This window comes from Carcharodon carcharias, chromosome 1 (genome assembly GCF_017639515.1).
Source record: "Carcharodon carcharias isolate sCarCar2 chromosome 1, sCarCar2.pri, whole genome shotgun sequence".
Lineage (NCBI taxonomy): Eukaryota > Metazoa > Chordata > Chondrichthyes > Lamniformes > Lamnidae > Carcharodon > Carcharodon carcharias.
In genome coordinates this window covers 165,636,431-165,924,788 of record NC_054467.1, presented here as the reverse complement: position 1 = coordinate 165,924,788, position 288,358 = coordinate 165,636,431, and the positions used below count along the sequence as shown (strand labels likewise).

The window sequence follows — 288,358 nt, the reverse complement described above, 5'->3', positions numbered from 1 at the left end:
CGAAAAGGCACAGGGAACGACTCAGGGAATACTCCCCGCCCGCACAGGGAGCGCTCAGCGCTTCTGGGCGAGCATCATGCTTGGCGGGCCTTAATTGGCCCACCCATATAAAATGGCGGCACATCCCTGATCAGGGGCACTGATTCGTATTTTGCATCTGTTTGCACCCGCCCCCCCCACACAACCCGCCTGAGGGGGAGAAACTTCTGGCCATAAGATTCTTAGGGGGCTTGACAGGGTAGATGCTGAGAGGTTGTTCCCCCTTGTGGAAGAGTCTAGGACCAGAGGGCATAACCTCAGAGTAAGGGGGCACCAATTTAAGACAGAGATGAGGAGGAATTTCTTCTCTCAAAGGGTAGTTAATCTGTGAAATTCTTTACCTCACAGGGCTGTAGGAGTTGAGTTGTTGAGTATATGCATGGCGGAGGTAGACATTTTTAATCAGTAAGGGAATCAATGGTTATGAGGAGAAGGCATGAAAGTGGAGTTGAGTGTTATCAGATCAGCTGTGATCTCATTGAATGGTGGCGCAGACTCGATGGGCTGCATGACCTACTTCTGCTCCTACCTTTTATTGTCTTATGGAGTGCAGCTAACCAGGTGCACGTCACTTATGTACAGTTGAGAAACATGTTAGTATGCAACCATGCCAACGTGTTCAGATGATCCAGCAAGGGGTGGGGGGTGGGGGGGTGATTCCAGTGAGCAAGGCTTATAATGTTATAATGAGATGCTAAAGGAGCAAAATTGGATTCCTGACATGCAACAGGAAATTCGGGCCACTATTGATGGGTGGAGCGGACAGTTGCAAACTGGTTTCATGACGGTGTGAAATGATTTTTGGCCTTCTCGCCATACTGTCTGCTCATGGCTGCTACCACCAATGGGACCAGCCAATTCCAATAACAATTACTGATAATGAAGTGATGAATATTGAAGGCATTAGAAGAGGATAAGGTCCCAGTGCCAAATAACAAGGGTATTTAAAGGAAATGGTCAAAAAATTCGCTAAGTCCTAAAGTTGTGACCTCAAGCATTTCTGTGTAAAACTAAAGGAGAACACTAGATTTAAGGCCATGAAAATTATATAATGTCCTGATGAACCTGTAGTGTATTTACAACATCTGAACATCCACCTAGGGCTGGAATTTCTGTTGCATTTTCTCAATCTCCCATTGCAACTTTGATCAATGAAACCCAAGCTCTCACACTATCTCTCCTGGACTTTTGTCAAAGTTACAGATGGTCAGGAGGACGCCCTGGAAATTAATGATGCTAGTTCCCAAATAAGACTAAGTATGGTGGACCTCTTCAGCAATATTGACCCCTCTTTCTTTATGGCAAGTGTACTTCATAGCATCATGGCAACTAACTGTCTAATGATCTGACTCTTTGGCCCAGACCTTCCTTATCTCTGGATTTTCAGAGACCAGTCATACCCAGCAAAATGTGCTATGGGACTGCTCAGAAATCCCAGCGCACTGACTCTGTGAGAATGCCCGGGAAGCTTGAACTTCCGATGGGTAACTCCCCTATTCCCCAGGACTCTCTGCAAAAGTCTCCAGCTCTGGGTTAGAGTTGGAGACTTCAGTTGGTTCCAATTTACTTACCTGAATAATTACCCAGGAAATGTAAGACAGAAACATTCTAGTCCAACTCCTGAGTAACCATACAACAGACCCCCCAAATCACTCACATTGACCCACCCAACTCTCCCCTCAACACCCTGATCCCCGACTCCCCTGACCCAACCCCCCACTACCCAACTCCTGCCCCGATCCCTGACTACCCCAACCCAATTTGACTTGCCCCCATAACCTGACTCACCCCCCAATACCACCTCCCCTGTCTCCCCCTAAACTCAGCCTCTCCACCCTATCCATCTGCCAACCTACCCCCTTACCCACTCACCTCACCCAACTGACCCCCTTACCTCACTCACCTTGAGCATGTTACGACCAGTGCCCGGGTGAGGTCCCCTAATTTGTTATGATCCTGGGCGAGATACCCCAAATTGTTAACTTACCCAGTTTTGTTATGCTACCGAGTGAGGAGGAATGAGCTGGCTTCCCTTCTTTATTCAACCCCCCTGGGTTGGTCGCAAGAAGGGTAATTTAAAAAGAATCCCTTCCCTTGTGGATACCTTTTCCCTAAAATGTATTTACATTCTAGAAGGAGCTAATTTAACCAGGCTTCCTTGAGTCAAAAAAAGAGTAAATTTATTAGTTACTTAAAAACCTGAGAAAAAGTAATAAAATGCATCACACATGCACACAAATTAGAAATGAGAAGTTGAGTCCAAAAGCAAGTTAGAAAAGATATATGAATCAGTCTTTGGCTTGTCCATGAGGAGTAGATGGCAAAATGTTGCAGCTATTAAATTGGGTGATTCCGGTTGAGCTGACTTTGGCAGTTGAGCGGTTGGTTTAGAGGCACTTAGTTCTGCAGGTTAGCTGAAGCAGTTGTCTTGTTTCCCTTTTGATTGTGGCTTTGCTGATTTGCCAGAGCTGCAGGGATGCCTAGTTGATGTTCTGATGTGACCTTCATAGCACAAACTAGCACACCAGAACTCGAAAACACAGATCAGGTTTGCAGCTGGCTTTTTAACCCATTTCCTTGTGCATTCTTGGAAGGGAAAAAAACAAACATGTCTTTTGCCCAGAATCTGCTTTCTTTCAAGACAGACCATTTCGACATTCTGAGATATAACTCAACAGGAGATGGTTTCTGCTGAGATGGTAAATGCGTGTTGCTCATAAAGTTCAACATGCCCGTAAGTAATTCAGGGCTATGATCTGCTGTCATGGCACTTCTCCCACAGAGAAAGGGTGAAAGAAATATTATAAAACAATAAGCACACCCACGCACACATTCATTCTCCTAGCCTCTTCAGTTCAAACCAGGTCTCAAAGCTCCAGACAGGGCATCTGCAATCACATTTGTTTTCCTGGCAATGTGGGTGATTTTTAGGTGGTACAGTGGGAGAAACAAACTCCAACGGAATAACCTGGCATTCTGTGTCTTAAACTTTTTCACAAAGGTTAACGGGTTGTGGTCAGTATAGACTGTGGTCTCCATTTCATACATATATCAAAAGTGTTTGAGAGCCAGTAATAAACCAAAGGTTTCCTTCTCCTCTGTGGAATATCGTTTCTGATGCTTGTTTAGTTTTTTGGAGAAGTGCCCGATTGGTCTCTCTATCCCTGATTCGTCTTCCTGCAGGCGAACAGCCCTACCCCGAGATCACTCGCATCGATGGCTACTTTAAATGCTTGGTTAATGTCCAGAGCTGCAAGCCCAGGCTCGTCTATTAAAATGGCTTTCAGATTTTCGTAAGCTGTCTAGCATTTTTCAGTCCATACTACCTTTGCTTTTTTCTGTAGTAGGTCCATCAGTGGGGCAGCTACTATGCTGAAGTTTGGGACGAACGTGTGGTAGAACCCACAGATCCCCAAGAACCTCATGATTTCCTGTTTCATTGTGGGAATGGGGAACTGTGCTCCTGCTTGTTCCTTTGCAGCTCTGGGCTCGACTCATCCTTGATCCATGATGTGCTCTGTGCCTTAGCGAACTCACTCTCTGTGAGATTGACCACTCGGTCAGCTGGCTGTACTTCCTGGAAGACGGCTTCCAGTTGCACTAAGTGAGTTTCCCAGGTGTTGCTATACACTAGGACGTCATCTAGGTACACTATGCAATTGGATAAGCCTGTCACTACCTGGTTCATCAGCCTTTGAAAGATGCCTGAAGCATTTTGGAGTTCAAATGGCATGACTCAACATGGTATAACCCATCCGAAGTTACAAAAGTGGAGATTTCCTTTGTGTGGGCAGTCAAGTGAATCTGCCAGTATCCCTTGAGTAAACCTATCTTTGTCAGTAGGCTGCTTTACCTACCCTGTCATTGCAGTCTTCCAGCTGGAGTATCAGGTAGGAGTTGGCTCTGGTCACTGCATTAACTTTTTATTAGTCAATGCAGAGCCTTGTGGAGCCACCCGGCTTGGGCAAGTGAACAACTGGCGAGCTCCAGCTGCTGTTGCTAGGCTCTATTAGTTGGTGCTGAGGCATGTAGTTAATCTTCTCTTGACCTGGGCCAGCTTTTCTGGGCCTAGACGAGAGGGATTTTGCCATAGGGAAGGGGTGTCGCCTACATCCACATCATGCAGAGCTAGTGTGGTGCACCCTGGTTTGTCTTTGCACAAGCTTTTAAATGCAGTGCACAGCCTCGTCAAGTCTGCTCGCCATTCGGCACTTAGGTGGGTGAACATGCAGTCTAAGTTGGTTAGTATTTCAGTGTTGATTAGCCAGGTAGTAGGGAGTTCAATGTGGCCTCACCCACATCTCCCTCCAATTCATTCCCACTGCTACCCTCACCCTCTAGCCAGTGGTAATGCGACAGTCCATTACCCGCTTGTCCCCTTCTTAGTGTGATATTGCTTTATCACATTGACTTGACACAACTTTTCCCTTGATCTGAGGTCTCAGTTAGGTAGTTTTCTTGCCCAAGCTTCTTTGCTTCTCTGGACAGGCAACTGAACCGGGCTTTTATGGGTATACCAATATACCAATATGGTATTTGTAGGAGTGCTGACACATTGTCTCCTGGCTGAAAAGTTCAGGCCCTGGCTTGTTTGTCTGCCTGTTTTTCCACAGCTGTCTGAGAGGTTTCTAACTGTTCCCAGGCCACATCACAGGTTCTCATGAGTCAGTCCCAGAACACTGATATAGGGCAGAACTTTGCCCTTGTCGGGCGGGCTCGGTGAGAGCGGGCGGGGGTGGTTAACAAGCTGACCGGTGTCCGCGATCATGGCCGGTCCGCGATTTCATGCTGTTTTGACAATTAAGGCCTGCCCAGCGTGAAACGTGAGCAGCAGTGCTCAGCGCTGCCTGTGCGGGCGGGGGAGGAAGGCAAGAGAAAACTTCGCGCATGAGCACAGAGTTGCCTCAGGGAGTTGAACAGTTATATAAAAAAACAAAGATTTTAAAAATGTTATAAAATATGTCCCCTCATGTGACATGACCGGGGACATGTTATTAATGAAATGTAAAATGTTTTATTTTATTTTTATTTGCTGTTGGAAGCCTTACCCCACCAGAAGATGAGGTCTCCTAAAAAGCACAAAGGCCGCTTGACCTTTTCACCTGCCCGCCAACCGTAATGTTGGGTGGGCAACGAAAAATGTAAGTTAATTATCTTTTTAAAGGCCTTAATGGGCCTTTTAATTGTTGGCGGGCGTGCTGCCGATTCCCACGCGCGCCCACCAACCCAAATATCGCACGACTGCACGTTGACATCAGGACACTTGCCCGACATCAACACGCATCATTTTACACTCAAGCGGGTCGGGCGCACACCCGCCCACTGAAGTAAAAATTCTGCCAATAGTCTAACATGGAGACTTCCTCCTTCTGTTCTAAAAACTTCTCCTTATCTAGTTTCAGAGACCCTCGCACTTGGCGCCTGTAAACTAATTCAAACAGTGTAAACCTAGTGGACTCATTGGGTGAGCCCCTGGTAGAAAACAGAAGAAAATCTAGTCCTTTATCCCAGTCATGAGAGTACATGTGGCTGTATGCCCTGATCATTGTTCTTAGGGTCTAGTGGTGCTGTTCTCGAGCGCCCAGCAACTATGGGTGATACAATAAAGATTTCAGTTGGGTCACGCCCAGGTTACCCATGACTTCCTGGAATATTTTGCACATGAATTTTGAGCCCTGATCTGACTGGATTTCAGTGGGTAGACCATATGTGGTATCGAACTGGGTCAATTCCCTCACCACTGTTTAGACAAATATGGTTCTCTAAGGAACAGGCTCCAGGAAGCGGGTAGCCACGTCCATGATGGTGAGGAAGTATGGGTAACCCCCTTTTGTTTTGGGCAGTAGCCCCATACAACCACTAACACCATGCTGAATGGTTCCCCAGAAGCTGGCACGGAAATCATAGGTGCAGGTCTTATTGCAGGTTGGAGTTTTCTCACAACCTGGCAGGTGTGGCAGGTTCTGCAAAATCTTATCACATCCCCGTGGAGGTGTGGCTAGTAAAAACGTTGGCTGATGTGGGCATTGGTTTTGTATATACCAACATGCCCAGCCATCGGAATTTCATGAGCTGTTCATAATATTTCCCTACGGTGCCTCAGCGACACCCCTACCTGGTGGATCACTGTCCACTCCTTGTTTGCAGGTCTGTGAAGGGGTCTTCATTTCCTCATCAGCACCTTATTTTTAACGCAGTAGCACTCAGGGACTGCTTCTGCCTCAGCTTCAGTGTGAGCAGTCAGAGCTAATGTTTTTAACAGTGGGTCAGCTTGCTAGGCTGCTACCAAGGAAGATCTATTTATTACCTCCTTAGGGTCTTCTATCTGCAGTGCCACTTCAGCCTCCACTGACGGAGCTTGTCTGGCCATAGGCTGTGTTACCACACAGTCAGAGAAAATGTCAGGTACTTTGTTCTGCAGCTATTCTGTCTGTCTGACCACAGTGGGCTTCTCTGAGACCACTGGGGATGCTTTAACCTTGATCCCGCCAAGTCATTACCGAGCAGCAGGTCAACCCCGTCCACAGGAAAACTGGGGATGATTCCCATGGTCACTGGTACGAACACAAGATCGCACTCCACATGCACCCGGTACAAGGAGATGGTTATGTACTCTCCTTCAAACACCTTTACCAATACCTTGGCATTTACTGCACTCTGTGATGGAAAGGTCATGCCTTTTCCCAGCAGTACAGTTTGGCTGGTCCCTATATCCCTCAGTATCATTACAGGCTTATTCACCTCATCCTGGGGAAATGTGGCCAACTTTCCTTCAGATACAAAATCCTTGTAACTTTCAGGGATTTGTTTAATCTCATCTGCACTCTCAAGAGTTCCTCTACAGGGATTCGGAGCCGCAGTCAGAGCCATATCTTGGTCTGCTACGCCCTCTAATTGACTCCCATTCTCTACATGTGCCCTGATAAATCCCACTGGTTTTTCCTGTAACCTCCAACAGTTGGCCCGGAGATGTCCTACCTTTCAGCAGTTAGAACACACAGGCTTCTTCGCTTCACTTTTCTTCTCAGCACCACCCTTTCTGTCCTGAGGAGAGCCCCAGCATTTCCCTCTCCCCCCAGGTGCTCAGTTTTCTATCACTCTCTCTACCTCTATCCTTTCCAGTTACCTGGGGGTGACTAGTCGGGGCGTCTTCTGGGACAAGGTTTTGTGAATCGGCTCATAATCATCAGCCAGTGTGGCTGCCTGCCTGGCCCCTTTTATCCTCTGTTTCTCTGGTGTGTTCTTATTGGGAAGGGTAGAGACTTTTTAAACTCCTCAAGGAGAATTATTTCATGGGGATTTTTGTGAGTGGTTTCTGTTTTAAGTACCTGCACCCACTGGTCAAAAGCAAGTTGCTTTGCCTTTCAAATTCCAGGTATGCCTGGTCAGGCCGTTTCCTGGGGGTACAGAATTACTGATAGGACGCCTCCAGCACTAACTGGTACACACTTAAAAAGCCCTTTTTACTGTCTCATAGTCAGTTGCACTTTCTTCAGGCAAGAGGGAGTAAACCTCATGAGCTTTCCCTGCAAGTTTACTCTGTAATAATAGGGACCAATTTTGGACTGGCGTCTTTAACTGCTGTGCTAATGCTCAAAAGAGATAAAGAAGGTTTCCCCACCTCTGCTTCATCAAACTTAGGGATTAAATCAGCAAACCGGATTGCCTCAGCCCTTACGTCTGAGCTAGTGGTGCCTTCAAGGGACACAGTAGGATTCCTGCTCCTCAGCTGAAGCTGTTTTAATTTAAATTCCCTTCCTCTCTCTCTGTCCTGAAATTCTCTCTTCTCTTTCCCTCTTTCTCTTTCCTTTTCTCTTTCCTGAAATTCTAATTTACGCTGCTTGAATTTTAAGCTCTCTACTGCCAATCTATCAGTTTTAACATCCTCAATTTCCACCTATGAACCATTGTCGCCCCTTTTAAAATTTTGGGTTTCCTGGCCTTTGAGTGAAATCTGTTCCTCAGTGCCTCGCCAGCCCTTTTAACTGTTTGAGGGCCAGAACCTTTAAATCCTCAAAAGTAACATCCCTTTCTCCTAGGAAAGCATTGGCATCAAATGTGAACATTTCTAAACTATAGTAGTACAGAATCAAGGAAACCTTTTTGCAGTTTGTAAAATTGATTTCAAAGGTACAATTTACTTTCGCCACTCCAATTCTTTACTTTCGTCTGTGGGAACTATTCCAGCACCGAGCCCCAAATTTGTTATGACCGGTCCCTGGGTGAGGTCATTCAATTCATTATGATCCTGGATGAGATACTCCAAATTGCCAACTTCTCAAATGGGACCCTAGTTTTGTTATGGTCCCGGGTAAGGAGAAATTAGCTGGCTCCCCTTCTTTATTTAACCCCTTGGGTTGGTCACAACAAGGTTAATTTAAAAGGGATCCCTTCCCTCGTAGATACCTTTTCCCAGTCTAAATATATTTGTTTTAGAAGGAGCCAATTTAACCAGGCTTCCTTGAGTCAAAGAAAGAGTAAGTTTATTAATTACTAAAAAACTGAGAAAAAGTAATAAAAACGCAACACACACACACACACACACACAAACACACAGAGATCAGGAGTGAGAAGATGAGTTCAAAAATAAAAGTTAAAAAAGATATACGAATCAGGCTTTGGCTTGTTCATGAGGAGTAAATGGTGAAACATTGCAGCCATTAAGTTGGGTGATTCTGGTTGAGCTGATTTTGGCAGTTGAGCAGTTGATTTAGAGACACTTAGTTCTGCAGGTTAGCTGAAGGAGTTGTCCTGTTTCCTTTTTGACTGTGGCTTTGCTTACTCACCTCCAGCCAGAGAGAGAGAGAGAAAAAGAGATTGACTTTTACTTTCAAGCTACAGGGATGCCTAGTTGATGATTTTCTGCTCTGACTTTCATAGCACACATGAGCACACCAGAACTAGAACACACAGATCAGGTTTGTAGTTTGCTTTTTAACCCATTTCCTTGTATATTACTGGAAGGGAAAAACAAACATGTCTTTTGCCCAGAATCTGCTTTCTTTCAACTCAGACTATTTCAACATTCTGAGATATAACTCAACAGGAGATCGTTTCTGCTGAGATGGTAATCAGTCTCCATTGTCTCCACAACCGCAGGAGACTAAAGTTCGCTCTTTTTCAGTGCATCCCTCCCTTTCATATGCCTTTATCTGAAGTAGCCTTGACACCTTTTTAAGTGTGACATTCCATTCTCTCTGGACTAGTTGGTCAAGTGTAATCCACATAGGAATTTCCCAAAAAGTAGCTATTTTACATACTAGCTTTTGCTAGTATGTTCTTTTAAAAAAAAACAAGTCTCCTTCAAAAAGTTCAATATGCCCGTATGTAATGCAGGCTGTGATCCACTGTCATGACAAGCACGTAATCTAGGCTGACACTCTCAGAGATTCTGTTTTTCAGATGAGATGGTAATCCAAAGCACCATCTGCCCCCTGTAAATATCCCCTGGTACTATTTGAAGAAGGATATGGGAGTTGCCCCCACCCCATGTCCTGGCAGATATTTATCCCTCAACCAACATCATTAAAAAAACAAAAATTATCATATTATTGTTTGTGTGACCTTGTTGTGCACAAATTGGCTGTGACACTTCCTAGCTTACAACAGTGATGACAATTCAAACAGTATTTCATTTGGTTATAAAGTGCTTTCAGACATCCTGAGATTGTGAAAGATGTTATATAAATGCAAACTCTTTATTTCTTTGCTACATCAGTGGCTGCCAAGGTGATTGGACTTCCAAGTAAGAGCAAGAGATATTTATCAAATCTCATAAACTGCAAGGCACAGTTGCATTGCTCATATGCCTAGTTTGCCCCACACCATCAAATTCATATATTTTTGCTTGAAAAAAAGCAACCACATGAAAGAATCTTGCAGTTTTGTCTGAATTACACAAAGTGCAGAGTGTTAATGTTTTTCTTTCATTCATTCACAGGATATGGGCATCACTGGTTAGGCCAACATTTATTGCCCATCCCTAATTGCCCTTGTGAACTTTGTAGTGAGGCACCTTCTTGAACCGTTGCATTCCATGTAGTGTATGTACACCCACAGTGCTGTTAGGAAGGAAGTTCCAGGATGTTGACTCAGTGATAGTGAAGGAATGGCAACATAGTTTCAAGTCAGGATGGTGAGTGGCTTGGAGGGGAACTTCCAGGTGGTGGTGTTCCCATCTATCTGCTGCTCTTGACCTTCTAGATGGTAGAAGCCTTAGTGAGTTGTTGCAGCGCATCTTGTAGATGGTACACACTGCTGCCACTGTGCGTTGATAGTAGAGGGTCTGAATGTTTAAGGTGCTCAATGGGGTATTGATCAAGTGGACTGCTTTGGCCTGGATGGTGTCAAGCTTCCTGAGTGTTGTTGGAGCTGCAATCATCCAGGCAAGCGGAGAGTATTCCATCACCATCTTGACTTGTGCCTTGTAGATGGTGGACAGGCTTTGGGGAGTCAGAAGGTGAATTATATTCTGCAGAATTCCCATCCTCTGCCCTGCTCCTGTAACCACAGCATTTATATGGCTGGTCCAGTTCAGTTTCTGGTCAATGGTAACCCCCAGGATGTTGATGGTGGGGGATTGAGGGGTGATAATGCCATTGGATGTAAAAGGACATGGTTAATTCTCTCTTATTGGAGATGGACATTGCCTGGCACTTGTGTGGCATGAATGTTACTTACCACTTATCAGCCCAAGCCCGAATATTGTCCAATTTTTGCTGCATATGGACACGGACTGTTTCAGTATCTGAGGAGTCGCAAATGGTGCTGAACATTGTGCAATCACCAGCGAAAATCCCCACTTCTGACCTTATGAGGAAGGCTGGTCATTGATGAAGCAGCTGAAGATGGTTGGACATAGGACACCATCCTGAGGATCTCCTGTAGTGATGTCCTGGGATTGCAATGATTGACCACTAACAACCACAATCATTTTCCTTTGTGTTAGATATGACTCCAACCAGTGGAGAGTTTTCCCCCTGATTCCCATTGACTCCAGTTTTGCTAGGGCTTCTTGATGACACACTTGGTCAAATGCGGCCTTGATGTCCAGGGCAATCACCCTCATCTCACTTATTGAGTTCAGCACTTTTGTCCATGCTTAGACCTAGGCTATAATTAGGTCAAGAGCTGAATGGTCTTCATAGAACCCAAATTCAGTGTCAGTGAGCAGGTTATTGCTGAATTAGTTCGGCTTGATAGCACATCTTCCATCACTTTGCTGATGATCGGGAGTAGACTGATGGGTGGTAATTGCCGATTTGGATTTGTCCTGCTTTTTGGGAAAGGGACAATCCTGGGCACTTTTCCACATAGCTGGGTAGATGCCATGTTGTACTGTACTGGAACAGCTTGTCTAGGGGCGTGGCTAATTATGGAGCACACGTCTTAAGTACTATTATCAGAATATTATCAGGGTCCAGTGCCTTCAGCCATTTCTTTATATCATATGGAGTGAATCAAATTGGCTGAAGACTAGCATCTGTGATGCTGGGTGTTGTAAAACACCTTTTAGGGGTGGCGGGTACGTTTTGTGATTTTTCAAATGCAGAGCTAACAGAATTGGTGAGTTGGTGATCATATCCAATCTCTTGAAGGAATTCCAGAAAGATTTGCTAGACATAATGCATTGAAGAGTTACTCAAGGATGGTTGTATGTATGAAGCGGTCGTCACAGATTGACAAAGTCTACAGGTCCTAAGTACAACTCTAATTATTGACGCACTCACTAGAACAAATCTAGCAAGCCATGTGGGAGGTGTGGCCTTCTGCATACACCAAGGAACTGCCCAGCTTTCCAGCAATTCTGCAAAGCATGTGGCAGAAAGGGCCATTGACAGAAACAGTGCACCAAGGCAAAGGCTGATACAGCTACAAAGGGCCATTCACTGATCTAAACAGACCATACACAATGTATACCTTCAAGCAAAAAGAATGATCATCTGGTATCACATCAGAAACATATACATGGGGTGATTGACAAACCAGAAAATGATGATGATGTGCATGATGAGACGAAGAGCAGTGAATCAATCTCATGGAAAACATACCATCACACCACCTTATGTGTTTGTGCCAAGATTCAAATTATCTGCCTTAAGAAAGTTGGTAACTACTCATTATTGGCCAAGATGAACACTGGGGCATGTGTCAACATATTACCCCTGTAAATTCTACAAGGCATGTATCCACAGACATGGAAGGCCATGGTGAAACTTACTACTGTGAAATTTTCAGCGTACAATGCTCCACATTCAGGGTTCATAGTCCTGGGTGTCACAGATATTTTACATTGTGGAGACTAAAGCCCCAGCAATTGCAGGTCTACTGGCATGCCTTGATCTCAGACTATTGATAATTCACAGAATTAGTCAGACCTCATGCAGCAGATCAACCTCAGAAACTACTCCTATCACCTCAGTTCATGACCTAACATTGAAATATCTAGTAGTAATTTTCAGCAAAATTGGCAGTTTTAAGGAGCTGCAATGCTATGCTTGTATGAGAATGTAATTTCATCAACTGATCTGGTACATTTTGCACAACTAAAGCCAGCACTACAAGAAGAAATGGTGAAAGATTCCACACTACAGAAATTTGGAAAACCAAATTTAAGGATGTTCTGATTCGATTCTGCATGTCCACAAACACGTAAGACCATTTCGGCCTTATTGGGATGAGCTAGACATCTCCTGTGGAGTCATTTTTAAAGGCAGGCTGGTCATCATATTGGAATCCTTGTGACTTGATATTCTGCAAAAACCTCATCACTCACACATGGGCATAGATCAGACGAGAAGACTCGCAAGAGAGACAGTCTATTGGCTAAGTGTGAAACAAGTCAAGAGCATATGCCAAATCAGCACAAAGAACCATTGATTCCACATGAAGTTCCAGCCCATCCTTGGTCCAAAATTGCATCCGACCTCTTTCATGTCCATGGCACTGGTTTCATTGTCATCATCGACTACGTTGCCAAGCACCCCATTATTTGATAATTGCATAATACATCAAGCACAACTGTCACACACACTCGGTGCTATTTTCAGTTAACTTGGTGTGCCTAGAGGTCATTACAGATAATGGTCTGCAATTTATTTGTCAGCTATTTCAGGATATGTGCGAGGCGTGGAATGTCGATCACACTACTTCTTTTCCTCATTAACCCTAGATCTAACAGCCAAGCTTAATGAATGTTTCTCAAATGTAGACAGATCAAGCAAGATCTACCCATTGCAATGTTACATCTGAGAGTGACACCTTTTAAGTGTAACTATTCCATCACTGGCAGAGCTCATGTTTAGCAGATCAGTGCATGCCAATCTAACTACTCTTACCCATTCTACTCTCTCCGAAACTAGAAAGCAACTTTTAAAATTGCAAGAGAAGATGATCAACATGCACAATAAAAATGTAGGTGCTGAATTGCCATGTTTACAGTTGGAACAACAAATTTGCAGCCAGGATCCACAGAAGATATGTGGCATCCAGCCAAAATGACAAGAATTTGTTCAGAAGCGGGTCCTATGAAGTCATTACACAAAAAAGGCACAATGATGAGGTGTCCAAGAATCCAAGAATGACAATCCCACAGATCACTGTGAGCAATTAAAGACAGCTCCAGACAAGCCTATAATTACAAGATGTGGGCATGTCAGCAGATTATCTCTATGCTTTAGAAACTCATGCATTCACCAGTCCTATACTCTTAAGTAATGGTAACTAAAAATAAACATAGCCACAGTTATACTTCATTGGGAGAGGGGAAATTATCTTTCAAAAGAAAGGGAGATGTTGTAATATGCCTTTAAGGGATGGTGGCATGCTGCATGAGTGAGCAAGAGTCTGTTTAGAAAGAAAGCACGAAGATGTCCTTGCGATGAAAGTCACTGAAAGCCAACGGCTTCATTAGCACTGTTAAAGGGCTACTCAGAACTAAGTGGCTTCACATCACAGTCGCTGCATCTCAAGAGTAACACAAAGGAATGTAGAATTTGGAAATGCGCCAATAGTGAAGGAGGCACAGCTGTATCATATGTGGCATTCCATCAATGAAGGCCTGTCACCAAATGTGACACTCCTAACAGGCAAAAGGGCATCTACTCATTGACCAATAGCAACTGATTGGTCATTAATATGCCACATCAGAGATTGGAGCACAGTGCTAGGTTGGGTCACTCATCTCAATTAAACTTTAGCATCCCACACAGGGCTCAAAATGTTACATATCTGTAATACCATCTTAGTCACCTCGATGTGAACAAGACTGCCTCAGCCACCATGCAAGTTGTTTAGGAAAAATTATGGACCCTTACGGTTTCCAAATGTGTCATCTTCTGAGCTTCACGTCCCTGCCCCTTGAATCATTAATATCTTCAATGTTTCCTTTCAGAGAGAAGGCACAAGCACATATGGATCCAGGGTTCAATGCTGGTCTTTGTCAGGGTCCAAATGCAATGGAGGATGTGAAGGAGGGAGAGGTGACTCCACACACAGCTCCAGCTGGAGGGACATGGTCAAGTAGAGGTAGAGCATGAACAGGAGGGTCAGGAGGAGAGACCCAGACAACTGGGGTGACTTGCCAGACTTAGAGTTTATCATAGAAGAGTCTCCTATTTACAAATAAGTGACAGGCAATGCCATGCACATCTGCGCTTGTCCCGAGCTCTGGTACATCACATATACCACATTCTTCATGAAGACCTGATGTTACGTGAAATTGGAGGGTATCCCCTGCTAATGGCTTTGAAGGTAAAGCAACACTCAATATCTTGGCCTCTGGTCCTTTCCAAGTATCAACAAGGGACCTGCACAGCATCTCTCAGTTCGCAACACAGCAATGCATAAAAGAGGTCACAGATGCCCTTTACAGGAAGGCCCATCATTATGTCAGGTTTGTTCTAGATGAAAGTAGCCAGGCTGTGAGATTCACTGGCTTCGCCCCCATCCAATGATGCAAACACTGCTGCAACTGAGATGTGGACATGCCTAGAGATCTCCTCCTCCCATGCATGAGTTTTCTTCTGCCACTACCACTGAGGTGACACAAATGCTGCTAGGATATTAATGCTGATGAGCTGCCCTCACTCAATGGTGTTCCTTGAGGAAGAAGGGTTAGAAACGCTTACATCACATAGTTCAAATAAAGATTTAAATGCATCTTCCTGACATCACACAAGGGTGTGGAGACTTGTTCAACTGAGGCTGACATCACAGGAATGTGAACCTCACAGTGGAACACAATCACAGCACGGGAGGAAGGCTAAATCTTGAAACAAGAGGATTCCAAAGTACAAAATCACAACACCTTCAGTTGCCAAGAATATTCACATAACCATCAAATGTATTAACAAAAGTGCAACTTCTTTACATTTATAGCACGTACATTACCCAAAAGTGACATCAATTTTCCTTAACTTTCTGAACTCTACCACTACACCTGGGTGCAGCCCCAACATCCACAGCAGAGTTATTGGCAGCCTGCTGACGGCTACATCCTGATGTCTGCGATGACCTTGGCAGGCGTCCTCTGGTGGCCCAAGGCCTGGAGGTCCCCGGCCTGATAAGGGTCACCTGCTCAGCCTGAGCCTGGGTGGGGTCACAGGCAGAGGAGGCTGTGAGCAGCTGCAAACCCTTGGAGTGTCCTGAGAGGAGGATCCAGGGGCATCTGGCTGATGCTCATCCTCCCTGTGGGTGCCCAAGGGCCCTGCCCTGACTCCTGCAGGAAATGATGCACCTGGAGGGAGGTCAAGGTGCCTTGTCAACCTGTCACCTGCATCTGATGGTGCCCACCAGGGTGGGTGGCCATGGAGTGCAGGGCTGAGCACAAATCCAGCATGACCTGGTGGTCGCCAGCCTTCCCATGGTGACCTCAAGGTGCTCACATGTTGGAGCCACGACATCAGACAGAACACGGACTGACTCCTCCATCATTCACTCTAGTCTGCTAAGTGACAGTCAAATCTCTGCCTGATGTTCCCGCCTGTTGTTTCATCTCTAGCATTGAATTGGTGGCCGCTTCCAGAGGCTCATCATCTGATTCAGACTGAATGGGTTGTTGGTCTGCAGCAACCCTCCAAGTGCCAGAGACATGGGCTGTCCCTGCCTCTGACTGCTGCGGGGATGTGTCAGTGAGGTGTTCCCCAGAAAGTGAGCCTGAACCTAATCTACAGCTGTGCCCCAACAACATGTGTGTCTATGAGCTGGTGGAGGGTGCATGTGAACAACATGATGGTTCTTCCAGAGCTTCCCTCTAGGATGTAGGCTGGGGGCTCAGGCTGGTGCTGGACTGGCTTGGGGTCCTCAATCCGCTGGTGTCTAGAAAATAGAAAACAGAGTTTCAGTTAATAAGCATGAGCTAGATAAGACTGCATGTGACTCACTCTGATTGTCAGGATTTGATGAAGTGATGGAGCTGGGATCTGTACTGAGTTGATGGGAGAGGCCGATCTCCCCTTCCCCACAGGATCGATTCCTGTCCTCCCCAACCAGCTCGGCTGTAGCTTCCTCAAACTCAGTGAGGGCAAGGATGTTGGATGTCCTGCCCCTGTCTGCACTCTCTTGTGCCTGTTGTGTGCCAGCTTGGACTGTATGAAGGAGAAAGAAAGGCATGTGATGCGAAGGGATGGAGCAGAGGTTGGGGGAGATGCATGTTCCCTGTGTGTGGTGAACCCTCCCCAGAAAGGCCAGAGGATGGAGTGTGAGCAACATGATAGATGGGATGTTGGTGAAGTGAAAGTCTCAGTGAGAGAATGAGTGTTGATATGTGTCACCTGATAAAGGTTGTGTGAGATCCGTGAAGAGAGTAGCTGTTTGAATGCATGATGCCATGATGAGAGTTTGATATTGGAGGGATTTGAAGGATGACTTACCCTGGTGGAGGTGATGAGATCATTCATCCTCTTCCTGCACTGGATCGCATTTCAGGCACAGTTGCCAGCCCCACTGACCTGCTCCGCGATGGCCTCCCAGGCCAGAGAGGTGAGGCTGCTGTACTTCCTGCAGCCATCCCTGGGATAGAGCACTTGCCTGTGCGCCTGCACTCCTCTGACCAAGGCCTGGGGGCCTGGTGGGTGAAGCATGGTGCTGCCTTCTTCCTGAGGGTTTGAGCCTTCTTCCTCTGGCTGCAAGACATCCCTGGTGGGCTGGAGAGAATGATATTGTGTGTTGGACTGGCCTTTAAATATGGTGCTCCGACCTTCATTCCCACCTGCTGATGGCAAGCAAACGCATCAACTCCTGATCCGCCAGGTGATTCTGACCGATACGTGCCTTTGCATAATTAATGACCCTCCAAGCACTGAATTGGACGCCAGTTCCTGCCATTCCAGCCAGCAGGGTGGGCGCTGCCAAAACTACCCACCCACTGCCCTTTGCCTCATTAATAGAAAATTCTGCCTGCTGAGATTTTCCAGAATTTTCTGTTTTTATATTATATTCCGTCAAATATATTATATTACATGTTATAATTGAATTAATCAATTTCATTTTGCAACTTTTATCCCAGTTTTGTTTCTTTTTGCTTTGCAGGTTTTTGTTCTACTCTCGTTTTTCCCATGTTTTTGATTTTGGATGGCAGCTGTTCTTCATCCTGCCACATCTTTTATTTCTTTATTTATCCCAATCCTACACCCTTTGGCCCTGCGGTATTAACTCCTTTGTCATTTAATGTCTCCCATCTTTGACTTACCACAGAACTTCCATTTTGTCCTTTCCTATCCTCCGCCATTTCACTTGCTTAAAACCTATTACATTTCCAACTTTTCCCAATTCCGATGAAAGGTCATCAACCTGAAACGTTAACTCTGTTTCTCTCTCCACAGATGCTGCTTGACCTGCTGAGTATTTCCAACATTTTCTCTTTTTATTTCAGACTTCCAGCATCAGCTCAATTTTACTTTTGTATTAGAGTAGGGCAAAAGTTTCAATACACTGACCAATCAGGAGTCTTACATTACAAAATTATCCAAGATAATTGTAGGCTGCTGTACCTTTTGCTCTGCAAAAGGGAATTGATGGGGTAGAAACCAGCCATAATATAGCAGAGCACATATTTAAGCTGCAATTTACAATCACATCCCTTGTAAAAGTGATATCATACACAACTCTTGTGAGGTTGTGCTTTTCAAAGGTGTAATATCACATTTTTTCTTTTTCTGGCTGGATTTTAAAAACCTGGGGCCCTCTAGAGGCAATGACAAAACTGCCCAGGCTGCTACAATACACACAATTTCGGATTCCACTAAGTGGGATGAAAACAGGCACTCAACGCCCTGGGTAGGGTGAAAGACCCCATCCCCTGTCAATTCACACTATCCTGAGATTTTTCAAATGTTTCTGAGATGAGACATTAAAATGCAATTACCTATTTGGAAATAATAAATGCAGCATATATGGAAATAGAAACTGGAATTTTCTGGTCTTGCTGCAGCATGGCGAGCCAACCAAAAGTCTATTGATCTCGGTGGCATTAGTAAATCCTGCCAGCAAGTGGCAACAGAAGATCCCGCTGAGAATTTCTGTGCAATATACACCCAGCAAAGTACTTCAAGGACCCCTTACCAAGCAGGAGAGGGAAGAGCAAATGCTTTACTGAACTCAGGCGGATTGAAGCTGTGTGCCTCTTTCTCTCTTGGAAATGCTATGCCCAGTTTGTAATGTGACCACCCTGAGAAGAAAAATCGACTGCGAACCAAAATCTTTTCAAAAGAAACATCTAAATCTGCTCCATACAACTGGACCCAAGAAGACAACTGAACAAAATGGCCATAATATGGAATCACCGCATTGAGACCAGACAAGGAACAAAGGAACCCTATACTCCTTTGTTTTATCTTCCATGAGCTTTAAAAAAATCATATAAGCCTATCCTCTTACTCTGCCATCTGTACTGATGTGTGACCATAAGAATGACGGTTGCGTTTTACCTAGATTTTTTTTTAGCTTGGGAAATAGTTTCAATAAACTTATCTTGTTCTTTGTTTAACCTAAGAAAACCTGTCTGAATAATTCTTTACAACCTCAAAGTGTAAATAGTGAGACTCTTACAGAATTGGAAAAGCACACCCTTTCTAAATTCTCTAAAAGACCTTGGCACATAACTTCCATTCCCTGGGGCGTCATACCTGGGGGGCTACCCCAAAGATGCACTGGGAAACTTTCTCCCCCACCTCCCCAGAAGTTACCAGGTAAGGATTACATGGCAATTGCCCGGGAAGTTCAAACTTCCACTGGGCAATTGCCCTCCACTGGGGACCATCCGATAATGTGATTTAAATCGCAAACTTCAGATGGTTCCGACTGTCTTACATTAATTAGTATCCAGAAAAAGTTGGAAGAGTTAAAACCATTTCTGAATTCTGGCTAACTATAGTACTGACCACCCCCTGACCCACCCCCCAACTGCACCCCCCCACCACCACCACCACAGCCCCATGGGCCCCCCAACCCCCCGACCCTACACCGGACCCCACAACCCCCTGACTACACCCCACACCAAGAACCCCATGGATCTCCCCAACTACCCTCTCCACCCCACTGACCCCCACAGAACCCCAACTGCATTCCCTACCCCCTGACAACACCCCACCCCCTCTGACTGCCCTCCCCATCCCCCAGCTTACTCCTGACCCCCCCACTGACCACCTGAACCCCCCCATTGACCACCTCCCCAATAACCACCCACCCCACCCCTCCACTGGACACGACCCCACTGACCAACCCCCACTGACCACCACTCCCACTGACCACCCCCCCCACTGACCACCCTCCATCCAACCCACCCCAACTGATCACCTCCCCCTCCACCCTCCAATCCTACTCACTTACCTTACAAACTTACCTTCTCCCTGACTTCGCAAAATAACTGGGTGTTTAAATGTACCTCCTTTACGGCAGCCATTGCTGTAAAAAAGGGAGCGCGTCTTCCTTACGTCCAACTCAGCTGACCTCAACACAAGGCCTTGGGAACCCGCTGCACTGCGCAGTTCTTGCCAAGCCTGAGTTGGAAAGTCGAGTGCGAAAGGAACAGCTTAACTTCACAGTAAGTAACTAGGAGTGGAGTGGCAGTCTGACTATGATTGACACTCTGCGGAGGTTACGGCCTCTTGTTACAGTCAAACATGGAGTGGGTGAATAGGAAAGTCATTTCACCCCACCTCACAAGGTCATAACACAACAATATTCCCCAGGCCTCCCTACTACAAATCCATCACCTTACACATGCAAAGATAGGCATTCATTATTCATGTGCTGAAAATCTAGCCCTTTCGTGTTCTTGATAGCCCCAACATCCCCTCCACCTCTTATAGTGGCATCTTGATGTCAAAAATTTGCCCACCATTAGCAGTATACAGTAAAACTGCAGAGTGTCAAATAAAAATAGTAACAGGGAGCCCCAGTGTGGCTTTCCTACTTTATTCATGCAGTAGGAGTAGGTAACAGTGCTTTGAAAGACAATGAAAACTTGCAGCCTGAGCAATCATCAATGTAATACATGTAATTCCTTCACACAGTCGCTATTCGACCAAGCTCCAGATACAAGCACTGAGGCACTCTGCTTTTCAGTCAGAGAGTTAATAGTGCAAACTGAAAGACATTTAATAAAAACTTCAATTTCTCTGCAATCAGCAGAGCTTTTAAAATGGCAAATATTGAAGTTTAAGTAATTAAAACAATGGCACTTAAATGAGTCACAAAAAGTTTATTGAATTGCCCAAAATAACCATAGTGGTTAATTCATTTTAAGTGACCTTTGTCATTCATTCCTATGATGATAGAAACAGTCATTATTAAAGACTTTAGCATGAATGGTACAATTGAAGGAGACTGTATGTCCACATTATTCCTCTGCTTTCAGGCCAAGAAGGCTCATAGCAGAAGCTAGAAGTCCCATACAGGAGAAAGACCACCAAATTTAAGACCACTGACAGCCTTTGTAGAGATCATGGTCAAAATAATTGGTAGCAAAAACATAGAGGTAGCTTTAATGAGTGAAGCCAGGGGTGTCCCCCAAGTTGAGGACTTCTAATATTAATTTCTTGTTATCACTTTGCCCTCTACTTGCTGTCACACAGTCGGGCACTCAAGCACAATGTGGCCTGTAACATCCAAGTTCTGGGGCGTCATCCCAAAGATGTGCTGGGGAAACCCAAACCCACTCCCCTCCATCCAGGTGCGGAGGTCCCCAGGTAAGTATTGCACAGCAATTGCATGGGAAGTTCAAACTTCCGTTAGGCAATTGCCCTTGACTCCGAAAATATGATTTAAATCACAAATTTTGGATGGTTCCAACTGTCTGATAGTAATAGTTATCCAGGAAATGTTAGAAGAATTAAAACCACTCCAGAAGTTAGAAGTGGTTTTAATTCTTCTAAGATTTCCTGGGTAACTTTACTAATGACCCACTCTGACACCCATGGGACTAGACCCCCCACCCCCCCCACCTACCACCCTGACTTCCCCACCACCCCCTTGCCAGCCCCTTGCTAAACCCCCAGCTTACCCCGACTACACCCCAAACCCCTTACAGGAACATTGAAATGCCCTTCCCACCCCCTGACAGCCCTCCACAGGACCCCCCCAAAGTACCCCACCTCTGACTAACCCTCCTTCCCCTTAGCCACCCTCCCCAACTCCCATGCTGATCACACCCCACTGATAACTCCTGACTGACCAACCCCCACCACCCCCAATGACCACCCAACACCACCCACTGAGCACCCTTCCCACAGACCACCTGAGCCCTCACACTGATCACCTGGCCTCCCCACCACTGACTACCCACTGCCCTACCCCCTACCCTGTCAATACTGCTGTCAACATTGTAACTTTTCTTTTTTTGTAGTTTTGTCCCAGGTGCTAATCGGCAGTCCCAGTGTTGCCAAATGAAGGAGTATCTCAAAGCACTCTGTGTCACTTCCACCACTACATGCCAGCAACTGCAACATCCAACTGATGGAATTAGGTAGCATGCTTATGGAGGTAGTATGGGGTGAATTGCGATGCATGTATGAGCAAGGTGGTAGTGAAAGAGCAGAAGTTTGCTGCTCAAGAGAGTAGGGCTTTGCCCCTCTCAAGATCTGCTGCTAAAAGAAAATCGCTTTTTGAACACCACCATTAACTGGAGGCTGCAAGCTTTCTACAACTGTATCATCAGAAGTCAATTGTTGAAGGTTTGAAATAATCCCTAATTTTGGTAATTAATTGAGGTTGTTGATACAATTCAAGCTTTTGTAAACTGAAGGGATGCAGACTTGTTCCCCTGACTGACACTGAGAACCAATCCCAGAAACAGCACAGCACCATTTGTCCTCTAGAAGCCACCATTGCCCTTTCAGAGTTAGAGCAGCATAAAACGCAATTTCAGAAAAATCTGATTACATAAATGTCAGTTAAATGAATCTTGCATGTCAAGGCAAACAATGTCATGTACTAGCCTGGTTGACAGCTAGTCACACATACTCACTCATCAAAACACTCATGAACTTGTATGGTACAATTGCAACTTACAATAAATATTCAGTCACTGCTAGCCCTGTCTGACCTTTACATAAGCTTATTGTTTGTTTCCCTGTGTAATGAGGAATACATGTAATGAAGTGTACAAACAAATTTGTCAGGAATTTTTCATGAGTGGAATTTGTGTTTTCTATGACCCTCAACCAGGCACACTACATTTCTCACCTTGTGAATCTGTGCTTATGGTAGTTGACTAAATATTCTCCGTCCTGTAGCAGTCCTACTTGTACAAAGTGGCTCAGCTAGCTAGTTGGGTTCCTTTATCAGAAAAGATCAGGAACACTACCTGTTGATGGAATATCAGAGCAAGTAATGGCATTGATAGCTATTGAATAGGGATCCTTTCTTTCTGATGGAGCAACAGAAAAATGTAGCCAGGAGTACAAAAGTAGGGGACAGAGGGCGGTAGTGAGAAGTGACTGAGAAGCAATCTGGGAGAAGTCAGCGTAGTCACTGCAACTCAGAAAGGGATCGAGGAGAAGGACGCCTGCCCTCAACAGGGGGAAGAGCATCCAACAGAGGGTGGTAGTGAGAAGTGACTGAGAAGCATTATGGGAGAAGTCAGCGCAGTCACCGCAACTCAGAAGGGGATTGAAGAGGACCCACTGTCAAAGAATGGAATAGCCCCAAACATTACATTACTGTAGTGTTTCCATCCCTCACTCCTCCTCAAACAAAAAAAAAGAAAGGGAGGGAGAGGCAGTACCTTCAGGAGTGCACCAGAACTGAAGGGACACGCTTCGAAAAGTAGATTTTAAAAAAAGCAGCTGATTGGTGAGTAAATCCAGGTGAATTTTTTTTCAATCTATTATAGTAATTCATTGCTTAATACTGAGGTAGGAGCTAAAAAAAGGTTAAAAAAAAAGTATAGAGTAGTACTGTACAAGTATAATTAGTCAAGAAACAAGGTTCCTAGCTAACATAAGGCCCCGAGCTAGCATATTTTTTTAAGGGAGTGACTCGCTTAATCGAGAGGGCGTCATGGCAGGAGAACTCAGACCCATGATATGCTCCTCCTGCAGGATGTGGGAAATGAGGGACGCTTCCAGTGTCCCTGGTTCCATTGTTAGGAAGGTGTGCCAAATGCAGCTTCTAGCTAACTGGATTTTGGAGCTGCGGGTGGACTCATTGTGGAACATCCGCGATGCTGAGCAAGTCGTGGATAGCATGTTTAGTGAGGTAGTCACACCGCAGGTGAAGATTAAACAGGCAGAAAGGGAATGGGTGACCATCAAGAACAGTAAAAGATTCAGGAAGGTAGGCAGGTCATCCCCCTCTCTAACAGATATACTGCTTTGGATACTGTTGGGGGCGCTGGCCTCTCAGGGGAAAGCAGCAATAGTCAAGTTCTCGGTGCAATGGGTGGCTCTGCTGCTCAGAGGGGTGGAAGGAAAACAATTGGCAGGGCTATAGTGATAGAAGATTCAATATTTAGGGACACAAACAGACGCTTCTGTGGCTGCAAACGTGAATCAAGGATGGTATGTTGCTTCCCTAGTGCCAGGGTCCATGATGTCACAGAGTGGCTGCAGGACATTCTGGGGAGGGAAGGTAAACAGCCAGTGGTCGTGGTACACATTGGTACAAATGACATAGGTAAACTAAGGGATGAGGATCGGCAAGCTCAATACAGGAAGTTAGGAGATAAATTAAAATGCAGGACCTCAAATGTAATAATCTCAGGATTACTCCCAGTTCCATGTGCTAATGAGAGCAGGAATAAGAGGATAGACACATGGCTGGAGAGATGGTGTAGCCTGGAGGGATTCAGATTCTTGAAGCACTGGGACCAGTTCTGGGGAAGGTGGGACCTGTACAAACCGGACGGGCTGCACCCAGGCAGAGCTGGGATCAGTGTCCTTGCGGGGGCTTTTGCTAGTTCTGTTGGGAAGTATTTAAACTAGTGTGGCAGGGGGAAGGGATCCCAGGTCCTCAGATAGGTCAGATTCAGATCAGAAAAATGGAGGTAGAACATTAGCTAGGCACATTGTGATAGACATGGAGTTACAAGAGAAGAAAGTTTACAAAGTGTCCAGCAAGGGAAATTGATGGGGTTAGATGAGTAAGGTAGATGAGTTAGGGGCACAGGCATGGCAGCAGGGTGTCATTGCTATAATGGAGACTGGCTAAAGAAGGGACAAAACTGGCAGCTTAATATCCCTGGTTATAGACTTTTCAGACACGATAGAGTAGGAGTAAAAAAAGGAGAGGGGTAGCACTAATGGTTAAAGAATCAATTCCATTTGTGAGAAGGGATGATATACTAAATGGGCCAACAAACGAGGCTTTATGGATTGAGCTTCGAAATAAAAAAAGGGCAGTCACATGACTGGGAGTATACTACAGACCCCCAAACAGTGAAAGGGAGGTAGAAGAACAAATATGTAGGCAAATTTCTGCTTGTAAGAACAAGAGGGCAATAATAGTAAGTGACTTCAACGATCCTAATATCAACTGGGATTCAAACAATATAAGGGGCACTGAGGGAGAAAAATTCATACAGTGCGTCCAGGAAAATATTTTCAACCAATTAGTGACAAACCCAACGAGAGGAGATGCAATTCTAGATCTAGTCTTGGGGAACGAAGAAGGGCAAGTGGGTGAAATGACAGTTGGCAACCATATCGGGGATAGTGATCACATTTCAGTTAGATTTAGCATTACCATGGAAAAGGACAGAGATAAGGCAGGAGTAAAAGTCCTGAACTGGGGGAAGGCAAATTTTGCAGAAATGAGACTTGGCCGAGGTGGACTGGACAGCACTGCTGGAGGATAAAACAGTGGAAAACCAGTGGGGAGTGCTAAAAAGCGAGATCCTAATTGTACAAAGTAGACATGTCCTCTGCAAAAATAAGAATGGTACTGCAAAATTTAGACCCCTGGTTGTCTAGAGGAATACAGGGGAAGATAAAACAGAAAAAGAAAGCGTATGATAGGCACAAAGAACTAAGCACTGCAGATAGCCTAGTTGAATATAGGAAGTGCGGGGACAAAATAAAAAGGAAATAAGGAAATCAAAGAGACTGCATGAAAAAAGATTAGTAAGTAAAGTTAAGGATAATTCAAAGATGGTTTACCAATACATGAATGCTAAAAGGTTAGTTAAGGAAAAAGTGGGACCTATCAGAGATGAAGATCTACTTGTGTTTAGATGCAGAGGCTGTGGGAAGGGTTTTGAATGAATATTTTGTCTCCATGTTTATAAAGGAAAGGGAGGATGTATATATAATAGTCCAGGAGGAACACTGTGAGATATTGGACGGGAAAGACCTAAAGAGAGAGGAAGTACTGGAAGGGTTGAAATCCTTGAAAGTTGATAAGTCACCAGGGCCAGATGAATTGTTTCCGAGGCTGCTGAAGGAAGTCAGGGAGGAGATAGCAGATGCTCTGAGGATGATTTTCCAATCTTCACTAGATACTGGCTAAGTACCAGAGGACTGGAGAAATGCAAACATAGTTCCATTGTTTAAAAAGGGATCAAAGGAAATGCCAAACAATTATAGGCCAGTTAGTCTTACATCGGTGGTGAGCAAATTAGTAGAATCAATCCTGAGAGATAGGATTAACTGTCATGTGGAAAGGCATGGACTAGTCAGGGATGGTCAGCGTGGATTTGTTAAAGGAAGGTGTTGCCTCACAAATTTGATTGAATTCTTTGAGGAAGTGACAAGAAGGGTTGATGACGGTAGTGCAGCGGATGTTGTGTACATGGATTTTAGCAAGGCATTTGATAAGGTCCCACATGGCAGATTGGTCAGGAAAGTAAAAGCCCATGGGATTCAGGGTCATGTGGCAAACTGGATAAAAGGTTGGATTTGTAACAAGAAACAAAGGGTAATGGTCGATGGATGCCCTTGCGAATGGAAAATTGTCTCAAGTGGTGTTCCACAGAGCTCGGTGTTAGGACCCTTGCTGTTTGTGCTATATATTAATGATTTGGACATGAGCGTGGGGGGCATGATTGAGAAATTTGCAGGTGACACAAAAATTGGCCGAGTATTGGATAGTATAGAGGATAGCCATAATCTCAAAAACGATATAGATGGGTTGCTGGAGTGGGCGGTAAAGTGGCAGATGGATTTTAACAGAGAGAAGTATGAGGTCATAAATTTAGGGACGTCAAACAGTTACAGGGATTACACAATAAATGGGAATATACTAAGAGGGGTAGATGAAATGAGAGATCTTGGCGTACAAGTACACAGGTCCCTGAAGGCAGCAATACAAGTAGACAAGGTTGTAAAGAAGGCATATGGAATGCTCTCCTTCATTGGCAGTAGTGTAGAATATAAAAGTAAGGATATAATGTTGGAATTGTATAAAACACTGGTGAGGCCACAACTGGAGTATTGTGTGCAGTTCTGGTCACCACATTACAGGAAGGATGTAATAGCTCTGGAGAGAGTGCAGAGGCGGTTTACAAGAATGTTGCCAGGGTTAGAGAATTGTAGCTACAAGGAGAGATTGGATAGGTTGGGGTTATTTTCCTTAGAACAAAAAAGGCTGTGAGGTGACTTGATTGAGGTATACAAAATTATGAGGGGAATAGATAGAATGGACAGGATAAAATTGTTTCCCTTGGTGGAGAATTTCAGAACCAGGGGACATAGATTCAAGATAAGTGGCAGAAGGTGAAGGGGGGACATGAGGAAGAACTTTTTTATGCAGAGGGTAGTGAGTGTCTGGAATTCGCTGCCCAAGTTGGTGGTAGAGGCAGAAACTCTAAACTCTTTTAAAAAGTACCTGGCTACCTGGATCTGCACCTAAAGTGCTCTAAGCTGCAGGGCTACGGGCCGGGTGCAGGAAGGTGGGATTAGAAAGGGTACCTGGGTGTCCTCGGGGTGGCATGGACAAGATGGGCTGAATGACCTCCTTCTGTGCTGTAACTTTTCTATGGTTCTACGGTTATGCTGAACCTTTATAAAGCTCTGAATAACTAGAGTATTGGATCCATTCTGGTCACCACACTTTAGGAAGGATATGAGGGTCCTTGAGAGGGTGCAGAGATTTGTCAGAATGGGGATGAGGGATTTTGGCTACAAGGTGCAGTTGGAGAAGATGGTGTTCTCCTGGGAGCAAAGGAGATTGAGGGGAGATTTGATAGAGGTGTACAAAATTATGCTAGGTTTAGATAAGATAGACCAAGAAAAGCTGTTCCCATTAGCTGATGGGACAAGGATTAGAGGAAACAGATTTAAGGTTTTGAGTAAGAAATATAGGGAGGATATGAGAAAGCAATTTTTTTTTACGAAGCAAGTAGCAATGACCTGGAATTGGTTAACCATGAGGGCTGCAGAAGCGGAGACGATGTATGGTTTCAAAAGGAAATTGGAAATGTGCTTGAAGGAAAAACAGGGCTGTGGAGATAGAGAAGGGGGGAATGGGACTGATTGGATTGTCTTACAGAAATTGGGCATGGACTTAATGGGCCAAATAGCCTCCTTCTGTGTCGTAATGACTCTATTACTGTGACAACAGAGACAGGCTTTTGGCATGTATTCCACAGTTACTTTATTGATGAGAAAATGGAAACCAGTACATACTTGTGTATCAAGATTTTGAAGATCCTTGCATTTATAATGCTGGTGACAGTATTCCCTTTTGCTGAACATGATCTGTAAAAATACCTGCCTTCAGGATTTTATTCATTGGATGTGGTGGCCAGTGTTTATTTTTTTTTAAAGAGTCAACCATATTGCTGTGGATCTGGAATCACATATAAGCCAGGCCAGATTTTCTTCCCTAAAGGACATTAATGAACCAAACAGATTTTTATGACAATCAGCAATGGTTTCATGGTCATCAGCAGACTTTTAATTCCAGATTTTTATTGTTCAAATTTCACCATCTGCCATAGCAGGATTTGAACCCAAGTCCCCTGAGACCTGTATCTCTAAAGTACTAATCCAGTGACAATACCACTATGCCACCACCCTCACCTATAGATGAACTTTGATTCAGCTTTGAGGCTTACTTTTATTAGTACTGGGATGCAAGGAAGGATACAGGTCAATCAACAAAATGTCAGGTCAACTGTACTACCAAGCTTGATATTCCCTTATCCTTTGCCGGAGGACATTAATAGTATGCATTATCAGAAAGAGCAGTATTTACTCTGAAGACCCAGCAGTAAATCCCTTACTAACTGCTGCATGGGAAATCAAGTGTGATTCTTTAGAGATTTCTGATGATCTATAATACATTTTAGCCAAATTTACACTGATTCTACAATTAATCCTGTTGTTCATAACAAGGCTATTTCTTCAAGGCATTAAATAATTACAATGGAGTTGAAGTAGAATCTCATGCAAGGAAATGTCAGCTTGCATGGTTCCTGCAGGAATTTATACTTATATGTGAAATGATTTTTTTTATTCATTCATGGGATGTGGGTGTTGCTGGCTAGGGCAGCATTTATTGCCCATCTCTAATTGCCCTTGAGAAGGTGGTGGTGAGTTGCCTTCTTGAACTACTGCAGTCTATGTGGTGTAGGTACACCCACAGTGCTGTTAGAAAGGGAGTTCCAGGATTTATTATGTTCTTTTTGAACTGTCTGCAGCCTTTGACATGGTTGACTGTCTCCACCACCTCTCCACTGTGGCCAGCTGGGTGGGTGGGACTGCTCCCACATGGTCCCATTCTTATCTATCAAATAGCAGCCAGAGAATCACTTGCAATGGCTTCTCTTCCTGCCCCCACAACATTACCTTTTGTGTTCCCATGGATCTATCCTTGACAACCTCCTGCTTCTCATCTACATGCTACCCCTCAGTGATACCAACCAAAAGCATTGCATTAGCTTTCACACATACATTGATGGCACACAGCTCTACCTCACCATCATCTCTTGCAATACCTCCACTGTTAGTCCATATCACTCTCCCTGACAGCAGCCAGGGATTAAGTCATTTCCCCTCATCTCTCTTAAATGGGCAACCCCTTATTTTTAAACAGTGACCCCTAGTCCTAGATTCTCCCACAAGAGGAAACATCCTTTCCACATCCACCCTGTCAAGACCCCTCAGGATCTTACATATTTCAATCAAGTCACCTCTTACTCTTCTAAACTCCAGCAGATAAAAGCCTAGCCTGCTCAATCTTTCCTCATAAGACAAGCCACCCATTTCAGGTATTAGTTTAGTAAACCTTCTCTGAACTGCTTCCAATGCACTTACATCCTGCCTTAAATAAGGAGACCAATACTCTACACAGTACTCCGGATAAGACCGCCTATTTTCACCACCATAACACCACTCAACTTCGCCACTGTCTCAGTTCATCTGCTGTTGAAATCTCATTTATGCCTTTGTCACCTGTAGACTTGACAATTCCAATGCACTACTGCTGGCTGCTCTTCTACATTCTACCCTCTGGAGACTTGAGGTCATCCAAAACTTTACTGCCCATGTCTAAATGCACAGCAAGTCCCATTCCCCTATCACCTCTGTGCTCGCTGACCCACATTGCCTCCAGGTCAAGCAAAGTCTTGATTTTAAAATTTTCTCTCATTTTCAAATCCCTCCATGGCCTCACCCCTACTTGTAATATCTCATCCAATCCCACAATCCTCTAGCATATCTGCGCTCCTCCAAATCTGAACATCCTCGATTTTAGTCCCTCCGCCATTGGTGGTTGCACCTTCAGTTGCCTAAGCCCAAGCTCTGGAATCCCCAACCTACTTATCTCCATCTCTCTACCTTACTTTCCTCCTTTAAGACACTCCATAAAACCAACCTGACCTGACTTTAAATCACCTTAAGTAGCTCAGTATCATATTTTCTTTTACAAATCTCCTGGGAAGTGCCTTGAGGTATTTTATTAGCTTAAAGGTGCTATATAAGTCGTTGCTGTTGTTGAAGAGAATATCGATGCACTCTCCAAAGAGACAAGGAAGGTATAGACTTGCTTAAATGATCAGAAAATTCTATTGGTATTCTCTTGTTTTAAACCCCATCTCCCCCAGGCAGGTAAGAGCTAATCAGGAGACAAAAATGGGGCAAGTGTATTCACATACGAACATGCAAATTAGGAGCAGGAGAAGGTCACTCGGCCTCTCAAGCTTGCTCCACCATTTAATAAGATCATGGCTAATATGATTTTAACATCACCTCCACATTCCTGCCTACCCCTGTTTTATGTTTTAGGTTATCAGGTTCACTTTGTCGGGCAAATGCTAGCTACGCCCTTGATATTAACACATTAGTTGGTGCTTAAAACAATACAGGCAGAGAGACCAATTAACTGAACAAACACTGGTAGTTTATTGGAACTAAGGGTAGAGCACTAATGCCATATGTGCTTCTTCAATCACCTCCAGCTCTAGACTTCCAGTTACCAAAGTAACCCGCGCTTTATAGCGATTGGTTAATACAGTCACATGGTCAGTCAATTACATTCTCTTAAAAGGTACATAGTACTCCACTTTATCACAACTTGATAATCTTTCACCCCTTGCTTATCAAGAATCTATCTACCTCTGCCTTAAAAATATTCAAAGACTCTGCTTCCACTGTCTTTTGAGGAAGAGAGTTCCAAAGACACATAACCCTCAGAGGAAAAAAATACTCCTCATTTCTCTTAAATGGGCAATCCCTTATTTTTAAACAGTTCTAGATTCTCCCACAAGAGGAAACATCCTCTCCACATCCACCCTGTCAAGACCCCTCAGGATCTTACATGTTTCAATCAAGTCTAAATTGGAGCAGATACAAGCCTAGCCTGCCCAATCTTTCCTCCTAAGACAAGTCACCCATTCCAGGTATTAGTTTAGTAAACCTTCTCTGAATTGCTTCCAACGCATTTACATCCTGCCTTAAATAAGGAGACCAATACACTGTACTCCAGATGTGGTCTCACCAATGCCCGGTATAACTAAGACAAAACCTCCCAACTTTTGTATTCAATTCCCCTCGCGATAAACAATGACTTCTATACAAAAGCAAATTATACTGCAGATGCTGGAAATCTGAAATAAGAACAGGAGATGCTGGAAAAACTTAGCAGGTCTGGCAGCATCTGTGGAGAGCAGAACAGAGTTAATGTTTCGAGTCTGTATGACTCTTCTTCAGAGTTCTGAAGAAGGGTCAGATGGACTTGAAAAGATAACTCCATTTCTCTCTCCAAAGATGCTGCCAGGCCTTCCTACTTGTATATTCAATTCCCCCCGCATTAAACAGTAACATTCTATTAGCTTTCCTAATTACTTGCTGTACCTGAATACCAACCTTTTGCGATTCATGCACTAAGACACTTGAGATCCCTCTGCATATTAGGCACCGGAAATGACAGCAGCAAACTCAGCCCTGTCGACCCTGCAAAGTCCTCATTAGGGCTAGTGCCAAAAATTGGGAGAACTGCCCCACAGACTAATCAAGCAACAGCCTGACATAGTCATATTCACGGAATCGTACCTTACAGATAATGTCCCAGACACCACCATCACCATCCCTGGGTATGTCCTGTCCCACCGACAGGACAGGCCCAGCAGAGGCAGTGGCACAGTGGTATACAGTCAGGAGAGAGCTGCCCTGGGAGTCCTCAACATTGCCTCTGGATCCCATGAAGTCTCATGACATTAGATCAAACATGGGCAAGGAAACCTCCTGCTGAATACCATATACTGTCCTCCCTCAGCTGATGAATCAGTGCTCCTTCATGTTGAACACCCTTGAGGAAGCACTGAGGGTGGCAAGGTTGCAGAATGTATGCTGGGTGGGGGACTTCAATGTCCACCAAAGAGTGTCTGTGTAGCACCACCACTAGTCGAGTTGGCGAGTCCTAACTGACATAGCTGCTAGACTGGGTCTGCAGTAGATGGTGAGGGCACCAACAAGAGGGAAAAACACACTTGACCTCATCCTCACCAATCTGTCTGCTGCAGATGCATCTGTCCATGACAGAATTGGTAGGAGTGACCACACACAGTCATTGTGGAGATGAAGTCCCACATTCACATTGAGAATACCCTTCATTTTGATGTGTGGCACTATCACCATGCTAAATGGTATAGATTTCGAACAGATCTAGCAACTCAAGATGGGCATCTATGAGGTGCTGTGGGCCATCAGCAGCAGCAAAATTGTACTCAAACACAATCTGTAACCCCATGACCTGGCATATCCCCCACTCTACTAGTGCTATCAGGCCAGGGGATCAACTCTGGTTCAATAAGAGCAAAGGAAGGCATGCCAGGAGCAGCACCAGGCATGCCTAGAGATGAGGTGTCAACCTGGTGAAGCTATAACACAGGACTACTTCTCTGCCAAACAGCATAAGCAGCAAGTGATAGACTGAGCTAAGCAATTCCACAACCAACAGATGAGATCTAAGCTCTGGAGTCCTGTCTCATCCAGTTGTGAATGGTGGTGGACAATTATGGCTCCACCAACATCTCCATCCTCAATGACGGGGGAGCCCAGCACATCAGCGCAAAAGAGAAGGCTGAAGTATTTGCAACAATCTTCAGCCAGAAGTACCAAGTGGATGATCCACCTCGGTCTCCTCTGGAGTGCCCAGCATTACGGGCACCAGATATCAGCCATTTTGATTCACTCCACGCGATATCAAGAAACGGCTGAAGGCACTGGATAGTGCAAAGGCTATAGGCCCTGACAACATTCCGGGAATAGTACTGAAGGCTTGAGCTTCAGAAATTGCCGCGCCCCTAGCCAAGCTGTTCCAGTACAACCACAACACTGGCATCTACCCAGCTATGTGGAAAATTGCCCGGGTATGTCCTGTACACAAAAAGCAGGACAAATCCAACCCATCTACTTTTGATCATTAGTAAAGTGATAGAAGTGGTCATCAACAGTGCTAATCAAGCAGCACTTGCTTAGAAATAACCTGCTCACTAATGCCCTGTTTGGGTTCTACCAGGATCACTCAGTTCCTGACCTCATTACAGCCTTGGTTCAAACATGAACAAAAGAGCTTAACACCTGAGGTGAGGTGAACAGGTATTCCAGCAGTAGCTGTAAATCAGGAAATGGAAGGGAGGGAGGAACTCATGAAAATTTCAAACACCAGGGAAGTGGCATTGAGCAATTTGTTGGAGTTGCAGGCTGACAAGTCCCTGGGTCTTGATAGACTTCATCCTAGGGTCTTAAAAGAAGTGGCTAGTGAGATAGTTGATGCAGTGCTTTTAATTTTCCCTGGTGTTTATAATTTTCCTGAGTTCCTCCCTCCCTTCCATTTCCTGATTTACAGCTACTTCTGGAACGTTGCTTGCACCCTCTATAGGAAAGGTCAATGCAAAATACCTGTTCAATTCTGCTATCTCCTTATTTCTCATTATTAATTACCCAGACTCACTCTCCATAGGACCAACACTCACTGTTAACTCTTTTCTTTTTTAAATATCTATAGAAACTCTTACTACCTGTCTTTATATTTCTAGCTAGCTTTCTCTTGCACTGTAATTTTTCCCTCCTTGTCAATCTTATAGTCATTCTTTGCTGTGTTTGTATTCTGTCCAGTTTTATGACCTGCCACCAATCTTTGCATAATTATATGCTTTTTCTTAAAGTTTGATACTATCTTTAACTTTTTTAATTAACCACAGAAGGTGGGTCCTCCCCTTGGAATTTTTCTTTCTCATTGGAACATTTCTATTCTGTGTATTCTGAAATATCCCCTTAAATGTCTGCCACTGCATCTCTATTGACCTATTCCTTAACCTAATTTGCTAGTTCACTTTAGGTAGTTCTGCTTTCATGCCCTCATTTAAGTCTAAAATATTAGTCTTAGACTGACTTTTCTCTCCCTCAAACTGAATTTAAAACTCAATCATATTACGATCGCTGCTACTTAGGGGCATCTTCACCATGAGGGCATTAATTAACCCAACGGGTTACACAATACCAGGTCTAGTATAGCCTGCTCTCTGGTTGGCTCCAGAACTTGCTATTCTAAGAAACTACCCTGAAAAGATTCCAGGAACTCATCTAGGCTACCTTTGCCCATCTGGTTTTCCAGTCTAAATGTAGATCAGCATCCCCCATAATTATCATCATACCTTTCTGACAAGCTCCAATTATCTCTTCCTTTATACTCTGTCCCACCATTTGGTTACTGTTCAGGGGCCTATACACCATTCCCATAAGTGACTTTTTGCCTTATCATTTCTCATCTCTACCCAAGCTGCTTCTATATCCTCATTTCCTGAACTTAGGTCATCTCTCTCTAATGTGCTAATACCATCATTAATTAACAGAGCCACCCCTCCACCTTTTTCTAGTTTCCTGTCCTTCCTAAATGTCATGCACCACTCAATATTCAGGCCCCAATCTATACCTGTAGCCATGTCTCTGTAATGGCTATCAGATCGTACTTAATTATTTCTATTTGCACTATCAGTTCATCTGTTTTGTCTTCAGTGCTACATGCATTCAGATACAGAGTCTATAGTTTTGTCCTTTTATTATTTTTGTAACATCTAGCCTTGACTGCTGATTTACTCTTAGGTTTGTATTCTCTATTCCTTACTGTCATGCTGTGTTTATCATTTCCCATATTAACCCCTTTCTCTCTTGCCTTGTTTCTGCTCTTTGATCTACCACATCTTCACAAATTTGATCCCTTGCCCCCACTATTTAGTTTAAAACCCTCTCTACTTCCCTAGTTATGTGGCTCACTAGAACACCATACCTAGCATGGTTCAGATGAAGACCTTCCCAATGGTACAGCCCTCGCTTTCCCCAGTACTGTTGCCAATGCCCCATGAACTAGAATCCACTTCTCCCACCCCAGTCTTTGAGCCACGCATTCGTCTCTCTAATCTTATTTGTCCTATGCCAATTTGCACGTGGCTCGGGTAATAATCCAGAGATTGTTACTTTTGAGGTTCTGCTTCTGAATTTGGTGCCTAGCTCCTCATACCCCCTACGCAGAGCCTCCTTCCTTGTCCCATCTATGTTGTTGATACCTACATGGAACACAACAACTGGATCCTCTCCCCTTCCACTGCAAGTTCCTCTCCAGCCCTGAGCAGATGTCCTGAACCTGGGCATCAGGCAGGCAACACAGCCATTTGGACTCTTGCTCTTGACTGTGAAAAATGTGTCAATCCCCCTCATTATAATTATGATACTTAGCGGCCCCAAGTCACTCTGTTTCCATCCGGTGATATTTTAGTGGCAGTGAGCTTCTTTAGGAATGAAACTTTCACTGCAGGCTCATCGCTGTGGGCTCTGTTATCACCAGCTGAAGTTATGATGAGAGAACAGGACAGCTGCTGTGGAAAACTTGGTCTAAGGAGGTTTATCAAACCAAACAAAAAGTTTAGAGCATAACCACTTATTTAGAGATTGTGTAAATAAGTTAAATAGCCAATGAAATTAAGCTGCATGATATTAGTAACCTGTTAACATTTTTGTTTAAAATTTCCCTGCCCAGTGAAGTCTTCAAGTTAGCATCTTCATTAAAATAGTAAAGAAGTTTGCTACGAAAGAGCTACCAAGGTTAATTTTCACTTTTACCTGGCTGCACAGATTATCAAATTGTTATTGAGCCCATGATAATTTTTGATTCTTAATGGAAATGAACATCTGTTTTATCTGCTTCAGCAGTTTACCACACGGTAAAGGTGAAAGTGATCCACAATGTTTATGCTCCTTACCAACTGGGGTTGAGGGGCTGGAGTGGAGGAGGGATTTTAACTGCCTTTGGGATCAAGCGGGAGCGGTTTGCTTTTAGTTAGCTTCCTGTCTGTCTACAGCAATATGAGGCCATAACGATCTTAATCGCTGCACCTCACAGCATACGGCAGGAAATAGCTGCTGTCTCTGGAAAATTGGACGGCCACCCACCAACTTACTGTTCTACAAATGAAATAGGAAGCTTCATTTTGAGCTACAGGCAGCTTGCAGTGTTGGTTACTTCTTATCTGTACAGAGGATTACTGTGGAATGCACTATAGATAGAAGACCACACACACAGGGAAGCTGGGTCTTGATTATTGTTTTAACCTTCTTAAGTATTCTTTGCAGCATATCCAAAAATAATAGCATATTTGAATGTTCAATTTTTGAGAAGGTCCATGCAGAGACAAATCTGTTCCATGGGACAGTCCTATACTACACTCTGTGATGACCAATGTCACTTCAAACCAATGTCATTTCAAAAATCAAATAGTGGACAAAAGTGTTCCTCTGAAACTAAAACGAAAAGTGGCTGAACTGAGGAATGAATTAATGCAGGAATGCTGCTTATGGAAAATGCAGAATTTGAACAAAACATAGGATGAATCTAATTTCCACTATATGAAGGTGGCTGGGTCGCTGACTGGGACAGACACAACAAATAATTTCCTAACAGCCTTTCAGCAAGCCCAATCTTAAAACACAATCCCAGAGTTTGAATTACTCAGAAGGAATTTTTCTCAAACCCATATAAACTTGGGGGAGGGGAATGAGTCATCCCCATTTAGTACAGGAAATGTTCATGATTTGCAATACTTTTTGCCTAAACATCTTGCATTGATACATAGGGCGGAAGCGTCCCAGATTTGCACTAAGTACGGTCACGGCCAGGTAAAATGATGCTTTACCTGCCGGCCGCAATGGCGGCTTTTCACGCTGCATCATCCCAAACCCGTCGCATTAATTATGCATTTCTGGGAAACACTGTATTTCAATGGCAAGTAGGCTCTCATTCGTCTGCCACGCCATCACCCCACCGCTTCATCAAGCTGGGCGCCATATTCATCAAGCCGCATGTATATACCTCAGCACTCCCAGCCCACGACTGCTGCAGGGAAGATGTCCACAAAACGCAAAAAGACTGCAGCCCCCAGATTTAGTGACACATCACTGGACAGCCTTTTGGATGCCATGGAGGCCCGCCGTGATGTCCTCTACCCCCACACTGGCCAAAGGGTGGGCAGCAGCATGACCAACCTGACTTGGTAGGCGATGGCAGTGATGATCAGTGCCAGTGCTACACAGAAGAGGTTGGCCATCCAATGCAGATAGAGGATGAATGATCTCATCTGTGCAGCCAGGGTCTGCCAACCATCTCATCACTCTAAACTCACACACACAAGCCCACCACACATTCACTGGCATTTCACGCTCTACCAGCTCAAGGGACGTCACCACCCATTCTCACACACACACCCTCACATGTCCATCTGGCCTCATTGCCTCTGGAAACTGCCTCCTTAGCTCTCACCATCTTGAGGCCACTTGCACAAATCAACTTGTGCCCTCACACACACCCTGGTATACCCCCTTCCCCAGTACAGCCCTCGCCCTGCAGCCTCTTCCCTTGCCTGAGGCCACTTCTCCCCCTTCCCCAAGCAAGCCCTAGCCCTGCAGCCATTGAAAAGCCATCCACACATGGCTGATCTGGTAGGTAGAGACCTACCCGTGAGTCCCCCTAAAAGTGATGTGGTGCTGTGTGTGAAGCCTGGCGCTGATGACTGTGAGCACTGACTGAAGCAAGGTAGGCAAACAAACCTTGAAATCCTAAACGAAGTGAAGCCCACCAGGTGCAAGTCCTTTATGTGCTGTTGTGAAATGCTTTGGGGGAACGATTCTGCTGGGCAGGCCTAATAATCATATGCAGATGTATTACAAGGAGATTCTGACATCCAATGGCAGAGAACACGTCCCGCCATTGGCAAGCTGAGCGGACAATCGCAAACTATTTTCAAGCTGCTGTGAACATTACATCCAGTACAATACATTGGATGAGTTTCCATTAGCTACATCAGCACAATCCGGGGATTATCAGCTGAACCTGAGCAAAAGATCAAAGAATCTTAAACTTAATTGGCCATGCCCAAACAGGGTGACCAACTTTTATGAAAATAAGTAAGGGACACTTTAACCCTGAGATCAGGAGAGCGTGGGTGATAGTTACTCTAAGAGCAGGAGGGAGGAGTGGTTTAAAGTGACCAAAATTAACAATTTATCTTGTGGAGTCTCTGCTGGCAGACTCAGGTTTGTAATCTTGCTCAAATCACACAACTGAGACTTCCAGGCTCAGTCTCCCACAGGCTTTCCTAGCAATATGGGACAAAAGGAATCCCTTAAGGGACAGGGGACAAAGAGTCAAAATAAAGGACAATCCCTTAAAATACAGGACAGCTGGTCAGCCTGCATCCAAACCACTTATGTGCATCTTTTCTATTAACTGCTTTGCTAGTTTGAGATTTAACTCAAATGAATCAGGTCCCACACACAACCTAACCACTCCCTCAGTTCAAAATAACACGATTCTGCTAATTCCACTGGTTCGAGAAGGCTCTTCAAATTGCACTTTTAATTTTAAGGTATGCAGGCACTAGCAAGAATGCTTGAGGTGTTGTTTCTTATCAGAAGTATTTAACTACTAAGAAATTACTACACCAATTAAACTTCTAAATAATGTAGTATAGCTTTTGTTAAAAATCATTTTCAGTGATTTTAAATCAGGTTACTTACAGGCAGAGAACTGGAGACCCTTAATATGAATATTTATTTTTGATGATAAATCCATCTTCAGTCGTATTAATAACACTGCACTGGGTTACACACATAAATACATCACGGAATGCTTTTCAGTGAAAGGATAGGAAAAGCAATTATGTTCAATTACACTGTCTGATTGCACTGGCTCATGCAAGATTTTATGTTTGTGATTATGAAGTGTAACACAACCAGTGCAATTTGGGTGTATTTCCTGATTGCAGCCAAACCAGAAACTCCACCTCATTATTTTGTAATTTTGAGGTGATCCAGTTGGAGCATTCTTTCATATTATACTCTATTGCATATCTGACAAAGTGTGGATTAAATATCATTGCGGGGTGAAAGGGGGAGGAGAGTGAGGGAGAGAAAGCTGGAGGCTAAGTCAGCTTGTAACTCTGCCATAACACCCAGCTCAAGTGTAATATTGGCAGCAGGATAGGAATAAATGTCCTTCACTGTCTTTGGGCTCAGAACAATAAATAATGTGAGTAAGATTTTTATAAAAGAGTACAGAAACAGCCCTCACAAAAAAGTATCAGCGAAGGAGTCAAATTTTACTCAAGGATGTTTATTTTATTGGTAAAGCAACGGTGACATCTTGTGGTACATAGTTAGCTGTCGGTCTCACTCAGCAATGCAACACTTATTAACTTGACACATTAAACCTATATACTTAAAAGCAGACTGCTTAGTTGATAATCAACTTTCAACAAGATAAATTATAATCCACAATGTATTTCAGAGCATAAATATTTCAGAATTATAATCAATTGGACTGAAACCCAAGTGGTTTCTTAATGGCTTTCAAACTTTGGTCCTGCTTTGGAAATCACTAAAAGGGCGCATTGTTCTTTTTAATTATGAAGAAACAGTGATATTTTACCATATAAGAAGCTACAAAACAAAGCCACTGAGGGGTGTTCAAGAAGCTATTAGTATGAGGCACATTGTTAAAAATGTGTTCTTTCACAGGATGTGGGTGTCGCTGGCTAGACCAGCATTTCTTGCCCATCCTTAGTTGTCCTTGAGAAGGTGGTGGTGGTGACCTGCCTTCTTGAACTGCTGCAGTCCATGTGGTGTTGGTACGGTGCTGTTAGGAAGTGAGTTCCAGGGTTTAGATCCAATGACAGTGAAGGAATGGTAATATAGCTTCAAGTCAGAATGGTGTGTGGCTTGGAGAGGAGCTTGCAGGTAGTGGGGTTCCTATGCATCTGCTGCCCTTGTTCTTCTAGATGATAGAGGTCATGGGTTTGGGAAGTGCTGTTGAAGGAGCCTTGTTGAGTTGCTGCAGTGCATCTTGACGGTACACGCTGCTGCCACTGTACATTGGTGGTGGAAAGAGTAAACATTTAAAGTGGTTGATGGGGTGCCAATCAAAGGGGCTGCTTTGCCCCGGATGACATCGAGCTTCTCGGAAGTTGTTGGAGCTGCATTCATCTGGTAAATGGAGAGCATTCCATCACACTTCTGACTTATGCCTTGTAGGTGGTGGACAGACTTTGGGGAGTCAGGAGATGAGTTACTCGCCACAGAATTCCCAGACTCTGACTTGCTCTTGTAGCCACAGTATTTATGTGGAATTGTGCCCTGCACACCGAGGTTCACACGCATCAAGAAAAGTGGAGTCCTAATCCCAACCCCTGGGGAAACCCACAGTCCAAACCAACCATTTACCTCTACTCTGTCTCTAAGCCCACAGTCAACTTCATACCCACATTGCCACTGTTCTTCTTTAATCCGCTGGCAAGCCTGTTATATTGCACTTTGTCAATTGCCCTTTGGAAGTCCACGTTTACCACATCTACATTATCCTTATCCACCCTCTCTGTTACCTCAACAGAAAACTTAATCAAGTTAGTTGAATATGATTTGCCTTTGACAAATCCGTATTGGCTTTCCTTAATACATCCATACTTGTCCAAGTGACTGTTAACTTAGTCCCAGATTATCATTTCTAAAAGCTTCCCCACCACTGAGCTTGAACTGACTGGCCTGTACTTGTATCCTACCACCCTTTTTTGAACAAGGGTATAACATTTGTAATTCTCCAGTCCTCTGGCACCACAACTTATTTAAGGAGGATTGGAAGATTATGACCAGAGCCTCAAAAATTTGCCCCCTGACTCCCCTAAGTAACCTCAAACATATGCCATCTGCTCTTGATAACTCATCAACTTTAAGTACAGCTAATGCCTGCTTTACAAATTTTTAGCCTAGCCATAATGAAAGAGAAAGTAGTGAGACTATGTCTAAAGAAATATTACTACATAAAGAATATTATCCATTTAACAAGACAACATTAATTACTGCATCATGGTGAATATAAGAATTTATAGCCGCATGTTAAAATAGTCATTTGGAATGACAGAGACCTGAAAAAAAAATGGTGACTCATTGTAGCTAAGCATGAAGGTAAGAAATTCTTACAGTACTACAACATCAAGGAGGCAGAGTAGACGGTTAACCATAGAAGGCACAGCAAGCTTGAAACTGATAATTATTATAAAATAGCACATGGTCTAAATGAATACCTCAAGTATTCAAAAGAAAGATGAGAGTAACATGCAACAATATCTCAATAAAATTAATGAGATAAAAATTAATCCTAGTTGCAACCATTTTATGGGCTAAAACTAATGCAATGTGGTCCAATTTTGGAGACTAACTCCATGTCCCAAGAACACCTGAAAAACATCCAACCCAAACTTGGTTGGGCCATTCTTCAGGCATTCCCAATGGCTGTATAAAACAGGAATTAAGTCCTTTGCAAATGTAAATACAGTTCATTTCAGACCCACACCCCAGACCGACTAAATTGGTGGGGCATCTCTTGAGCCTGCCCCTCTCAAGGTACTTCTATTGCCACTGCTGGAATTTCTCAAATTCTATCACATTGCAATAATTAGTGTCTTCTTGTTAAATAGATAATATTCTTTATTTAGTAATAATTCTTTAGTCATAGTCTCACTACTTTCTCTTTCACTGTGGATAGGCTAAAAATTAATAACTGCAGCTTAGGTAGAGCAACAAATAAAAGGCACATTTCAACAACGTGATTTCAGAAAATGATGCTACTAGCCCATAATCTCCCCCCCACCCCCCCCCCCCCCCCCCCCCCCCCCCCCCGCCCCTCCCAGTCCATTCATCTCCTCCCTGGGCAATGCCAACAATGCAGGTAGCACAAATTTGTTTTGTCATTTAGGCAAACTACCTGTTGCTGCAACTAATTAGATACATTTCTTTGGATCCTCAGGCCTTACCCTTCAGGGACAGGGGTCATTCCCTGTGCCTATTTAAGCCCTAAAAATTGCTGCAAATGAATTCCTAGGCCAATGATTTCATTATAAATGAGATAGAGTGTTGTGGTACGTTAAATTAGCTCAAAAGAAATAAATCCTTCGGTGATAGATACCCCAAAGTACAGGAGGAGGGAGATGACCTGTGAGGCATTGGCAATCCTTATGAGACAGTCAATGGGCTTGGAAGGCCCCAGAATTGCCTGGAAAAACTCAGCAGGTCTGGCAGCATCGGCGGAGAAGAAAAGAGTTGATGTTTCAAGTCCTCATGACCCTTCAACAGAACAGAGTAATATTGGGAGAGGGGTGAAATATAAGCTGGTTTAAGGTGGCAGGGGTGGGTGGGGGGAGAGAAGTGGGGGGCGTGTGGTTGTAGGGACAAGCAAGCAGTGATAGCAGATAATCAAAAGATGTCACAGACAAAAGAACAAAGAGGTGTTAAAGGTAGTGATATTATCTAAACGAATGTGCCAATTAAGAATGGATGGCAGGGCACTCAAGGTACAGCTCTAGTGGGGGTGGGGTGGAAATACTATCAGGGCAAAAAAGGAATAGATTTAAAAATAATGGAAATAGGTGGGAAGAGAAAAAATTATATAAATTATTGGAAAAAACAAAAGGAAAGGGGAACAAACGGAAAGGGGGTGGGGATGGAGGAGGGAGGTCAAGATCTAAAGTTGTTAAATTCAATATTCAGTCCAGAAGGCTGTAAAGTGCCTAGTCAGAAGATGAGGTGTTGTTCCTCCAGTTTGTGTTGAGCTTCACTGGAACAATGCAGCAAGCCAAGGACAGACATGTGGGCAAGAGAGCAGGGTGGAGTGTTAAAATGGCAAGCAACAGGGTGGTTTCGGTCTTTCTTGCGGACAGACCACTGGTGTTCTGCAAAGCGGTCGCCCAGTTTACGTTTGGTCTCTCCAATGTAGAGGAGACCACATTGGGAGCAACAAATGTAGTAGACTAAGTTAGAGGAAATGCAAGTGAAATGCTGCTTCACTTGAAAGGAGTGTTTGGGCCCTTGGACGGTGAGGAGAGAGGAAGTGAAGGGGCAGGTGTTGTATCTTTTGCGAGGGCATGGGGAGGTGCCATAGGTGGGGGTTGAGGAGTAGGGGGTGATGGAGGAGTGGACCAGGGTGTCCCAGAGGGAACGATCCCTATGGAATGCCGACACGGGGGGTGAAGGGAAGATGAGTTTGGTGGTGGCATCATGCTGGAGTTGGTGGAAATGGCGGAGGATGATCCTTTGAATGCAGAGGCTGGTGGGGTGATAAGTGAGGACAAGGGGGACCCTATCATGTGTCTGGGAGGGAGGAGAAGGCGTGAGGGCGGATGCACGGGAGATGGGCCGGACACGGTTGAGGGCCCTGTCAACGACCGTGAGTGGAAAACCTCGGTTAAGGAAGGAGGAGGACATGTCAGAGGAACTGTTTTTGAAGGTAGCATCATCAGAACAGATGCGACGGAGGCAAAGGAACTGTGAGAATGGGATGGAGTCCTTACAGGAAGCGGGGTGTGAGGAGCTGTAGTCGAGGTAGCTGTGGGAGTCGGTAGACTTGTAATGGATATTGGTGGACAGTCTATCACCAGAGATTGAGACAGAGAGGTCAAGGAAGGGAAGGGAAGTGTCAGAGATGGACCACGTGAAAATGATGGAGGGGTGGAGATTGGAAGCAAAATTAATAAATTTTTCCAGGTCCCAACGAGAGCATGAAGCAGCACCAAGGTAATCATCGATGTACCGGGAAAGAGTTGTGGGAGGGGGCCAGAGTAGGACTGGAACAAGGAATGTTCCACATACCCCATAAAAAGACAGGCATAGCTGGGGCCCATGCGGGTACCCATAGCCACACCTTTTATGTTGAAGGGTCATGAGGACTCGAAACATCAACTCTTTTCTTCTCCACCGATGCTGCCAAACCTGCTGCATTTTTCCAGGTAATTCTGTTTTTGTTTTGGATTTCCAGCATCCGCAGTTTTTTGTTTTTATCTCTGTGTTTAATTGACTGCCACTCCTCTTCAAGAAATGCCTACCTTGAAGAAGTACTGCTCCTCTCTCCAATAGGATTTCCATATTTCTCTTTTGCCTTGTTCACTTTCATTTCTCTCCTGGTGTTTGACAAAACCCACTTTCACAGCCATATCTCCTTTCTCAGTGACTGTTTTCATCTCTGACTTACCCCACGTGGATTTCAACTGAACTTCCATCCCTCTTGTTTCGAACCCACTGAGGATTACAGGTATCTCTGGGACATAAAACCTTTCTCGGACTGCTGTTTCCGTCGCATTCTGAGATCCACACTTAGTGCCATGCGCTGCCATATGAACACACTCGACCTCTCCCTCCAAAAGCACCGCCGTACCCTTTTTCAAAGCTGTGCATGCCCCAGTTTCATTTTATTCTTTGTCTCATCCGATGCCTCAAGAAACTTTTTCTCTTTCTCTCAAGTGCTAAGGAACGCAAGCTCCAACAACTCATTGACACCAACACCCATCTAGGACCCTCCACCCCTGCCTGTCCCTCTGTCCCCACCCCATCTTCCAATCCCAGCCCCGGCCGTGTATTCATTATACCCCCTGACCTTCCCCTCTCCGACGCTGAATGTTCAGTGCTCAGCAAAGGACTTAGTTTCATACCCTTACACCCTCATCTCAATACCGGGCTCGGCACGATGCTGAACTCTGCTTCCGCCGTCTTCGTCTCCGTGCTCACTTCTTTGGGCAGGAGTCCTCTCCCCGTTCAATGGATCCTTTTACCCACCTCCAATATTCTCCCTTCACCTGGACCCCTCCCTCTGGATTCTTACCTTCTCTTGATCTTTTCATTGAGAACTGTCAGCGTAACATTAGTAGTCTCAATTTCTCTGCTCCTCTCACCCATTCTAACCTGTCTCTCTCTGAACTTACTGCACTCCGTTCTCTCAAGTCCAACTCCAACATTGTCATCAAACCCGCTGACAAGAGTGGTGCTGTTGTTTGGTGCACTGACCTCTACCTCGCGGAGGCTGAGCGTCAACTCGCAGACACTTCCTCTTACCTCTCCCTGGACCATGACCCCACCAGTAAACATCAAGCCATTGTTTCCAGGACTGTCACTGACCTCATCTCCTCTGGAGATCTTCCTCCCACAGTTTCCAACCTGATAGTCGCCCAACCTCGGACAGCCCGCTTCTACCTCCTACCCAAAATCCACAAACAGAACTGTCCCGGCCGACTGATCGTGTCAGCCTGTTCCTGCCCCACGGAACTCATTTCTCATTATCTTGACTCCCTTCTCTCTCCCCTTGTCCAGTCCCTTCCCATCTAAATCCATGATTCCTCTGACACCTTACGTCACATCAACAATTTCCAGTTCCCTGGCCCCAACTCTTCACCATGGACGTCCAATCCCTCTACACCTCCATCCCCCACCAGGATAGTCTGAGGGCCCTTAGTTTCATCCTCGAACAGAGGCCCAAACAATCCCCATCCACCACTACTCTTCTCCGTCTGGCTGAACTTGTTCTCACACTGAACAATTTCTCCTTTAACTCCTCGCACTTCCTCCAAATAAAAGGTGAGGCTATGGGTACCTGCATGGGCCCCAGCTTTGCCTGTCTCTTTATATGGTATGTGGAACATTCCTTGTTCCAGTCCTACTCTGGCCTCCTCCCACAACTCTTTCTCCGGTACATCGATGATTACTTCGGTGCTGCTTCATGCTCTCGTCGGGACCTGGAAAAATTTATTAATTTTGCTTCCAATCTCCACCCCTCCATCATTTTCACATGGTCCAAATCTGACAGTTCCCTACCCTTCCTTGACCTCTCTGTCTCAATTTCTGGTGATAGACTGCCCACCAATATCCATTACAAGCCTACTGCCTCCCACAGATACCTCGACTACAGCTCCTCACACCCCGCTTCCTGTAAGGACTCCATCCCATTCTTGCAGTTCCTTTGCCTCCGTTGCATCTGATCTGATGATGCTACCTTCAAAAACAGTTCCTCTGACATGTCCTCCATCTTCCTTAACCGAGATTTTCCACCCACGGTCGTTGACAGGGCCCTCAACCATGTCCGGCCCATCTCCCGCGCATCCGCCCTCATGCTTTCTCCTCCCTCCCAGAAACATGATAGGGTCCCCCTTGTCCTCACTTATCACCCCACCAGCCTCCGTATTCAAAGGATCATCCTCCGCCATTTCCACCAACACCAGCATGATGCCACCACCAAATACATCTTCCCTTCACCCCCCGTGTCAGCATTCCATAGGGATTGTTCCCTCTGGGATACCCTGGTCCACTCCTCCATCACCCCCTACTCCTCAACCCCCACCTATTGCATAGGCATAGGGAGGTGCCAAAGATACAACACCTGCCACTTCACTTCCTCTCTCCTCACCGTCCAAGGGCCCAAACACTCCTTTTAAGTGAAGCAGCATTCACTTGCATTTCCCCTAACTTAGTCTATTGCATTCGTTGCTCCCAATGTGGTCTCCTCTACATTGGAGAGTTCAAATGTAAACTGGGCGACTGCTTTGCAGAACACCTGTGGTCTGTCCGCAAGAAAGACCTAAACCTCCCTGTCGCTTGCCATTTTAACACTCCACCCTGCTCTCTTGCCCACATGTCTGTCCTTGGCTTGCTGCATTGTTCCAGTGAAGCCCAACGCAAACTGGAGGAACAGCAACTCATCTTCCCACTAAGCACTTTACAGCCTTCTGGACTGAATATTGAATTCAACAACTTTAGATCTTGAACTCCCTCCTCCATCCCCACCCTCTGTCCATTTCTTCCCCCTTCCTTTTGTTTTTTCCAATAATTTATATAGATTTTTCTTTTCCCACCTATTTCCATTATTTTTTAAATCTATACCTTTTTTGCCCTGTTAGTCTTTCCACCCCACCCCCACTAGAGCTGTACCTTGTGTGTCCTGCTATCCATTCTTAATTAGCACATTCATTTAGATATCACCAGCTTCAACACCTCTTTGTTCTTTTGTCTGTGACATCTTTTGATTATCTGCTATCACTGCTTGCTTGTCCCTACAACCACACACCACCCCCCTTTCTCTCCCCCCACTCCCCCCCTTAAATCAGTTTATATTTCACCCCTTTCCTAATATTACTCAGTTCTGTTGAAGGGTCATGAGGACTCAAAACGTCAACTCATTTCTTCTCCGCCCATGCTGCCAGACCTGCTGAGTTTTTCCAGGTAATTCTGTTTTTGTTTTGGATTTCCAGCATCTGCAGTTTTTTGTTTTTATATATGAAAGGCACCAGTATGTTGGAAATAGAATAATGCGGTACTCATATTTAGAAAGGGTAATGAAACAGACACAGATAACTGCAGACCCAATAGATTTAAGTAGATTCCATGTTAGATAATAGAATCTATTATCAGGAATAAATAAATGTGAGGATCATCTGCGCATTCACCTAGTGAACAGCAGCCAGTATACATTCTAGGAAAACAGTTTCAAACTATTAAGTTAATTTCAGGAAATTCAACTTCACATAAAAAGACCACCGTGCAGCATAGACGGTGTACAAGGGGCAAACTCGCAAAATCGTCTAAGAAAAAATTGGATGCTACAATGGGACGGGAGAAGTTTTAGTTCATCCATCTAGAGGGATCCTGAGTTGAACGTCCACATCCATAATAATTTTACAGATTCCAATTCTGTTGTCAAACGTTGCCCTTTAAAAACAGCAACATCATAACTATCACTGTAAACACTAGATGGAGCCCAAGCACAGAGGACTCACTCTTGTAAAGAAATTCAAATATTTCTCTCCCTCATTTCCTTGTTCCATAAGTCTGTCTGTTATTCCTTCCAGCTCTGTATTTTACAAAACTATGCTTATTTTCTCCTGTTGATCCTACTTATAGTGATAAATTAAATTGCAAAAACTTCAAGAGCTAAACAAAGTAAATTTCCACAATGCATGGCTTTAAATATATAAGAAATAGTTTTAATTATTGTAAGAGATTAAGAGATTGCTGATAGGAAACTTTTCATAATTTAGTACAGGCTATTTGGAGACAAGGCTGATATAGTTATACCATTCAATCAATGGCTAAAAGACATTAGATAGATGCTTATCTGTTGGAAAATGCGAAAAAGTGCTGAATAGGAGTACCAGTACCTTTAGAACGGATGCACTGAAGATTGGGGAACGACATAGGTCAAGAAGAAAAGAAAAAGGGTTCAAATTTCTCAAACTGTAGAGCAAAATGGGTAATGATAAATCAGCAACCTGTTGTATACTTGCCCTGATTCACTTTAGTGTTGATTTTAATTGGAAAGAGAATTGGACCAAATGTAAAGTGAGGGTGATTCTATCACCTGCTCTGCACTGCCACCCATGATGAATTTCACCCTCATAGATTCCCGAGAGAGATGGAGGAGACTCATTGTTTCTCATTTCCAATCTTCTCCACGCTGATCCGAAGATGCCGCTTCATACTGTCACATGTGACCCGGTAACTCTCCAGTATTTCATCTTAGGACCCATTCTTTATTTGAGGTTATCACAGTCCCTGCTGTCCACATCCATGCTGTCCAACAGGCTCACATTATTACAAAAAAGGTGCAGGAATCTGCATTACTTTTCCTTTTGGCAGCTTAGGGCAGCTTAGGACAGTTACTGTAGCAGCTATATTACTTTCCCAGATCAGCTTGCTCAGTACAGATTGAAATCAATCTGGGATACAGCCATGCGAACAATTATAATCAATAGGTTAGAAAATATCTTTGCAAGTAATCTTGCATCGATAGTGACTGTAAATGCGGTGGGAAGTAGGTTCAATGTAAAGGATCCCTCACCCCCCACACACACACAATTTCTAGTTATATTCTCCTTCTTGTTGGGAAAATTTTCGTTATCATTCTCCACCAGGTTCAACATCTTGCATTGGATCTGAAAGCCAGAAAAATTGCGACTCCCCAGGTGCCTGCAATTTAGAAGTTCAATACTGCTGAGTATTCTCCACTTCTCAACCAGCATTGAATTTGTAAATTGCTGATGCCTTTGGATCAAAATCATGGGCTGAAGAGGACACTAAATCCATGCACGTACTATGGTGCTACTTGCTGAGAAGCCCAGATTAAAATCAGTTGATCATCTCTTTTCAGAAGTTCAGAGCCAATATAGCAGTCCTCGAGGAAAGTTTGGATACAGGCTGGAAAAATTGTTCCTTCATAGCAGGCACGGGGAATGTTTACCATCGTTTTAATACTTGATAATGGGAGGTGCCTGAAACAGGAAAGCAGTGTGATCCTAGCGCCAAATGAAAAAAACAAAGGAAATATCATTGGACTAGTTTGTTCACTTGACAATAGTAATCAATTCCTTTGGGATGAATCATGATTGAACAGCAAATTATTGTCCTCACTCCACCCAGATTAAGTCCTGTGTCTGTCCTCAGTACATATAGGTCTCATTTATCCCATCAGGCAAAACCCTAAAATACTCCCACAGTTTAAGTGGGGAAGACAGAAATTGCTGCACTACCAGAGCATAAAATGTGCTGGGCAGAAGCCCATAAAATTGAGGCTTTACTCTATTTCTGGAACATACCCCCCATAGTGTATTGTTCAATTGAGGCCACCATATTGTCTGAAGGACCATGTGCCAAGTCAGAAAATAAAACAACGATGTTCTAACAGCTCATGTAGCTCTGAATTCTGAGTGTTTCTAATTGAGAACTTAATGATGGCAATGAGGATGTGGCTAGGCAGTTTTGCGGCAAACCTTCAGCCATCAGCACTTTTCTGTAAGTTAAATACTTGAGTAATCTGGACAAATCTTGGGGCAATTTTCATGCGGAACACATCGCATAAGTGATGCTCAGGTTCTGAAAAAATTATTTCCATGATCGGCTCTAATTGATATTAACTTGGTGGGCTGCCAGTGTGAAGCGCATTTCCTACTTTGCCTCTTAGGAAAGCGACAAATCAGCTGGGATTTACAGGCATGCAAAGGCACCTTGCAGGAGAATTGTTCTTTTCATTGTGGAGTCCGCACCAACCAGTTCGATTTTGCAAATATGGAGATATGGATTAAACAGGGAATTTGATAATCAGTTCTTCAAAAGAAAACATCTACGAACACAGAATCTGTAATATGTGCCTGGCGTAGAGACACAATCATGGATCTGCGATCAAACACTTTTGCTGGACTGCTGATCAAGATGATGTTGTCTATGCCCAATCTATCATACTTTGGCGTGCTCTTTGAGCCATCATCTGTATTCCTATATTGGCAGAAGTGGCTGTGATATTTCGAAGGTGCAATGGCACACTTTACAATTACAGGTGAAGAGAGAAAAAAAGGTTTTACTTCTCCACTATGGAGTTGAAGAATTGGAAGACAATTTTGAGACACTTATGCCTATGCAAGACAACCAAGACTCAGTAAAATGATTCACGAACAACCTATTTCACATTCCAGAAGAATACAATAAACTAAACTCTCTTCTGACACACTAAGGAGAAAGCAGTTGGGACAATTGGCCAATATTGCACATGACTGAGGCAACCAGCAACCAAATGTAATTTAGGTAATGTTGATCATGTCAAATGGGAAATCAAAAAAACAATTAATCGAAGGTTGTCTGTCTAATCAACGATTTAGAAAAGCACTTGAAAAGGATAAAAAGTTGTCAGAGCTGTTGGAGCTAGCAAGGTCACTATCCCTTTCAAAGTCGAGTTACTGAAGTTGAGGCTGCCAACATTAGCTACCACACACCAAGTTAAACTCCTGGGAACAGTGTTCATCACTCATGTGCCAGGAAACAACCCGCAAAGCAACAATATCAGTCTCATAAACAGAGTTAAAAGTTGTCCAAGCAATGTTTCCACCATGGCGCTGCTTACCTATACTGGACAGAGTGTCCTGCTACTGGCAAACAGTGTAAAGCCTGTGGAAAATCCAACCACTTTGCTCATGTTTGTCACTCATCACCAAAATCAATGGCTAAGACCAAGACCAATGCCACCAGAAGGAAGCCATGTACATGTACCACAACAAGAGGACAAGAGAATGTAGCAAATGTAGAGGCAGATGACCCTGAATACACTTCTGCGCTCTCTTTTGGACACAGCCACCAGCCACATGTGACAGTGACCATCGGCTGCTCAGAATTGATACAGCAACATCTGTCAACATCATGGGAGATAAAAAGTTCAACAAACTTCAGGGCTACGCCATTCTCTGCAATCTAGAGAATACAAACATTTTCTTTTACAACTGTGATAAACCATTGAATGTTCTTGGGATATTTGAAACATCAGTCTCATTCAGAGATGCCAGAACAATTGCTGTATCTTGTCATATCAGGGGAATGTGACACACTTATGTTTCCACACAGCCACAGATCTACACATGCTTGCAGTCACATACACAGTTCCTACATGTACCAACAATGTTCCTGAACTGCTTGGTGACCACTTCCTTGGTATCGACAAACTGAAAGGTGGTACTTGCAAGCTGCATGTAGACGCTAATGTGCCTTCAGTCGCACATTAATGTAGACAAATAACGCTTCATATGAGAAAGCAAAGAAAGAGCTTCAGTGTTTACTTGACATCACTGAAAGGGTTGGGGAAGAACCAACCCTTGGGTTTTACCCATACAAGTCGTCAAGAAACCCAAGAGTGAGATCAAGATTAAAATCTGCGCTATTATGTGGCTACCAAATCAAACAAACAACATAATAGGAAAGGCACTTGAACTGACAATTGTCAACACCGTGGAGAAAGTTAATGGTGCTAAAGGCTTTGCTAAACTTGACTTCAATACAGGCTACCACCAAATCAAGCTTGCAGAAAAATCAAGGTATCTTACAGTATTCTCCACTCATATCAAACTTTTTAGATACAAGAGACTCAGCTTTGGAGTCACCTCAGCAACTAAGGTATTTCAGCACATGATCAAGTTTGCATTTCAAGGACTTCAAGGCAGGATGAACATTAACGATGACATTCTCATTTATGGTTGCACTGAAAGTGAACTTGAGGCAGGTCTATATGCATGACTACAATATCTTAGAGAATATAACCTCACTTTGAGCAAAGACGAGTGCTTGTTCAATTAAAGCAGATTGAATTCTTCCATCATGTGTTCAGCAGTGAAGGACATCACCTGATCCACAGAAAGTTGAAGCCATTTTAAATGTTGCAGGTCTTACAAATATGCAAGAAATCCAGAAGCTGCTACAGTGATGTCATTCCTGACCTCGCTACATTATCTTGCCCCTCCCCAACGTGATGAAAGAGACCAAGTGGGAATGGACTTATTTGCACAAACAGGCTGTATACCAGATTAAACAATGATTGTCAGCAAGTTACACAAATGCCTATTTCGACACTGAAAAAACCATCCATCTGGTGATGGATGCAAGCCAGTTAAATTAGGTACAGTTCTTGTGCAGAAAGACAAAGTAACTTGTCAGTTGTTTCGATGGCAAGAAGATCACTAATGCCTGTGGAGCAGCCGTATTCGCAAAGAGAGAACGAACACTCTCAATCGCATGGGATTATTGAATTATTGAATTGGATATGGCATTTCTTTACCGATAGAAGGCAAAGGGTGGTGTGTGATGGGGTATCATCCACATCTACAGATGTCCTCTCTGGTGTGCCCCAGGGATGTGTGTTGGGACCTTTGCTCTTCTTGATGTATGTAAATAACCTTCTCAACAAGTTTAAAAAAAAGTGTTCAACTATTTGCAGATGACTGTGTGGGTTACGCATCAGGGAAATTCAAGATTATATCAATTCACTGCAAGGTGATCTTCTAGAATTGCAAAAATGACAGGATCAATAGGGGGATGACATTCGATGCCAAAAAATGCTATATCATGTTTCTTACCAAAAAAAAGGGTCCACCACCAAGACAGCTTTAAGTTCTGTAATCAAATTCGCCAACACAACATACTTCGAGGGTCAAAAACCTTCAATGGGGATTCCACATTCAGCAGATAACTTCCAAAGAAAACAGAGTTCTTGGATTTTTGAGGAGGTATCTTTGATATTGCAACAAAAGTATCGGAGTTATAGCTGACCAAACATTTGTTCGCCCAATCCTGGAATATGCAAGTCGTATGTGAGATCCTTATATGGCAAGGGATATAAATAAGGTCACCAGGGAATTGTCAAAACAAATCCTTTCAGGAAAAGGTACGGTGCCCAGGAATTGACTGCATGGTGGAGCACAAAATCAGTCAGTGATTACCATGCCAAATGGCCACATTGTCAACTCTTCATGACCTTCTCATGATGTCTGAGCTACCTGAGGGCCCATGGATTAAAGTTAACATTGGTTTTGCAGACTTGTACAATGGCAAACACCTGCATGCTGTCACAGCAGATTCCCAAAATAGGAATAGTTATATCGACCTCAAAGCAGTTATCCCAAATCTTGACCAGTATTTTGCCTTGTTTGGAGTCCCTGAAACAGTGAACAGTCACAATGGACCCCTATTCAATAGTGAGGAGTTCAGTAAAGTTGCAAACTACCTGGGCTTCACTCACCAAGAAAAAAGATCACACCCCATTGGCTAAGAGCTCATGGAGAAGCTGAAAGATTTATGCATTCCTTGAAAAAACTGATCCATACAGCCACAGCTGAAAGTGAGTCATGGAAGGAGTTGTATTGCTTTCTTTGCAATTAGAGTGACTTCTCACTCGATAACTGGAAAGCCTCCAATTACATTCATCACAGGTCTTTCTAAGCTACTATGCAAAGCTAATGATCAACACTTACATGAAAATGATCAAGAGCCAAAGAACCAAATTAAAATCAAATCAGAGAAAAACATGAAACTTAGAGCTACAATACTAATGCCAGAAGGTAAGAGTGCTTGTGAAATGTGAAGACCATGTTGGAAAACAACCTATGACATACAGCCATTTGTTGCGTCCAATACAAAAGGATCAATGTTCACTTCTAAGCATGGTTTGCAAATCATCACAGGAAATAATACTATCAATATCCTGGGGGGTTACCATTGACCAGAAACTGAACCAGACCAGCCATATAAATACTGTGACTCCAAGAGCCGGTCAGAGGCTGGGAATCCTGCAGCAAGTAACTCACCTCCTGACTCCCAAAAGTCTGTCCACCATCTACAAGGCACAAGTCAGGAGTGTGATGGAATCCTCTCCATTTTCTTGGATGAGTGCAGCTCCAACAACACTCAAGAAACTCCACACCATCCAGGACAAAAGCAGTCTGCTAGATTGGCATGCCATCCATATTCATTCCCTCCACCACGGACGCAGTGGCAGCAGTGTGTACCATCTACAAGATGTACTGCAGAAGTTCACCAAGGATCCTTAGGCTTCCAAACCCATGACCACTACCAAGTAGGTCAATAGCAGCTGATACTTGGTGACACCGCAACCTGTAAGTTCCCCTCCAAGTCACTCACCATCCTAACTTGGAAATATATCTCCGTTCCTTCACTGTCATTGGGTCAAAGTCCTGGAACTTGCTTCCGAACAGCACTGTGGGTGTACCTACACCACACGGACTGCAGCAATTCAAGAAGGCAGCTCACCACCACCTACTCAAGGACAATTAGGGACGGGCAATAAATGGTGACTTAGTCAGCGACACCCAAATCTCATGAATGAATAAAAAAAGGTGATTCACAAGCACTGAATCAGTTTCAACTGTGAACATCTCTGATGAAGAATGTGTTAAATGACACAATACTCTTGATATCAAACATCAATATCCAATGAGAGAAAATGTCCACTATACTTAAGCAGTTATGTTATAAAGTGATCTATTTTCAATTGTTGAACAAATCTTTCATCTCATTGTACATGCCTGATTGCATTGTTAAATAAATGCAAAAGTTTGCATATATAATAGTAAACATTTGACATAAGTCTGCCTTTAAAAAAAGTGGACAAGATTATAAATGTAATAGCATTACAGGTGAAGTTGAATACATTTAATTTTAATGTTAACATTGTTTATGCTTTTGAAAACAGACCATTGAAATTCACTATTTTTGGCAAATGGGAAGCAGTGGAGGGATGTAGGGTATTGTGTGTATTGTTCATTTGAGTTCACCATACTTGTCTAAAGAAGTGTGCCAGCAGGGGTCAGAAAACAAAACAGCCATGCTCTAACAGCATGTGCAGTTCTGAGTTCTGAATGTTTCACTTTAAGAACTTTACACCACAGCCGCCAGCCATAAACCCCATCCCCACAACTGGAATCAACCAAAATTTTGACTGCTTATATCCTGGGTGCTGGGTATGCAAATGCCAGCTGTAGTACCTCCAACTGCCACACCACCAGAAGTTGGTTATTTTGGCACAGATCAGGGAAACAAATCTGTGGACCTTCCTGGTTTATGTGGTTCAATTGCACAGTGCATTTATCCTTGGAAATGCTAGCCATAATTCTACAGTGGAATCCTTTTATGCTGATTACCATTTATATTGATCAGTTGCTTCAAACAATCAAATTCTACTTTCCAAAACAACAGCCCATGTAACACTTTGCTGTTGTGATAATTTGAAATGACCAGTAGCAATCAACTGCAGTGATCAAATTGTTGAAGGATCACTGTGACATTTGCTGGTTTCCACAATCTAACATACGAACAGGTAACTACTAAAAGACTGCTTTGGGTAGCCTTAGCTATTTAGGATGTTGAGGATGTTCAGCATTCACGAGCACTTTCCATTGCTTGTTTGACCAGCTCCTCATCTTTCACCCTTCATAAACTTGAGGGTGAATTCTATCTGAAAACACTGTAGGCCATGTCCTATTCGAAACCATGTTCAGTTTGACCATCGCTCCTGTATTCACTGCCCTCCATTGTCTCCTGGTTCACCAATACTTCAAAGTTTTCATCCTCCTGTTTGAATCCCTTCATGGACTCACACCTTCACATCTCTGTAACCTTCTCTAACTCTACATCCCTCCAAGAACTCAGTGTTCCTCCAACTCTGCACTCTTGTGCATCATCCACTTGGTTTGTCCATCATTGGTAGCCATGCCTTCAGTTGTCTAGGCCCCAAGCTCTGGAATTCCTTCTCTAAACCTCTCCCTCCTGCTTTAAGGTGACTGTAAAACCTACCTCTTCGATCAAGCTTTTAGTCATCTCTCTAAACGTCTCCTGTTCTTTGGTTTAATGTTAATTTTTGTCTGATAATTCTCCTGTGAAGCCCCTTGGGACATTGTGCTATGCTAAAAAGGTGCTATATATTTTTCAAGTTGTTGTTGTGAACAGCTAAGTAACAATCCACTTAGAGTGCAGTTTTTGGGTTGAAGGCAGTGAATGGAACGGAACAAAACAAGAACATTAACATTTTTACAGCAGTAACATTCTGAGCAGTCTAGCAACAGGGGAGGCTGAGCAAACTATCTATCTTATTTGTTTATAGCACCAGTGAAATGTTGAACAGAACTGCTCAGCAGTGCAGCACAGATTGCAGGATTATAGGATCAGCACAACATGCAGCGATTGCTAACTTCTCATATTCTGATCAGTAGGTTTCACTGATATTTTTGTCTGCTGGTCAAATGAATCACATTATCACAATTCAACTGTATTACGAAGGAGGGAAAAAAATCAGCTCTCTACACATTTCTAAAAAGCATATTCTAAGAGCACTAGCAGATCAGGGATTAAAAATATGTTGGCAGAACAATTTATGCATCAAATTTCATGGTGCATGATTGATCTTTTAAAGAACTCAGTTTTGTTGTCTTATTAATTGACAGAAAGTTAAGTGCAAAATAAATGGAAAATGAGTTATGCTGCAAGGTATAGTGCAACTCAAGTCATAAAAGCAAATTACGCAAATCTGAATCATGAGTTTATTTTAAACCGATTTCACTGCCTAGTTTTAAGAATAAGTCAAATTTGTTTGTGGGCATTTTATTCAAAATTTGCACTTAATTTTTGCTGGTGATGTATCAGTAAAAAGGCTATTGTATATTTAAAATAAAATGATTTAATGTGTTTTAAATGCTGGCAAAATCAAAATAATTCAAAATGACTGTAGTTTAAACTTGCCCCCAAATTCAAAAGAAAATCATATAGTTCATTTCCTTGTAACATGTTATCTCAAGACAAATGACTGTTAGGGCTGAATTGTACCGCCCCATCATTGTGAGCGCAGTGCCTTAAATTGGGGAGAGCCATTCAAAAGTACGTTGACATCGGAAGGACTGTAAAATCCCACTAGCATAAAATTCTGCCCTTAGTGTTCAAAACTGAGTGTTAGCAACATCAGGTTAGGCTCCTATACCCTAACTGTTGAGCTCCCTTTGGAGTTCTTAATGTACCATGCACAACCATTTGCCCCTCCTTCTCTTTCAAAGAAACAGCATTTTCGCCAAATGGAGTTGTTGATCCATAGATTAGTGTTTCTTTTGAGGGAAAAATTAGATAAAGATTTGAAGCAAAGATACAAAGCTATGGATAGAGCGAAATGGTGGGATTAGTTTTGGATTGGTGCAAGATAGCCAAGCACAGGTATGATGGGATGAATATCCTTTTCATTGCTGTAAAGTTTCTATGGGTGGTGGGCACAAGGCTCAGGCAGGTTCAGAATGCAGCCATGGCATCAGTCTGATGAAGGGTTACAGGCAGAGCTCATGGGTTGAGAGGTTGGTGGGTTTAAAACTCTGTGTAGCAGGCTTGAGGCTAGCCACCAGGAAAAGAAAATCTCTCATCTAGACTGACCTAAAACTGGGAGGCCACCAAGGGATTCCAATAGGTTCCATCTCAAAATTTAGTGGCCAGAAATATTAAGCCAATCCCTGCAATTGGATACCCTATATATCATGTGAAAAAATAAGAAAAACACCACACATCAAGTGGCTTACGATAAAAGCATCAGTCTCATCAAATGAAACAAAAATTATACTTTAAATACCTGACAAATAAGAGAAAACACGAACGTTTGTTAAACATGGGTAGCTGGTAGACTGCAAACTACTAAGAGGCTCTGCACGCCTTTTCATATTGTGTGAAAATTCCAGAATTGCAATTGTTCCCATTTGGACCATTAGGTCCATCCTCTCTCAGCAGCCCCACTCATCCAACCAGTGCACAATCCATTTCGCACACTCAGCTACTCCAGCATTTCTTATTTTTATAATCCTGCTTTAAAGCATTTAAGAGTAAATTTATGCATTGTAAAATTAATGGATGGAAAGACATTGGCTTGCTATTGTATAGTTGTTATTTGTGCTACGAATGTGCACCAACAGCACAGAAATGCAAAAATATATGCTTTACTGAGTTTGCTCATATATACAGTCCCTAAACATAAATATCCATTAAAATTGGAAATCACAACAAAATTCCAAAAAAAATTATGTATCAGATTTTTGAACTGAATACACAGCCAAAATAGAGGCAAGTAACTCCAGGTCCCATCAGCATTTCTTAGTTTTATAATCCTGCTTTAAAACATTTAATTGTAAATTTATGCATTGTAAAATTAATGGATGGAAAGACATTGACTTGCTATTGTATAATTATTATATGTGCTATGAGTGTGCATCAACAGCACAGAAATGCAAAAATATATGCTTTACTGAGTTTGTTCATATATAGTCCCAAAACATAAATATCCATTAAAAATAGAATACAACAAAATACTAAACAAAAATTTAGGTATCAGATTTTTGAACTGAATACACAGCCAAAATAAAGGCAAGTGACTAAAATAAGTTAGTAAACTCATTTTTTTTCTATTAACAAAGAAACTACAATCACTGGTGCTGAGTAATTCATAACAGAAAAGAGTATTGCTTACTAAGTAACACTTGCCTACAACAAAACCTTTGAGAACTTGGCAAGTTTGTTTCAAATCCTTTAGGAATAGGAAAAAAAAACTGCCAAATGCTCAGAAAATGAGGGGCACGCCCTTCAATCTACAGATTACACACTGGAAAATCCTGCACAGTGCATTTTCTCAAACGTACAGATGTGGTCGTACACGCTCTCTAACTATTATGAGATAAAAATATACAGTTGAAGTTGAGGTTTTTGAGACAAGCTGAGGCCTTGAAGTTAAAAAAAAACTTTAATGAATGTATTTCAAGACACAAGAAAGTGAGCAAGCAAATTTCACTATGCTGCTGTGAGATATGCAATTTGACTTTTTTCATTTGTTTTGGACATTAGAAATTTGAATCAGAGAAAAAATATAATAAACATTATTATTTCCAAAAGCGTTTGAGTGAAGAAATTATGACCAAAAAACATGATTTTCCCATTGTAAAACTGACATACAGCTTCAGCATTATGAATGCATCAATATGGTTTTCCCAGGATAAATGCTGACATAAAAAGGGTTACAGAAAATAATTTGTAGACAGATGTACATCCTGTGTGTGTTTTTTTACATATGTATACACACATATATGAATTTCCATTTAAGTTGCCCTGATCTCCTCAGGGCTACGGCAAGCGATTGAGAAAATGCCTATGGAAATTCAAGGACACAGTATCTACAAAGAACAAATTATCTGAGCATAATTGTTTTGTTAATGTATTTCTGAACTCTTCTCTAGCAAAGTTCAACTCTATTCGAATTCACAAAAACACAATAAAAGGCAATTAATTTTCCACAATTTATTACCAATGCAAAGTAAGTAAGTGTATGCTAATGGGAGTTTCATTAAAAAAAACCCTCAGGACCATTGCACCACATAAAGAGAACTTTAGAAAGTCATTGTCAGGTTATGCAAAGTTTGGTTCTAAAAATTCAGTAGGTCCCCTTTTACTGAAAAATAATTCCACACAATTTACAATTAGAAATGCAATCACTCACTGTTAAGACATTTTTTTATGTATCAGACTCAAACAACATAGCAAAACAAACCTACTCATTCATACCAACTTGGCATTTTGGTACATTTGGTAAAATGTTTATGGTGAAATGTTTAAATTCACTGGAAATAATAAACTTAAGAGTAAAACCCCAATCACTAGTTTGCACACAACTGTCAGGGTATGCCAATGTCAATGCAAATGATTAACATACTTGAACAGCACTAAAATTCTGGAAACAAATCCACATAATATCTACAAAATCTAGTTTAAACTATTTAAATCAGAACTGTACATTAAATTTACAAAAGAAATCGCAGGACAGGAAAAAAATCTTAAAAAAATTAATCTCTGGATTATTAGGAGGACTACATAAATACAGACCAAGAATACCACAATGATAAGGTGTTTTGTTACTATAATGCCAGATATCAAAATCCTTCAATACTTTGCATGTTGATACTGATACAAAACCACATTCTGAAATGGCACAGCCAATGTAAATGAAAATTATTAAGTTCAGTTCCAGTAACTCAGAAAAAAAGAAACTGATGTGTAGGAACATGCTGCATGATCCAGTGCAGCCATGCTGGAATTAGCTCATCAACAATACTTGCAAACCAATATGCAAAAACAACATTGAGTACTTGTCCAATATAGAAGCTGTAACATGATGCATTTCAGTTAAAGCCCAGGCACTTTAATTTTTGTTAATCATCAGACTTCTGTGTGTTGTTGAGAATCCAGTGGTGGAATAGTCACATCATCAAAGTGGCCTTCATCCCCACTTTCATAGTCACTCATCATGACTTCAGATTCTTCCATCTCACAGCACGCTGAAACATCAGAGCAAGAGGCGGTAGTGGATGTGTACACAGACATAGACATGTTGTCCATGCTGGGCGGTTCAAAGTCATCATTATATGTTAAAGAGTAGGGTGGGTAGGCCCCTCTGTAACTGCTTCCAGCAGGGACTGCATTCTGAGGTTCTGAGAGGTTTGCTGAATAGTGGTGATGGGGTAGATACTGATTCATGTTAAAATGCTGTCTACTTTGCGACGTTGAATTCAGACTTCCAGCCGTGGGCATGTCCCGTGGCGGCTGTATGGAATCAAACTCATTGTATTCTGGGGGCAATGGTGGTAGCTCCTCATGAATTGGAAAATCATCTGGAGGAGGCGGGAAATCACTTTCAATGTCATACCCGCCAGGATAGTAGTCTGTGTCAATGGCATTCGGATCAGAATAAAGAGGGGCTGGATGTTCCACTACCTCATACTGTGGGTACTCCTGGATACCAGGTAGTTGAACATTGGGCATCCAATCAGATGTGTCCCAGTGATATGCTTTTGCCATAAAAAAGAAAGGGAGAAAAATTAGAATTTTGAATAAGGCCTTCAGTATTGATCAAGGTCAAAAATACAACAAAAAATCATTTATACAGAAATAGTAATTAATGTTAGTGCTGATTGAAGTCTCCAGAGTGCAACAGGACACAGCTGAAATGGGGCAATATTTTCCCCATGACAAATGACAGAGACACAAACATTTATACCTGGACATTTTAAAATGACATCAATTATAGCCAGCACACAACCATACCAAATGTACATAGATTTAGATTATCAGGTAATGTTATTCTGGTTATGTTGCAAATGCAGTGGCTGCTGCGTTTGAATAGAAACTGCTGGAGAAGGTAAATCTTCTATATTTTCTACCACACACATTAATGACTGATACTGAACATGTGAATAAAGGATTAACAGTTCACTCTCTTGCAGCTATGCAGATTAACGTGCAGTGAATGTTATAGTGAAAGAGGCACAGCTTTAAGTGAGTATGAGGGAATAAAGACATGCAGACAAAAGTCACCTCTTGGGTTCTTGAGGTCATGACCCGCAAAAGTTTCTTTAGATGGCAAAGAGCAGGAAAGGGAGGAAGAAAACATGAAATATTAAAGCAACAGGATACTAAAGAAATGTCTATACTCGCATTCCATGTGTTGCTTGCAACAAACAATTTAAATGCCGGTTTGCTACATACGTACATTTCAAAAGAGCAGTTAAGTGCTGTTTACCAGAATAAGTGATATTTTAAAACTTTTTTATAATGCTAAAAAAAGCTGTGAAATTTTCCTAGCACACAATGACAAAATAAATCTATGACTTTTTCCTCACTTTCGGGTTCTAATATTGAAAAATATGACTGCTATAAAAGATAAAGAAGTTTGAAATTCCAGAGCTCTAACATCTTTAATGTAACTACAGTAATGAAGAAACAAAGAATCTAGTAGAAAAGATCTATGAATTTAACAGGCAAAACTAGAGTATTCCAGGAAAATGTCACACAATGACCTAATCATTAAATAATCATTCAAGAATACAGCCCTTGCTTTATTAGTCAATGATTTTATCTTGAAATAGTGATTCTCCTAACTTGAGCTGGTATTTTGAGGTTGCGAACTGAAACAAAATGTTCCCAGTACTCTTTCTGCTCCATTGCTAAGGCAGGATATTAAAACATCATACTCCTGGAACTAACAATGGTGGGTCCAGCCAGGACATTCACTGTTAAAACCAGCAGGCTAAAAATTCCTGTCAACAATTGTCATTTCGCACCTTTGTGGGCCCCACTTCTGCCAACTTTCAATCATGGCACATTGTGTACCTGCAAAATGCACACTTAAGTGCTAGGGGCAACAGAGGCAGAACTGATAGGTGTCCAGTGGATTACATCATCTTGCCAGTTCTGATGATGCAAGGAAGAAGCAAACATTAGAGGTGCACTTCCTGGTTTCTGGTGGATTTTGGGAGCACACTAAAAAAGGTTCAGAGGCTCAGTAGAACTGGAACCCTCTCCAAATTATGGCTTGTATGTCACTGATTGTAACCCCCACCCCTTCACACTTAATTATGTTTCAGAAAAGGAAAATCTTACTCCTTTCTCAGTAAAATTGCACAAAAATCTTTTTATTTCATAGAAAGTGAAAGATGAAAGATTGTTTGGGAATGAATAATTCACAAAGTAATAGTAAAGCTTTATCTTAAGAGTGGTTCTTTGGTATATCCAAATCTTCAAAGACAAGGTTGCGTGAGTAGTGGAACAAAATACTGGATTCATTCATATTTTCAATGCTCAGATCTTCTATGTTTATATGCTTAGCTAGAATCTCAACTTGGATATTTTACAGAAAACAAGCATATCTTCCTAATCCTTGGCATCTTATGTTGCTGTGATTCACGCCCCAAGCCACTGTTCAAAAAAAGACCAGGTATCTTAAATGGTTGCTAAGCAATTAAATGTTATATTCTCTCAGAATACCTGAAGTCTAATTTACAGTGTGGTACACAAATTAGAGAGAGAAAACTGTAACAAACAGGATAGCAAAGGAAAATGTCAAGCTTTAAATATAAGAGTGAATCTGCAACTGATCCACATGCTTCTGAACATGCAGGGTTGAAAAATCAAGAAAGTGTGGAAATAGTTTCATTGTTCTCACTCAATTTCTTATCCTGTTTACACTCCTACACAGATAAAGAAAGAGGAGAAAATATGCTGGATACAGGAAAAAACTGAACATAATCTGGCATCATTGCTGTTTGGAGTATGACTTAAAAAAATGTTACATTTTTGTATCAATGCTCAGGACTTGTTTTGGAAAAATGAAATAAAATTTTCTATGGTTTCAAAATGAATGATAGTCAAACCACTGCTAAATGGATAAACAGCACTCTCACTGCACTTACATAACAATGTTATAGACTTACAACATACAACAAAGTTCAATTAACCACAATACATTTATAACTGAGCTTTGTAAAAAAAAATATACCTTCTTTTTCTACCGAGTCAACAACTGCATTGACAAGGTGTATTACAGTCACTATGGAAGCTTGTAGGAGGATTGGGAAGGAGCAGATTGAAATAAATTTACAATTAGTACAAAAACTTAAAAGACATTGATATCATCTTTATCGTAGCTTGGCCATTGTTTAAAATACAAATTTTAAAAGTACAGCCAGAAGCATGTTTCCAGTAACAAGAATATTTCATATGTTAATTGTTCCTAATTATGTTCTAATCAATGTCAAATACCTCATGGGTATACTTCAGGTTATGTTTGATAATCAGTTGCCATCACCAGTGGGTATCTGGTTACTTGTTGGCTAGTTTTGTCACCTGAAAATATCTTGGGGATATTGCCTTCATGATTTTCTTGTGAGCTTCTCAGAAAATTGAAAGGAAATGGAAATAGCACAAAAGGCACTGCTGTCCATTAGTTCCATTAGGTGATCAGTTAACTTAAGTAGGCTACAGTGCCTATTTAGTTGGGAGCCAAAGATGTCTGTAATCTAAAGAAACATTTGAAAAAATTAATTTCTTAAGGCATATTTATGTGTACGCTGTGGTTTTTGCAGTTCTGCTGCTCTTTGACATGTGATGGTTCTTATGGTTACAGGAACCCAAGAGCAAAAAAAAAAACAGGTTAGAAAACTGCAGCACAGACACTGCGAAAAGCTAAATAATTTTAAAACTAATTCCAACGAGAATACATTTTTATTTATTTTTTTTAAAGGTAAATGTCTCAGCTCTTATACTATGGACAATTTAATTGTGAGACACTCCATCTGTGACCAATTAATTCCACATAGATCACTATGCAGTTCACCTACAAAGCCCCATGTTGAAATTTTCAGAAACATAACTGGAAACAGACTTTCTTGGTGATTGTTGCTTGCTTTGCAAAGGTTTTTGTTTCCTAAGTCTAATATACTGCATTAATCATAATGTGCCACTGAATTCAAGCTAGATAATTAAAACTACCACATTTACTGTCCATTTACTTTGGAATGAATTTCCAGTTTCCTGCTGAAAGATTGTAGATTAATTCATTTGTTAGCAACGTTACACAGCAATGAAAGAAGCTGTAATGGGATCCTCAATAAAGATAACAGAGCTACTGGAAAATAACATGAGAGCACCAATGAAAATTCTTTCCCACTGATTAAAAATATATTTGAATGCTACTAAGTTTGAGACGTTTATGTCAGAAAACTCTCCTGATTCCCATATGAACTTGCATGAATTTTTATTATTTATACCTGGAAGCATTCTCAACTATTAAGGGTTCCACAAACAAAATACAGCTGGAGTGAGAAGGAAAGAAATCTTTACTCCTCTGTGCCACGTTAGATTGAAATTAGGGCTGTGAAACAAGTTAGAAGTTTATTATGCCACACCTTAGATAATGCTTAGATATTCCACTAATGGCCAGTTTAGATCCAAGTGGTGAATGGCACAGGGGCCAGCTCAACAGACTACAGCTTCAACAGAGTATGGAACTCAGAATTCCCTCACTCACCAAATTTCCAAGTGTTTTAAGGGTTGATCTCTCTCTCTGCAAAATCTAGTCAAGGATTGCATAAACATTTAAGTTAACTTGTAGTTTCTTTTAGTCTTAATCAGTGGTAAACAAACTGCTAGCGAGTGAGCAACTAAGCACACTTAGTTAATTAAGCAGATAGTTAGAACTGGTTCCCTGGTCAGCAGGACCTGAACCGAGTCTTTGGGATCCCAGCTAGTATAACGACAGGAATTTTTTTTTTTGTTAACACAGGGAGTAAGTAGCATGCAGGCCAGTTCGACAGAGCTTAAGAACTTGGAGAGTGAGGAAGTTTGGCAGAGTGAGGGAAGAGATGCTGTTCTAATCTTTTACAGAACCAGAAGTGGTGCGAGAGGGGGACTGGGACATCCTGAGACCCGAGTCTTGAAGAATTAGGTGAGCAGGTAGGTGAATGGTTCATGAGTTTTATGGGGTTTTTTTCCCTCTAAACTGGGCAGCAATTTAAAATAATAATAGGGACATTTAAGCACAGTAATGTATTAAATTTATAGCTTAAGTAATATACTGACAAATAATCTTTGAGTGATATTTCTAAACTTTAAACCTTAACTAGTTAAACAAGGGACAATAAAAATGGCAAGGTGGCTGATGTGTTGCAGCTGTAGCACCAGTGTCATCCACTACACCACATCTGCAGTAAGTGTCTGCAACTCAAGTAACTTCAGCTCAGGGTTGATGAGCTGAGAGTCTGAGCTTCAGACACTTCGATGCATCAGGAAGAGGGAAAGTTACCTGGTCACTTTGTTCCAGGACGCAGTCACACCCCTTAGTTTCAGTACTTCAGATTTAGTCCATTGTCAGGGACAGGAGCATGTGACTATGAGTGAGGTAGGTATGGGGATCCAGAAGGTAGCACTGAAAGAACCTCAGCCCTTGCACTTGTACAACAGGTTTGTGGTCTTGCAGTATGTGTGGGTGAGAGCAGGGACTGCAGGGAAGTTGAGCTGACTGACCACAGCACTGTTGTACATAAGATCATTCAAGTTCAGGGAGTTAAAAGGAATATAGTAGTACGGGACAGCATAGTTAGGGAGATAGATACAGTTCTCTGCAGCTGAGAGCATGAGTCCTGAAGCCTGTGTTGCCTGCCTGTGCCAAGGTTAAGGACATCTCCTTGGAGCTGAAGAGGAACTCAGAGTGGCTGGGAAAGAATCCAGTTATTGCGATCCACATGGGTAACAACGACATAGGTCGGACTAAGCAGGAAGATCTGTCAAGGGGGTGAATAGTTAAGGGCTAAAATAAAGCAGAACCATAAAGGTGCTACAAATACAAGTTTATAAGATTGTTATGTTTTAAACTGTCTCTTTAATTTAATATAAAAGGGGGTGTAATGAAGATAGTCATGTGATCTATGAGTTTTGTTCAGCAACAGGCTTGGTTACCATGGGGATAAGGGGCACAAGTCAATAATTAGCAAGGTGCAAAATGTCCACATCTGAAACAAAGGCAAAAGCAGCTGTGGCTGGTTGGCTTTTTATTTTTTATTTCCTAGCTTTCAGGCAGAGAAAGAGAGAGAGAGAAAGAGATAGATCTTACAGAGAAGTGAAAGGTTGCAGCTGGTGTGGTCAGCACAAAGGAGACCGTGTCCTTACTGTGGATTACCAATGGGAGGAAAGACTCTGATCGAAGTGACAAAACCAGGCCAATTGAAGGGTCTAGAAGATTCGTCCCGGTGTGGCCAGGCAGGGGGGAAAGAATTGCCAGAGTGGGCCTTGCTCCTGGTATTCGGTTTCGGACTCTTCCAAAAACTGAGAGAAGCACCTTTTGACGGCCGCATGACGTTACAACTCAGTAAAACAGGGAGAAGCAAATCCTTTGGGAGCTGGGAGTGATGTTGGTTCCTGTAAAAACTACAGTTCTGTGAAGAGTGGGCAGTAAAGTATGACAGTGGTGTAAGATTTTTGGTTATGTTAAAAGTTAAAGGGTGAGATACCTATCCTGTAATTTAATGTATTCGATGCCTAGTAAATAGTGTTCAGTCAATGTTGATTTTAATTCTTTTGTTAGAGTAAAGGTCTTAAAACTTGAAATCTTGCCATGCAATTCCATTAAGTCAGTCATTGGGAATTCAAACAGCTTTTTAGAAGTTATTGGTCTCCATGGGGATCATAAAGGTAATAATCTCTAGATAACTACCTGAATCACAAAAAAATGGTAAAGAATGAATAAGATTACAAGGACGAAAGATGGGTCAAAGATTGGAATGGGAGAAATAGGTTTCAATGCATGGGAAACTGACACTGGCACCAGTGCTGGAGAAAGGGGTAGCTGTACCATTGGGAAGGGCTTCACTTGAACCATGCTAAAACCAATATCCTGGCAGAAGAGAGGGCTTTATACTAAATAGTCAGGGAGAGGTTCTCATGAGGAGAAATTTAGAAAGTTAATGAGAAAGGGCAAGACAATAGTACAGGATAGTGACATGGGTAATGATCACCAAGATGCAACAGTGTGCGCAAGCATAAGAGTGCCCCAGCAAATAAGGCCACAGTAAAGAAATATGTTGGAAAGAAGTTAGTAAAGGCTTTTTAAGTGAATGGATGCGAGATTCTTCACAGGTTGGATAAATTGATAGCACAAATAGAGAATAAAAAATGGGTAGCATATGATAGTCATTACAGAGACATGATTGCAAAGTGACCAAGGCTAGGAACTGAATAGTCAAGGGAATTTAACATTTTGGAAGGGTTGGAAAAAAGGAAAAGGAGGTGGGATAGTCCTGTTAACAAAGGATGAGATTAGTACGGTAGTGAGAAATGATCTTGGCTGGAGATTAAGATCTGGAATTAGTTTATAGGCGCTAACAGCAGCCATACTATGGGAGAACATAAATTAAGCAATGATAGGGATTTATAAGAAAGGTACTGCAATAATCAGGGGTGATTTTAATTTTCATATAGATTGGAAAAATCAAAGGTAAGATAGCTTTGAGAATGAATTCATGGAGTGTTTCTGGGACAATTTCTTACAGCAGTACATTCTAGTGCCAAATAGGGAAGAGGCTATTTTAGATTAGTAATGTGTAATGGGACAGGATTAATTAATGATCTTATAATAATGGATCTTTTAGGGAAGAATGATCAAAACATGATAGAATTTAACATTTAGTTTAAGGTGAGAAAAACCTGGGTCTGAAACTAGTGTCTGAACCTAAATAAAGGAACTTTCAAAGGTATGAAGACAGAGTTGATAACAGTGGTCTGAGAAAATAGCTTAAAGGTAAGATGGTAAAGAAGCAGTGGCAGACGTTTAAGGAGGTATTTCATAACTCTTAAAGATATATTCCAGTGGAAAAGAAAGGCTCTACAAGAAGGATGCACCATCCACAGCTAGCAAAGGAATTAAGGATGATATCAAATTGACAGAAAATGTGTACAGTACTGCAAGATTAGTGGTAGACCTGAAGATTGGCAAAATTTTAGAAACCAGCAAAGGCTGGCTAAAAAAAGTGAGAAATTAGAATGAGAGTAAACTGGCAAGAAATATAAAAACAAACAGTAAGAACTTCTACAAGTAAAGAAAAAGGAAGAGGGTAGCTAAAGTAAACATAGGTCTCTTGGAGGATGAGACTCGGAAATTAATAATAGGAAAAAAAAACCTTGTTTCCTATTAGTGGCAAAGACTGAACAAGAATTTTGTATCTGCCTTCACAGTAGAAGACACCAAAAGCACCCCAAGAATAGCAGAAAATCAAGGGGAAAAGGAAGGGAGGAACTTAAAACAATCACTACTACTGAAGAAAAAGTACTAGAAAAAATAATGGAATAAAGGCTGACAAGTCCCCTGGACCTGATGACCTGTCTCCTAGGGTCTTAAAAGAATTGGCTGTGGAGATAGTGGATGTATTGGTTGTAATCTTCCAAAATTCCTTAATACCCTGATTACTTTAATTCTTTCCTGATCACCCTCTTGTCCTTCATTCATAACGTACAGCCAATCAAAAGTCTACTTCCCACACTTAATTCTTCCCGTCCTGTACTGATTGACCTACATTGGCTCACAATCCTCCAAAACCTCAAATTTAAAATTCCCATATTTGTGTATACATTTCTGTTCGGCCTCACTCCACTGTACTTTCTTAGAAATTTCAAACCCTCTTGTTCTTCTGGCTCCTGCCCTTCATGAATCTCACAATTGGCACTAATGCCTTAAACTGTCTAGGCTCCATACTCTGGAATTCCCTCTCTAACCCCCTCAGTTTTGCCACCTCTCTCTCCTCCCACAATATCCTCCTTGGCCATCTTTTGATCCACCTTCCTAATCTCTCTTTCTGAGTGTTACCGTCATTTTTTTCCCTTTCTTCTCTTAAAAGATCCTTGTGTTTTTTCCATGTTAATGATCCAATATAAATGTTGTTGTAAGGGTCCTATGTTAAATAAATTTGGGTAGTTTCAGTTCAGCTCCTAATGTACAAGTACCTATACACCAAAAGGTTGAGTGTAATTTGGCGCTAATTGGCATTTTCACTCAGAGGCTCTCCAAACAGGCTTCAGCATCTGGTACCTCATTCAAGTGGCTGTACTACATGTGAGACTCTTAACAGTGGCTGCTGGCAGACCATCCAACTATAGATAAAAGCAAAATACGGCAGATGCTGGAAGTCTGAAACAAAAACAGAAAATGCTGGAAAAACTCAGCAGGTCTGACAGCATCTGCGGAGAGAGAAAAACAAAGTTAATGTTTCGAGTCCTTACGACCCTGCTCTGAAGAAGGGTCATATAGATGCGAAAGGTTAACTTTGTTTTTCTCTCATCCAATGGTGGATGCCATCATAGCTGTGCCAAGCCTGATCCTGCCTTCATCTAGCATCCATGCTCCAACACTTCAAGTGTGTCAGTGCCACAGCTAAATTTGAAAAGTTCAGACTTAAAAGAAAACACTTTAAATAGGAACTTTACATCTGAAAGACTGCTTTGTGAAACTAGTTTACTATGACTGGAGCAGGAGTTGGGACTGTCCAGCTCAGAATCTTTCAGTGATCCCTGTGGTTTTTAACAATTGGTAAGATTTTTAAACATTAAGATTAAAAAGCCTTGTGGTGGAACCAGGAGAAGGATAAGCTATTGTGCTCAGTTCTACTTGCCCCATCCTCTCCCACTACTCTTTCCAATTCCCCACAAGGAATTTATCTTTAGCTGGCTGCTGACAAGGTAAGCAGCCAGATATTCTGCATTTGCAATTGCGAGCTCCCTGTGAAAATGTAACAAGCACCATAAAGCATGCTTAATATGTCAGTGTGGCCCCAGGCCCAATCTCGAGCAGCCTTGAACCTGTTGTATGACAAATTTCTTCAACTTTATTTCTGAACCATTAAAATCACAGTCACACTGAACTTGTTGATAAAGATATCTACTTGGAAAGTCTTTGTTGGAACCTCTGAAGAAATGGCAAAATCATGGCAGTAGATCAGGAGAACAATGCAGAAATTCAGACCAACTTTGATGTGTGGCATATTCCATTTAAAACACAGCAATGCAAGGTGACAGGTAATTTAAAAGAAAATTGGGTGTAAAATGGGCTGCCGATTAGTTATTGCAAAAGCCAATTCCCCCACCATAAACGTTGGGAAATACAGAGTGGATTCAAAATTCTTGAGTTTGATCACTGCCATGCAGACGATCAGATTATATTTTTGAAGTGAACCTACAATTTACAAACAAATGTATTCTGGCATAGGCATGATGGGCCCAAAGGCCTCCTCCTTTGCTTGTAGCATTCTCTGAATCAGAATTTTGTACACAGGCTTTATGATTCCAAGAACTGGTGTGCAGTCTTAAGGTACAGTTACTTCAATGTTCACAACATGTTTTTCAAAATTATACATTGGTTTCTGGTGTAAATTTAGCAATAACATAACTAATAAAACAATGTGCGAACACATCACAGTAGGATATTGCAACTTAGCCCAGATGTAATTAATAGAGCTTCTATAGGCAACTGCTGGATTTTTCAGCTAATTTCAGGTGTTTTACATTCCCTCCTCCATATGCTTCTTTGTATTATTAACTCTATAATAGTTACAGCTTTTACTTCAATAAGGCACAGTAATTCCATGAGCTTGGCCTGGAGTAAAATGCTAAACAAGTTCATCACTGATCTCAACAATTTTGTTAATATTCATTATCATTTGTTTTAGTGAAATGAGTAAAGATTTCACAGATTAGTGTTAAATGCATCATAGATACACTACATTTTTATATCTGACAATTTTTTTGCTAAAATTAGCAGTCAAGAATTATTGACTCATAAGAGTCAAGTAATATTAAATCAGATAGCTTGACACGGTTTATTTTAAACTCCTGCTGTCATTGGAAATCAATTACCAACTGTGAAGCTATCAATCAATATCAGAGAATCCCATTTCTCTCACGAACTTCCTCCATTACTGATATAATCGAACTTGCAACTGAATACTCGTTGAATCTTGTTTCCACTGAGGCCTGACCCAGATGGGAACTAAAACCTCAGCAAAGTGAAAGTTAACAACAGCCCCTAAAACATTCTACAGAAAAACAGTAACATCCAAAGAGTAAGATGGAATTGGAAGCCACTAAATAAGTATAATGTATTTTCAGTATGCAACACTCGGACTTTTAGCAGACTTAATATTAGTAATAACAGAACAGTCAATGAAACTTCAGCTATTAATTGCAGGGAATTGTAGAACATCATCATCGGATGGCTGCTTTGCAGAGCTGACAAAAATACATGCACTGAATTCCAGTAAGAATTTAGTGTCTTCTAAAAGAGACAAACTGTTAACAGTACATGAAAATGTACATCTTGATGTCTGAAATTCTTACCATTGTCATCACATGATTCAGACTGGAAAGAGCTAAGGGACTGCACTTCTGAGATGCTTCCACGGGTGTTAAAAGGATGACAAGCATTGTCCTCAAGAGGCTTCTTTGATAGGCAGGGATCGAGATCCACCACTTTAGCTATTGAGCGAAGAAAATTGAAATGATTATTTTTTAAATCTGAAAATCAGAAGAAGAATTAGTATCTTCAGCAACTCACAATGTAAAAAGTTTGTATGAGTGGATTTAAAATGCATGCTTTCGGGGGGGGATAAAAGAGCTAAAAAAAAGTCAAACACTTCGACTCGCATATCAAATGGTATGTTAGACCATTAAGCACTTTGCACGGAACTGCTCCCACACAAAAGTACAAACACCCTCGTCAAGTTTTAAGCTGCTAATGGCTACCTAATGTTTTCTAATTCACTGGCTGCTTGATTAGCAAAAATATTTGATTGTAAATGCAGGCATAAAGCTGCTTTTAAAATAACTGGCTTTAGCTGGGTGCAGACATTATATTGTGTACCAATAGAACAGTTAAATATGATTTACATTAGAATTTCCCCACACCATTTGCATCTAATATCATTAAATATATGTTCACAATGTAAGGGAAAAAGAAGAAAGACAAGTGGTAAACTAAATAGGCAAATGTGTCAGAGCAGTAGTCAGTTAAAGTACATTTATGTTATGATTTTAGAATAGTTTCAGGAAGTAGTTTTGTAATACCAGTTCTTGGTCTTGGGCAGAAGTTGGCTCATTTATATTGCGGAGCGCTTTCTTCAGCAATCAATGAATTATGCAATGAAATCATGGGGGAGAAATTTGTTTGCACTTGTGTCAATTCCCTGTGGCCAGGTAGCACGACAGGACTGTTCAGCATTCTTCACTGGTGTCATTGTGAAAAACCATGCAGGCCACATAGATAGTGGCCTTCACCAATATCTGCCCTCCACCCCCACCCTGGTTCTGTCACAACAAATAGAGCTGCCTTGATCAATGAAGGTAAGCCATGTTCATTTCATATTATACTGCCCATAATGCCCACTGAAACAATCTCATGTGGTCACAATCTTGAGTGCTGGTAGTGCCAATCAGCTTATATTCCTTGTTTGCTGCCAAAAAGAGGCAGCAACCAGCAATATAAATGCAATATTAGAACGTTGTGAACAGAAAGTCATAGTAGCAAATCACCTAGGGGTCGTGTGTGTTAAATGGGGAAAAAAATGGATGGTTTACAAAGTGTGAATCATAATAATTATATTAAAATACCTACCATCATATTCATAGTCCCAACTAGGTTTTTGTATGGAATCACAGTCTGAAGGAGAGTTGGATGGAGGCGGAGGAGGTAGGTTTGGAGCAACGCTGCACACGGCCACAGTTTTCCGATGGCCATGCATTGAGTCTGGGTTGAAGGTGCTGAACTCTGGATGTTCTGGTATAGCAGATCCTTCAAAAGAATTTCGGTCAAGGTTGTTTCTAGAGTCACTGGGTATACTGGGAGTATAAGAAATTGGACGAACAGGCACCTGTGGTGGAATATCTGAATAAATGGTTTTACTAATTTTAGAATCAAAGTAGTTCTTTTGCAAGAAAGACGTCGTAGCTCCAATGCGTTTTTCACCAGTATCATTACGATGCTTCTTTTTACAAATCTTCTTACGGAAGCCAACAAAGACTAAAACAAGGATGAATATGGATGCTACAAAGACTATGATTCCAATAACTTCTCCTAGGCCAATGTTCCAGGGTGTCGATACATATTTGTTAACAACAGTATCATCACAAAGTTTTCCAATAAAGCCGTGGGAACAGTTGCAAGAGAAGGATCCGTATGTGTTTTCACACCTGCCTTCATTGAGGCATGGATTTTCGTGACATTCATCAATATCAGCCAAGCATCTAGGGCAATAATTAAAGGAAAAGTTGAATTCCTTGGAAGAATAATACTGAAAAAAAATTCATCTGAAGGTGCAGGAATGGAAAATACAAACCTTTCTCCATGGTAACCTCGTTCACACTCACAAACAGGGCCATCAAGGCTATCGATACATCTGCCATTATTTTTACAAGGATTATCTTTGCAGTATGGACCCATCTGACACCTAAAATTGATACAGATTAAGTTACAAAATTGCTGTAGTTCATAGGGAGCATGTAGCAACTGATTAATTTTCAGTTTTTGTGGACAGATTGAAACCAAAGAGATGATCACGGGAGTAAAATTCAGTTTTGGCAGGGGATCAAAATGGATGGAGGTGGATCAATCGCCCGTTATCCACCCTGCCTGATCTTCCTTTTCAGAGAAGTTTCTGCCTCCACCAAAGTTGAATTTTAGTCCCATGGATAGAAACTGCTAGTGAGTATCAAGAAGTAAAAGTTCAATCAGAAACAAAGGGAGCATCCTCTGTGCACTACATGTGATGCACTACACTTTAACACTGTTTATAAAGGATGCATTCATGATTTTGCTAAAGATAATACACCAAAGACATTTTCATCCTACATGGCTCGCACATTCATCCCATGTCATTTGAAAGCTTAAGGGGAATATGAAATTACAATATACCTTATTTGAAAACATATGATGAAATACTATTCACAATTAAAAACTGTTTTTGGCACGATGTGAAAAAGCTATGTGTTTAGAAAAATTGATGTTTCAAATGGACAGAACATAAGGTAGGGACTATTCACCAATTGCCTTCTATTTTTACTGTCTTTTATTCAAATTCATCCATCATTATGGTTTAATAATTCCTATCATCAGCAAGGATGAGCAACATATTTACACATTTATCTCCCACTGACTGATGAAGATTTCTTGCACTAATAGATAAAGGTTCAAGTTTAGCTCAGTGCTTTTCAATACAGCCACAGGTTTACTACTAGATTGTTGAAAAGAGTCAAAATGCAAAAAATTAAAACAAATTTTTCATAACATAACCTGGATTTGAAAAGGTGTTTAAAAAAAACCAACTTAACTGTTTTCAAGATACATTTAGGCTATTGACACTTCTAAAGATCAGAAATATGTGCATGCTTTGCTTTACCAGAACAATCCCTAAAATTCCGTTATCATTGTACCATCTTCAAAGTAATATAGTCAAAACAGTTTAAAATTCAGATGACAGTTTCCAAAAAGGCACAGAACATATGCTTTCAATCTCAGTAAGATATTTTAAACAAATTTTAAATAATGCCCTTCAGTAAGTGTCAGAAAAAGATGGACCAGTTTATACAGTTGAACAAGGTACCTTGTCCAATTTACGATTTCAATTAAAACTCTGTCCAGTATATGACAGAAAAACTAACCTTTGTCCTGTGTACTGTCCTCTACATTGACAGATATAATCATCATTCACTGGAATGCAAGTTCCACCATATAGACATGGGTTAGAGGCACAAGGGCTGACTGCAACCTCACAATGAATACCCATGAACAAAGAAGTACATTTACAAAAATAACCTGCAAAAATAGAAGTTCATGTAAAATGGGGTGACTAAAGATAATTAAGGAATTAATAAAACTAATATTAAAACTGCAATAAGAAATAAAGTATTCAGAATATATATGCACTCAACATAACTTAAGTTTTAAGTTTATTATGATTTTAGCTGAGTAAAAGCTTATGAATGGAAAGTGCTGGAATGTATGCAACTATCATCAAATGAAGAAATATGCCTTAAAGTTCTGGATGTTGTGCTCTAAATAAAGACGTCACGGGTCAAGCTCCTTATTGTTCGCAGATCTGTTTATTGCAGAGAAACATAGAATTCTGTGGTATTGCTATGTTTAATGCTTTCATACAGATTAGTTGAAGATCCTTTCTTTCTTATTGTGACATGGTGTGGCTCAGAACATTAACTTTTACAGTATTAAAATGTTCTTAGATGTTGTTTAAATTTTAATACCTTGTAACAAAAATGAAAGGAGCATGGTGGTTGTATTCTGAATGATGTTGTGAATAGAATGGCATAACTTATTTAGTGTGCAAACGTAAAACTGGTTTATCCATGATGAAATGGATTTTTGTTCTGTGGCTATTTAATTCAAATGTCATAAAACCAGCTGTTTAAAATCAAATCTAAAACCACTGTCAATTACCAGTGATTTTACGTATACCGGCTGACCTTTGTGTGTATTCCAATTGTAGAGGATGGTGGTAACTGGAATGATTCTCCTTAAAGAGCATTACCAATTGAGAATTTTTGTGGGAAGCAGCCTCCTGGATTGCTAAGGATACTGCATTCTGTAAGATGTCAATACTTCTAAGGTTGAAAAATAAACAGCCAATTGCAACATTTAAGAGTCCCAATGGCCTATTGAACTGAACATAAAACCAGGATGCAGGTCTTTAAAAGTACTGAGAGGCATAGATAATGTAAATATAGTCCACTTGGCTTGGAAAACACAGGTTTAAACCTAACAAATTGTGAGCATGATGAGAGGATAATTTTCCATTTTACAAAGTAGTAGCTTACATGAAACAGATTCGCAGCAAAAGTAGGCAAAGGTTCGATTACTAACTCATTCAAAAAGGAACAGAATAAACACTAGGTTAAGATTAAGATTTCATAGGGCAGAATTTTTAGGTCGGTGCGCAGGCGTGCGGCCGCCCCAACGCAAAATTGCACGTGATGACGTCTGGCGAGGGTTCCGACGTCATCCCACGCTTGTGCGATGTTTTGGTTGGAGGGCATGTGCGAGTGTTGGAACAGCGCCTGCCGACAATTAAGACGACAATTAAAGTTGTTAAAGTTCCAACCACGCCCGATTTTTCATCGTCCGTCCAACCTTACGGTTGGCAGATGGGCGAATCTGCCAGGAGGACTTTACATTTTTGATGAAACCTCATCCAAGGGTGGGAAGAGGTTTCCGTTATTAAATAAAAGAACTAAAAACGTATGGGCAGAATTTTCATCATGTATATGAACAGGTGACTGATTCTGATGTTGTGGGTTTTTTTTTTTCTCCTGATTTTAAAATCTTTTTATTTAATTGTTTGGAAGTCTTCAGCTCTTTGCCTTCAGGGAGCTTTCATTCAGCACTCGCCTGCGCCCGTGCTTATGTCAGCGCCTGCCCTCCTTCTGCCCCCACCCAGGCAGCACTGAGCATTTCAGCACGCGCTTCATGCTGGCTGGGCATTAATTGGCCAGCCAGTATGAAATGCAGTCGGAGGTGGCGGCCCTTCCCCTGGCCGCTCCTGGGCTCCCCTATCGTGCCCGCATGTTGACCTAAAAATCCTGCCCATAGTTTTATGGGCTAGTATGAATGGAGATGGCAAAATACTCCACAGAATATAAGAAGCAGACATGGGCTGTATTTTATATGCCCCTGCCTGCTGTGTTTTGGGTATGGGGGGGCATGTAAAATAGGGCAGGTGCCAATGCCCACCCCTCCAGCTTTCCACCCACCCTGAGCTCACACCCATAATAGGGGGGTGGGCGGGTGCCAAAATCAGCAGCCTGCCCAGCATATTCAAACGTGTATTCAAGGGTCAATTAGGCTTGTTATCAAGCCAACTGACTCTGATAATGCGCAGCCCATAGAGCACATTATGGCTGTGAGGTGGGGCAGCATGGAGCATATCGGCTCCACACCTATTTTGCTTTGGGGCAAGCTGTCCACACCCCGCATTATCAACCCATAGCGTCTGGGGAAGAGTAGGTTAGCGGTGAAAATATGAATATTGAAGGGTTTCGCTTGGGATCAATGAGTTTATTTGTGGGCAGCAGCTGGCAGCCTGATTTTTAAAAAATGTTCTTCAAAGGGTGGATAGGAAGGGGGGATTTGCTCTTTGGCGGCTACCCTTTGCTGAACGCGGGCAGCCGCCCTAAGGTCAAACCTCCTTCTTTCCTACCCACGCGCAACCTTAGACCCACTTCCCCCCTTCCCCAGTCTCACACCCTGCACCCCACTCCCTGGCCAAGACCCCAAACTCCAGGGATCCATGGGACTTCTTCCTTCTTCTCCTGCAGTACCAGCAGCTGCCGCTGGTGTGCTCTTGGTGCTGCTGAGACCGATAGAGCTGCTGGCCCAGTGAGGGGCAGAAGTCCCATCTAACGATAGTTTAGCCGCCCCACAGCACATTATGGCTGTGAGGTGGGGCAGCATGGAGCATATCGGCTCCACACCTACTTTGCTTTGTTGGGGGGGGGGCAAGCTGTCCACACCCCGCATTATCAACCCATAGTGTCTGGGGAACAGTAGGTTAGCGTTGAAAATATGAATATTGAAGGGTTTCGCTTGGGATCAATGAGTTTATTTTTCACAGAGCTTTGTCTCAGGCCACTAAATGTTTAGAGCAGAATTCATAATAGATTGGAGAAAATTCACTGAAAAAGCAGAATGGATGGGTTATATGGCTAATTCTTATTCCAAGCTTTCTAATGCCGTTTAATTACTGAACACATTGTTAAAGATACAAATGAACAATATAGCTGCTATTCACACTGGTTTCTGCACGGTTTACTTTCACTCAAGTAATCATCAGTAATTACAGCAAACCATCAAGTGAAACCTGGTTATTGCAGTATATTTACATATAATAAAGACTAAATGGAATGGTTACAGAGGTAATGGATTTCAGCTACAAGGTTAGGTTGGAGAAGCTGAGGTTATTCTCCTTGGAGTAAAGGAGTTTAAAGGAAGATAGAGGTGTACAAAAATATCACGGGTTTAAATAAGATAGACAGCCCATTGGCTGCTGGTACAAGAACTAGAGAATACAGATTTAAGGTTTTGGTCAAGAAATGAAGGGGGAATGTGAGGAAGAACATTTTTGACGCTGGCCAGTGGTAATGAACCAAAACGTGCTGCTGAGGAGGATGATGGAAGTGGAGCTGATTAATGATTGCAAAAGGAAATTGGATGGGCACTTGAGTGAAATAAACTTGCCAGGGCTATAGGGATAGAACAGGAGAATGGGATGGACTGGACTGCTCTACAGTGAAACAGCATGGAACCGACTGGCCAAATGGCTTTCTTCTGTGCTGTAATGACTATGACTGAGATGCTAAATATCATATTTAAAACATTCTGCATCTCACTCTTCATCGCTAGTATTTTTATACTTTTAAGTGATCAACTCACCTCCACTGGACAATGAAGAGCATGTGCCACTGTTCAGGCATGGACTGCTCAAACAGCCTTCTGCTAGCACCAGAGAACATCCAGGAGACATTTCAACTGATTCCTCCATGACTGCGTAGACCCTTGGCTTACTGCTCAAAGGTAACTCCTGACCATTTAGCATAATGGACTCCAGACACCCTCTAAAGCCATTACTGATCTGCATGCTTCTACCATGCTTTGTGTGTGGCTGTCGGATATGGCCACCAAAGTACAAAAAGTTGTCCAAGTTTAGTGTCCTCAGGGTGCCTGGAGCTGTGCCAGCTGCTGTGTGTACCCTGTCCAGAACCAGTCTTGCATAATTGCCATCAACTGCCAGTGAAACAGAATGCCATTCGCCATCATTGATCTGAATGCTCTGTACAGAAACAGTCCCTGGACCACTGCCACAGTCAAATTTGTACTGCAGCCTTCCATTGTTAATCTGCAAAACAGCAGTGAGAATATTAAATAGAATCATTTTTTATTTGTTTCATAAAACTGAAAAGGTTGATGGATTTAGATGGATGATAACGCACTTTAGGTTTGTACTAACTGCCATGAATTCAAATAATTCTTAAGTTCAAGATCATAACCTATAGGATGGCAATCATTTTTTAAATTAAAAATAATCTAAATCCCCTATCCACAGATGTTGTCAGATCTGCTGAGATTTTCCAGCAGTTTTTGTTCTTGTTTAAAGTAATGTTGCTTCTCCTGATCAAATTTGAGTAGTTTAGAATACGTGACACAACAAAGGATAGTAACAGATACCTGTGACTTCCAGTATGGCAACTCAAATATTCACTTTTACGCACATAAGCTGCACAAGTTCCTCTCATGGGGGAAAAAAAATGCATGATTTAGCACTATTTAATTTTTTTTTTAGTTAAGAGGGTCATGTAAAATTTCCAGATTAACCATATTGCTAAATCATATTTTAAATAAACTGGTTAAAAATTGCATAAGTTGGAATTTTACATCTGAATTAAACAAATACTAAGAATAGTACTCAGTAATTTTTGCCCCGTATTACTTGAGAAGCGTGTACCTCTAGAATGCTGTAGTCCGTTCCTCTAGCATACATAACAACTGCATGTGGATGATAAGTCCGTAGGCGTAGTGAGAGTTTCATTTCTTCTTTGTTTTCATTTTCCATGAGGCGATATTTCACATAACTATTACCATTGAATGACAGAGAAGCACCACCTGAAAATTCAAGGCAAAGGACTCACTAGCCCACTCACTAAAAAAAGCCATCAAATAAATATGACAAATACAAAGTGAAAACTTGCATTATAAATATATTTGCACTATGATGAATGAACCTTTTGTTCAAATTTTAAAATGTGTTATATGGAAAATCCTTACCAGAGCATTGACCGACTTTGGCATTATTGCATAAACAATTATAATTCTCTCCCTTTGCATCAGATACACATTCAGTATCAGGAGAACAAAGATTACCTTCACAGGGTTTATGCACCAAACGGCATTTGCTGCCTGGAAAAATAAAAACATAACTTGTTCAAAATAAAACACAATGTGCAAAAAGCATTTTTCTACAGCATCATCGATACATTGACATTTCAATATTTACCTTCTATTTAATATATTCATCAAAACAATTAGACAGTTCAACAATGACAAATAGTGCAAACATGTTCTAATAAAAAAAATCACTTTAGGCACATTTATTGTTAGTTTGTACGCTATTTAGGTAGCATGACAAAGCCTTGTTAAAAAGCTGCATCAGGTATACAATAATATGGGTTATAAAAACACCGGTCTTGCTGAACAACTTTCCATAGTTGCTCTAAGTGACAGTTTTACGAAAAGGATTGTACTATATTACCAGAAACATGTATAAGACTTTTGTCAAACACAAATCAGCAGACAAGCATTTCTGTACTATACAGTTGGATCCTTCACACGCTTTTAGAGTTACAGAGCTGACTGATGTTATAATATGCTCCTTACCTTTACAAAGGCAGACAGATGTTCTGTGATGCCGCGGGGTTACAAAGCTTAACCTAGCAGTGCTGTGCGTTGACATGGCATTTGTGTCTATAGTAATCTTTTCTTCACAATATTTCATAGGGCAGTCTAGGCCAGCACAAAGTTTATGAATGACTTTCAGTATTCGGACACCCATCATTTCTTCAATGCCTACTACTGAGGTGTTCAGCTTGTGGAAAAGGACTTCAGGCAGATGGAAAGAACTACTTGCTTTATTGACCGTAAGGAGAACATCCAAATTTGAAGGTGGTTCAGAAGGCTGCAAACTAATAACATGAATATCATGCCTTCTAACGCCAAGAATATTTCGTAATGCTCTTTGGAAGTTCCGCCAATAATCTCCTATAAACTCTTCGGGTGTAATATTTGCAAACCGAATGGCAATAGAGTGGTTGACTTGATTTTCAGTTACTTGCTTAACATGCACAGATACATCAGCAGCTGTTGTGAATTGACCATCAGTTACAGTGACGTTCAGAACGTATTGTCCAACATCCAAAAGCTTATGTGCGATCACTTTGCCATCCGTACTGGAAACTGCAAATGAGTTTCCCATGTTTGATGCAAGACTATACGTGAGAGTGTCATAAATGTCCTGATCTGTTGCATGAATCTTTCCAATGACACCACCTGCATACTCATCTCCAACAGTAGTTATGTGGATTTCCAGGGGAAGAATAGCTGGAGGATAAATACTTTCCTCAATAATTTTAAGCTTTATGAAGGTTGATGAGGTTAATGGAGGTCGCCCACTATCAGTTACCTAAAAAAAAGAAACTCAATTGATATTAGAATATTCCATTGCTTTTTTTTTAAACTGCATTTATCTGCAATTCACATTCATTTTATAAATCACATAGCTCCATTTCAGAGAATGCAGATGTGTTTTCAAAATGACTTTCTTGAAGCACAGCTTTTCAGTATGTTTTCAAACTCCTTTTAGAAACAATGCAATAAAAAGATGCGCCTATTTGCAAAGTTTCACATTGAATAACTCTCATCCTCAAGACACAAGGGAAATACAAGAATGACGTGTACTCACTCTGCATAAATCTTAGGAGTTAGAGTATCTCCTCTATTTTACCTCAATGGCATGGTGACAGACTCTGAAATTCCTGTATTCATTGATTTCAGAGGAGCAGACCTGCTTCACTGGCAGCACAAAAAGATTCCCATGAGCCCCAGCTATTTCAAATTATTGATCGCAATAGGATAGGTATGGCCACAGATTGTTAACAGCATGTTCATAGAACATTTTCTGTTTTCCTTTCAAAATGGACTATAAACAGATAATGAATGCATCAATCCCATTGCCACTAACACAGAAGGGGCAGGCTGCAAGGTAAGCTTCTGAACTTATATCATTCCTTTGTGTCTGCTTCTTTATAATGGGCAGAACACAGGATTCCCATAGGAATGTCAGAAGCCACAATTACCATGGAAACTAAAGTAAAACACAGGCTCTATCCAGGATTTACACTGGATTTTGTATAAATTGATGGCATTTTTCAACTCTCACCTAAAACAGATGTAAAGTTTGGTGAAGACCTAAATCATTTTCAGGGTCAGATTAAGCTAGAAGCACTGCCCAGTACTCAATCATAACTTGTACTCCACTTGCAAAACCCAGTGGGCCAACAAAACCAGCAGCTCCATGAGCAGGTCAAGCTGGAAATTGACAGGAAAGAGAAGTGGGTGGAAGAGGTACTCTATGGGAAAGAGTGCCCAATCCAGCCAGTGGCAGTGGGCACAGTATTTGTGTGGGCTAAGTAGGAACATGACCCCATAAAAATATTTCCAGGCCATTTATAGAGCAACTTCTATTGTCCCTTTAAGGACCTCTGATTAGGCCACTCTCTGCCTGGTACAAATGTGCAGAATGTGCACAGTGCTCACTCTATTTATTTGTGCTTGCAATTGTAAATAGGATCCTACAACTGGCAAAGGAGCTTGAATTGCACATACAACCATCTATGTCAGGTGAAAGCACTGGGCACCCATTTACAGGCCTTCCTGGAAAATGCATCAGATGACCCCTGGGCAAATAAGAAGCAGCCACTACTTTCTTGATAGTTTCAATTGCTGAACACTTCATTAACAGGGCAACCAGCAGTTGAAAGTCGTGAACATCTTTTCTTCTATTTACCCTTATAAAAATACATTCCCCTTTAATTTATTATTTTTAAAATTAAACACCTATATCAGTCGTTCTGGTAAAATTGTTGAATTATTGGTGCTGAATAAAAATTTCTACTTTACTTATAAAACATTTCAAAGTACCAATACCAGGCATTGTGGGTAAATTATGATATTTAAAGCTTTATCATTAGCTTGAACTGTTCCATTGTGCAGCACCATACGGTACCACCAATTACATTAATGGTCTACAATGTGCTCAGGATGCCTGAGTTCAAAATGCTCATTTCAATTTTTCCTACTTCTGGCAAGGACAAGTCAATGGTGTTTTTCATCTTCTGAAGTTTTCCCTCAGACCTTGTCCAAACATGTCTTCCCTCTTCTTCTAATAATATTGACTCCCTTACTCCAGTACAGTCCCAAAGATCTATGAGTGGTGGATGCTCTCAAATACCTTGCTAAAGTGGCAATTCCTTCTCTGTAAGCACACCCTGAGTGCTGTCTGGCTTATTTTATCATGGGGAGATTGAGATGTACAGGAGGTGTAGCCCAATATCCTTGCACTTTGGTCGGTCTTTGGGTCACTGGTCAGCAATCATTAGATGGGAGAGAGCCAACTTTTGTTTGTACAGGTTAAGATTATCTAACGCACCATGGACTAGAAATCAGACTATGTGGTTTAGTTGCACACTAATACAACAAGTGATAACATGCTTAATTTGTCATTATGGGGTAAATTTTTAATCACTAGCATTCTCTGCGGGGAGTTTTTTGTGACAGGAGTGAATATTGGGAATTTAGAGCAAAGGTCAAGGCATCCAGATACTCCATTTGCATATTTACTGTCTATTAAAACGAATGAAAGATAAATTGTATAGAGTACCAATACCTGATCAAAGCGCTCAAATTTACGATGTGTAATGCCTCACCTGAACTTTTGCAGCAGGAGCAGCAACTCAAAAGTTACCCTTATAATCGCATCAAATTCATTCTGCCTTATGGGTAACAAGAAAAACACTTAGACAATGCAGAGACACAGGCCAGGATTTGCCTGCCGGCGAGTTGTGGGGGGGGAGGGGCAGGCGGCAGGGCCCACTCACTGACGCGTAAAATGATGCGCGATGATGTCAGGTGAAACTCCTGACGTCACCGCATCCCATTTAAATTTTCAGGTAGGCGGGGGCTCAGCAAAATCAGCTGTACACCCGCCGACCTGTCAATGGCTGATTGAGGCCATTGGCAGAGTCATTAAAGTGATTAATGGACCTGCCCGTTCAACCTTAAGGTTGGTGGGCAGGCCAGGAGCCCTGGTGGGTTTCAGAAAAAGCATGAAACTTCATCCACGGACAGGGTGAGGTTTGATGTAGGTTTTTAAAAATTTAATTAAAGTGATTTTAAAAGTTATGGATATGTCCCAACTCATGTGACATTGTCACATGAGGGAACATGTCAGTGATTTTTTTTTTCTATTTTTAATACTTTACAAAGTGCAGCTGATCTCCCTGAGGCAGCACTTTGCATGCGCGAAAGAGTGCACTCTCGGGTTTAGGGATTCCCCCCACCTGCACAGGGAGCGCATAGCGCTTCTGTGCGGACATCATCCTGGGTGGGCCTTAATTGGCTTCATGTAAAATGGCAGCACACCCCAAATTGCTCTTCAACGACCCCCCCTTATGGGGGGAAAATTCTGCCCACAGTCACAAAACTGAACACTTTGTGCACATAGTAAAGCATAATATTAAATTCTGCTTTTACCTGTACTTGCAGTAGATACATATCTTTGGCCTTGTGGTTGAGATGAGATGATGATATGAGCAGACCTTGTGGATTTATCTGAAATTCATTCTCTTCATTTCCACCAATGATTGTAAAAGTGAATGGAGGGCCATTGTGCGAGGAATCCCTGTCTATCACTTGGAGCTGTAGGACACTGGATCCAACAGGCTTGTTTTCCTACAAAATAGATACAGTTTATGCTCAAGGAGGCTGCATTTTCTCTAAATCACACACACTTTTACTTAATTTATTTTGTATGAATCTAGATCCTGAGACAGCAGATAGATTGATTCCAGGACTAACATTAACTTGCATTTATACAGCGCCTTAACACGAGAAACATCCCAAGTTGCTTCACAAATAGGAGCAAGGAAAATGGACACAACAAGCAAAGGAGATTTGGAGTGACTGAAAACTTTGTAAAAGAAATGGGCTGGAGGAGATTTTTGAAGCTGGGGCTAAAAGTAAATAGAGGGGTTTAAGGAAGGATTTTAAGGAGTAAGATCATGATATCTGATGGCTCTGTTTGCCACCTTCTTATTCATCTTTCAAGGTGAAGATGACCATGTTCACCATCTGGGATGAAGATGACCAGGTTCACCATCTGGGATGAAGATGACCAGGTTCACCATCTGGGATGAAGATGACCAGGTTCACCATCTGGGATGAAGACGACCAGGTTCACCATCTGGGATGAAGACGACCAGGTTCACCATCTGGGATGAAGACGACCAGGTTCACCATCTGGGATGAAGATGACCAGGTTCACCATCTGGGATGAAGACGACCAGGTTCACCATCTGGGATGAAGACGACCATGTTCATCATCTGGGATGAAGACGACCATGTTCACCATCTGGGATGAAGACGACCATGTTCACCATCTGGGATGAAGATGACCATGTTCACCATCTGGGATGAAGATGACCATGTTCACCATCTGGGATGAAGATGACCATGTTCACCACCTGGGATGAAGATGACCATGTTCACCACCTGGGATGAAGATGACCATGTTCACCACCTGGGATGAAGATGACCATGTTCATCACCTGGGATGAAGATGACCATGTTCATCACCTGGGATGAAGATGACCATGTTCATCACCTGGGATGAAGATGACCATGTTCATCACCTGGGATGAAGATGACCATGTTTATCACCTGGGATGAAGATGACCATGTTCATCACCTGGGATGAAGATGACCATGTTCATCACCTGGGATGAAGATGACCATGTTCATCACCTGGGATGAAGATGACCATGTTCATCACCTGGGATGAAGATGACCATGTTCATCATCTGGGATGGTAGGGTTCCACTGGTACATAGGTAACTGCTAAGGCCAATTTGCACCTGGAAGATTCTGCTGCATATAAGGCAGGATATTGCAGGCAATTGAGTTTTGGATGAATTGTTGGCTCAGGATTTCCTCTCCTTGCCTTTTTTCTCTGCCTCCAATGTATGTTTGCTTTCGAAGGTGGCTGCACTATTTTTTATTTGGTTGTGCCAAGTGTGGAGATCTGGGGGGGAGCTTCTTCCAGGACTTGAAGTCAATGTCAAAACATGTAAGTGAGCCTTCATAAGTGAGTCTTAATAGTGCTTCCTTTGACCTGCATAACAGCAAGCCTCAGGCTCAAGCTGTCCATAGAAGGTTCACTTTGCTAAGTATGTTTCATGATCTGGGTACATGACCAGCCTAACTCAGTTGTGCCTGTCTCAATATAGTGTGTATGCCGGCTCAGGTGAGCACCTCAGTGTCTGGCATTTTGTCCTGACATCTGATCTTCAGAAGCTTCTGAAGGTATCTCAAGAGAAAGTGGTTGAACTTCTTGGCATGTCACAAGTCTCACATGTGTAGAACAAAGACTATTGCTCTATAAACTCTCAGTTTGATAGGCAAGCTTACTCCTCTTTGTTCCAGACTGATGTTCGAAGTCTGCTGAAGGTTACACTTGCTTTGGTTCTGTTACAAATGAAAGGTTGAAGGGGAAGAGGGGTGCACAGCTCAGGGTCAGGGTAATGCCAAGTTGGGGAGGAGATTGCAAAGATAGGGAGTGAAGGACATTAAGGAATTTATGGACAAGGACAACAGTTCTGAGAAAAGAGGGTATCAGCAAACAGAGAGCCAGTTTAAGTTTTCAGCATCTAAGGAGCTGAGGAAGGCCAGATGCATTGTTGTGCAGGAACTAAACAATCTTAATAGGCAAGATAGAAGCTACAGCTTGGGGTCGAATAGAACACCAAGTTCATGAAATGTCTGGTTCCAGGTCATTTCATGTGTTGTCCCTCTCTCCTTTAAATCTGCCATCATCATCCCCCTCCTCTAAACAACAAATCCTTGACCCCTCCCATCCTTGCAAGCTACCATTCATTCTCTTAACTTCCCTTTCCTCTCTAATGTCCTTGAACATGTCATCTCCCAAATCTATGCCTATCTTTCCCAGAACTCCATGTTTGAATCCCTCCAATCAGATTTTGGCTCCAGCTACAGTACCAAACTGTTCTTATCAAAGTCACAAATGACATCGTATGTGACTGTGACAAAGGTAAACATTTCCCCCTTTCCTTTTCAACCTGTCTCCAACCTTCGACATGATTGACCACACCATCTTCCTCCACCACCTCTGCACTTTGGCCAGCAGGGTGGGACAGCTCCCACATGGTTCCATTCTTATCTATCGAGTCATAGCCAGAGAATCACTTGCAATGGCTTCCCTTCCTGTTCCCGCACCCTTCCTCTGGTGTCCCTCAAGGATCTATTCTTGGCCCTTGCTTTTTCTCATCCACATGCTGCCCCTCAGCATCATCATCTGAGAGTCCAGCATTAGTTTTGCACATGTAAGCTGATGACACCCAGCTCTACCTCACTACAACCTCTTGAACTCCTCTACTGTTGCTAAATTATCAAATAGCTTACCTGACATCCAGATGAGCAAAACATTCCTCCAATAAATACTGGGAAGACTGAAGCCATTGTTTTCAGACCTCACTTCAAGCACCATTCCCTACCTAGTCTGAGTTTAAAATGAGTCTGTTCAAAACTTTGGTGTCACATCTAATCCTGAGATGAGTTTTCAACCTCATATTCATGCCATTATTAAGACCACCTATTTCCAGCTCCATAACATCCCTTGATTTCACCGTCTTAGTTCATCTGCTGCTGAAAACCCTCAATCATGCCTTCATCAACTCTAGACTCAACTACTCCTGTCAGGTCTCACATTCTACACTCCAAAATTCTGATGCCCATGTCTTAACTCACAGCATGTCCCATTCCCCTATCACCCCTGTGCTTGCTGACCTATATTGGTTCACAGTCAAGTAACACCATGATTTTAAAATTCTCATCCTTGTTTTCAAATCCCTCCATGACCTTGCTCCTCTCCACACTTCTCTGCTTTGCTTTCTACCTTTAAGACATTCATTAAAACATAACTCTTTGACCAAACTTTTGGCTATCTGACCTATTATCACCTTATGTGGTTCGGTGTTATACTTTGTTTTATGATGCTCCTGGGAAGTGCCTTGATTTGTCTCATTACACTAAAGGCGCTAAATAAATATAAATATAAGTTGTTGTTGCTGGTTCAGCCTGAGTGTGGGGCTGGGGAGAGGATTGAATTATTGACAAATAATTCTAAATCTATTTTCATACACAAACTAGAATTCAAATTGTGTTCAAAAATACAAGTACACAGGCTGAAGCTAATGTAGATGAGCATTCAGTCTCCAGGTAGCAGGCAGAACTGATTGCTACATTGTTTTCTTCTGAATGCTATTAATTCTGGATGAATGGAGCTATTAGACAAAGTACTATACATACACTGTATCTCCTAGTAAGAAAGACTTGATGTAATCCACGTCAGTTCCTTTAAATCGAGGTGCTCCCCAGTTGATCAAAGGGAAGATTTTGAGAGGCTATGGAAAACCATTCTGATAGACCCATACAGTGGACAAAAGGACTTATTCACTGACACAAAACATGCCATGGCTAAGCTTTTAACAAAGCAGAGATCATATTAGAATTCTGTGTCAATGGGAATGACCATACTAGTCCTAGCAATTTCACAAATAAATTACAAGTTTTGATTTGTGTCAGTCAATGGAAGTTTCACTTTCTGCAACAAACCCTTCATGCTGACTAGGAGAGAAACATATAGTACTAGCAGTCTGGCAGGAAGATAGCTTCAGAAATAAAGAAGATAGTGATAGAGAAATTCTAGACATGTTATACTGAACTGATTTTTTTTTTGATTCAGTGTTATTATGCTGTTCTCTTGCTGTTTCCTTCATGAAAAAAGTATGTAAAACTTAGTGTTAAATACAAAAGTGAGTTCCAAAATTTTCCAGCTCAGAAGTCCAAAAATGCTTTGTTTAGGACTTGGCAATTATTACTCCAGCTTAGTTAATGTAATTTATATATATTTTTTAAAAAAATCACAACATGTTAGAGTCCTACTGGAATTTTGATCACTCTTACCTGGATGATAACACTGTAGTTTGCCTGTGAGAACATGGGAGGATTATCATTGATATCAGTAACATCAATATTGACTGTGGTGGTATTGAACCGAGGTGGAACACCATTGTCTGAAGCTTGCAATGTCAGGGTATAGCCAGATATCTACATGAGAAGCAGCAAAATGATCAACAAGCTGCATCTATGAATAAGGAGTACATCTTCACGCAGCAAATTGCTATTTTCCCCCACTTATAAATCCCATAAATTTAAAAAGTCAACTCAGTGTCATTCAAAATTTAGGAGGTATCTTTATATCTAAATGGAACCTGATTACGTACTATCTTTAAAGAAAAAGTACTGTTTACAACTAAATGACTTAGGTACATTAAATAAAAGTTTTTGGTTCTTTAACAATGGATCAATAACTCATTATGCAAAGCAATAGTATCGATAAATATAGGATTTACTTAAGTATCAGGTTTACTTCTAAGCTACTCACTTTTTCTCTGTCCAAATGTTGCGCCACTTTTATCTCCCCATTGGTGACATCAATGGTAAATGGGTTTCCTTGATTGCCATTAATAATAGAGTAATGAATCTGGTTGTTTGATGGACCATCTGAATCATCAGCCACCACCTGCAGAAAACGGCAAAACTATTGGGGTAACATTGTTCTAAATTTTAACATATCCTTAAGCTATGGCAGTGCACTGAGATCCAGTACCAATATATTTTCCCTTGGGAAATAACCTCTATTACAAATATGATCAGTATTCACATGTGATGAAGAAGTTCTGTTCCAGGCACATACATTATATAAGCAAAAATAATTATAATGTTTCATTATAAATTAAACAGGGCCAGCAGCCGCAAGCCTCAATTTGAAGGTTTTTTTTAATATAGTACATAATTATAATTTACCAATTTCTAGCAATCATTTATCAAATAAATCAAAATTATTTTACACTTTGGTTCCATTAAAAACCACACCAAAATTCACATCATAAGGGTTACAGAAACTTTTTTGTTTTTAGATTTGAACAATGGTGTAGTCAAACTGGGCGGCATTGAGAGTTGTGTGGAGGATGCAAGGAGGCTGTAGGGTGATTTAGACAAGTTGTGTGTGTGGGCAAACATATGGCAGACACAGCATAACATAGATAAATGAGAAGTTATATCCTTCGGTGTGAAAAACAGAAAGGCAGAGTATTATTTAAATGGTGATATATTGGGTAATGTGGATGTACAAAGGGATCTGGGTGTCCTTGTACACCAGTGAAAGTAACAGGCAAGTGCAGCAAGCAATTAGGAAGGCAAATGGTATGTTGGCCTTCATTGCAAGAGGATTTCAGTTCAGAAGTAGGGATGTCTTACTGCAGTTATACAAGGCCTTGGTGAGACCACACCTGGAGTATTGTATGCGGTTTTGGTCTCCCTACCTAAGAAAGGGTATACTTGCCATAGAGGGAGTGCAGCGAAGGTTCACTAGGCTGATACTGGGGATGGCAGGACTGTCTTATGAGGAGAGATTTGTTTGACTGATTGGGCCTATATTCACTAGAGTTTGAAGCATGAGAGGGGATCTGACTGAAATGTATAAAATTCTAACAGGGCTAGATAGACCAGATGCAGGGAGGATGTTTCCCCTGGTTGGGGAGGCTAGAACCAGGGGTCACAGTCTCAGGATAAGGGGGCAGGCCATTTAGGGCTGTGGTGAGGAAACATTTTTTCACTCAGAGGGTAGCCAACCTGTGGAATTCTCTACCGCAGAAGGCTGGGGAGGTCGGGTCACTGAGTATATTAAAGAAGAAAACTGAAAATTTTTGGGATATTAGGGGCATCAATGGGTATGGAGAGAAAGCGGGAATATGGCGTTGAGATAGAGGATCAGCCATGATCGTACTGTATGGTGGAGCAGGCTCGAAGGGCCAAATGGTAAATGGGTTTTACCAAATGGCCTATTCCTGCTCCTAGTTTCTATGAAAGTACTAAGATAAATATTTTGCAGTGATATGACTGTCTCAATTGTTCAAAATAAATAACTGGTGAACATTCAACAACTTCATTAAATAAAAATGAAAAATAAGGAATAAAAATTCAACAGCTTGAACCACCGTCAAATCTGTTTCCTCAACTCTGCTCCTAACACCTTTCACATAATCTAGAACCCAACAGCAGCTGAAACACACTAGAGGAGAAAAAACAGATGTCAGCCTGCAGCGATTGGATCAGAAACAGAATGAACTATTCAGCCATGGCGTGTCCTGACCCTGTCCAAAAATTATTGGGTCAGGTTCATTTGCATATTTTGGGTGGATGCCACCAGCTGTGGTATAGGAATATCACATTACACCTTACCACATTGTATGCGGGTATACCATGCCAGGCAAAATGTTGTTTTTAAATGAGTGCCAATATTTAATTTTTTTCAAAAATGTGGACCATTTTCACCTATTGCCCACATTTACTTTCCAGTGACAAAATCACGTGAGGAGGAAATACTTCTCAAATTGCATTAACTTCTGTGTTTATGTGGAAAATAATTGCAGCATTTAATTAAAGCTTATGCTTATAGGAACATAAGAAAATTCTGAATGAGAAATGGCTATTCAATCTATTAAGACTGCTCCACCCAGAGTCTATGATTGAATAATCTATGATGAATTACCCTCCCACGCCACCTGTTGCTCTATTTTAAGCAACATTCTTCTGGATCACCTGCAAAACATGTTAACTAGAATTGTTAAATATTTCTCTAAGCCTGAATCCCATTTATCATTATTGACCTAACTGTTTATTAAAGATGTCAAGACAACTATCTTTATCAGAGGTTTGTTCCACATTGCCACTATCATGAAGCAGTATAAAAGTTTACTTTTCCAGTCTCATCTAATTCGATGGTTGGGCATTATTTTACTGTGTCCACCATCTCCCAAAACAGTTTGTTAGTTCCATCTCAATCATATATTCTTCCTGCATCATGTCTACCCTCACTCTTTTCCCACCAAAATAAATTTATTTATAACTTAGTGTCCTAACTTGTGGAAGCATCCATGCCATTCTTCTCTGTGTTGTTTCTAATATGTGTTCTTCATAAAACATTATTATTTTAAAGCATGCTAAGCAGGTAGGATCAGAGAACATAAATGACCAGTAGTGAAAAGTAAATTCAATAAAGATCAAGAAAATCTTGCTGATCATAGTTGTAAAGATTTGAAAGAAAGGCAAGTAATTGGGGCCATTCAAAATACAATAGACACTATGTTCAGTGAATTAGAGTAATAGTTGAGTTTAGATGTGCCAAATCACCATTTGTTAACTCTGACTTTTAAGTTCTGGCTTGTTAATTTCACCTTATCTCATTATGCTATTATTCTTGACTCTTAAATGAGGAAGCAAAATATGTAATGTGTTGAGCATACTGTAACAACCAGTTGTCCCAAAGGAGCATCTTCACTTATCACTGCCATGTATACATTGTGGCTAAACTTAGGAGTGTTGTCATTGATGTCCGTCACATTGATATTCACTGTTGCTACATCATTTAGCGAAGGTGTTCCACCATCCGTGACTTCAACTGTCAAGTAATATTCATGAGATGTCTCAAAGTCCAGGTTTTTAAGCACAAAAATAGCACCTGATGAAAACAAAATGGCAAATTAATAGAAACGATAAGAAAAAAACACAATGACACAGTAATTACGTAAAGTCTACTTTAAATTTTAACCGATTGAATGCACAAAATTATGTAGGAAATGTGAATCTTTTTATACTCTGCATTTTGATACGGTGTCTAAGAAATCTTTTTAACTGTAATTTATATATTGTACGAGCTACTGAAAAGAGCCCATTCTAAACGTATGCTTGACTGAGGACATGCAATCTGTGAGACTTGAATTAAAACAAAGTCACACTATAATGGGATTGAGGGTATGAATTGATTGAGTTAAATAGGAAAAGGGAAGTAGGGACAGATGTCTGAATTATTTTACCAGTTGTTATGAAAGGATATGCTTTGAAATGTATAGACCAATGGACTTTGCAGCTATAACTAAATCAGTGTGAGGATTATTAAGCCTGGCAAATAGCTATACAGGAAAAAGTTGATGACAGGATGTTTAGATGTTGAGGATATCCTGTTCGGGTTGTGACTACTGGTCCATGAAGATCAAACTACAACAGCAATATTAGAAGACAGCAAGATCCCTGTTACAGGATTAAAAGGAAAAGACTCAGGAAAGCTTGTTCATAGACCTCAAGACGACACATGAGACAAAAGAAGAGCAGGAGTCATCAGTTGTTTGTGCCACTAGAAATCAGTGGGAAGCAAGAGCTGCCTAAACTAGGATATCGGCTGCCTTCATTTGTTAAGTACAATTGCGTTGCTTGATAAATTGTACTGACACCGCTGCATTAAGTGTCTCCTTGTCTGAAATTTCTTGTCTGATCTCTGAACCCCTTACAATAAGTGTATTATCACTGAGCAAATGATTTTCAAATTTAGCTACAATTATTACATATAAGAAAGTACCTGCATTTGCATCTATGCTGAACTTTCCATGTTCATTGCCACTGATGATGGAATATGTAATCTCCGAATTGGCCTCAATGTCCCTGCTGGCTGCAAATACCTGAAGAATCTCAGTTCCTAAAGGAATATCCTCAGAAAGTGTGGCTAGGTACTCTCTGTGCTCAAACACAGGCGGATTGTCATTGATATCGAGCACGGAAACCAATACTGTACAAACGGATGATAGTTTTTTGAGTGCGCCTTGATCAGTGGCCTTCACAATAAGACTGTATGAAGCTTGGAGTTCTCGATCTAAAGGTTTCTCCAGACTAATGATTCCAGATAACTCATCAATGGAGAAGTGATCATCAGCAGAATCCACAAGTGAATAAAGTACCTTACGATTCAAACCTATGTTTTAAAATTTAGAAAGAAAACAGTTCCATCAATGTCATCACTTTAACCATGAACTTTGGTTTAAAAATCACAAATAATGCAGAATGCTTCCAGTACATTACATTCACTGAAAAAGTTAAAATTAACTTCATAAATTTAGTATAAGGAAGTTATTATCTTGTGCATTTTTAAAATGCTTGGTCCTTAGTACAATTATGAATTAAATTATATTATCTTTTTATATTGTGATATATGGCATATATTACCATGTCAGATGAAAGACGCTAACAGTACATAATAGCTTTTTATCCAGTTATCCACTACTGACTGGAGTAAACACAAAATAGAATTGTAGTTGCAATATTAGCAAATTATTAGAAATGCAATGTACTTCTTTTTACTCCAGGTATCTTATTAAAAAAAAATGCAGGAATGCTATATATTTGAGAACATCTTGCCTCTTATATGTATCTATGCTATTTACTTGGAATCACAATAAACCACAGATAGTTTAAACACAGCTGGTTTTGCATAGACTGATACTGTTCTATCTTTTTTTGTAAAAGTTACCACCATTTTTATCCCCACATATGGCTACTTACTTTTGAATAGCTCATTCCTTCCCCTTGACCCATCAAGCTATATAAGATGACTGCTTACAGAACATTTGCAATCTTCTTTTCCTTGGCTTCCCACCCTCCTCCTCAGTTCCAACACCAGATCCAATACAAGCCAGAAAACTGAAGCTGAACCACACAATTTGGTAAGTTCAGTAAACAAGTCGTTAGAGGTGGGTGCTCTAACTGTGCTAGTGCACTACTGAAATAACAGATTAATAGAGACCCAAATTGAAATTAGAAAATCAGCTTCAGTGTTGTTGAATGTACTATAAAAGTTTCACACACAACTTCCTTTCTTCTCTAGCTAAGTATAAAGTCGGTAACACTTTGTAACAAAATCTTAACTTGTATAATGCTGTTGGCTACTATCCAAACTTCAACCTTTGTAGTTGGCTATACCTATGAGTTAAAAGTGACAATATTGCTTTGAACTACAGAACATTAAGTCCTGGTGAACAAGATAGGATTATAAATCAAAAACAAAAAAACTGCAGATGCTGGAAATCCAAAACAAAAACAGAATTACCTGGAAAAACTCAGCAGGTCTGGCTGCATCGGTGGAGAAGGAAAGAGTTGACGTTTCGAGTCCTCATGACCCTTCAACAGAACTAGGTGAATCCAAGGAAAGGGTGAAATCCCTTCCTTGGATTCACCTAGTTCTGTTGAAGGGTCATGAGGACTCGAAACGTCAACTCTTTTCTTCTCCGCCAATGCTGCCAGACTTGCTGAGTTTTTCCAGGTAATTCTGTTTTTGTTAAGGATTATAAATCGTTAGTTAAAAGGCATACAGAGACAGGTAGTAAGGTATATTTTTCTAAGTTACAGGAACATTATTCTTTTAAACTATCAGAATAAACCAATGACATTTCAGTTAAAAAAAATACTTCATCTGTACAGGTTTAGGAATAATACTCCATTCCAGATATCATTTGAGTGAACCTTCTCTGAACTGCTTCTAACATATTTATATCTTATTTTAAATAAGAAGGCCAACACTGTACACAGCACTCCAGATGTGATCTGACCAATGTTTGCTATTTAAAACTGAGTTTTATAGTTTTGAGTTGTCAGTCTTTTAAAGCTGTATTGTTTGAGTTTATTTTAATGACAATCTCTAGCATGGCTAAACAACAATTAACCAGAGACAGTATTTATTTTTATCTCACATAAAGCTCATATTCCTACGTGTGACTGATAATTTTAGTTAAAATGCAGTGAGAGAATCAATCGTGTCAGTGCAATTAACCAAAACATTAATCATAATAATGTTCTGTGCACAAATCAGACTGGGTGCTAAGGGAACAGTGAAGCCCATTAGGCTTCAGCAAAATTTTTAGCAGTTATATAAATGCAGCATAAAATGTTAAGCACGTGTTCCCTAGCATGATGAATTCAACAGCTATTTTATCTGCATTGTTAACTTTCTAGATCTTTTCTTTCTAGATCTTTTTATCAGTATGGTTGATATTATTTCAGTAATAGTTACTCTAACATGCTTGACTTGAACACTTCTAAATTAATTTCAAGAAATTAGTTTTGCCTGAATCTTCCGAACAGCAGCAACAATTAGCAGATTGTTGCTCTGCTCAAAAATTCCCCCACCCAATGCTGCTGCACGTTTCTTCTGGGGTCCTCCCATCCTGGCTTTTACAGAAATATGGAGAGGTAGTCGGGTCGGGGATGTAGTCGAGTTGGGTGAGTGGTCAGGAGACTATACGGTGGTGAGGGGAGGTGTCAGGGATGGGTAATTTGGGGGGCCAGTTGTGGAGTTACCCAGGTATTAGACCAAGTTATGACCTGTCAAACATTTCCAGGTTAACTATCCAGGTAAGTATCGAGGAATTGCTTTGAGTTGGAATCATACGCTGAAGGTCCCGGGAGCTGGGGAATTACCCATTTGAAGTTTAAATCTCTCAGGCAGTTCCCACATAGGTCCATGCCTCAGGACTTCCACAGGATCCCGACGCACATTTTCAGTCATACATCTGATTTTCTTCCTGGAGACCAGCAACATTTGGCCCTTTATGAATAATCTTATCATTAAAGTCTCTGAATGTGTCATATAAAAAAAATTTTGGTGGCATAATTGTTGTTTCTTCATAACTCTCAAAGTAGGGAGTCTGGTCCATTCTAATGCCACTATTTTCTAGACAGAGGCTCCATCCTGACAAAACTTTTAAGAATTCCAATGTTATGTGTATTTGCAATCAAGCTGCTTAACTTTTGTCCTTCTATTACACTCCTGTTAGGGTTACAGCTCAAGCCCAGTGGAGGTGCAAAAGATTTACAAGATTTGTTTGTTTGCCTGGAGTTCTACTTAGTTACTAGACAGAGCTCCAAACTATTTTCCCCAAAGGGCAATGATCATATCCTGTTCATATATGGAGTTGGAACAAATGATGAAGTATTTATGTGCAATCATCTACTGGTCACCTAAGAATAACTCTTGGAAAATTAGGACAAGTAGTAAGCTATTAAACTCCTCAAGCCTGTTCCACCATTCAATTAAATCAAGGCTGATCAATACTGCAGCTCCATTTAATCATCTTTAATCCATATTCCTTGATACCATAATTAATAAAAATTTGTTGATCTCAATCTTGGGGACTCCTTTTGGGAGCCTATTCCACATTTATCTTGCTCTTTGTACAAAAAGTACTTCCCGATTTCACTCTTGAATGGGCTGATTCTAATTTTAAAATTGCACATCCCCGTCTTTCTTTCCCTTGATGGTAACAAGTTTATGCAACCTGATCTCATAATTTAAATCCTTAAGTCCTGGCGTTACAGACTGAAACAGAGGACTGAAATTCCTGACCCCTTCCCAACTGTCTCTAATCAATGAGTTCTTGAGAGGAAGATGTATGTGGTTAATCCAATTTGGCCAATTAGTGTCCTATAGCCCTCCTCCTATTCATGGCAGGAGTCACCAATAATGCCATTAAGCAACAATTATTTACCAATAGTCTGCTTGCTGGCATTCAGTTTGTATCCTACACTTGGCCTAAATAGCCAAGTGGTTATGGTACTGGGTTTGTAACCCCAAGATCAAGAGTTCAAATCTCACAATGGCAAACTATGAAACAATGTAACTTCATCTGAAAAAGATGGAAACAGGTTTACTCAAAAGAGTATCAAGAGTTCATATCTCACAATGGCAAACTATGAAACAATGTAACCTCATCTGTATAAACAGATGGAAACGTGTTTGTACTCGAAAGAGTTACAGCAACTTTTGCTTGGCCTAAATAGTCAAGTGGTTATGGTACTGGGTTTGTAACCCCAAGATCAAGAGTTCAAATCTCACAATGGCAAACTATGAAACAATGTAACTTCATCTGAAAAAGATGGAAACAGGTTTACTCAAAAGAGTATCAAGAGTTCATATCTCACAATGGCAAACTATGAAACAATGTAACCTCATCTGTATAAACAGATGGAAACGTGTTTGTACTCGAAAGAGTTACAGCAACTTTTGCTTGGCCTAAATAGTCAAGTGGTTATGGTACTGGGTTTGTAACCCCAAGATCAAGAGTTCAAATCTCACAATGGCAAACTATGAAACAATGTAACTTCATCTGAAAAAGATGGAAACAGGTTTACTCAAAAGAGTATCAAGAGTTCATATCTCACAATGGCAAACTATGAAACAATGTAACCTCATCTGTATAAACAGATGGAAACGTGTTTTGCTTGGCCTAAATAGCCAAGTGGTTATGGCACTGGGTTTGTAACCCCAAGATCAAGAGTTCAAATCTCACAATGGCAAACTATGGAACAATGTGACTTCATCTGAAACAGATGGAAACAGGTTTGTACTTGAAAGAGTATCAAGAGTTCAAATCTCACAATGGCAAACTATGAAACAATGTAACTTCATCTGAAAAAGATGGAAACGGGTTTGTACTCAAAAGAGTTACAGCTCAGCCATGAGCTAATGAGGTCCTAACGCTGTGTGCTTTGGGATGTTCTGAGGCTGTGAAAGGTGCTATATAAATGCAAGTATTTCTTTGCTTGGCCTAAATAGCCAAGTGGTTATGGTACTGGGTTTATAACCCCAAGATCAAGAGTTCAAATCTCACAATGACAAACTATGAAAAACAATGTAACTTGACCTGAATAGGAACAGATGGAAATGTGTCTGTATTTGAAAGAGTTACAGACCTATTGGGAAAAAGTGACCAAAAACCTCTGTTAAAGAGTGCATTAAAGGGAGAAGTGGAGAGATTTTGCTTGGCCTAAATAGCCAAGTGGTTATGGTACTGGGTTTGTAACCCCAAGATCAAGAGTTCAAATCTCACAATGGCGAACTATGAAACAATATAACTTCATCTGAAACAGATGGAAACGGGTTTGTACTTGAAAGAAAGAGTTACATCTTCGCCCCTCCGTCCTTTAAGGACTGGGGTGTTTTGTTGACCCCTTTAATCACATTTTGATTTAAAGTTTGTAAGTTTCCTTTAAAACTTTGTTCTTGGTTTTACAACTGACCTGAATTAGGGGCTGTGCCTGATTTATCCCAATTTTGTTGATTTGGTTTTCATTTAAAAGATTATCAAGAGTTCATATCTCACAATGGCAAACTATGAAACAATGTAACCTCATCTGTATAAACAGATGGAAACATGTTTGTACTCGAAAGAGCTACAGCAACTTTTGCTTGGCCTAAATAGCCAAGTGGTTATGGTACTGGGTTTGTAACCCCAAGATCAAGAGTTCAAATCTCACAATGGCAAACTATGAAACAATGTAACTTCATCTGAAACAGATGGAAACAGGTTTACTCAAAAAGAGTATCAAGAGTTCAAATCTCACAATGGCAAACAATGTAACTTCATCTGAAACAGATGGAAATGTGTTTGTACTTGAAAGAGTTACAAAGCTTTTGCTTGGCCTAAATAGCCTAGTGGTTATGGTACTGGGTTTGTAATCCCAAGATCAAGAGTTCAAATCTCACAATGGCAAAACGATCAAGAGTTCAAATCTCACAATGGCAAACTATGAAATAATGTAAGGTGCTGGACAGGACTGCTCCGAGTGCTATCTTACCGAGGTCGAGATCTGGTCATAAACCAGCTGATCGCCGCCATGTTGTGGTATCGGCTGGTCACTTTGACCCCTCCCCCGGACTTTGTCACAAGAATCCAGAGATTGTTAGTCGACTACTTCTGGGACAAAAGATTGCACTGGTTCGCTGCCGAGGTTCTGAGTCTCCCGCTTAGGGAGGGTGGTCAGGCGCTAGTGTGCCTACACACACAGGTGGCGACTTTCCGCCTTCAGACCCTGCAGCGATACCTCTACGTCGAGCCTCCTCCTAGATGGTGTGCCCTGACGACGTATTTCTTCCGTCAGGTGCACGGCCTGAATTATGACGTGCAGCTCCTGTTTATAGAACAGCTGGGCCTCGGTGGCTCCTTGCAGGCGTTGCCTGTCTTTTACCAGGACCTGATCAAAGTCTGGAAAGTGGTCGCCTCGCGACGCAGCTCTCCCCCGTCAGGAGTAGCGGCTATCGTCAGAGAGCCGCCGCTCAGGAATCCACCCCTCCGTCCTTTTCAGTGGTTGGCGGAGAGGAGGGCTGTGGCCGCAGGAGTGACCAGGATCGGGGACCTGCTGGGTGGCGGAGGACTGGGCTGGATGCTCCCGCAGGAGTTGGCGCGACACGCGTCTGTGAGTGTCCAGGTCGCAGCGGATGCCATCCAAGACCTGAGAACGGTTGTGCTCGGACCCGACATTATTTTGGGTCTTGAGGTGGCCCAGGTGCGCGGTGGTCTTCCGTCTGAACGTTCCCCTGTTCGGACAGAATTCCACATTGGCCCCAAGCCCCGAACCCTCCCTCGGGTGCTGGTGCCCCGCAATATGAGCCGCCTCGGGGACATGCCCTCCGTGCCTTTTGGCACGGCAAAGAGGGGCTTTTTGTATGGACTGCTGCTGCACACCTTCCATTTTCTCGCCCTTGTCCGTCGACCGGACACGCCCTGGCGTGCCTTGTTGCCGTCCGGCGGCGGAGGCCCCCGATGGGAGGCCCTCTACAGAGGTGTCCTCCCCCTTTCTATCGGGGACCTGGGTTGGAGGGTGTTGCATGCAGCAGTCCCCTATAATAAGAGGATGCATAGGTTCACGGACTCTCAGGACACGTGCCCTTTTTGCGGTCTTGTGGAGTCCGTGGACCATGTATACATAGGGTGTTGTAGACTGCACTCCCTTTTTAGTTATTTGAAAAACCTTTTATTGATGTTTTGTTTGCACTTCAGCCCCACGCTCCTGATCTATGGGCACCCGGTGCGGAAGGGGGTTGGGAAGGAGGAGGACCTCCTCGTGAACCTGCTCCTGGGCCTGGCCAAGTTGGCCATTAACAGGTCCAGGCAGCGGGCGATCGACAGGGAAGTCCCGCCCGATTGTTTGTCCCTCTTCCGCGGCTACGTTCGCTGCCGGATGTCCCTGGAGAAGGAGCACGCGGTGTCTGCTGGCACTCTCGAGGCCTTCCATGCTCGGTGGGCACCGCGGGGACTGGGGTGTTTTGTTGACCCCTTTAAACACATTTTGATTTAAAGTTTGTAAGGTTCCTTTAAACTTTTGTCCTTGGTTTTACAGCTGACCTGAATTAGGGGCTGTGCCTGATTTATCCCAATTTTGTTGATTTGATTTTCATTTAAAAGATTATCAAGAGTTCAAATCTCACAATGGCAAACTATGAAACAATGTAACTTCATCTGAATAGCAACAGATGGAAACGTGTTTGTACTCGAAAGATTTACACGCAACTGTCACTATAAAAAAGTTTCAGTTTGTATCCTGTCAGAGTCACATGGTTCCAAGATCCTCCCAAAGCAATAATCAAGGCAGAGACACAAGACTGAATGCCAGATGAGGGGCAGAAATAACTATTCTCACATCAAGGCAGCATCTAACAGGGTACACTTCGAAGGAGCTCTATAGAAACTGGGGTGAGTGGGAGGTGGGCGTTAAGGGGAAAACTATTCAGAAGCTCTATCTCATTGCTACAGAGTTAAAATCCTGGAATTTCCTATCTAATGAAGTACAATCATCACAAGGGCTGAAGCAGTTTAAGGAGAACATCTACAACCACCTTGTCAGGGTAACTATAGGCTGAATTTAATGGAGCCCGCCAGAGCATCTAGGCAGGTGAACCAGGAGAATCAGGCAGGAGCACCCATATCAGATTCCCAGCATCCGGAAAACTGTCCTCAATTAAGTTGGGGGTGGGAAGGTCCCGACGCAGGAATCCCACCCGCCAATAACGGGATGCCAATTAGGCTCATTAATGAGCCACTTGAGAGCAATTATACCTGAGCACACCAGGATTTAGTGGTGACTCAGGATATTAATTGGACTTGCGCGGCTCTCCTGTGCCTCCCAAAGGTTGTCCAGCAAACTTCATCAGGTTTGCCTGCGGCCTCATAAAGGAGGGTCCCTTGTTGTCAGGGACTCAGTGCCCACATGAGAAACCCGGCATCAGGAAGGAGTTTGGGGGTGCTCTGCTGAAAGCCACCTCCTGCCCTTGCCTCTGATCCCCCTGCACCCCCCATCCGGCAGCCCTCTTCTGACTCTGGTGCAAGGATCCATTGGCAATCCTCAGACTGTGCTTTGAAGCTTTATTGGCAGCAGCCATTACTCCCAGTGGCACTGCTGGTACTGGAGAGCTACCAGCTTCCAAATGTCCGGCAGCTCTCGGGCTGGATTTTCCACTCTACTGGGGGCTTGATTGCATGTAAGGTCCAATGCTAGCCAGTTAGATGCTTGAGGGCATTTAAATAGCATCAGGCCTCCCCATGAAAGCAACTCAGGATCCCCCATCTCTTGCTCTAAATCCCGACCTAGGGATTTATAAGTAATGTAACCTGGCCACAACTCAAGCTAAAACGCTTCATTTACATGAAGGACTCCTGCATTGAAGCCTTATTTAAAAGTGTGTAATTCGTTTGGCACATCATTTAGTATCTTCCTTTGAAGATTACTGATTTTTCTTAAGTGTATTTACGAGTCAGGACTTCCAATGACTGTATTCTCAACACCAGGAATTTGTATTTTCTCAATTTCCGACTGGGACTTTCATTGTAAAGTACATCCAGTAACAACTTATAAATTTGCTTAGCTTTGGAGGACTGCGTTGTAAACAGGAGTGGTTATTTGGTACCACTGGACTACATCTTACCTGTATCTGGATCAGTGGCTTGAACTCGCGTTAGCAGTGTTTTATTAGCTGTGTTTTCAAAGACAGATACAGTGTATGGATCAGATGAAAATATTGGTGCATTATCATTCACATCTTCCAGTATTATAACAACATCAGCCTGGCAGAAGCGACCTCCTCCATCAGTGGCTCTCATCAATAGGTTATAAACCGCATGTTGTTCACGATCAAGTGGAGCTGAAGTTTTCAATTCACCTAATTATTTAATGAAAATACAAGTTATTTACAGAACTGTTTATCAGATGATAAGTTTTACATTTTCTGGATATTAATATTTGATATTCATCTGCTTTCAAGAGATTTTAGAACTCAAAAGCTATTCAGTTTAATATTTCCTGGTTAGCTGACAAATATCATTTAGCAAATTTATAACGTATACCTAACAATCCATAAGTCTTTGGCATGAACGTTGTCACATAATTACAATTATATATTGAATGAAAGTAACTTTCCAGAGATTGAGATTAAGAGTAACATTAATCAATCCAACTGTGCAAAGGTGACACTTTATAGTGAACCCTTGCAAAGTGTGATGGATGCCCTAAATCGTATCAACTATGCAAAATGGAAAGTATGATACCTTACTATGGCAGAACAGTATGAAAATTCTCACCAGTGTCTGGATCTAGTCTGAATTTCTCTGCACCAGTTCCATGGAGTGTGTAAGTGATTTCAGCATTTGAACGGATATCTGCATCTTCAGCCAACACCACAAGGATTAGTTTGCCAGAAGGAACATCCTCTGCAATGGTCTCAGTGTATAATGTCTAAAAAGAAAAATAATATGCAATATTTTTTTGAGTTTTCATTTCACATTCCCCATTCTCCAAAAACCTCAAAATAGACAGATGATAAACACGTGGATGAAGGATGTTGCGGCAATGTATCATGATATTTTAAAGATCCACTGTTAACTGTGAAAATCTTTTAACAAACCACTAAATCAACTATATTGCGTCACTTTTCATTTATTGCTACTGTGCTATCAATCTTTTTCATCTCTTGCCACTTAATATACCATCACCTGACGACTGTCCCTGGTGCATTAGAACTGAAGATATTATTGTAACACAACAGCAATTTTTAATACCATTAGATCTCCCATGGCATTACGCCACGTGAGTTGAAACCAAGTTTCAAGGTCAAGTGGCATTGAAGAGTGGGGAGAATTGGACTACAATGTGATTCAGTTCTTACTTTAAAGACACACACAGTCTGTCCTTATTTTTCATATTTTTATTATGAATTTTATAATAGCAGTTGCTTAAGTAAACACAACCCGCTATAGTTAGACCCTCCTGGAAGTAATGTCATTGATTAGACGATGAGTATAATTACTGTATCATAAAGTTTCTGGTACAAATATATACAGGAATTGAAAATGGAGAAAGTTGGCAGCAAGTGGGTATAGGCACAAGATATAATCTATATTGTCTATTAAGAAATAATATAATTTGATATAGTTGTATAACCTAAAGCTAAGATAACCTTTTGTATCAACCTTCATAAAATTCTGTTCATCTGCTTTAATTGTATGTGCTGGAAAACAGCAAACAAATTTTTAACAATGATCAATATAAAGTAATCCACCTGAAAAAGGAAACTACAGAAGTGTAGATTTATGTTGCTCGTTCACCTTTTGCTGAAATGTGAGGTTGATTTCAACAAAGCTAAGTAAGTACCACACTATATCTCAAAAATGTTTGATCAGAAAGTGAAGCAAGGCAATTAGAATCTTCCATGTGTTGCCTTTGGAATATGGTGTACAATTTGGGTACCTACCTTCTAACGGACATGATGGATTGGAACAGGATTAGAGACAAGGACGAAGGAAGATTATTAAACTTAGCATTTCAATTATAAGGGTTGATCTTACTTTCATTGAAGATTGTTGAGGAGTGCTGATAATGTAGAAGAGAGTGAAGGAAGCATTTTTGCACGCAAATGAAATCGAGGAGCCTCAAGTGAAACTACAAATAATGAGAATTTTATTTCATGGATATGGGGATCAGGCGTGCAGAAAAAGCTTTAATATTTAGCTAATTAACGTCTTTAAAAGTAAATCTGGAGAAATATCAGGTAAGGAAAAGGATTCAAGTTGATGATACAGCATAAATGAGGGAAGAAATGTCTTAAAGGGCTGAAAGAACTTCTTGCACCTTTTTTTTCTAATTATTTCAGAGGTGTGAGTGTACATGCCCTCGAGGCATGAGATTGATCAACGATCAGAACATTTTTCTGACCTTCTCTATCACTTGGCAGGGTAAAGTGGATTTAAGAATTGCAATATTTTCGTGTCACATTGTATTTTGTGCCTCCCATCATTATTGCCTCAGCAATGGTGAACATAAGTGGTTTATATGACAAATAGCCAGCATTGCTAGGCATAGAGAAATGCCAAAGAGAGTTTCAATGGCCACAACTGCAGTTTCATGGAAAAAAGAGGTTTTGAATCTTATGGCAGTCCCTTTAAGGATTCAACTGGCTTAGGTAATTAAAACTCACTGAAGCCTGTTTGGTACCCAGTACACTTCCTGTACAATCTAGGCGCAGCAGATTACAATGCAGAATGTGGAATCTAACCCAGGTTTTTAACGAGAGAAACAGGCTGTCATGATTCAATTTCTCCCCTTAGTATAAAAATCAATTGATAGCAAGCACTAATTTGACCAAAATAACTTTACCAAAATTAAAACAATTAAATCTCTGACTAATCATATTGATAATTTTTTTGTGGCTAATTCAAACTTGTAAAATTAATAGGAATGATAACAGCTGACCAATAATTCAACACAAGAGGAATCACAAATTTTTCTACTGAGAGAAGAACAGTGAAATGGAGCTATTTATTGAGAAAAAACATGGCCATTAATTTGGAGCCATGAGTCAATCTGCACAGGAGCAAAGAAGGCGTGAAGGATCATAAAGCTGTCAATATGCTACAAGGAACATAAGTTCCTGTAAATGTGCTCTGTGTGGTTTATGCCACTGGTTAATGCATCTATCTTAACATACTTGGACAGTAAATGCGCAAGAGATTTTTTTGGTTGTTTTTGTCACATGTCATTAGCTTTCCATGAATCCTATCCAGGGTCTTGTTTACAGAAAAATGCACAACTGAGCGACACCATCTGCTTGAAACACATGATTTCTGTTATTTGGCCAGATTTGATATCCTCCTGCAATCTCTTAAAGGCTGAATTTACATTGTCTAATTTCCTTCATTACTATTTCTACAAAGACAAGGTGAAGCTGCATAAGCATATGAGAGAGAAAGGAATATAAAGATACATTGATGGGGTTAGATGGAGAGAGATGGGAGGAGGCTCATGCAGAATATTAATAGCAGCATGGACCTACTGGGCTGAATGGCCTGCTTCTGTGCTGTAAATACTTTGCAACTTGGCAATGCTCCTCTAACCTTCAAAAAATAAGGAATTAATGATAATTTTATTGTGCAAACACCTAACATGCTTGCATCAGATTGTTTTTTTTATTCGCGCATGGGATGTGGGCTGTCTAGGCCAGCATTTATTGCCATCCCTAACTGCCCTCATTTAGAGGGCATTTATTTTTAAAGAGTCAACTAGATTGTTCTCTCTGCTCTTTTAGCTCTTTAGTTAAAATAATGGAGAAAGGAATTTGATGCAAACATGTTAAGCATTTGTATATTAACTTCATACAATAATTCCTACATGCCTAATACTCACCTTTTCACATATAGGGCTATTATCATTTGCATCAAGGACTTTAACTTCTACTATTGCTTTGGCCACTAAAGTCCCATCAGTAGCTGTAATGTTTAAAAGGTAATGATCTTTCTTTTCTCTATCCAAAGGTTTTCTGACATAAACCTTCCATTCATTCTGAATGTGTTCAATTGCATATTGTCCCAGAGGATCTCCTCCTGAAAATTAATTTAAAATTGCCATTAAACAACATACGATCTTATTTACAAACAAGGGAGAACACAAACAATACTACTGCTTAATCACTAGCATTTGTATTTGATAGAAATCAAAGGAAAAATTTTGAACCATATTGAAAACATTTCTGAAACATCTGCTGCTGTATAAATCTGTCAGCAATCAATCTGGTTGAATAGCACTGGACTTTCAGAGGATCATGTTTCAGCAACTGAGCCTCCTTAAAACTTTATTTTGGGGTAATAATGCTTCTGTCTTCTGATGGTCATCTAGCAACTATTGGCGTTGAAGCCCAGATATTGAATTTCAGCAGGCTATCGGCCATGAGGAGATTCATAAACAAGTCCAACATATCACCAAGCATGTGAATACATGCACTTTCCAATCAGGATTTGAGGTGAGAGGAGACACAAAATAGTGATCAGCAGTTAGACCCTTGAATGAACCTCTATTTCTATATTAGAAATGCAGTATGACAATTGCTACCCTATCCAAGGTCAGCTGTCGCATAGGTTGGGAATCAAGCATGGGCATCTGGTGGACATTGCCAAGTGCTGCATTCACTGCTGCTTTACCTACTTACTATTGGGAAAGGTCCAGTAAACAATATTTGATAAATAAAGTCATCAGAAAAGGCAATCATTTCCATTGCCCAAAATGTGGTTTGGTTTGCTGGTGGTAACATTAAATCATTAAATTCTTAATAGATTTCACATTCTATTTATACTTGAATATAAAAACAGTATTTACAGCTTTAATGCTAGCTGGTAATGATTTCCCAATTTTAGATTCTGACTATAGTCTCTGTAGAGACTAAAAACTAAACAAACTCTTCTTGCCAGCTTGTGACTGTGGGCTGAGGCTAGTAACAATAAAATAAAACATTGAATAGAATTATTTAAACCTAGGGGGCACACCATGAAAAGGGACGTAAAGTTGAATCATTTTATCTGGCCAAATTCCTTGTAGTAAAAGATACAGCTCTTCGTACATGGTTAATCACTGACATATTACTGCCCATGCAAATGAACTTTGCTTCCCATCAAAGCTCTCTGTACAAATCAATTACAATTCATCAGTAACTCCCCCTACACTTTGTCTCAATAATGTACTTTCAATTGGGAGAGCTCCAATAAGCAAAACTCAATAAGTAATCAGAAAAGGCTAACAGGCTAACCTTTGCAGCATCAATCCAATTTAGCTTAACATCGCCAGTGAAATATAAAAATATCTCTACACAACATAAACATTGAATTTCATTACATCAAGTGGATACCAGTGGAACAAGAATTATTTTGCATTATTCAAAACAGAATTCATGGAAATGTAAATAACAATTATTTCCAAACAAGTGATGAGGTTAATGGCCCTAATGCTAAGTACTTCTATGACCATCTGCCATTTTATCATTTTGGCAGCAATTTATAATGCGATGAAGAAATCCATACTTTCATCTCAAAGAAGGTTCACTGTTATGCAAATATGTCTAGAAATTTAACCAACAATCACAAAAATGATCAGTGGGGAAACGAGTGTTTATATTTTGGAAGGAACAGTTCAAACAATATAACTACAAAAATGCTGTAACAGGTGGAATTTTGCCAAATTTCCAATTCATTTTTTAACTATATCATATTTCAGAGACCCATCAAAGGTAAAATGAAATTCCTAGCATTCTTTTATTCTGTCACAAATAATAGAACTAAAGGGGTAAAACATTTGTTAAAGCCTGTTTTTGGGCACAGGCACAATTCACAACCTGCTTCCGTTCAGGGAGGTAACATGCTAGCTTGTTGCTGCCACCTCATTTACTTGAGGGTAATGCTGGCTAAAGCCGGCCCATGCTGCTGGCTGCTTGAGTGTCCTGTAGGGGACCAAACAGTGTGCGCTCTTATCATGTGCTCCTCTTAAAGGCAGTCAGCCCCTCTTAAGAGCAAGGCTTACTCAGTGGAAGGGAGCTGCAGCTGATTGCTTGTGCTGACACTGGCTATAAGAGGGAGGTGCACAAATGGAGTCCATAGGAGAGAGAGAGAAAGAACGAGAACTCCTAGGTTCAGAAATGTGGTGGTGGAGGTAATATAAGGATAGAAATTATTGTGCTGGAGAACAGGGGACTCTGTTCTCAAACACTCATCAGGAAATGGCAGCAGGTGGCCAGGGAGGTCAACACCCAGAGTCTGGCTCTGAAGACCTGGCAGCAGTGCTGCAAAGTTCAATGGCTGTCAAGGTCAGTGAATGCACCTTCAAAGGACATCTCCTACCCACCACACTACCAATCTCTCATGCTCTTGATGCACTACACTTTCATTGTTTACCCATCAGCAATCTCTAAAAATCAGGACACAGGTCTAATATTCAGGTACGCTACTTCATCCTCACAGATATTCCAATGATGTCAACCTCAAACCCAGCTTCGCTTCTTCATACCTCCAGCTATTCAGCTATGGAAAGCACATCACTCAAACAAAGTACAACAGAGTTGATAACATTTTCCCCTCTCTGTTTCAGGGCAAGGTGGGCCATTACTGCTGGGAGCAGAACAGAACTGGTGGGTTACAAGGATACCTGAGCTCTGCAGAAGAGATGGTTTTCTGCATCATGGGTCTGGCTGCAACACAGCCCCTGGCAACCAACATCGCTGAGAACATTGACATGACAGCATGTTCCTACCTTGTGCCCCTTCTCAAATTCAACCTCACCCATGTGTGCAAGCTGCTGAGATGTGACCATGGACCTCTTGCTTTCCAAACTCTCACACTCCCCCTTCCCTCACTCAATTTTTCCCTTTTATATTTTTCGTTTTCCCAGGATTTGCTGCCTTTCCAGCCACAGGAGCCCCAAGGTGGAGGTGGGGGGCAAGAGGGGGAGAGAGAGAGAAAGAGGGGGTGGGGTGGGGGGGGGGGAGTGAGGGTTGGTGGGGGGGTGAGTAAGAAGGGGAGTGGGGGCAGTGAGAGAGGGAGAGAGCAAAACCATAGCACTGATGAAGAGAACTGATCGTTTGATATGACACTTGCACCTACCAGCTCAGATACTGGCACTGAACTTACCTTGGAGGCTAGTACAGAGTCAAAATCTGAATGTAGTGAGTCACTGAGCACAAGTAGGCTGCAGCAAGGCCATTGATAAAGGATCTTTCATGTGCCAAAGGGTTTAACAAGTGTGGGGTCACAGTCAGGTTCTGTGGCAAAGGACTCAAATGAGGACTCTGGGCAGCATAAAGGAGAATGCGGATGAGGAAAGACACTGAAATGCTGGGTGCATTGGCAAGCCTGCCAAACAGCCTCCTGCCATGATCAAAAGGCATGTAGAAGTCCAACCCCATCTTGGAAGAAGGCACCAAATGGAGCTTCTCCTCTCTGCAGCCCCTGCACAATCTCCCTGTCATGCTGCAGACCCTGAGGCACTGCAACTGCAGCCCCCATACCTAATCCTTTGCTCTCCTTGTGAAGATGTGACAAAACTATCTGCCAAATCCATCAATTTGCCAGAACACCTCCAAAAACACTCATCGTACTCCTGAAACTTTGCTATAGCTGAATTCAGTCTAAATTTCTTTACCTGCAAGTTAGATGACTGGACCTTTAAATAATGCAGGGTCCCCTCTTGCAGCTTCTTCATTGACTGACAAGCAAATAACTTGAACTACATGGTCCAAGTTTGGAATTTTTACATCAAATCAGCCGGAACAGCTGTTTGAGACCATTATCTGGCCACTTTAGAAGTCCTATGACCATGGCACACCTATGCCCTTCCCAGCATGGGGTGCCAAGGCGGAAGCAGCTTGAGGTACCACGCAGCACATTTGGAGGGCCTGTGGCTTCTGTAGCACCGGTGTCAGCCATAAATTAAGCAATTAGGGTTAATGATATTTCAGTGAAGAATTTATATCACGATTGTTGAAATTTAATTAAAATCTGACACAACAAAGGGCCAGGTCAGGGGCGGTATGTGCCAATTGCCAAAATAAAAACCCATTACAATGTGATGCTACTTTGGCCAGGAAGTGTTTAAAATTGATGTTTGAAAGGTGAATTGACAAGTAGTAGCAAGCACAAATTCAAATTAGAGAAAGCTAATTCCCATGAAGGGCTTTTGTTACATCTGTCTGATTCATTCATTAGATGGGACAATGACCCAAGCCGCCTTCCCATTGAGGTTATACAACCCACAGTGAAACCAAAGGCTTTCAGTCTTAAATTGCCCAAACTGTAATCCCAGCTTAATTTAATCTAATTGTCATCTTATTCATTTATGGGATGTGGGAATTGCTGGCAAGACCAACATTTACTGCCCATCTCCATTTGCCCTTGAGGTGGTGGTGTTGAGCATCTGCCTTGAACCGCTAATTCATAACAATTGGCTTCAGAATTCTTACGGTAAGATTGACTTTTCAAAAACTGACATACCTAAATTTAAATATTTGAACATACATATCCTCAAAACTGAACCATTGCTTTGAAGTTGAATGCTACTTCAGTACATAATTCAGCAAATACCTTCACTTAAGCTCAACACTGGGCTGGAATTTGAGGAATCCACAGTTTAAACCATTAATGTGTGCAATCCCAGGAAATTAAAGGCGTGAGGGATTTATGATATTATGTAGCCCACGCCATGATTTTCTGGGCATTTTGCACTGCCCCAGAGATTCTCACTAAAAAAATGGAACAGCTAAGTATCATAGTTCCATCACCTTCCCCCCGCAATAAAATCTTATTCATCCCCTAGTAAAAAACTATTGCCAACAAGAGAGTGTTTAGCCACTTCCATTTGAAATTTAACTGCAATACCTTCATTGAAACCCCACCATCAGCATCCCAGGGGGCTACTATTGAATGCCACCTTCTTGCGGGGAATTAGGGACAGGCAGTAAATGCTGCCTTGCCAGCAATCCCCACATGAGCAGCCACATGAACATGCGCCAAGGCTTCTTCGGCAGTGCTTTACAAACCCACGATCTCTCCATCTAAAACAGAAAGGCAACAGGCACATGGAACACTGCCACCTGCACGTTCCTGACTTGGAACTATATTGCTATTCCTTCACTGTCGCCGGGTCAAAATCCTGGAACTCCCTTCCTAAAAGCATGCGGGAGTGTCTACACCACATGGACTGCAGCAATTCAATAAATGCTGGCCTAGCCAGTGATGCCCACATCCAGTGAAAGAATAAATAAAACTGTTGCAGAGATACACAGCAAATTACTAACAATTCATGTTACACAGGGAAGCAGAAATTCCTTTCAACTCATCTAAGAGCCCAAAATGGGTGTCGTGCACAAACATGTGCCCCAACTGAAAAGCCTGAAGGTGGCTTGAAATTGGGCCTTGGGCTCCATTAATACTGCTTGGCAAAATGTCATGGGCAGAGCACCCATTTAAAGAATTTCAATGTCAGGCTGCTTGCCTCACCGTGTCAGATGCTTTTTAGGCGTTCTTTTTGCACAAGATGTTGGCTTCCGAAATTGGTTCTCTGCACCCATTTTACAAATTTGGAAGAAGTGCAAAAAGGTTGAATTTCTAACCAGAAACTACTAGTCAGAAATTCCGGGACTAACAGTGATAATATTATCAGGTTTGGCAATGATTGAATAGATTTAAGTTACTGCACTGTTCCACAGATAAACAAAATTCCATGATTTAAACCTAACTGCAAGGCATGGGAAATATAAACTTCAGATTTCTTAATTATCAGCCCCACTAATCTCAAAACAACATATGTTAACATAAATATGCCTAGTCCTCAATAACTGCACCAAGCACCAGTACTTTGACAATGTCCTTACCTGTAATGTAGCATGTAACTTGTCTATTGACTTCTTCAGTGTCAGCGTCTATAGTACTCAAGATGGCTATCACTCCGCCAGGTGGGTCATCTTCACTCACAGTCCCTTTGTAGACTTCAGCAGTAAAGCGTGGAGGGTTGTCATTCACATCACTAACCGTGACATCCACCACTGATGAAGTGGACAACTGTACCTTCTCTCCATGATCAGATGCTATTACTATGACGTTGTATTTCTTCTGTTGCTCATGGTCCAACTCTTTAAGAGTAGTTATCCAACCTGTTTCACTGTTAATGGTAAAGAGCTCCAGTATATGATCAAACTCCTGAGATTGAGCTAAACTGTAAGTTACCTGACCATTGGCTCCAGAATCCGGATCAGTCGCTTTCACTTGAATTACTGTGGTACCTTCAGGTAAGTTTTCCACAACAAAGGCTTCATATGGGTTAGAATCAAAAATGGGGGTGTTGTCATTTTCATCTTTCACTTGAATACGTACATCCACAGAAGAAACTATTTCGTATTCCTCAAAATGATATTGTGCCATGACTGTAATCTGGTACCATTTAGTTGTTTCATGATCAAGTTTCTTTTCAGTTTTTAACCATCCAGTGTCCTGTTCTATGGCAAATATTTGATCCATGTTGCTTTCAGGGGTATTTCCCTTCACAAGACTGTAGACCATTGGTTGATCATTTTCTGCTCTAATTAAATCAATCTCAGTTCCAATGTTGATCCCTTCAGAGATTGTGAATGTGTAGAAGGGTTCAGGAAATATTGGAAAGGGAACTTCAGGTGGGAGTATTCTAACATAGACAGGGACAACAGATTCCTGCTGTGGCACGCCACCATCTTTAGCTCTTACAAAGAAAGTATAAAAGTTGTTTTCTAGTCCAACCAGACTTTCTTTGGTGCTGATGAGCCCAGAAAATGAATCAATTTGAAGGTTTTCTTCAACATTGCCAGAATCTGCCTCAATGGTGTAGACAATGTCCGCATTACTCCCTTCATCAGCATCTGATGCTATAATCTTAATGACTGAAGAACCTTTCGGAGCATATGACCCAATGTTTACCATGTACTCTGTAGCTCGGAACTGAGGCATATTATCATTTTCGTCAGTAAGTATGACGTTAATATTGCAGAAAGCCACTTTACCACCACCATCTTTTGCCATAATACTGACGATGATCACTTTCTCTACTGGGTTCTCACGATCCAATTTCTCTGATGTGAAAATTTTTCCTTTCTGCTCAATAAAAAATTTATCGCTTGCAAAGTCATTAACAATGAAATAACTTATGTGCCCATATGTACCAGAGTCTTCATCGGTTGCCTTTACTTCAATCACCAGGGTACCAACATCAGAATTTTCAGCCAATTCTACTTCATAGTTAGTTTGATCAAAAACAGGATTATGGAAATTAGCAGTAATAATGCTTACCCGAACTTTTGCTGAGCTTCTAAAAACACCATCTGATACAGATACACTAAGATTATAAACTGCCTCCAGATTCTGCTTGTGCAAGTTTGCAACTGTAATAATGCCTGACTTACTATCAATTGCAAAATTCATATGTTCATTGCCAGACACAATTGAATATCGAAGTTTCTCCACATCAGAAATATCTGCATCAGAGGCCTGCACATGTGTTACAAAATGCCCACGTGTTACAGGCTCACTTACAGAGGCCTGGTACAGCAATTCATTGAACAATGGTGGGTTGTCATTCAAATCAGTGATGTGGACAGTTAAAATAATATCACTACTAAGTTGAGGCTTTCCACTGTCCAAGGCTCTAACAAGGAGATTAAACTGCTGAATCTGTTCATAATCAAGCATCCGTGCTGTCAAAATGAGGCCACTGGTGCTGTCAATGTGAAAATATTCTGAGCTTTTGGTCTCATCTTCTACCAATTGATAATAAATAACTTTATTCATTCCAGAATCCGAATCTGTAGCAATAACCTGAACCACAGATGTACCTACCACAGAGGCCTCAGATAGAGTGGCAGTGTATTTCCTCTCCGTGAACACTGGAGGATTATCGTTAACATCTTCTACCACAATATCGACAAATACCTCAGCATGAGATCCGGTCAATGAGTCTGTTGCTCTTACAGTTAACTTATAAGCTGGATGCATCTCAAAGTCTAGTGAGCTAATTACACTTACAACTCCTGTGTTGAAGTTGATTGTAAACTGATTGAAAGGATCTCCATCTGTGATGCTGTAAATGACACGAGGGCCTTCTGGACTGTTAGCCTGTACATATACGACAGGAGTATGCAGCTGAATATCCTCAGGTATCTCAATGCTGTAGAATGGTTTTTCAAATACAGGCATGGCTTTGTTTATAACAGTGATGGGCACTTCAACTTCTGCTGAAAGTGATATCTCGCCTCCATCTTTTGCTATAACAATAATAACGTATTCCACATTTGATAGGTTGGGTTCAAAAATCTTCTTTAGGGATATTTCCCCTGTTGGTCCTACCTGAAAATGTTCATGGTGTTTTTTAAGGTAATAAGAAACTTCGCCATTTTTACCAACATCCTTGTCTATAGCTGCAACTTGGCGAATAACATGGCCTACTTCAGCATCAACTTGGACCACAGCATAATAAGGCATGTTGATAAAAATCGGAGCATTGTCATTAATGTCTTCAACAGTAACCTTTACTACAACGTGAGCAACTCTTGATGATTTCTTTTCTTCACTAACTTCAACCACCACATCGTAGACTTCCTTTTCTTCACGATCAAATGGAATTCCTGTAGTTGCAAGAACACCTGAAGTGTGACTTATTTTAAACTTTCGATCAGGGTTAAGGATATGGTAAAATAACGGTTCATTCATTTCATTGCCCATTGTGGTAATAATGGCTATAGTTTTAACTTCTGTAGAGTTTTCCTTTACCACAGCAGAATATGAGCTTTGTGTGAATTTCAAGTGGCTTTCTTTGCTTTCTTTTATATTTATGTGCACTGATGTTGTGCTTGAAAATCTGCCATCACTAACTCGAACTGTAAGCTCATATCTGCTCCTCAAGTGAGTCATGTTTTGCACTGAAATAAGTGCTGTCTTTACATCAATAGAAAACTTCTCACCTATGTTACCATCAATAATGGAATAAATTAGATCCGCATTTGAACCCGAATCTGCATCTGTGGCATTTACAACAGTCACTCTCACTCCTTTATATGTTGGCACAAGGAGAGACACCTCATACATATCCTGAACAAATACTGGAGGACAATCATTTACATCAATCACATGAATGGTAACATTTGCTGCATGTTCTGCAAATAATTGTGGGTTTCCAGTGTCATGCACTTGCACAGTGAAATGAAAAATACTGGTCTGCTCATAGTCTAGTTTTAGCACTGCACGAATAGCACCTGTGCTGGAATCAATGGCAAAATATTTTTGGGCAGATGGTTCAGCAATCTGATAAAACAGAAGAGCGTTGGATCCTTCATCAGCATCTGTGGCTTGAATTACCAGGGGAGTATTTTTGTCATTCAGAACAACGCTGTTGACATGGGCAGATTCACTAATGATTCCTATATATTCTGACTGAGTGAAGACTGGCATGTTGTCATTTTCATCTCGCAGGTGTATCAAAACAGTGATATTGGTAGACAAGCCAGCCATATTCGTAGCTTGAACTATAAGCCGGTATGAAGCCAGTCCTTCATTGTCAAGTGCCTTTTGAGTGATTATGACACCCGAGTTAGGGTTGATATTAAATGCACCGTATGTATTTCCATCTTTTATTTCATAAACAATAGATGATTGACTGGATGCAGTTGCCAGGATAACAAAACTGCCAATGCTTGCCCCTTCACTTATCTCTGCATAGTACTCTATTACTGCAAATTTGGGTGCTGCATTATCTGAAATGGTCACAAAGATGCGAACAGTAGTAATTGTACTCATTGGAGGCTGTCCTCCATCGGTTGCTTTGACAACGAGTTCATACTGCCTCCGTGTACTACGATCCAGATCTTTTGCGACGATAATAGTACCTAAAATTGGATTAATGGCAAAACTGTTGCCAGTATTTCCTGCAAAGACAAACGTACATATATTATAACAACAAATTAGAATATATTCAAATAGAATATGATAGACATATATTGGTAAGATATAACATTAATACAGTCAGGTAGTAATTGGTCATGATGTTGGATGGGGAATGGTGACATAATGGTCAACTCTGTAGAACTATGCCCTCTACCAAAGAGTGTCTGAAAAATATCTACAAAAGAGCCCTAAGCATTATGGCGAGGAATCAACATGCACACAGTGCTTACTGCATTGGACTGTCAGGCACCCATTTTATGCTTGTAAAATGAATGTGGCAGAATCTAATTCCTTGGACCTTGCTTCTTCCAGTGACAGTCTAAAGAGACTACATAAAGTATTATCATTCTCAAAGCTATAATAATTAAAATGAATGAAGTAATTTAAAACTCAACACTGTCCTTTCAATGCTATCAAGTGGGATCAGATGCACACACGCCAAACTCTGCTCTGGATTTTCACGTCTCTGTTCATGTTGAAACAGGGACATGGGGCATTTAAAAATGACGGACATAACCTGATTCTAGGATTCCTGCCCCCATTTTAATGGCCTCACAATAAGGGTGCAGATAATGAGCCCACACTCAGCAATCTCACCCTTGCCTATTCCATTGCAGGTGGGGGCATTTCAGAGCCCGCAATTTTGATGGGGTCAGGCAGGCTTTTACCGGAGGTGAGGTTCATGGCTCCTCATAGGAGTCATGAACCATGGGGAATGTCTAGGTTGGAGATGGGAACCTATTGACAGGTAAGTTTAAAAAGTGTTGCCAAACTCTCATGTCATGGAAACATAGAAAATAAGAGCAGTAGGAAGCCATTCAGCCCTTCAAGCATGCTCCACCATTCATTATGATCATGGCTGATCATCCAACTCAATAGCCTGCTCCCGCTCAATAGCACAATATAGTCATACTTAGATAGTGTATGATAATTTCAGTAAATTTTAATGTAGTGATTGATGATAGGTCTTGTTTCTAAAACGTAGTGACCATTAAATGGACCAGCATTGTGAGAGTGTTCCGATACACTGCAGTACTTTATCAGTCGATAAAGTGGTCTTCTGCATTCTATATAGAGAAGACCTGATATTTGATTTTCACATTGATTTAACGTCATGACATCTGCTCAGCCTTTGAAGCAGTCCTCCAAGTATCCTCTAGGTGCAGAACCAATGAGCCTTTTAATTATACTGGTAATTCTTTGAAATGCGTACAAAACTGCCAAAATAAGCAAATAGGCAAATAGGCTTGAAAGAACTGCCCTTCTTACAAGATGGCTATCTTGCTCACCAGATGGTTAACTTTGATTGACAGGTTGGCCATCTGTTCAGCCTACTTGAAAGGTTTCAATACATTTGTGTTAAAGCATTTGTGGACACAGCTGTACAATGGAATTAAATTATGAATGTTTGACTGAGCTCCAAACTCACTAATGGATTCAGCTCTGTAGGGCTTTTCTGCACAGCCGTGATTGGGACTTTTTGCTTTGTTTGATTGACAGTTTTATGAGTTTTTAATAACATGAGCTTTACTTGAAGTGGCTTTCCAATGCCTACTTGTTTATTTGAAAAAGATTAAAAGGTTTACAAGGATTAAAGCTTTATTACATGGAAGTATGAATAGCTATTTTATCAATTTTTATGACGTTGTAAGAAACATAGAAACTAAGAACAAAAGGAGGTTTTGAATTCCTGTTTTGACAGTTTATTTTGATAGGTCGATGGTCATTTCAAATGCTTGCCGGTGTTATTATAGGGCTCATTGATTCTGTACTTCGTGGATACTGGAAGAATGGTTATGGAGGTTGCATGGGGAGCTCGAAAGAGCCATGGGGTGTGGGTGGTGGGGTGAGGGCTAGGGAGCCAAACGATTGTGAATGGAACTGAGCCAATGGCCCAGCGTATAGAGGTGGACCTTCTAAACTGCACGCCTCAGCATTCGCGGAGTTCCTGACTCCTGATTCCCAAAGATGAAAATCCAGCCCTTTATTTAAAATGTGTAATGGGGTTCAAAGCTCACTAAAAGTGTCTGGACAATTATTTTGTGCTGTGCATAACAAACCTAAACTCTTTCTGTCTCCCAGACATTAAAGTAACTAAAATTTGGTCAAATCACTCAGTCACTTATGTTGAAAAATATATTAGTTGAATTTAACAAAAAGAAACATTTAATACTTCATACAGCTTGGTAGTTCTCGATTTTCAGATTTTTTTGCCTTCCACACAAATCCAAACTGTCTCATAAATAATGCCTAAAACATTCCAGACATCTGAGGAATGTGCTTGCAATATGTTTAATCTGACATTCACCATATTTTCCACCCCCAATACCATTGTTTCTTGTATAAAATACAATGCTGGGAAAATAGGAAAAAATGTCTCCATAGGTTAACAATGTGCCAATGAGATTCATCACCACACAATCCAATTATTCATACAAATTAGAATATAAAAATCATTACATTTGAGACATAATTTAACAAATATGCACTACTGACATGAAACCCTGCACTCCAGACTGCATATCAGCAATTTGGATATGAAAGCTCCCCACAATTCTCTGTTCATAATCGTTACCTACTGAATTCACCCCACAAAACTGGAAATTGTTTTCAATTAGAGCCATAGCTAACCAGTAAAATTTAAATGTGACCTGAATCTGGAGATAGTTTCAGCCTCCTGACTCGGACCTTTTGAATGGTGGTGGTGGTAGTGGGAAGGGGGCCGGTGGTTACACAGCTGATATCAGGTCTATTTTCCACCCAACTTGAAAATCGCCCCCATTTGTGTTCAGTCAGTATTTCCTGTTTTCATTTCAACCCCCTGCATTTGATTTTCTTTTCTTATTTTAAAATTTCTTAAATTTCCTCATTTTCTCACCTTGTTGTTTGTGTGAATCTTCTTTTTTAACGTTTATAATGACTTCAGTTTTAATGTTTTTTCTGAGTCTTCTCATAAATATCTTACAGGTTATTCAGCCTATTAAACTCCTTCAATGTGATTTGTGTATCTGTTCTACCCCATCCCCCAATCCTTCTTTCTATTTTTTTTTATCAAACACTGAAATGCTTATTTATGATGTTTTGGTTTATAGCTCTGATGAACGATATATATCTGAAACATCATGCTGTCTTTTCACTTTACAAATACTGAGTATCCTGTTGGATAGTTTCCAGCTTTTTCTGTTTATACCCAATGTTCAGTAACTCAAGTCTCAAGCCAAGAAAATGGTGGCAAAAATAATTACCTGATTCAATAGAGTAAGTAACTTCTGCATTTCGGCCTTTATCTTTATCCAGTGCAGTAACCTGGAGCACCGCTGAGTCAACTGCAGCAGACTCATACACACGACCAGTATACGAAGAACTTGTAAACCATGGTGCATGGTCATTGGTATCTTCAACATTGATAATGACTCTCACATAATTGCGTTTGACAGGAACATCTTGATCTCGAACCTTGGGAAGAAATTAACAATGAATCATAAAAAGAATCGTTTGACAATCTCTTAATGGCTCCTTTGCATGCTCTTCAAAATTAGAATGGAGGCAAAACTGGGGATAGCAGATGGGCAGCCAGTTTTATGCCCCATTCTGATTTTGACATTAACGGTAAAGAAAATCAGGTGAAGCACAAAGTGTGCTGCCTTTTCACTGCTACCCATTTTGGCCAATTTCGCCAATTTCACCTCCATTGTTTGAACTGCAGCAGCAGCAAAACTTTGCAAGTGACAGAACCACGGACAGAATTTTTCATTAGAAAGGACAGCCAATTATATAAATAAGTGGGAAGGATGGGAATATGTGACATACAAGGTCAGTACCATCTCTATCACTTAGAGGGCCTGACTGGAAGTCAGGGGGAAGGTCCTCATTTAAAGAATACAAAAGGAAAACATAAATAATAATTATGACATAAAATGGGAACAGGTGAATACTTATGGTCCTGAAGTAGTAGCTTCTAAATACAGATGTAAAAAAAGGTCAGCATAAGGGACTTGAAGTCAAAATAGAGAAGTTACATAAATTATGGGATCTTTCATGATAGGAAAGAAAATATATTGCAACAAGGGATTTCCATGGTTCTTATCACCATTCTCAATCCTTACTGCTCTTACTCTAAAGAAATTAAAGGCACATAATCAGAAAGTGCAATTTGTAACAGGTGGTGAAGCCCCAGACATTTGTTCAGGACGGAGAGAAAAAATTAGAAGCCACTGGGCACTATGGATATGACAACAAAGGATAAGACTAGTTAGGTGCATAAAACCATAAACTGAAATACTTAAATAATACTTTACAACTGTATGCCTATGTTTATTGATTCTACATAAGTACAGAATACTACATTTACTGACAATACAATAAACCAAATGGATTAAGCATCTGTAATCATGAAGTGCCACCACCTGCTCTCCTTAAAGCAAGGAGAACCCAGTGAATCACCCGAGGGGCACCACATGCTCAAGTATCAAGGGACAGCACATTACTAGAGAGTATTGGTGAGCACTGTTGATAGCTAATGATGACACAGCTCTAATTAGAGGAAGTCCAGCATGGAGATTGATCCCAGGAAGCTGTAGTGGACCTACATTTAAAAGGAGGCTAGTTTGGCAGCAGCACCTTATGGAACAAATGTTTCTCTAAACTCTTAAAATGCAGTCATGGCTGTTTCAACTCATTTGGAGAACAGTTATAGGCAATCATGGTGAAAGGATCACAAAACATAAATCTAGAGCATACAAATAAAGCAATGAATTCCAGATGTGGAAAAATATTTCAGTCTCTGGTATAGCCATCGCTCACCTGGAAAAAACCAAACCAGTCCTTCAATTTGCTGCCTATGGTCCAATTTAATTGATGAAAGATGGAAAAAAAGGGAAAGTCTACACTCAAAATTATTAAAAGAATTGACTGTGATAAAATCTGAAATGCATCAAGAAAATACATTTTCTCAGAATATTGCACTTACCATTACAGTAAGCACATGCTGATGCTTGGTCTCATGGTCCAGCCTTTCAGCTGTAAAGAGAATCCCAGTCCCAGGATCCAGCCTAAATTTTTTCAGACTGCTTGGATCTGTGCTGCTTTGAAGAATATAAATCATCTTGTTCTTCTCATCCTTATCACTGGCACTAACTTGCAGAATTATTGATTCAGGAATTGTGTCTTCTGGGATATTTACTTCATATTTTGGTTTTGAAAACACAGGCCGATGGTCATTTGTATCAATTACTTTAATGTATACCTGAAATGAAGTAAAATTTTACATATGATAACTGTAATTCCATTATGTTTCTTTAACAGTAACAGGAACTCAATACAATCGCAGCCTTGATAAGTCAATGACATGGCTTTAGTCACTTCACGTTTATGATGCAGAAAGACTGTGTTAGAATTTTTATATGTATTACGAAGTGAACTAACACCACAAAGAGTGCTTATTATACTTTTCAAAATTCTGATCAGGTGAATGCATACTTGGGTAATCAGTTTAGGTGAATGACTTAAAGCAAAATATCTGCCTATGAAAGCTCATGTGAAAATCTAAATGTTTCATAATTGCCAGATTACAATTTCTATTTTAAATAGCTTCCTTTCTTTTCCCTCTTTTGTCCAAATACAGTTATTTGCAAAATTTAGTGCATTCTTAAGTGCTTAAACTGTTAACAACCTTTGCCTAATCATGAAGAATCCAAAATATTGTTACCCAGAAACTCCTTATATTCAGCTGATAACTCCTAAACATTTCCAGAACTTTAGATAACAGCATGCCTGTCTTCACTACCATTCCATTGACTCCTACTGCTGAGGGCAGATGTAATGCTGACTAGCAATTCACTTTGTATTTAAAAAAAGCTCTTGTTCATCCAGCCATTCAGAAAGATGAACAGAAATTGAAAATCACAATGACATCATATGTGACTTATCTCCAATTATTTAATTTATTAAGTATGCAAGGAATGCTTATTTTGCACAACTCTATACAGTTACCAGCTTTCTAAATTCCGTACTGCTCTGTTGCTGCTTTTATACTTCATGATATTGTCAGCAGGTCATTCTTGCTGAATAGGCAAACTGAAAGTAATACCAATCTATAGCAGTATGAATCCAGTTTGCTTTGAAGCTTAGATTGTGAGTGACATGTGCCATACGATTGCACATGCGTGATATCATTCTAAGTTTCAGAACATCTAGTTCACAGAGTTTATGTCATCAATCTGCAAACACTGTCATATTTATTAATATGATCATATAGTGAGAGAGAGGAATTTGCCTCAAACAAATTTGTGGATATATTAGTGTCCATAACATGTCAACTTATCATGATGCACATCAGCTTCTGGGACATGGTGCTAGTTGCAACTGCCAGGAAAGCATCAGCACATCACCATCTGAGGGGCGATTATTCGTTGCACACTGGAAGTGCTGAATCTGATAACAGATTACTCCTCTCACCCCACCCCATCCAGCTCAATCAATGGGACGTGGGATCTTCTGGCTGCTGCTCTCTAGCAATAGCTAATATTCAGAAAACCAAGATGTTGATGACCAGGAGCACAGCTGCATACATACACTTCACAGCTTCTCCATTTCCAGAATGTTGTGCCTGTTTTAGTGCTGGAGGATGGTCCTTGGGCATCTTAGCATTGGAAAGAGGCATCAAGGGGCTAAGTAGAGGGGCTGCCCATAGTTTGAGGGAATGAGAGGAAAGAACTAATTCTCTTCGCTCCCCAAAGCCGTAAAAAACATTTCCCCATCAATGTTCAGGTGGAAAATTATATTATTTAAAACATATATTGCTTAATTTACCTTCTTCAGATGAAAAATCCTAGCAGTGAGCTGTTGGGGAAATACTTTTGGCCAACTCGCCTCTTTGTTCCAGAGTGTAAAAAGCTGGTTGTGATCAGGAACTTGAAACTATTCCTATAATAATCTCCTGTTTAGACTCCCAATCTCCACCATTTATCACCTTTAGTTCTTCCAAGACTCTGACCCATATATTATGCTGTGTTTCCCAGTGCCTCATCCTTGTTAACCAACATTTAGCTTCTTGCTTCCCAAAGTTGCTAACTTTTAAAATTCTCATACTTGTATTTTAAACCCCTCCATAACCTCATCTCCATAGTGCTGTCTCCTCCAGCCTGATGATAACCCCCAAATTCTGTTCCTCTGACTCTGGCTCCTTTTGCCTACTCTTGTGCTACACCTTATTTGGCAGCCATGCCTTCGGTTGCCTAAGTTCCAATCTCTGGAATGCACATCTTAAACATTCCACCTCTCCGAAGAAGTCATATTGGACTTGAAAGTTAATTCTGTTTCTCTCCACAGATGCTGCCAGACCTGCTGAGTTTTTCAAGCATTTTCTGTTTTTATTCTACCACTCCACTGCTCATTTAAGAATTCCTTGAAACCCACCTTTTAAAACAAGCATTTCAATAGGCCTCCTAATCTTTCATTTGGCTCAGCTTCTAAATCTCCTTGGGATGTTTTTCATTAAAGGTCCGACAAAAGATTTTACTCATGCTATTACTTCTTGTATTCTTATGCAAAACCAAGCTGTTGTTAATGTTATTGCACACATACATTTTTTAATACACTTGTAAGTAATTTACATGGGAGCTTTTCCAATCCCCTGCCTTTGTTTCAATAAAGATCAATGAGAATCCTAGAAAAATGGCATATAGAGCCATTTATGCCACTTCTTTGATGTTTTACCCCATCTTCCGCTGAAGTTATGGTGGGAGATTGGAGAACCTCTGCAAAAATTTTACCTCGATACATAAATTTTAAAGTGGGTCTAATTTTTTTTTAACTATTTCATGGAATATGAGGGTCGCAGGCCCGGCCAGCATTTGTTGCCCAACCCTAAATGCCCTTGAGATGATGATGATGAGCAGCCTTCTTGAATCAGTGCAGTTCAGCCTGTACAGCTCCAACTAGGAAGGGAGTTCCAGGATTTTGACCCAGTGACAGTGAATGTGAGACGATGTAGATCCAACTTACGATGATGTGTGACTTGGGTGGGAGTTTGCTGACCTTGTTCTTCTAGATGGTAGGGGTCATGGGTTTGCAAGAAGCTGTAGATGCACCCTTGGCGAGTTGTTGCAGTGCATCTTGTAGATGGTACATACTATTGCCACTGTACGTCATGGTGGAGACAGAGAATGTTTTAAGATGATGGATGGTGTGCCAATCAAGTGGGCTGCTTTGTCCCAGGTGATATTGAGCTTCTTGAGTATTGTTGGAGCCGCATTCATTCAGGCAAGGGGAGAGTATTCCACAATCCTGACTTCTGCCTTGTAGATGTTGGACAGGCTTTGTGGGGTCAGGTAATGTGTTTCTTGCCGCAAAATTTCTGGTCTCTGACCTGATCTTGTAGCTGGTCAATGTTTCTGGTCAGTGGCAATCCCCAGGATTTTGGTGGGGATCAGCAATGGTAATGTCATTGAATGTCAAGTGAAGGTGGTTAGATTCTCGTTTAGAAGATGGTCACAGCCTGGCACTTGTGTGGTGTGAATGCTCCTTGCTACCTATCAGCTCAAGCATGAATGTTGTCCAGGTCTTGCTGCATATGGGCAGTGTTTCAGTATCAAAGGAGTCACTAATGGTGCTGAACATTGTGCAGTCATCAGCGAACATCCCTACTTTTGACCTTCTGATGGAAGGAAAGTCATTGATAAAATAGCTGAAGATGATTGGGCCTAGGACACTACCCTGAGGAACTCCTGCAGCGATGCCCTGGGACTGAGATGATTGGCTTCCAACAATCGTAATTAATTTCCTATGTACAAAAACAAACTGCTGCAAATACTGTAAATCTGAAATAAGAACAAAAATACTGGAAAAATTCAGCATTTTCAGAATTCTTTCATGGGATGTGGGCATCGATGTTGCCCATCCCTAATTGCCCTTGAACTGAGTGGCTTCTCAGTCATTTCAGAGCAAAGTTAAAAGTCATTGCTAAGGGTCTGGAGTCACATGTAGGCCAGACCAGGTCAGGATGGCAGATTTCCTTCCCTAAAGGACAATAGTGAACCAGATGGGTTTTTATGGAAAACACTCACCATTACTGAGAATAGCTTTCAGTTCCAGATTTATTAGTTGAATTCAAATTCCACCAGTGGTAGTATTTGAACATAAGTCCTCAGAACATCAGCCTGGGCCTCTGGATTACTAGTCCAGTGACTTTACCATGAAATCACCAACTCATCCTTTGTTGAGTTCTGATGAAAGGTCATCGACCTGAACCATTAGCTTTGTTCCTCTCCAGAGGTGCTGCCTGACCCGCTGAGTTTTTCCAGCAATTTTTGTTTATTCCATTTTCCTTTGTGCTAGATTTGATTCTAACCAGTGGAGAGTTTTCACTAAGCAGCCCTCCACCCCACAACCCAAATTCCTATTGACTTCTAGTTTTGAGAGGGTTCCTTGATTCTATACTTAGTCAACCGCTGCCTTGACGTCAAGGGCAGTCACACTCACGTCACCCGAGTTCAGTTCTTTTGCCCATGTTGGACCAAATCTGTAATGAGGTCAGGGGCGGACTGGCCCTGACAGAACCCAACGTGAGCACCAGCGAGCAGGATATTGCTGTGTAAGTGCCACTTGATAGCACTACTGACAACACTTTCTATCACTTTTCGGATGATCAAGATTAGACTGATGAGGCACGAACTGGCCAGACTGGATTCGTCCTGTTTTTTCTGGGCAGGACATATCTGGGCAGTGTTCCACATTGTCGGGAAGATGTCAGTGTCCTTAATTATATTGGAACCGCTTTGCTAGGGCCGCAGTTAGTTCTGGAGCACAAGTCTTCAGCACAACTGCCACAATGTTGTCATTGCTCATAACCTTTGCTGTGTCCAGTAACAGTAGTTTTTTGACATCACATGGCACATGAATCAAATTGGCTGAAACTAGCATCTGTGATGCTGGGGACCTGAGAAGGAGACCAAAATGGATCATCCATTCAGCAATTCTGGTTGAAGGTGGTTGCAAATGCTTCAGCTTTGTCTTTTGCACTGAGGTGCTGGGCTCCCCCATCATTGAGGATGGTGATATCTGTGGAGCCTCCTTCTCTGTTAGTTAGTTAATTGTCCATCACCATTCACAACTGCATGTGGCAGAACTGCAGAGTGTGTGTCTGACCTGTTGGTTGTGGAATCGCTTAGCTTTGTCTTTCACTTGCAGCTTATGCTGTTTGACACGTAAGTAGTCCTGTGTTGTAGCTTCACCAGGTTAATACTTCATTTTTAAGTATGCCTGGTGCTGCGCCTGGCATGCCTTCCTGCACTCTTCATTGAACTAGGGTTGATCCCCTGGCTTGAAGCAGTGGTAACAGTGAGAGATATGTTGCACCATGAGGTTACAAATTGTGGCTGAATACAATTCTTCTGCTGCTGATGGCCCACAGCGCCTCATGGTCGCCCAGTCTTGAGTTGCTAGATCTGTTCGAAATCTACTCCATTTAGAATGGTGGCAATGCCACACAACATGATGGAGGGTATCCTCAAGGTAAAGTTGGGACTTTGTCTCCACGAGGTCTGTTTGGTGGTCACTCCTACAAATTCTGTCATGGGCAGATGTATCCATGATATGTGGATCAGAGAGGGAAAGGTAAATTAGTTCTGTTCCCTCATGTTGATTTCCTCACCACTTGCCACAGATGGTCCTGCAGGACTCAGCCAGCTCAGTCAGTAGTGGCGCTACTGAGCCACCCTTGGTGATGGACAATGAAGTTTCCCAACCAGAGTACATCCGTGCCACACTTGGTGCTTCTTCCAATTGGTGTGCAACTTGGAGGAATTTTGATTCATCAGCTGAGGGAAGATGATAAGTGGTAAACAGTAGGAGGTTTCCTTGCTCATGTTTAATCTAATGCCATGAGAATTTGTGGGATTCGAAGTCAATATAAGGACTCCCAGGACAATCTCCCCTGACTGTAAAGCACTGTGCCGCCACCTCTGGTATGACACAGGACATATCCAAGGATGGTGATGGAGGAGTCTGAGATATTAGCTGTAAGGTATAATTCTATGAATTTTTAAAATTCATTTACAGGATGTGAGCGCCACTGGCTAGGCCAGCATTTATTGCTCATCCCTTATTGCCCTTGAGAAGGTAGTGGTAAGCTGCCTTCTTGAGCCATTGCAGTCTATGTAATATAGGTACACCCACAGTTAGGGAGAGACTTCCAGGATTTTGACCCAGCAGCAGGGGAGGAATGGTGATACATTTCCAAGCCAGGGTATTGAGTGGCTTGGAGGGGAACTTGCAGGTGGTGGTATTCCCATGTATCTGCTGCCCTTGCCCTTCTAGATGGTAGTAGGTTTGGAAGGTGCTGCCTAAGTAATTTTCTGCAGTGCATCTTGTAGATTGTACACGCTGCTCATTGGTAGAGGGTGTGAATGTTTGTGGAAGGGGTGTCAAACAAGCAGGCTGCTTGCACAGTCTGCGGGACAACTCTCCCAATTTTGGCACAAGTTCCCAGTTGTTAGTGAGGAGGACTTTGCAGGGTCAACTGGGCAGGGTGTGTCATTTCCTTTTTTGGTGCCTAGTTCGATGGCAGGTGATTCGTCCAGTTTTGCTCCCTTTTGACTTTTCCTGTTCTGGATTGGTACAACTGAGTGGCTTGCAAGGCCATTTCAGAAGGCAATTAAGAGTCAAACACTTCTTAAACCCCAGTTCTTGCACCATTCAAGAGAAGGGTTCACTGACCTGCCATCTTCTCATCCTGTCACAAGACCTTTGCCTATGCTACAAAAATGTTCGTTCACAACTGTGAAACTGTGCACCCTTTGCTGAGAATCTTTCCAGCCAGTACTACCCAGATATTCGTTAACCAAGTTCTGCCTTTCAACAGAATAAAACACCACTAATTCACTCCATTATCTTTAGAAGTTAGCAAATTATTCACTGACCTCTTACTGTTTCTTTTCTATATCAATTTACTTGTAATCTTGCAATGTTTTATTGCAGCAACATAACATTTATTTGCAGCTTTCACATTTATAAAATATGAAATTCAAATTGACTACCGTCCAACTATTAGAACTAATATAATCTCCAAATAGCATGGACAGAGAACCTCCTCTTTGGAGTTTTCTTCTTCAGAAAACATTTATAAAATCTCAGAATTGTATTAATTCTGTTTCTTTGCACTCTACAAGTCTGAGCATCATAGTCACTATTATTTCAGAAGTGGATCTTAAAGAGTTTCAGTTCAATTTCAACACCAGCACTGAAATCTGTTTCATACTGTAGCAATTTCTCATCATAAATGAAGGTTTCTAATTCCACTTTTGAACCTGGATATTATGCTTTACAGGCCATTTTATGTGCATGTTTTAAAATCTCATTTAAAACTGACTACTTGAATTTTTCCAAGTTCCTAGATATGGCAGACAAATAATTACTTGGAACTTTAGTGGTCTATTTTTTTTAAAAATGTTGTACTTCCGCTGTGTAACATTCAAACCATGTTTCACGCACAAAAAATACCTTGTGCAACTCTGCACAAGACCAGATTTGTGTACAATCTTTTTTTACTGCTGAAAACAAAAACCATCTATTATAGCTTTTATTAAAAGCTAAGTAAAGAATGATCAAACTGCAGGCCAAACTCAAAACTACAAACTAAACCAGGCTGATGAAAAATTACATGCTATTGATAATTTATAAAACAAAAACCCTCTGAATGAACATGAAGTAGACAGAGAAGCACAAGATTAATCTTTCACCAGAAAGCAGGTCAACACTGAAGATGTTGTACAGCTATAAACTAATAACTTCAAAATGAAATTCCTGTTTTGCAACACTAATGGCTAAAAAAGAACTTAAGCAAATTTTCTTCACTGAATCTAAATCCTTCATCAGGAATTCAATTACCTGAGTGCGGATGGACATTGTTCCATCTGTTGCCTCCACTGTCAAATTGTAATTTGATTTCTGTTCTGCATCAAGTGGTCTCGCAACAATGATGGTTCCACTACCTTTGTCCACATCAAATCGGCTGTCATAGTTGCCACCTGGATTTAAGAATATGAAAAGGTAGATATAATAAAAATAAGCAGATCTTGCTCAGCCATCAGATTGCATACAAATGAAAAAAAATTGGTCTTGTTTCACTGAACATGCAAAAAGATACAAGAGATGAACCTTGGACAAAGTGAATTTACAGAAAAAGGCTTCTTTTTGTATAATAATGACCTTCAGAGAAAAGGGAGGCTTTTTTGTTTTAACCAGTGCTTCAACGGGGTCAGAACCACATTTTATTTTCACAATTAATAAGAAAATATAAAATTATGAAAAATACAATTTAGCTTGGCATTACATTGCAAGGGGAGCATGGAGTTTCATAGGACTAGGGAGTGGGAATGGGTTGTTGAGAGGTTTGCCTCACTGTTAGTTTAGTGTTTGTCAGCAGTGACAGGAGGGGAACAGTATACGCCTGAACATTGGGAGTGGGGAATGAGAGAGATAGAGAGAGAGAGCGCAAGAGAGCATGAGAGAGAGCGAGAGAGATCTTGTTTGTAACCCCGGGAGGATGTGCAAACATTAAATTTGATGCTTTGCAACTGTTCCCTGGAAGTGTATCTATTTAGCTTTTGTCTTACTCTGTTGACATGTCTCTTTTTCTCTCTGTCTTATACATGTTAATAATTGAAATATTTTTATTTTACAACTATCAACAAATCACAATAACGAATGTAATTAAGGCTCTGTTTGTTTTCGTGAGAAATAGGAGCAGCAGAAGGTCATTCTGCCCCTCAGGCATGCTCCACCAGTCAATAAAATCATGGCAGATCTGATGTGGACTTAACTCCACTTCCCTGCCTGTCACACATAACCCTCGACTCCTTTGTAGATCAAACATCTGTTTAACTCTGCCTTGAATATATTCAATGAGCCAGCCTCCACTGCTTGATGGAGAGATTTCTAAACACTAATTACCCTCTAAGAGAGGAAATTCCTCCTCAGCTCCATCTTAAATGCCAGATTGCTTCTTATGAAACTGCGAACCCTAGTTCTAAATTCTCCCATGAGAGGAAACATCCTCTCAACATCCATCCTGTCACCTCTCGTGCTTCTGAACTATAAGCCCAACCTGCTCAAATGTCCTGATAAGACTCCTTCATCCCAGGAACCAACCTACTGAATTTTCTCTGAACTGCCTCTAATGCAAGTATGTCCCACCTTAAGTAAGGTGACCAAAACTGCACACAATATTCTAGGCACGGTCTCACCAATGCCCTTAAGAGTGTAACAAGACTTCTCTACTTTTATGCTGCATCCCACTTGCAATAAAGGTCAACATTCCGTTTGTCTTCTTAATTATTTGCTGTACCTGCATGTTTATTTTTTTATGATTCATGTACAAGGATACCAGGTCCCTCTGTACTGCAGCATTCTGCAGTCTGTCTCCATTTAAACAAAACTCTGCTGTCCTATTCTTCCTGCCATTTTCCAACATTATACTCTATTTGCCAAACTTTTGCCAACTTGCTTAACCTAGCTACACCCCTTAAAACCCATGATCTCTACCACCTAGAAGAACAAGGGCAGCAGGTGCATGGGAACACCACTACCTGCAAGATCTGCTGCAAGTCACAGCCATCTTGACCTGGAACTATATCACTGTCCCTTCATTGTTGCTGGGTCTAAATCCTTAAACAATCTGCACAACACAAACTGCAACAGTGCAAGGCAGCGGCTCACAACATTTACTCAAGAGCAATTACGAATGGGCAACAAATGCTAGTGACATCCATCATGAGGATGAGGAAAGACAATAGGCAAAATTTTTAGCTCGTTGGGCAGGCATGCGTCCAACCCGACAGAACGTAAAATGACGTGCAATGACATCGCGTGAGCATCTCAGTGTCATCACGCACTCGCGAGACATTTTGGTTGTCGGGTGCGCTCCAGAGTCGGCAGAATTAAAAGGCCTATTAAGGCCATTAGAAAAGTAATTAAAATACATTTTTTGCTGCCCATACAACCTTACTGTTGGCTGGCAGGTGAAAAGGCAAAGTGGCCTTTGCACCTATTAGGAAACCACATCCATGGGCAGGATGAGGTTTCCTAAAGCAAATAAAAGTGAAATAAAAATTTTAAAATTTAATTAACAACATGTCCCTGCTCATGCAACAGAGTCACATTAGGAGACATGTCTTATTACATTTTTCATTTCCTTATTTTTTTAAAAAATGCTTCATCTCCCTGAGGCAGCCCTATGCCTCAGGGATTTTATGAAGCGCATGCTCACGTGAAAGTGCGAAGTTCATGCTTGCCCTGCTCGCCCCCTCCCCCCACCGCACAGGCTAGGTACTGAGCACAACTTGCATTTCACGCTGGCCCGCCAGCATGAAATCACGGTCCGGCCTCGATCGTGGGCAGCTTCCCAACTGCCACCGCACAGCCCACCCGACAAGGGCAAGATTCTGCCCATTGTACATTTTGCTTTTTCTGAATTTTACAGGGGGCAGGGTTTTACGTCCCGCAGGCGGGCGCGCACTTGACACGACTGGGCGTAAAGTAACACGCGATGACGTCTGGCAAGCATCCTGACATCATTGCACATTTGCACGATGTTTCGGTCAGCATGTGCGTGTGGGAGTCTGCAGTACGCCCGCCGACAATCAAGGGGGCCTAATAGGGCCATTAAAGTTTCAATTAACGACCATTTTTCGCTTACGGTTGACGGGCGGGAGAATCGGCCAGGCAGCCTTTGGATTTTTTAAGGAACTTCGTCCAGGGGTGGGGTCAAGTTTCCGACATTACTTTTAAAAAAATTGTTTTGACACAACTTTTTATTATGTTTCTGTTCATGTGAAGTGAGTCCTACGTGGGGATTTTTTTTTCCAAATTGTCAAAATCTTTAATTTTGAGTTTAAAATTCCTCAGGTCCCTGAAGCAGCTCCCGGCCTTCAGAGAGCTTCCATTGAGCACTCCCCTCAGCACGTGCAGACTTTTGTGCTCGCCCTCTTCCCGCCCCCAACTCGGCAGTGCTGAGCTTCGCAGCGCAACTTTCACGCTGGCTGGCCAGCAACTGGGGGCTAATCGGGGGTAGTGGACCGATTCCTGGCTGCTCCTGGGCCCGCCTGCCGTGCCCGCCCAATGACCCGAAATTCCTGCCCAGGGAATTTATAATCATTGAAAGGGAGCACAGTGGTCTATCCTGCTTTTATCGTCCACTCAGAAAGAAATGAAATTATGTAATTGTTTTGAAAAGATCAACTTCATGTACATTTTACTTGAATTTGGAAATTTGTTTTCTCGGTCTACTTCAAATAATTTTGAAAAACAACCAAACATTGCTGTGGGTCTGGAGTCACATATAGGCCAGACCAGGTAAGGGTGGCAGATTTCCTTCCCAAACTTGGTTAACAAGCTTAATTTGATGACAAAGATAGAGGCACCTAAACATTTATCTATCTTGCAAGCTATTGATGCACCCTAGGAATTTCTGTGTAGTAAACATTTATCAGGTTGCCGAATTTGCCTCCACTTCCCAAAATTACAGAGCTCTGAGCAAATTGAGGGGAGGCGATGGCATAGAGGCATTGTCGCTGGACTAATAATCCAGAGACCCAGGGTAATGCTCTGGGGACCTGGGTTTGAATCCCACCATGGCAAATGGTGGAATTTGAATTCAATAAAAATCTGGAATTAAAAGCCTGATGATGACCACGAAACCATTATCTTTTGTTGTAAAAACCTATCTGGTTCACTAATGTCCTTTTGGGAAGGAAATCTGCCACCCTTACCTGGTCTGGCCTATATGTAACTCCAGACCCACAGCAATGTGGTTGACTCCTAAAAGAAAATGCCCTCTGAACAAAGGCAATTAGGGATTGGCAGTAAATGCTGGCCTAGCCAAAGATGCCCACATCCCAAGATCGAATAAAAAAAAGTCAAGTCCAAGTGTGGGCTTTTGGGCCAGATGGCGGCCTTCAAGTAAAATCTTTAACAAAAGACAGGGAAAAGAATTCAATGGATAAATAGAATGTTATCATAAAAATGCCAATTGTAATTTTCTCAAAAGAAACTTATTTTAGATATTAACAATTTGAGTTGCTGAGCAAAAGAAACACTGTCTTTTGGTTCCAGAAATTCAGTTGCTTCATCAACAAACTGTGACAACAAAAGCTGGAACATCAAAACAGGTATTTACATTATAAGTGTTCATATATGGATTTCTTTTATAAATATTGACATAGATATTTTTGATGTTAAATGTTGAGATTAAATAAATGAATCATGAATTACAGTTTGTGAACAAGAAAAGTTCTTAACCTATCTGTAGGTACAATTTTTTCTTCTCATACACATGGATTATAAAGAACCTTGAAACAGTTCAAAATAAAACAAAACCATTAAACTTTTAAGTTAATTCTGCTTTTACCATTATCACCAAAACACGAATGTTTAATATGTTTAACTATTCTTTTGAGATTTTACCGAATGTCTTTGTAAACTTTTACTAGCTACCCACTTAATAAATATTCAATATAATTGACAGAAAACTACTTCTTAGTGCATAAAATCAATTCTGAAATAAGTCAGAAAATATTCATACAATAATGATGCTCATTCTGAGCCAACTGTTTCATGCTCACAGATGGCTTGTTAAAACTTTAGCAAACCACATGCTTCATACTGGTGCAATACATGAGAATAGAATCCCTCAAGGTCTTTTAGAAAAATAAATTTCAAGACCTGCTCTTTGTAAGATGAAGCAACTTTTTAACTGAATTATACATATTAGCATTCCTAGGGAATCAATGTACAACATCAAACATGGGTTTCATTCAGCCCATCATGCCTGTTCTGTCACTCATTCAGATCATGGTTGGCCCAATCCTCAATCTCAGTCTCAAATTTCAATTAACCCGGCACCCACAGCTTTTTGGGGCAGAGAGCTCCTTTGTGTAGAAAGTACTTCCAGATTTGACTAATAAATGGATTAGTTATACCTTTAAGATTATGTATTCTTCTGCTGCAATCCCTCACCAGAAGGAAGCAACTCTCAATTTATCAACCCTATTGAATTCCTTTATTACTTTGAACACCTCAGCTGGATCACCCCTCAACCATCTCAGCTTGAGGTCTGGGGAAAAATGGAATAGAGTTTTAGAAATGAGTTTGTGCATTTTGAGAGGTTTACTGAAGTTCAATTGCAAGTATACTTCTTGATTTTGGGTAGAGTGAAGTTATCAATGAAACTTCCAAATCCTCAAAAGAATTAGTTAGTATTGAACAGTAGAAGCTCTGGGTAGCATTGCTCTACGCTGAATATGTTAGTCCTCACCTTTCCAATGTTAATTTTTCATATATGTGACAAATTATCAGATTTGCCTCTGAACAATAATTGGTTTTACATGGTTGATGTATTTATAAATATGCAAATACATTGCTCCCTTAATTCATTATCAATTTTCAAATTTAGCTATCCTCCAACAGCTTGTTTTAAGACAACCTGAGGCTGAAATTTCAATATCATAACCAAGTATAACTGAATTATTGGAATTCTTGCTTTCACTAGGAACAATTTCTAACAGCTATGGTTTTAACAAGAAAAGGAAGGCTTATTTCCATCATTTCTTGATTACATTTAGGCAGCAGCACGGTGTACATCAGGCTGGTTTAACGTGCGGCCCGCAAAGGCCCTTTATGTGGGTCCCAGAGCCAGTTTTCAAAATGCCAGTCAAACAGGCAAGTTGGGATGGAAGATTCTTCACGAAGAAGCTCCTCCAAACAAAGGCCTTTGCTGCTGATAGGCTCACTAGTGGGCCTATCAACAGCAAATGTGGGAGAGAAGGAGTAGCGAGCATCAGTGGCAGAAAGTTCAGGCCCAGGGGGACTGATGGGCAGGGAGCGGGCCTGGGGGGTTGCCAAAGCACCGGGGCCACAGGGAGAAGGGGCTGGCTGTAAGGCCTGGGAGTGGGACGCTGCAGAGGCCCAGATCAGGTGGCTTTGGGGGTTGGGGGTGGTGCTAACTGCTGTGTGGGGCACATAGGGTGGGGGAGGGGGGCGAGAGAAAGGGCGGGGGAGGAGGGCGAGAGAAAGGGTGGGGGAGGAGGGCGAGAGAAAGGGAGGAGGGGCAGGGCTAGAGAAAGGGCGGGGGGGGCGGGGCGAGAGAAAGGGCGGGGAGGCAGGGCAAGAGAAAGGGCGGGGGGCAGGGCAAGAGAAAGGGCGGGGGGGCAGGGCGAGAGAAAGGGCGGGGGGAGATTGGCGGGGGGGGGGGGTGGGGGGGGTGCGAAGAGGGGAGTGATTGTGTGTCTGCCGAACTGCCAGTCTCTGAGAAGGAGGTTAGTCTGGCACGCACACTCCCAGGCTCTTACCCTGGTCTTTTTTATTAATTATTCTTTTTTAACTTGACAACTTATTGCTATAACATTGCTTTGTTTTTGCCATGCAATTGTTTCTTTTCTTACGGCCCCAATTTTTTTTTTTGAAAATCAGTTTAAAGTTGAGCCAAACTTTATCTTTCTGAAATTTGCTCATCAGTTCCTTGAGAGAGAAGATGATACAAATGCCCCACAAAGCAAAAAGTTTGGACAAGCCTGGTGTACATTTACCTTAGCACAACGTAGACCATTTTGCAAGGTGAAGCAAAGTTGTAAAATAGACTCTGCAGTACTTGAAAATATACTACTGCAATTCCCAAGTGTGATGTTACTAGTTTCTTGGTGGGAAATGATTCAGTTTAAAATGATGTTACTTCAGGGAGGAGCTCAGAAATCCACCATTGAGGTCATCAGCAAATCAGTACAAATTCAATTTATGAATATATTAATAACTTCAGGTATAAAGGTCACTGAGAGGTAGTAATCTAAGCATCTAATTAGGGGTTAAAATCACAGAGTAGGCAAATTTTGATAGCTTCCTTCATTATTAAAAGTTACCTTCCAATTAGAGTAAAAAGTTAAAATAGCTGATCAATCCAACAATTCTTTATCTTAAATAGAACTTCAATTTTTTGTTTAGTTCCTAATCCTTTGAATTTCAGCAAAACAGTACATGGTTCTGAAACTAAACGAAACACAAATTTATCTGAGAGGGTGTAACTCAGCCAATTTGGCCATTGTTTATATATAAATGCTAGTTTGTTTTTTGTTTCATACCTTCTGACACCTTTTCCCCCTTTGGTGAATAGCAGGGAGATGTTGAAAGGAATAGCAGGTTAATTATCAACCTGGACCATGGTATGCAGAGATAATTCAGTCCTCATTTTAAAGGGTTATAATCTATTTTAATTATAAGTTCCACATTTATTATAGAAACAGTCTATGTAAACGTGTGTCATAATTACACCTTTCGGCCAATGGTGGTGCTGCAGCACACCATGAAGGAGAAGGGAGAAATGACAACAAGCTTGCATAGACAGTCTCCACCACAAATAATAGACTTAGAAATTATAATTGAGGAAGTTACCGATAGTACCTATAGATGTAATATTTTTAATACATTGATAGACAGATATATACATAGAATTAACAAAGGAGAACAACTGAATTAAACATAAAAGCAGCAGCATTTGCAACCACTGACAATATATAATGTTTAATTTGCTAATTCAATGATACTTACTACATGAGTATAAGTTATTTGGGCAACATGTTTTTCTTAGTTTACGAACAGAGCAAAAAGAATATAATTTCCATTGTTAAATTTAATTAGTAGATCTCATAATGTAGTACCAAAGTATAATTATGAGATGGCAGCAGATACCTTCTGCTGTACAGTTCGAGTCACAAGCCATTTGAAAGATATAAAACATTTCTCTAGCTTGTTTGTCACCTTGCAGAGCCAGAAACACAGTCGAAGACAGAAAAGGCAGCAAGGATAGAAAAGAAAAGAGATGAGGTTAGTTAACGAGAATCTAGGTAAAGATAAGGTACACAACAGAGGTCAACCAAAGAAATCCATTATGAGAGTGATTCCACAGTCCAACACTCCTGATAGGAAACAGCATTCACAGACAATACATTGTGATTTTTTTTTTTGTCCATTAAGATGAATGGATGAAAAATCACAGGCTGCACACCTGTGACTTCCTGTGACGTAGTCCCTTTCAGCGCTGCTCTCTGCCAGGAGTGTCAGATTGCAAAGTCATCCTTTACTTTTCTGGTTTTACTCAAGCTGCAATTCACACAAATTAACATGCACATGATTTCACTGACAAAGTCAGTGCAGGGCAAGTCAGGACAAATCCCTTGGTTGTGCATAATCAACAATTCTGAAACATTTGATTTAAATACATTTAGATAATTTATAACTGAAAAACTTTATACAATCTCAATTACATGTTTTTGTCTGTGGGCCTTGTTTTTTTTGTTTTATTTCCTATGTTAGCACACAAGTCTGTTACATAGTAAAGATCACAAGAAGAAAAATTAAATTACAAACCTGATTTTCAAAAATAAGTAATTTTAGATTTATTATTATGAACCCATTTAGTCTACAAACAGCACATTGAATTTATTTGTAGATATATAAATTCAGCAAATTGTATGCACATTCTGTAAATTAAACTTTGTTTCAATTTGGGATTTGATTTGTGGGCATGTCAAAGCCAGCAGTATTGTTTGCTGTTCCTGCTGTATTTCATGTTCCATTGGTTTATTTAAGCATTTCTATACATTGAATAATACATTAATAATCAAAGTGATTCCAGGAAAAAGGAGAAAAAAATGCACTTTATGTTTAAAAGATAAAGCAATCAGTGTAGTGGCTCCATTAGTTTATTAAAACAGTAATTGAACCAGAGGGGACAGGACAATCCAAGGCACCACAGGGTGATTTGCCTGATCATGCTCAGAAAGTAGTAAGACACTATAATCATCATCTATGCCTCTAGATTAGGATAGTTAAAAAAAATCAGAGTTTCTGCTCCTGATTGATAGCCAATGAATCTTGTGGGATGTGACATGTGATTGAACCAGTTAATAGCTCCTATAGTCAAATAGCCAGCCAATGTTAAAAATCAAAACTTGCATATGTGACACTGAAGGAAAACATCAATTCTCCAGAATTTTATGATGGGGGCGGTTTGGTTCCCACAATCCACTTAACGTTCAAAATTAAAATTCAAAACAGTGAATGATTTCCGAAGACAATTCACTATCCAGTCAGCAGGCAAGGTGGAAGCCTTGCCCTATTGAAAAGTACCCAGGGGGAGTTGGCATATTTAAAAGAAGAGATGATGGGAGAAAAATGACAAGAAGAAAGAAAAACCAAAAGAAATTTGTACCCAATGGAATTCAATTAAATATTTCAAAGTAGCCAATAGGTGTTTACTTTGGAAATCATTAAAACCTAACTAGCAAGAACGCCATCTCATTCCTTACCGGTGATATCAAACCAGAGGGTAGTGCCAGCAGGTTCAACAGCAATGACTCCAACCATGTGAGTAACTGGATCACTCTCCATGACACTAAAGAAAAATGAAGATTCTTCAAAATTCCATGGCAAAGGGGATGGCTTGGGTTTCACAATCCATTCAATGTGCAGCCGAGTTGCCGAGGATTTCTGAGGGCGTCCATTATCCACAGCTTTTATCTGTGAAAAAATTATGAATCTTTTAACTGAAAACCCTAATGCATGTTGAAGGAGATGCCATCATTTTATAATTCATTATAAGTAAATGGTACGCAGTCACTTCTTCAAGTTTCCAGGCATCCATTAATCACTTTACTTTGCACCCAGGAAATTAACATTGCCCATGCACACATCAAGTAGAAAATTGTACTGTAGGCATATAAAGGTACCTGACATCAGTCTCCAAGGATAGCCATTTTCAAATGTTTCACTCTATATGGCCTACTTAATCTTCAGGAAACTAATAATGGCGCATTATATCAGATGTGACAGTGTTTCTGTGAGCTATTTTGAGATACCCTACTTTGTAAACAAAGAATATGACCTAGAAATTGGTCTGCCCAACACCCAGTTTTAGGTTGCTTCACAGTAGCTGGGTGTTTTGCGACCACAGGGTGGCCGACCTTGCCCTTTTGCGAACCGTCCCAACCCAGGTAAGGGTCTCAGGCTCAGGGTTTCAAGCCAAGGCAAAGGCAGGACCAGCAAATTTTCGGTGATGATGACAGAAGAGCTAGAAACTTGAGGGGAAATAACTGCTCACAACTGAAGGATTCTTTGGGAAGCGGGCATGTTTTTCCTTTAAGGGCACATGAGGAAGGCAATGAGAAAACATCTCATGTATTCTTTCCCCTAGTCACACAAATTGAAAATGGAAGGCTCTTACAGCAACTGAAGAGGAAATTGGAGGACAGCAAGGCCTGGAGAAATGAGAAGAGGACCTGTCTTTGTGCAAAATCCATGAACTACCAAGGCCCCAAGTATGGTAGCCAGGCAGCATATACACATTGTCAGCTGGAAATGCATTGTCCATCATATTGATAAGGACAAAATACGTGTTCTTTATCTGCACTTGAAACAGACATTATATCCCTGCTGCATATGCTTGTTTGAGGGCACTTCTCCATGAGCAGAATATTACGCTCGGCGTATGCCCGACATGCCCGAGCACAAAATGACGCGTGATGAAGTTGGACATGCATCCCAACGTCATCGCGCAGTCTTACGATATTTCGTTCGGCCGGCGTGCGCCGGAGACAGTTGTGCACTCGCCAATAATTAAAAGGCCTATTAAGGCCATTAACAATCTAATTAAATCCAAATTTACGCTGCCTGTTCAACCTTATGGTTGGCGGACAGGCGAAAAGACCAAGTGGCTTTTATATTTTTTATGAAACCTTATCCACGAGCGGGATAAGGTTTCCTAAAGCAAATAAAAATTAAATAAAAACTTTATTTTTGATTTTAAAACATGCCCCAGCTCATGTGACAGAGTCACATGAGATAACATGTTTATTAAATTTTTATTCTTTTTTTTTTACCCAGCGTTTCAATCTCCCTGGAGCAGCTCTGTGCCTTAGGGAGATTGAAGTGCTCTTCCTCACGCATGCACAAACTGCGCGTTAGGCCTGGCTCTCCCTCCTCCCCCCCACCTGCAAAGGCAGCACTCAGCACTGCCACTCACAATCTGCACAGGGCGGGCCTTAATTGGCCCTCTCGTGTGAAATCGTCATATGGAGCTGATCACAGGTGGCGGCTGGCTCCTGCCCACCCCCACTGAGGGCAAAATCCTGCCCCATGATTAGTTTACTCTGAGGCAGCCAGAGCCAGGAAATTAGGCATAGCAATCACCCACCAGGCCCAACCAAAAAAGTTAAATAACTTACCTGAATGCAGAACCAAGATTCTTCCAAAGGCACATTAAAGGAGCTGATAGCCAACCCTCCTCCTCACTCTCCCTTAGCAGTGTGTGCTTTGCCACCATTCCCCCCGCCCGCCGTACCCTAATCGTCATTGTTCCCCATGTGCCCATAACCTGATTCTAATAGCAAGGCCAAGCCACATTGTGCCGCCAACACACTTCAGCACCTCGAATTTGCACTCCTCTTCGCTGGCACAGTATTATGGCCAGTTGCACTAAAATGAAATTGGAGGTGAAATACTGGGGGAGTCATAGGCTTCACTGTTCAGGTGCAGGGTGTTTAGGAGCAGCAAAGGAAAATTTCACCCCTGTCTGCCCATAAATGGAATTACCTGAATTTTTGGGCTTATGTATCTGAACTCAATGAACAAACATAAACACAGATGTATATTTATACACATATATATGTATACTCACTGTAAGAATATCATATTCCCCAGCTGCAGAAAACTTCTTAGATGAGACAACGCCAGTTTTAGGCTCAATGAAGAACTTGCCTTGTTCATCTCCCTCTTCAATACTGTAAGATATCTCTGCATTTGGGCCCTCATCTTTATCAGCAGCGATTACTCTAAAGATGGGTTCCCGCTTAACTGATTTATCTCGTTCTGGTTTTATTCGCTCTGGAAGTTTGATTTTATAGAACTTTTGCAAGAACTGAGGTTTGTTGTCATTTTCATCCAAAACCTTCACTATAACTCTAGCAATGGTAGATTTTGGGATGCTGCCATTGTCAGTAATTGTCACCTGTTAAAGCAGCATGAAAAACACATTATTAGCATTAGCATTTTAGGTCACCCAGCTTTATATAGTACTAGAATTCATTTTTCTCATGAAGTGGAAGAAACATGTTCATCGGTTCAAAATAAACAGTATTTATTGCTAGACCAAATAAAATGTTTTTCTTATTTTGCTTTATTCTAAGTCTAAGCAATTTGAGACTAGTAATTTCAATACCTTGCAGCAGTGGTCAGCATTTTATATTAGAAAAAATATAAAAAGGAAAGATTACTCAGAACACAAACACTAAGGCCAGGGTATTCCAGCCCCACCATGGCGGGTTTCCTGTGGAGGATGCAGCGAGCCATTCAAATCTCCGTTGACTTCGGCAGGAGCAGTGAGAAGGGCCGGAAAATCCCATTCTAAATTTTAACACAAGGCATATAGATGGCATGTGGGATTTCAAGTTTTAATGGGCTTTAAATTATTTAAATCAGCAGACAGGAAATTTCTTTGAAGGGATTAAGAAATATGTCAAGGGATTGGGTTCAGCAATTCGTTTTCACCTTTAGGATCTCTGTACGATTCCAAGCAAAGTAATTCAGGTCAAACCTTTCCCAGGTCTGAAAGTGAAATATGTTTGAGCAGTTTGAGTCAACTTTCTTGTGGGCAAATATCCACAGCATTAAACTGTTCACTAATCCGTGCTAATTATGCTCAAAATAGACACAAGGACGGTTTATGTAGGAAGCAACTAAATTCCTGCTAGTGCTGTAATGGGTGCATATGATTAAGCATATTAAAGAGAGTTTGACATTGTGTAAGACCTTACCATGACTGACTTGGACATTTTTGCTGATGTTGGGAGATGAAAATATGAATAAGTGGTTCATGCCCCAACATTGACATCTCTTACCTTGATGCGGGCAACAAAATCAACAAACAATGTAATTCAGTTTTAAAATATGTAAAAAGTATACCCAGTTCATAATTAGAAGTGATGTTCAACCTTTCCAAATATTAAACTTTAGTTCTTGAACAACAAACTATCATGAAAGAAGATATCTTCTAAAAAAAGAGGCATTAGTCTCTTGGCCAGTTTAGCTTCACTGCATTCACTACAGACAGCAAAAAAAATGTTCATCCTCGCGTACCCAATCACAACTTAACAGCTTTTTTAAAAATTCATTAATGGGATGTGGGTGTTGCTGGCAAGGCCAGGATTCATTGCTCATTCCGAATTGGCATGGCATGGTGAACAGCCCTTTTTGAGCTGCTGCTGTCTGTCTGGTGTAGCTACACCTACAGTGTTGTTAGGGGCTTAATTTGTGGATTTTGATAAAGGGACAATGAAGGAATGTGATACAGTTCTAAGCCAGGTTGGTGTGTGACTTTGAGGGGAACTTGCAGGTGGTGGTACTTCCATGTGCCTGCTGTTCATATCCTTCGAGGCCACAGAAGTCTCCAGCTTGGAAGGTACTGCCGAAGACGACTTGGCGAGTTGCTGCACTGCATTTTGTAGACAGCACATACTGCAGCCATAGTACAGCAGTGGTGGGGAGCATCAATTTTTTTTTTACAGTGGTGGATGGGGTGCCAATCAAGTGGACTGCTTTCTCTTGGACGGTTTCAAGCTTCTTGAGTGATCCCAATTTTCATCCCTGTTTTTAGGTGCGAATGGGCTGGTCAAATGCTCAAAAATCAGGGTGCAGAATGAGTGCTCCATTCCTGCTACTGTTTTGCATTGCCTTCCTTCAGATAGGTGACCAAGGCTCCCACTAAAAATAGGGAGAAACCTCATTAAAACAGGGTGTTATGGTGTCAATTGGATCCCAACTCAATTTGCAAGTACCAATGGGAGGAGTGCATGCTCTACAGGGTGCAGCCTACCCATTTGCCCTTAAAGGGGCCACTGGAGTACACTTGAAAGTACGGCAGGTAGGCTTTCTGTTGATTCTTATAAGAAAAGATTTGCATTTATGAACAATGTTCCCTTCAAAGTTTAGTTGTTGTGCACACCCCATTTTTTCAATGTGCGATGCCTTTAAATCTTAAACAAAAACAAAAATTGCTGGAAAAACTTAGCAGGTCTGGCAGCATCTGTGGAGAGAAAGACAGAGTTAATGCTTCGAGTCGGTATGACTCTTCTACAGAACTGTTCTGCTGACCTGCTGAGTTTTGCCAGCAATTTTTGTTTTTGCTTCAGATTTCCAGCATCCGCAGTATTTTGCTTTTATCTTAGCCTTTAAATCTTATGCGCAGTTGTGTTATTTATCACAGAAAAATAAACCTGCACAGTACCTTTCAGGCTGCTTTGCAGCCAAGCGAAACACCAGTTGTGAGGCTTGGATGAGCATTAATGCTCTCCTAGCCCTAAAAAATTTGACACCTGATAAGCCTGACCCTTCCCAGGAACTGCCTCCACTTCTCCTTTAATAAGAAGTGTCAATTTGGCTCAAGAGCTACTGGATCTGTCCCACATCATCAATATGCTGCCTTGTCCATACCTCAGCCACATGGCATATTAAAATGCTGGGCCAACCACAAAAATTATTTGAAGCTTTTGTCGGTGTTTATTGTTCTGCCTCGTGCCTGCCCAACATTCACCACGCAGGAAAATCCATCTCCCCTCCCCCTGCAACCCAACATGCCCCCTGCCCCACCCCACCCTGCAGACAGGGAATGAAAGTTCCAGCGTTCATTATTTTTACTGGCAAATTACAATGGCTAGGAAGTCGAGTTCATGCTTAAAAGCTTACATGAATTTTCCTTCAGTAAAATTAGCAAAGGCTGGAATTTCAAATAACGTAGTTGGTTTGCTCATATCAAAAGGCAGCTGCTTCGGGTTGTCTGCCAACATCTCAGATTATAAAACAAACATGTTAAATCTTACTGCATACTGCTGATTGAAATGACTGAACTCTGTGACATAAATGTGTATTAATTAAATGGCATTTTATATGCATCTTTTTTGTATTTCAATAATTTATTGCAACAGTTTTAAAATAAGAACTGTAACTTACACCAGCAGTTTTGTCTGCAAATGACACTGGAAGAATAAGTGATTTTTTTAAAATCAGAAATCTTTGTTCAAAGCAACTATTTAACTTTGTATTATTTCCAGTTTGTCTGCCCAAAGAGAATTTGAAACACAAATCTATAAGCATCTGAATGAAGAAAGGTGAACATTTTAAGCAAAGGCTCAATGCAAGATGGGAGGTTCACCGCCCACAATGTCCCCTCTCTTTTCAGGGCCTGATGAATCTGTATTTTCCATTTTCATTGCAAACAAAATACCAATAAAGTTGAATTATGTTTTGCACTGAGAATTTCTTGGATCTAATTTCAGTTTAGTTGAAAAATTTGCGGACCAGTCTGTACATACTTAATCCAAATGTCACAGCTTCTGGGCAGTCTACATTCAAACACCCAGGAGCTCCAAAGGTATAAACTGTTTTCATTCCCAGACGAAAGGCATTCAGAGGACAGTCTTTTAATTTGCACTAAAAGGGAGGATGATTTTTCTTCTCCTTTAATCCTTCTGTCTGACCCACAACCCACATGTTCTATTTGTTTTATTAATCAGCCAAGTATTTTACTGAACAGGAGGAAACAAGCTAAAACAGACACACAAGCACATTATATGAAGTGATCACAGTCTGGAAAGATACCACCCACCACGATGTATTTTATATTGGTCAATAACCATTTAATGAGTAAACAAAGGCATATGACCACATTTAGTCAGTGGACGTTTAATTATGCTTAATAGATGTGCACAATTTGGCTCCTATTCTAATTACATCATCATCTTACTAAAGGCTGCCCGGAAGGTACAAAATTTCCTGAATCATTCTTTCACGTATCGGATTTCAAACTAATCCAGTTCTATTTGACTTTGCAAACCGTTACATTGTGTGTAACAGTCAACAATGTATAATATTAACAGTAAAAGAGTTTCATTAAGTAAAAATTAAAACGCAAACAGTTATTTTCCAGGTGAAAGAGAGTACCTTACCCATTAACACAAAGAATCTCTACACTAGGTTGTTTCTTGAAATTATGTTATCAGGCAAAAGTAATTGTTGTGAAAAAGACAGCTAACCGCAACAAAACACAGCCCAAGTAAAAATAGATTGTCCATGAATGAATAAACAAGCCTCAAAACACAAAAGAAGCAATTCAACTTCATGCTGAATAGCAACTGATAATTAAAATGATATCCACAATCTGTAGCCAGGTAAGACGACAAACTTGACAAAGACCTAGTCAGTATGCGCTGAAAAGACAAATGGGTACCTTTACAGCAATTGTAATCTGAGCTTGGTCAGTTCCCTATGAGATTCATTCAAAACAACAGTGCAAATGAAGAGTGGGCCTTACAGCCCCTCAATCCTGTCCCACCATTCAGTTAGATTATGCCCAATTTGCAACTCGACCCCATTTGGCAACCTTTGTTCCATATCCATCGATACACTTACCCATCAAAAATCTAGTCTTGAACATTTCATTTGACTCAGCATCCACAACTTTTTGGGGAATGAGTTCCAGATTTCCAGAATATGGTTTTTAAACTTCCCATGGTTAAGCTACAAGTCTAGGCTGTACCATGAAAAAGGAGGAGATGCATTGTAGTTATGGATAAAATGGGCATTAAAATGGAATTAAATCTTATAGGCAAATTGTGTACTAGAAAGCACATACATTTATAGAAGCAGCTAGTAGAAAGGGTTTATGAAACCTTATTTAGTTAACTATCCTAAACAAAAATGAGCCCAAAAATAATAGTTTAACTCTTGAGACACACTAAAAATTTCAAGAACAAAACCTCTCCTGTCCAAAAATGTTTTGAAATGTCTGTCCTAAGCCCCTTCACTTTGTCTAGCCCTAAAACATTTAAATGTCTTGGCATTTACTAAAATGTCATCCATCAGGAAACAGGTTTTACGAACATGTGTCTAAATTATACGTTCCAAAGGAAAAAGACCTGAAAGCAATATTCTGATCTATCACTCCCTGTACTGGATTATTTGTACTGTTGTGGAGTAATGAATGACCTTAATTACGACTCATACATGGAAGCTTGGTCATTCAAAGCCAAAGAAAACAAGCTCTAGGTAGGTAAATTAATTTGCTGTCTCATCATGCACATTCATATGGCATTCTGAAATCACTCCCATAGCTATCATATGTATAATTAGAAGAACATAATGATGATCAGAGCCATGAGGTTTGAAAAGTTTTAAATGTTCACCTAAAGAACCAAAGCAGCCAAACCAAACTTAACATCCAGAATCATAACATAATGTAAAATTACCCAGATCAATATAATGCACTTTGGTATTCAACAATAATAGAAGTACTTACTGCACCAAGTGACCCTTTTAAACAAAATAATAACTTTCTCAACCAACAAGATATGATAGAAAATACTTATCATTTACAAACAAGTGTCTTCTTCCATTCCAGTAAAGTAGATATCTTTCACAAAATTCAACTTAAATAAAGATTCTGCAAAGGTCTTATTCCAGTATCCCTTTTATAAACCAACACAAATTGACCTGGAACAGTGGCAGGCAGGTCAAAAAAAATGCCTGAATGATCTTCCTGAGGGCAGGGGAAAGCACAAACCTCTGAACTGTGCTCACCTATTATCACAGCAATTAAGATCATTAAGGGCTGATTAAATGCCCACCTCTTAAAACTTTTCCAATACACCTAGCGGGGGCCCACGTTTAGCAGCCGTCCATGTCAGACCAGCTGCATGGAGGTGAGGACCACATCTGGGTAAAGTGATGGAAGCATGAAGAGTTTAAAAAGGTAAGTAAAAATGCTTTTCAAAGATCAAAGGGCTTACCCCTTTGAAGTTCAAGTTGAAGCAGCCTATCACTGGCCAGGGGAGAAGTCAGCATTAAGAACTTTGCAAGTTCATGAGACTGTCAACCTCTCAGCATAGCCTGTGAATTGGAGCAGTGGACACGGTATTAGGCTCTACCAAGGTGGCTGCAGATGGAAACAGGTGCTGCAACTTTAGAGATTGAGGCCACTGATGAGAAGCAGAAGGGCAGAGGAGAGGGACAACAGACACAAAGAAAGAGGAGGCACCACCCTGAGCACAGAATCAACAGGCAGAGGCGAAAAGTCCTGTAGATGACGGAGAATCAATGGCAATGGAGACTGTGACCCTCGAGGTAGATGGTCACATATCTATGCTCCAGTCAGTGCAGACCTCTGCTGCATCTCACAGGCGGCTGCACACTGATGCATCACCCACGTTACAGATACCCCCAACAACACACTAGAATCACAAACGATGGGGCATCATTTAGAGGGCATTGGTCTGGTGCCTGGACTGGTCAGGTGATGCCATGCATGGGCCTCAGCTTTTGTAATTTTCTGCTCCATTCTCTGTAACATGGCCCTGAGAGGTGTAAACCTTGAGGATGGTGAGGCCCAGGAAGGGGACAGCTCATCAGGGGAGGAGGAGGAGGAGGAGGTAAGAGGGAGGAGAAATTGGAGGCAGTGGGACATGACTGAAGAGAGTTGCCCCTGCTGCACAATGAGTTGGCTCCCTCCTGCCACACTCGAGGATGACGACCTCCTCTGCCTCATGGGTGCCAGGTCTCCAGCTCCTCTTTGATATCTTGCTTCCCTGTGGTAGGCTTTAGCACAAACCCTTTAGCCTCAGGACAACCAGCAACCTCAGTGATGGAAGCCTTGATGACTGAAATCCACCTCTGTTAGATTTAACTGGACAGGAAAACAAGTCTCCTTATCAGTTAAGGGCTCATCTGAAAATCTGAAACTCAGTTTCCCACAAGAGGTGTGTTTCTGACACAAAAACAAATCCGGCTCCTGTTTCCTGTCTCCAAAGAGAAAATCCAGCCAAAGGAGTAGATTCCAACCACTGGACAATTATCAATAGCCAGGATGTTCAATAGTGCTAAAGGGACACTTGCATTTCGAGGGACAGAACCCATTATTGTAAGGCAGTGATGTGCTGTGGGCTGAAAATAATGGCCTTGAGAAATCCATTTTTTGGTGGGGTTGGTGGACCGTTTGCACAGTGGTCAAGGTTGTTTTGTGGAGCTCAGAGGAGCACTCCTGCTGCTCCTGAGCTCAAAGATAAATTAAAACTTACTACCTGAGCTTCTCTTTGGCTGCATCATCATTTGCATAGTTAAAGGATCTGGTGGCTGACTTAATTGGACATCCTGGCTGCTCTAGAAAGGCCCTTGGTAAAATGTCATTGGCCACACTGCCACTTGAAATAGGGTGCAGTCATACCCCAAAACTGAGCCTCCACAACCCTCTGGGGTAGAGAATTCCAAAAATTCACCACCCTCAGTGAAGAAATTCCTTCTCAATCTTAAATGGCTTGCCCCTTATTCAGAGACTGTGTGCCTGGTTCTAGAACACCCCAGCCAGGGAAACATCTTTCCTGCATGGACTTTGTCGAGTCCTGTAAGAATTTTGGATACTTCAATAAGATCACCTCAGTTCCTCTAAAATCTCACAAATATAAGCCCGGTCTCCTCAATCTCTCCTCATGATCTGCCAGTATAAACTAGATGCAGGAATAATCTCTACACCAAAATAGGTAAGCAGAAAGCGCACCAGATAATAGACCTCAAGCCTACTTGGAGATCGGGAGGAAGCAAATAGGGAGGGAGAGAGAGCAATGGTCTTTGACACTTTAGTAGAGGATAAGCACTCCCATGTTATGCCTGATGCTTAGGTGCCAATTTTAATCTGAAAAAACACCATTGAATTTCAAGGTCACCAATTCATAAGCAACAACATGACTTCATGAAATCCTCAAACTGAAGGCTCCCTTTGTAATCACTGATATTTTTAAATGTCACTCTCTTTTTCCCAGCATTGCAATTTTTTTGGAATAGCTGAAAATGAAAATTAAGCAATATTCCTGATGTGATCGCAACATTAGAGACTTCCTTTAACAGAAAGATGGGAAGGTGTTTTTATAAACAATGTATAAACTGCAGTCTCATTATCTTCGGGTAGCTCTACAGTCCGTGCCCGCCTCAAAAAGAAAACATTTCACAACTCATAATAGTAGATTAATTGGTGCTTGAGCGAATACTCCATTGAAAGAATAATCAGACTAAGTGACACGTACCACCACACAGTCAAATATGTGACAATTATAGAAACAAATGTAGAATGCAGTATGCGAAGGACAAATTCTCTCCCATTTTCATAATATTCCATATTGCTGGTAGCCAAATACAGGATGTCTACAATGCTCTGTACATTATGTTTCATTATTTGGAAAGAAAGATTACTTTAAACCAAGTTTACATGAAGCTTGGACAAGTTCTAAGTATTGCAAAATATAGATTATGGTGCCAGAGCTATGTTTAAAGATGAAGTCTCATTTTTCACAACAGATTCCTGTATATTGTTACCAGAACAGTTCAGTGAATGCTTGTTCTTCCTAGTTCTAAATAATCTGGGTTAAAATCTACACTAAGCAATTATATAATTGAAAACAAAATTGAGAGCACTTCACAATTTTAAAATTCCAGCGTGAACCTCTGTACTTGTTGAACAGAATATGAAATGTAAATTCCAGACAACAATTAAATTTGGATTTTATGACAATTATCTAAGCGGGTTATATAAAAATTTCAATTACATCTTGATTACTGCTATAAACATTAGTGAGGCCAGTCAACCAACTGTTCACATTATATCAAATTCACATTACATAATAATCTCAAGTGTCAGACTGGCTTTTCACAGCAAGTCAGGCAATAAAGGTGGTAAAAAAATATATCAATATACTGGGAAGGCGAGGATGAGTAAAGGTTTATATTGGTCACATACTAATCTCTCATAAGTATTTACTCAAACAACACTTTACTTTCTGACTCATATTTTAGTTGTTTTGAAGATTTCCTATAAACATCCTTAACAAAGACCTATTTGTAGCCATTTTCAGTAGCCCGAAGTGAAACAGATGTGCTGTAGTGAAAAAAGTCAACAGGATTTTTTTGTAATACATCCACTCTTCAGCATTGGGGCCCACGTTCACGGTCTCTTCAGAAATCTATTGTAGTCTAGCTATCAATTTTTTTAGCTTCCATTTAAAACTAAAGACTTCTCCTAATATCATGGTGTGCATGAGAAGAATGGGAGTTTTGTGTTCCAAATATGAAAAAGGTTTTCAAATCTAAAGATCCCAAAATCGCATTTATATAAACACACCAGATTAAGATGAGCCATTAGCTGAAACATTACTTCTTTTACATTTAAATAAAACTATAATAATAAACATCCATAATTTATGTTTAGAGAAAATCATTAAAACCAACAAATTACACTCACCTCAAGGATATGCTCTGCCTGCTGTTCCCGATCTAGTTTTCGTGATGTTGTTGTAATCAATCCTGCAAATTTAAACAGACCCATTTCAGAACCTCTATAAATATTCTCATCCAGAGATTATTGGCCATGATAAATAATAACTCATTAACATTTCAGATCAATTTTGACAGTTTTAGTGTCAGAGTTTATATCTGGCCTGAAAACAAAATACAGCTACCCCTCATTTTACATTCCTGCATTCCTAAAAAAAATAGAATGCTACATGAAACCGTGCTGAACAGAAAGAAGCTCTCTAATAGAAAGTATGTAATAAGGGTGGGTTACATTCCTGACCTGTGATTTTTACATTAAAAACCTATTAGTTGCCTTGAACTTAACTGGCCTAAAAATCATCTTTCTACTTACTACTCGCCTCCCACTCGCTGCACCCCCACCCCTGACTCATTCACTGCTTTCTTCACCTGACCCCCTCACTGCTTCCCTCTCACTGCCCTCAGATACAGCAAGGGCTTTGGGGGGGAGGTGGTTAAGTGAGGTGGCAAGCAGGAACCAGCAAGGGGATTGTGGGAGGGAAGCATCGAGGGAGTAAGGAGATGATTGGTGAGCGGGAGATAGTAAAAAGGTCAGGCGATGATTGGTAAGTGGGAAGGAGTAAGGATGTCAGAAGAGGGAAGCAATGAGGGGATTGGGAGAGACGAGTGGGAAGCAGCGAGGGGACTGGGAGAGGCGGCAAGTGAAGCGGTGGGAAGTATTTAAAAAAAGACCAAGTACGTGCAGTTACAATATGGTTCTTGACACATGCGCAGTAACCATGTTAAAACAAAAATGGAGGTCAAGATCAGCAGCACTATTTGCGTATGTTCCCTAACTTACAAACCGTGCTGAAACAAAAACATGCTATTAGGATGCATTTTAAATGGGGGATGCGTGTGTAACTGAAAATATATAAACCTAGGTATTCAACGTTTTCAGTATTTTAGAAAGGATCAAGAATTCTGATTTTGTGTACATATGCAAAGATGTCTCAATCATCCTCTATAAGACAAGATGCACTCCATTCAGACAACAATTCAGCTTAACACTGAATTGGCACAAGCTCTGATGGAATATTTCCTGCATTTTCCAATTTCATAATAATGTAAAATCATACACAATATATATCCATGTTTCTGATAAATCTCTTGGTAGTCAGGACCACAATGCTGCTAGTATTATTAAAATTAGAACATTGAACATCAGGGGATCACTGTTACAGAGGATCACAAATCTACAGCAGGGAAGGAGGCCGTTCGACCCAGTAGGTCTGTGTTTGTTGAATAATCCTACTTTCCAACTCTTGTAGCTTTGTAGGTTACAGCATTCCAAGTGCATATCAAAGTACTTTATAAATGCCATGTCTGTCTGTGCCAGTCTTTCGTAGAGTTCCAGAGCTCCGTCATGTTCTGGATGAAAAGCTTTCTCCTCAACTTCCCTTGAAGCTTTGTGCCATTTACTTTAAATTCATGCTTCCTGCTTATTGGTGTCTCAGACAATGGAAATAGATCCTTCTTTTTCATTCTAAGTCCCTCATAATTTTATACACCTCAATTATATCCCCCCTCAGCCTCCTCTTTTTCAAAGAAAACAACCTTAGCCTATCCATTCTTTACCTCATAACTAAAATTCTCCACTCCTGGTAAATCTAGTCTGTACCGTCATGAGTGTGATCACTTCATCCCTGTACTTCTGTGACCCGAAACATATGCAGCTGTTGTCTAACCACCGTCTCATACAGTTCTAGTATAACCTCCCTGCTCTTAAACAGTCTATGCCATGGCTAATAAAGCAAAATATCCCATATACCTTCCTAACCACCATTACTACCTTCAGAGATCTGTGGACATACATTCCAGGTTACTCTGCTCCTTTATATTTCTCGGTATCCGACCACGTATTGTGTTCCCTTGCCTTGTTTGACTTCTATGAAGGTATTATCTCGCACTTCTTCAGATTGAATTTCATTTTGCCACTTTTCTGCATACCTGACTAGTCCACAGATATCTACCTACAATCCATAATTTTCTTCTCCATTATTAATCACAGAGTCCATTTTCATAACAATTGCACACTTTTTAATCATGCTCCCTACATTCAAGTCTAAATAATTGATATATACCACAAAAAACAAGGGGCCCAGCACTGAGCCCTGCGGAACCCTATTGGATATAGCCTTCCAGTCACAAAATAACCTGTCGACCGTTATCCTTTGTTTCCTGCCACTGAGCAAGTTTTGGATCTAACTTGTCAATTGCCCTTGGATCCCATGAGCTTTTACCTTTCTGACCAGCCTGCCATGTGGAACTTTGTCAAAAAACTTATTAAAAATCCAAGCAGACTACTTCAAACATGACCCTCAGTAACCCTTCCGTTAATGCCTCAAAAAATTCAATTAAATTAGTCAGACACTACCTTCCCTTAACAAATCCATACTGACTATTCTTGACTAATTAACAACTTTCTAAATGACGACTAATATAGTTCCTGAGAATTTTTTTCCAATAATTTGTCCATCAACAAGGTTAGGGTGACTAGCCTGTAGTTGTTTGGTTTATCCATTTATCCCTTTTTAAACAATAGGTCCTCCAACACCATGCCTGTAGCCAGAGTATAATGGTCAGCGCTTCCACTATTTCTTCCCTTATTTCTCTTAACAGCCTGGAATACATTTAATCTCCTGGTGATTTAGCTTTTTTTTAATGTATTCGTGGGATCTGGGTGTCGCTGGCTAGGCCAACATTTATTGTCCATTCCTAATTGCCCTTGAGGTGATGGTGTTGATTTGCCTTCTTGAACCACTGCAGTCCATGTGGTGTAGGTACACCCACAGTGCTGTTAGGGAAGGGGTTCCAGGATTTTGACCCATTGGCAGTGAAGGGACGGCAATAAATTTCCAAGTCAGGATGGTGAGTGACTTGGAGGGGAACTTCCAGGTGGTGGTGTTCCCATGTGTCTGCTGCCCTTGACCTTCTAAATAGTAGTGGTCGTGGGTTTGGAAGACGCTATCCAAGGAGGCTTGATGAATTACTGCAGTGCATCTTGTAGATGGTACACATTGCTGCTACTTGTGTTGGTGGAAAGAATGAAGGTTTGTGGATGGGGTGCCGATCAAGCAAGCTGCTTTGTCCTGGATGGTGTCCAGCTTCTTGAATGCTGTTGGAGCTGCTTTAATCCAGCGACCTTCAAATACCCCTTAATACTCTTTTCCTCACTACACTAATCGCATTCACTACTTCACATTCTTGCTTCGTAACTCATCGCTTGCTTATGTAAAACCAAACGCAATTAAGCCACATCCCAATGTCTTCTAACTTTAACCTTTTTGATATCAAATAGGTACTACTCTTTCCTTAATTATCCTCTTATTTTTTATGCTCTCGGTGTCAACCATAGCTCAGTCGGTAGCACTCTCAACTGAGTCAGAAGGTTGTGGGTTTAAGTCCCACTCCAGGGCTTGAGCACAAATGTCCAGGTTGACATTCCAGTGCAGCACCGAAGGACTGCTGTAGACATTATAAACAAGGCCCTGTATGCCCTTTCATGTGGGCATATAAGTTCTCAGGGCTTTATTTCAAAGAACAGCAGGGGAGTTCTACCCACTGTCCTGAACAATAATTAGCCCTCAATCAAAGTCACAAAGTCAGGTTAGCTGACCATTATCACATTGCTGTTTGTGGGAGTTTGCTGTGCAGAAATTGGCTGTCGCATTTCCTGCATTATGACACTGGCTGCACTTCAGAAGTACTTTATTAGCTGCAAAGTGCTTGGAGATGTCGGGTGCTCATGAAAGGCGCTATATAATTGAGTCTTTTAAAAATATATTTAGAAAATATCTTTGTGTTTTTCTTGTTTTTACTTGACAATACTTTTTAAATACCCTCTCTTTGCTTTCCAAATTCCCTTTTCAATGTCATCCTTGTGCTTTCCATATGCCTCTAAGCTTTCTGCAGTATTCAGCTCTCAGTATCTGATATAAAAGTCCCTTTGCAGCCTTACTCTCCCTGTTTAAATTATTTGAAAAGAGAGAGTATTTTGAAAAACAGTGCACAAGTAAAGCTTTTCAAATTAACTTTTGATGTATTACTACATTACAACAGTGATTATACTTCAAGAGGTACTTCATTGGCTGTATAGTGCTTTGAGACATGCAGAGGTCATGATAAGCGCTGCATAAATGCAAGTTTTTCCTTTTCTCGTTTTACTGAAACATGTCAATCAATCCACAAACCCTGTCACTTCCACACAAAAATTATGTGGAGTCTGCCATGTTACCATATTTTCAGTGATTTCCTATTACCACAGCCAACAAGTGTTAAACTCAGTACCTAGTAATTGCTACGTGATACAAAATGTTTCCTTCAACAAAAATTGAAAACATGTTTTTTAAATAACAAACTTTATACAAATATCCAAACAGCACACTAAAATTAACATTTAACAATAACATTTACACACATAGATTTAAATTTAATTTTTGTCGCTATCACACCAAACAACATGAAGGCATGCTCCATTTAACTAAAAGGTTCCTAGCTTGTTGCTATTTTAATGGTTTGGACAAGCACATCTTAGCAGTAAAACATATCCAAAACAATAAAAGAAGATAATGCTAATATATTACTACATCAAACACTCATTTTCAGAGCAATTTGGTATATTTCGGTAAAATACAGAACTAGCCTCTCTTTTCAAATGAACTGCCAACAAAAACTAAGCTATTTGAGTGGTTCTCAGCAGCACAAATGTCCAAATATCTTTTTCTTCAAGTATTCCATTTCATCAGCTGTAGAGACATACATGCCAAAAAACATGGATCAGTGTATACATGTCATATTTGGAATGTACAGGACCCAGTCTGTCTAAAACCAGCCATCACAACAGGAGCATAAGCTGTCTTCACAAGGAAGTAAAAAGGGCTGCAGAAACAATTCCTGTGCCTGGCTCCATTTTACTTTTGTATTATATATTCACAAAATCAACAAGTCTTTGGCCGGGATTTTACGGTCTCACCGCGGTGGGGAAAATGCGGTGAGCCACCCTAAACTCCATTGACTCCGAGGGAACGTAAAATCCCTCTGCCATAAAACTCCTCCTTTTGAGTATTGGAACATCTATTTCACTATGTGGCATCTATTCAACAAAGTAATACAATTGTTCTATTTGCCTTTAAAAAGCAGTGCTAATCAAAGGTCAGCTTAGATACTTCATATATAACTTGTTTAAAGCTAAATAAAATTACATTCAACTATATGTAAGATTCTATTATTTGCAAATTAATGCATATTGTAACAGTTCTGAATGAGACATTTGACATTGGTTAGCAAACATTAATCTTTGGCTTCACATACCACAGAAGCAAACCTAAATAAGGCATCTGTAAGCCTGAGAACAAGAGAGGCCCATTTTGGGAAACAGCAGCGACACATTAGTACATAGAAGGAAATTCTTGCTTTAAAGCCAAAATACAGCCCTATGGGAGAATGGAAAAACAAGGCATGCCCCTTTTAACAACATCATTAAAAAGAGATGACTACTGCAAAGATTGCTGAAAATTGTAGTGATTCATGAATATTCGAATTTTGTGTCAGTGGAATCAAGCATCAATTGAAAAATGTAATTCATCGTCAATTGTTTGGCATTTGTTGAATAAAATTGAAGTGTTTGCACTGTAACCACACCCAACCCCTGCTCCACCCTGCCCCCATCCCTACCCCATCACTTCCCCTTCACCATGTTCCCTTAATCATCAATTTTAGCATTTTCGATAGTCTAGTAGGAAAAACTTCATTTTATTCAAAGATTAAAACTATCTGCATGTTTGCTTATTTTTTTATATACTAAAGTCCAGGCACAAAAGTTCCAAAACATATCCCCGAAAATAACTCAAACCTAAGTTTCCCCAAGATGCAACATTTCATTAAATAAACAGGCCAGTGAAATGTAAACAGACAATACATTGAGGGCTGTAGTTTTGCTGTCACACACAGAAGATCAGCTGCTATAGAAAAGGAGCCCCACTCCTAAAATGCAGGATTGTTAGAAGAACAAAAGGGTTGGTGAGAAGTGTGTGCATAATGGCAGTCCATTATTATTTCTGCTTATCTGTGGTTTGTCTCATGACTTATAATTTCAGTAATCACTAAATTGAGTATGTATTGACAAGGTTAAAAAATAACGAATTGATGCAGCAGATTAATAATTTTCATAGGGGAGAATTTTCTCCCTGTCGGGCGGGCCGGTTGGGAGCAGGCGTGGAGCTGATCACCGCCTGCAATCGGCTGCCTGTTGCCATTTTACGTGGGTGGGCCCAGCGTGACATGCGCCCAGTAATGCTCAGCGCTCCCTGTACATGCGAGAAGAGGGAGAGTCGGGGCCTGCGCTCTTTCGTGCATGTGCGCGAAAGAGTGCAGGACTCTGCTTGAGGCAGATCCGTGCCTTAGGGAGATTAAATTCAGTGTAAAAATAAAAAAAAAATTATTCAGACATGTCCCCTCATGTGACAGTGTCACATGAGCTGGGACATAATTATTAATTTTCATTAAAATTTTTATTCAATTAATCAATCCTTCATGAAACCTCATCCCGCCCATGGATGAGATTTTATGAGAAATGCAAAGGCCACCTGGGCTCGTCACCTGCCTGCCATCCTTAAGGCTGGACGGGCAGCCCTGACAATTGCTTTAATTAGTTCATTAACAGCCTTAACAGGCCTTTGATAGTGCAGCGGGCGCACAGCCGACTCCGGTGCGCGCCCGCCGAATGGAAGATCAGAATGACGTGCGACATCACCATTCGTCAGTTTACATGTCGGCATGCGTGGCCTGGCCCCCGCGCACCAAACAGAAGATTCTGCCCATAAAGATTTGGATAAGTTATGAAATTAGAAAGAAAATAGCAAAATGAAATTTAATACTGCCAAGTGTAAGTTACTGTGCATTAAGTTAAAAAATAGCGACCTAGTTACACAAAGAGAACAGAAGTAAAACAGGAAGACTTAGAAATCTGTACGTAAAAGCGGACTAATTGCTTGCAGTGTCAATATGATGTGGGGAAACCCAATAGAATGTTGGGTACATAGCCAGAATAAATGAAGTATAAATCCACAGATGTTGGCAGAGCACACGGAGTGCTACGTACAGCTTTGGCCATTGCACTTCAAATGAGACATGCATCAAAAAAGTTGCTCAGAACAGCAACACGAATTATGCCAAGGCTTAAGGATGAGCTGTAAGGAAAAAAAAGGAAGCTAGGGTAGTATTGAACTATCAGGAATAGTGCATGTGCAGGATGCCTGGTCCATTCTAATTGGCAGAGTGGGAGCTGGGGTGTCAGTGGCTCATATTCTAGGGTGGTCCAGAGAGGCACACCTTGCCCCACAAAAATATTTTTAAACTTACCTTTTTGATGCCTTTTCTACTGTTCCCCCAGACCCTCCCTTCCTTCCACAACCCCCCTCACCATACAACTGGTCAGAGCATATCCTGCCGAGTTATTAATCAAAATTTCACAGTTCCATGAAGGCCTTAGGACCCCAATTTATGCATTAAAAACACATATCACCCAAAACAAATGGACAGTCCAACCACCAAGACAACTCCTTTGAGGATGGTGGCACCCGCACATCTTGCACACACCATTTTTGGCTGGTACTATCCAATTATGCTCGGCAGTCCAAGTTAAAATTCACCCCACTCAATTTCTATAGTCCAGAGAGTACATTCTTAAAGAGCATCATCGAGATATATCAAGTATTAGGTGATACAGATAAGCTGAATCGAGAATATTACTCAAAGCCAAGATAATGGTATCAATGGGAATAAATTTGTATTAGTTAAAAAGTAAATTTAAAATAGACATTAAAAATAAAAGTTACCTATGAAAAGGAATATCTATCAGGTAAACTAAGTCAAATGTATTTGGGAACACTTAAAAGTTGGATTTCTGCTGGGCGAGTTGGGATTCCCAGCTGGGCGAGGTGGAATTCCCGGTTGGGCGAGGTGGAATTCCCAGGGAATGAATGTTGCTGCCCATTGGACCTTTACACATTATTGACTTGTTTTTCTTAGTTTTATGAAAGAAAGTTTGATATTCCATTGGATCCTATTCTCTTAGGTAGAGCTCTTCAAGCCTACAGCCTGGAAATCATTGGTAAATTTATGTAAACAATGTCTATGATATCATCTTGGTGCATGTAAAACATATACTAATGGTCAGCTAACAGTAAGATTGTTAAATGTTAATGGTTTTGCTCACGTAGCAAATGGTGAATTCTACATGTGTTATCAAAGGAAGCTTTAAAAAGTTTGTGATCTTTTTCATAAGTAAACTGAAAAGTGATATTATGATCAAATAAGCTTTGAATTACAGAATAATCCCAATAAAACCTTCATTGACAATACTCCCAAAACTCTTCAAGCTATCTCAGAAAACTCAAGGATGTGCCTTAAGACATGTCAATGGATCATTCAAATGAAAGATACACCAGATATCCCTAAACCCAACTATCAGTATTATTGGATCAGGTTTGAAAACATTTTTAATTTTGGACCTGCAGTAATATTTAAACCAAACATGAGCCTGTAACAGCTCTAGTATTTTAATACACCTTCCCAAAACCAGTACAGCTAGTTTGTCTTTTTACTACAGTTTACCTCATCTCTCATGAGGATATTAATTTTGAGAATTATTTTATTTCCATTTCAGATTCTGATGTGGGTTAACATAACATACTTCAAACCAGCTACACCAGGTCGGTTTGTAAGTGTGACAAACAAACACGATAGTGAACATTCAACATTGTGCCACTTGTTGGTTAGCAAACACATTTAGTTTTAATGTAGCAAAAATTATGCCATTGTAATATCAAACTCTGTGATCTTTTACAAACTTAGATGGAATCAAGTCACAGGTCTTTGAACATGTCTAAATTTGACAAACCATGAGCAAAAAAAATTCAGTATCAAGAATTCAGTTTTTTTTTTAAACACTTTGAGCAAGACATCAAATAAAATAGACCAACAATTGCAATATTAGAAGTTGTTCACGATTTTCACAGTAATTAATCCTTAAAACACAGCAGAATATCTCAGCCGAGGTAGCACATAGAGGGAGCGTATTCCACACCAACGTAATATATCCAAGTTTTTAAAATCTCACTGAAATTAACATTTTATGCAAAAATTGAAAAACTTTGTGACTGTGTCAGTATGTGAGAATCCATTACATAAGGAGGTGCAGAATCTGACTAATTCCCGAACCTACAGCTGTCTGCAATTAACTCTATGGTTAGTCAATCAGCTATTTATTTACATAAAGCTTCAATACTGTCAGAGGCAGAAATGTGTGTATTATTATGGTTGTCTGTTAGACTAGGATTTGCCCATCAGTGTAATGTGTATAAAACAGTCTAGTAAATTACTCAAAACTGTAGCAGCAGAAAAAATGGTTAGATTAGCAAAGCAATACAGAAGGTAAAACAAATAAACCATCTGGAATTACTTAATCTTAACATGGACATTTTACACTCACAATAAAGTGGCAATCTTTTAACAGTGCACATTGTCAGAGACACATAAAAGCAAACTGCAAACAGTAGCATGGCCGTTATGTTACTGGGCTAGTAATCCAAAGGTCTGGACTAATGATTCAGAGACGAGTTCAAATGCCACCATGGCTGCTGGGGAATTTATATTTAGTTAGTTAAAAAAATCTGGAATAAAAAGCTAGCTCCAGTAATGGAGATCTTATAACTACAGGATTAGTTTAATTAATGTCCTTTAGGAAACAAAATCTGGGTTCTTACCCAGTCTGGTCTACAAGTGATACCAGACACACAGCAGGGTGGTTGATACTTAACTGTCCTCTGAAATGACCTAGGCCATTCAGTTGTCTGGAAGGTGGCACACCACCATCTTCTCAAAGGCAATTAGGGATGGGCAACAAATGCTGGCCTTGTTAGCAAACCCACATCCTTTGAAGGAATTTAAAAAATGATGAATTCATCTTATAAGCAAATCTTCACCGAAGCTCAGTTTGTTCCTTTCAATTCTACCTTCAGTAACCACACATGACCTTGGCCTTAATGCCATGGGATTTTATTTATTGTTACCCAAATAAATCATAACTTTTATGGTATTTTTCTTTTAAAATTATTTTCTCTCCTTTTCCTGATCAAATTTGAAGTGTTGTGAGAAAAGGAGGAAGCATCTAGAGTTCACTTTAAACATACCGCTAATTCAAAAGATAAAAGCTGTCACCTACAACACAATTCTGTTTGTTACAAAGTATGATTGAAAGTGTTTACAAAAAAAGTAAAAGAATGTAGTTTTTTTTAAATGGAGTCCGAGGAAATCAATCACAAGTTAAATCATAAAGTAAAGAAAGTTACCCTTTTCATTTTCAAGCAACAGCTAATCCTAATTACAGACGTTAAATTATTTATTTGTCCACTTTGACCGATTGCTTGCAAAGGATTTTACAGTTAGTTCACCAATCCTGTTTATGATTTTGTCCACCAAATCTTTGGCCATGACATATTTTGCTGGAAAAGCTCAGGTCTCGCTCTCATCCCTATTTTAAAAGGAATTATAAAAGGGAAGGCTATAACTATGAAAAAAGCATTTTTGTGAATCCTGCAATTACAGCAAAATGTTTAATACATAAAGGAAATAAATGAGCAACAGAGTTTTTATGTTGAAAAAGATTAGTATTTTACTTCTTCCAGTTTGACGTTTTAACGCAGCATCATAAAAAAAAAACAGCTCTGTGGAAGGAATCTAATTTATTTTAACTACCTCTGAAAAAACTCATCTGCAAAGTCTGGTTCCTTTATAGTATAGCATTCCACAAGACTATTCTGTTATTATGGTGCAGCCGGTAGCCACAGCAACTAAATACCGGGGCAATTTTTGCAGAACCACCAGGAACAGGCTTCCAAGAAGGAACATGAATACATATTAAAAACTTTTTTTTGCTGGTAACATCTGCCAAGCAGCACATTTATGGGATAAGGAACTTGGCTGGATTTCATTTGCAACATTACTGACAGAGACAGCAGACTAGCAGACAATGGGATTGCCAAATTCACAATGCTTTTCTCATGTGTTTGCCTCAGGCACAATGTTCCCAGCTATTACCAGTGTTTGGTTTGAAAATTTAGCAGAATATATTATGATTATGGTGGAAACAGAGCTCAAATGAAAATGATCACAAATCGTGATTAAAAAGCAGAGATGAGAACAAAATTTATAGAAGATTATGTTTTACCACTGTCTTTTCTGCCAGATTTTCTTTGATCAAATAATTTTTGGCACAATGAGGAGTTCATGGAACGTTAACTGAAGATAATCTTAACAGGTGAAGTATTACAAACAGGCACACTACACATGTTGTTGTATGCAAACAGAGATGACACATTTCAAAACATGAACAATTCTGTTATTTTGCATTCACTTCATGTGGGTAATTTAGTCAGACATGGGGACTATGATGATTTTCTTGCTAGCCACTGACTCCTGTGAACTATTAAACACATTCATACCAAGTAAAGTAAATCTCCATGGCTTTCAAGGCTTGAAACTACTGCTTAGACTAAATTAATCACTTATATGTTTTGATCATCTCTTTTTGACATCAGCAGCATTGAAACTTTGCTGGGTTAAGGAGGCAAATAAGCCTTTGCATGCAATTTGAAAGAGATAATAGAAATTATAGTCAAATACAAAGTACTTTTTTGGTTGAAGTTTACAAGAGACTGACATTAAACTAGCTGGAGAAATGAATCCCGCAGAACCACATTCTTATAAATTTAACAGGGTCCTGTGCTTTTTCAAAACCATATTGAATTTATGTAAGTGTTCTGATCAGGACCTTTTTGTCACATCAGAAGTCAGGACATAAAAAGCTCTTTGCTGAGATTAAAATTGAAATATACTGCAATTTTGTTTATTCACTCGTGGGATATGCGCATTGCTGGCAAGAATATTTATTTCCCATTCCTAACCGTCCTTGTGAGGTGGTGGTGAGCCACATTCTCAAATAGCATTGTGTGGCTTGCTTGGCCATTTCAGAGGACAGTTAAGAGTTAACCACATTGCCATAGGTCTGAAGACACAGATAGGTTTTTGCAACAAACCGGGTAGTTTTGGGGTCACATTATCAATACTGGCTTTTTATTTCACATTTTTTTATTTCAGGTTTTTTTTCATTTACAAACTCAAAAATCAGGACATGCTCATATTCCGTGACTCTAGAATCAACAATTTTTAAGACATGATAAATATATGAAACTATTTTATAACATTTAAATTATTTAAGTTTAAAAAAATTTGGGAAATAAACCCAGTTCCAAAACATAAAAGTTACCAGAAAGCCCTGATTTGTCAGGGATATAGTCTTAAGTTTCTAAATCTAAATGATCCACTGGAATTCCAAACGCTTAATCATTGTGGTTGTGGTAGCGCACTCTCCATTTCAGCCGAGTGAGGAAATGTCTTTGATAATGAAACTAAGCAGCAGAAATTAATATCTGGTGATCAGGGATAGAAAGCAATACAGTTCCCTCTATATTAATCTGTACTTAGGAGAGTTTCAATGTGCCAAAAAAAATACGTCTATAGAGGTGCAAGTTATCCCAAACTTAAAGGTAGTGAGGCACCTATCACACGGGTAAAAATATTACGCATGATGGTTTTAAAAAGGTTTGCACTCCATAATACCGATGTCTGACTATTCCTTTGGCATGCATCCATACATGAGGAATATCTGCACATCTCACTACCAATATTGATGCTTGCGAGGTATTTGTCCATTTCCTTTTTTCCCCTGACTAGTCAATTTCCCAATGGTATTTCTCACATAAGGTTTCCACCCTCAAGTGTATCCATCCTTTCAAATACCTTACTCTCATTTGTTTGCTGTATGCACAATCTTTTCACTGTCAATTACCACCTCATTCTCCTTACTACCTACTCCCCCTTCACCGCTTTGCCTACCATTAGGTTTGCCCACTTCCACTTACTATTTTGCTCATGCTTCACCCTATGCCCAATCATCATCGCCTTTAATCCCCTACCTTGCCCCTTTCCATTCCCACTTCCAATGATTCCCAAGCCAATTCTGGCTTTTCAGCTAGGAAGCCAATATTTGTTAAAGCCCCTACAGCACTATATTAAAAAAAATGTGCAAACATTCCTCAGATATGGTTACACATCATATGGAACATTCAGACATCGATTATTAAGGGGTGCAAACCATTTCAAAACCATCATACATAATATTTGTATCTGTGTAATAGGTGCTTCAGTGCCTTTAAGTATGGGATTACTTTTGTCTCTCGAGGTATTTTTCTTGCCATGTTAACTCTCCTAAGGTACAGGTTAATACAGGAGAAACTGGATTGCTTCTCATCGCCGATCACCTGATTCTAACTTCTCCTTCTTCAGTTTCATCGTCAACGGCACTATCTCACTTGGCTGAAATGTTTAACTGAAATAGGGAGAGTGCCACCAGCATTGCAATATTATAAAAGATAAGTATGGATACTAGAGGGACTAGGATCTGGACAATGGTAGCAGCTGGAAGCAGAAATAATACACCATGAAGATTGAGAATAGGACCAGAAACATGAATTTGAGGTGGATTAAGGAGCAGCCAATGGTACAGGGACTAGGCCTCAAGCATCAGGTGGGTAAAGATACAAGTAGTAAGAGCGAGAAGGTAACAGGTGTAGTCAATAATTGGATTAGGGACCTCCGACAAACTGGATAAAAGTACAACTTATCTCACAGAAATGCCTCTAAGAGAGTCATATACAATGGATAATAGCAACTTATGTAGGAAAGCACAGCAGCTATTTTCCATAAGATCCCACTAACACCAAGGAGAAGAAAAGTTATTCAGTTTTTGATCAGATTGATTGAGGAATGTTATCCAGGAAACCAAAGGAACTTAAAAGTTTTTAATCGAGCAGTACAACGGATCCTTAACAGCTGTCAAAACCAATGGAAAATTTAATGCCTCATTTAAAAGATATAACAAAAGCATTGCCATATCCTGTTATTGGAATGTTATCTAACTTATGTGCTCGAATTCCGAAGAGTGATGTGAATTTTTTGATTTACAGATGAGTGTGCTATTTACTGATCCAGGCTGACAAAGTTGCAGTTTATATATTATCACTTACATAAATGTAAATTTCAAACCATCAAGCAGAACCCCACAGAATCTTCTGCTCTATAATAAAATAATTCCATTAAGAGAGTCATATGGACTTTACAGCACTTACATGCATTTCAGAAGAATCTAGAAAAATATCGACGGAGGAAAGAATAAAAGGATATGATGATGGGGTGAAATGAAGTACAGTAGGATAAGGTTTGTGTAAAGCTGGCACTGACCTTTTGGGCCGAATTGCCTGCTTCTGTGCTATAAATTAGATGTAATTCTAGCTTGAAAATTACGAACAGCGTTAATTTCAAATATGAAACCAACATAATTGTTGTCACTATGAACAACAACAAAAACTTCATTTATGTAGCACTCTTTACATTCAGGAAATTATGTTGGCTTTGACCGAGTGTGGCATCAAGGAGCTCTAGCAAAAATGGAGTCAATAGGAATCAAGGGGGAAACTCTCTATAGGTCGGAGTCATACCTAACACAAAGGAAGATGGTTGTGGTTGTCAGAGGTCAGTCATCTCAGCTCCAGGGCATCACTGCAGGAGTTCCTCAGGGGAGTGTCCTAGGCCCAACCATCTTCAGCTGCTTCATCAATAACCTTCATTCTATTTTAAGGTCAGAAGTGGAGATGTGCGTTGATGATTGCACAATGTTTAACACCTTTTGCAATTCCTCAGATACTGAAGCAGTCCATGTCAAAATGCAGCAGGACCTAGACAATATCCAGGCTGGGCTGACAAACAGCAGGTAACATTCAGGCCACTCAAGTGCTAGGCAATGACCATCTCCAGCAGGAGAAAATCTAACCATCGCCCCTTGATGTTCAATGGCATTACCGTCACTGAATCCCCTACTACCAGCATCCTAGGGGTTACCATTGACCAGAAACTGAACTGGACTAGCCATATAAATAGTGTGGCTACAACAGCAGGTCAGAGGTTAGGAATCCTGCGACAAGTAACTTACTTCCTGACTCCCCAAAGCCTGTCCATCATCTACATGACACAAGTCAGAAGTGTGATGGAATACTCCCCACTTAACTAGATAAGTGCAACTCCCACAACACTCAAGAAGCTCGACACCGTCCAGGACAAAGCAGCCCACTTGATTGGCACCACATCCACAAACATTCACTCTCTCCACCGACACACAATAGCAGCAGTGTGTACCACCTACAAGATGCACTGCAGGAATTCACCAAGGCTCCTTTGACAAAACCTTCCAAACCCACGACCACTACCATCTAGAAGGACAAGGACAGCAGATGGATGAAAACATCACCACCTGGAAGTTCCCCTCCAAGTCACTCACCATCCTGGCTTGGAAATATATTGCCGTTCCTTCACTGTCGTTGGGTCAAAATCCTGGAACTCCTTTCTAACAACACTGTGGGCGTACCTACATCACATGGATTGCAGCAGTTCAAGAAAACAGCTCACTAACACCTCCTCAAGGGCAACCAGGGATGAGCAATAAATGCTGGCCCAGCCAGTGAAGCCCACATCCCGTGAATGAATAATAAAAAGTGAACAGCTACAAGTACAAATCCCACCAATTTCTCAACCTACCATCTTATGTTTTATATGGATGAATGCTCATATAAGTTTACAGCAATTTAGAATCTGTTTCAAGTACTGAAGTATGCACTGCTCTGATGTTTAACTTTTAATGTATCAATAAATGTCATAACCTATGCCTAGTTTAAGCTACGAGGGAAAATGATGAATAATGATTCAGGACTGGACATTCCATAAGTTCACCAATAAAAGATTTTAATACAAGTATGAAGTACAATGATCTAAAAAGCATTTAAATCTGAAGTCTATTTGCCTATCCCATTATGAAGCAGAATTACCTTACAGCAGAATGCAGGCAAATAAATGATGTCAGCATTGCCTGACGTCACCATCTAGCATCTGTCAGCTAGCAAAAACCCTTTGTTTCATGCTTCTAGAGCTGCTTTATTGGTGGGGGGCAGTGGGTGGTGGAAGGAGAAAGCAGAGATTAGGCAGATCCAATTTCATTTGTTTTTATCTTAGTACCCAAAATGTATGCCGTTAATTTATTTCAGATAAAGATAGGAGTGTATTTTTATACTTAAGCTCCTAACAAAGGCTGACAATCCAGTGTAGTTCTTTAGGACTGCTGTATTATTAGAGTTGTTGTCCTCTGAATGAGACTACCTCTGAAACTTCTTGCAACCACGTGCCCTCTCATTCTGAAACCGGCCACTGTGAAAGAAAATCTGCAATCTCTAACTCTATTGTTAAACCTCTCCTCTCTGTTCCCCTCTCCATATTTAAAGCCTCCTTAAAATGAAGCTATTGGATCAAGCACTCATCTCAACTTCTCCCAATGGTTTGTTCTTTATTCCCTTCCTCTGTGAAGTAATGTGGGACAATTTTCTCAAACTCTGCAAATGCATGTTATCGCCGTACTAATTTTTTTGAGGTACTTTGCAAACTCTGGAAGCAGGGAGGAAATTGTGAATCAGCAAATCAGCACTAGTGTTGTAGCTCTAGATCCAACTGGTGTGTCCTTCAAATATAGTTTGTCACAGAGTGCTGAATTCAGCTACATGCAAAAAAAAAAGAATGTTTCAACTGCTTTTTAAATAGATTAAGACAACTAAAAAAGGTATTTGTCATTTCAGGATAAAAATTCAAAGATTTGTATAAACCTCAATCCAATTTGAATTTACTGTAGTAATTTGATACAACTGGATCACTATCAAAAGAGAAAAAAATTGCAGGGTTTTGGGGAAAGGCAGGGGAGTGGCACTAGGTAAGTAATTCCTTGGAATTACTCTTGGAGAGCCAGCTGTGCTGTAACCATTCTATGATTCCAAGAACTGAGTGATTTGCTGGGATATTTAGTTAAGAGTCAACCACATTGCTGAGAGCCTGGTGTCACATTTAGGGCATCTTGGGTAAAGACAGCATATTTCCTTCTCGAAAAGGCGTTAGTGAACATGACAGCTTTTTTTAATAATGGTCGCTTCAAGGTCACCACGACTGAGACTAACTATTAATTGACTGAAATTAAATTTCACCAATACAGAGGTAAAGTACTGCAGATGCTGGAAATCCAAAATAAAAACAGAAAATGCTAGAAATACTCAGGAGGTCATGCAGGCATCTGTGGAGAGAAAAACACGGTTAATGTTTCAGGTCGATGACCCTTCTTTAGAACTGCCAAATGCTAGGCAATGACCATCTCCAACATGAAAGAACCTAAGCATTTCCCTTTGACATTCAATGGCATTGTTGAATCTCCCATCAACATCCTGAGGGTTACATTGACCAGAAACTGAACTGGTCCAGCCACATAAAAACTGTGGCTACAAGTGCAGGTCAGAGGAGGGAATTCTGTTGCACATAAATTACCTCCTGACTCCCAAAAGTGTGTCTGCTATCCAGAAGCAAGTCAGGAGGGTAACACAATACTTTTCACTTGCATGGATAAGTACAGCTCCATCAACACTCAAGGAGCTTAACACCATCCAGGGCAAAGCAGCCCATTTCATTGGCACCCCAACTACCACCACTGGTGCACAGTGGCAGCAGTGGGCATCATATACAAGATGCATTGCACCAACTCACCACAACTCCTTCCACAGAACCTTTCAACCTGTGACCTCTGCTGATTAGAAGGACAAGGGCAGCAGACACATGGGAACACCACCACCTGCAATTTCCCCACCAAGCTACGCACGCAATCACAGAATTGTTAAAGTGTAGGAGGCGGCCATTTGGCCCATCGTGTCTGCACCAGCTCTCTGAGCATTTTAACTTAGTGCCAATCTCCTGCCTTTTCCCCATAATTGGCACATTGCTTCTATTTAAATAATCATCCACTGTCCTCTTCAATGCCTCAATTGAACCTGCCTCCACTACACTTCCAGGCAGTGCATTCCAAACCCTAACTACTCACTGTGTGGAAAAGTTTTTTCTCACCTCGCATTTGCTTCTTTTGCAAAACAATTTAAAACCGTGCCCTCTGGTTCTCGATCCGTTTACAAGCAGGAACAGTTTCACCCTAACTACTCTGTCCACACCCTTCATGATTTTGAAAACTTCTATCAAGTATCCTCTTAGCCTTCTCCTCTCTAAGGAAAACAGTCCCAACTCCTCCAATCTTTCCTCATAACTGAAGTATCTCATCCCTGGGACTATTCTCATAAACCTCTTCTGCACTCTCTCCAATGTGTTAACATCCTTCCTACATGGGTGGCGCCCAGAACTGTACACAATACTCTAGCTGAGGTCTAATCAGTGTCTTATATAAGTTCATCATAACCTCCCTACTCTTGTGCTCTATGCCCTTGTTAATGAAGCCCAGAATACTGTATGCTTTAGAAACAGCTCTCTCTACCTACGCTGCCACCTTTAATGACTTATGTACATATACACCCAGGTTTCTCTGCTCTTGCACACTCTTTAGAATTGTGCCCTTTATTTTATACTGTTTCTCCATGTTCTTTGTGCCAAAGTGTATCACTTCACATTTCTCCACATTGAACTTCACCTGTCACCTATCTGCCCACTCCATCAATGTGTCAATGTCCTTTTGAAGCTCTGCACTGTCCTCCTCACTGTTTACAATTCTCCCAAGTTTTGTGTCATCCACAAGGGTCCCAATGCCAACCCCTGGGGAACTCCACTACAAACCTACTTCCAGCTCGAAAAATATCCATTACTCTGTTTCCTATCCCTCAGCCAATTTTGTATTCACGTTGCTACTGTCCTCTTTATTCCATGACCTATAACTTTCCTCACAAGTCTGTTGTGTGCCACTTTGTCGAACAACTTTTGGAAGTCCATATACACTGCTTTTCCCTCATGAAGCATCTCTATTACCTCTTCAAAAAACTCCAGCAAGTTAGTTAGGCACCATTTTCATTTAGCAAATCCATGCTGACTCTTCCAAATCAATCCACATTTTTCCATGTGACTATCAATTCTATCCAAATAATGCTGATTTGGATCAATCTCACATTGCCTTCACTGTGGCTGGGTCAAAATCCTGGAACTCCCTTCTTAACAGCACTATGGATGGACCTACACCCCATGGACTGCAGCGGTTCATGAAGGCAGCTCACCACCACCTTCAAGGCAATTTGGGGTGGGCAATAAATGCTGGCCTCGTCAACGTAGCCCACGCCCCACGAGTGAATAAAAAAAAGTCCAATTAAAATAACTGGAATGACTTTTCTGACATATTCTCCTGACGCAATCATAATGGAGAACTGATTACTAATATGGTTATTAATATGGTCCTAAAGCTATTGGAGTTGCCATATTTATAATCAGTGGCAATTCCAACAGAAGCTAGTTTGACTTTTAACCAATAGCATGGTTGCAAGCTTGGATATCTACAATTATCTTAAAACATTTTTTTGTGATGACTGAATTATGTGGTAGAATATTTCCCACTGGCTGAAACTTCATAAATGTTCCGCGGTAATAAAACCATTCTATTGTCTGTAAAGCTTCTCAGCCCACTGCAAGCCATGGGGTTGAATTTTACATCTCCAAATCAGTTAGGTCACCCCCTATTCCCCCCTCCACCATAACCACCACCGCCGCCCCCCACGCCCACCCTGTGCGAGTGTAACATAGGGCGTGACGACGTCAGCTCGGCAATATGATGTCACCACACCAGGCTTCAAAATTGCAGAAGGCGAGTGGGTGTGGAAATCAGCAACCCACCCTCCATTTTGAAACGACTAATTAGCAAGTTATTGAATTTATACTGGTACAAGTACCTGATACAAGGTGGCACCAGAGCAGAAGAAAAGACCTGCCACTGGGTCCATGGCTGAATGTAGCAGCAGGTTCTGCTGGCGAAGGCGGCAGTGACTGAATATTTTTTTAAAAACTCATTTTTGAGCCTTCTATTAAAAAATAATGATATATTCAGAGAGCATGGGGCCTTTAATCTTGTAGCTGTGACTGACACCCTATCCACAACATCACCCCTCTGTTACATGGCATCCCATCTTATAGTCCTGTTTTTGGCAAGGAGCCTGACCTTTGCAAATGTAATTGGCCTCCTCCTGCCAGACGGCCACCAATTGGCCACCTGAGGCTTAATTGGTCGAGCTGAGACAGCGGGGGTGGGAGAACTCAATTTCCGTTCCTCCTCCCTCACCCCGACGAAAAACGTAAAATCCACCCCACGGTTTTTGGTTACCACTGCCTCCAAACATCTATCACTTGGATATGCATTGCAGATTGAGATACGGTTCCCATAGCAGATGTAGCTGAAAACTTTCTACATTAAGGTGCTCTGAACGCAGCTACATCACAATCATTTCATTAAGTTTATTGCCTCCAGTAGTTCAACCCAACTGTTGGAGTTTTCACACACTGATAAATATATTATCTTTCTGCTCAGCATGGACTCTCTGCAACTGCAGGTGATACACCTTCTGCGTCCTGTGATGAACTGATGCCCATGATCTCTACGTAGTTTCTTTTTTTTTGGGCTATTGGTGCATAGATGCTACCTGTAACACTTGCAGGCACTGTGATGGAAACTCCAACTGACCTGCATTATAACAATGACCATACTTCAAAAGTACACATTGGCTATCGGTGCTTTGGGATGTCCTGGTGACATGGAAGTCATAATATAAACTGTAAGTTCTTGTTTGCTTCTATTTTTTTTTACCACTATTGTTTTATTCGTGTTTTTCATTGAGAAAAAAATCTATTACCAATATATTAGGCCCAAAAATAACATGCCAAGGAGGTTTTTTTTGAACACACATGCAAAGCTTCCAGCAACTGATCTCAATCATCATGGCCAGACAGTAAATTCAGTGTTGCCACTGAAATATATCTAATACAGTGCTGGGTTGGTGCAAGTGGGATATAAGCATGTTTAACTGTGTGGTGGCCATTTCCACACTCGTACCATTTCCCATTGTATGTAAATTTCCACAAAATCAGGGGATTTATGCTAACAACTCAAAGTCAAGATTGTGCTGACACTTAATTCAAGAAACTTCAGAGTGTACTTTGTACAGTGAAACTCCTGCCTAGATATCAAATTATTTTCTAACATAAGAATGTGACAAACACACGCATTTAATAATGCATTATTAATTTGATCACTGACAACTATAATTTTGTTGTCACCTGCTGCAGTCTACATTTAAATGTACAGCAACAATAACAAGTGAATTTCAAATCCCGGCATAGAGCTTTAGCCACTCTAAGTGCATATTGGGAATTCAGGCATGGGGGTCAGCAGGCCTAATAGGATTTTCCATGCGTTTATTTTACTGGATGGGAATGCCTGCAGGACTTGCTTACTGAGACAGAAAATCCTGCAGGGCTAGCTGACCTCGGCACTACTGACACGCATTCGTAATAGGCAAAGCTCCATACTATGGTTTCATGAAATATACTCAACTGGATCCCAATAGGATCTGAAACTGCAGCTAGTCATCAAGCTACGTAGAAAAAAGTGAATGGGTTAACCAAGAAAGAATGACTTCAGGCAACAACATACTATAAGCAATTCTACAGCTGTAGAGCTGTCTTTTTCAATGTTAAAACAAAGTACTGTAACATTTCATCTTGCCAATCAACTATGCACTATTATGTAGGTCTCAACCACAGTTTCCTTACTGTCTGCATTTTCTAGAACTACAGGAAGCCAGGGAAGTTGTTGGGAGTTGGATATATTTCCTGTGCAATTTGCCCAGCAATCTGGAGATCATTCAAAACCATTGTTGTAAACAAAAAGGGCACAGAAGCAAACTGAAATGAGGATATGGATTGACTCACAGCCCATTATACCCTACAGCCATGTGGATTTTACAGCCCATCATGGTTCTCGAGGGATCATTCAAACAATAGTACAGTTAGCAAATTGACTGTAAAGCCCATAAGTCATATGTACAGAACTGAGAATTTGTCAGCATAATACAAAGAAAATATTTAAATTCCTCTCTCCTCCACAGAATTGTTCCTGAGTGCCAAGTCTTAGGATATTTTTTTCATAAGTGTTTCTTTAAGATAAATGTATAAATCTTCTTTATAAATACTTCTTTATAAATTCTAGGATACTATTCACCATTCAGAGGAATCAGTATTGATCTGGACTTATTGACTTATTACAGAAGAGGCAGAAAGAGTGCAGGGAGGGCAAAAATGTCTTAAGAGTCTGGGAAGCGGAGGTTTTGCCAACCTTACTGCCAGGACCTCAGTAAAATTATTTTCATCTATTTTCCATCAGCCAGATGGCTAAATTGACTGTAAGTAGGAGGGAAACCAGTCTCAGGAGGATGCAGCCAGGGGCCCTTGCAGATGGTCCTGGATAATCAAGAGGTAAAGGGAAGGTCTCCATCCACTGCTGGGAGGGTCATGAAGATCCAACATCATAGCTTGAGGGAGAGAGAGTCAATTTAAACGAAGGGAAAGAGGGAGGTTATCAATTAGCAAGTAGAGGCCAAAGGCTTCTTCAAGAGGCTTGGGTTGCACTCCTGCTTCTCATACTCCTTCATTGAGCGCTGAGAAAGGCCCTTCCCTTGTGCAACCTGCAGCTCCCACCTCCTTCCAATGTCAAGTTTCCTGATTCCTGGGAAACCCATGGAGTAACACAAATTTAAATCAGACTTCCTATTGCACAGTGCGAGTCTGATTTAAATGTTAATGAAATACTCGAGTTCTTCTCTGGTGTTTTGGAGGGGGTGTGGGGGGGGGGGGGTGTGTTTGTGTGTGTTTGTGTGTGTGTGTTTGTGTGTGTGTGTGTGTGTGTTTGTTTGTGTTTTTTGCAGCTGCCACGATACATGCTGCCCTAAAGACAGTGGTGGGTGCATGTTTCCCCATATCGAGTCTTCAACCTTCTCAAAACCCATTCCCAGACTACTCAGAGGTAGGGGGATGGTGGAGGCGGTGGAGGTGAGTGCAAAGCAGGGTAATAAGAAAACCATTGTGTCTTTTATGTGGGTATACAATCTAGAGCACAAATGATGTTTTTGAACAATTTCAATTTTCCTATGTAATAATTCAAAAAGTATGTGAGCAGGTGGTAAAAATCTTAGACATTAGATTTCCAACAGTTATCCTTTCAAAAGCTGCAGCATGCATTTCTGTTCAGGATTTACATTTTAAATTGATGAAACTAAGCTTCATATTTCTGACAAGTTCAAGATATATAGCTTTTGGTTCAGCAAGGAACAAAATACATAAAATGTTCTTAAGAACTGCAAGCTAGTCATGTGTCAAATGACTTAAGTTAGGTCCAGCACTGAAGCTTGTAGTTCATTAATCCTTTATACCAAGACAAGGGCTAGTAAAATAACTGCCAAATGAAAGAAATTTAAGATCAAAGGATGTCACAGGTTCAAAAGGTTCTGACATTAGCTAATACAGAACTAGATTCAAATCCTATGCAGGAACAACTCAAGGATCAAAGATTTGTGCTCTCTGGCAGCCTTTCTGAACCAAAGGGTAGCTACGATTTTTTATCCACTACCATCCTTAACAGATGAAGGCAATCAATGTAACAACACAGACCCTCCCTCCAATCCTTAATGTGGCAGTGCTCATACTACAAGTGCTAAGGAAAATTATCTGGAACCAATGGGAACAGTTACTGTGTAAGATGTGACCCTTCACCTGAGTGAGGAAATCCAACATGTATGGAATCCTAATGGGACAATTAATCTTTTTAAAATCTCTCATGGGATGGCTAGGCCAGCATTTATTGCCCATCTCTAATTTCCCTTGAGGAGGTGGTGGTGAGCTGCCTTTTTGAACCGCTGCAGTCCGTGTGGTGTAGGTACATCCACAGTACTGTTAGGGAGGCAGTTCCAGGATTTTGACCCAGTAACAGTGAAGGAATGGCAATATATTTCCAAGGATGATGAGCAGCTTGGTGGGGAACTTCCAGGTGGTGGGGTTCTCACGTACCTGCAGCCCTTGTGCTTCTAGATGGCAGTGGTCGCGGGTTTAGAAGATACAGTCTAAGGAGCCTTGATAAGATCGTGTAGTACATCTTGTCGATGGCAGACACTGCTGCCACTGTGCGTCATTGGTGGAAGGAGCGAATGTTTGTGGATGAGATGCCAATAAAGCAGGCTGCTCTACCCTAGATGGTGTCAAGCTTCTAGAGTGTTGTTGAAGCTGCACTCATCCAGGCAAGTGGAGAGTATTCCATCACACTCCTGACTTGGGGTCTGGGGAGTCAGGAGACGACGTACACATCACAGGATTCCCAGCCTCTGGCCTGCTCTTGTGGCCACAGTATTTATATGGCTAGTCCAGTTCAGTTTCTGGTCAATGGTAACCCCCAAGATGCTGATAGTGGGAGATTCAATGATGGTAATGCCTTTGAATGTCAAGGGGCAAGATGGTTAGATTCTCTCTTGTTGGAGATGGTCATTGGTGCCACACAAGTTCCAGGTAATATTACTTGCCATTTGTCAGCCCAAGCCTGCATATTGTCCAGGTCTTGATGCATTTGGATGTGGACTGCTTTAGTATCTGAGTTGTCGTGAATGGTGCTGAACATTGTGCAACATCAGCGAACATCCCCACTTTTGACCTTATGATGGAAGGGAGGTCATTGATGAAGCAGCTGAAGATGGCTGGGCATAGGACACTACCCTGGAGCTGAGAATACTGACCTCCAACAACTACAACCATTTTCTTTTGTGCTAGGTATGACTCCAACTAGTGACGATCTTCACCACCACAACCACCCCCCCTCTGAATCCCAGTGGCTCCAGTTTCACTAGGGCTCCTTGATGCCACACTTGTTCAAATGCTGCCTGGATGTCAAGGCCAGTCATGCTCACCTGACCTGTGGAGTTTAGCTCTTTTGTCCATGTTTGAGCCAAGATGTAATGAGGTCAGAACTGAGTGGCCCTGGCAGAACCTAAACTGAGCGTCAGTGATCAGGTTATTGTTAAGCAAGTACCACTTGATAGCACTGTTGATAACGCTTTCCATCACTTTACTGATGATTGAGAGTAGACTGATGGAGTGGTAATTGGCCGGGTTCGATTTATCCTGTTTTTTGTGTGCAGGACATACCTGGGCAATTTTCTGCATTGCCAGGTAGTAGTGTTGTAGCTGTACTGGAACAGCTTAGCTGGGGGAATAAATCTGGAGCACAAATCTTTAGCACTACTGCTGGAACGTTGTCAGGGCCCATAGTCTTTGCAGTATTCAGTGCCTTCAGCCATCTCTTGATATCATGTGGAATTAATCGAATTGGCTGAAGACTGGCATCTGTCATGCTGGGGACCACTGGATGAGGCAGAGATGGAGCATCCACTCGGCACTTCTATCTAAAGATTGCTGCAAATGCTTCAGCCTTCTCTTTTGCACTGATGTGCTGGGCTCCTCCATCATTGGGGATGTGGTATTTGTGTAGCCTCCTCCTCCAGTGAGTTGTTTAATTGTCCACCACCATTCACAACTGGATGTGGCAGGACTGCAGAGCTTGGATCTGATCCATTGGTTGTGGAATCACTTGGCTCTATCATTTACTGCTTATGCTGTTTGGCACACAAGTAGTCCTGTTGTTGCTTCACCAGGGTGACACCTCATTTTTAGCTATTCCTGGTGCTGCTCCTGGCATGCTCTCTTGCGCTCTTCATTGAACCAGGGTCGATCTCCTAGCTTGGTGGTAATGGTAGAGTGGGAGACCTGCCAGACCATGAGGTTACAGATTGTGGTTGAGTCCAATTCTGCTCCTGCTGCTGATGGCCCACAGCGCTTCATGGATGCCCAGTCTTGAGTTGCTAGATCTGTTCAAAATCTATCCCATTTAGCACGGTGGTAGTGCCACACAACATGATGCAGAATATCCTCAATTTGAAGATGGACTTGTTCTCTAGAACTACTGGGCGGTGTTCACTCCTCCCAATATTGTCATGGACAGATGCATCTGCGGGAGGCAGGTGGTGAGGATGAGGTCAAGTATGTTTTTCCCTCTTGTTGGTTCCCTCGCCCACGTGCCGCAGATCCAGTCAAGCAGCAATGTCATTTGGGACTTGGCCAGTTCGGCCAGTAGGGGTGTTTCTGACCCACTTTTGGTGATTAACATTGAAGTCCCCATCCAGAGTACATTCTGCACTCTTGTCACCCTCAGTGCTTCCTCCAAGCGCTGTTCAACATGGATGAGCACTGATTCATCAGCTATGGGAGGACGGTATGTGGTAATCAGCAGGAGGCTTCCTTGCCCATGTTTGACCTGATGCCATGAGACTTCATGGGGTCCAGTTGTTGAGGATTCCTGATGCAATTCCCTTCCACCTGTATTCCACTGTGCCACCACTTCTGCTGGTGGAAGGTGATGGTGGTGCCTGGGACATTATAAGGTATGATTCTGTAAGGATGACTATGTCAGGCTGTTGCTTGTCTAGTCTGTGAGACAGCTCTCCCAATTTTGGCACCAGCCCCTCCAGATGTTAGTAAGGAGGACTTTGCAGATGCAACAGGGCTGAGATTACCGTTGTCATTTCCAATGCCTAGGTCGATGCAAGGTGGTCCACCCAGTTCCATTCCTTTTAGGCTTTTTAGCAATTTGTTACAACTGATTGACTTACTAGGCCATTTAAGAGTCAACCACATTGCTGTGGATCTGGAGTCATGTGTAGGGCAGACCAGGTAAACGGTCTAATTACTGAACCAGATGGGTTTTTAACGACAATGGTTTTATCGTCATCAGACTTAATTCATTCATTTATTGAATTCAAATTTCACCATCTTCTGTGGTGGGATTTGAACCCAGGTCCCCAGAGAATTACCCTGGGTCTCTGGATTACAAGTCCAGTGACAATACCACTACGCCATTGCCTCCCCTGCTGTTCATCCCTAATTGCCCTCGAGAAGGTGATGATAAGCTGCCTTCTTGAGCTGCTGCTGTCCATGTGGTGTAGGTAGATGACGGTGCTGTTAGGAAGGGAGTTTCAGGATTTTGATCCAGCAACAATGAAGGAACCGTGATATCGTTCCAAGTCAGGATGGTTTGTGGCTTGGAGGGAACTTGCAGGTTAATATCGGAAACACTAAAGTACAGGTGTTCCCGCAAAAAAAGTGGACCATCGAGGCAGCTAGAAAACTCCTCTGATCTTTCTATCAAGAATAACGAAGCAACATTTTTTAAGCTAACATGAAGCAACATTTTTGGTCACCCTTCTGTAGAGGAGGCAAGCCAAGTCAAGTTCTCATGTTGAAGTTGCAGCTGGCTTTCAAAATGGATACCAACGAGTGCAAATGTCATGAGGGGACATGACTGGCCTGACTCCATGGCACTTACTACAAATGTTACAACTGGAAGCTGGCATCAGCTTGTTGCTGAGATATGGTTGACTGCAGCCAGTCCAAATAAGGTAGTTCTTTGAAGATTACTATAGAAAAATGATGCAAAATTTTGCAAATGCAGCTAATCCAAAAGGCAGTACAGCACTCCCTCTTCAGTTTCAGCTGGATACTGGAGTATCAGCTTTGATTTTTGTGCTCAAACACTGGAGTGGGCCTTGAACCTGAAACTTTGTGACTCAAAAAATGGTGTTACCAACTGAGCCACAACTGACGCACTGCTACTTAGGCCAATGTTTTCTATATACACTTTTTGATCATGGTCATTTATTTAACATGTGCCAGTATGTGAGCAAATACACTTTTACAGTGACACACAATAGTTATTTGAATCTGCCCTGTTCCTCTCCTTCGATTTTCTCCTGTGCTTGTATTTCCAGTGCAAGGGTAATAATAAAACCAAAGCTGTTCTATAGCATCTGAGGTACTGCCAAACTAATATGATTGAAATTTAGGTGGTGCACCAGCTAAAGCCTCTCTAAAATAGCTCATGGAGGAGCAGTTTATTTGTTGATTTAAAAACCTTATATCTGATCTTAATAAACCAAGTGCTCAAGAAATTCAGGGGAACATCCAGGGATGAAAGCCTGAATGTACACACTAAGAAATTCCAGTACTTACCCTGGCAAAGTTCATGGGGCATGTGGGAGGGAGCTCCCTTAAATACCACTGCATCTGCAGGGACCCATGTCATTAAGAATATATTAAGAACAACCTCCATGATGGAGAGGCTGAGAAGATTTGCATGTTGCAGGTGCTTTGCAGATTGGGGGTTAGTAGCCCCAATCCCACTTATCATACACTCAAGAAAGAACAAAAAAACATCCTCCTGATTCTGATGTAAGAGGAGATGGCTGGCTGGGGGCACTGGTGGGGGGTGGGGAGCTCACTTTTTGCAAACAAAATCTCTTTTTAATCTTCCAGTCTACAATCCCATCTTAGACACCCAGGTGGGTCCCTCTCCTACCATTCTCACACTACAGATGTTACGTCAGGTCCCCCTCACTGCCTGACACAGGAATACACAACAAATAAATTCCCTAAATCTTCACGCATTGATGGCCTTACTCTGGGTAGCAAAATGTCCTCCCCTAAATGGCTATCCTGGGAAATCCCACAGAAGGCTAGAACCTGCTGTAACCCGTCCCATGCTAATTCACAATCATCCTTACATTCTTTTCAAAGACAAAAAATATGGAATTTGTGCCTGGATCAATGTTTGAGGCTGTTCTTTCACAAACATACGAAAATTCAGTGCAAACATGAAAATGTAGCAGCAACACTAATTGATATATTAATATTCACAAATTTAAATTTACTCGTGACATGAAAATGTGTTTGCAACAGTAAATGTAAGTAATATTCACTTTAGATACCAAAAGGTTGAAGATATCAGTGTGGGAACCAGTCCACTAATTTTATGCTGCAAATCAACTTCTCAATGGTTCACCTGATTAACTCAATGAGTCGTTAAGCGAGGGAGAGCAAACCCAGGTTAAGAGTTCCCATTTGTAATCCCAAAGGCACTACACTACTGTTAGGGGCTGGAAAATTAGCAGGGGTTCCCACTTGCTCGACATTGAGTAAACACTACTGGAAGTAACCATGTTTGGATAGAATTACAAAAGCATATGTGTGTATATTTGGGATTTTCACATTCTCAGGACATCCCAAAGTGCTTCACAGCCAATTATTACCTAGGAAAACACAGCAGTCATTTTGCTTGCAACAAAGCCCAATAAGCAGTAATGCCACAAGTTGATGAGTTAATCAGCTGTGTTTGAGAGGTAAATGTTCAACAGAACATCATGAAAAATTAACCTGATCTTCTCCAAATTATACCATGGGATCACCTGCATCCACCTGAACAGGCAGACAGGGCCTCAATTTATCGTCAACTTCGAAGGATGGCACTTCTGACAATGAAGAACTCCTTCAGTACTACACTGAAGTATCAGCCTAGATGACGTGCACAAGTTCTGGAGTGCAGATTGAGCTGACAGTCTTCTGACTCAGAGAGCAAGAGTGCTTCTACTGAGCTAAAACTGACTTCACACTATTAGGTGAAGACAGCACATAGCTCAACTATGATGCCCTCTGTTGTCAAATAACCTTCTAATACTCACAATCTGCAATCACATGTGAAGAATGGCACACAGGGGAAGAATCAGAGGGTAATCAGTACCAATGAAAACATTTTTTAAATTCATTTTAGGGGATGTGGGTGTCACCAGCTAGGCCAGCATTTATTGTCGAGAAGGTGGTGATGAGCTGCCTTCTTGAACCGCTGCAGTCCCTGCAGTGTATGTATTCCCACAGTGCTGTTAGGGAGGGAGTTCCAGGAGTCCCAGCGACAGTGAAAGAACAGTGGTATATTTCCAAGTCAAGATGGTGAGTGGTTTGGAGGGGAACTTCCAGGTGGTGGTGTTCCCATGTATCTGCTGCCCTTGTCCTTCTAGATGGTCGTGGGTTTGGATGGTGCTGCCAAAGGAGGCTTGGTGAGTTTCTGCAGTGCATCTTGCAGATGGTACACACTGTTGCCACTGTGTGTTGGTGGTGGGAGGAGTGAATGTTTGTGGATGTGGTGCCAATCAACAGGCTGCTTTGTCCTGGATGGTGTCAAGCTTCTTGAGTGTTGTGGGATCTGCACTCAGTCACGTGGAGAGTTCCATCACACTCCTGACGAGTGCCTTGTTGATGGAGGGCAGGCTTTGGGGAGTCAGGAGGTGAGTTATTTGCCACAGGATTCCCAGCCTCTGACCTGCTCTTGTAGTCACATATCAAAAGAGAAAGAGATTCCCAGAAAAACGAAACAAAAAAATTACAGGAAACAAGAAACATATATTCTTCTCAATAATTAGGAATAGATGTAGAGCCTAGAATGTAATCTATGTTTTAGTAACCATTTAATAGGCAACCATCAGGATTAAATAAAAATAGATTTCCTACTGGAAATGAAAGATTTTCTGCTTTGGCAAAGCACAAAATTTCCATGTAAATTATCCTTAAAGGCAAAATAGCAATAATCATAACTGTAATGGAAAAACTACAAAGAAACATCAAATCTGAACTATCCCAAAATTACGAGAAATAGGAAAATTGAAAACACAACTGGATTTATAGCTAACAGAAACTGCAACTTGAAAGCAGAGTTTTAATAAGACGGCATTATTGAGGACAGTTGTCAGAAACTGGGTGAAAACATCCTTTAGTCCACATTCCCAACTATCTACAGAAAATGCTGGAAGTATTCAGCGGAACTGGCAGCACCTGTTGGGAGAGAAACAGATGTAATATTTCAGATTGATGACCTTTCTGTAGATCGTTCTGTATCCAAAAGTATATGATTGATTTTGTCAAATTACTTATGTCCAAAGCCCTGCTGGGGACCTGTGGCAGCCCCAAAGATGGCTTGCTTTTATGTGTCTCTCTGCCAGCAGTTAGCCAAATCGAGACTTGAACCTTAGCTCTGCCATCCCCACCTCCCTGGCCTTTGAGAAGAAGGAGTCAGAGAGCCAGAGGGGATTAATGACGGATTCCAGAGCAAGGAATCCAGCTGGCTGAAGGCACTGCCACCAATGTAGGCAGACCAAAAGAGGGTTAGCACAAGGGTAGGAACTTCAACGATAGGTCCACCCTTGCTCCAGGTAGTTCAGCCCATCTGCTACTGAAAGCCTCAAATATGCCTTTACCAAATCTAGCATTAATATTCTGATGGTCTCCTAGTTGTCCTCCCATCCTCAATCAATCTCAACTCCTCCAAAATTAGCCTATCAAATTCCTATACAACAGCAAGCTTTACTGATCCATCACCAATGCCTTGCTGACCTACAGTGGTTCCAGGTCCCTCAAAAGTTTTAAATATAAAAAAAACATTCTTGTATTTAAATTCCTCAATTGCATCACCTATCTCTGTAATCTTTTTCAGAACTACAACCCTCTCCTAAAACTCCTCATTTGGCTGACCCCGGCCTCCTGAGCTAATCCTCTTTCTGGCTGCCTATGATATGACAGGTGGCTATTCTTTTATCCACCTGAGTTCCATGCTCTGGAACACGCTCCTTTATACCCTCTCCAGCTCCTCCTCCTGCTCAAAGCACTGAGCAATTACTTGATCACCCTCCTAATTTCTCTTTATTTGCCTTGGCATTCGGTTTTTCTTTAGAACCTAGGCTCCAATCCAGGCCAGAAGGCTTTTCACTTCTAACCCCATAAATATCCAAAGAGAATGAGTTTGGCACCTACATCCAATTCCTGGTAAGCACAGCTGCCAACAAAATGTGCGCTAACTAGGCTGTACAATTAGTACTAAATTGTCACTCACTTAAAAATTCTACATGAATGGCCAGTGTAGGAAATGGAAAATGTCACACTGGTATAGGTACAGAGGGTTTAGGATTAGTAATGCTCCACCATTCAATATCTAGTTGTGGTCTCAGCTCCACTTTCTAGTCTGCACCCCAGAATCCTCAACTCCTTTGTCTAGCAAAAATCTATCTAACTCAGCCTTGAATAAATTTAAAGACCCAGTCTCCACTACCTTCTGGGGAAGAGAATTCCACACTCTAATAACACAGAGAAAAACATTCTCCTAATCTCTATCTTAAAGGGGAGACCTCTTATTCTTAAACTATGTCTCAGAGTTCTAGTTTCGCCCTCCCAGTATCCACCCTATCCAGTCCCCTCAAGATCTTATATGTTTCAATAAGAACATTTCTCATTCTTCTAAACTCCAATAGGTACAGTTGGAAACGTTCTTCTTAAATTGGAGTTAGAGTCAGAGAGTTATACGGCACAAAAACAGGCCCTTCGACCCATCGTGTCCATGCCAGTCATCAACCACCTATCTATTCAAATCCCAATCTCCAGCACTTGGCCCATAGCCCTGTATGCTATGGCATTTCAAGTGCTCACCCAAATACTTCTTAAATGCTGTAAGGATTCCTGCCTCTACCACCCCCTCAGGTAGTGTGTTCCAGATTCCAACAACACTCTGGGTGAAAACATTTTTTCCTCAAAGCCCCTCTAATCTTCCTGCCCCTTGCCTTAAATCTATGCCCTCTGGTTATTGACGCCTCCATTAAGGGGAAAAGTTTCTTCCTACCTACCCTATCTATGCCCCTCATAATTTTATATACCTCGATCAGGTTCCCCCCTCAGCCTTCTCTGCTCTAAGGAAAACAACTCTAGCCTATCCCATCTCTCTTCATAGCTGAAAAGCTCCAGCTCATCCTGGTGAACCTCCTCTGCACCCACTCCAGTGCAATCACATCCTTCCTATAGTGTGGTGCCCAGGACTGCACACAGTGCTCCAGCTGTGGCCTAACTAGCATTTTATACAGCTCCAACATAACCTCCTTGCTCTTATATTCTATACCTCGGCTAAAGGCGGCAAGTAACCACCTTATCTACCTGTGCTGCTGCCTTCAGGGATCTGTGGACATATACACCAAGGTCCCTCTCATCCTTTGTGCTTTCTAGGGTCCTATCATTCATTGTGTATTCCCTTGCTGTGTTAATCCTCCCAAAATGCATCATCTCACACTTCTCAGGATTAAATTCTATTTGCCTCTGCTCTGCCCATCTTACCAGCCCACCTATATCGTCCTGTAATCTAAAGCTTTCCTCCTTACTATTTATGACACCACCAATTTTTGTATCATCTGCGAACTTACTGATCATACCTCCTATATTCACGTCTAAATCATTATGTACATTACAAACAGCAAGAGTCCCAGCACCACTCCCTGCCGTACACCACTCATCACAGGCTTCCAATCGCAAAAACAACCTTTGAGCTTCACCCTCTGCCTCCTGCCACTGAGACAATTTTGGATCCAATTTGCCAAATTGCCCTGGATCCCATGGGCTCTTACCTTCTTGACCATTCTCCCATGCGGGACCTTGTCAAAAGCCTTACTGAGGTTCATGTAGACTACATCAACTATTCTACCCTCATCTACACAACTACTCACCTCCTCAAAAAATTCAGTCAAATTTGTTAGACAAATATTGTTAAAGCATATAGTCGAAATAGGGTATGTGCAGCATTTTTCTGCCTTTAACTTGTACTATATGTTAGAGAGGTGTGCTCCAAATTTACACTGAGTGATGAAAGGGAAAATCAGTTACATTCTCCAGCACCGACATACTCATTTTGTTAAATACAAAGTTCTCCTTTACTATCCTAAAACACAGAAATCCAGAGTCCCAAATTCAATGGCTTGCTAAAGTGTGGTTTTATCCAATTTTCTAGAATTGGCATTCTCAGAGCTTTCAAAATGTGCATTTATTTTTAAAAGCCAATGTTAATAAATTGGAAAAAGCTCTGTGAACAGGTGCCAAAATAGGGTGGTGGTGCAGACTGCAACAAATTAAGGAAGACGCAATCAGCCAACAGCTTTTACAGAGCAAAGGAACAATAGAGATAAATGGCTTCCAAGTGCTTCACATTAAAAGGCAAAAGTGCAACCCCCCACAACCCACCCCCACCGCCCAGTCTAGTTAAGAGCTTCATTATGAACTCTACAGAAAAGTTTGAACCAAACCACTGTATAAGATTATCTGGCGCCAGAGAAGGACAGAAATTTCACACACACACTTCATTCTTTTCAAAACAAAGCTACAGAAATTCCACTGAATGTGGATTTAAATTTCCAAAAGGTGATAAGAATGTGCTGCAACTTCATTTGTTTATGCTCCACTTAAATCCTCAAAGATCTGAACATTCGACACTGGGGTGAGGGGGCACCCTTCCTGCCCACCTCCGAGCTCACCCCCATAATATGAGGGTGAGCAGGCGCTGAAATTGGCAGCACCCTCGCCATATTTAAATGAATAATCAAGGGTCAATTAGGCATATTATCAAGACAATTGACTCTGATAATACACTGACGACCTGTAAAACGTTTGGCGTGAGCGGTGCAAAAGAAGTGGTGGGGGGGGGGGTCACTCTTCAGGGGCTGCCTTTTGCGGATTGCAGGCGCTCCCTCCTTTAAATCCACCCTGCACTCTCACTAACCTAAACGCTCCTGGCGCAAGACACTGGACTTAACCTGTCCAGGGAATCATAGACCCTGGTCATCTGCAGTCCCGGCAGTGGCCACTGATGACACCTTCCTGGCGCTGCCGGGACTGATGGTGCTGTCGGCCAATCCAACTGGCTGACAGCTGCAAGGGGTGGGACTTCGTCCCCAGTGAGGGGCGGAAGTCCCAGATGGCCCTCATTAATCTGCCCTTCAACACTTTATGACTGCGGGGCAGGTCGGGGTAGAGCACGTCGATTCCACGCCAGCGTCATTTTCATCCACCTGACCACCACCCCCCATCCCCGTATTATTCCACCCAAGATTATTCTTCAAGAATCTTTTAAAACTCAATAATTTTAGCCTGATCACTGAATATACATCAAAAACTCACATACCTTGAAATCTATCACAAATAACTGCAAAAGATGATTTCTGATTAATAAAACTAGTTCCATGCAGAGAACAGAACATTTAATAATTTAATAAAAACTATGGTCTCCTTTTGACACTGATTAAGGCAAAATGCTATTCAACTTTTTCTAACTGAGCAACCAAGTAGTTAAAAAAAGTCTGAAATGTTTAATAACGACTAATGCTTTGAAATCTTGTATATGAATTTTGTAACATTAAAGCCGGGAAATAACTATTTGCAATATTAAATACAAATATTTAAAACATTGTTATCACATTACTGTATCTTTTATTTTACTCGTGCTCACCTGTTTCATGTTAATGCCTCTATAAAAATAGCAGATAGAGGAATGTCATATGAATGTTCATATTTTACAAAAAACCTTAATTTCCAGACTTGTGTTCACATAATATTAGTTGCAAAAAATTTTAACTGCTCAATTTGTAAAGTATTTTAAGTTTAATAAAACTTCAATGTTAAAATTCAATCAACCAATCAAGAAATAATTGGGAAGATTTTCCACTTTGGGGCTCTCAAAGCATGCCACCAGCAGATACTGGGAAACGCTGTACCCAAGCCAATGACTATTGGCCCATAAAATCCATGAATCGTGGGCTGGAGTTGTGAAATTTCCAAATTTGTGCTCCCACTGTTAGGAGCAGTGATACTCAAAGTGTGGCCCATGGACCACAGGGCTCTCCAGGTGGTCCATGGGCTGGTTCAAAATGCAAGTTGCTGACATGCAACACCAACACCGTGCCCATGCCAGACAACAGGCCACAATCCTCATTCCCAGCACTTAGTCGACATCGCTCAACCAGACCAGTTCCCACATCTGCAACATGGGTCATCATAAGCACGAGCAACAACAATATAGTTTTATAAGCAAGGTTTATGTTACTGTTGATGTTGTTTGTTTAATATTGATTCAAGTTTCTCAGAAGATTATGATGATTTTACAATGGATATTAGAATGTTTCAAATAAGTGTGTTCTTCTGTAGCATTGTTTATAATGTGAAAATGTCTATACTTTTGTTTCTAGCATGACTTAATAATTTACTTATGATAGTTAATGTAAAAGAATTAACACATACGTATTCATTACATTCAGTAGAGGAAAAGCAGCAAAATATTTAAAGTTTCTATGATTTCCTATTAATTCTGATGGGTTTTTTTGCAATGGCAAATGTGGGTGGGGTAGGACTGTTAGATGGTATGCTGGGTTTTTTGTTCCACCCAAGTCAGCCATGGACAAAAAAGTTTTAGAAGCACTGGTCTGGAGCACTTAAGCAGATAACCAACTGTCAATAGTTTAAGGGGCAAAGGCATGGCCTGGTGCAATACTGGGCTACAAGGACCAGAAGCTCCTAAGTTCATTTCTCAATGAGTTTGCAGTTAACTGAGCTCAGCAAGGGAAATAATTAGAGTACAACAAACATGCCTGGGCTGAGGATGGGGAAAATATTAGCCAGAGTTACTGATCCATAGGTCTGTCTTATTATTGGGTGGGAATGATGGGTGACAACTGGCTGCATTGGCAGCCTTATATAGTTGAACATCATATTAGCAGAGAGGATATAAAGTCATACATGCATAGTTGCAGAACCATATCTCAACAAGAATGAGCATTTTCAGAAGAGTAAAAGAGAAAAACCAAAAAAAAAGCAAAAGAAATTCCTTTACTGATTTGGTTTTGAGCAGTTCCAAATAGCCCAGCTGCAAATGGTGATGCTTTCTTCTAATTTCAATGACCTTGGCTCCTCGTAAAAACATACACATAAATTCACTAGAGGCATCAAAGAAACTATAACGAACAGACTGAAGTTAGAAATTCAATTTTTTTTATAAAAGAAAACTGATGGGGGCTTGCAGGGACCACCCACATCTTGCTCTGTGTAGATTTCTAAATAGTATGTTCTGTTTGTTCAATATAATCAGGCCTGTCTGGAATCCACATGGTTGAGAAATTAAGCTACAGTATCCATCAAAAGGACTGACAAACATGGACACCAGAAGGCAGGGATGTACATGATGTCCCTTGAAGTGGTTTTATGATTCTTAATTATGATACAACCCAACGAGAGTGGAAAAATACCAAGCAGAATAACACTTTTAACCAAACTACGTTTCCTAAAATAATCTTAGTAACCCACTTATTTTATACTAAGGACAAAATGCTCAGAATGCTTGATTGAATTTTTGGATGAAGATTAATTCAAAACATTATGATATTTACAGAGTGGGTAGGATTCATGTGTGCACACAAAAGAAATAAAGCAGCTTTACATGGTCTGTTTTCGCAACATAAAGCATAATCTTCAGTTATCATACAGTGATGGTCATTGGAGTAAAATTAAATAAAATCTTCCACAAATATGATACATGCTGATGATGATTCATATCTTCTAAATCGCCTTCATTTGAATAACTAATTACTTATTTCTCAAGGAATCTAACAAGTAGCAAATAAATATATCAGCATTAGGTAATTGTTATTACAGATAATTTTATTGGGGAACCAACCACCAGTACATTTCATTAAAACTTTGGTGAGATCCCTAGAATGCCCCTCAAGTAAGTCACTGCTTGAGATTGGGGACTTGGCCAAAAGCTCGTGACTACTCCTGCTGAGAAGTTAAAGAATAAATAATTCTGGAGTAGAGCCAAAATGAAGGAGAAAACACAAATCAATGGTCCTCATTTACATTAGCATTTTCAATGGTTCTTTACATCTGTTTTAGGGAGAAGTTGACAATGCTGTATTTGGCAGATTGCATTATTAACCATTTTTAAATTATATGCATTAAGTTTTCTTTTTGAGTTTGTTGAACCTCAAGGTTTTTGGGGAGAGTTTTAAATTTTGGCAATCACATAACATGGGTGATGTCAGATTGTACACCTGTTATATTCTAAACTAAGAGTCTGCTTATGAAAGGAACAAACTGAGTCAGAAATGCATGTACGGAATATAATCAGTGCCATAACACGGTCATATTTAAATATTTCATGTAATTCCTTGACAAGACCCTAGATGTGTTAACCATTAACAAATGTTGACCAGATTTCAAATGCTAAGCATTAAATATATAAAATTGCTTTTGGCAAAGATAATCATTTACCCATTTGTGTTGCTCAAGAGGCAATAAGATCCTGTCAATAAGTCCTTACTTAAAGTTGTAATTGCATTCATGAAAAGTGCAACTTTAAGGACAAAATTTTACAATGGGCGGGCAGGTGTTCGCCTAACCCGATCTGGCATGAAATAGCACGAGATGACATCTCACATTCGCGCGATATTTCGGTCGGCGGGCACACTTCCGCCTTTTGCGCCAAGAGGCCAATTAAGGTCATTAACAGCGCAATTGTCTATAATTTCATATTGCCAGTCCAACCTTACAGTTGGCAGATGGGCGAATCAGCCAGGAGGCCTCTACATTTTTCATGAAACCTCATCCAAAGGCGAAATGAGTTTTCCATGATGAAATAAAATAAAAATAAAAATTGGCGGAGAGCATTTTTATCATGTATATTTTCAGGTGCCTGATTCGGATGCTTGCATATTTTTTCTTCTTTTCAAAACATTTTGAGAATTTTCGGGTCTGAAGCTCCCCGAGGCAGCTCTCTGCCTTCAGGGAGCTCTCTCAGTGCTAGTCCGTGCCTGCGTTGATGTCAGCACCCGCCCTCTTCCCCGGCCGTTAACTGGCCAGCCAGAGTGAAATCGTGCTTGGGGGCCAATCGCGGTCCATTCCCCGGCCGATCCCAGGCCTGCCAATCATGCCTGCCCACCTAAGTAAACATTCTGCCTTAAGTGAAGCAACTTTAAGCGAGTTAGGTTTTCCCAATACAGCCAATGGAAAAGTTGTAATTAAGCTCTGTAGGACCTTTCTCATATATATAAAAAAAAATTAAAACATTACGCCCTTTAAGTTGACATACATCACATTGCTAAATTCCTATATTGGTAAATGAAATAATATTTAAAATGCATTTTAAAATGTAAAATAAATAACCCTCGCTGTGAGTGAGGGTTCTGGAGATGAGTGGCAACAGGCAGGAAGAGCAACTTCGGCAAGTGGAAGGGTCAGCAGTGAGCAGGAGGGCCGGTGGCGCCAGCAGTCAGCAGGAAGCGGGAGGACAGGGCCACTCCAATATAATATAGATCGGGTCACACGACCATGCATCAGTCCAGGACCTAACTGACTTAAAACAAAGTACCTGGTGCTAAATGCAAATACCTACTCCTTTAACTGACCGACATCAAATTGGAATGACTTAAAACGGGGCAATGGGTGCTTGCTGGACTGACTTCAGCCAGATTGTGTGGTGATGTAATGCTCAATACAGATTTTGGCCAAAATTTGTGCTCATCTCCCGTGTCAACAGGCACTATCCCTCAGGAGGTAATGCAGGAGCATAACTCATTTTGCAAAAACAAGCCATTTTTGGCTTCTAGTTCCCCTCATCTTGACTTGTAATTTTAAAAATATGACCTACTTTCAGCCATGGTCTATGAATCTTTTAGTCTTTGCTTATCCTGCAGCTATAAATATACAGGCTGTCAGGCCAACAGGTGAAATCAAAATTTTGTCTTCATTATTGCCTTATCTTCCTGGGCTGCTTACCTTTGGGCTGGGGAGAAATTTTTACAAATTTTCATCAGTGGAATCGAAACCTTGACAAGGTGCTCTCTAAAGGTCAAGTGAAAGGCATGATGGGCAAAATTGCCTCTTTTAAGTTATTTTAGGTGATATCATATGAACACTGCACACGCTTGAACAAAATTCTGTTTTCTGCTAAAATAAGGCAGTGACCTTCCATTTTCCTAGCAAACTGCATTTCTAATACTTTATTTAACATCCCAAGACCCTTAACCAGAGTGCTATCAGACACAAATTTAATACTGAACTACATAAAGATAAATTAGGACAGGTGACCAAAGGCTTAGTTAAAGAGGCAGATTTAAAGGAGCAACTTAAAGAATTAGAGAGAGCTAGAAAGGCAGAGAGGTTTGATGTGTGGGGGAGGTGGGGAGAATTCCAGAGCTTTGGGCAGAGGTAGCTGAAGTTACAAATACCTTAAGTAAAATGGTCCAATTTTAGTTTCAACATTGGCATAATTGGGTTCAGCATAATAATTATTCAGGCAATGAATTGGAATGGAACTGAATTCTAGTCCCATACTCATGTATCTTTCTGAGATTTTAAAGTCCAGGCATGGCAGTCCCATGTCAGGGTCGGGGTGGTAGCAGAGGTATGGTGGTGCCCAGGAAATTGAAAACTGCATACTAATGCTCTCTCAGAAGTTGGATGCTGGCTCCTACTTGAGTGGCAAGCACCTTCTCCCACATTCCTCTTCCCAAAATTCAGCCCTTTTCTTATTTGCAGAAGGTGGCCATACATGACAGCTGTTGTATGCACACTGTTGGCAGGGGGTGGGTTAAAAGGAGCAAAGGAAAGGGGATTGCTGCAGCCCAACTCCTTATGAAGATTCCAGTCATGGAAATCATAGGTCAAGTGCACCCTTATACATAGAATTAGAATCTTTTCAAGTTCCTTATCTCCATATTCAATTACTTCTTCACTCCCAAAGACAGGCACTACAATATTGACTACAGTGAACCCAGTGCAATGGCTCTGTGACAGACAGCTGGAAAGCAAAAGATTTCTGCGCTTGTGTCTTCCAAAAGGCAACTTATATTTTTAAGTAGCTGATGAGACCAAACTTAATGATACAAACACAGGTAGGAATGCAAGTTGTGAGGAGGATGCAAAGAGTCTGCAAAGGGAATTAGGTTAAAAGAGTTGGCAAAAATTTAGCAGATGGAGTACGATGTGGGAAATTGAGAGGTTGTCCACTTTGGTCGGATGAACAGAAAAGCAGAACATTATTTAAGGGGAGGGAGACTGCAGAATGCTGTGGTAAGGACTGATCTGGGTGTACTTATACATAATCACAAAATGTCAGCACGCAGGTACAACAAGCATTTAGGAAGGCAAATGGAATGTTCACCTTTACTGCAAGAGGTTAAAGTATAAAAGTAGGGAAGTCTTGCTACAACCGTACATGGCATTGGTGAGACTACACTAAGAGTACTATGTATGGTTTTGGTCTTAAGAAAGGGTATACTTACACTGGAAGCAGTTCAGAGATGGTTCAGTAAACTAATTCCTGGGATGAAGGGGTTGTCTTGTGAGAAAGGGTTCAGCAGGTTGGGCCTATACTCATAGGAGTTTAGAAGAATGAGAGGTGATCATATTGAAGCATACAAGGTCTTGAGGGAACTTGACAAGGTGGATACTCAGAGGATGTTTCCCTTTGAGGAAGAACCTAGGGACACATGTTCAAAATAAGGGTTCTCCCATTGAAGACAGAGATGAGGGGCTTCTTTTTTAATCTCAGAGTCATTAGTCTTTGGAATTCTCTTCCCTAGACACCAGTGGAGGCTTGGTTATTGAATATATTTAAGGCACAGTTAGATAGATTGTTACTCTACGAGGGAGTCAAGGGACAGGTTAGGTTGGGAGGCATGTGTGGCAGGCAGGCAAGTGGAGTTAATGCCACAATGGGCAGAATTTTACATTCCGTGGGTGGGCGTATGATCACTTGAGATGACATCGGGCGAGCATCCCGTGTCATCACACATGTGCGATACTTCGCTCAGTGGGCATGCGCGGCAGTCGGAAGAGCGCCCACCGACATTTAAGTAGACAATTAAGCCCCTTAATGGCACAATTATCAGTGATTTTTTGTGGCCCGTCCAGCCTTATGGTTGGCGGATGGGCGAACCAGCCCGGCGGCCTTTACATTTTTGATGAAACCTCATCCAAGGGCAGGATGAAACCTCCATTAGGAAATAAAATTTACAAAAATATCTGGGGACAGCACTTTTTATGAGGTATGCTTTCAGGTGCTTGGTTGTGCTGCATGAACATTTTTTGCAGCTTTTTTATGCTTTATTTTATTATTTGCAGGTCTGCAGCTCCCCAAGGCAGCTGTCTGCCTTCAGGGAGCTCTCTTGAAGCACTCATCCATAACCGCGGTGACATCATCGTCCACCCTCTTCCCACCCTCGCCCCACTGAGCTTTTCAGCATGCATTTACACTGGCTGGTTGTTAATTGGCCAGCCAGCGTGAAATCATGGTTGGGGACCGGTTTCCCAACCGCTCCCGGGCCCACCAATCACGCGTGCCCGACGAGGGACAAATTCAGGCCATTCGGATCAGCCATGATCTTATTGAATGGTACAGCAGGAGTGTTGGGCCAAATGGTCTACTCCTGCTCCTATTTCTTATGATTTTATGATCAAATTTGGAGGGGGTGGCGGACGGTTTGGATGATACTAATGAGTTCCAACAGGACATAGATAGGGTAGCAGGATGGACAGAATAACAGATAAAATTTCATCCAAAGATATTTGAGGTGCTGCATTTTGACAGAAGGGAGAGACAACCTTGGCTTAATGGCACAGTTCCAAACAGTTTACAGGGACCTAGTGGTTCATTCACACTGATCTTTGAAGCTGGCAGGGCATACTGAAAGAATAGTTAGTGAAACATATAGGATCTTGAACTTCATAAATAGAGGTAATGAGTACAAAAGCAAGGAAGCTATGCTGATCCTAAATAAAGTACTGGTTAGACCACAACTAGAGTATTGCACCCAATTCTGGGCACCACACTTTAGGGAGATTGTGCGGGTCCTTGCGAAGGTACAAACGAGATTTATCAGAATGGTTCCAGGGATAAGGGATTTTTGTACAAGGTTAGATTGGGATTGTTTTCCTTGGAGCAAAGGGGGTTGAAAGCAGACCGTAAGGTGCAGCAACAGAATAGGCCATTCAGCCTATCGAGTCTGCTCCGCCATTCAGTGAGATCATGGCTGATCTGATAATCCTCAACTCTACTTTCCTGTCTTTTCCCTATAACCCTTGATTCCCTTACTGATTAAACATCTATCTCAGCTTTGAATATACTTAATGACCCAGCCCTCTGTGGTAAAGAATTCCACACATTCACTGTCTTCAGAGAAGAAATTTCTCCTCATCTCTGTTTTAAATAGGCGACCCCTTAATCTGAGATTATGCCCTCTGGTCCTAGACTCTCCTACAAGGGGAAGCAACCTCTCAGCATCTACCCTGAAAAGCCCTTAAGAATCTTATATGTTTCAATAAGATGGCCTTTCATTCTTCTAAACTCCAATGAGTACCAGCCCAACCTACTCAACCTCTCCTCCGTACCCAGGATCAACTTAATGAACCTTCTCTGGACTGCTGCCAAAAATGCCAGTACATCTTTCCTTCGATAAGGGGACCAAAACTGTTCACAGTATTCTAGGTGTGGTCTAACTAGTGCCTTGTACAGTTTTAGCAAAACTTCCCTATTTTTATACTCCATTCCCTTTGAATAAAGGCTAACATTCCATTTGCCTTCCCTGTTACTTACTAAACTTGTATGTTAGCTTTTTGTGATTCATGCACCCAAATCCCTCTGTGTCTTTCTCCACTTAAATAATTTTCAGCTCCTCTATTATTCCTGCCAAAGAGCAAAGCCTCACATTTTCCATCTAGCAATTTTCTGGGGAGATTTGATAGAGGTGCACAAGATTATGGCTAGTTTAAAGAAGGTGGACAAAAATTAACAGTTCCCTTTAGATGCTGGTACAAGAACTGGACAACACAGATTTAAGGCTTCGGGGGAAAAGATGCAGGAAGGATTTGAGGAGGACTTTTTTTTTTACACAGAGAGTGGTAATGACCAGGAATTTGCCGCTTACGAGGGTGGTGTGGGCAGTGGCAATAAATGATTTCAAATGGAAATTGGATGGGAACTTCAGAGAAAGAAACTTACAGGTTTTTGAATAGAACGCATAGAATGTGACTGACTGGATTGTTCTACATAGAGCTGGCATGTACTCGATAGGCTGATTGGCCTCCTTTTGTGCCATATATATATATATGTATATTTAGTCATTTGGTAGTAAAGAACTTGGGTACTGCTGAAAAAAGACATTTTGTCAAAGCTTTTCATCTTGCACTCATCAGGGCAATCACAAGGATACCAATGTCAGGGGAAGCAACAATTTTATACTGTATGAGAAGAGAGTGCTGACTGATTGGCAAGTGGACTCTGATTGGTAAAGGCATTGCCATAGAGAATGCACCAGTTAATGATGACTAACTGTTAACTGCCAAGTATTGTTTGAAATTTAAACCAGGCGGCTTTACTCTAATTGGTCAAAGCATTGCCCTGAGGAATGAAGCAAGGAGTGGCTATCACTTATTTTGTTTAGCTGAAACAGGCGCAATGTGTGTACATGTTCTTTCTGTTTGCAAAGAAGAAGGCCCTGTGTCTTAATATGTGTAGCTTCCAGTACATGCAAATGTGCCACACTGCAAGCCCAACTGACAATCTTAAATTGGTTGTTAGCGTAATGTTTAGCACACTGAGGATTATTTAGCAAATGTTGTCCAATCGCGGAATCACATTTAATGTTGGAAACTGTTTTAAGTTCTGCAAACACGGGAGGTTGGGTACTGTCTGTACCTTGCCCATTGCAAACAGTGGAAGGGACATGCTGTTTGATATGGCCCACAAGTCTTTGGGATGTACGGCCTACATACCTAGCGTCACACTGACACTGAAATTATAATCCACTTTAGTAATATCATCATGCCAATAAGTTTAGTTCATTAACACTTTGCTAAGAGACAGAGAACAAACTCCAAATATTTATCTATCTTAAATGTGCATGTCACAAAACGCACCAATGAGTTTGTATGCACATATGAAAGTGCCAAAACTAATTTTGTGTGCATCATTGCCTGTGTAATTCTGTCATCTGAAAAGTCTTTGGGACAGTGATATAGCCGGGGTACAATTTTTTTCAATTAACTTAGGGTTAACTTTCAAGGTTCAGCTACATTTATCCCTTATGTTTAAGATGGTACAATTTTTCTTAACCTGAACTTATGTTTTAGTATAATTAACTGTGACCCAATTAATTAAAAACACTTCTCATTCCATTTCTTTCACAAATTCCTTCAGCTCCATCTTCACCACCAGCACAACAGAAATTATTTGATTAATATATTCATTAAGTGATCAGGCTGGAATCTTAAATTAATTATTGCTAACAAATCATCAAATCACGGCACAAATGGCAGCTTGAGCTGAATAATGGCAAATAACATTCATGCCATGCAAGTGCTGATCTATGACCATCTCCAACAAGAGAGAATCTAACCACCGCCCGAAAACATTCAATGACATTACCATCACTGAATCCCCTGCCATCATCATCCTGACAGTTACCATTAACTAGAAACTTAACTGGACCAGCCATATAAATACTGTGGCTACAAGAGCAGGTCAGAGACTGGGAATTCTGTGGCGATTTCTCCTGACTCCCAAAGCCTGTCCACTATCTACAAGGTGCAGGTCAGGAGGATGATGGAACACTCTCCACTCACCTGGATGAGTGCAGCTCCCACAACACTCAAAGCTTGAAACAACCCAGGACAAAGCAGCCTGCTTGACTGGCACCCCATCCACCACCGATGCACAGTGACAGCAGTGGGCACTATCTATAAGCTGCACTGCAGCAACTCGCTGGGCGTCCTTCAATTGCACCTTCCAAACCCATAACCTCTATCACGTAGAAAGGCAAGGGCAGCAGGTAGACGGGAACATCACAACCTGCAAATTCCCCTCAAAGTCACACACCATCCTGACTTAGAAGTATATTACCACTGCTTCACTGTCACTGGGTCAAAATCCTGGAATTTCCTTCATAACTGCACTGTTAGTGCACCTAAACCACATGGACTGCAGCAATTCATGAAGGCAGCTCACCATCACCTTCTCAGGGCAATTGGGGATGGACAACAAATTTTGCCAGGGATACCCATAACCCACGAATTAAAAATAGAAAAAATAAAATAAAATAAATAAAAATAAAACACTCATCTTTGGGCACTCTTCTTCTCAAACCTCTCATGGGGTTTTCTTATTACTTGTTTGTTCCAAAAAAAAATTAAAGGTCTCCAAGTCCTTGACATTTCATTGACTGTAAAACTGATCTTTCAGTTATTAGTTAGCAAATCAAATGATATTTTTTTTTCAAAGTTGTTCCCATCCCCAGATAAATACTGGGAGCAGGGAGGCAGATGGTTAAAGAATTAGAAAAGGTTAGAACACATTTAAAAATGTGTCATTTAGAAAAGGATTAAAATATGGGATAGAATTTTCCACTCGGCATGCGGGCATGCACCTGACACACTTGAACATGAAATAGCACGCGATATTTCGGTCAGCAGGCACGCACGAGAATCAGCAGTGCGCCCACCAACAATTAGGAGGCCTATTAAGATCATTAAAGTAGCAACTGATGGCAATTTTCTGCTGCCTGTCCAATGTTACAGTTGGCAGGCAGGCGAATCTACCGGGTGGACTTTGCCTTTTTGATGAAAGTTAATCCAAGGGTGGGATGAGGTTTCCGTTATTAATTTTAAAAAGATTATTCATCATCTATATTTTCATGCGAGCAAATCTGATGTGTGGACATTTTCTTCCTCTGTTTCAAATCTTTGTTTCATGGTTTAAAATTGTTCAGCTCCCTGAGGCAGCTCGCTGTCTTCAGGGAGCTATCATTACCCACTCCCTTGCGCCCGCGCAGACTTCAGTGCTCACCCTCCTCCTGCCCCCACCCTCCTCCCACCTCCACCCCCACCTCAGTAGCGCTGAGCCATTCGGTGGTCGGGGGCCAATCGTGGTCAGCAGTCTATTCCCCGGCCACTCCTGGGCCCGTCGATCGTGGCCACCCACCAACCTGAAAATTTTACTCATTAAGTTAAAAAAAGAGAACAGCGATGATAGTATAGAAAAAGCAGAAAGATAACAGGGCAATTACAAGTAAATTGCACAATTTTTTATGTTAAATTGTCTTTTTGAATTTATTCTACACTTGGATCTTTGAATTATTGCATTTTGTCTTTTGATTCAGGCATTACTGTGATTGTTTTTAGATTGTCAATGAGCTGAAAACTTATAAAACTGATCAGACCAGAAGGCTGTCAGCAATCTAACAAATAAATTAAATCCACCCAAAAAAGACTAATCACTTATTTCTATTTTGGGGTTTCTATTTCTACATGTAAAAAATGCAAAAGGAAATCTGAACGCAAGCACTTGGATGATGGTTCTGGGGTAATTACCGAAAGGCGTGCGAAGGCCATTTGAAGTGCAGTTAACCAAGTAGAGGGAAAACAATTTCTTGATTAGCTAGTGCAGGTTTCTTATATTTACCCCAACAATGTTTATTTAACAAAAATAAAAATGATGATTGCCTGATTCTGTAGCCTGCAATGCCAACTAGTATTATACCTCAAAATGTTAATTATTAGTGCATTGCATTCCAAACTCTTGCAAATTATCCACAAACACCAATTTTTAAAATCAGTTTTGATCTTCACGTGTTACAAGATCTAATTAAACTAAAAATTTCCACTAAGCATAAGGACACAAGTGCCTTAGAGCTGTACATTTGGTGCAATTAACCAACTTACAGAAACAAATAACATAATGGCTATTTTTGGAGCATCATTAATGGGGTGCCAGGGAGTTTATTGTTGAGGAGCTTTTGCTTCCTAGCTAGGGGAAAAGCATGTTCACAAGAAAGAAGCAAGACTGCTACCCTGAAAAAAAAAGCATTAGGTTTTCACCTTGATACACAACCCCAATGACTCTCCTGTGGCATTGCTCACATTCACATTTTTTTTAAAAAAATTACATTTTTAAGTAATGATTTCATTCATTGCGGTTAAGTAATTGAAATAATAAATCTGTGGCCCTCTTTCACAGGGATTATTTTTAGAATATGTTTCCCCAAAGCATGCTCCTATACTGTTCAATGCACCTAACTGCTATTTTTCACCCTGTGTCCTTGCAGTGAATCATTTGCAGGTGCAACAGGAGGGAAGAAACAGAACAGAAAGAGCACAAAGGTGGAGAAGTGACAAAAGAGTAGACTATGCTTTGGAACAAAATGCCAGTTGGACCTTGGGGATGATGGCTTCCAAATATGGGGAACCAATTAGTCAGGTGGAAATTGTGAAATATGGGGTGTTGGGTAGTTCCCACGCTGGAGTACATTTATAGGGCTGGTGGAATTTCTTGTACAGTTTGAGGAAGATGGTGGAAAAATTGAGAGTCACTTATAATTTTCTTATGTTTAGTGTTCTAGATTTTACTTTAGATGTCTTAGATGAGTGTGTAACAGTCATTCCAACTGTACATTTACTGGAATTCGAAAGGATGGTTTGATTTTATGTAATGTGATGGAGTAGAAAATAAAGTGAGAGAAAGACTTGGACTTTGTGCAATAATGTGAGTAACTAAAATAGAAAATAACCAATTAGAGAGAAGAACCAGGAGACTTAAATGCTTCAAAAGGAGGAAAGTTGATTCTTAAAAAATAGTTCCTGTTATAGCAGGCTCAATAGCTTCATAACCACAGACAAAAAAATTGAGATGTTTATGTAAACTGAATCGGAAACTAAAAAAATACTTCAACTATATCTTCATTTTCCATCTATTACTGAGATGTTTTTATGTATCAACACACTTTGAATTCAAGCAATATATCACATTTGACATTAATTAAACTAATATTAACACTTACCAGTCTTCTGATTTATGAGGAAGAAACCTTGTGGGTTGCCACCAGTAATCTTAAAGTTTAGCCTGTCATTGGAGCTGGAGTCTGGATCAGACGCCTCAATCTGTACAACTGACACATCTTTGGGTGTGTTTTCTGTGATTTCAGGATAATAAACTGGCTCAGATGTCTGTGGAGCATTATCGTTAACATCCTCAATTTCGATGTACACTTCAATGAAGGAGAAAAGAGGCACCACTCCCAGGTCTGTGGCATAGACTGTTAGCCAGTAATGTGGAGTAGTTTCACGGTCTAAAAGTTCTGTCGTTTTTATTATGCCTGTTCAGGGAACAAACAGGAAAATTGATGAAGCTTTTAAGGTACCAAGAAGAATGCTGGACTGATGATAACATCCAAAAAGGAGACCGTACAAAATGTGCTAGTTTAACTATTCAGAACTTGAACTTTTTTAAAAAAAAGTCGCAAATCTCTCTATACTTAACCAAATATTCCGAACAAATGCCTCAAAGTAATTCTACCATGAACAAAACATTTGTGTACTGGCTAATTCAGAATCTACATTAGAAAAGGGTAAGTGACAAATTATCAATGTTTGGTAAAACTACAATCTTCTCAGCTTTCATGAAAGGGATTATTGTAAGCAGCTTTTCCCTGAAACAGTAATTTGATAAATGAGAGATTTTGAGACTCAAGTGTGAATCTAAAGTAGTGACTACTGAGATGGCATCACAAAAGCAACAGAGAGTCCTGGTAGAACTAAATGAGGTAAATGGTCAGGCTTACAAAGAAAGCACCACTGGTCCCAGATGATATTCAGGTTATTTTGGAAGGCACCACAATGGAATTTCTTGGGTTGGGGCTGGGGCAGAAAATTGTTGCTGTGAGTTAACCTGACAACAAGTGTATTGACTTTTGACTCTTTAAAATTTAAATGTCCAACAACTATGCATTGCAATGCTGATGCCAGGGACAAAAAGGGAGCATAGCCAGCATATGACACCTATCACGGAAAATTCTTTGCATGATATATTTCCATTATTTGCATCCTATTACAAGGCAGATTGCATTGTGCGTGTTCCATCACTTCTGCCAGGAAATTGCCTCGGTGTAAATCTGTGCACATACTCCAGAGAATGAACCTGCCCTGCCATTTTGAAACATCAATAGAGAAAGGGCAGAAAATCTAGGTCAATAATTCAGTTATAATTCAATGTAATGAAGGCTACTAAAACATGCATTATAAAGGTGATGCATTTATTTTGTATTATCCAGCTCAGCTTTAATGAACACCTCCACCTGTCTGTATGTGAAGTATTTGAGGCAAATAGATGGCACCAGGTACTCTCATGCAGACTGTGATTAGATCTTGAAGCAAGCCAGTTGTTGCGGAAAGCACTTCCTCCTGGCAATAGTGGCTACGGCTATCTTAAGTCAAGGTTTATATCAAATACTGAGTTTGAGCATCTTACATACACCACTGGGAGTCAAGACAGCATTTTCTCTCTTAGTATGTGATCAAAACTAACCAGCAGTAGTTACTGTCCATCCCTAATTGACCTTTGGGCTTTAAGAGTCAACCACATAGTGCGGAACAGGAATGATATAGGCCACACCAGTTAAAGGTAGCAGGTCTGTTCTCTAAGGAATATTGATGAAAGATTGTGTATTTTGACAAATTTCATGGTCATTGTTGTTCTGGTGCCTTGAATTGCCAGATTTATTGAATTCAATTCAGGGGAGGCAGTGGAAAAGTGCTATTGTCACTGGAATAGTATTCTGGAAACCCAGGGTAATGCTCTGGGGACCCAGGTTTGAATCCCACCACAACAGATGGTGAAATTAGAATTCAATAAAAATCTGGAATTAAAAGTCTGAGGATGACCGCAGAACCATTGCAGAATGTCATAAAAATCCATCTGACTCACTGATGTCCTTTAGGGAAGGGAATCTGCTGTCCTTACCTGGTCTGGCCTACGTGTGACTCCAGGCCCACAGCAATGTGGTTGACTCTTAAATGGCCTATGAACAAGGGCAATTAGGGATGGGCAATAAATGCTGGCCTAGCCAGTGTTGCCCACATCTCATGAATGAATTTTTTTTTAAATTACCATCGTGGGGCAGAATTTTTAGGTCGACGTGTGGGCGCGCGCCTGACCCAATCAGACATAAAATCATGAAGATGACATCGGGCGAATGTGCCGACGTCATCCCACGCTCGCATGATATTTCAGTCGGTGGGCAGCACAAGTGTAGGAAGCACGCCTGATTACAATTAACAAGACAATTAAAATCGTTAAAGTTCCAATTGTCCCTGATTTTTCATGATCCATCCAACTTTACAGTTTTAAACTGATACCTTCTAAATTCCTGGTCACTAGACTTCTGTAAAGTTCCTGCATTGCAGTTTTATATGAAAGAGTATTGGATTTTTATTTACCATACAGCTAATATACATATAATTTACTGAATGCTACTGTTCCTGCTGTGCTTACGTTGAACCACAAAATACTAAAGTAAGTAACTAGTTCAGTTTGAATTGGCTTTTACTTCTGTATTTGCAGTATTTCATTGCTTTTCATCAACAATGCTTTCAATTCACAATTTTAAATTCAGTGATATTTTAACTGATCACCTGTCACTTTGAGAATAGTAGAAAACCTATTTTGAAAAGCTTGTTATGGAATTGGCTTAAGACAGCTTTATCTGCTACAGAACCGTTCTACTGACAAGATGTCTGCTCATCGCTTTACATGCCATCTCCATCTAATTTACAATTGGTCATACAATAATACTCTGGAGTCAGTAAGGCGATTTTCCTTATATACCTATCAAAACCATCAGCAACAATATGATTCGGTAAATGAAATCAAAAGTCTGCTTTAACAATAGCAAGGAAACAGAGTTTTGTTTCAGCTGTCCTGGGAATTATATCAGCATAAAGGGGATGTGAAACATGATGCTTTGGATCCCCTTTCTAATGTAATTAATCAAAATGAAAATACAGAAAGTGAAATGTCCATTCATTTACAAATAGTTTCATTTAATGAGCTCAAACTACATTAGCAACTAAGTAGATATCATCTTACTTTATTACACAAGATAGTTTAGACACCGATGAGTCATTTCTTTTTATTACCAAGCATGCAACGGCATCAAATGAATCCATAATAATCTCCCTATGACAGACTAATCTGAAGCACTCTAATAAGAGTTGCGCAGTTGCAAACTAGTTATGCGCACCTCTCCCTAGCTAGTTCAAACGCTCTCTTCTGAAGCCATAAGTTCTTCCTCCCCAAGGTTCTGACATTTCAATTTTTTTCCCTAGCCACCAAAAACTAAAAAAAACATGCTCTGAATCCAACTTCACCAGAAACATTAATCTCAATGTGAGGACTTTTTTTTCCTAAAGCACTGGCAGTAAGCTTTAGGGTATATGATTGTGCCTACATCGCACAGCAGCTTCCACCCTCAACTCCACTCCAAAGAGCTTTAAATATACAGGCTGGCATTCAACTCAAACTTTGAAATTTGGTTAAAGGATCTAACTCCTGAATAAGTTTTATCTAGAGACTTAACAGCTAAATAGAAATGGCCAGAGGCTTAACAGATTCACTGGTGCCATTGAATTGTCAGTCACAACACACAGGTCTTGTCACCATTTCAGTTAATACACTTGAACAGGCACATAAGTGGTTTCCATGGTCCCACTTTGGGGTGTTAAATTGGAAATGCACTATTAAGCAATTTATTCAGATTAAGTATTCTGCTGGGAAATAATATTTATGAATAAAAGGCAATCGTTTAGAACAAATCTATTTTACTTACAGTGTAAACAAATTAGAAAATTCACTTTGGTGTGATGATCTTTGAAAGCTATTGCATTCCCTTGCCATCACATGGCTCTTTCTTCACACAAACTTATAAATAAAACTTCCATCAGTTTTTCAGACATCAACAAGCAAGCCAACATTCCAAAGCATCTGCACACCATGAGAATTTTCCAGTGCAGACTATGTATGGAAAATCACATTTTCCAGTTATTTTAAAAGCAAATAAATTCTCACCACTACAGATGTGCCTTCTACAGTTACTGAATTATACAAAGCTAAAGAGTAAAAATCTCTCTCCCGCCATCAAATTGAGCAGACTCATCTACAGGTAGTGCTTAAGGTAAAGCTCAAGTCTAATAAAACACTGTTTTAACCTAAACCTACTGTTATGATTTTCCAGATTCTTCAAGAATCACAGAATTTACAGTCCTATACTGGTGCTACATGTTCAAGCTTTGTATTCTAATTCCTTGGAGAGGAGCAGGGACAGTGTTTCAGCTTGATGACCTTTGATTCATTAGAACTGACGAAAGGTCATCGACCTGAAATACAAACTTTGTTTCTCTCCATAGATGCTGCCAGACCTGCAGAGTATTCCCAGCATTTTCTGTTTTGATTTCAGATTTCCAGCAACTGCAGCATTTTGCTTTTAAGAACGTAAGAAATAGGAGTAAGAGTAGACCACACATCCTGTTGAGCCTGCTGTGCCATTCAATATGATCAAGGCTGACCTTGGTTCAACTCCACTTTCCTGTTCTAATACCTTTCCTCATATCATTTTACATTGTCTTTTTAAATATTTATCTAATTTCCTTCCTTCATAACTGTAAGCTCTGGTTTTGCCATCTTGCTATTCAATCTTTGCCATCACTCTTCTATTACTCCTAGATCTCATCTATCCTTCCTCCACTGTTAAGGGTCTCACTATAGTTTAGCTCCTTTTATTAGACTTTCATTCAAAATGCACAAATTCATGTTTCTGCATGTTGAACTATGTCTGCTCAATCCACTATGTCTTCCGATAATCTGTGCGATTTTTCCACATCCATTAATTTGATATTTGATAGTTTTATTTTTCTGCATGGGTTGAAAGAATTTAGGTAAATACAAGAGGGGTCCCAGCACAGACCGACACCTAGATTCCATTAATCCAAAACAAATGTTAGTTTTCCTTACTTTTTCTTCTCTGTCCTCCAGCTATCACTACATCCACTTGGTAATATGCCCTTTGGTGTCATTTGTATTAGTATACTCAACAAGCTACTTACATGGCACCTTATCAACCTACATATCCCTTTCTCTATACACTTGATTCCTTCATTTAATTTACTTGAATCAATCAAGCATGACTTGGCTTTCGCAAATCCATTCCGATTGTGCCTTAGTTCATGCCTTTCTAAGTGTTCCTTTAACTACAAGAAATTCTCTTCTCTCCCTCACCCTTCTTAAATGGCCAAATTTATAACTTAAGCATTACAGTTATGTGCTCACAAAATATAATTTCTATACCACATGACCTCACATGGATGATCAAGGTCAGCAAGTTCATCAGCAAATGCCATAACCCATCAACTGCATCATTAGCCTCGGACACTACTTAATGCACCACATGCCCATTCGTCACCTACGAACAATAGCCATCAGTACCCTTATCTAACATCCATAGCTGTGTCTTATCCTTACACATTTTACACTGTTGCGAGCCTCACACCCACATCTCTCAGCTTCCACATGCTGCCAGCTATTCAACCATGACAGTTACCTCACCCAAACTGATTGTATCAGACTCAGTGACACACTTCCTTCACTCCTACAATACACGGTTGCGCACAACCGGAGACAGCTTGAGCTAACTGGCAGGGTAGCGGGGGTGACTGCATGTCCTTGCTTCTATGGAGAAGATGGTGCTTGCTGTCAAGGGAGTGACCATTGCTGAGGTCATGGCCAGTGGTGGGCAGAAATTATAGGAGATAAATGATGTGTCTTCCTTCCAACATCCCACAATTTCTTCTGATTACAAGCTATAAGCATCACTCCTTTCTTTATCCATAAGCCTCACTGCTGTGTCTTTCCCTGCTGAGATATCCAACATCTTCCCCCCTGCCCAGGCAGTAGTGGAAGACACTGATGAAAAAACATCACGCAATTTAACACTCGTAGCCATCAGCTCAGGTAATGACACTGCACATAATTTAGAGGATAGCATAAAAGCTGGAGCTGCATGTGGTGAGGCACCAGGCTTGAGTGGCCTGCAGACAGGGGAGGGGTTTAGGTTGTACAGATGCCAGCTCCCTGGATGACGAGATTGCACATAAATTCTGCCTTAGAGGAGTCAAATGAGGACTTTGATGGAGCAGGCTACAGAAACATACACCGGGATTTCCCATGCCCACCGGCATTGGGCATGTTCAATGGTGTGAGCCGACAATGTGACACGATGGCGTGAAAACAGTTTGCGATCGTCCGCTCAGCTGGCCAATGGTGGGCCATGTTTCTTGCCACTGGGCGTCGGGAACCTAATTGTAAAACATCAGCAATTCATTACAAGGCCAATCTACCGGATTCAGCCCCCCTCCCCCCAACTGGATCGTCCACCCACGTCAGTGGGAAAACATACCAACATCTTTCACAACAGCATGCATAAGCGACGTGCACCCGGCGGGCTGCACTTTGCTTGGGACTTTAAGCTTTGTTTGCCTACCTTGCTTCAGTCAGCACTCGCAGTCATTAGCGCCAGGCTTCACAGACAGCACATCACCTTTAGGGGAGCTCACAAGTATGTTGCTACCTGCCAGATTAGTCATATGTGGGTGGCTTTTCAATGGCTGCAGGGCAAGGTCTTGCTTGAGGAAGCAGGATAAATGGCCTCAGGCAAGGGAAGAGGCTGCAGGATGAGGGCTGTACTGGGGAAGGAGGGTATCCCAGGATGTGTGTTGGGGCACATGTTAATCTGTGCAAATGGCCTCAAGATGGTGGGGGTTAAGGAGGCAGTCTCCAGAGGAGATGAGGCCAGATGAACATGTGAGGGTGTATGTGTGAGAATGGGTGGTGGTGTCCCTTTAGCTGGCAGCGAGTGAGACGCCAGTGAATGTGTGATGGGCTTGAGTGTGTGAGTTTAGAGTGATGATTGCCATACCCTGGCTGCACAGATGAGGTCATTCACCTCCATCTGCACTGGATGGCCAACCTCTTCTGTGCAGCACTGGCACTGATCACAGATGCCACTGCCTGCCATGCTGTTGGCCATCCTATGGCTAAAGAGCGGGTAGATGGCATCCCGGCAGGCCTCCACAGCATCCAAATGGCATTCCAGTGAGGCATCATTAAACCTGGGGGCTGCAGTCTTTTTGCCTTTCGTGGGCATCTTCCTCGCAGTAGTCGTGGGCTGGAAACACTGAGATACTTGCACGCGGCTAGACTATAAATACGTGATTAGCGTGATGAAGCAGTGAGGTGATGGTGGTGTGCGGATGAGAGCCCACCCACCATGGAAACGTCGTGTTTCCCAGGAATGCATAAGTAATGTGAAGGGTTTGGGAAGATATGATGTGAAAACCTGCCATCGCAGCCAATTAGTGCAAATCTGGGACTGTTCCACCCATACAAACATAGAAAATAGGAGTAGGACTATATTATTCAGCTCTTTGAGCCTGCTCCACTATTCTATGAACATGACTGATCCTCTATCTTAATGCTGTACTTACTCCCGCTCTCTCGCCTTACCCTTTGATGCCTGTAGAGCCAAGAAATTTATTTCCTTTTTAAATAAATTCAGTGACTTGGCCTCCACAATTCACTGTGGTAGTGAATTCTACAGGTTCACCACCCTCCGAGTGAAGAAATTCCTCTTCAACTAAGTCCTAAATGGCCTACCCCATATCCTGAGACTGTGCCCCCTTGGTCTAGACACCCCCCAGCCAGAGGAAATATCATCCCTCCATCCCGTCTGTACAGCCCTGTCAGAAGTTTATACGTTTCAATGAGATCCCCTCTCATTCTTCTAAACTGCAGTGACTACAGGCCTAGTCAACCCGATCTCTCCTCGTCTGACAATCCTGCCATTCCAGGGATCAGTCTGGTGAATCTTTGATGCACTCCCTCCGCGGCAAATACATGCAGAAGATGATTATACCCAAAGGAACATTGGTAAGTCTGGCAGAAAGCCTGCTGTCATCATCAAGGAGCATGGAAGAATCCACTACCAACTACTCATAAGGTTTTTCAAAGAGCTTTCAAAGAATCCTCCTACACCCCCCTTCATCAGGTTAAAACCTTATCTACCAGTCTAGCAATTCAGTTTGTCAGTCCACTAGTCTCAGAGCATGTTAGCAAGAAAGAAGCAAGAGTGCTGACCCCAAAAAGAAAGTGTTAGGCTTTCATCTCGATAAACAACTCCAGTGAGCCTCCTGTGGCATTGCTCCCATTCACGTTCTTTTTAAATCAAATATATAAATATTGATCTCATTCATTACAGCTAAGTAATTTAAATAATAAATTTGTGGCCTGCTTTCATACAGATTTTTCTTTTACAATGTTTTCCTGAATGTTCACCCACATAAGCACTGGCAATGTGGTCCTTGCCCTGCTGAGGTTGTAGCAATGGCTGCAGCAGGTGGCAGCTTTCAATGAGGATGGCCTTAATGAAGTGCAGGCGTCTCACATTGTTCCTTACAAAGGGTCAGGTGAGAATTGCATCCCTGTCTAGGAAAGTATGGTTGTGTCGAAGCCATTAATTCAGGACAAACTCCTTCAGCAACTGCCACACCACTCCAGTAGGCTATAGCAACTTGAAAGCACCAAACACTTGTTCAACTCTTTCGAGTACAAACCCGTTTTTCATCTGTTTCAGATGAAGTTACATTGTTTCATAGTTTGCCATTGTGAGATTTGAACTCTTGACCTTGGGGTTACAAACCCAGTACCATAACCACTTGGCTATTTAGGCCAAGCCCAAACACTTGTTCAATCATAGCAAAAGCTACTGGAACTCAATCAGTAACAAACCATTAGGTAGCTGATGATCCCTTTGAATATCATTGGTTTGGTGGGTGGGTCCTTCCTGCTGCTTAACGCATGCACAGCTGTGTGGGATTAACAAATGGAGTTAGCTGGAGTGCTGAGCTTAAAAATGGTAGTACTTGCATCAACTGCCTACTCTGCACACTGCTAGCAATTGCTCACTGCACATGCGTTAATGCTCTCTCCTATATGCCAGCACAACTCTCACCAGAGCTGGGTGCGTGACACAGGTGCCATTTTGAATTTGTAAGGGCACTCAGTGCCTGGATCTAAATTTTGTGCCCCATGAATAGATGGATGCAATTGACCAAAGGCACAAATTACTGGCAGTAGAAAGGGGTAACATCACAGGATTAGTTATTCAGAGCCCAGGTTGATGCTCTGGGGACATGGGTTCAAATCCCACCATGGCAGCTGGTGAAATTAAAATTCAGTCAATAACAAATTTGGAATTAAAAACTAGTCATAGTGATAGTGACCATGACAACTATCATCGATTATCGTAAAAACCCATCTGGCTCACTGATGTCCTTTAGGGAACGAAATCTGCTGTCCTTATCCAGTCTGGCCTACATTTGACTCCAGATCTACAACAATGTGGTTGACTCTTAACTGTCTTCTGAAAAACCCTAGTAAACCACTCAGTTCAAGAGCAATTTGGGATAGGCAACAAAGGCTGGCCTTGCCAGCGATCCCCGCATCCCATGAAAAAATAATAAAAATGGTGCTACCACATTTAATTTATATAAAGAAATCTGATTAAGTACAAAGCTGAGATCCTGTACATGTTACACATAAGAGATATCTACACTTCCTCAGTTCAGAATTGATGATAAATGCTCAATTTATCTGCCAGGAAAGCTTTTGTTTCAGAATCATCTTTTCTATAAAACCCATTTAGAATGAAGCCAACTGCAAGCTATTGTACCACATCTAAGCAATAAACTATTCATGGACTTAAAACACACACACACACACTCACTCAGCAGCACCTTACTTTACAAAAGCGCTTCTAAGGACTGTTGCTGTCCGTAATGAAAGATGTCAGCTGGGTTACTACAGTAATCACATTTAAACACTGAAAAGCAAATACTTAAGAGATCAATTGTACAGGATTTTATATTTGGTGTCACATGCCACTTTTAATTATGTTTTCCTATAACTCTAAGTCATACGAACATATGAAAAAGGAATAGGACATTCGGCCCTTTGAGCCTGCTCCCCCACTTAATAAGATCGTGCAGCACAAGTAGATTTCTTTCAAGCACAGGAATCCTTATTCATAAATTGTAAACAGCTGTGGTGAAAACAAAGCCCAGAAGTTCCCTTCATTGCAGCCATGTTTTATAACCTTGGCTTTTTCATAATCAGCATATTAACAGAATTAAATGAAGCTTGGTTCTGACTATAAATAACTGCAGAGTAGGAGCAGCCAACTTAATCTGCCATGATTTGAAGCAGTGCAGCAAACAATGGGTTCAGTATGGTTGACAATGACAGTACTAACATCAGATACACATCAATGCCACTGGCAGCTCATAATTGCCAGTAAGGAATTCTATTCTTGATAGTTGAAACACTGGGGCTGAGGAAACACCAGAGACGCTTAATGAAAGTGAGAACAGCCATTATGTATGAGAGAGCTGGTTAGCAGCATAATGTTGTCGCAGAGGAAGGCAAAGAGGAAAAAAAAAAGTAGGCAGAGAATAAATATTGAAGCACAGATGAACAGTGGTCCTAAGGCTTGCTATGGAGACAGGAGGCGCACTCCTGGCGACACATTAATGTAAATTTGAAAAAGCCTTAAAACAATCGTTCTTGATCTCAGTCCCCACCACAAACTCCATCCTCTGTTCACAATTTCTCCAGTCTTCCAAATGTCCGAGATGCCTGTGCCCCTCCAATTCTGGCCTCTTGCACATCCCCAAGCTTAATTGTTCCAACATTGGTGGGCATGCCTTCAGTTTACAAGATACTCCTTAAAACCTTGATCACCTGTCCTAATATCTCTTTATGTAGCTCAGTGTCAATTTTTGTTTGACATCCACCACTGAAGCGCGCTGGGATGTTTTACTACATTAAAGGTGCTTTGTAAACATAAGTTGTTGTTGAAAGGCCACTTGTTAAGTCACTGCAGATACAGCAAACTGAGCACATCATATATGTTCTACCCAGTTTTTGCCAAATTTAGCATTGTGGCCCCTCAACAGGTCTGTAGTCTCAGAAGTCACTGGCTGCCAAATTGGCACACGTCTAATGTGAAAATCAGGTGTGAATTAACATCTCAAAATTGGACCCTGCACCACTTACTCTTTTTGTTTGGAAATTAAGAGCTAAGGAAACTGATTTTTCCTCCTTGGTCTATTCAATGGTGCATGTACACTATACAGGGTATAGACTGACCTCATGCGATAGTGTAATACAGATGACAAGTCAACAGCTGTTGTGAAGTTGGGAAACCCGGGAGGACAGGCTTCCTAAGTGTGCTACAGAATTTAACTGCATGGTTAAGTGAGGTTCCTGCCCAGAATCAATCTGATTGACAGTTCGATCAGGTAGGGGTATTGGGGAAGGGAGAGAGATGATGAGTGTGTTTGGGTCCCAATCTCAGGTAGTGGTTGTTTGGGGGTGGAGGGGTGGGGGGAGGAGGGACATGAGGGGGAGGGTTCTGATAGCGATCAGGATGGAGACGGACAAACAGATTGCGACAGGGGGATGAAACACACCTGCTCCTCCTGAACCACAAGCAATGTGTAAAGGCTGTTTATGGATTGAGACTTTCTCTCCTCCTTTAATCTGCCAAGTTTCCTGAGGCCTGGGAAACCTGGTTGCAGGTGCTTAAAAATGGAACAAATGTTAAAATGAAGAGACACAGCCTTGATACAGTATTAACATGGCTAACCTGCTTCTCTCGGGTTGGTCGCTCCCTCTTTATCCCACCTCCATTAAAACTGGAGGTGGACGAGTTTGAGGCAAGTTGAGATCTTGTTGCAGGTTACTTGAATTTTTACCACAGACACAACCCCAACCCAACCATTTTGAGTCAAAATACAGACTAAAGTGAATCGTAGGTTAAGTAAAATATGAGATCCCCTGCCTCCAGCAAGTTTCCCCTCTTATGTTAGCTCAGGCCCAGACTCCAGATTCAGGCTTAATTCACATTATCGCTGCAGTGTCGGCATGAAGCAAAATGTCAATGCCACAGTTGTGATAAAAATCAGAGGTTTTTATTTCCTTCATACTCAAAATTACAAATTCATTATTAAACAACTGCATTGCTTTATGATCATAAGATGTCGGAGCAGAGGTAGGCCATTCAGATAATCAAGTCTGCTTCGCCATTCAATGAGATCATGGCTGATCTGAGAATCCTCAACTCTACTTTTCTGCCTTTTCCCCATAACCTTTGATTCCCTCACTGATTAAAAATCTGTCTATCTCAGCCTTGAATATACTTAATGACTCAGCCTCTACAGCCCTCTGTGGTAGAGAATTCCACAGATTAACTACCCTCAGAAGAAATTCTTCATCTCTGTCTTAAATGGGCCACCCCTTACTCAGATTATGCCCTCTGGTTCTAGTCTCTACCACAAGGGAAAACAACCTCTCAGCATCTACCCTGTCAAGCCCCCTCGGAATCTTGTATGTTTCAATAAGGTCGACTCTCATTCTTCTATACTCCAATGAGTACAGAACCAACCTACTCAACCTCAAATCACAAGAAAATCCCTTCTAACCTGGGATCAATCTAGCGAACCTTCTCTGGACTGCCTCCAATGCCAATATATCTTTCCTTAGATAAGGGGGCCAAAAATACAAAAGTATTCTAGGTGTGGTCTAACTAGTGCCTTGTATTGTTTTAGCAAGACTTCCTCATTATTATACCCTATACCCTTTGAAATGAAGCCCATCATTCCATTTGCCTTCCCTATTACCTGCTGACCTTGGATGCTAGCTTTTTGGGAATCATGCACAAGGACCCCCAAATCCCTCTGTGCTGCAGCTTTCTGCAATCTTTCTTTATTTAAATAATATCTAGCTCTTCTATTCTTCCTACTAAACAGTATAACCTCACATTTTCCCACATTATATTCCGTCTGCCAAGTTTTTGCCCACTCACTTAACCTGTCTATATTCCTCTGTAGACTCTGTCATCCTCATTACCTGCCTTCCCACCTATTTTTGTGTCATCTGCAAACTTGGCGATAGTACATTCATTTCCCTCATCCAAGTCATTTAATATATATTGTAAATAATTGTAGCCCCAGCACCGATCCATGTGGCACACCACTAGTTACAGGTTGCCATCCTGAAAATGGACCCGTTATCCCAAATTTCTGTCTTCTATTAGTTAGCCAATCCTCTATCCATGCTAATATACTACCCCCAACACCATGGGCTCTTATCTTATTAACTAGCCTTATGTGCGGTACTTTATCGAATGCCTTTTGGAAATCCAAATATATTACATCTACTGGTTCCCCTTTATCTATCCTGCTTGCTACCTCCTCAAAGAATTCCAATAAATTGGTCAGGCATGATTTCCCCTTCATGAAGCCATGCTGACACTGCTTGATTATATTATGTAATTCTAAATGCTCTGCTATTCCATCCTTTATAATAGACTCTAACATTTTCTGGCCTATAGTTACTTGTTTTTGTCTCCCTCCCTTTTTGAATAAGGGTGTTACATCGGCAGTTCTCCAATCCTCTGGGATTTTTTCAGAATCTAAGGATTCATGGAAGATTATGACCATTGCATCCAATATCTCTTTAGCTGCTTCTTTCAATATCCTAGGGCACAACCCATCAGGTCCAGGGGACCTATCAGCCTTTAGTCCCATTAGTTTCCCTATTGCTTTTTCTCCAGTGATAGTTGTTGTGTTTATTTCACGCGCACAGACACACCCATACTTTTGCCCCTTGATTATTTAGTATTTTTGGAATGCTATTAGTATCTTCTACCGTGAAGACTGATGCAAAGCATTTATTCAACTCCTCTGCCATTTCCTGGTTCCCCATTATTATTTCCAGAGCCTCATTCTCTAAGGGACCTATGACCACTTTGGCCTCTCTCTTCCTTTTTATATATATATTTAAAGGTGTTCTTACTGTCCAGTTTTATATTATTTGCTAGTTTACCTCAGAGTTTATTTTCTAATCCTTTTTTTGGTCATCCTTTGTTGGTTTTTAAAACTTTCCCAATCCTCTGACTTACCACTAATCTTTACCACATTGTATGATTTTTCTTTCACTTTGATACAATCCTTAACTTCCTTGGTTAACCATGGTTGGTTTATCCCCTTCCTGTATTCCTTCTTTCTCACTGGGGTATATCTTTGTTGTGAGTCATGAACTATTTTCTTAAACATCTGCCATTGTTCATCAACTGTCTTTTCTGCTAAACTCCTTTTCCAGTCCATCCCAGCCAACTTTGCCCTCATTCCTTTGTAATTACCCTTATTTAAGTTTAGCACAGTTGTTTCCGACCCAAGTTTCTGACTCTCAAGCTGAATGCCAAATTCCACGTTATGGTCACTGTTTTCCAAGGGATCTTCCAAGGGATTACCAGATCCAAAATAGCTTGATCCTTGGTTGGATCCACATCATATTGTTCTACGAAACTGTCCCAAATACACTCTGAATTCTCGCTGATGGCTACCTCTGCCAATTTGATTTTCCCAATCTACATGAAGAGTAAAGTCACCCATGATTAATATACAGCTTTTTTTTTTACATGCCCTCATTACCTCCTGATTTATTTTCTGTCCTACAGCATAGCTACTGTTAGGGGGTCTATAGACTATTCCCACCAGTGTCTTCTTCCTCTTGTTATTTCTTACCTCCGTCCACATGGATTCTACATCTTCTTATCGTGCTTATTCTATCTCATACTAACAAGGATACCCCACCACCCTTTCCTTCCTGCCTGTCCTTTCAAAAAGTCATATACGCCTGACTATTGAGCTTTGATCTCCTTGTATCCATGTCTCCGTGATAGCTGTAAGATCATTAACCTCTATTTGTGTCATTAATTCATTTATTTTGTTCCAACTCTTTATTTCTCTTTTTTTTCAATTTATTTCTTCCAACAACAGAAAACTAACAAACCAGAGACACCAATCTGGTTTTAGTCTGGGTTAATACAGAAATGCTGTGTCTCTCATAACAGTCAGTTCAAACTTATTTTCTTTGTGTTGAAACAAAAATCTAGTTGTCAATTTCCAGACATTGCCACAATTCAAAAATGTATGTTTCAGGAAGCTTTCCTTTTCTTCACAACAGCAGAACATGAATAAGGATTTATGCCAATTCTGTTAAGCTTACTTGAAGACACAGACAGGATTATGAGAAACAGTTATTCACAAGCCTCATCTGAATCATTGCTCATGTAAAACAGTTTATAACACCTACTCCTGCACGTTCACGGTGGCTAATCATCAGGCACCCTGTATGGATACAAGCCAAGATTAAGTAGACTGCTCGTCAGTCAACATGGTCTCTCAACGAATAGTCAATGGCAGTGCATTGTTTCTCTTTGGCTCTCAGTGTTGTGCTGACATTTACATCCCAGAACTGGAAGACCAAGCAGCAGAATAGCAAATTCAGTTCTACTTTTAAAGTCAAGTAGATAGTAACCCCAGACAAATAAATGATACTGGAAGACTACACAGTTAGCTAATAAGGGCCTGAGACTAAATTATGTCAGTAAGAATAAAGTTTTGCCATGATGAGGAGTAACATATTTAACTGATAGCTGTTGCATGATCTTACTAAGAGAAAAAAAAGTTGATGACTTCTCACATCGTCAATCCAGTAAGTTGTAACAAACTATTATGTTCTATGTAAGTATGCAACTTGTGCGATGTTTTAATCTATATTTGTTAGTATTATTTAAATATGTATATAATCAAGGCTGCATTTATTGACACAAACACTAGAGGGAGCACTTTCCGCACATGTGCAGATGCAATCAGTCGTATCACTGTCCGCCATGTCCTGTTGGCTAGATTAGGGAATTGGTTCCCTGGTTATAAAATAAAAAGTAAATGTCGCACCACCAGAAGAAATGAGTGTGCAATGGAATTACATTAAACATAAACAATGAACTAATAAAGCTGTTCAAAAAACAGCAATTAACGAATCATGGAACAAATCTAAGTTAATTTTAGAGTTGGCACTGGCGAGAGATCTCAACTTCATCCCAAACTTCCAATTTATAATCTTTTAATGAGTTGGTAAAAATCAATAAAAATATATTTTGAATAAAATATTTAAGAAAAAATCTATCACCTAACGTGGCACTTGATCCCACAAGCCTGGGATTAAGAATGCCATTATCTGCTGTGTAAGCTAGCTGGTCTAGTAGGAACATCCTTCATTGACATTTGTGCTTCTTGGGTTCTACTCCACTGTACAGCAGTGGAAGAATGTTACTGTTCTGAACCAGGGTTGCTGAGATGCTGCCTGGGACTCGAGTTTGTGTAAGCGACAGGAGGTGAAATATAACAGTGGAAATAAGTAGACAAGAAAAATCACTTGGACTCTGGCATTAAAACATGTTTCAAATTCTTGACACCATTTTGATATTGTCACCATCTTTGTGCATGTGCACAGTTTGCGAATGTGCAAATAGACTTTCCAGAGGAGTCAGGAGTTAGTGTTCTTAATGAGGGTGTCACATTTGCCACTCTCCAATCCTCTGGCACACATCCCATCTATCTAGTGAAAATTTGAAGATTATGGCAAGCCCATCTGTTATCTTTGCTTCCACTTCTCTTAGCAACTTGGGGCGTAAGCCAACTTGACCAGGCAACTTATCCACTCTCAGCCTAGTCAGCCACTCTAGTACATCCAGCCTTTCAATTTTCACTCCATTCATTACATCTACCATCACTGCTCTACTGATACTTTGCCAGCATTTTCTTCCTTAGTAAACACTGATACAATATATTCATTAAGTATGCTAGCCTTATCCTGCACCTCTAAGAATATATCACCCTTGCCCCTGTGTTTTTACCATAGAAAGGATTTAAGTACATTCCTAGTGACTACAGGCCAATCAATTCAACATCAGTGGTGGATAAGGTTTTAGAAACAATGATATGGGGAAAAAAGTATAACAGACACTTTGAGTGGTTTGAGTTAGTTATGGAGAGCCAGCAGAGATTTGTAAAAAGCCCATCCGAGGTTGGACATCGAGGTTTCCCACCCACTGTGATTGACAGGGCCCTCAACCGTGTCCAACCCCCATCTCCCGTGCCTCTGCCCTCACACCTTCCTCTCCCTCTCAGAACCTTGAAAGTGTCCCCTTTGTCCTCACTTATCACCCCACCAGCCTCCGCATTCAAAGGATATTCCTCTGCCATTTCCGCCAACTCTAGCATGATACCGCCAACAAACCCATTTTCCCCTCATCCCGCTGTCAGCATTCCAAAGGGACCATTCCCTCTGGGACACCTGGGTCCACTCCTCCATCATCCCCAACACCTCATCCCCTTCCCATGAATCGCAGAAGGTACAAGACCTGCCCCTTAACTGCCTCCCTCCTCACCGTCCAAGGACCCAAACACTTCTTTTCAGGTGACGCAACACTTCGCTTACACCTCCTTCAATTTAGGCTACAGCATTCACTGCTCCCAATGAGGTCTCCTCTACATTGGAGAGACCAAATGCAGACTGGGTGACCGTTCTGCAGAACACCTTCGGTCTGTCTGTGAGTATGACCCAGACCTCCCTGTCGCTTGCCATTTCAACACTCCACCCTGCTCTCATGCCCACATGCCCATCCTTGGCCTGCTGCAATGTTCCAGTGAAGCCCAATGGAAACTGGAGGAACAACACATCATCCGACTAGGCACTTTACAGCCTTCCGGACTTAACATTGAGTTCAACAACTTCAGACCATGAACTCTCTCCTCCATCTTCACCCCTTTTCTACCCTCCTTTTTCAATTTTTTAAAATCCACTTATTTTTATTTATTTTTATTTTTATTCATTGTTTTATCCCCTTTTTAAATCCCATTTTTGATCCTTTTTTTCCCCACCACTGCCCCTACCCCCACCCCACCCCCACATCTGTTACTTGTTCATGTTGTTCTTTTCAGAGTGCTTACCCCTATTCTGCTATTATCACAGTCTGCTTTCTTACCTTTATGCCACTATCAGCATGTTTTTTAGCTACTATTAACATCCCTTTGTCCTTTTGTCCATGACATCTTTATCAACCTTTCCCTTGCCTCCACTACATTAGGCCTTCTATCCAGCTTCACCTGCTTCACCCACCTTAAACAGTATAAATTTTATCACATTTCTACTTTTCTGCAGCCCTCAAAAAAGGTCACATGGACTCGAAATGTTAACTCTGTTTTTCTCTCCACAGATGCTGTCAGACCTGAGTTTTTCTAGCATTTCCTGTTTTTCTTTCAGATTTCCAGCATCCGCACTATTTTGCTTTTATTTGTAAAAAGCAAATTGAGTAAAATTTCAAAATTTGTCAATGATACCAAACTTGAAAGTATGGTAAACAGTGAGCATGATATACATCAACTGCACCAGGACACGTAGGTTAATAGAATACATAGAAGTGTCAGGTGGAATTTAATGCAGAGAAGTGAGTAATAACACAGTTCTAAAGATTATGCATGAAGAGAGGTGCCTGGGATTCATTTGTATAGATCTTTGAAGGTGGTAGGACATATCAAGAGTGCGGTTGGCAAAGCATATAGATTCTTGGGCTTCAAAAATAAATATATTGAATACAAAAGCAGGGAAATTATGCTGAACCTTTATAAATCTCTCATTAGGTCTCAACTAGAATACTGCACCCAGTTCTGGTCACAACATTTTAGGAAGGATGTTAGAGTCGCTCGAGAGGATGCAGAGATTTACCAATGTGGTAAAATCCAGGTGAGGGAATTCAGATACAAGGCAAAGTTGGAGATGCTGGGTTTCTTCTTGCAGTAAAAGAGATTAAGGAGAGGTCTTATAGAGGTGTACAAGATTATTACAGGTTTAAATAAAATAGACAAAGAAAAGCTGTTCCCATTAGCTGATCATAATAGGACGAGGGGACACAGATTTAAGGTTTTTGGCAAAAGATGCAGGGGGGCTGTGATTAAGAACTTTTTTTTTTTAAACACAGCAAGTGTAATGACCTACAGCTTGCAGAATATGAGGATGGTGGAAGCAGAGGTGATCAATGATTTCAAAAGGAAATTGAATGTGTGCTTGAGGGAAATAAACTTGCAAGGCTACAGGGATAAAGCAGAGGAATGGGACTGACAGAATTGCTCTACAGAGACCCAGCGTGGACTCGATGGGGCCAAATGACTTCCTTCTGAGCTGGAGTAACTCTGACTTCACATGACATAGCCAGCAGAAGTTCTAATATAAACTGAAGTAAGTTATCCACTAACAATTATTAGTGCCTGCATATGGGAGTGGTTGACAGATAATGATAACTAACAAAGCCTGTAATTCTCAGCAGAATATGCACACAGAAGACTTCTACAATTTTCAAGGTATCGGCCTGCACAACAATGAGGTACTGTTGATCTGAAATTCTCAACACTAAAATTTCAACTAGGAAAGCCAACATAACTTGAATGCTTTTGCGGTGATTTAAAAATCAATCTATTGAATACAAAAGCAAGGAAATTATGCTGAATTGAGGAAGTGAAGGGTTATAGGGGGTTCAAACTTCATAGAAAACACAGACAGCTGTGCAGTCTTAAAGATCAAAAGTATTAAATATATAATTCATATTCTGTGACCAGCTCTATTTGAAAAAAATCTTACTGCTACGTTAATGTTAAATTGCTTATTAACTTGTACAGGGAAACCACATAACGATACCAATCCTTTCTCAGAAAGACATCCTGACTTAAAACAATTCCATGAATAATTAAGGAAACTAGTTTGTGCGTATTAATACACAAAGTGCACAGTTGGAAGAAAGAAAGAAGAAGAGGTCTCCCTTTTTAGATGGAGATGAGAATTTTTTTCTCTGAGAATCATTAGTCTGTGGAATTCTCTTCCTCAGAAGGTAGTGGAGGCTGGTTCAAGTTTATTCAAGGCTGAAACTAAAACAAAATTACCTGGAAAAACTCAGCAGGTCTGGCAGCATTGGTGGAGAAGAAAAGAGTTGACGTTTCGAGTCCTCATGACCCTTCAACAGATCTAGTTCTGTTGAAGGGTCATGAGGACTCGAAATGTCAACTCTTTTCTTCTCCGCCGATGCTGCCAGACCTGCTGAGTTTTTCCAGGTAATTCTGTTTTTGTTTTGGATTTCCAGCATCCGCAGTTGTTTGTTTTTATTCAAGGCTGAGTTGGACAGATTTTTGACAGACAAAGGAGTGAAGGGTTATGGGGGCAGATGGGAAAGTAGGGTTGAGACCACAACCAAATTAGCCATGATCCTATGGAGTGATGGAGCAGACATTGAGGGTAGAATGTCACATTCATGCTCCTAGGTTCCATTCGAAAATATTAGGATGTCACCGTGATCAGTTGATAAAAGGCTGCTAAAGATCTCATCATACTAACATACAAAGTAGAAGAACAGGCCATTCGGCCCCATGAGCCTGTTCCACCATTCAATAAGATCATGGCTGATGTGTTTGTGTATCAAGTTCGACATTCCCATCAACCCTCGATAACCTTCGATTCCCTTGCCTAGCAAGAATGTATCCAGCTCTGCTTTAAAAATATTCAGTGATCCCACTTCCACTGCCTTCTGAGGCACAGAGATCAGATTAATGGCTACTGTCAGTGAGTGAAAAGTAGGATCTCAAGTTTAATTTTACAATGTAGATAAAATAATTAATTGTATGAACTGAATACCAAAATACTCCATTTAATACATCCATTATCTCTACAAATAGGTTGTCTCATTTGAGTGTAATCAGACTACTAACCAGGTAAATGAAATAATTTGCCCATCAGTAGCATGATTCTACTGATAGTGAAACCAATATAATGGTTAACCTGATTCTGTTGTCAACAAAAGCTTATCTTTACTCTTCTGGGCAGTTAAATTCGAAGTCCAATTTCCTCTTCCAAGCAACAAAATATTATTATTATAAGAAACGGACACACTAGGAACATAGGTGCAGGAGTAGGCCATTCAGCCCCTTGAGCCTGTTCCACCATCCAATTACATCATAGCTGATCATCTACCTAAATGCTATTCTGCCACATTATCCCCGTATTCTTTGATATCTTAGTATCTAGAAATGTATCTATCTCTTTCTTGAACATACTCTCGGGTAGAGAATTCCAAAGATTCACCACCCTCTGAGTGAAGAAATTCTTCCTCAGCTCGGTCCTAAACGGCCTGCCACTTATTTTGGGACTTGTGTCCCCTGGTTCTGGACTCACCAGCCAGGAGAAACATCCTACCTAAATCTATCCTGTCTAGCCATTTAAGAATTTTATAAGTTTCAATGAGATCACCTCTCATTCTTCAAAGCTCTAGAGAACAGAGGGCCAGTCTCCTCACTCTCTCCTCATAGGACAGTTCTGCCATCCCAGGAATTAGTTTGGTGAACCGTCGCTGCATTTCCTCTATAGCAAGTAAATAAAAACAAATCTAATATTAAGAATTGCTAAGTTAAAGAAAGCCCAAGGTCCATCCAGTTCAGCTTCTATTTTCCTGCTAGGCTAAAGATACAGTAATAATGGACTTGTTGACCAATCATGGGAATCAATCTCTACGAATTAGTCTACACCAGACACAGAAATGCCACAAAAAAAAAGCCATGTGAACTATAGTCCAGATTTACCTGTTGCTCACAAGCATGTTAAACTTATCACAACTTTTATAAACAATCTGGCTTCTGTTGTTTAAGTCAGCCTTACTACATCATGTCTCAAATCACTCAAATATTGTATATCAAGATATGTCACATAATTCTACATGTGCTAATAATTTCTTCCACAGCATCAAGGCAGATGTACTACTATTGGATGAATAGGTTAAAACTGTGATACCAATTAGTCCCTGTAATAATATAGCAGCATCACAACCCAGGCTAGAGGCAGAAGTGTAAACTGCAGTTACAGTTTTCATTGTTATAAAATGCTTTGATGTTTATGGCTTTATTCTGGAAAGTTAGCTCTAACAAACAAGAAAGACAAGTTTTGCACATTGGGATAACTTTTATACTAGGTATTCTATTGTAAATGATGTGATCACAAGCGGCATCTATTGTACAAGTCCAGCTTAACTAAATAGTGTCTCAGGAACTGCATGCAGCTCTTCGTAGTTGAAATGCAGCTCCTGAGGTCCTTTTGTTTAACTGCCCCACCCATGCAGTCAATCCTGACATAAGTGGTACAGAACAACAGAAAGGACCTGATCAGCCACAACAGAATGGATCGTTTTCCTTTCTTTCTGCACCAGCTAATCCGTACATTTTGAAGTGTATTACCCATTTACTGATGAATGTGCACTAAAATCTCGTGCCATCATCCACCACGCAACAGGCTAATGAAGATAGGATCCTCTGCTCGGTTTTCATCTTCGGAAAAAGTAACATTTCCTTCTTTTCACAACATTCAGTTTGTAGGAATTAGACCACAATGTATTCGCTAAAAACTCTCCACAAATGTTCATTTGGACTAAGTGGTTTAAAAATAAAACTTTCCATTAATTACAACATATTTGTCTCAAATATAAGCACACCATCTTTCTAGTTTATCATGGTTGCACAAACCACCAATTGATTGGTGCATGGAAATTTATTTGCAAAATCCTTCTCAAGTCTATTCTTTTGTGCAGGGTTTCAAATCTGTATCGATCTTTGAAACAAAAATAAATTAGATGATGTTCCCTAAACTGGAGATTCTATTCAGGTTTACAAGCAAACAGTCACTGAGACTGTGTAGAAATGAGTGAATGGAAAACATGAGACAGGAAACTAGAGAGGAAATAGCAGAAATAAAACAAGAGATCGAGAAAGGCAATAAGGGAGCACCTGATGGTAATAGTTCTACAGTGCTACTGCCAGAAAGGCCCAAAATTCATTGCCTATAGCAACAGGACTGACCCATATGATTTAGATAAGGTCTAAGGCCCAACTTCGAGTGGACCCAGAAACAGGTCCAGATGATTTCTATTGAGTAAAGAAAAGGAAACATGGCACAGAGAAAGATGGAAAGAGCATGATTACAAAAATAAAATCAAGGTTTCAAATAACTAAGTAGAAGCAAAGCAAATCAAAGAACACACTAATAACCTAGCATTCAAAATTTCTTGTATGTTATACTTGTATTTCAGTGAGTATATCACTATTTTCCGATTTCTTTAGCTTTGTAGTGTTGGTCGCCCCTGAGATAGGTTGATATTATAACAATAAAATTATATTCAAGTGTCATTTTTACTTCGATTCTTGATTTTATTTCAGCGTGTTGAAAAGTTCTTTAAAGAAAAGCCAAATGAGAAAGCATGAAAATTAGTAGGGGAGACAGACTGCCTTAATTCTTCTAACCTTCCAGCTGTAATCAGAGTGGCTCAATTTCTGATAAGGCTGAGATGTGTTTTCCAAAACCCATTATGTGTAATCAGTTTTTTCACAAAGTCACTAGCAGCGCGCGCACACACACACACAAATAGTAAAGCCAAACAGAATAGTTAACAGTTCATGTGTATATCAGAGTTCAGTAAAAGGGGTTCTTTCACAGCGTTTCATGAAGTTTTCTTCAGAATAAGAGATACTCCACAAGCTGATAAAGGCAGCCATGATAATATATGTAGACAGAGGACAAGTTCTTTTTCCCAGGCAAAATTAGGTTCTTTTGGAAACAGGTTCCGAGGAGGCCTTAAACTTTTAGCCTTGTGGCTTGTTAAAAAGGCTGTGTATTATAGCCAGGTTTCCACAATGATGTAACTTCTGCAGTGTTGCCTGTGTCTGAAGCAAGCAGGATTTATGAAAAGGCTTTCCAAAATGCAAGGGTTTCGGTCATGTGATGATTGGCCATTGATACACCATGGGAAGCAATCAATAATCTGCTTATATTAACAAAGTAACTTCTACCTCCTATGGTCAAAGCCATTGACATATAATGGAGGCAGGTAGGAGTCCTTAGCACTTTCTTGTGCATAATTAGTTTTGGTAGCTCCCCTTTGTTGCTTGGCAATTCTGGAAACAGGACGTGTGAGACTTTAACAAAAACAAAAATTGCTGGAAAAACTCAGCAGGTCTGACAGCATCTGTGGAGAGAAAGATGGAGTTAACGTTTTGAGTCCAGATGACTCTTCTTCAGAACTAAAGAGAAGTAGAAATGTGGTGGAATATATATTGTTTAAGGTGGTGTGGGGGGTGGGGGGGGGGGGGGGGGGAGGAGAGAGAGAGAGAGAGAGAGAGAGAGAGAGAGAGAGAGAGAGGAGATGGGACAGATGAAACTGGGTAGAAGGCCATGATAGGTGGAGGCAAAGGAGAGATTGCAAAAGTTGTCATAAACAAAAGGTCGAAAGGGTGTTGATGGTGGCAATACTGACTAAAGGAGGTGCTAGTGGAGACATTAAGAGTAGAAAGCAGGATGAGCAAGTGACGGGTGGCCCTAGCGGGGGTGGGGTGGGGGGAGGGGATGATGTGGGAGGAAAGATCAAAATAGGCTAAAAGGTAGGGATAAAACAATGAATGGAAATAAATTTTAAAAATAATAATAGGTGGGGAAAAATTGTGTATATATAAAAATTAAAAAATAAATATTTGAAAATGGGAATCAAAATGGGGTGAGGATGGAGGAGAGAGTTCATGATCTGAAGTTGTTGAACTCAATGTTAAGTCCAGAAGGCTGTAAAGTGCCAAATCGGGAGATGAGGTGCTTTTCCTCCAGTTTGCGTTGAGCTTCACTCGAACATTGCAGCAGGCCAAGGATGGACTTGTGAGACTTCATTGGCCTTGTTGTTTTGGGGTATTCCACAAGTCTGTGGTCATTGTAATCCACTTTTAGACGCTTGGCCAACTTGCAGTTCCAAAAGTCAGGTATGGCAGTCATTTTAAAAGTCCAACAATACCCATTTTTAGAAGAAAGTACAGCTTTAACAATGTACAATATTCTCATGTCTGCCCAGCTTGCCAATTAGACTAAAATAAATTTCCTGAGTGAACTGCCAAGAGAAAGAAAATTAGCGTTCCACCAACTGCTGGCTGAAGGAACTGAATAGTTGTCTCTGCTCCTGCAATTTGAAGGGTTTAAAGGCTAATCCTTTCATTGTTCAACTTTCAGGAAATAAAATGACATTGTACAAAGCTTTTTGAAAAGTTGTAAACTTCTCATATTAAAGTCACAAAAACATAAATAAACTAAGAATATATTGTTTAATATATTTCTGAAGTGTCCAAACAAACCTTTAAAACATTGAGGTGCTCAAAACCTGCTAAATGGAATGCTGTCCATACCAGCAACATGTAAATAAGCCCCAGTCCCATGTCTGGTATTTAGGTCAAAACAATTGCTGGGCTTGGCATCAGAACAGTAAAGCACCCATATGAAAAAAAAATGATGCAATCAAAGATGCACAACGGGACTGTTACTACAGTTCACCAATTACTTCCAGTCCAGCAACTCTTTTGCTATGAGGCCAGACAGAATCTATTGTCACCCAATTTGAAGTTGTTTTAGCAGCTCCAGTCTGCAATTCTATTTCTCAGACAAATTGTTAACAGGCCTTATTCTTTTCATTTTGACCAGTTTACCTAGGCTGTGATTTTACAATCCACATTCTGTAATTTCAATAAAATAAATTAAGGCTTTTAACATTTTATGAGCTTCAAAAATTGTGGCATTGCAATCGTGCAAATGAATTCAAATTAATATTTAACATTTTGAATTAAATGAGTGCTGAACAGGAAAAACCAAAAAGTCAGCAAATAGTTATTTTCTCTTTTCATATCTAATCTGTACTATATCAATATTGAGACTAACAAACAAGAATTAAATTCCAGTCTCAGCTTACATTCACAGCCAAATCCTTCTCAAAAGAAATTTTACATTCAACACCAGCTATCCAACCTCATGAGAGGATAAAGAGAATCTCCTCAAGGGTTGATGATCGCCAAAATGGCACACCCGATGATGGAATAAACAAATGAAGACAACTCATTGTGGGTAATCTGATATCAGAAGGAAGGGGGTCCATTGTACCCAAGGGCGCTGTCCACGACTGGAATTCAGTAACAGTCTTTTAGGGATGTTTGATTGCATCATTCTTTTCATTTATATAGGTTCCTTAATAACTGAACAGCCAAACCTAGCCCATTGATGGGACCGGGAGGGACAGACATGCCACTGGAGCTGACATTCCTTCCACTCTGTTCTAAATAATCCTGAAGTCAATATTCTAGCAGGTAGGGTTCTCTTCACTGATCAAGCAACAGGAAGTTTTCCAGTGAACTATGTTAAAAGACTACATAAATTGAGTCAACTAATGTCCAGCAATACTGTATGTAATTAGCCAGGCTTTTGCCTAAGCTCTCTAGACTTCAGTGATGTATGTCAGAGACAATATGAAATTCAATTTGGGCAAATAGAACCTTCACCTTTCAGCAACTTGTACTGGAGACCAAAAAGCAGTGATAAGTCTCTGTCCATTTCACATAGCCAGCTGGCTAAAACAACCTATGACTGACCCAGGTTGACCTGCTGGGAAATAACATCAACAGTGTTCATGGAAATGTCAAGATTAATAATCTGAAGGGCTGCCTCTGACAAAGACAAGAGAGGAGGAAAAGGTATACATTATGCAAGGAAAACATATCCTGAAATATACCGTGATAACACAACTGGGAGAACAGTAAGAAGTGATGACAAGACAGGAAGTAATATATTAGGTATCAAAAGCTTCCGAAATTTCTGACCTACAAGCCATAAATTTCTGTATTAATATAGTAGCAAAACTAGTGCATTAAAAATCATTAAATGTACTGCAACTTTGATAAGAAAGACTTTGTTCAATAAAATCTTTGAAATGCTTGAAATCACAAACTTGGACAGATATGTTGAGCATCTTTGATACCTTGTGGCTGTCAATTTCTGGTTCATAAAAAATAAATTATAGCAATTTTCTTAAAGATACTAAATGATATATGCTGCACAGAAGTTTGAGATTATTCACCAGATTTATATTGGGCTCCTTTTTCATTTCAACAAGACTAATGAGCTGGATATTATAAAAAGTGATTACTCAAAAAAAATTATGGTTTCCAAATAAAAAACTGGCTGTATTTTGTTTATTTATCTCCCCAACTGTTTCAGCCATGTGGAACTATTAATTCGGAAGTATTCCTGGGACAATATTTACTCGGCTTGAATGACATTCTGGACTCATTTTATTCCACAAGTCCTATCCCATGATGCAATTCTCTGATGTTGGGAACAGCATTGTAAACGATGCTATGTTGTTCCATGAAGCAAAAAATGCTGTTTCTGCTATGCTCTAGATTATCAACAGCAAACAATTTATGAAATGTTATAAGCAAAGCCTCCTTCATGCCCTAGAAGATTAAACTTTTCTGCTACCTTTCAGGTGTCCTCCAGGTTTCACTGAGCAGAAGGTCAAAACAGATGTTTAACTCAGAGCACAGTTAGATTGCACTGGTGTGTTATTTATGAGAAGGGAACCCCAATTTAAATATATTACATATTACAAGGCTTGCACCTGAGTCAGACATCCATTGCCCAAGGTGTTAAAATAGCCAGGATGCAGTAAATGAGTAATAAGTCTACTGCTAGGGTTTTAATTCCCATTCGGCCTCATTACCACTGTGCAGAAGTTAGAAATCTCAATATTGTAATTTATTGATTTAAACCACTGATAAGATTCTTCTTTCTAGGTTGTAAAGCATGAATTCTCTATTTTTCTCATAAGCCATTTATATTTGGAATCAGCCTTGCTGTTCTTTCCTGCACCCATCCAAATGCTTGAACACGTTTTTTTATACCGATCATGCGATCATGCTGACCAGCAAGAACATAGTGCTCAAAGTGTGGCCTGATTCGTGCATTGTGAATCTTCAATACAGCCTCTGGAAACTTCAACTCTATTATCCAGGCAAGTGGAGAATATTGCATCACACTCCTGGCTTGAGCCTTATAGATGGCGGGCAGGCTTTGGGGAGTCAGAGGTAAGTTACTTGTCGCAGAATTCCCAGCCTCTGACCAGCTCTTGTAGTCTCAGTATTTATATGGCAGTTTCTGTTCAGTTTCTGGTCAATGGTAACCCCAGGATGTTGATATTGGGGTATTCAGTGATGGTAATGCCATTGAATGTCAAGAGGGGATGATTAGATTCTCTTTTGTTGCAGATGATCATTGTGTGGCATGAATGTTACTTGCCATTTATCAGCCCAAGCTTGACTGTTGTCCCAGTCTTGTTGCATATGAAGAAAACTGCTTCAGTATCTGCTTCAGGTTGAGGGGGGGCATGACTGAGGTGTATAAAATTATGAGGGGCATAGATAAGGTAGACAGGAAAGAACTTCTCCCTTTGATGGAGGGATCAATAACCAGAGGGCATAAATTTAAGGTAAGGGGCAGGAGGTTTAAAGGGGGTGTGAGGGAGAATTTTTTCACCCAGAGGGCGGTGGGAATTTGGAACTGACTGCCTGAAAGGGTGGTAGAATCAAAAACCTCATAACATTTAAGAAGTATTTGGATGTGCACTTGCAATGCCATGACATACAAGGCTATGTATGGGCCTAGTGCTGGAAATGGGATTAGAATAGTTAGGTACTTGTTTGACCGGCACAGACTCGATGGGCCGAAGGGCCTTTTCCTGTGCTGCAGACCTCTATGACGACTCTATGACTGAGTCGTCGCAAATGGCAAATGATTGTGGAAACATCAGTGAACATCCCTTCTCCTGGCCTTATGACGGAGGGGAGATCATTATTGAAGCAGCTAAAGATGGTTAGGCCTAGGAAACTATGCTGAGGGAGTCCTGCAGTGATGTCCTGGGACTGAGATGATTGATCTCCAACAACCACAACTATCTTTGTGCTAGGTGTGACTCCAATCAGTGGAAAGTTTTCCCCAATTTCCATTGACTCTAGTTTTGCTAGAGCTCCTTGATGCCATATTAGATTAAAATTGCCATGATGTCAAAGGCAGTCACTCACCTCACCTCTTGAGTTCAGCTCTTTTGTCCACATTTGGGCCAAGGCTGTAATGAGGTCATGAGCTGAGAGGCTCTGGCAGAATCCAAATGAAGTGTCAGTGAGCAGGTTATTGCTGAGTAAGTGGCATTTGATAGCACTGTTGAAGACACTTTCCATCACTTTGCAGATGATTGAAAATAGACTGATGGGGTGGTAATTGGCTAGGTTGGATTTGTTCTGCTTTTTCTGAACAGGACATACCTGGATATTTTCCATATTGCTTGGTAGATGCCAGTGTTGTAGCTGTACTGGAACAGCTTGGCTAGGGGCATATCTAGTTCTGGAAAACATGTCTTCAGTACTATTGCTGGAATATTGTCAGGGCCTATAGCCTTAGCAGTATTCAGCGCGCTCAGACATTTCATCATATCGCGTGGAGTGAATCATGTTGGATGAAGATTGGCATCTGTGATGCTGGAGATCTCAGGAAGAGACCAAGGTGGATCATCTATTTGGCAAATGCTTCAGCCTTGTCTTTTGCATAGATGTGCTGGGCTCCCTCATCATCGAAGATGGGGATATTAGTGGAGTCTCCTCCTTCAATTAGTTGCTTAATTGTTCATCACCATTCACAACTGGATGTGGCAGGACTGGAGAGCTTCGATCTGATCCATTGGATTGCTTATGTTGTCGGGTATGCAAGTAATCCTATGTTGTGCTTCACCATCTAGACACCTCATTTTTAGATTTGCCTGGTGCTACTCCTGGTGTGCCCTCCTGCATCCTTCATTAAACTAGGGTTGATTCCCTGGCTTGATGGTAATGGCAGAGTGGGGTATATGCCAGGCATGAGATTACAGATTGTGGCCAAGTATAATCCTGCTGCTGCTAAAAGCCCATAGCAGCTCATGGATGCACAATTTTTGAGTTTCTAGATCTGTTAAAAATCTATCAAATTTAGCATAGTGATGGCACCACACAACACAATGGAGGGCATCCTCAATGTGAAGACAAGACTTGGTCTCCACAAGGACTGTTTGTTGGTCACTCCAACCAATACTGTCATGGACAGGTCCATCTGTGACAAGTAGATTGGTGAGGACGAGGTCAAGTAGGTTTTTCTCCTCTAGTTCATTTCATCACCACCTGCCAAGCCACTCTTGTTGATGGGCATTTAAGTTCTGCACCCAGAATTCATTCTGTGCCCTTGCCATCTCAATGCTTCTTTCAAGCAATATGCAACTTGGTGCCCATCAGAGTGTGTGGCCATGGAGCCCAGGGCCGAGTGCAAAGCCAACAAAGCCTGCTGGACCAAGGTCTTCATGGTGGTCGCCAACCATCCCATGGTGACCTCAAGACACTCGAATTTTGGAGCCAGGACATCAAACAGAATGCAGACTGACTCCTCCATTCTTCACTCAAGCCTGAGTGACTGCCAAATCTCTGTCTGATGTTCCAGCGCCTGTTGTTGCAGCTCCAGCATCGGGTTGGCAGCTGCTCGCAGAGGCTCATCATCTGACTCAGACTGAGCAGGTCTCCAGCAGCCCACTGAGTGCCGGAGACCTCAGCTGTCCCTGCCTCCGAATGCTGCCGGGACATGACCGTGAGGTGCTCTCCAGTAGGTGAGCCTGAGCCTAATCTAGAGCTGTGCCCCACCAACGTGTGTCTCTCTGAGTTGGTGGAGGGTGTGGATGGGTGCGGTGACAGTTCGTCCCTAGCTTCCTCTTCAGACGTGGTCTGGAGGCAGAGACTTATGGCGGGTACCCTTGTGGGCCTTGATCTGCTGATACCTATAAGACAGGGAATAGAGTTTCAGTTGATAAGCATGAGGAATATAAGACTGCCTGACATGCACTGTGACTGTCAGGGTGTGATAAACTGATGGAGATATGATCCGTACTAGGTTGCTGGGGCAAGCCAATCTCCCTTCCTCACAGGAGCGATCCCTGTCCTCCCCAGCGACCTTGGCTGCAACCGCCCCTAATTCACAGATAGCAATAATGTCAGCCATTCCTCCCCGGGCCTGTGCTCTTTCCTTTCCGTTGTGGGCAAACTTGCCCTGGATGAACGAAGAAGGCATGTGCTGAGAAGGGATGGAGCAGGGGTTGGGAAAGATGCATACTCTGTGTGCGGTGAGCCCTCCCCAGAAGGGGAGAATGGAAAGCGTGCAGCATGATAAATGGGATGGTGGTGATGTGAAAGTTTCTGTGAGACAATCAGTGGTGACGTGTATCTACCGTTAATGGTTTTTTGAAATCTCTGAAGAGAGTAGCCATTTGAGTACATGATGCCATGATGAGAGTTTGATATTAGAGGGGATTGAAGGATGACTTACCCTAGTGGAGCAGGTGAGGTTATTTGATCTTCTTCCTGCACTGGATGCCATTAGGGGCACAGTTGCCAGCCACGCTGATGTGCCCTGAGATGGCCTCCCAGGCCAGAGAGGTGACACTGTTACTTTCTAGATTCCTGGGATAAAGGAAACTCCTATGCACCTACACTCCTCTGGTCAAGACGTGGAGGGCATCATGGCTGAAGGAGGGTGCTGCCTTCTTCTTGAAGCTTGCAGCCTTCTTCTTTTGCCTTGATGACATCTCTGTTCATGTCCTGAAGACAGATGGGCTGGAGAGAGTGAGATTTTATGTGTTCTGCTGGCGTTTAAACATGGTGTCAAGACCTTCGACTCCACCAGCTAAAAGCAGGTGGACAAATCAGCTCCCGACCCACCAAGCAATTCTGAGAAATAGTCAGCTATTTAAAATGAATAAACTCCCAGGCGCGGAATTGGGCGGAAGTTTCCGCCATTCCGAGCAGCAGTGCATGCACCGCGAAGCCTGCCCACCACCGCACTTAGTCTCAAAAATGGAAAATTCCACCCTTAGTGTCTCGCCCAATCTGACATTACAGGACGAATTTTAAGAATCTGCACTGCTGTTCGGAAGCCTTCACAACTAGCAAAACGTTTCAGAAATTCTAGTAAATGCTGGACAATTTTCCAATCATTTAAATAATGGTGGGAAATTACACACAGCATGCATGAATTTCCAATATGCATTTCTCATAGAAGATACTTCCCACCAGGTATCTGAAGTGAGAAAATCATCACTGATACCTTTTACAAAAAACTTTTTTGCTTTTTGAAATTAACTCTATACCCAGTTCTACATCATACCTGATTTCTTGTAGCTTAGAAGATAGCTTTAAGTGTTAGCTTTGCTCAATTGGTACCATTCGATTCTCCCCACATGATATCAAGGAACAGCTGAAGGCACTGGGCTGGCAAAGGCTATGGGCCCTAATAATATTCCAGCAATAGAAACAGAAACATAGAAAATAGGAGTAGGTCATTCGACCCTTCAAGCCTGCTCCACCATTCAATAGAGGATCAGTATGATCATATCTCAACGCCATACCCCTATTCTTTCCCCATACCCCTTGATGCCTTTAGAGTCCAGAAAGCTATCTATTTCCTTCTTAAATATATTCAGTGACTTAAGGCTTGTGCTCCAGAGCTAGCCATACCCCAAGCCAAGCTACAACAGTGGCATCCACCCACTGCATTGCACATGGTATGTCCTGTCCACAAACAGCAGGGCGAATCCAACCTGGCTAATTACTGTCCCTTCAATCTGCTCTCAATTATCAGCAAAGTGATGAAAGGAGTCATCAACAGTGCTATTAAGCAGCACCTACTCAGCAATAACCTGCTCACTGATGCTCAGTTTGAGTTCTGCCAGGGCCACTCAGCTCCTGACCTCATTAGTCTTGGTCCAAGCATGGATAAAAGAGCTGAACCCCCGAGGTGAACTGAGAGTGACTGCCTTTGATATCAAGGCAGCATTTGACCAAGTGTGGCATCAAGGAGCCCTAGCAAAACTGGAGTCAATGGGAATCCTGGGGTGGTGGGGGGGGGGTGCTCTTCACTGGTTGGAGTCATACCTAGCACAAAGGAAGGTGTTTGTGGTTGGAGGTCAATTATCTCAGTCCCGGGACATCGCTGCAGGAGTTCCTCAGGGTAGTGTCCTAGCCCAACCATCTTCAGAAGCTTCATCACTGACCTCCCCCCATGGTCATAAGGTCAGAAATGGTGATTTTGCTCATGATTGCACAATGCTCAGTGCCATTCACAATTCCGTAGATACTGAAGCAGTCCCTGCCCATAGGCAGTAAGACTTGGACAATATTCAGGCTTGGGCTGATAAGTGGCTGTGACATCCTAGCCACACACGTGGCAGGCAATGACCATCTCCAACAAGAGAGAATCCAACCACTTCCCCTTGTCGATCAGTGTGATTACCCCGCCTACTAAATGCTGGGGGGTTACCACTGACCAAAAACCTAACGGGACTAGCCATATATATATATATATATATATATACTGTGGCTGCAAGAGCAGGTCAGAGGCTAGGAATCCTATGGCGAGTAACTTACCTCCTGACTTCCCAAAGACTGTCCACCATCTACTAGGCACAAGAGGAGATGAGTGCAGCTCCAGCACTCAAGAAGCTCAACATCATCCAAGACAAAGCACCCCATATTCTAACAATAAATAATGGCAGCAGTATGTGCCATTTACAAGATGCACTGCAGCAACTCACCAAGACTCCTTTGACAGCAGCTTCCAAACCCGTGACCTCTACCACCTAGAAGGACAAGGGCAGCAGGTGCATGGGAACACCACCATCTGCAAATTCCCTTCAAAGCCACAGACTATCCTGAATTGGAACTACATCGCCGATCCTTCACTGTCTCTGGATCAAAATCCTGGATCTCCCTCCCTAACAGTACTCACCCCATGGGCTGCAGTGCATCAAGAAAAGTGGCTCACCACCATCTTCTCAAGGACAATTAGGGATGGACAAAAAAATGCTGGTCTAGCCAGCGACACCCACAACCCGTGAAAGAATAAAAACATTCACACCTAAGTCAGAAGCCACACTGCAGAATTTAAGCACATAATTTGGTTGAAACTGTCTAAGTACTGTACTATAGATAAAACATTAAATCAAGCTTAAAATCAAGCAAAACTTAAACCAGCTTATATTTCACCCCTCTCCTATTTTTACTTAGTTCTGTTGAAGGGTCATGAGGACTCGAAACGTCAACTGTGCTCTTCTCCGCCAATGCTGCCAGACCTGTTGAGTTTTTCCAGGTATTTCTGTTTTTGTTTTGGATTTCCAGCATCCACAGTTTTTTGTTTTTATCTCTGTGTTTAATTGACTGCCACTTCTCTTCAAGAAATGCCTACCTTGAAGTTTTGTTCTACTCTCAGGCAGGATTTTCGAATCTCTTGCCTTGTTCACCTTCATTGCTTTCCATTTCTCTCCTAGTGTTTGACAATGTGTTTACTAAAACCCACTTTCATAGCCATATCTCCTTTCTCAGTGACTGCCTCCGTCTCCGACTTATCCCACATGGATTTCAACTGAAATTCCATCCCTCATGTTTTGAACCCACCCAGGATTACAGGTATCTCCGGGACATAAAACGTTTCTCGGACTGCTGTTCCCCGTCACATTCTGAGATCCACACTCAGTGCCATGCGCCGCCATATGAACACACTCGACCTCTCCCTCCAGCAGCACCGCCGTACCCTTTTTCAAAGCTGCGCGTGCCCCCAGTTTCATTTTATTCTTCATCTCATCCGACGCCTCTACAAGAAACTTTTTCTCTTTCTCTCAAGTGCTAAGGAATGCAAGCACCAACAACTCAACGACACCAGCACACATCTAGGATCCTCCACCCCTGCCTGTCCCTCCGTCCCCACCCCATCTTCCAATCCCAGCCCCGGCCGTGTATTCACTATACCCCCTGACCTTCCCCTCTCCGATGCTGAACATTCATTGCTTAGCAAAGGACTTAGTTTCATACCCTTACGCCCTCATCTCAATGAATTTCGGGCTTGGCACGATGCTGAATTCTTCTTCCGCCGTCTTCGCCTCCGTGCTCACTTCTTTGGGTAGGAGTCCTCTCCCCGTTCAACGGATCCTTTTACCCACCTCCGATATTCTCCCTCCACCTGGACCCCTCCCTCTGGAATCTTACCTTCTCTTGATCTTTTCATTGAGAACTGTTGGCGTGACATTAGTCGTCTCAATTTCTCTGCTCCTCTCACCCATTTTAACCTGTCTCTCTCTGAATTTACTGCACTCCGTTCTCTCAGGTCCAACCCTAACATTGTCATCAAATCCGCTGACAAGGTGGTGCTGTTGTTGTCTGGCGCACTGACCTCTACCTCACGGAGGCTGAGGGTCAACTCGCAGACACTTCCTCCTACCTCTCCCTGGACCATGACCCCACCACTGAACATCAAGCCATTGTTTCCAGGACTGTCACTGACCTCATCGCCTCTGGAGATCTTCCTTCCACAGCTTCCAACCTGATAGCCACTCAACCTCGGAGCTTCTACCTCCTACCCAAAATCCACAAACAGAACTGTCCCGGCAGACTGATCGTGTCAGCCTGTTCCTGCCCCACGGAACTCATTTTTCGCTATCTTGACTCCCTTCTCTCTCCCCTTGTCCAGTCCCTTCCCACCTACATCCGTGATTCCTCTGACACCTTACGTCACATCAACAATTTCCAGTTCCCTGGCCCCAACCGCTTACTCTTCACCATGGACGTCCAATCCCTCTACACCTCCATCTGCCACCGGGATGGTCTGAGGGCTCTCAGCTTCTTCCTCGAACAGAGACCCGAACAATCCCCATCCACCACTATTCTCCTCCATCTGGCTGAATTTGCTCTCACACTGAACAATTTCTCCTTTAACTCCTCTTACTTCCTCCAAATAAAAGGTGTGGCTATGGGTACCCGCATGGGCCCCAGCTATGCCTGTCTCTTTATAGCGTATGTGGAACATTCCTTGTTCCAGTCCTACTCCGGCCCCCTCACACAACTCTTTCTCCGGTACACTGATGATTACTTCGGTGCTGCTTCACGCTCTCGTCGGGATTTGGAAAAATTTATTAATTTTGCTTCCAATCTCCACCCCTCCATCATTTTCACATGGACCATCTCTGACAGTTCCCTTCCCTTCCTTGACCTCTCTGTCTCAATTTCTGGTGATAGACTGACCACCAATATCCATTACAAGCCTACCGACTCCCACAGCTACCTCAACTACAGCTCCTCACACCCCGCTTCCTCTAAGGACTCCATCCCATTCTCTCAGTTCCTTTGCCACCGTTGCATCTGTTCTGATGATGTTACCTTCAAAAACAGTTCCTCTGACATGTCCTCCTTCTTCCTTAATTGAGGTTTTCCACTCAGGGTAGTTGACAGGGCCCTCGACCGTGTCCGGCCCATCTCCCGCGGATCCGCCCTCACACCTTCTCCTCCATCCCAGAAACATGATAGGGTCCCCTTGTCCTCGCTTATCACCCCACCAGCCTCCACATTCAAAGGATCATCCTCCGCCATTTCCGCCAACTCCAGCATGATGCCACCAGCAACCACATCTTCCCTTTACCCCCCTAGCGGCATTCCGTAGGGATCGTTCCCTCCAGGACACCCTGGTCCACTCCTCCATCACCCCCTACTCCTCAACCCCCACCTATAGCACCTCCCCATGCAAACGCAAAATATGTAACACCTGCCCCTTCACTTCCTCTCTCCTCACCATCCAAGGGCCCAAACACTCCTTTCAAGTGAAGCAGCATTTCACTTGCATTTCCCCCAACTTAGTCTACTGCATTCGTTGCTCCCAATGCGGTTTCCTCTACATTGGAGAGACCAAACACAGACTGGGTGACCGCTTTGCAGAACACCTTCTGTCTGTCCGCAAGCATTAGCCAGACCTCCCTGTAGCTTGCCATTTTAACACTCCACCCTGCTCTCTTGCCCACATGTCTGTCCTTGGCTTGCTGCATTGTTCCAGTGAAGCTCAACGCAAACTGGAGCAACAGCACCTCACCTTCCGACTAGGCACTTTACAGCCTTCCGGACTGAGTTCAACAACTTTAGATCTTGAGCTCCCTCCTCCATCCACACCCCCTTTCTGTTTCTTCCCCCTCCCTTTTGTTTTGTCCAATAATTTATATAGATTTTCCTTTTCCCACCTATTTTCATCATTTTTAAATCCATACATTTTATGCCCTTTTAGTCTTATTTCACCCCACCCCCACTAGAGCTATCTGTACCTTGCTTGTCCTGCTATCCATTCTTAATTAGCACATTCCTTTAGATAATATCACCACCTTCAACACCTCTGTTCTTTTGTCTGTGACATCTTTTGGTTATCTCCTCCTATCACTGCTTGCTTGTCCCTACAACCACCGCACCCTCCCCCCCCCCAACCTTAAGGCAGCTTATATTTCACCCCTCTCCTATTTTTACTTAGTTCTGTTGAAGGGTCATGAGGACTTGAAACGTCATCTGTGCTCTTCTCCACCGATGCTGCCAGACCTGCTGAGTTTTTCCAGGTATTTCTGTTTTTTGTATTAAATCAAGCTTGCCTGTTTGGATGTAAAAGATGCAATTCTTAATTGAATTTCTGAGCTTGTTACCTGATGTGCAGCACTCCCTCAGTGCTGCACTTAAGCACATAATATAGACTCTCACTTAACTCTTTGGAGAGGGCCTTGAATCCATGTGCTTCTGATTCAGATGCAAGTGAGCACAAATGACACATTCTTGATTAATTTTTTCCAAACCATTTACTGCCTTTTAGACCTGTATAAATCACTTCTCAAATGTCTCTTTTCCAGGCTGAAAAGCCCAAGAATCCACAGTATTCCCCCAAACATCTGCCACTACAGTTTAGCCTTGTGTTTCTGCTCTGTCCCCAAACCTCTCACAACTGACAAGTGGCCGGAGTATACCCCAATGTATTTGCACCAGCTAAATGGGACAACAGATTCAGGGCCATTATCACAGGGTCATTTTAACATAGTACAATCATATTATAATCCCACAATGTTAATCACCAACAAATGTTTCAAGATTTGTAAATGAGCATCATCTACCAGTCACTCTTGCCTTGCTATAGAAAAACGCCCTTGAAATATAAAGGAATTAATAACCTAAGTAAGTAAACAAAATTAAACAGAGGAAGTGCATATTAAATTCTTCTCCCTCCATTCAACTTTAACCCTTTGGCAAATGCCTCTTGTTGTCTCTCAGACAACAGCTTCAAAGCAAAAGCTCAATCAATTCATGATAATGGGGTGATTGAGAAGCCACATTCTGGGCTTCAGAAATGAATGAAAGAAATGTATAAGTGAGGTTGTCCTCCTGCATTACCCATAACTTCCCTGCCGATGGCAATTTAATCGGGATACCTTACAATTGAACCTGGACAGAGCTAGTAATATACACAAATTATTAATATATATTAATTTATATAATTATATATATTAATATACACAAATAATTACTAGTAACTAGTACTAGCACTCTACATTTAAAAGAAAGTGTACAAATGCCATGTAGAATGTTTGCAACCTTGAACTGAGCTTCCAACCAAATATCCTCTCCATCATGAGGATTCCATTTGCAAAATACTGCATGCCTCTACCCATCTTTTGCTGAAACCCTCATCCCTTGTTTTACCTCTCAACTTTGGCAGGGACACAAAACAGGCAGAAGAAGTCAACAGCAGAAGTCAACCGGGTGATATGTATAAGCAGGGGCTGATCTATAACAGCCATAGTTGAAAGTTACCTGCAAATACCCCAGTGCTGCCTGAGCCAGGCTCCAATCTGCCACTCTCTATAAAATGCAGCCCATCCTAACCCATGCTGCTCATATGTTGCCCATCATCCCATCCTCGCTGACTTACATGGCTCCTGGTAATGTTTACTAATGCCTCAAGTTTAAAAATTTCTCATCCTGATCTTTAAATATCTCAATGATCTTGCCCCTTTTAGAGTCTTAAAACACCCCCACTGAATTATCCACTTCTCTAATTACAGGATCTTGTGTACCTTCTCCCCCTACCCACCCCCACCACTATTATGATCAGTTTCAGCCACCCAGGTCCCACTCTCTGTAGTTCCTTCTCTTAAACCTTTCCTTGTTTCTATTTCAATACCTCCCTCAAGACCATCTGATCAGTTGCCTCTGCTGCATCCCTCCCTTCCACCAACTCACCTGACCAAACTTCCCACAATGCTGCTAACGATTCCCCCACACCACCTTTGCATCTTTCTCTAATTTCTCTCCCATCTCCTCTCATGCCATTTGAGCTCACCCTGTCTATGAGGCCCACCTCCTGTCCCCTCAGCCCTCCCTACTAAGCGACTGAACACTCAACTTCCCCTCCTGGTCCCATGTTAGCAGTACTGTAAACAGTTCTCTCTCTTCAGGTCTTGTTCCCCTCTCCTGCAAACCTGACATCATCCCTCACCTCAAAAACCAATCCTTGATCCCTCCACTGTCCCAAACTACCATCCCATCTCCATTCCCCCCTTTCCTCTGAAAAGTCCTTGAACCTGTTGTCACCTCCCAAATCAGTTACCATCTTCCCTAGAACTCCATGTTTAGATCACTCCATTCAGGTTTCTGCCCCGTCACAGTATCAAAACAGCCCTCATTGAAGTAATAAGTGACATCCTATATGACTAAAACAAAGGTAAATATTTCTTCCTCGTTCTTCTCAACCTATCGGCAGCTTTTGACCTGGTTGACCACACCAGCTTCCTCCAAAGCCTCTCCCCTCTTGTCCAGCTGGGAAGGACTGCTTTCATCTGGTTCCATTCTTTTCTATCTAATCATAGCCAGGGAAATCATGAGCAATGGTTTCTCTTCTTGCTTCCATAGCATTACCTCCCTGGTGTCTCCAAAGAACTAACCCTGGCCTATTTCTCATTTACATGCTGCCCCTCAGCAACACCATCCGAAGACTGTGTGTTAGTTTTCAAATGTACGATGACAACACCCAGCTCTACTTTACCACCACCACTGTTGCCAAATTATCAGACTGCTTATCCAACACCCAGTACTGGATGAGCTGAAATTTCCTCCAATCAAATATTGTGAAGATTGAAGCCATTGTTTACAGTCTGCTCCATTCCAAACTCAGTTCCCTAGCAACCAACTCCATCCCTCTTCCTAGCAACAGAGAATCAGCCAGACTGCAACCCTGGTGCCACTTTTGATTCCGACCTCATATTCATACCATCACTATTTACTGTCCATTTCCACCTCCATAACATCGCCCATCTTCACCTCTGAAGCAGCTCATTCACGGAAACCCTCATTCACATCTTTGTTACCTCTAGACACAACTATTCCAGTGCACTCCTGGCTCATCTCCCACAATTTACCCTCCACAAACTTAAGGTTACCCAAACCTCAACCATCCATGTCTAATTCACAGCAAGTCACATTACCCTATCACCCGTGTTCTCATGAGGACTCGAAATGTCAACTCTTTTCTTCTCCGCCAATGCTGCCAGACCTGCTGAGTTTTTCCAGGTAATTCTGTTTTTGTTTTGGATTTCCAGCATCCGCAGTTTTTTTGTTTTTATAAATTGATTTTAATATCCTTTTCCTCTTTTGAAACCCATCCATGGTCTCACCCCTTGCCATCTCTCTAATCTCCTGCAGCCCTGGAGCTCTCAAAGACACATGCACTCCTCTAATTCTGGCCTCCTGTGCATCCTTGATTTTAATTACTCCACCAATGGGAGTGGCTTCAGTTGTCCTCCCTACCACACTTTCCTTCTTTAAGACACTCTTTAAAATGTTCCTCTTTCACCAAACTTTTGGTCTCTGCCCTAATTCTCCTTGTGGCTCAGTGTCATTCTGTGTTTTATAATGCTCCTGTGAAGCTCCTTGAGATGTTTCATTACATTAATGGTGCTATATAAATATAAGGTATTGCTGCTTTTTGTCCCAATAAGCTTTTAATCTCTCTTAATCAAGCTTTTTCTGGCTCAGTATTAATTTTCCCTCACACCTCTAGGGTGCTTTTAAACACGCATCTAAGGAGCTATATAATTCTAAGTTGTTGCTGCCATTGTTTCTTGAATCTCAAGAAAGAAAATTATTACATTAAAGAAATTGGATAGTCTCTAATTAAACATCACTAAAGGGTTTGAAAATCCAGATCAAACTATCAAAAATAAATCAGCAGCACCATGCCATTTTATAATTATACTATTCTGCTCACTTCTTTCATACATGGGAATGAAGTGCTAACTTTCAAAAGATTCTAGATTTCGCTGTATGGGTTACCACCAGAATCAGTTTAACTAATAAACAAAGAATAACAATTCCTATCAAATGACAGACCAGCAGCGTTTGTTTTTCCGGTCAAAAGTAAAAGAATTCGATTTAAATCTTAAAATCTCAACACTTACAAAATCAATGTGTGACACTGCTCAGAACATGGATAAGTCTACTTGTAATGAGACACGTCCTAAATGGCCTTTAATCACAACAAATACAATCAGGAACTCATCTGTAGGACTCTGTTCTGTTGACTCCTTCACAGTGGTTAGCTATCAGTGCTGTATATACTTCTGTTGCCCAGCAAGTGCCCTTGATGCAAAGCCTGTTCCAGGAGAGTAAATAGGCCTTTCATTGGGATTATATCTCTTCAAAGGCTTTCTGTTTATAGTGGAGAATAATCTCATGACCACATGTGGTAGTTCACACCCAACTCCTCCAAATCCCCTTCAGTGACTTGGCCCCAGGCATCTCTGTTGTCATCAAACCAGGCTGTGACCCCATGAACCTAGCTGAGCAGTATACAATCTCTACATTTAAAAGCTGAGGTGAATGGGGGGAGGGGAAGCATGGGGAACAGCTGTTTACCTGTTCCAGTAACACTTTGGTTGGCTTAACGAGAATACAAAATCGGCACAGCACATATTTCACAACATTTAAAAAGAAACATTTAATACTACCGGTTTCATCTCAGTAACACAAAAGTTAAAAAATAAAACATCACTTCAATGTGAAAAACAAAACCAGTTTCACTTACTTCCTTTGCTTTCAGTTAACTTAAATAATAAATTAACCAAACAAAGCAATCTAATATAGAGGGCAAATTATTCCTCTATATGGTTTACTGTATTGTAGTTAAGATGAACCTAAAACTAGTGATTAGCTGGACATACAGATCAGAAAAGCCCCAGGTTTCAATCTCTGATCTGTACTTTATTAGCAAACCTCAGCAGCAGGGGCAGCACAACTGCTACAATTGGCCTCAACAGTCTGGAATCAAAGAGAGGAAATTGGGGCCTGCATTTAACTGCTAATCAGAAATCCCAGCTGCAAGAACACATGAACATTGCCCAAGACTGGGTGCAGTTATACTACCCCCTACCTCCTTATGTCAAGTAGTCTGCTGGCATTCACCATTATTTATGTGCAAACCTTGGCAGAGATATTGCTGAGACCCAGAGGGCAACTAGCCATAGGAGAAAAGTTGATAAGAAAATAAATTGAAATAATATGCAAGTCGCATTAAAAGAGTGGCCCCAAATTTTGGCAGAGGTTGCCCCAATCACCCACTTAAACTTAGAGCCCAGATAGTGTTGTTATATAGAATATAACCTAACAATAATTACTATCCTTTACTTGATCAAGATTCAATTCAAAATGAATGTAGATGCTAGGGAACACTGCAGGCTTTCAATCATATTCTCAAAATTTGCACTTTTCAATTCTAAATAATCCAATATATACTTAAAAGAAACTAAACACTCATGATTTAAAGGTTGTCAAACAATGCTTTAATCAACACAACTAGCAGTCACATATTCCATAAATAAAGCACCTCTCCCCCAATAAAGAAGTTAAAGATTTAAGTCCATGGGTTACTAGTAATACATATTTTGCTGTTTATGTTAAATGTATCTGGCTAGAACTAAATTGGGATGCTGGGCTAGGATGCATTTCGGAGTTAATACAGCTAACAGTCATGTACTGCAAACAATAAAGCACCTATCCAGTTAGTATAACTCCCATTCTACTCTGCTTTAACAGAGACTCTCCAAGTCTGTAACACTAGCAGGAAACTTGAAAAGGTTCATGGTTCAGGTCAAATCCTCCATCATTTAGTTGCAGGAAAATATTTCATAACAAGGATAAGAAGCAAAGTCTAAATGCAAAACTGTTTTCTGGTGATGGAGGGTAAGCTACAGCATAATATACACTATGTTTGTATATTCACACAAAATGCATTACCACTATAATTCCCAAATAAAGAAATCTACTAAGATTTATATAAAGGAACCTCACATTGAGTTAAATTTGTGTTTTCTCTGTACCTCAAATATGCCCTTCAAAATTCTATTTCTGACAATGAAAGGGCCACTACAATTGACTTTCTATTCATAAACCAGCTGGTACATTCATGGTAGATTGGGACACGTGAAAAATAAACAGATGGCCTGAACTTCAAGATGATCTGAGCATGCTCATCTTCCCATAAGGGCCTAATTAAAAAGCAGAATGTCACCTTGAGAGCAACTTTTCAGGCATACATTTATATTTATCTGTAATTATGTCTTAATTACAAAGCTAAAAATATTTTATTTTATATATACACTACTGATTAGAATTACTATGATCTGTGCCTAAATTATGAAGGTTTCTTTGATAGTAAATGAGCAGCAACCCCTGCTGCCTGGATTGGCTCCAAAACATGTCTATGTCCAGCTGTTAACAATGAACTGAATGAATTCTTAGGAGATTTTAAATTTATTTATTGAGACAGACGTTCTTTTGAAAACAATAGGAGGGAATCTCCTCTTCAGGAGAGTTGTGGTAGGGCTGAACTACCGCCAGTCCCTCTGGTCAACCCAGCTACCCAGAACCAGGAAGACGAGGTTGTCAGTACAAGCACAAAAAAAACCTCAATAGTGTGGCAGCATTGGCCCAATTTGGAGGGTGAGGAGGCTGCTCATCTCAAAGGGGGACCCTGTATCCTTTAATGCTGCCTCCCAGGGCATACAACCACTTTCTATATGGCGACTGAGGTAAGTAGCGTGCATAGGACCTCACTACCCGAATTTTCCCTCATTCTCACTATCACTTCAGACATGATCATAGGAAAGTTCCCATCAACAATTCCTTAAAAAACCATATACATACAAGCAAACTTACATTTATAGTCAACTTTGTGTGCTCAGGGCATCCCATATCATTTCACAACCAATGAATGACTTCTGAGTGCAAGCTTCAGTCACCTCCCAAAAGTGTGCAGTTAAAACAGCAATGAGTGAAAATAAATTGGGAACACGGCAATAAATGCTCCACCACTATTTTAACTTTCTGCCCGCCTTGTTCCCATCTAGTGCCAAACAGGAATTAACATAATTTCCCCAAGGTTCCATCGATGTTGTGTCAAGTAGACCCTCAGGAGACCCTCAATACAAATCCTGCATCAGAATCTGTAGTAACAATTGTGCTTTCAAGTTACTGACTTCAGCATATGTCAATTTTAATTAGTGCAGGGAAGCACACACACACTGGGCTTGGCATTGGCCATGATATACCTGCAGGTGGGACGAAGCACCCGAACGCTGTTCAAATTGGCATGTCCTGCTTCCCTGTCCACATTTCTATGGAACTTTCCATGTAGTGTCCACACTAAGGTACCTTGCAATTGCCTGTGCTGCCTACAGATGGCACACTAATAGGGTTTCCTATTTAGAGTGCTCATCATTTTGTCATGCTTTTCAATCACAAAAGCTGGTGACTCTGCAATTCTGTATCAAGAAGTTTGTGTATCTGTAGTTCTCTGCTCTGTCCACCAGGGGACTCTGCATCAACTTGGATCCTCAAACTCATCTTTCTGAAAATATTTTGGAAAAGATAACAATTTAAAAGTTCCATTCCATTATTGGAACTAACTTAACCTCTAACATGCATCCCCAGTCAGAAACTCAAACCATTTCGACAACAGAGATTTTGTTCTCCCCAATATTCTACCACACTCCTGCTCCATTAGTTTCCACCCTCTAGCCCTGAGCAACCCGAATCCTGCATTAAAACTTTGAAAAACACTGGACCATCTTTACATTTACTATTACTACTAAGCCAATAAAACAGTTATCACTTTGCTAACTTGAAAAGTTTCACACCTGCCCTGAATGGAGCTCTGTACATATGTACACTTGCATAGAGAGCAGTGAGTGCCCAGTAGTGGAATGGCAGTAGAGTAACAGCCAGGTCACATCATAAGCAGCTAGCGCTCGCATTGTAAGACACTACGAAACATTTACTGTACATTTTGAATTGATCCTTTAGAATAATCTATTTAAGGATAAGGATTTTTAAGCATTTACTATGAGGTTTCACTGTCATTCACCAGCATTTTCCATTATCCATCTTAATGTTGTGCACCAATGTCTGTGTCCTACATTCATAAACAAGTAATATTTGAGGTCTCCTGGTTAATCTGTGCAGAATGATACTCAGAAACGATATATTTCTCCATCCTTTATCACCACATTTTATTGAACAACCTCACCATACAGAAATGTTTTGTGTTTCAGTTTCCAAATACATATTTGTCCTCTATACACAATTCCTAGTCCACAGAATTTAATAAGGTTGCTTAGTTAGAGGGCTATTATTTGGTAGTTATTTTCATCTGAATATTCATACCTTTACCATCATTTGTACAGCAAATGATTTAGCATCTCTCACACACACATGCACAGATGCACATTAAAGCTCAATGTAGATGCAGAGATTTTCTGATTAACAGCTTCTAGAAAAGGTTATTTCTTTAATAACTATTAAATGAATAGATGTTTTAACCCTAATGTCTTAAATTTAATTTATGCTTCATATTTCACCAGTTATCAGCTGAAAATCAGTAGACTTTCAAAAAAACTACAGCCACAGGAATGAGAGCTAGTTGCTTATTTTGAAGTCCAACAGCAATCATTAGTGAATCACATCCATCAGTGAATTTTCAACAAGTATTGCTTGATATTGATGAGAAAAGAAATCACTCTTGATAAAGATTTTGCTCATTAGATTAAAGGCTTATTGCTGCTAAGATCACTGCCACATAAATGAAATTCATGTTTCTTCAATGAACCACTGCAGTTTATAGCTCAGGAATCCATCCACCCCTTTCTGTCTGTGCTGACTATTAACCCAAAACCCCACTGTCCTTCTCTCCCACTATATTTTGCTCCACTTCAAATTTATTTTTCCCTTAAAATGCAACGGCCTGTGCCTCAACAACTTCCTGATACAAAATACTTTATCTTCAAGCAACTGTGGAAAAAATATTTCTCCTAATCTCCTACCCATGTTCCAAAGTGATCAATTTCAGATTGGAGGAGTTAAATGGAGGAAATAATTTCAGTTTATTCACCTACCACACCCTTCATGGTTTTATAAACTTCTATTAAATCTCCACTTAACTGTCTTTGCTTTCAATTAAAATAGTCTCACTATCTGATGCTTCTTATGCTTCTTTCAACTAGTCATCCACCTTAGTGAACCCATGCTGTATGTTTTCTGAGGTTAAAATGGCTTTCCTATAATGGGACACCCAAATAAAAGCAAAATACTGCAGATGCTGGAGATCTGAAACAAAAACAGAAAGAGCAGGAAAAACTCAGGTCTGGCAGCATCTGTGGAGACAGAAGCAGAGTTAATGTTTCAAGTCCAATATGAGTTCTTCCAAACTGAAGAGAGGTAGAAATATGATGGGTTTCATGCATTTGAAAAAGAGGGGAGGGGCAGGCGGAGCAGTATGTTCCAGGCTTACTTGTCACTTAATCTCCCTCGCCTTCTAACCTAACCCTGACACTCAAACTGTTTTCTAATTGTGGCCTAAACATTACCTTCCAGGTTTAAGATGACCTTTTTATTCCTGTACTCCATTCACCTATTTATAAAACTCAAAATGCCACTCGCTTTTTTTTTTACAGCTTTATGAACCTGGACTTTCAAGGCATTACAGGGATGAAATTCACCTTTAATTTTGTTGAAATGGTGAACTTTATTTGAGGAGACTCAACACTCTGCCTAGATTGGAAAACTTTAAATGCATTTCGCAATCTTTCACCCTTAATGGATACTCAAGGTGCATGACTAAAACGTGATCGCCCTGACCCCCACGCACTTTGGGCTGTGACAATGCCAGAGATTGGAGAAGGAAATTTGCCATCCTCACCTGGGTGTGGCCTACATGTGACTCCAGATTCGCAGTAATGTGGTTGACTCTTAAACGTCCTAGCAAGCCACTCAGTTGTATCAAACTGCTACAAAGCGAATTAAAAGAAATGAAACCAGACGGACCACCCGGCATTGGCCTATGCACTGGAAACGACAACGGCAAACCTAACCCTGTCGACCCTGCAAATTCCTCCTAACATCTGGGAGCTTGTGCCAAAACTGAGAGAGCTGTCAAACAGACAAGCCAAGCAACTGCCTGACAAAGTCATACACACGGAATCATATCTTATAGAACATATCCCAGACACCACCATCACCATCTGCGGGTATGTCCTGTCCCACCAGCAGGGCAGGCCCAGCATAGGTGGCAGCAGAGGGTACAACAGTCAAGAGGGTGTTGGCCTGGGAGTCATCAACATCAACTCTGGTCTCCATGAAGTCTCAGGGCATCAGGTCAAACATGGGCTGGAAACCACCTGATTACCACATGCCGCCCTCCCTCAGCTGATGAATCCATACTCCTCCATATTGAACACCATTTGGGGGAAGCACCAAGGTTGGCAAGGGTGCAGAATGAACCCAGGGTGGTAGACTTTAATGGCCATCACCAAGAGTGGCTCAGCAGTACCAACACAGACCGAGTTGACCGAGTCCTAAAGGACATAGATGCTAGATTGGGTCTGCGGCAGGTGGTGAGGGAACCAACAAGAGGGAAAAACATACTTGACCTCATCCTCACCAACCTGCCTGCTACTGATGCATCTGTCCATGACAGTATCGGTAGGAGTGACCACCACAGTCCTTATGGAGATGAAGTCCCATCTTCACATTGAGGATACCCTCCATCATGTTGTAAGGCACAACCACCATGCTAAATGGGATAGATTTCGAACTAATCTAGCAGCCCAAAACTGGGCAACCATGAGGTAGCAGCAGAATTTAACTCAACTAATCTGTAACCTCAAGCCCAGCATATCCCCGACTCTACCATTACCACCAAGCCAGGTGACCAGCCCTGGTTCAATGAAGAGTGCAGGAAGGAATATCAGGAGCAGCACCAGGCATACCTAAAAATGAGGTGTTAACCTGGTGAAGCTACAACACAGGACTACTTGCATACCAAACAGCATAAGCAGCAAGTGATAGACAGAGCTAAGTGATTGCACAATCAACGGATCTGATCCAAGGTCTGCAGTCCTGCCACATCCAGTCATGAATGATGGTGGACAATTAAACAACTCACTGGAGGAGGTGGCTCCACAAATATCCCCATCCTCAATGATGGGGGAGCCCAGCACATCATTGCAAAAGATAAGGCTGAAGCATTTGCTACAATGTTCAGCCAGAAGTGCTGACTTAACAATCCATTTTGGCTTCCTCCGGAGGTCCCCAGTATCACAGATGCCAGTCTTCAAGCAATTTGATTCACTCCACGTGTTATCAAAAAATGGCTGAAGGTACTGGATGCTGCAAAGGCTATGGACCCTGACAATATTCCAGCAATAGTTCAGAAGACTTGCGCTCCAGAACTTGCCACGCCCTTAGTCAAGCTGTTCTACTACAGCTACAACACTGGCATCCATCCGACTGTGCGAAAAATTGCCCAGGTATGTCCTGTACAGAAAAAGGACAAATCCAACCCAGCCAATTACCGCCCCTTCACTCAACTCTCAATCATCATCAACAGTGCTATCAAACAGCACTTGCTTAGCAATAACCTGGTCACTGATGCTCAGTTTGGGTTCTGCCAAGGACACTCAGCTCCTGACCTCATTACAGCTTTGGTTCAAATATGGACAAAAAAGATGAACTCCAGAGGTGAGGCGAGAGTGACTGCCCTTGACATCAAGGCAGTATATGACCAAGTGTGGCATCAAGGAGCCCTAGCAAAATTGAGGTCCATAGGAATCGGGGGAAAATTCTCTGCTGGTTGGAGTCATACCTAGCACAATGTAAGATGGTTGTGGTTGTTGGGAGATCAGTCATCTCAGGGCATCACTGCAGGAGTTCCTCAGGGTAGTGTCCTCGGCCCAACCATCTTCAGCTGCTTGATCAATGACCTTCCTTCCAACATAAGGTCAGGAGTGGGGATGTTCGCTGATGATTGCATAATGTTCAGCACCATTCGTGACTCCTCAAATGCAGCAAGATGTGGAAAATATCCAGGCTTAGGCTGACAAATAGCAAGTAACATTCGCGCCATGCAAGTGTCAGGCAATGACCATCGCCAACAAGAGAGAATCTAACCATCGCCCCATGACATTCAATAGCATTACCGACATTGAATCCTCCAATATCGACATCCTGTGGGTTACCATTGACCAGAAACTGAACTGAACTAGCCATATAAATACTGTGGCTACAAGAGCAGGTCAGAGGCTAGGAATCGTGCGACGAGTGACTCACCTCCTGATTCCTCAAAGCCTGTCCACCATCTACAAGGCACATGTCAGGAGTGTGATGGAATACTCGCCACTTGCCTGGATGAGTATAGCTCCATCAACACTCAAGAAGTTTGACACCATCCAGGACAAAGCAGTCCACTTGATTGGCACCCCTTGAAACATTCACTCCCTCCACCACCGATGCACAGTAACAGCAGTGTGTACCATTTACAAGATGCACTGCAGAAACTCACCAGGGCTCATTAGGCAGCACCTTCCAAACCCATAACCACTAATATCCAGAAGGTCAAGGGCAGCAGATACATGGGGACATTACCACCTGGACGTTCCCCTCCATGTCACTCACCATCCTGTCTTGGAAATATATCACCGTTTGTTCACTGCTGATGGGTCAAAATCCTGAAACTCCCTCCCTAACAGCACTGTGGGTGTACCTACACCACAGAGTCAAGAAGGCAGCTCACCATCACCATCTTCTCAAGGGCGATTAGGGATGGGTAATAAATACTGGCCTAGCCAGCAACGCCCACATTCCATAAAGTGAATTTTTTTTAAAAGTCTCCAGTTGTGGCTGCAAGTCAAGTGATTCCCTACCAATCACCTGCCAGGCTGCCTGTTTAGCTATCTGGCTGGCAAGCAGGATACAGAGATACATTCCATATCCACAAAATTGTCCAGTTTTTCGGTTATTTTCAGCCTCATCCACCTCTGCCCTGTGCCCTCAGGTCCACAGTTTCTGTTATGTTCTATGTTCTTAATTTTACAAGCAGCAGCATATTCTAATTAGATTAAATCTTTCATTTTAATATTCTTCCCAAAAATTATTTTCAAGCCTCCCTGTTAGAATTTACCACTCTTTCTCTAAGCCAATTATCAACTGTTGTTTATTGTAATCTTCAATGCATTTTGTGACCTCCACCTCTGTTGCTTGCCCAAGATGCATGATTAAATTGATGTGCCTTCCCCTGACCCCACATACTTTGGCTGCAGATATGCTAGAGGTTAGATACTTGAACATAGATGAATTTTCAGTCCAGATAAAATTTTTAACAACCAGGTTTAAATATTTCATCCTTAAACCCTCCATTTAACAGTTGTTCATGAAATTACCTAAGAAATTACCTTGTCTAGAAGCTTTTAACCAGAAAATCTGTGTGCATCTGTGTGTATGTATGTAGGTATGTATGTATGTGAGTGAGTGGGAGCATGTGTGAGCGGGAGAAACAAACGACAAATGTCATCCACACATACATATTTCCCATCAAGAGTTACAGGGTACAGATGAGAAGCAGGAACACCAGCAGATTGTCTCTCTCCAGTCTCGTTATATTGAGGTCTATTACAACACTCCAACTTTGCCAATGTCCGTGAGTTTAATATGGACTGTGACATTAATTTAATGCCTTCTTGTTTGTATGGCTCAGCTTCAGAGTGTTCGCCCTCATCAACCAGAGTACTTTATAGGGCTAACTCTGTATCCCCTCATCCCAAATGAGAGGGAAGAAAGCTGTGTTCCATGAAAGGTCAATGATGGGGCAGCAAAAACTCCAAACCCCATGCTTTCTGCAAGTGCAGCATCCACTGGGAGCAGGATCGTGCAATTAGCCCAGCAGCAGTTCATTAAACTATAATAAAGAGCCCACTTCCCAAAGAAGCTAATTATGACAATGCACATTACTTCAGTGGTTAATAAAAAATTTAGCTTGTATAAATTTAGCAAATGCCCCAAAAGCTTTTGTAATCAATACTGCATCAAATTTCAGTTTAATTTAACTCCATAACACAAAAGCAAAACCACGTTCTAAACAGTACCAATGTTTAAAATTGGCAATTTAATTATATTGCCAATGGTATCCAATTTTTAAATCAATGGCATTTACTCTAGTTGTTACCTCAAAAGTTGTCTAAAAGTTCCAAACATTCTAACAATTGCAAGAGTAAAAATCTGTCAGGAATCATAGTAAGTACAGCCTCCAACCATAAAAACAGAAACATATGCAAATCATGGAAGAAAAAGCTGCTAACACAAAGTCTGGAATACAAACAGAAACAGGTCCGTCAGCATCTGAAACCAAAAACAGACCCTTGACTATCTAACTCTGCTTTTCAGTTTTGATAAAGAATTAATGCTTTGGGTAGAATCATTTTGTCCCTTTCAAATGCTGTCTGCTTTGAGCATTTTCTTTTTTTTTAGTGTTTTTATCACTAGAAATTTAAGAGATTTAGGACAGAGAGCAGGAGCAACATATTTACACAGAGGGTTGTGAGGCTGTCGAATGCCTGAGGCTGTAGAATGCAAAACCAAAGTCAATGATTGAAGCAGGACTATGTCAACATTTTAAGAAAAGATTAGCTAGGCTGTATGAAAAGGGAATAAAGGGATATTGCAACAGGGTGGATTCATGGGCTTCGGGCTACTGTTCATACGGAGAATAAAGACTAACACGGGCTCATTGAACTAAATGGTCTGTTATCATATTGTAATTTCTATTTACTTCAATATGTAGAAGGTAGGTTGCCCAAATTCTGGGCAAAAAATCAACAAAAAACAAATCAAACAGAAACCACACTTCCTACAATTCTCAAGTTTTAATTTCAATTTTCAGTAATTACTTCTCAATCTTTAAAAAACTGAATGCACTGCCCATTACAGTGTTTATCAAATATGGTTTCAAAAAGTGTTAGAACCATAGCTACAAGAACTATGTTTTCTTTTAAAGTTTGGAAGGACATTGTATTATATGGACACTTGAGAATTGGCCTGGATTTTTTTTTAAATGGTCAAAGGCTCATCTTGGACTACAGCAAGCATGCCTTTTCTAAGAAATCACATGACATCAGCTAATGATCAGCATGACAATTGTGAAGGAGAGCTATTTGTCTATTTGAACTGCAATCATTTTAATTGATGGAAAAAAAAACTGTTTTAAAAGCAAAGGTCTGGTGACTTACTGGAAATCACCTGGCAGAGGAGCTTTATGTTTTAAACTTCCTGTTTTGAGCTCAGTTGGGAATGGGCTGAGAAGGGCAAAAGCTGCTCAGCTCACGGTCTCCTTGCCTTGCATGAAACAGAGTGTGATTATCAATATCCAGCATGAGGAATCCTCATCTCAGGGGAACTTGTCTATATTTGGAAACCTGAGAGGCTGAGACAGGAAGGATTGATCCAGTTCTATTTTCCTCCATGCTGAAGCTCCGTTGGCGAGAACCTTCATACTCTACTGGGACTAGCAACCTAACCTCACACGAGGGAGCACCAAATCGACAATGTCAAAACCCTGCAAACTTTATCCTTTTTATAAAGTTTTTCCTTTAAACACCCATCTCTGCAGAGAACCTATTTGTTTGTCCTTCAAATGTATGCGTCAGCCACACACACATGGATAGTTCACTTCTAAATTACAAGTTGTGGGTTAACCAGTTCTTGCCACTTGTTTTAAAGAGGAAGTTTTGTTTTATAATAAGTCAATCGTTCTAAGTTTATTGAAAGAAGCCTGGAAAAGGTCTCTTTCATTCTGGGTCTAACATTAACAAATTTACTGAGTGAATCAAATATTTAAACTATTGCTGTGACCTGTGGAGTAGTGGAGCTAGATAAACTGCACACTCCTCCCATCCCAGTCATAACAAAAGTTTATGACTAAAAATATATCCGTCAATATGTGGTGCAACAATTTATTTCCGCACCAAGGAAATGTAAACATACATTATTTGGTGTCAAAATTCATTTAACATCACTGTGATAACTACTGTCCTAAACCTAAAAACCTTATTATTTAGTACTATGATTTTTTTTAAGTTTGTACTAAAACGTCAGCAGAGCTGTCTTTTCATTAATTGCCCTGTTTTATTTAACAAGAATTAGATACTAAACCTTTCCACAGAGAGGCCAAAAATCCAGTGCACTTGCCAAGTGAGTCTGACGGAAACATGCCAGATGGGCCACAAATTAGGTCCAGATATTCTAAATCCCAATCTAGTGTTCCAATATTAAAGTCCTTTTATTTGTAACACAGCAGGAGACATAAAAAAGGAATATTGTTTAACTGATCTTATCAGGATTCGAAAATAATTTCAACACAAAGAAAAACACAATCAAACTGAGAGTAAGAGACACTGGTAAAGAAAAATACAGAGACATCAATACCCTTTTTATGATGAAACAGGCTATTCTTACATTTAATAATCCTGAAGCTTGCAAATTTATTACTGAGGTAGACATCATCAAGACTACAAGAGACATACATAAATAAAACCATATGAAAAGACTTAAAGAATCCATATAACCATAAATACAATTTATCTTTGTTAGAAACTGGACTTTGCTCCATATTACCTTCTGTCTTCAACCAATTCCTTCTCTACCTATTCCTTCACTCTAATCCTTATGTACATCAGCTACCTGGAAGTTGGAATCTTAAGTAACAGCTAGGAGACAAGCTATATAACAAATAAGCTGAAGTGAAAGGAAGTGGATTAATATGAGATAGAAAAAGAAAGCCCACATAAGTTTTAAAACAGCCTACCTTTTTCTTCATCAATTTTGAAGATTCCAAGTCCAGATCCATCTCTTATGGAATATCTAATTTCTCCATCTCTGCCTCTATCATTATCATAAGCAGTTATAGTCATTACAGGTGTACCAATAGGAACATCTTCTCTAACAGATCCATTAGCCACAAAGAAAGGAAAGACAGGAGGGTATAAATTCTCATTTACATCCACTACTTCCACTTGAATGTAACATGTTGAAGATAGAGAAATTGGCCGTCCTTTATCTTTCGCTCGAGCAGTCAGATTATACAATTGCTGCTTCTCAAAGTCTAGCCTTTGCACAATACGTAGAGCTCCACTTAGTTTGTCCACATCAAAATATCCTTCTCCATTGTCTATCAGGCTATAGCGTACCTGACTGCTGTGTCCAACATCAGGATCATAGGCCTCCAGCCACATTGCAACTGTTCCTATTGGAAGGTCTTCTCGAACTTTAATGTGGTAGTTTCGAGGAATAAACTCAGGTGGACTGTCATTTACATCTTCCAAAGTCACTCTCAACAACACCGTTGAGAACAGTTGTGGCTCCTGTTTAGCTTGATCTCTGGCTTCAATTTTCAGTAAGTAGACAGGGTTTTTTTCTCTATCCAGCAACCCTATAACCTTCACAATTCCAGTTACGCTATCAATTGCAAACATGTCTGTGTCTGTCAGAATAGAGTATCTGACTTCTCCATTGGCACCTAGATCTCTGTCTGTTGCTTCAAGCTGAATAATTTCACTGCCCACATCTTTGTTTTCACTCACTTCTTCTGAGTACATATCCTGCAGAAATTCTGGACTGTTATCATTTGCATCCAGTATGTTCACATCTAATAGACGCCAAGCAGACTTCTGAGGTATCCCAAGATCATAAACAGTTATATTAAGCGTGTAATGATCAGTTTTTTCCCTGTCAAGTGGAGTGAATACCTTTAGCCATCCCATTTCCAGATCAACAATAAATCTGCTGTCACGGTCACCTCCCGAAATTACATGGACCAATTTCCCATTGAAGCCATTGTCAAGATCTGTAGCATTTATAAACAATAAGTTTGTTCCCACTGGTTTGTCTTCTTTAACTTCAATTACAGTTGGAAAAGAACCAAAGTGTGGTGCATGGCGGTTAATTGAATGATTGTCAGAAAACAGGTCTTCAGCATCTCCACGATTGTGGATCTTATTTGCCTGGAGAAGCTTTTCTGCCAAGTGTTTAGCCACTCCTGTCTCTGTACAGTGCAGATTAACTTGTTTACGACTGGTTGCTACAGTGATGTTGATGTACATTGCAGTAGCAAAGTTCTCCCCATCTGTAGCTGTGATTTGTAGGCTATAAAAAGATCTTTGGAGGCCAAGTTCATCTGTTAGAGCCCGCTTCAACACAAGAACACCAGAGTTGGGATTTAAATCAAACAGATCTAATTCATTCCCTGATACTATCCGGTATCTTACCAGTTGTAGCTCATCTGCATCAATAGCAGATACGGTAGCAATCTGCTCACCAACATTTAGATCCCTCGGTATTGTACCTATACAGTTCACCTTCTCGAACAGTGGCTTGTTGTCATTTATATTGCTTAAGAAAATAGTTACAAGTGCTTCAACTTCACGACGATACGGTGAGCCCCAGTCAGATGCACGAACTCTCAAATTATAAACCCTTGGCATCAATTCATAATCCAGTTCCTCTGAGGTACTGATGTCTCCAGTGAAATAGTCTATCACAAAAGGTGGCGGATTCAAGTTGGCTATGCTGTACGTTACGTACCCATTTTCACCACTATCAACATCGGTGGCACTCACAGTCAGAACACTGGTACCAACTGGTACATTTTCGCTGACACTGGCCTTATACGATGACTGCTTGAATTCAGGAGCATTATCATTCATATCTATTACATAAACAACTACCTTTGTTGATGCTTGTTTGTCAACAATTATAACTTCAAGTTCATAGTGAGAAGCTTCATGTGCTTTAATAAAGCCGTTAGTAGTGATGAGACCAGTGTCAGGGTTAATATGAAACTTATCAGCATGATATTTGAAAGCAAACTTGATCTGTGGATACTTGGGACTAGCTGTAACCATTACAACTGGAGAATTAGGGGGTGCAAACTCATTCAGTCTGGCTTCATAAACAGCTTTCTCAAATCTACATGGCAAAGATTTTGACTGTGGAGAGATAACATGGATAACTTTCACAGAAGAAAACTGAGGAGGGCTTCCTTTGTCCTTAGCTTGAAGTGTCAGATTATATCCAGAAGATTGGCTTTCCCAATCAACTTGGTCAACAGCTTTAATTCGATATTCTTTGCTACCAGGGCTTGACCTCATAGCCTTAAACTGATGCAGTGGATCACCTGCCACAATATTTAAAGAAGCTATTTCTCCATTGACTCCTGGGTCCTCATCTTCTACGGTTACAATTGCATATGTTGGATCTTTGTCCATGTCTGAAGGGGTAAGGGTAACAGCTGTGATGACTGGTGCATTTTCATTTCCCTGTTCCACATGAATAGTAAGCTTTGCCATGCTGCTAATTCCACTGCTGCCATATAATTTCTTGCCGCGGTCAGCCGCAAGGATTTCCAAGTCATATTGTTTTGTCTCAGTGTAGTCCAACCTGCCTGTAAGGGTAATCACACCATTGGTGGGATGAATGGCAAACATATCCGTCCTATCCTTAAAACTGTAATAAAACTCTCCATTTGTACCGATGTCAGCATCAGTGGCTCTGACTCTGGCTATGCTGGTTCTCAGAGCTGTGTTTTCTGCCAAAGACACACTGTATGAGGTTGGTGAAAACAAAGGTCTCAAGTCATTCGTATCTAAAACATGGACTTTAACCTTTGTCCGTGCTTCAGTGCTTGTTTTTTTCTCAACTGCTTTAACATTCAACAGATAGTGGTCCCTCACTTCTCTGTTTAAGACTGCAGTATTCCCTCCCTTGGTCCTAATACGCAAGAAACAGAAATCCCCAAGAATGTAGTCTTCAGCTTTAAACAGATTTTCATGATCTCCAGAAATAATTTTATACCGAAACTCCGATGAAGGATTTGTGATGTAAATACCCATTTTTACATAACTTTCTAAGTAGGTCTTGGCTGCAGAATTCTCATAAATATATGCATTATAAAGATGTTCTGTGAACTGCATTGATGATACTGGTTCTTTCTTCCTATTTCCTTCACTGCTGTTTAAAAGCTGTAAAAGCAGTACAGGAAACAATAGTGCAGCAGATCTCATCATGATGACACTTCAGTAATCATCAACTGACCTGAAAAAAATAAAAGCAGAATTTCAATCTTTCCAATGGAACATTTTAAGCAGTATAAATTCTTACACTGTAGAACAAAAATTGAATGACATCCATAGCAATGAATAAAAATACTTTCATGCACGAAGTAGTTCTGTAAAATATGAAACACAATAAATAATATACAAAGTTCTGTCAAGATTTTCTATTTCTTTCCCTCTTTTGCACTGAAGAAGTGATTTTACACATCTAGGCTGTTAGAAGAATCTCACTTGACACCAGAATGCACCTGATATTTAGCCACACCACCTGGGAATGTCCAACCCGTAAATTTAGCAGTCGGAAAATCATGGGCAGTGCACACTCAAATTATGCATGCCTTTTCACAACCCTGACCTTTCTGCTGCTCTTGAAACATCTTTTTATATTTTCCCTTGCTGGTGTTGCTAAGTCTCCCTTAAACACCCCACTACAAGTCAAATGAAAAACAACCTATCTTCCCTCATTGCTCCCATGTTAACAGATATTGTTAACGGTTCTCTCCCGTCAGGTACTGTCCCCTTCTCCTTCAAATCTGCCGTTATCACCCCTCTCAAAAAAACAACTTGATTTCACTGTCCTTTGCAAACCATCACTCCATCTCCAACCTCCCTTTCCTCTCCAAAGTCTTTGAATGTCAAACTGAGCAGTTCCAACATTTTCTGATTTTATTCCTTGAACATTGTCATCTTCCAAATCCATGCCCATCTTTACCAGAGCTCTATGTTGGAGCTGTTGCATTGTGTCCAATTCAGGGGACCATGCTTTAGGAAGGACATGAAGGTATTGGGTAGGGTATATAAGAGATTTATTTGAATAGTTCCGGGATGAGGGATTAAAGTTATGTGGATAGACTGGAGAAGGTGGGGTGGTTCTCCTTGGGGCACAGAAAGGTAAGAGGAGATTTCATACAGGTGTTTAAAATCATGAAACGCTTGAAAGGGTAAATAAAGAGAAACTATTTCAAATGGCTGAAGAGTCAATAACTAGAAGGCACAGATTTAAATTTACTAGCAAAAGAACCAGAGGCGACATGGGGAAATCTTTTTAATGCAACAAGTCATCAGGATCTAGAATGAGTTGCCTGAAAGGGTGGTGGACACAGATTCAACAGTAACCTTCAAAAGGGAATTGGACAAATACTTGAAAGAGAAAAAACATTTCAGGGAAATAGGAAAGAGTAGGGGAGTAGGACTAATTGGATTTCTCTTTGAGTTAATACAGACTCAATGGCCCAAGTAGCTTCCTTCTGCGTTGTATTATTGAGTCCCTCCAATCAAGTTTCTGCCCCTTCTAAAGCCATGAAACAGCTCAACATACCATCCTCCATCAATGCCTCTCCACCATCATCCATCTGGGTCTGTTTGCACTCCCTTGATTTCATTCTTATCTACCTAGCCAGAGAATCACCTGCAATGGCTTCTGTTCTCACTCCGTTCCCTCTGATGTCCTCCAACAATCTGTTTACCAGCTATATGCTGGCCCTCAATTTCCACACACACACTGGCAACACCCAACTCTAACTCATCACCAAATCTCTTGATTCATCCAGGGTCTCTAAATTGTCAGACTGCTTGTCCAACATCCAGGTCTAGATTTTCAGAAATCTCCTCCATTTAAATATTCTTTGGTCTCCACTCCAAACTTCATTCCTTGCCACCAACTCCCAGGCAACTGTCTGAGGCTGAGCCAGACTATTCGCAATGTTGGTGTCATATTTGACCCAAAGGTGAGCTCTCAAACACCTATCTGTGCCATTGTTAAGGCTGCCTATTTCCACAAAAGAAACAGGAGCAGTAGGCCATTCAATTAGATTACTCTACCATTCAATTAGATCATAGCTGATGTGTAACATTAACCGACTCCACCCCTGTCTCAGCTTATCTGCTGTGAAAACCATTCCATGTCTTGGTTACCTCTAGTCTTGACTATTCCAATGCAGTACTGGCTGGCCTCCATATTCTACCCACTGTTAACCTGAGATCATCCAAAACTTTGCTGTCTTTGTCCTTAATTGCACCAAGTCTCATTCACCCATCACCACTGGGCTCGCTGACCTAAACTGTCCTCCAACTAAAGCAACGCCTCAGTTTTAAACATCTCATCCTTGTTTTCAAATCCCACCATGGTGTCACCCCTCCTGATCTCTAATCTCCTCCAGCCCCACAACCCTCTAAGATGTCTGGGTTCTTTTAATTCAAACATTTTGTGCTTCCCCAATTTTAATTGTTCCACTGTTGGTGGCCATGCCTTCAGTTGCAGAGGCTCTTAAGTCCTGAAATTTCCTCCCTAAACCCCTGTCTTGCTTTCCTCTTTTGGATGCTCCTTAAAATCTACCAATTTAACCAAGCTTTTGGCCACCTCCCCTAATATCTCCTGATGTGGTTTAATGTCAAATTTTGCTTTATAATGCTTATGTGAAGTGCCTTAAAGATATTGTTGCTGTTGTAAAATTGCTAGGATATGCAAAGATCAGCACCAGGGCGACCTGATTTTTATGAATCCTTACGTTTTACATGTTACTTGCAGCCATGCACAGTACCCGTGCTGAGGAGGATGGTGGCATTGGTGCAATATAACGTACCCTCTGAGTACCAAGAAGTATTTTCTTTCACTACTGCCACCAAATAATCCATTCCACAAAACAGATGTGATGGGAACTTCAGCCGAACCTGACAAATCTTCTTCCAAGCTTTCAAGAAGTTATTTATTCTTGCTTGGCACTACTTGGACAGGCATTAGCAGCCCTCTGGTACCTCACCAATGTAACTATCCTTTTTATAGAAGCCTAGATGGTGACTGCTTTCCATCCTTCTAACAGAATCTTGTGGGGTTTTTTAAACATTTATCAAAATTCATAATAACACCATTAAATAAAACAACACAGTCTATTCTCTCGTGAGGTCATATACCACTTCACCTTAAGCGCCAACATCAAAATCTGTCACAATCCTAAATACCTTTCCAAACCTACAAAATGTAAAAAATGATCAGATAACCAAAGACAAAAGCTCTCCTGTTGAACGAAAGTGTTTCATTCTTAAAGCTTATGGAACCATCTAAAACTTTTGGGCCAGCCATTCAGTATCCAGTAAACCACAACATATTACAGGCCCCAGTTTTGCTCACACTAACTGTAAATTCCAGTGCATGGCAGGACCAAGCGCACTAGTTTCATGCACATTAGCTGGTTGTCCAGAAGCTAATTTACTTCAGCAGTACTTTTCAGTACATTTGAGGAGCGGGCGGTTCCAACACACAAGGTTTTCATGCAAAGGCATGGAAGCAATTTCTATTTTAGCACATTCTTAAAATAACTTCACTCTGAATTCTTTAATTGAAGAAGGTTACAATTTGCATTTTCATTTCACAAAAATAGCACTACCTCTTTATATATCACTACTAACATTTTCTTCAACTGGGCCATTACTTAGCTTTTTGTTTTTAAGAAACCAAAGTCAAGGGCAAAAGACCACAGTGCAGGACAAAGTCTGACAATTGTAAAAGAAGGGAAAAAAACTGAGGGAGGTAAGGAGTTTCACTTTTTGAGAGTTCAGGGAAGAGTCACGTGGAGTACAATGTGCAATGAGTCTTAATTCTAACAGAGCCAAAGTGCATGAAGGAGGAAGTGTGTCGAACAACGTACTTGTAACTTATATTGAACAAGAACAGAAAGATCAGAATAAAAACGCTACAGAATATTTATGGAATAAAGAAAGTGAATGGAGAGAGACTGGAGATTACAGGGGATAGGGAAATCAAATCAGAAGATAAAACCTTTCTTAAATCCTGTCGAAAAGTGTGAGTGAGGTTCCACAAAAGCCTCCCAGACATGCTGCAGACAAGATTATACTTTATACAGGGTTTAGATTTGGTGAGGGGAAAGGAAAGGAAATTGAACTTCTGAAGGCAGCACTGTAGGAGTTCCACTTCGAGCCTGAGAAGATAGCGAAGCCAACAACGATAGATGAGGAAGGATAAGGATGAACCCACCAATTCTTAGAGGTGATGGATTAACTTCTAACAATGCCAGTCCCATGAAGTTGTTGTTTAATTAGCAAATTGAAGCAAGGAGGAATTTCACTGCTCCATTCATTGACATGAACTAGATCCTGATAAAATGTATTGTCTGTATCACAAAAACTGTGAATTGTGAACAGAGAGGGGAGTGTGACCTGAACGAAGTTGACCATGTGCAGGGGGATCATCAGCAAAGGTTTTAGGTGGGATTATGGTGGAAAGAGATCAATAATAAAAGAAAGGAATAGAGTGGGAAAGAGGTGGGAGTTTTGGGGACTCACGAGCTAATGGAAAAAGGGTCAGAGGATGAACTACAGCACAGACAGAGCCATTTAACAAGAAAATAAACATAAATTACTTTTGTTTTTCTTAATAATTATTTCACCCATTATACTTTTCATTGCTTTGCTGACAAAGGAGAACATTTCCTAAAACAGCTGCTTGTAATTAGAGTTCCATTATCTTGTTATTTAATGTGATTTTGTGCGTTACATAGGGTAAATGTCATGAAGCAAGGCTGCCAGTTCAGTATCTCTCAATCAGAGCATGGAAATCAATGTGTCCAAATTTCCAGCAATCAATTGTATCACTGGACAATCAGGAGAATCATTAATTAGGCCCACTAACTCCACATCCAATTAATGCTGGTTTTGAGCAATGGTGTTTATGTAAGTTTGTACCACAAAATTTACAAGTTTGCAGCAAAATTCATAATGTTCACAGTTAATGAAGGGAGCTGCAACATTAGTAGGGCATGTCCAAACATGCCTTTGAAGTCTTCACAGTAACACACCTAACTTCAACCTTATTTTAGAATATTTTTGCCACAAAACACAATTAACACATGCAACCTGGCATATGAAAAGGAGCATATTATATTGCCAGCGTGACAAATACTAGTCAGGGAACTGCAACAAACAAAATAAGTTCTTTTTAGTACGCCAAGGGATCTCTGGGATTATAGAGTTTACTATTATGAATTGACAACATCCTTTTCTCTAAAATCAACTCTCCACATTCAACGATAACACTAATACACTGGCAAGGATTGGAATTTTCTTCTCAGACTCCTACAACCTGGTCCTTTGTACAGTTAAGTTTCTGCCAAGGGTTCAACTTCTGTCACAGGAAAATACCAATGATGCTCTACCATGCAGAAGCAGATCTAACCCCAAATGTTGTTTTTCTTCATAATCACTTTATCCGTTAAACTTGCTCAGTACTTTGTAAACAAGATAATAAGGCGCTTAAAGCAACTGAATAAGATCATTCCTCCTTTTAAAACTGATAGTTATTTTACTGGGTGATATTAATTACAATTTTGATCCCAATGTCAATAGGCTCACAATTTATAAAGCAAGCTGAAATATTAATACAGGTTTAAACTAAGATTTTCAATCACCAGATTTAATATAATGCTGTTATCTCTTAGATACAGTAATCCAATTCCAGGGTTTTGCTGGTGTGCTGTAAGCTTGATGCTTTATCTATGAGTGTGAAACTAAACCCCCCTATTGGTCCAAAGCAAGTTTAGCTCATTACATCACCCAACCCCAGCCCCCACATTTGTCAATCCACTAGACCTGAATAACCGTTTAACAAAGCTGCTGACTCGCAAACAGGACCTTGACAATAAAGCGTCATGTCCAAGAACAAAACAGTAAATTATACCAAGCAGATAAAATTAACTGCTGAGATTTCAAAATTGCAGCAGGCAGTAGAAAGTTAACTGCAAAAGAGACCTAACACTGGGGAAACAGATCTAAAGATCCTGAAAGTTTTCAATCGGGAATGCAAGCTGTCCAAATATTTGCTAAATTGCTTTTGTGAGAGTCATTAACTAAGTTCTGTAAATCTGAAATAAATTTACCAAATATTTAAATCTACTTCAGACAGAACACAAAAAGAAAGTCAGAGAAGTACATTACATCTTTATCAACTGTGTGATTGGTATATAAAATAGTCCATTAAAACAACTCCTAGCATTGGCTGAAGAGCTAATTCAATTCTTAAACTGAAGTGTTATTCCTTTTCAACAATTTAGTTGCCAAGTTTCAAGTCCATTGAGTATAAATCAGCAAAAGAAATTAATGGTCACTATCCCTAAGCTGATTTCCAATAAATGTAACAAAGTATTTCTTTGAAAAGAAAACAGAAAATTAAAATGGCCATTAAATGTCACCATCTTGACTTTATCAGTAGATGCTTCCCACTCCATCACCACCCCCCGCCCGATCTCTGCCCCACCATCACACCCACCCCACCTTTGCCCCACCATCACCACCAACCCCCAACTCCATCTCTGCACCAACATCTCCTCACCTCATCTTCGCCCCCCCCCACCTCTGCCCCATCATCACATCCCCCCCCATCTCACCCCCACCCCACCTCTGCCCCACCATCACCCCCCCCCCGATCACCACCCTCCCTCCACCCCCCCCCCCCCCCATCACCATCATCCCATACACACCAGATTTTTTTCTCTCCAAATTACTATCTGATTCATTAGTATTTCCGAAGTTCCTATTACAGGCTAACAAAACGGAAAACAAGGTTTTGCGCTGTTCGCTCCACCTTATCAATGATCAATTCTGTAACGATTTTAAAGAATGAGTTTCTTAGGTCGCGACCCGTTCATTACAAATTACACTCAAACTACTCAGCAGATCAACTAAGCACCATTTTAAATAGTAAAATTTGAAACTAAACTGAGGACAGAACACCTGAGTGAGCTCTGGACAAATGTTTACTATTATGTTAGAAACGCTTCGGTTAAAAAACGTAATTAAAGCTGTAATGTAGAAACAGGAGTATATTTTTACCATGTGTCTGCAGTCCATAAATAAATAGGAGGCAAAGCCGCTTCATTAGCGATCTTGCATGTTATAAAGTATCACAGAATGCCAAGTTGGATTACCAAGAAGTAACGTTTAAAATTAAACATACAACTCCCAATTGGTCAGAAGGCGCCGAGCTTCTCAGGGCTTCTCTGATTTTAACCTTGTTGCTGTCTCCAACATAACAAATCTGCACTCCCAGAGCCATGAATACATGGAACACTGCTCTGGTCAGATAAAAGAAATTGCCTGCTGCTCAGAGATAGAGAAGCTGCTTTATCTGAAGGATCGAAATCCCCCAACCTGGTGAGAGAGAGAAAGAAATGAATCGGGTCACAGAGCCTGGAATGAAACGCACTCTTTCTGGAGACTGCGTGCCCCTGTTGTTGAGGCTTCCGAAAAAGTTCTCTCTCTCTCGATGAAAGTCGAGTTCTTCTAACAAACTGCTAACCATTCTGGGCAGACTCCATTTGGAAGGAGAAAATAATGATATTTTTTGGAAAAAAAAAGCACAAATTAAGCGAAATTAATCTGGGTGTGTGTGAAGAGAGAGGGAGAATGTGGAAAATTGATGGCAAATCCCCGCTCAGGTTCCTGGAGCTGTCTGATTCCCCCTTCTTACCCACTGAGTGAGAGTGAGTGAGTGTCTGAGTGAGGGAGGGAGTGTGTTCCTCTGCCACTGTCTCACAAGTTCAAATGGAAACGTTTGAGCCAAACTCTTCACCAAACTGCTACGAACTAACTTTCCAAGGAATGCTCCACGAGGCGAAAGAAACATGAAAAAGGCACAAACAAGTACATATGTCTAGAACGTGTGTGTGACGGAGAAAAGTGGGGAAACTCACGGTAGTTGCAATAAGCCGTGTGCTGCTCGCTGAAAACGGACTCCCCGAGCTCTCCTCGCACAAAAGCCCCTTCCTCAGCACAAAGGCACAAACTTTCCACAGCAAAACACTTTCCCCCTCCTCTCCTCTCCTCACCTCACCCGACATTAACGGGGCAAACAGCGAGCCCGGCCCGGCGGCTTCCCCCACACTGGACACACCATGATGAGAATGGGTCTGTGTCCCTGGCCGGCCCGCCCTGAGCATGCGCCGTGCCCGGCACTAGCTTCCCCTGGCATGCAGTGGCACAGCGTGGCTCCGGGCAGGGCTCACTCACTCTCACCGGACACAGGCTGCCACCTTGTCCCTCCCGCTGCACATTCATTTCCCCCATTGCATTTAATAATACATTCAACAGATTTAGGACAAAGTTTCCTGATTAAAGAAACCGGCTGTAAACCTGGTTTAACTTTGTGGAAGCGAAATCGATTGTAAAGGGGTAAAGAATAAATCGTATTTTTTTTAAGCTGCGGATATTCTTTGATGAAGTTTTCCGACGTTTTGGACGTGTTTTTTTCCCCAAATCTTTTTCAAGTAGTTTCTTTTTTCTTTTCTCCCACTTCACTCCTAACCTGAAAATCTTCCCTTAACTTCCTCTGTTCCGTTAACAATACTGTACCATTGCGCCAACTGAGTGAAATGAGAAGGAAAGGCACACAGTCTTAGGGCTAGAGTCTAGACCATAATTTTCTCCAGACGTAACTTCAGACGAAACCAAGTTTTCTATTGAGTACGTTAGCGTATTTTAAATCGCCTTACTTAGAACATAAACTGATGTTCAACTGAACAAAGATATAACCGGTCACACCAGATTCCCCTCCCCCAATTCCACAGCCCACTTCAACCTCGAATGCTTCATGGGATGAAAACTAAATCGTACCGATAGCACATCGGAAAAGAGGATGTGCTGCACGGGCTGGTGCGTTGACTATAAACGTGAAATTACCACCATTTGCAAAGTTTGCGGCAGTGTGAATTCTACAGTGTGGTGTGTGGAGAACTCCAGGTAGACGCTTGAAATGATGGAATGGTAACGACCTGCTTCGCCCAATTACCTCCCAATGCAAACAAAAAAATGAACGGTAACTGCCACGGCGATGCCGTTTACAAAAGGACTTCCTAAACCCAGGAGTCTCGTTATTAACTCAAAAGTCATCAAAACACCACTCTGGGAAGACATTATTGCCTACATTCCAATAAAGTCATTTTCACTGATCTTATAAATTACTTCATCTAATACAATGCAACTTAAAAGAGCGCTGCCCCTCCCCTAAAGACAAACAAGACGATAGTAATGTCGCATTATTCACACATTATTGTCTAGCAGTACTTTAATCACCACCCCAAAGTCTATTTAGATGCAAAAGTTAAAATTAATGTGCCCTGAGGAAAGTTCGTCTCTTGAGGTGCAGTATTTGTTTTACCTAATGTTACGAGCGAGCAAGACAACAGTTTGGTTTACTGTGACTGCAAACAGCAAACACCCCGAGGATGAAGTATATTTGTCACCACTTTCCTTTTCAAACAATCTAATCATGAATACCTGACTGAAATAAAGAACTCCCAAAAGATTCGGCAATGAATGGCATGAAGCGGTTTCAATACATCCGAACAAACTATGTAGAGGATTATTTGAACAGTCATTAGAATCAGATTATATTTAAAATCAAACATATTCTTTCCTCGTTAGAATGCCTTCGCTCTCACCCCACACACTTCTCGTCAAAACTTAATCGAAACTATTTACCCATAAAAGCCATGCAAACAAATGCAAAGCGAATTGAAAACGGGAGAGCGGATATCAAATTGAACTAAATGAAAGGTCTCACCTGAACTATAAAAAAATAAGTTGCAGTTCGAAGAATTATCATCGGCACCACTATAAAAGTATTAATCATCTCAACATTGTCCTGGCCCCGGGTAAAGAGGTCAGATTAGTCAATCTTTAGTGTGGAGTTTCAAGTGAGGAGCATTATTCCATGTTTTAGCCAAACCGACTGCAGCGCCTACTCGAATTGATGTGAAAAGTCTGCACCTTGTAAATGTTATTGGAATGCTTTTCTAAAATTACTACATTCAACACACTGTTCGATTTGGAAAATAAAAGTCCCAGTGTTCCTCTCAAATAAACTCCGCCAAGCTCGCAGATAAATGTACATTGTGAAAATATTAAATGCGAAAACGTCGCCTTGTCTTAGCTGTGCCTTAATTAAATATTGATCAGGATGGATATTGGGACATTGCCTCCTCCCTTGCTTTGTAAAACATGGTTTTCAACCCCGTTCTGAGCCTTATTTTCCAGAAGCACACGGGGGCGCTATTTTACAATGTTCGAACAGAAAGGATTTTTGGGCCACGAGATGACGATCCTCATTGCTGCAGAAGTCGAGGCTGTAAACTTGAGTAATCGCACCATTTCAGTAAAAACATTGCCAAAGGTTACCTTTAACGGGACCTGTGCAGTACACCTTCCTCTGCATTGCACACATTGAGTTGTTTTCAAAACGACTTAATCTGTGCTTTGAAAAAGCTTGTTGCTTATTCAAACGATTCGAGTTTCTTTTGAATTCTTTCACATTTACTTTTGTAAAATTGTATCCAGCAAAAAGCAATTTTAAGTCAAGGTAGGTATATTAGTTTCTATATTCCCTTTGTCAATGCCAGTGCAATATAAAATGAATTTAACTAAATTTAAAAGCAAAAAAGGCCCTACTTGAAACTGCATCAATTTGAAATCACTATTCCATTGCAACGACTTACCAGACCAGCTGGATTCGACAGTTCCCGAGCAGATAAGATCCCGGGGATTACCACGGAAAAGCGAATGTTATTCCAGCTTTTTAACTGATTCCACCAGAGAATAGGATCGAAGGTGACATTCTTCGGTATCATCCCATTTCCAGGAATTCAAAACAAGTTTATAGCAATCTCGATAAAGTGGAAGAGTCATGTAAAAGCGTTTCCAAACTCAGCCGCGAACACAGTTCCTACTGGGATGACTATGATTTACAGGCGATGACGTCAGTGATCCCCAGTGTCTGTCAATGGACTGAAAGTTTCCCAAGTTTAAAAAAATCTCCAAGCAGTTCACAAGAAAAATACACAATTTAATGTAATTATCTGTGTTGTGTGGTGCCCCGTCTGTGCTATATGTCACATAGCAGTGCCAGTAGATTGTTCTGATTTCTCTGCAGTTAATTTGTTCTTTGATTTTGTTTAGTGATTCCCACCATATCTTATTTAATCAGCTAGGCTACACAAGGTTGCACTCTGAACTGAAAATTGTTTAGTTCAATTATTTGATAATTTAAAATTTTAGCACTAAATGCACACTTCGTTATGTTACTTATTGTGCATAATTTAAATTGTTGGACAATTCTAATTTTTAGTGCAAAAATCACCTTGAATTGTCAGGAATAAACATTCTTCAATAATAAAATAACATTTAATATGTCACCTCAGAGAGAAGCTCAGCATCTCAAATGTGGTTTCTTTGGGACAGTTCTCACAGTCTAGCTGAAAATATTTAAGATCTCAACAATGTTTTATTAAATTCCTAAATACTGTGCAATTGGCGTTTAGATATAAATTAAAGAGCAGAAGACAGCTACCTGTTTGGGGACTGTCAGAGGAGTTTTTACAAGTTGATACAGGTAAAATTCACATTACTGTTCTGGACCACAAACTGATAGATGCAAATTGTCATAGGAGTTTGCAATGCATTTTGAAATGAAATGTTGTGATCTGTGCATTGACCTTGGTACTCAACAGACAATATCCACACAGAATCAAAAACTAAATGCAAATTTAATAATAGTAACAAATGCAAGTACCATCATGCAAATGTGCCATCATAGCATCCACCCAGCTGAAGCAGGCTATTCCTAAATTTAAATTGATCCAAATACTCTTCAATGATATCCTATTATATGTATTTCCTCCCCCCCACCGCCCCCAAGTAAAAGAAAGAATTAGCTTTCATTTCAGTAACACCTTTCACAACCTCAGAATGCCTCAAAGTGCTTTACAGACAATGTCTTTATTTCATATCTTCACATATAGGTTTTCCCTCTTTTGGGAATGGGGATGGGGCGGGAGGGCAGGCAGGTGAGGGGGTGGGTGGGGTAGCGTGTTGGAAGGATAAACAGGCGGATTATTCACCAGTTTGAATCACATCATGATCGCTCCTTGCATAGCCAACAAATCCTGGAGTGAGACTTAAACCTGGAGCTTCTGGCTGAGAGACAGCTGTGCTGCCTACTGATCCACAAGACTGTTCTTTACAGCCAATGAAATTTTTGAAATGCACTCACAGTTGCAGTATAGGAATATGTTTTAATCCACCTAGGTTACAGCTGGTTCTTCCTTTTACAATAACCTCATTGTTTATAGCATTACACTCACTATATAGTAACTCGCTGAACATCTGATGTTCTGGTCAGGTCATGCCTTAAGTACCATATAGAGATTTTGGTAACTGAGACCCAATAAACTCACTGGAATTGACACAGGGAAGGGTCACATGACTGATGGAAATTTAAGAACAAGAGTGAACCATTTAGCTCCTTGAGCCTCCTCCATCATTCAATTAAGATGATGGCTGATCTGTACCTCAGCTCCATTTCTGCCCACCTTTTCCCCATGACTGTGATACTCTTATCCAACTAAAATCTATTGATCCCAGTCTTGAAATTTTCAAGTGATCCAGCATCCACAGCAATTTAGAGGAGCAAGTTTTAAATTTGTCTGATCCCATGTCAGAGGATTGGGAAATGCCGAAAGCTTAGGGAAAGTTGAAATCTTCAAACTTGAATGAAACAAATAAGGGGAAACACTGTGGACATACCAAACAAAATTAAAATGTTTAATCTGGAGCACTATTTCATGTTAAATGAATAGTGCAGGATGAGGGGAACATAGGTACAAAATGGTAAAGGCACACTCGAGCTGATATATATAACACTTTTTCACATAGCAAGTAATCAATCAAGTAAGCAATACCTGGATAAAAGCAAAATACTGCGGATGCTGGAAATCTAGACAAAAACAAAAATACCTGGAAAAACTCAGCAGGTCTGACAGCATCTGCGGAGAGGGATACAGCTGACATTTCTAGTCCATACGACTCTTCATCGGAACTAAAGAAATAGAGAAATGAGGTGGAATATAAGCTGATAGAAGGGGGTGGGACAGGTAAAGCTGGATAGAGGGCCAGTGATAGGTGGAGGCAAAGAAGAGATTGCCAAGGATGTCATGGACAAAAAGACAAAGAGGTGTTGATGGTTGTGATATTATCTAAGGAATGTGTTAATGGGGACATTAAGGATAGCAAGCAGGTCAAGCTAGTGGCAGATGACCCTAGTGGGGGTGGGGTGAGGGGAAGGGATTGAAATAGGCTAAAAGGTGGAGATAAAACAATAGATCAAAATAAATGTGAAAATAGGTGGGAAAAGGAAAATATACATTTTTTTTAAATTATAAATTATTGGAAAAAGGGGGATTGGAAAGGGGGTGGGGATGGAGGAGAGAGTTCATGATCTGAAATAATCAAAACCTGGTCTTCTGGTTGGCAGAAAATACCTTGGAATGATTTATGAAGCAGCTAGATACTGCTTTGGGAAGGCCATAGGTTCTTACATGAGGATGAGGTGGCACTGTTGAATGTCTTCTTTGATCTGCACATATATTTGTGATTTGCTGGTACTTGCTTTTTAAGATGTGCATTTTTCACTTGACTCTCACTTCCCTGGCTTGCCTTCTAACTTCCACACTCCATAAACTTCAGCTCATCAATAACTATGCTTCCTGTGTCTGAATTCATATCAAACCCCATTCACACACCACCCTTGTGCTTGTTGACCTGCATTGGCTTTCAGTCAGGCAACACTTCAAATTTAAAATTCTCATTCTTCTGCTCAACTCGTCCATTGTTTCTACCTCTAAAAATTCCTCCAACCCTACAATGTCCTAAGAACTCTGCATTTCTCCAATTCTTTCCTCTTGTGCATCCCAGAATTCCTTGAAATACCCATGGGCAACCCATGCCTGCAGTTGTCTAAACCCGAAACTCGAAACGTTTCCTTAAACTTCTCCACCTCCCTACATCTCCTTCCTCCTTTAAAACGCTGTTTAAAAACACTTTGACCAAGCATATGTCTCCTGTCCTAATACCTCTTAATGTGGCGCAGTGTCAAATTTGGTCTTATCATGCTCTTGTAAAAATACAAGTTGTATTCATGTCAATGGAAAAATTAATGAATAATTCTTAACCAAGAAGTAATTGCGTTTAGAAACTTGTATATTAAAATATTAAATTTAAAGAAAAGAATGGCATCTCCTACACAAACGAGGCATCTCAAGTCTCCATAGAAATCATTCTTGGCAGCTCCACCACCTTCTCAAGGGCAACTAGGGATGGGCAATAAATGCTGGCCCAGCCAGCGAAGCCCACACCCTGTAAATGAATTTTAAAAAAACTCAGTCAAATTTACATTACATTAAAACCTAGCAATAAGCATTAAGCACGTAGGCCTGAATTTTGCCCACCACAAGCGGGCATGATCACTGGGCCCGCAACCGGTTGGGAAACGGGCCGCAGCCCACGATCATCTCCTGACCGCAATTTCACAGTGCCTAGCCATTTAAGGCCCGCCTAGTGTGAAATGCACCCACCCAATGGTCGGGAAGGGGCGGGCGGGTGGAGGGGCCTATCGGCCACCGGGTCCAATGGCAACCCAGTGGCCAGTTTAAAAATGGCACAGGAAGCTCCTTGAAGGCTGCCAGGGAAGAGCATATTTTCTGTGTTGTGAATGCTAAAGTTATGGTATCAAGTGTGGCTGGAGACGCCAGGCAGGAGGGCAGTCAGGTGGGCACTAGGATCCACCCCCCCCCCCCCCGCCACCTCCCCCCCCCCAATTCCTGGTTTTTAGATGAGTGCCTCGCAGTCATCCTGGAGGAGGTGGTTGCCAGGAGGGACACCCTTGTCTCCAGGGATGGAAGGAGGAGGCCACCACACCTGACAAAAAGAGCTTGGGGGGAGGTGATAGCGCTGGTCAGCAGCCACTGCGATATGTAGCGCATATGGGTCCAGTGCCGCAAAAGGTTTAACGGCCTGCTGCGCTTGGGAAGGGTGAGTACCATGTTGGCATGGATCAGTGTGTTGAAGCGTTAAGATCTTGTCATCCCCCATGGAGTTCAGGGGCTTTAGAGCCTGAGTGCCAACTGTCAGTGATGCCAAACTAGCCAAGGCAGTGAGGCCTGACTGCTTGGATCAAGTGCCTTGCGAGCCAAGGGCCACGACTCAGATGTGCCCTATGAGGTACTCCTCAGGTGGGGTTGGCCATGCTGCAGGTAGAGAATGGACTTTTTAATGTTCCTCTGTTCTTTCAGGAGAAGATGACCCATAACAACACCGAAGCTTTGTGGACATCGGCGGCCCCCCAAATATCCTGATCCTATCCAGATTTGAGCAGGACACCTTGGAGCTGGAGAGGCGCCACACACCTCGGTCAACCAGCTGTGGGAGGCTAGGGTGTCAGACGAAGGTAAGAGTGCAGTGCACCGGGGTGAGAGTTTCAAATTGTGCAAACATTCATATGTAGTCTCATCATTGATGGAAGCCTCAAAACTGGAGTCCCCATTGATCATTGAAAGACGATGGCACCATGATGCAGATCTCCATTGTCTCACCAGGGTACCTGGCATGCACAATGACAGAGTGATGACTTAAACTAATGACATGTCTCCCTTAGATTCGCCAGCACGCAATCAATTGCAGGGCCCTGAAGAGCCACCTCTGACACCAGAGGACCACCAGGCTTCACATGCATTTCTGTCACACCCGCTCTCTGAATCAGGCACCAACGCAGATACCAGTATCTCGGTGGGCATTAGATCCTCAGCTAGAATGTCGGAGAACTGTCATGAGGGCACTTCACACTTACTTGAGGAGCAGGCGGAGGCAGAGAGTGCCCAGGGCACCGGCAGTTGGAGCACTGCTGGAGCCCAGGACAATGCTCAGTCAAAGGCAGATGATGAGCCCCTGGAGTCGTCCATTAGGCAGTAGATGCTCGATGTCCAGTGGGATGTGCGGGAGGGTCTGGCGGAGATCCATGAGGACATGCGTGCCACGGTCTCTGTTGTGGAGGAGTCCATGCGGAGCCTGAGTACTGCATTAACCCTCATGGCTAAGTGCACTGCCTCCTCCATTGAGAGAGTGGTGACTCTCATGGAGAGGTAGCTCCAGGGACAGAATTAGGCGTTCCTGGGGTTGTGCTCGGACCTGCAAGCCCTCACACAGGCAATGACCTCAAGTGGTTAGTGCCAGTGTGGGAGATGGATGAGACACCCAGGGCTGAATCTTCCGGTCGGCGAGCGGGGGGTGTGGGCCACGCCATAAAATAACGTGGGGTGACATCGGGCAGAATTCCTGATGTCACCCCATGTCATTTACATTTTCAGGTTGGCGAGCGCACAGCCGACAGCATCTTTGTGCTTCAGGGAGATTGGAGCACTCTTTCTCATGCATGCACAAACTGTGTGCTAGGCCCAGCTCTCCCTCCTCCCCCCCACCTGCACAGGAGCACTGCCACTCGTGATCCACGCAGGGCAGGCCTTAATTGGCCCACCCTTGTGAAATCATGGAGTGGAGCCAATTGCGGGCGGCTGTCGGCTCCGCAACCTCCCCCACCCACTCTCACCGGGCCCACCTGACGAATGGAAAATCCTGGTTATGATGTCGAACTATCTGTTTCAGCTCAGCCTTTTGATCACGTAGCTACAATGGACTACCCACACCTTGTACTGCAGGAGTTCAAGGAGGCAGCACACAATTCTGGATATGTATTAAATGCTGACATTGCCGGCAACACCACATCCTGAATGATAAAAAACAAATGATATAGCACAGAAGGAGGCCATTTAGCCCTCTGTGCCAGTGCTTGCTCTTTATAAGACCTGACAATTAGTCCTGCTCCCCTCTCCAGTTCGAGTCAGTTACTTGGAAAAAAAGTTGAAATTGGATTCAAAAATAAGCAGTGATTGTTATTCTTTGTCTACATTTTTGCCAACATTTTTTTTAACTTATGGAATGTCCTGAAGTGTGTATAAAACTTGTCTTTTTCTGAGCTAACTAGTTATTGACTACGATTTTCATACATATCCCTGCTTTTTATTTCTCAAAAATACCAACAGGATACACTGTGAAATAAATTAAATTAAATGTAGTTCTATAGCCCTTAGACCAATGGTAGAATGACTGTTTGCATTCATTCATTACAATTCAAACTCATACAAAGAAACACACATTGGGGTAGAGTTCCTGCTTTGGAGCGATTGGGAAATTATGCTCAAAATGTGCTTGAAATTGCACTGCTGAAGGTACAATTCAAGTTTCCACAAAAAAATCATTTGCATAGCCCCAAAAAATCTTCCATGAATCAGCAGGCAGCATATAATATAAAATAATTGTTCTTTTTTCCATTAATAGGTACCCTTTGGTGCATTTATGAATGGTAACTTGGTGCAATTTTATTAATATAACTGAAAATGGGGTTATCAGTTAAAATAAGCAGGGGTATCCAGCTCTCCAGTTGTGAATAACCAGATTTAAAATTATTGAAAATGACTCAAAAACCACATAAAACATTTGCTAGTTTCATTGGCTGGTCAGTTTCTTAATTAATATGTTTTGATATGAAAATCTTTTAAAATGTGTCTGTGCATCTAAGAAAAGCCAAACAATTTGAAGAGCCTCATTGAACAAGTGTGAATGGTAGTCTCAATTTCAACCTGGTTGCATGAAAGTAAGTGTTTTGGGGCATAACTTATTTATGTTAAAAGATCCAAGATCTTCTGGACTGTTGAGACAGATAGGGTGGGATTTTACACTCTCGTCGCGGTGGCATCGGGGCCATAAAATGCAGTGAGCCATTCAAAGGCTCATTGACTTTGGCAGGACAGGACATCCCGCCAGCATAAAATTCCGCCCATAGTGTTGGAATCTGGGTGCAAAGCTTGCAGAAACTCTACCCTGTACTTCCCTCATGTACTTAAGCTTGTGATGTTTTTTGTATAACCGCAAAATCACTAAATTGCCTTTGGGGCAAACGTTTATTGTAATTAAAGTAAACTTTTTAATAAGCATATTATTATTGTTTTGGATCTGAGCACTTGATTGCTCATAATACTTCTGAATAATACCTTTCAGAACCAACATTTGTTTTAGTCAAGTACAAGATATTTGGCCTCTTCCACTGGGAAATCAATGGAGTGTCCCATTGTTTCATTGTCTATCTTCTAGGAGGGGGTTAGGAATAAAAATAAACAACATTTCTTGCGGATTTCTTTCAATAAATTGAACAAAATAAAAATGCTATTGAAATCAACCGATAGTTCGAAGATAATTTTATAGCTGTATAACCTTTTAAAGATATCTTTAGTGTCAATTAAAATCTCAATGAAGCATATGTCAGTTACACCAACAATGAACAACAAAAGTGTCATATAGTTTTCAAATCCTAATTGAGCTTAATGAGTTATGCAGAATAATGTACACAAACGTCTGTTGGAATTTATTGGGATAATTTTTGTAAACATTAATTTTATGCATTAGGTTGCAACACATATTAACTCAATCTTCTTCAAAATTTATTACTTTTTGAAAAGATGACATGCCTCACAGTTACCCCATAATTCATTTCTCCAATGTCAGTGTGAGATCTGATGACTTGGTAAACAACTGCCATTTATTCTAACAATGTTTACTTTCTGCAGTTGACATCAAATTTCAAGAACATACAGTATGTGCACCAATTTTTGAATTTTACCCCTGAGTCCTTGCCAATCAGAGAGCCAGATTTAGAGGTGGAAAGCAGTGATGAGCAGCTGGAGTATACAGATCAGATACTACTTAGACTTAATTATTCTTGAATATTTTCAGAATAACCAAAACTAGGAAAAGACCCTGCTCCCAATATATACCTGTCCATTGATTGTAAAACACTTTGGGACATCTTGAAACCTTATATAATGTAAGTTAATTATTTCTTTCTGAATTAGGTAACTTTTTAAATTGAGCACAAATAAAAATATGCCCATGAAATGTTAAAATTAACATTACTAGCTAATTTATTTTCTTTATTTTCCTGACATTTTTTCTGGTTGGGAGATCTTGACAAGGTGGGCCTGGAGCTGGAAGGTGAGAACGTATTCAGGGATCTTAGAAATGATGTACAGATTAGAAATGAGCCAATAGCTGGTGTCATGTCCATAAGACATGAAAGAGATCATAAACTGTGAATCAAACCTTACTGTCTACTTATTTGAAAATGGACTTTGCTGGACTAAAAACATGGCTGTTACAGGTCACATAATTTGCAAATTGGCTATAATTCTGGAAGATTCCAACAATAATTACAGGACAAAGCTCAACCCTTATCCTTGTGAAATCTCACACCTCTAATTGTGTGGACCCATTATAATCATTCAAACAAGGGAACTGTAGGTAGCCTGTCTCTCCAGCCTGGCATTATAACAAAGAGAGAGCCATGGAAACTTTTTATACCTGCGAAGATACTAATAGCCACCATCAATCTTCTAAAATGAACAATGGATTTTGACCAGAGACATAGGCACTGATTGTTAACTTGAAACAGACTCATCAATAGGCAACACCACATGGCCTCAGCTGCTTTGGCATTTGGAAAGTTTTAATGTTACATTCCTGGACTCACAGGGCAGTCTGCTGTTAACATCCAACCTGTTAACATCAAAGCGGGGCTCCAGGCTGACAACAAACTCTGCCTGAAGTCTAAACCTCCTCGAAGCCTGGTTCTCTGGAAGATTCCTGCCATCACCTTTAGAGAGAACCAACTTCTGTATACCAACTTCAACTTGCTTGCATCATCATCAACTTTGAAGGAATTCGGCAACTACTGCTTTCAGCTAGCTGACCCCACCTGAACTTTAACTCCTATGTGAAGTCCCTCACTGGACTCTAACATTCTGGATTCTGACATTCATGTGAATTAATATCCATATCTGTGTTTTGTTTTGTTTCAAATTATTCCTAGTTGTAAAGTTCTTTTCTTTCTAATTTCCTTCTTGTGTGTGTGTGTGTGTGTGTGTGTAGCTGGGATGACCATCTCCTGGGGTTTGAATGTATGAGTAAACAATATCTTTGATTTAACCTTAAAGAGAGTTTTTGGTGAGTCATTTCAAGATTGATTCACAAACAGAGGGTTTGAGGAAACACACTACAGGCTATTTCAAAAATTAAAACACGTATGGACATACGTCAGGAAAAATAAAGGAGTTCAGTTTGCCTCTTTCCCCTTTCTGTAACATTGGAGACAACTGATAGAACAAATGAGAAATTCTCAGCAGCATTGCATAGAGAACAAGGACAACAAAGGAGAATAATGCACTGCAGTCACAATCACAGAGAGCAGCTATGAACAGGGCAATCTCAATACAATCGAGAAGAATCTAATTTAAATTGCATTCCCTAATTTCAGAAACTATAAAACTAGTGCTGTGTCTAGCCTTCTTTAACTCTTCAAGAAGTCCACAATGTGAAAAATTGCACAGGTATGTCCTGTACACAAAAAGCAGAACAAATCCAACTTGGCCAATTACCGCTCCATCAGTCTACTCTCCATCATCAGTAAAATGATGGAAAGGATCATGAACAGTGCTATCAAGTGGCACTTGCTTAGCAATAACCTGCTCACTGATGCCCAGTTTGGTTTCCACCAGGGCCACTCAGTTCCTGACCTCATTACAGCCTTAGTTCAAACATGGACAAAAGAGCTGACCTTCAGAGGTGAGGTGAGAGTGACTGCCCTTGACATCAAGGCAGCATTTGACAGAGTGTGGCATCAAGGAGCCCTAGCAAAACTGGAATCAGGGGGAAATCTCTCTGCTGGTTGGAGTAATACCTAGTACAAAGGAAGATGATTGTGCTTGTTGGAGATCAATCATCTCAGTTCCAGGACATCACTACAGGAGTTCTTCAGGGTAGTGTCCTAGGCCCAACTATCTTCAGCTGCTTCATCAATGACCTTCCTTCTATCAGAAGTGGGGGTGTCCGCCGATGATAGCACAACGTTCAGCACCATTCACGACTCCTCAGATACTGAAGCAGCCTCTGCTTAAATGCAACAAGATCTGGACAATATCCAGGCTTGGGCTGACAAGTGGCAAATAACATTCACACCACACAAGTGCCAGGCAATGACCAACTCCAGCGAGAGAGACCCTAAGTATCTCTCCTTGACATCCAATGGCATTACCGTCGCTGAATCCCCCACTATCAACATCCTGGGGTTTACATTGGCCAGAAATGGAACTGGATTAGCCATATAAATACTGTAGCTACAAGAGCAGGTCAGAGGCTAGGAATCCTGTGGTGAGCAACTCAGCTCCTAACTCGGCAAAGCCTGTCCACCATCTGCAAGGCGTGTGGAGTGTGATGGAATACTCCCCACTTGCTGGGTGAGTGCAGCTCCCACAACACACCATCCAGGACAAAGCAGCCCACTTGATTGGCACCCCATCCATAAACGTTCACTCTCTCCAGCACTGAAGCACATTGGCAGGTGTAAGTAAGCCTGGGTACTAGATTTTAGTGTACCTCATGCATTTTCAGGTTAATTTAAGTTATATACATTGTAATACACTAACAAGGTCAAAATGCCTTTTTATGCTAACAATGAGATGAGAAGCCATTTTGATGTTGTTAACCTTTTACAACAAACTAACCTAAAACAATATTATGAAGCAGCCACTAACTAACAGCAGATGATTGACCAAATAGTGTACCTCAATTAAGTTAACATTGAAGTATAAATAATTAATAGGCAATAGTTAATTAGAAGTAACTTTATCTTATTTCTGTATTTCTCTGTTACTTTTCTTATGAGAAAATTAAAGTGCTGTAACAAATGGGAAAGAAAATGGGATAAGCCTTGGACTCCCTCCCTATCAGGAACACACACTGTCCTTGGTTGTTGGGTTTGTCTTATTGAATGGGACTCCTATAAAGAAATCAAGAGACATAGCTTAAAGGAAGGTATTGTCTATAGTTTAAGACAATGTGTGTAATTAGCTAGAACCAATGGACTTTACTCTTATCATATTATTGACAAATTATGGACCAATTAGCCATTTCCAACAACTTGGCTAAGGTGGGCTTACAGCATCTTTTGAACATAAAAAAAGGGTTTGTGGGAACCATATTTGTGTACATCAAGCATGGAAGGACTGACTTAGATCTTTGGTTCCAGCAAAAGTAATTTCCAATAAACTTCAGGGCAGATGAATAGTTAGTACTGGGACTGTTTGGGCAATGGATTCCCACCTGTAGAAATCCCAGGAAGATGTAGTGATTCTCGGAGGCAGTGACTGTTTCTCTGTTGGTGTGAGGAGTTCAAGTTTTTGTCCACTTCTCTTGGAAGCCATTTGAAAGCGTGGAGTTGGTAGAGTTTCTTTGATAAATATACTTTACCTATATTCCGTCTCTGTTAGTTGATTAGTTTCTAAAATTTGCTTATAATCAATAAACTTTGATACAATTGATTGATCTGGTGCTTGATGGTTACATCTCTGTCAAATTCAAATAGTTTAAAAGGGAAATTTGGGTTCCAGCATTAGGCAATGCACAGGTAAATTGGAATGGTCTAAAATAAAAAAACACCTCCTTTTATATTTGTGACACAGCAGTGTGTACCATCTACAAAATGCACTATAGGAACTCACCAAGGCTCCTTAGAAAGCACCTTCCAAATCCACAACCACTAACATGTAGAAGGGCAAGGGCAGCAGAAACATGGGAACACCACCAACTGGAAGTTCTCCTCCAAGCCACTCACCATGCTGACTTAGAAATATATCGCTGCTCATTCACTGCTGCTGGGTCAAAATCCTGAAGCTCCCTCCCTAACAGCACATGGACCGCAGCAGTTCAAGATGGCTGTTCACCACCACTTTCTCAAGGGTAATTAGGGATGGGAAATAAATGCTGGCCTCGCCAGCGAAGCCCACATCCCTTGAATGAATACAAGAAAACACATGTCCCATCTGACATTTCCAACTATTGGCTCATCTCTAATCTGTACATATATTTCAGGTTCCTTGAAAATATCGTCACCTCCCAGATCAGGACCACCTTATCAATACCTACTGCTCAAGTCATTCAGACCATCTTCTAACCTTGCTTATAGCATCAAGATTACTCTGGTCAAGCCACTGGTAACACCCTATGTGATTGTGACTTCAGTGTACTATTCCTCTTTGTCTTGCTTGACCTCTCTGTGATGTTGGACAAGGAATATATCCACTTCTTCCCTTGACTGACTCTATGGTTCAGCTCCATAGAATTGGCCTTACCTGATTCCATCCCTACTCATTTCAATGAAGGCAGCACATCTCTAGCAACACCTTCTTCTCTCACATCCAAATGTCCACATCCAGAGTTCCTCAAAGATGTACCCTTAGTCATTGCCCTTCCTTACATACATGTTACTTGAGTATTATGATCTAAAGAGGTATCTCAGCTTCCAAATAAATGCTGGAAGCACTCAGATTAACTTCTGCATCACTTCCCTTGATCCTGGCACCACATATGTGGTATCAAATTTCCCAGCTGGCATTAAGTCATGGATGTGCTAGAATTTCGTCCAGTTGAATATGCAGGGGATCAAAACCATTACAAGATAAACATAAGATAAGCATAAGAAATAGGAAAAGGAGCAAGCCACCCATCCTTTGGGTCTACTTTGCCATTCACTAAGATAATGTCTAAACTTCTACCTCAACTCCCTGCACTAATTCCTTCCTAACCAAAAATCTATCAATGTGTCTCTTAAATATACCCAATGACAGAGAATTCACAGCTCTCTGGGTTGAGAATTCCAAAGTTTCACAAACTTTTGAGTGAAGAAATGTCTCATCATCTCAGTCCTATATTAGTTTATTCTGAGGATGTTCCAGACAGGCAAACATCCTCCCAGCATATACTCTAACAAGCTCCTTAGGAATTTCATTTGTTTCAATCACATCTCACGTCTCACTCTTCTAAACTTTAGGACATATAAGCCTGGTCTACTCAATCTCTCCTCTTGGACATCCCCCTTATCTCAGGAATCAATCTAATGAACCTTTAAGTCAACCCTGTCCTTCCTTAGAAGGAAACCGAAACAATAATGTTGGTGTGGTCACATAAAAGCCCAAAATAATTGTAGTCATACTTCTTTAACCTTGTATTAAATCCCTTTGTAACAAAAGCTAACATACCACTTGTTTTCCTAATTGCTTGCTGAACCTGCATGTGAATTTTCTGTAACTAGTATACAAGAAAACCCAGTTCCCTCTGAATCCCAACATTTTCTCTCAAAATTTAAAAATATTATATTTTTTATTTTTCCTACCAAAGTGGATAACTTCACATGATATTCCCCAAATTGTAGTCCATCTATCATAATCTTGCCCTTTAATTTAACCTGTCCATATCCTGTCTATATTCTTTGCAGCCTCTTTGCATCCCCCACTACAAACTTTAACACATTACACTTGGTCCTCTCATCTAAGTCAAAAAGATTGAAAATAGGATAAAAGGTAGGGATAAAACAATGAATAAATTAATAAAAATGAAAATAAATGAAAATAAAAATAAGTGGATAAAAAGTAAAAAATAAAAGTGAATATTGAAAAAAGGGGGTAAAAAAGGGGTGAGGATAGAGGAGAGAGTTCATGTTCTGAAGTTGTTAAACTCAATGTTAAGTCCGGAAGACTGTAAAGTGCCAAATTGGAAGATGAGGTGCTGTTCCTTCAGTTTACGTTGGGCTTCACTGGAACATTGCAGCAGGCCAAAGACGGACATGTGGGCATGAGAGCAGGATGTGTGTTGAAATAGTAGGCAACAGGAAGGTCTGGGTCATCCTTGTGGACAGACCAAAGGTGCTCCCCAAAGCAGTCACCCAGTCTGCGTTTGGTCTCTTCAATCTAGAGGAGACTGCATTGGGAGCAGCGAATGCAGTAGACCAGATTGAAGGAGGTGCAAGTGAAGCGCTGCTTCATCTGAAAATAGTTTTTCAGCCCTTGCATGGTGAGGAGGGAGGTAAAGGGGCAGGTGTTGCATCTTCCGCGATTGCATGGGAAGGTGCCGTGGGAGGGGTATGAGGTGTTGGGGGTGATGGAGGAGTGGACCAGGGTGACTCAGAGGGAACGGTTCCTACAGAATGCCACCATTGGAGGGGGGGGGGAGATGTGTATGGTGGTGACATCATGCTGGAGTTAGGTGGAAATGTTGGAGGATGATGCTTTGAGTGCGGGGGCTGGTGCAGTGAAAAGTGAGGACAAGGGGGACCCTTTCATGGTTCTGGGAATGATTATGCTTTTCTAAGCACGTTGTAATTGTATCCCTAATAATGGCTTTTAAAATTTCCCTGCTGCTGGCGTCAAGCTAGCTGGCCTGTAGTTCCTTGTTTTCGGTCTCCCTTCTTCCTTGAATATTTGAATTAAATTTACTACCTTCCAATCCATGGAAACTGTTCCAGGATCAAGGAAATTACAGGTTAAAACAAATGCACCATTATCTCTGTAGCCACCTCTTTTAAAACTCTGTGATATAGGTTACCAGATCAAGAAGATTTCATCTTTTGGATGCATTAATACCTCCAGAATAATTTCTTTACTAATACTAATTTCTCTAATTTCCTCAATCCCACTAGAATCTTGGTTCTCTATTCCTTCTGGCATGATCTCTGTATCTTCTATTGTGAAGACAGATACAAAGGGCGGAATTTTCCCAGATTTGCACTAAGTGCGGTAGTGGACTGGTAAAATGACGTTTTACCCACTGGCCACGATGGTATGTTTTCATGCCATATCATCCCAAATCCACCTCATTATTTGTGCACTCCCCGGAAACACAACATTTCCATGGCGGGTGGGCAATCATTCGCCACCACTGGCCATCACCCTGCTGCCACATCACACCAGACGCCATGTTTTAAGTCCACCTGCAAGCACAGTGTTTATTGCTTCCAGCTCACCACCGCTACATGGAAGAGATGGCCAGCAAAGGAAAAAAGACTGCAGCCCACTGCTTCAATGACGGGTCCCTCAAGCGACTGCTGGATGCCGTGGAGGCACAACCGGGATGCCCTGTACCCCTACTCTGGCTGCATGAAGGGCAGCAACATGACCAATCCAGCTTGTGAGGCGGTGGCAGCGGTGGTCAGTACCAATGCCCTTCAGAAGAAGACAGCCACCCAGTGCCGCAAGAGGATGAATGATCTCCTCCATTCCACCAGGGTAAATCACTCATCTCATCACTCTCAACCCAGACATTCACAAACCCATCACACATCCACAGGGCTCTCACTCACTGCCTGTTCAAGGGACATCACCATTCACTCTTTCACAAACACCATCAATGTCCTCATCCTGTCCATGGGACCACTCACCACCCACACAGACAAGGCATACTTATCATTTGGCCTGGCAGGCATCTTGCTTACTCTTTCTCCGTCACTGTTCATACAGGACAAGCTGACACACAACAAGAGGGAGAGGTTGCAGCCTGCTAGAGGGATGCCCGAAATTAAGGTCCTCACGGACCGGTCCTGCGCTGTTCTACCAAGTGAGGATCCAGCAGTGCAACTTCCGTCGGACAACCATGCTGTGAGTGATGTGCCCTTTTTATTAGGCTACTGCCATGCACCAATTATCTCTCCTTGCACATCTGCCAAACAGCTGACAGAGTCCATGACCCAGGGCCTCCAATCAAGCCCTGAAGAAATCTCTGAAGAGGAAACTGGAGGCACCCTCCCTGAAGTCCCATCACGGTGCTCACCCATACCCTCCGCCAACGCAGAGACACCTGGATGGGACCTAGCTTTAGAGTAGCCTCGGGATCATAATCTGGTGAGCACATTGCACTATCTGATCCACAGCAGGTGGAGGCAGGGACTTCACAGGTGTCCGGCACTCGGAGGACTGCTGGAGTCCAGAACGTTGCTGAATCCGAGCCAGCTAACAAGCCTCTGGACTTGATCATGTCTCAGTTACTGGAGCTTCAAAGGCAAGCTCGGGAACATCAGGAAGGGATGTTCGCTTCACTCCTCAGATTGCATTGCAAGATGGAGGAGTCTGTCTGCCTTCAGGTTGAGGTGATAGCGCCAGCATGCCAATGCAGCGATGTCAACACTGGTAGGATGGCAGCCATCATGGAGACCCTGTTCCAGGACATTTTCTCTGCACTGCTGCATGGGCTCAACTCCATTGCTGATGCCATAGTTGGCCTCCAACAGTGTGCATGTGAGAGGGGTGCCAAGCAGCTCGATCTCACTCAAGCTATGTCTGCTCCTCAAGGAGTCAGCCTGGGGCCCCTGGACACCTATAGGGAGGAGGATCAGCAGGCACACACTCCAGGGCCATCCATCCAGGTGACTCCAAGAGTGTCTGGCCCATCTGACTCACCTCTTCCTGTAACCTCAGCAGCTCTAGCTCCACAGGCCGAGGAGGGTGTCACTGCCATATGGCAGGATCCCAAAAGCAGGCCAGGGCTCTCCAGTGGACACTTGGCAAAGTCATCACAGACAGGGCATCACAGTCAGCAGGCTGCCTCCACCTCTTATGTGGATGTCCGGGGAGCAAAAAGACGTAGCGAGAGGATTAGTACAGATAAGGAGAATTAGTTGCACAGCCTGGGCATGGGTGTTAATCACTTGTACATAATGTTCACAATTGTCCATAAACTTGCAAGAATGTGTTCCTGCCCATGGCTCCTTGTTCTGATGAGCAGTGTTCTTGTCAATCAGATGTGAAACCTTTCTGCACAAGATAAAGGCAGGTGTCTCAGTCCAGGGCCTCTTTCCTGTGCTCTGTGCAGCCTTCAGACCACAGTGATAGTTTAGCCTCGCACTCCCTGGAAACATTACTGATGCCTGCACCTCGGTGGTGCTGGTCATTACTGCCAGAATGTGGTGGGCAGGCGCCACAGAGTGTTCTCATTCTCCCTGTGTGCTCTCAGCACCTTTAAGGAGGGGCTGGCCCCAATATCTTCAGCATCTGTGACCACTGATGCTGTGCTCCAGCTCCTGAACGGCTGAGGTGCTGAAGGTGGACAAAGCATCAGAACTTGCAAAGTTTCAAGCCTGCATCTCTGATATGACCCTGATCATGGAGCACAAGCGAGTTGCCCACGGCCAGACAGGAGTCAGACATTCCCAGATGCTGTGTGAAGATCTATGGAGTGTTCTCACTGCATGTTGTCATCATCCACCTGCAACTGAGTGACTATTAGGGCGTCCACTGCACCTCCATGACAGGAGCATTCTCAAAGAGGTTATTCACACTGCCATCAGCCAGACTGGAGTCAAACGTTCACAAATGCGATATGAGGTTCTATGGGGTCACCATACTGCATATTGTCATCATCCTCCACAAATCTAGCAGCTATGAGGGTGTCCCGAGCGCCCGCCTCGTCTAACCAGTGCAAGGGCCTCATCCCCATAATCTTCGTCTCCGAGGACCTCCTCAGCCTCATCTCCATTGGCGTCCTCCTCATCAGAGGAGACAAGCAGCTCCTCCTCAGCCAGCTCATCTCCCCGTTGCAGTGCCAGGTTGTAAAGGTCACAGCAGACAACGACAATGCGTGACATCCTTTGTGGACTGTATTGCAGGGCTACACCAGACCAGTCCAGGTATCAGAACCTCAGGCATCTTCAATATCCCGATGGTCTGCTCCACCAAATTGCGAGCTGCTGCATGAGCCTCATTGTAGTGTCACTCTGCTGCAGTCTGAGAACACCGCATGGGTGTCATCAGCCACGGCCTCTGCGGGTAGTCCTTGTCCCCGAGGAGCCAACCGTGCAGTCTCTGTGGACCCTGGATGACTCCAGGAATCTGTGACTAACTGAAGATCTAAGCGTCATGCACACTCCCTTGAAACCATGCCCAGACCTGCAGGATGCTCTTGTAGTAGTCGCATACCAGCTGCACATTCAGTGAGTGGAATACCTTGCGGCTGATGTAGTCAATGTATGTAGTGACGGAGACCTGGGTGCTACATGGATGCAGTCAATTGCACCCTGCACCTGTGGGAATCCTGAGATCCAGGAGAATCCAATGGCCCTTGCATCCTGGCTGTCCCAGTCCCGGGCGAAATGCACAAAGTTGTGTGTCCCTGAAAAGATGGCATCCGTGACCTCATGGATACACTTGCGGGTGGAGGCTGGTGATATTCCACAGAGGTCACCTGTGGAGCCCTAAAAGGAGCCACTGGCATAGAAATTGAGCACCCCAGTCACTTTCACAGCAGTTGGCAATGGATGTCCTCCATGTCCCCTTGGCACCAGGTCCTGCAGAAAATGGCAAATGTGATCAACCAGGTCCCTAGACATGCGCAGTCATTGGCAACACTGATTCTTGATCATCTGCAGGAATGGCAGGCGGCGTCTATAGATCCTGGGCGTTGCTAGGCACTGCCGAGCAGTGCCCCAGCAGCTCTTTCTTCATGAGGTCACTGCTCCTGCCTTTGCACGGCCAGGAGCCTCTGTCGTTCTCTCCTCCATCTTCTTCACTCTCAGTAGGCCATCAGGCATACAGCTAGGTCACCAGGCTTCATGACTCTGACATGGTCCTCCTGCGGCATGAAAGAGAGAGAAACATGGTTATCGTGGCTGTACTTAGCACCTTTCCTGGCCCTGTGTGACTGCCCCTTAACAGTTCCTGGAGAGTGCTGCCACCCTTTGAATGGTCAGAGCTGAGTGAACTGCAAGGCTGCCCTATCAGCCCGTGACATGGGGGACACTGGCCCAAACCAGGATGCTGGGATTGCAAAGGGCTGTGTGCACCTCCAGCAGTGACTACTACACGGCCAGTGTTGTCAAGGAGGTCGTCCAACATGTATGGGAGAGCCAGGTGGCCCTTTATTGTCTCCACATTGCTTGCGTGGGTGGGCAGTCTAGGAGCCCAACCCCAATCATATCACTGTGGCTGTGCCTAAACTGTCTTAGTTGCAGATGAATGGTCAGTTTATACACATGTCCCAACCGCGTGGCCACTTCCCTCGCCTACCCTGCCCCCACCTCAGTTTCTTGTGTGGGGGACCCAATGCCAGGGCAGCAGTTGCCCCCCCCCCCCCACCCCGCCCCCCCCCACCTCCAACAGGTCATCTCTGGGGCTGGGCAGCTGTTGCCCCAGACACCCCTCCCCTGACAACAGCCGCCTCTGTGGCAGGGCGGCACTTCACCCTGGCACCCGGTGCCCCTGAAGCCTGCCAAGCAACAGACGACCCTGGTGAGCTCTGCAGAACGATACTGTTCACTCTCCTCCAATTCCCCCAAAGTGAAGGCCGCCAAGTGCATGTCGTCTGTGTGGTGTTGTGAAACATGACATGCTTTCGCGCTGATGTGGATGGATGATCTGGCGGGGGTCCAAGAGCCTGGCGTGATGGCCTTTTAATGGTATGCTGATGTATGTTGGTGGGAAACGTGGCTCGGCATCCGTGGGCTGAGTGGATGGCCGTGACCTGCCTTCCCGTCGTTGTGAAACCGATCACGCCATATTGTCCATGCATGCCACCTTTCACTCCCATCTATCGTAGAAAATTCCGCCCAAAGCATTCACTTAATTTCTCTGCCATTTCTTTATTCTCCATGTTTTTTTTTCCTATCTTCTGTCTCTACCTCTAAGGTGCCCACATTTACTTTTGCTAACCTCTTCCTTTTTACCTAACTATAGAAACTTTTACAATCTGTTTTAAAGTTTCTTGCTAGTTTGCTAGTATTGTCATTGTCATTGTCTTTTCTTTGTTTTGCAATTTCTTCATCATTCTTTGCTGAATTCTAAAATTACTCGTTAATAAACCTCTTCCTTTAATCTAATACTGTATTTAACTTTTCTTGTT

The 288,358-nt window shown here is 41.4% G+C and overlaps 1 protein-coding gene across 5 annotated transcripts; it reads right to left on the bottom strand.

Annotated features, from left to right (window-relative positions):
- Positions 1 to 59,339: 59,339 nt before the first annotated feature.
- On the bottom strand, positions 59,340 to 268,373 carry fat1a (FAT atypical cadherin 1a). 5 transcript variants are annotated; one of them, XM_041204004.1, is made up of 29 exons: positions 268,204 to 268,373; positions 254,401 to 257,684; positions 200,420 to 200,734; positions 151,738 to 151,799; positions 142,084 to 142,413; positions 139,718 to 139,928; positions 130,251 to 130,390; positions 122,335 to 122,610; positions 120,611 to 120,821; positions 113,276 to 117,346; positions 107,275 to 107,471; positions 104,178 to 104,331; positions 103,526 to 103,759; positions 94,358 to 94,747; positions 93,249 to 93,463; positions 90,326 to 90,463; positions 89,845 to 89,988; positions 85,339 to 85,536; positions 81,409 to 82,210; positions 80,800 to 80,931; positions 80,480 to 80,637; positions 79,411 to 79,873; positions 75,630 to 75,783; positions 74,309 to 74,419; positions 73,588 to 74,216; positions 72,315 to 72,452; positions 63,937 to 63,996; positions 61,977 to 62,012; positions 59,340 to 61,450 (listed from the first exon to the last, which is right to left on the bottom strand). In XM_041204004.1, the coding sequence occupies exons 2-29, from the start codon at positions 257,654 to 257,656 to the stop codon at positions 60,822 to 60,824; spliced, it is 13,854 nt and encodes a 4,617-aa protein (XP_041059938.1). In that variant the 5' UTR covers positions 257,657 to 257,684; positions 268,204 to 268,373; the 3' UTR covers positions 59,340 to 60,821. The 5 variants fall into 5 exon arrangements, with proteins under 5 accessions (XP_041059938.1, XP_041059842.1, XP_041060032.1 ...); XM_041203908.1 differs by lacking the exon at positions 268,204 to 268,373 and adding an exon at positions 265,405 to 265,522; XM_041204098.1 differs by lacking the exons at positions 61,977 to 62,012; positions 268,204 to 268,373 and adding an exon at positions 265,405 to 265,522.
- Positions 268,374 to 288,358: the final 19,985 nt, after the last annotated feature.

Excerpts from the sequence above, each read along its gene's own strand:
- fat1a (XM_041204004.1), bottom strand. The coding sequence starts at position 257,656 with ATGATGAGATCTGCTGCACTATTGTTTCCTGTACTGCTTTTACAGCTT. Across the intron at positions 122,611-130,250 it reads CAATGTCCATCCGCACTCAG|GTATACATTAAAGTAATTGA; the intron begins GTAATTGAATTC and ends ACTTCATTTCAG. Across the intron at positions 120,822-122,334 it reads AGCATGTGCTTACTGTAATG|GTTCGAGATCAAGATGTTCC; the intron begins GTAAGTGCAATA and ends TTTCTTCCCAAG.